Source organism: Nomascus leucogenys, chromosome 11 (assembly GCF_006542625.1).
Source record: "Nomascus leucogenys isolate Asia chromosome 11, Asia_NLE_v1, whole genome shotgun sequence".
Taxonomy (NCBI): domain Eukaryota; kingdom Metazoa; phylum Chordata; class Mammalia; order Primates; family Hylobatidae; genus Nomascus; species Nomascus leucogenys.
The window spans coordinates 59,925,355-60,213,712 of NC_044391.1; the positions used below are offsets into that span (position 1 = coordinate 59,925,355).

General features: G+C 37.1%; 1 protein-coding gene across 11 annotated transcripts; it reads right to left on the minus strand.

Annotated features, from left to right (window-relative positions):
• Window positions 1-82,731: 82,731 nt before the first annotated feature.
• On the minus strand, window positions 82,732-238,153 carry KIF21A (kinesin family member 21A). 11 transcript variants are annotated; one of them, XM_003252307.3, is made up of 38 exons: window positions 237,693-238,153; window positions 159,143-159,365; window positions 158,833-159,015; window positions 157,002-157,151; window positions 156,150-156,284; window positions 155,470-155,637; window positions 152,224-152,339; window positions 147,299-147,494; window positions 146,395-146,584; window positions 145,980-146,043; window positions 140,922-141,125; window positions 135,621-135,659; window positions 131,197-131,287; window positions 130,667-130,784; window positions 130,067-130,255; window positions 129,330-129,529; window positions 126,270-126,377; window positions 122,219-122,287; window positions 121,900-122,114; window positions 121,601-121,754; window positions 121,218-121,412; window positions 120,689-120,790; window positions 119,746-119,911; window positions 119,246-119,266; window positions 115,243-115,303; window positions 114,823-114,877; window positions 111,632-111,846; window positions 108,873-108,980; window positions 107,027-107,155; window positions 104,889-104,927; window positions 104,188-104,199; window positions 100,376-100,512; window positions 98,547-98,727; window positions 96,524-96,688; window positions 93,777-93,894; window positions 91,720-91,890; window positions 90,233-90,432; window positions 82,732-84,019 (listed from the first exon to the last, which is right to left on the minus strand). In XM_003252307.3, the coding sequence occupies exons 1-38, from the start codon at window positions 237,734-237,736 to the stop codon at window positions 83,926-83,928; spliced, it is 5,025 nt and encodes a 1,674-aa protein (XP_003252355.2). In that variant the 5' UTR covers window positions 237,737-238,153; the 3' UTR covers window positions 82,732-83,925. The 11 variants fall into 11 exon arrangements, with proteins under 11 accessions (XP_003252355.2, XP_012366249.2, XP_030678483.1 ...); XM_012510795.2 differs by having other exon boundaries at window positions 104,188-104,202; XM_030822623.1 differs by lacking the exon at window positions 135,621-135,659.
• Window positions 238,154-288,358: the final 50,205 nt, after the last annotated feature.

The following is a 288,358-nucleotide window of genomic DNA, read 5'->3' on the forward strand; positions in this document are numbered from 1 at the left end:
GCATGTCCATCTTAAAGCCCAAGTTTTGGAACTGTTTGCATTGTGTTGTTTATTTTTGAAAAGGAGAAATGAAGTGACAGTCCTCAGGTACTTTGAAGTTGAAACAAAACATACTGAAGGTACCATCTACAGTCCTTAAGTGAGGAATAATCTATGGAGGATTTTACCTTAGAGACTTTGTCAAATGCTGCACTTCTTATAGATACCAGTTTAAATGGTCTTCAAAGTAAAATGTGTTTAATTACACACTGTTGGTAGAAATAGTTCATGCAATTTGTAAGCAAACAGGATCAGCATTATGAAGATGTTTTTATTTTTTCTTCTATCTCCTATGGGACTCAGAATACATTCCCACATGTACTCTTTCCTTGGCATGAGTTCTAAACCATCTCCAGCACAAAGTGGTCTGTAAAGCTTCAAGAAACAATTATATAGTCATACCCTATAGGTCAGTGTCCGCAGTGCCCAGGCGATGGACCAGTACTGGTCCATGGCCTGTTAGGAACTGAACCTCATAGCAAGAGGTGAGTGGCAAGTGAATGAGTGAAGCTTCATCTGTATTTACAGACGTTCCCCGTCACTCACATTACCACCTGAGCTCCACCTCAGATCAGCGGTGGCATTAGATTCTCACAGTAGCACAAACCCTATTGTGAACTGCACACCCAAGGGATCTAGGTTTTGTGCTCCTGTTGAGAATCTAATGCCTGATGATCTGTCACTGTTTCCCATCAGCCCCAGATGGGACTGTCAAGTTGCAGGAAAATAAGCTCAGGGCTCCCACTGATTCTACATTAAGGTGAGTTGTATAATTATTTCATTATATATTATAGTGTAATAATAATATAAATAAAGTGCGTGATAAATGTAATGTGTTTGAATCATCCTGAAACCATCCCCCTGCCCCAACTCCAGCCCGTGGAAAAATTGTCTTCCATGAAACTGGTTCCTGGTGCCAAAAAGGTTGGGGACTACTGCTATAGATGATGAATGGTTTAACTGTTGTGACACTTGAAAATTTCACTCAGAATTGGGATCCAGGACTAAGAATTTATGATAAGATTCTTGGTCTTTGCTACAAATCCTTCTCTTCCCTATTTTTATCTCTCTTTCTGTATCTCTTTTTTTATAAACCGGAGAAAATAAAGAATGAAACCAAGGCTCCCAGAGGATAGAATAACTTGATTACCATTGTAAATTCATATATTAGGAATACTTTAAATATTACTTGAGTAAATAAATGAGTTAGTGATTCACTAATGGTGACCCCAAGAGTTAACCTCCATGTTACTCAGAAAGGATCTATACAGATGAAAAGAAAAAGGCTTCTAATTTACATCATAGAATCAGTTCTGGTCAAAAAGCTCTAGACAGGGTTAATTTCTCTTTGGAAAATCACTTTAGATCACTTTCTTTGAGAAGTTTAAAGTATCAGCATTTGATTTTCTCTTTTCTCACTTATTTAACACCATGAGAATATGCCATAACTTTTTCTATGAAAGTACTAGATTCTAAGTTACAGTAAATATTTTGAATGTTGTGCTTTCTGTGCATCATATTTATGGGATATGTATATCCTTAGCCCAAATAATTCAATCCTGGAAGCAATCTGGATTTTAATACATTTTATTAGAATTGTGGAATTGTGGAAACAGCTGGAAGCTCTCAAAATTCAATAGACAATAATATTTCTACAAGTGCTTCCTACTGCTTATACGCTTAGCTTAACTAGCTACTTTGTTGTAAGTATCATGCTGTTGTCATAGCAACTTTGGAGAAGGTCATGATGTATGGGAAGCTGAGTTGGTGATGACCTGAAGACATAGTCTAATAATGACTGCAGTAATGCCTCCTGGGAAAACAATGTCAAAGATCAAGGAGTTGTGATAATTCTTCAGAAATTCCACAGAGAAGGCTTACTTGGGGCTTAATATTTTCAAGCTAAAACTGAATATAGCTGAACACAGATTCCTTTCCTTCAGTCTATTACCTACTACTTTGTCTTAAAGAACAATATTTCTGAGGCTGGTGTATGAATGACATAAACTGAATTCCTGTACTTTCAAAAATAATATTCTTAGTTCTCTTCTAAATGTGGAGCCAATACATATCTTTACTTTTCTTCTTTATAGCCACTGATCTAGAAAAAACCCATAGTTTTCATTTGTAACAAAAATCTCCACTGAAACAATCATCTTACATGTAGCACGTGAGTACTGAGCACAGAGTACTTTTCAAGGAATTTTGATGACTTAAGAAATTGACTATCCTTTAATTTTTTTCTGATTTCTTAATGTGGGGACATGAATGTGAATATCATTCTAAGCTTGAAAACTAAAACATGACAATTTCATTTGGAAATTATATCTAAAGTTTCTGTTGTGATTCTTAACCACGATAAAATCTCCCAACTGAGATATATTCTTTTAAAGTTAAACCAACATCTATTTGTCTCTAACTGAATATTTCTAGTGATCCATACTGATAAAAAAATGATTACTTTGGGGGAGTAATTAAAATAGTTGGAAATTACCCAAATGCTTCAACATTTATATACATTATTACAGGCCAAGGAACAACTTTTCATCTTTGTTACCAAAACCCAACAAAGGGTACTCTGAGAGAAGCAGTTTTGCCTATAAGAAAGAACATGTCAGACGTAGGTTTAATCAGAGCTTGGCCACTTACTAAACACTTGTCCTTGTGTAAGTTATATATACCTTCTGAGTCTGTTTCCTCAAGTATGAAATATAAATGAATCCTATGTTGCAGGACTATGGAAAGAGAGAAAATACATGTAAGATATCTTGAGCAAAATAATGAAGGATAGCAAACAGAAGAAGCATAGTTCATGATCACTACTGAAAAGTTTCATTAACTACTTATCGATATTCCATTTGGTAATTATCTAACTGAGTGAAATAACTAATGGATTTTCTAATGAAGGAGAAGTAATTCATATATTAGGAATACTTTAAATATTACTTGAGTAAATAAATGAGTTAGTGATTCACCCCCAGGCAACATCAGTGGCAAAGGCTGCCAAAGATATTTCTCCAAAATCCACAGAGAAGGAATCACACATTACCAATGTTTAGTACCGTGTTTCCTTTTTTAAAAAAGTATCTTATTCCAAAACTCAAATGAGGATATGTTGTCAATTAAAAAAATTAAAACTCAATTCTTACAAAAGAAAAAAATGAGCTATCTTTAATAGAAATCTATGTAAAGGAAGCCAGGAATCCAAATGAAGAAAACAGTCCTAAATCCCAAGAAGACAGCTGTGTAGCAGGCATAGCTGTGATACAGACAGGAGCCAGGGAAATACTGGGTAGAAGAGGGCAGTTTCCTGGCAAAGGCCCCACCCTCAAGACTGGATACCTGTGCCCCTAAATGGGAAGAGGCATTCCCGTTTTCACACCCAAAAAGTTGCCTTTTGGCCTGCCACACCCCCCTTATACTGTACCCATATAAACCCCATACCCAGGCTCCAGGAGATGAGAAGGCAAGCAGACAAAGAGACAAGCAGATGAACGGCAGAATGACCCTGCAGAGAGGAGGAGCGTCTGAATGAGCAGAGTTTGGCTGAGGGTGGTGGGAGAGGAGTTCGGCCACTGGACAGCCAACTCCAGGGAAAGATCACCTTTCCACTCCATCCCCCTACCAGCTCCCCATCCATCCCACTGAGAGCCACCTCCATCACTCAATAAAATCCCCACATTTATCCTTCCAGGTTGTGTGTAACTCAGTTCTTCTGGGATGCTGGACAAGAGCTTGGAATACAGAAAGCTGTCACGCTAGCCCTCTGCCCTGGCAAAAAGGCAGAGGGTCCACTGAGCTGTTAACACTTAAGCTGTCTGCAGACGGCAAAGCTAAAAGAGCATACTGTAACACATGCCATACCTACTTGGGTTTTGGGAGTTGCAGTCACCTACCCCTAGAACCTACCATGAGGCCAGAGCCCCAGAGCGCTTGCCCCAGCTCCTGCACCTGCCCGTTTGCAATGCTCCCCCTCTAGTAAGGGTTTTGAGTGCTTGGTGGCCAAACACATAAGCCATGCCCCAGTTGCACATCCTGCAAGGCGGGGTCAGGGAACTCTCCCGTCTCAGCGGCACCACTGATTCAGATTGGTTTGGGATGTTAAATAACTCAGGGAAGTTATTCTCCAACAAAAAATATAAAGTGCAATAAAAAATATAATTTACAGCATAGAAATATTTGATGATGTATACAATTTGGGCAAATAGAAATTCCTCCATCGGGAGCGGACTAAACCTTTGCAATAAAGTTGTAGTTCAAACACAAGGCAAACAAAAATATGACTCAAGCTTGGGTATAGGAAAGGAGAATCTACTTGACCTTACTTGGGAACTAAGACACGGGAATATAGTACTACTTAAGCTGGTGGATAATATTTACACAGTCATAATACTGTAATGAAAATGGTGTTTACAAGTTGTCAGCTTTTCAAGTCAACCAATGGATAAAAGATGAAAGTTTCTATTATGGGATCAGAACATAATGTAAGTGTCAATAATTTTTCAAACAAAATACCAAAATTATAGCTGTAAGAAAGAAGCAGTTGGAAGGAAACAGAGGAGGGTGTGAAAAAAAGCAAGGACAAGTGTACTATATTTATATCCTCTCATAGAACAGAGAATCAAGTATAGACTGCAGTAAATGGAGCAGGAAGTAGAAGTATGTTACTTAAAGTTAACAAAGCAGCCAGGTGACTTTGGGAAACCGAGGTAGGAGAATCCCTTGAGGCTGGGAGTTTGAGAACAGCCTGGGCAACATAGCAAGATCTTGTCTCTACAAAAATTTACCTCCATGTGGTCTAACAGTGACACAAATAGAAAAAAGTATTTATAGCTATTGATGTTATTACTAGAAACTTACAATAAATGCTATTTTAAAATGTTGGCTGTGGGGATGGAAATGGAGATAGAGGAAGAGTGGTCAGAAAACTATAATTTCTTACCAAAAGGACTCTGAACTATTCAATTTTCACAATGTATATACCTTTTATATATTTTTTTAGATGGAGTCTTGCTTTGTCACCCAGGTTGGAGTGCAGAGACATGATTTCAGTCATTGCGACCTCTGCCTCCCGGGTTAAAGTGATTCTCCTGCCTCAGCCTCCCCAGCAGCTGGGATTATAGGCACCCACTGCAACACCACTCTAATTTTTATATTTTTAGTAGAGATGGGGTTTCACCATGTTGGCCAGGCTGGTCTTGAACCCCTGACTTCAGGTGATCCACCTGCCTCAGCCTCCCAAAGTGCTGGGAGCCACTGTGCCCTTGAATTTATTTTTTAATTCAAGGATATGGAGTTAAAATCATAAATGTGTTTTCAACTTAAAAAAATTTCTGATGTACACATTGATTTTTAAGGTATTTTTTTTTATCAGAGATCAACTCCATATTGATTAGTTTCAAAAGGCTTCTCATTAGGTATAACTTAATTTGATCTTAAGTGCTTGAGCTCCCAAAACCCTCGCAGGGATTTAGGCGTGAGCCACCATGCCGGGCAAGAGGGCATAATAATAGTCATCATCACAGTCCATTTTTTTTTCATTAGAGCCCTTTAAAGCAGTGATTCCCAACATTTTTGGCCCCGGGGACCAGTTTTGTGGAAAACAATTTTTCCATGGATGGGGGGGGGCGGGGGATTGTTTTGGGATGAAACTGTTCCACTTTAGATCATCAGGCATTAGTCAGATTCTCACAACCTAGATCCCTCACGTGCGCAGTTCACAATAGGGTTTGCAGTCCTTCCTATGAGAATCTAATGCTGCCATTGATCTGACAGGAAGTGGAGGTCAGGCAGTAATGGGAGTGACGGAGAGTGCCTGTAAACACAGATGAAGCTTCATTTGCTTGTTCGCTGCTCACCTCCTGCTGTGCCACCTGGTTCCTAACAGGCCATAGACTGGTACTGCTCTGCATCCCGGGGTTTGGAGGACCCCTGCTTTAGTAGAAATCAGTTCCTTCATAGGGGGAGATTTTGGCCAATCTACTACCAATAAAACTTTAAAAAGTGACAGTGTCAGAAAATTCAAGTAATATATCAAAGAAACAAAATTGAGATGGATGCTTAAGTATACACAAATTCTAGTCTATGACTGTGAGGTCCAAAGTATTTCTATGACAGGTAAAAAAGGAAAGAGAGAAAGTAAATCCACAGGTAGGAATAAAAGTGGATCTTAAATTTGTATTTAACCCATAATGCTACCATCAAATATTAAATGGGAAATTCATATCCGTATGTGTCACATGATGCATACAATCTAACACTGTAATTATAATACGAAGGTTTGGAAAATCTGGAAATTTCCCATTAAATGTATTTCTTTTTTAAAATTTTAACAAAAAGATTTTTGTTTCCTGCACGGGTGTATCAAGTAGTCTTTTTTTTTTTCTTATTCAGAGTCTGCTGTAGATATATGCAAATACAAATTTTTCAGTGCAAATTTCCCAAAGAGCTTCTGTGTCCTTAACATGACCAAACCCTTTTCATTTATAAGTGAGCATTCACTTGTTGGAAAGGCACCTGGCTGGAAATCAGATGGATTATTTAATCCTGTCAATCACTAGCTGCGTGGATTTGTGTTCATCACTTAACCCTTCTAAGCTGAAGTTCCAACTCTTGAAATAAGTTCAACATCTGTCCTTTCTACCTCCTGAAATTCTTTTCAGGAACAAGTGATATGATATTTGATGATAATTTGGTGATAATTAAATGCTTATGTAGCATACACACACACACACACACTTTTCCATTAAATGAGGAACAGACCATTTGAGAAATATAAAAGTATGAATAAATAGATTAAGAAAATGTGGCACATATACACCATGGAATACTATGCAGCCATAAAAAATGATGAGTTCATGTCCTTTGTAGGGACATGGATGAAACTGGAAAACATCATTCTCAGCAAACTATCGCAAGGACAAAAAAACCAAACACCGCATGTTCTCACTCACAGGTGGGAATTGAACAATGAGAACTCATGGACACAGGAAGGGGAACATCACATTGATGATTTATATAAGTGAATTTATATAAGTTAATAAGTATATTATTATAATCATAATAATTAATCCAGTCAAGTTATTATTCTGGATACTAGATAATCTGACTGTCTTCCAAACAATTACCTCTAAATTTCATTGTTGCTACTGGTGAAATAGTAACATTAATTGCAAGTAACATCAATTACCTCTAAATTTCATTGTTGCTACTGGTGAAATAGTAACATTAATTGCAAGTAACATACTTTGTTCATATTCTGGCTTTGTGAGTTGGGCAGTTAAAGAGCACGTTCAATTAAAATCATTCTGTTTCACAGATAATGTTGCTTTCTTTTTTTGTGCCAGAATCAATTCTCAGTAAATTTGACAAAAATGTGTCCACAGTTTATTTCTTCCTAAAAGAAGTGCTGAAGTGAATAAGCTAGTTGTAAAGGATATGCTGGATAGTAGAGATATTTAGATGAGTGCTATTTAGAACAGGGGTCCCCAATTCCTGGGCTGTGGACTGGTACCGGTCCATTGCCTGTTAGGAACTGGGCCACACAGCAGGAGGTGAGCACTGGCAAGTGAGCATTACCACCTGAGCTCCACCTCCTTTCAGCTCCCAGCGGCAGCAGAGGAGCATGAACCCTATTGTGAACCCTATTGTGAACTGCTCATGCAAGAGGTGGATCTAGCTTGTGTGCTCCTTATGAGACTCTAATGCCTGATGATCTGAGGTGGAACAGTTTCATTCTCAAACCATCCTCCATCCCCTCAACACCCCCCACCTACTACCCCCCATCTGTGGAAAAATTGTCTTCCACGAAACTACTCCTTAGTGCTAAAAGGTTTGGAGACCACTGGTCTAGAAGACCAAGTGATCTTGACCACCTCGGTGACATGTTACTGGACTAGACAAAAAGGTGGAATTAAATTAGATCAATAAAGCTTTGGTAATAATGATCCGCTCACTAAATAAAGAAACTGGCATTAAAAATGAGAACTCATTCCATAGGCCTTGGTTCCGTCCTTGAAGTGGTCTAGTGACATTTATTGGAATCACCTGTAGAATCCCACATAGGCCCTCACAAAAAATGACGTTGAGTGTAAGATAGTCCAAATTTTCCCAAGTAGAAGAGCCACTTAAAAAAAAGTAACATGTGCCACATGAATTAAATAAAATAAACAAATATATACTTACAACATTTATTAATTTAAACAGAATATTTAACATTCTATTAGTTGGTGAGTATCACTTTTTCTACCTTGAAAATAATTTTATCCAAACATGCATCTTTGATATCAATCCTCTTATCATTACCAAATAAACTTTGAGATACCCAACACATTTTCCCGGAATATATATCTTCGTTTCCATCTAAGCTGTTAGAGATAAAGTCATTTGGGAAGTAGTATACGATCTCATCCCTGGAAATTCTATCTTAAGCCACATTTGTCTTTTAAATAACTTTAAGACTTTGTTATAAAAATTAGTCTAATGGGCTATTATTTATAATTTCCACAATGTTACTATATGTAATGACATGGAATGTTTAGAATTATGATGCCTTACATCCAGGAATAATTGCTGACTGTATGCCAATATTTTTGCTTCTATTTCTCTAGATTTTATCTGGTGATCTCTGAGAGCAAGCATTGATTGAGGTTATTTTTAGGATACCATATTTTCCTCCCATAGTACTTTACTTCTGAAAATATTTAAAACAGTGCCTATAATAAGAAACTTCATAAAGAATTAAATATAATACAAGCATTTTCTGAGTGTTGATGCCAAAAAACGCTTATATTTGGATATATGTAAGTAATTTATAATAAAAATTATTATGAATATATGTTCCCTAGCAATATATAAATTTGTATTTTTACATCTGGTCAAAACAGTGTTAAATACCTAAACTGACTATTTTTTTCCCCTCTACCAAACTGAATTCTAAATAGCCTTTGGAATTCAGTTCTAGTTCTGCGCTCCTTCGTAAATACTCCTTATTGCAGCCTATACTGATCTCTTTCTTCTGAAAATGTCTACACTATTTGTGATCTATGTTATGGTTTATAATTTAACAATATTGTTCTATATTGTTCTCCAATTCTTTCATGTTAGTTAACTCCTCTACTGCATTGATTTGAGGACATATACTTCTATTTTATTCTATACGCCACTTATCATATTGTTAACCGTAGCATAATTACTCAAGTGATCATTGGTTGTAAACTATATTTAGTAATTTTCACAAATAAATACCTTCTGATTGAGTTTTGTACTGATAGGCAGTGCTGGGAAGAAAAGAGAGTGGTCCCTTTAAACGGTATGGAAGAGGGCAAAGGAAGTGTCGGTAGAGGAGGGGATGGTCCCAGGCTAGGGCTCCACCCAGACGGACCTTGGTGAGGACAGGCATTTCGTACCCAAATGTTGTATTTCCCAAGACCACCCTGGCCTGCCACACTGCCCCCCGTCCTGTGACTATGAAAACTCAAGAACCAGTCAGGCGCGATGGCTCACGCCTGTAATCCCAGCACTTTGGGAGGCCGAGGCGGGCAGATCACGAGGTCAGGAGATCGAGACCACAGTGAAACCCCGTCTCTACTAAAAATACAAAAAATTAGCCAGGCGTGGTGGCGGGCGCCTGTAGTCCCAGCTACTCGGAGAGGCTGAGGCAGGAGAATGGCGTGAACCCGGGAGGCGGAGCTTGCAGTGAGCCGAGATTGCGCCACTGCACTCCAGCCTGGGCGACAGAGCGAGACTCCGTCTCAAAACAAACAAACAAACGAAAAGCCCTGAGACCCTAGCAAGGCAGACAGAGACAAAAGCGGCTGGATGTCGAGAGGCGCACATAGGGGAGGAACGCACCGATAGACAACGGCCCGCCAGCAGGCCACTGACCGACAGAATAACGTGGAGTTTGGCTGGGGCAGTCGAGGGAGAACTCGGGCCGCTGAGTGGCCCAACTCCTGGGGAAAACCATCTCCCTTCTGGGTCCCCCATCGGCTGAGAGCTACTTCCACTCAATAAAACCTTGCACTCATTCTCCAAGCCCAGGTGTGATCCGATTCTTCCAGTACACCAAGGCAAGAACCCTGGGATTCAGAAAGCCCTCTGTTCTTGCAGCAGAGGGCTTTCTGAAAAGGTAGAGGGTCTAATCGAACTGGTTAACACAAGCTTCCTATAGACGGCAAAACGAAAATAGAGCACCCTGTAACACATGCCCACTGGAACTACAGGAGCTGTAAACATCCACCCCTAGCCGCTGTCATGGGTTGGAGTCCCACTATGCTCCCCTAGAGGTCTGAGCAGCAGGGCACTGAAGAAGGGAGCCATTCCCCCTGTCGCACGCCCTGCGGGGCGACAAGGGAACCTTTCCCATTTCAAAGCCATCCTCAAGTGACTGTACAGATTAATTAAGGCCATCTGGATCTATTCTATAGAAAATCAGGTGAGGCTAGAATAAAGTAAACAGAAAACTTTCTCAGACATGAATAAACTCTTGTATTTCCACCATCATAAAAATGGTAGAACAAAGTATCAATGGGTGTCTGATCTTTAACATTGAACAAGAAATCACAACACTCTCCCTTCTTCTTATTAAATTAAGGAGGACAGGAAGGCTTTGTTGCTTGAAGTGCAAAGTTATCAAGAGTCAATTCTTTTCTTCTTTTTTCCCGGAACAAACAATTGTTTAATAGTTTTTTCTCCATGTATTTTAATTGTTGGCACAATAATGGATGATTGCAAATATATATTTGATGGCAACAATAATGTTACTAACAGTTCTTTTTTATAACTACAAGACTAGAAATTACTTTTGCATTTAAATAAGATCCCTAAAGTGTTTGAAATAGTCAGCAGTCTGTACGCACAGGAATCACAGAAATATTTCAGATTATTTCAAAATGGCAGATCATTCCAAAATTTTTTTTTCTTCCCAAAGAGAGATAGGCCATAAAGTCTGAGTAATGTCATTGAATCACAGTTAAATCTCTTTCAGCCAAGAAGAAAGGTAACTTCTTATTGAGCCATACTATAAACTGCCTCTTAGCAGTATACAAATTCAGCACCTAACAGATCAGGGAAATGCTTGTTTAGGATGATTAAATATAATATGGTTTGTCTGTTGCTGCCATACACTTTGAAATATTGGTTTATAGGCTAACTCTTCATACAAATTTAGGAAGCTTGTTTCTCTGATGTTTTCATTATTATCACCTTTTTCTGCAGCATCTGATAATAAGCCATAAGTAAATTAAAAATTTAAATACTTGCATAATCCAGCTGAATTAAGGAACACATTGGGTTTTAACTCTTTATATTTTTATTTTTATATAGGTATAGTTTTGTTTATGTATGTTTGTGACTGTGTATAATTATTCTTTTATGGAGAAAATATGATTATCTTTTATAACTTCAAAGGGATTTTTTAGGGGATAAAATTTCATGAGAAGAATCCAAAGCAATATTCATAAGACCTGCATTTAACCACTAAATATCAGCTCAAATCTACATTATGTATTTATTAAAGTCAACATCAAGTTGTATCACATAACCATTTAATAAATGTGTATGCCTTCCTATAATTTAGCATGTAATGAAAACTTTATTATAACTGAATGACCTAACTGCCACAAATTTCCTATAAGTTAATATTAGGATCACAATTATTTTTATAATATTTATATGCATTTAATTCTAATACTGTAAGCATGTCACATTTGTAGTTTATAGTCAGCAAAAATTGGTTTTGTCTTTTCTTTTAATATATTGTCCATATCTTTAATAAAATACCAAAATTTAATTCATCAGCAATAATTTCTAAATTTTCAACTCATCACCATAACATCTGTAGTAATGTTTTGTGAGATTTTTGCCGAGACCAGCTCTGTCGGGGAGACCCTAACCCAGCAGTGGTAGAGGAATTAAAGACACACACACAGAAATACAGAGGTGCGAAGTGGGAAATCTGGGGTCTCACAGCTTTCAGAGCTGACAGCCCCGAACAGAGATTTACCCACGTATTTATTAACAGCAAACCAGTCATTAGCATTGTTTCTATAGATATTAAATTAACTAAAAGTGTCCCTTACGGGAAATGAAGGGATGGGCTGAATTAAAGGAATAAGTTGGGCTAGTTAACTGCAGCAAGAATATGTCATTAAGGCACAGATCACTCATGCTATTGTTTGTGGCTTAAGAATGCCTTTAAGCGGTTTTCCGCCCTGCGTGGGCAGGTGTTCCTTGCCCTCATCCCGTAAACCCACAACCTTCCAGTGTGGGCATTAGGGCCATTATGAACATGTTACAGTGCTGCAGAGATTTTCTTTATGGCCAGTTTTGGGGCCAGTTTATGGTCAGATTTTGGGGGGCCTGCTCCCAACATGTCCCCCTTCTTTGATTTGCAAATCAATAAATGCAAAGGAGCTTTGTCAGGGTGAGCTACTTCTCGCAGGAGTCAGGATCCACATCTGCAGACTATACAAAGACAAACAACACAGATTAAAAGCATAATTATCATTAAAATCACATAGCTTCCAAGTGTTTTAATCCATTTTAATGGGTTACTAGCTGCTAATTTGTCTGTAACTCCTTCAAGCACTCCAGTTCCCGGCTTTAAGATCAGGTGTGCCCGGGGTACTTTAAATATTTGTTCTTTTAATTTTAAATCCTTATGTTAAGCTCCTAGAGCAGGCCATATCATTTGAGGTTGAGGTGCCACTATACCACCATGGGTCCAGATAATAGGAACTTTTGCTGTACTTCTTGTAATTTCTACCATCTGACCGTTTTGTTCAGATCATCTGAACATAGTGTGGCTGTGGCACACAGACTGAGAGGTGCAATTCAAGCTAAAAATCCACTTAGGGGACTAATTAATAATGATTCCATAGGAATCATTGTGCAGCACCTCTGCCTGTTCTGCAATGCAATCTTCCTAAACAAGTTTGTTCATTTTTTCTAACTGGGTCCAATCCTGTTTACAAATAGGTTTTTGAGGGCGGTGTGCCTCAATTATAGGAGCAGATTTATTATGGTAAATACCGAGATCAGAAAGCATGTGTAACTGTGTCATAGAGTGATTGCATCCAGGCATTATTGTCAGCCAAGTTTGATAAATATACCCAATAAGTATAATTGTTCTCTATGTCAGCCCTTATTGAAGGGTGATAACCACTATCATAGCTACCATTAAATTACTCGTTGTGACTGGTTGACTTTCCTCAGGTTTTCTTCCGCCATCTGTGACAGCTTCTTGATCTCTCCCCTGATGGGTGGCTGTGTTCGACGGGTGTTGCTCCTGACAGTTGGGGTCCTCCTCTGCATCAGTTTCGACATGGCTGCAACCAGGGGGTCCTCGGGATCCTCCTGGAGTCTCTTCCTCAGCATCTGGCGCATGATAAGGTTTCAGGTGTGTTGATGGTATCCAAATCGGCTGTTCATTTTGGCCTGGAGAAACACAAGCATAACCTCTACCCCAAGTTATTATTTTACCTGTTTCCCAACTTTTTGTTATTGGATCTCTCCACCAAACCAATTGTTCTGCTTCTGTCTTTGCAGCTGGTTTCTGTAGATGCTGTTCAGCTGCTGATAACATCTGGCCTTTGGGCAGGCTCAAAAAATTTGAAGTTAATAATGCTAGATTCAGTTGTATCTGTGGTGTTCCATATTCTCTGTCTCCCCCTTTCTGCTTTGGCAACTGCTGTTTTAGGGAGATATTCATTCTTTCTACTATGGCTTGTCCTTGAGAATTGTATGGGATGCCAGTAATGTGTTTAATATTCCACGTAGGGAAAAATGTAGTTAGAGCTTGGCTAGTATAACCTGGGGCATTATCTGTTTTAATAGAAAGAATAGAAGGTGGAATGCCCATCACCACAAAACACTGCAAAAGATGATGTTTAACACAGGCAGAAGACTCTCCTGATTGGCATGTAGCCCAGACAAAGTGAGAAAGAGTGTCTACCCATACATGTACATAAGCTAGTCTCCCAAATGAGGGAACATGTGTGACATCTATTTGCCAAAGAGAGTTAGATTCCAGTCCTCGAGGGTTAACTCCTCCTGTAAAAGATGAGGAATGTACCATTTGGCAAGTTGGGCATTGCTGGATAACAGCTTTAGCTTCTTTCCAGGTAATGCTGTATCTGCGTTTGAGATCAGAGGCATTAACATGGGTTGAATTGTGAAAGTGTCTAGCATTAGATATTGCATTAGCAACTAGGTGATCAGCCATTTGATTCTCTTCCGTCAAAGGTCCTGGAAGAGGTGTATGAGCCCTAATGTGAGTGATGTAAAAAGGATTCATTCTACTCCTAACTGCTGCTTACAATTGGGTAAATAAAGTTATCAGTTGTTCATCTGTATGAAATCGTAGCTGAACACTTTCAATTAACTGTGTGGAATGAACCACGTATGAAGAATCAGAAATCACATTAATAGGCATATCAAAAGCAAACAATACCTCAATTACAGCTACCAGCTCTGCTTTTTGAGCTGAAGTATAGGACATCTGGAAAACTTCAGTTTTTGAGCCAAAATAAGAGTCTTTACCATTACTAGACCCATCTATAAAACAATGAAAATGCTTAGCAGGCTGCAGATTGTTTACTGCAGAAATTGTAAATGCAAACTGTTCACAGTCTTGCTCAGCTAAGGGGATAGTAAAGAAATAGTCTTTTAAATCTATGACTATTAAAGGCCAATTTTTTGGAATTATAGCAGGAGAAGGCAATCCTGGCTGTGATGCTCCCACAGGTTGTATAACTGAATTGACGGCTCTTAGGTCAGTTAACATTCTCCATTTACCTGATTTTTTCTTAATTATGAAAACTGGAGAATTCCAAGGGGAAAATGTTGGAGATATGTGCCCATTTTTTAATTGTTCAGTAACTAATGTCTCTAAAGCCTCCAGTTTCTCTTTACTTAGCGGCCATTGTTCTATCCAAATTGGCTTATGTGTTCACCATTTTAAAGGTATAGGTTCTGGAGGCTTAACAATGGGCACCATCAAAAATTATTTCCTAATCTTTGGCTGGAACTTTGTTTTTCCACTTGAAGCAGTTCTTTCAAAGCTTGCAAATTTTTTTGTAGTCCCATACCAGGGACATACGCTATTTCATGCATTGTATGTTGACTTTGAGGGCTATATAATTGTTCTGGAATTAGAACCTGTGCTCCCCACAGTTGTAATAAATCTCTTCCCCATAAATGTATAGGTACAGAAGTTATAATTGGTTGAATAGTCCCAGGTTGTCCATTGGGCCCTTCACAATGTAAAATATAACTACTTTGATATACTTCAGCAGCTTTCCCAACTCCAACTATGTTAAATTGAGCGGGTTGAATTGGCCTTGTGGACTACCAGTGCTGTAGAGAAATGTTTGAAATATCCGCTCCTCTATCTACCAAACCTTTAAATTTCTTTCCCCGAATAGTTATTTCACAGGTAGGATGTTTATCAGTAATTTGATGTACCCAATAAGCTGCTTTGCCTTGTTTATTTGTGCTTCCAAATCTTCCTGTTTGCTTAATTTCACTTTTTCCCATTCCCACATATAGCACAATCAGGAGCTGTGCTGTGTGCTCTCCTGGCCCTGCTTTCCAGGGAACAGAAGTAGATATAACAATTTGAATTTCCCCATTATAATCTGAATCAATGACTCCTGTATGTATTTGTGCCCCTTTTAAACCTAAACTATGAACAGACACTTCTCAAAAGAAGACATTTATGCAGCCAAAAAACACATGAAAAAATGCTCACCATCACTGGCCATCAGAGAAATGCAAATCAAAACCATGATACCATCTCACACCAGTTAGAATGGCGATCATTAAAAAGTCAGGAAACAACAGGTGCTGGAGAGGATGTGGAGAAATAGGAACAGTTTTACACTGTTGGTGGAACTGTAAACTAGTTCAGCCATTGTGGAAGACAGTGTGGTGATTCCTCTAGGATCTAGAACTAGAAATACCATTTGACCCAGCCATCCCATTACTGGGTATATACCCAAAGGATTACAAATCATGCTGCTATAAAGACACATGCACACGTATGTTTATTGTGGCACTATTCATAATAGCAAAGACTTGGAGCCAACCCAAATGTCCATCAATGATAGATTGGCTAAAGAAAATTCCATATACTCCATGGAATACTATGCAGCCATAAAAAAGGATGAGTTCTTGTCCTTTGTAGGGAAGTGGGTGAAGCTGGAAACCATCATTCTGTGCAAACTATCACAAGGACAGAAAACCAAACACTGCATGTTCTCACTCATAGGTGGGAATTGAACAATGAGAACACGTGAACACAGGGTGGGGAACATCACACAGTGGGCCTGTCATGGGGTGGGGGGAGGGGGAGGGATAGCATTAAGAGAAATACCTAATGTAAATGACGAGTTAATGGGTGCAGCAAACCAACGTGGCACATGTATACATATGTAACAAACCTGCACGTTGTGCACATGTACCCTAGAACTTAAAGTATAATAAAAAAAGAAAATGAATACATTTGGTACACATTATTTTGCCTTGTAAAGGTAGATCTTCCTAATACTTCTACTGAAATACACTTTTATGTCATTTGGTAAGCAATTTTCATAGTTTTAATTTCATTAGGTTGAATTCATTATGAAAGTATGTTATTCTTACCCTTGTTATGATAAGATTTAGAATTATACCTCTTCCTTTTGAAAAAATACATATCTAAAGAAACTTTTTATTCTTATTTAAGGACTCCCACTGGTGACATAATTCAGATGGAATTAACAAGTTCTTGGAGAGCATGGATGTGGGTGGTGGTGTCTAAAGGGAGGCTTGTCAATGCCTAGTAGGAACGAGGAATAGAATTCTTGCATTTTCATTATGAAACTGGAGATAGCTTATTAATAGAAAAACCTTGAAATAACTGTAGGAGGTATAGCTTTTTTGTGTCTTATGTGAGTAGCATAAAGTATTAATTTATTTCCATGTGGTGAATATTTCAAGTACATAAAATCATTTTCCACCCCAGAAGTACAATTGACAGGTTTATTTCTATGTTAGCACTTTTCATTTTAATTAATTAGAATATAATAGTTTAACTCATTTAGTCAAAGTTTATGATCATTCTGTTTCCAGACAAAGCAAAGCAAAACAAATAAAACACAGGTAAATACAAAACTGTCTAAAAATTTAGTGGTAAGTATGGCAGAGTCAGCATCCATGATCATGTAGTACTGTACTTCTCTTTCATGTTAATTACAAAAAAATGAACTTAAGAAGTTTTCCAAAGACATAGCTATAGTTAAATGGGTCTACACAAAAGTCATGATTATATAACAATAAATTCTAATATTTATGTTCTAAAATTGGTTCTACCTTAATTACCATAATTCACTGATATGGCAGCCCAACTGATATCTGAGGTTCATCCCTGTGAAAAGGAAAATGTCTGAATCTACCAACTATGTATTCAGCCATGTACCTGGCTAGAGAAAGCTTTCTCTGTCCACATCTGATCCCCACAGCCCTCCCAGGAGATCAGAAGTTTATTCTTTGTGTCCAGGGACTCCAGGCAATAGTCAAGACTGGAATGAGGTGGCAAGTTAAAAACAAGGAACTTGAGAGAATATTTCCATAATGAATACTGGGATCTCATCCTCTTTCCCCAGTCCTGCTTCCAGAACAACTATGACTGTGTGCAGGAGACTGGATAATTCTTTTTTGAAGAAACAGAACTACCTCACATGTATGATTGTCCTCAAGGTTGGCAAGCTACGTCATCTCACTGCAATGAAGCTCACCAGGCAAAACACCTCACCTCCAGTTGCAGATCATCCAACATGCTTTTTAGTATTTTGCTATTAATTATGAATGGACAGATAAGGAGCCATAAGACATTTAGGAAAAGGATTCAACTTGAGGGAGGAAGGCCAAAATAAAGAGAAAAAAAATGGGGGGACCTGAAAGACATGACAACTATAAATGAAGGAGACAAAAATTTCAAAAAGAGAAGAGCCAGCTGGGTACAGTGGCTCATACCTGTTATCCCAGCACTTTGGGAGGTCAAAGTGCTGAGAATCGTTTGAGGCCCGGAGTTCAAAATCAGCCTGGCCAACATAGTGAGATCCCATCTCTATTTTTATTTAGAAAAGAGAGAGAGAGAGAGAAGCCTATAATAATATCCTTGGAAAAGTAAGAAAATATATCATGCCCATGAAACCAGAATAGGGATGAATGGGAAAAAAAAAGCACTATACAAGAAAGAACAATGGTTTTTTAAAATATGACAAAACAAGGATTTTGATAGAAAGATTGAGATACATGATCAAGATAATCACTGAAAATAGGATAGAAAAATAAGGAAAATTAGAAAATTATACCAAGGGGAGTAATATCTAAATAAGAGTTCCAGAATAGAAATAAAATCAGAGGAAAAAAGTTATCAAAAACAAAATCAAGAGAAATTTTCCAGGGCTAAAAGATATAAGTCCTTGTATTGAAGGCCCCACTGTGTACCTCTTTGACAGATAAAAGATCCATACAAACGCACTCTGTTAAATTTCAGAACAGGGTGAAAGATCTAAAAACCTGTAAGCTGGGCTGGGGGAATAGGGAGTCATAGGCAAAGAAACAGGCATTATAATGTCACTGGATGGCTAACAGCAACATTAAACAATAGAAGACAGCAGGAACAATAATTTTAAAATTCTAAGAGCACACTTTCCAACATAGACCTCAACCCAGACTAAAAAGTAAGTGTGAGCATACAAAAAAGATGCATTTTTAAACATTCAATAACTAAAAAAAAATATATTGCCATACACACTTTTCTAGGAAGGTTCAAAGATATTTGCTTCACCAAAATGAGGGAATAAACCAAGAAAGGGGAAGACACAGAATCCAGGTCAAAGATACAAAACCTTTTCTGGATATAAAAAGTACAGTTAACCCTTGAACTTATATGAGGGTTTTTTCCCACCTCTGCCACCCCTGAGACAGTGAGACCAACTCCTCCCCTTTCTCCTCTTCAGCCTACACAACTTGAGGACAACAAGGATGACGATCTTTATAATAATCCACTTCCACTTAATGAATAGTAAATATATTTTCTCTTCCTTATGATATTCTTAATAACATTTTATTTTCTCTAGCTTACTTTATTGTAAGAGTATATAGTATATAATACCCATAACATAAATTTGTGTTGATTTACTGTTTAGGTTCACTGTAGGGCTTCTGGTCAACAACAGGTTATTAGTAGTTAAGTTTTAGGGAGTCAAAACTTACACATGGGTTTTTTTACTGCACGGGAAATTGCTTTCCCTAACCCCCACACTGCTCAAGGGTCAATTGTATTGAGTTTGAGAACTCTGCAGCAAACTACAGAGCAACCAGTCTAGATTAGAGAACCAAGCAGACAACTACAGGAAAAAGTTCTGCAGTGGGGTGAATAAGTTGGGGTGAGAGGTTATTCTGTGTGTTTAAGCATTTGCAAAAAGTTTGTCAATGTTTAAAGATTTGATGGAGCACTAAAAAAAAAACAAAAACAAAGAACAAAAAACAAATACAGCTGGGCACAGTGGTATGTGTCTGTAATCCCAGCTACTCCAGAGGCTATAGCAGGAGGATCACTTGAGCCCAGGGGTTCAAGTCCAGCCTGGGCAACACAGCGAGACCCTGCCCCAGAAAAGAAAAGAAAACTTATAAGAAACTAAATAAATAGAAAACTAAGCAAATAAATGACACACACTATTACCCCCAAGGAGTTGGAAGGAAAATATTGTAAGAGAAATGAAAATGTGATCCTAGTCCAGTAAGTTATTAGTGAGCAATATTTATTATCATAAAAATATAAACACTGTAATTTAAAATATGATAGAATTATACTGGGAAACTGGAAGAAAGAAATGAGACTGAGGTGCAGTAAGAGCTTAAATCCTCAACCACCAGAAAAGCAAGTCAGTGATTAAAATCCATAAATGAAGAAATAAAAGTATATTATTTAGAAGCCTATAGGTAAATATCAGAGGCAACTTCCACAGAGTCGTATGGACTGGAAATATTATTTCCAAACTATGTGTCTACATTACTTCGATTAAAATAAAAGTTCTACAAACAACATTCCCTATGGAATCAGTGTTAACAGAAAGTAAAATTGCATAGCTTTAGGAACTTCAGAAGGTAGCTCTCTAATAACAAATGACTGAAAACCAGAAACTCTTATTTCCCATTTTGGCTAAGATTATTATTACTGTGGCCTCCAGCCTGGAATGGCAACCCCTCTTATTCCCTAGGTGACCTTGGGCAAGTTGCTTGGTCACCAAGTACCTCAGTCTACCTCTGCAAATTATGGGTAATGACAATGTTTCTCTCACGGCCTTGGGAAGAGCATCCTTCCACTGTGCCAACAAATAGTAAGCATTCACTGAGAGCAGCCCAACAAATAGATCAGTGGGGGCTGCTGGGGCTGAGTAAGGAAGCAGCTGATGCAGAATTAAGCAGATCATCTCTGCTTTGGACCTGGATGAGGGACTGAGCACATGTATGCCTACAGGATCAGGTAGAAGACTTAATGAGTTGCGAGGAATAGACATTAGAATGAGGGCACGCAATGTGTGAATGGCAGGGACTGTGAAAGAAACAGAAACTTAGCTCATTCTCATCATGGCCATGCAGAATTTCAAGTCTTTTGTACCAGATTCACCTTTTAAATCATCTGCTTTTCAAATCATCTGATTTCAAGTCATAATATGTCAATAAAACATCATGCAAGCCAAACTAAATCCATCTTTAAGCTGTATATAGTTTACAACTCCCCATTTAGCAGTATCTAAGAAAGGTATTAGGCTGGTACAAAAGTTATTGCGGTTTTTGCCATTACTTTTAATGCCATTTGTTTTTATGGTTTTTGCACAATAAATTGCAATAACTTGTACCAATCTAATAGCTTTCTGAGACTGCTAACTGGAGAGCAGTCTCTAAGAAATGCCATTAAAAGTAATGGCAAAAACCACAATAACCTGTACCAACCTATATCCACGGTCTTGCTCTGTATGGCATTGAGTAAAGGCATCACGCCCAGGTCACTCCTTGTACTATTTAATGAGAAGGGCAATGGCATGTGCTCTTTTTATTGGTGCATGAAAATAGTTCATTTGCAGTTAATGTTATTACAGAAAGAAATAGTAATTTTAAAATGTTGTGAGTACATATCTTCTTTAATAGTCTAAGTACTACCTAATGCCTTCTAGTAAATGAAGAGTGCATGAGAAAGTTTGCTTTTTGTTATACATTTTCCTGGTAACTCTGAAATATACTAGAAAGTAATGTTTTAGCTCCTGTAATTGTCAATAAGCTTTTATGTCCTCTACTATGGTCATGATGATATGCTTTTGAGATGTTGCAACTACTCATTGAAAATACTTGAAGTGTTAGGAAATATGTATATCTGATAGTAAATAAACTAAAACATTGAAGAGGAAAATGACTTTCCATTGACCTTGTAAATTTAACATTTAAAAAACAAGAAAATTGAACATCTATGTAAAAACACTACCTCTCTGTCCATCATCTTAAACGAATTAAAGACATTACCATAATCAAAATACATTTGAACCAACTTATAAGAACTACTTTCTAGAAAGAAGTTTTATCTGTGACTAGAAAATTATAGACTCTGCTGATAATCACCCAAGTAAACTCTGGGCATAATGTCAGTGCAGACAAAATTTATCAGTGATAGCTAAGGAAGAAATGAAAATGAATTTCAAAACTAATTCAAAAATCCTCAAATTTGTAATTAATATGCAAAGTATTATATAGATATGAACAAATATCTTTGAAACTGTAAAAGCATATAGCCTAAAATCACAAGATAACCAAATATAACAGTGAACTATTCCCTAAAATTCTAGGTGTAATCATTAAAATCTTCTAGCATTTCTGTCTTCTAGTGGTTTATTTTGGGGGGGAAAGATATTATTACTAAATACGGCTGCTTGTTTCTAATATGTCTTATATATGTTCATTAACATTAACATTGATCTTTTAGAACAGGGGCTGGCAGACTACAGCCTGCGGACCAATTTCAGCCATGCCCATTTGCTACTGTCTAATGACCACTTTGCTTTCATGCTACTATGGCAGAGTTGAGTAGTTGTGGCAGAGACTATACAGGTCACAAAGCCTAAAATATTTATTTTCTGATTCTTTACAGAAAAGAATTCCTGATCCTTATTTTAGAGATGTATATTAGACCTTCATAGGCGCAAAAATTATGTAGCTTGTCTCTTTGGAATGTACGCCTCTAAAATCAGGGTCTTTTCTCTTACTTCTTTCACATAATTCATAGCATTTAATTATTGGAAAAATAATACTGTCTTTTCTATAATAAAATGATGAATCTTCTAGGCAAATAGGAAATGACTGTTGTCATCTATTTTTGAAAAATACATTTTTAAATGGGTTCCACATGAACTACCATAATAATCTGGGGAAACAGGATTTATATTACTGGGCTTCAGAGATTTTTAGAGTAGTTTTTTTTCAACAAATAAGATCTTATGATAGAATTCCAATTTAGAGATCAGATAAGAGGAATATATAGGATCCTCCATGGTTTGTCAGGAAAAAACATTCTCCAGTGAGTCCTTGAATGTCAGGGACGATAGTTTGCAACGGTCTAGAAGAATCACTGAGTTATCGTGGCATATACAACTGGATCATAACCAGATAAAAATAACCAATGACTCTTTTGTTTCACTTATATCCCCATAATAGATTTTTACAATGTGCTAAACAAGTATTGAATGCTGATGTACAATACACAGGCAAGAAATTGTATTATATACAAATGTACTGTAATGAATAAACTGTGAACGCCTTAAGGGTAGAGACTTCCATATAAGAATGCAATATATTCTAAAGGGCATTTTCATGGGACTCAATACATCCTCCACTAATTGGGACGTGACTATGAAGGCTGGTAGGAATAAAATTATTTGGTCTATATAAGACATACCTAATAGGTCCTAATACTTTGCAACTTAACTGGGTTATGTTTATTAATGACAGCACATTCCAGTCACTGCCAAAGAAGATACCTATATTTGGTTTAGGATAGAAAAACCTACATTTGAAGAAAGTTTAGCAAGCAGAAATAATAGCAGAAATATTTCAAGAATTGAAGAGTAATAAATTACAGGATGATTATTGCCAAGCCACTCTTCCTATAAGTGAGCTCTTCAAAGTAATCACAAAAAGAATTATTTAGGAAAGCCCACTTTATCATTCTTTATTTAGAACCAAGTGTCATTATTTTTTTTATTACCCTCTTCCTATGCCTTAAGCTATACTCACTACAAACCCAAATCTATCATTTTTACCAAAAGCAATGTGAGTGAGATGTATGTGTCTGTCCTGCTTGTTTCTGCAATATTTGAATGAAAGGGTAATATTATAAAGAAGTTCTCAACTTGTAAGGAGAAAAAAACTTTGTGTTAAATATAAAATAGACGTGTTCTAATTGTATGGAATCGTCTGCCCACCTGTGCTACATTTTGCTACACAAATATCAATCACAGATTCTGTTTCCTACATCTGACTTCAACATCAGACTCCTCTTTTCCTTTTCTGTTCAAACTAGGTCTCTGGATATTGACTTGACATGTATTTTGACTGTAGCATATACAATGTACTCTGGAGTCAAGCACAGCTCGAATCTAAGTTCTGCAATGTAGAAGTTACGGGATGGAGGCAATTTACTTCTGTGTCATGAACTTCATCTTGCTCATCTTTAAGGTAGAATATGTAAAAGAACACTTTGATAGGGGTGATGAGAGAATTCAATGGTACAGTGCATGTAGAGTACTCAACTTAATGCATGGCAAGGTGGACAAGGAGACGGAGGTATACAGCTTTTCCTAGACTCTGTTGTCCAACTTTCACTAGAATGCCAGAACTAGCCATCCACTAGGGCTCTGTCTCCTTCAGTTTGCCTGACAACTGGGTGCCTGACCACTCACATCTCAGAGGAAATCTGCTGATCCCATTTAATCAGAAAATATCAAGACCTGCTGTAGAGAGAAGAGCAACTAAGAAGAATGAATACATTCTAGAGTGGATTTACATAAAATTCTGGGACTTCTGTGAGATGGAATCCCAAGTAAAAGAGAGAATCATTCCATCTCAGAAGGAATAGTTTGGAGAGACACTTGATCAAAATGATGGAATCCTAGAGGGCAGTGGTCAGAAGGAGACTATCCTTCATTACGGGGTAATGCAAAGTGGTACACAGAGGAAGAAAGGAAGTCAGGCTATTTTAGGAGATGAAAGGAGGCTTTAAACCTTCTGTTATGCCCAAAGTGAAAGATGGACACATCACCTCTGCTCTTCTGAATTGAGTTGATTCCATGGCACAGAAAAAAGTGCCTTCTTTATGTATATCATAACTCTTCTAACACTATTTGCTGTGACAGGCAGCACTTATTTGATATTTAATCAGTACTATACACTTGAGAGTGGGAGTCAGATTTCCCTCCCTTCTCCTTTCCCTCTCCACTCCCTGAACTTAGAGTGGTAAACATTCAGAATAAAAGATACTTATTGAATTGAATCCGTAGTTCTTTAAATTGAGATATGAATTGTGTCTCACTGTGGATTTGGTACTTAAGTAACAATACCTATTAATCCTGAAATATAAAAAACCCAAGGTCTTTTGTGTATGGGTATAAAATCTGAAATATGAAGCTGAAAGGAACACATTAGGGAAAAAGGTGTGCTATAATCAGATGGTACATGTCCAGTTGTCTTCCTTAGTAGAAGAGCAGAAACAGTCAAATACAGAAATGTCTTCCCAGGGCTGTTTATTTTTATTTTTATTTATTTATTTGTTTTTTGAGATGTAGTCTTGCTCTGTCGCCTAGGCTGGAGTGCAGTGGTGCGATCTCGGCTCACTGCAACCTCCACCTCCCTGGTTCACGCAATTCCCCTGCCTCAGCGTCCCACGTAGCTGAGATTACAGGCGCATGCCACCATGCCAGGCTAATATTTTTCTTTTTTGCATTTTTAGTAGAGATGGGGTTTCACCATGCTGGCCAGACTGGTCTCAAACTCCTGACCTCAGGCATCCAGAGCTCTTTTGACCCTTTACTGATCAAAGTTCAATAGTACCCCATTCCAACTCCACAGCCATAAAAACAGTCGTAATGCTGGGAACTATGACACTGGTTTGTCATCCTAATTCTTGAAGAACTTAATCCATTTACATTCAAAGTTGTTATTGACAAGTAAAGACTTACCCCTGCCATTTAAAAAATTGTTTTCTGATTCTTTTGTATATCCTTTGTTCTATTCTTCCTGTCTTATTGCTTACCTTTTTGGTTGGTGGTTTTCTGTAGTGATAAGCTTTGATTCCTTTCTCTTTCTCATTTGTGTATCTGCTGAAATTTGTGGAAATTTGGTTACTATGGGGGCTTCTGTAAAAATTCTTATCATTACTGATAACAACTTAACTTTGGTCATATTAAATACTGTAGACATTTTCCCTCCCTGCTACCATTTAAAATTGTGTTGCCTTAATTTACATATTTTCTATTCTGTGTGTTCCTTAACAACTTATTATAGCTATAGTGATTGTTGACAATCTTGACTTTTCATTTTCATCCTGGAGATTTGAAAGATTATATACCACCAGCAGAAATAGAGTATTCTAAATTTGGTAATAAATTTATATCTATCAGTGAGATTTATACTTCTACATGTCTTTGTGACAGTGATTATTGTCCTTTTGCTTCTAGTTGAAGCAGTCCCTTAAGCATTTCTTAAAAGACTTGGTTAGTAATGATGAATTCTTTCAGGTTATTTTAATCTGGGAAAGACTTTATTTCTCCTTCATTTCTGACAAAAAGATTTGCTGGTTATAATATTCTAGGCTTGCAGTTTATTTCTTTCAGCACTTTAGATATATCATCCCATTCTTTCCTAACCTACAAGGTTTCTGCTGAGAAATCTGATAGTAGTATAATAGGGATTCCCTGATATGTGACTTGAGACTTTTCTCTTGATGCTTTTAGAATTCTGTCTTGACTTTTGAAAGTTTGGGCCAGGCGTGGTGGCTCACGTTTGTAATCCCAGCACTTTGGGAGGCTGAGACAGGTGGATCACCTGAGGTCAGGAGTTCAAGACCAGCCTGACCAGCATGGTGAAACCCCATCTCTACTAAAAATGCAAAAATTAGCCAAGTGTGGTGGTGCATGCATGTAATTCCAGCTACTTGGGAGGCTGAGGCAGGAGAATTGCTTGAACCCAGGAGGCGGAGGTTGCAGTGAGCCGAGATCACGCCATTGCACTTCGGCCTGGGCAAGAAGAGCGAGACTCCATCGCAAAAAAAAAAAAAAAAAAAAAAAGTTTGATTATAATGTGTTTCAAAGAGTAACTATTTAGATTTAATCTAGCTGGCATCCTTTCAGCTTAATAGATCTGAATCCCATATTTCTCCCAAGTTTGGGAAGTTTTTATCTATTATTTTGTTAAATAAGCTTTCTATGCCTTTGTCCATCTCTTCTCCTTCTGGAACTCCCACAAAGGCCAAATGTTTGTTCACTTAATAGTGTCCCATAAGTCCTGTAGACTTTCTTTGCTCTTTTCATTCTTTTTTCCCCACTCTGACTGGGTTATTTCAGAAGACCTCTCTTCAAGTTCAAAAATTCTTTCTTCTTGATCTAATCTGTTGTTGTTCAATTGTATTCTGTTATTTCATTTATTAAGTTCATTAGCTGTAAGATTCCTGTTCGCTTCTCTTTTTTTGTAGGTCTTTGTTGAATTTCTCACTTAGATCATGAATTGTTTTTCTGATTTCATCGAATTGTCTGTCTGTATTCTCTCGTATCTTGCTGAGTGTCCTTAAGATTATTATTTTGAATTTCACTTCAGGCAATTTGTACATTTTAGTTTCTTTAGGATCAGTTAATAGAGAACTGTGTTTCTTTGGTGGTGTTATGTTCCCTTGGTTTTTCATGTTTCTGGTATTCCTGCATTAATATCTGTGCATCTGATGGAATGGTCACCTCTTCCAATTTTTTAAGTGCCTTTTGTGGAAGAAGCCTTTCACCTGCAGATGCTTCCTAGGGTGTCAGTTCGTTAGGGTGTGTTGGCTTTGGTTCTGGGTGGGTACAATAGTGTAGCCTCCACGCAACTTCTTCAACTATACTCAAAGTCAGCCATGTCTGTGAGTGACTCAGTAGCACAGGCTGCAAGAGTTTTTGTGGCTGGCTCATCTCCTTGGGTGCTGCTCTCCTGAAGGCAAGGCACAGGGCTGGTTTGTGTTTCAGGCAGGTTGGGGACTGTTTGGCTGGTGGCTTTGCTTACGTGCTGCTCCCCTGAGGGTGAAGAATCAAAGTTATGAAGTTATGGCTATTTAGCTGGACCTGGACTCCATGTAGCCAGAACAGGATGCTGTAGCCCCTGGGACAGAGAAGTTAGAGTGTCTCCAAGGCAGCTTATTCCTAGGGGGTATGGAGCTATAGTAGCTCAGCTGCGAAATGGTGCCCTACAAGGCATAATGGTGGCAGAGACTTAAGGATGGGGAGATGCAGTGGCTACTGTCCTGCAGAGAAGGATGCACTCTAGCAGTGGCTCCAGTTTCAAGATGGAACCTTTCAGCAGCAGCTCGAGTCACAGTGGGGAGGGGCACAACATAGGCTTTTTCCCTGGAGCAACACAGCTGCGTAATTTCCTGGATGCTCCTCAAACTGGGCTCAGGCCTTGCAAGGACTGTAGGATTCCCCAGCAACAAAAACAGAATTAATGGAGGCTGTCAGGAGCCTCCTACTTACATTCTCTGTGTACAGGGAAGTCCCTCCTGGTTCTGAGCTGTTTTTCACTGGGAAGACAGGGTGTCAGCTGCAAGGCTCCTCTCTCCTTCCTCTGTGTGGCTATTCTGAGTTTCTATGTTCTACAGGATCTCTAACAGACCGCTGCTGTACTCCAGCATTCTCCTTTAAATACTCTAGTTAAAATAAAGTTGTTTATTCATTGTTTGGGCCCTTTTTCAGTGGGAGCCATAAGCACCGGACACCTCTAGTTAGTCATCTTTCTGACATCACATCCCATAACTTCTTTTTTAATCTGCCTATTTTTCCCCCTCTCTAAATCAGCAGTTCTTAATTCTTGGTTCCCATTAGAATTAACTGGGAGGCTTTTAAAATTATCAACGCCAAGGCCCACCACCAGGAAATAGCCTGAGTTAATAGAAATAGGATAGAGGCTGAGCTTCAGAATGTTTTAAAGCTCCCTAAGTTATTCTAATATGCAACTAAAGGTTAAAGGCTACTGGTCTACCCAATCTCATTCATACCCAGAGCTTCAATTACTATTCGTACTATGTTGGCCCAAAGACCTATTAACCTCAGTAGGGAAGTCACCAGGATCAACAGGCTGAAGAAGAGACCCAAAGAAAGCAAATGAGACATTGAGTTTCATTAGAGGCTTACATACACGGTAGAGAGTCTAGTGGGAGTGGGCAGGACAGAACCACTTTATGTATAGAAATGGTCCAGTGATGGTGGATGGGACAATGTATCTACCTTACATACAGTACAGTGGTGGTGGTTTGGAGAACGTATCCACTTTCCTACAGTCTAGTGGCAGCAGGATGGACAATATAGCTGCACAGCCCAGTGGTGGCATGCTAGGCGAGAAAACTGCCTGCAAACATATGCAGTTTACACAGCATTTTCACTTAACACTTTCCCCTTAACAGCCTCCACCTGGCGACCTTCATTTACCCCAAAATCTCAGGACCTCATTCCCCTGTATGGCCCATGTTCCACAGGACAGGCTGGACTTAACAGTTTCCCCTTAACAAGCCTCCACCTGGCAACCTTCATTTACCCCAAAAACTCAGGACCTCATTCCCCTGTATGGCCCATGTTCTATAGGACAGGCTGGAAGGCTCAGATGTTTATCAAACATAAGGAACGAATCTCCAGATTGGCCACTCCCAGATTCCCTACCTTGGAACACATATTCGAGTGCATCTGCCGCACAGGGTCATTCTAAGGATATGCTTAAATTATTGCTATCAGGTACATTTATGCTACATACTAATGATTCCAAAATCTAGGTCTTCAGCCCACTTTTGCTTCTGAGCTCCAAGGCTGTGATTATTTGGCATTTCTCTCACCCTGCTAGACCACAGGTTCTGTGAGAATGGGAGCTATGGTTGATTTGCTGCTTGCCCATTTTATCCCAACACCAGACACAGTGAAGATACACATAGAAGATGCTGATTAAATATTTGTCAGTTAATTGATCTAATTTCTTGATCATCATGTAGGATCAAGGGAGTTAAAGTTTTCTGATGAAAAGAAAATCTCATGTTTAGCTGTACCAACATTCTTCATTGACAAGAATGGGAGACAACAGAAGAATCCAGGGCACAAATGCATCTAAGTCATATCTGCTGCATCTAATCCTGGAATTTGCTGCCAGCGTAAATTTTGTCTCTCTCTTCTATATATCCAAAATTGAGATAATAACGGCATTTCCGCAGTTGTATTCCAAGTATGTTTTAAAGGTAGATAATCCCATTTATGCAAAATTGCTTTGAACTACTTAGCAAGAGTGTGCGGTGCCATATTAATTAAAAACTATTGATTCTACTTTATCTGTAAAGAAAACAAGCTGCTCTTACTTGTTAGGTTTTTAAGAGTGTAGTTGTTTCTCAAACAATTTTAAAATTTAGCCTATTGCCTTTTAGTTTTCAAAACTACGTACTAAAGGAAACAAAATATAACTCTTAGATTTTTTTATGTCTGAAACACCTTCTTATCACTCTATCATGTGCATCTTCTATGACTAAGGTTTTCTTCTGCTCACACAACCTTCAACTCAAGTTAAAGCCATTTGCAAGATGTGCACAGAAAGGAAAATGATGGCAGAGTAACCTGGACATGTTGTATTAATCTTCTCACCCCCTGCAGAGAAAGGGAGCAGGCTTCCTCACAGCCACTTCTTCCCCCAAGAACATTTTAAGCACTAACCATACCATAATAAGGCAGGACCGCTGGGCCACAGGGAAAAACGCCACAAGTGTAGATAATTACTGTGGAATGCAGTGGGTAATTACAGGACTCCTGTACTTTCACCAGAATAGAACTCCTCATTATCTCAAATCCTAACTTTATGAAATCAGAAACAGTTACCAAAGAAATTGCACAAAGGGGTAAAACTTAGATTGTTGAAATTGAAAGCAATAACAAAGAATTTGTGTAATAGAGAAAAATAGCCTGAGGACCTTGAAACAACTCTGGTGCTTCATTGAGTCTTCAGTGTCAGCACCACTTAGCCTGGCTGCAAGTAAGTTGGTTTTTTTTTAATATATTGCACATCAATTTGTGTGAAGAATACATCTAAAATCCTGGCCAGTCTTATTTCTTTCTTTTAAAAAGTTCTTTAGGTAGTATTGTTAAAATTCTATCTTTTGTTTGTTTCATACTTTTTTCCCTCCCAGTTTATGTTGTACTCTACTGGTCAAAAAAAAAAAAAAGAAAAGAAAACTATAAATCTTCAGGTAGCTAACTAGTCATTAATTTAAAAATGAACTCTATTATGTGTATAAAACACGAAAGCCTCCTTAGATAGTCAAATCTTAGCACACGCAATAGGAATGTCACAGGTGTAATTGCTCATTGGCTTTAATTGGCAAAACACTTGAAGCTGATTAAATGGGAAAAAGTTTGACATTAATACAATTTCTGGAACCCCTACTGTATGTGAGGCTGTATGCTAGATTCTTTGCATATACCTTTTATAATTAGAGCTGCAATTCTTTGTTTAATTAGACACTCTAGACACTACTAGACACTATTTCTAAATTTCAGAGGCGATAACTGAAATCAGGAATAAAGTAGCTTGCCCTTGCCCCTTGTTTCTCAGGGGGTGGTTTACAGATAAGCAGGCACTGGCATTTTTAGGAACTTATTAGAAATGTGAAATCTTGGGCCTCACTACAGAACTACTGTGTCAGAATTCACATTTTAACAAGGTCCCCAGATGTTTTGTGTACATTTCGAATTTTGAGAAGGCTGTGATATGTCAAACATCTCGTAGGTGGCAGAGACCAAAGCCTAACCCAGGTACATCTGTACACAGAGCCTGTGGCTTCCCCGCCTGTCACAGTGCCACTCTCAGTAACATCTTGATGGTACTCTACCCTTCCACTAGAAACTTCTTTTTGGAAGAGTCCTAGCAAATGTCTATCAGCTCCCAGGAGCTTTGAGTATGTTGCTATTGAGAGCTGAGTTGACCTTCCATCTCTACTGGCCCTTGATTTCTGTGCTCAATAGTCTCTGCTGTGATTTCCTCTGGGAAGGCACAGCGCAGCTTTCATACCCCCATATCCTGCTGCCCAGTTTACATCTGATGACAAGAGATGCACATCCTTAGACATCCAAAAGCCTGAGAAGGATATGGGGGCTTGCCATTTTCAGAATTTTAGTCTTGTTCGTTTCCATTTTGCTTTCCCTTTCATCATGATTGAGTGGGAACTGAGTCACTGCTCACGCAAATGGCTGTAATTGCTTAGGAAATGTAAATAAAGACCTATAATCATTCAAACTAAATGGTGAAAATTAATTTCCCAAGAAGTCTCTCTTTATTTGCACACAAATTTTTATTTCTCTCTATTCAATAACCACAATTTATATCTTGCAGTAACTGTCATTGAGATTGATTAGTTGTGAAAATAGCAAATTTTAGAGAAATAAAAAGCTGAACAGGCCTAATGGCTGAACAGGCAAACTTAGTCATATAAGAGTCATCTGTAATATCACGTTTGGAAATGTCAGTTCCCTGCTCTATCCTCTTCCCTAAAAATAGAATAATTCATTAGCAAAGAGGGATGTATTAGGGCAAACACCATGAAGTGATTAAATTAAATGCAAATAGGCCAGGCGCAGTGGCTCACTCCTGTAATCCCAGCACTTTGGGAGGCCGAGGCGGGTGGATCGCAAGGTCAGGAGATCGAGACCGTCCATCCTGGTTAACATGGTGAAACCCCATCTCTACTAAAAATACAAAAAATTAGCTGGGCACGGTGGCGGGCGCCTGTAGTCCCAGCTACTCAGAGGCCAAGGCAGGAGAATGGCATGGACCCAGGAGGTGGAGGTTGCAGTGAGCCGAGATCGCGCCACTGCACTCCAGCCTGGGCAAAAGAGCGAGGCTCTGTCTCAAAAAAAAAAAAAAAAATTAAATGCAAATAAATCATATAGGACCTTTCTTTGTTAAAATTAGCAAAAGTGGAAGTACTACTGTGTTATATGGGTATTTGGAGCAAAGAAAATCTATTTAACTAGGAGGAAAAATCCATAGATTAGAAAAATAACATAGTATGAAAATAAAAATTTTCTGTATATTTATTGATAAAATTTTAGGGAACAATTTGATTATGACCCATTGAATAAATCAGAATAGATTAGATAAAATCTTCCTTTTATTCAATATAAAACAATGTGTAGGCTAATTACAAAGGATCTAAAACCAAAAAAATTTTTTTGAAGCTGAAGTTGTGATTGAGAGCCTGATCTGAATGGGACATGCAAAATATGATTTAAGACCCCACAAAAATGAAAAAAGTTGATATTTTCTTTTCCATTATGGTTCCCAAAATCCCACTAGCACAGATGATGGCTATGACTTTCCCAGGCTGGAGTTATGACTAATCCTCCTAAATTACACTAGCTACCTGAATGCATGACACCTGGAATGCAAGCCTGGATCCCCTAGCAGGAACCAACAAAATTAAAACATATCTTGTGACCTTTAACTCAGCTATCTAGGCAAGACACATATAAATCTCCACTCATTCCAGGATTGGCCATATATGGTGCATTAGTCAGAGTTCTACAGGGAAACAAAACCAACAGGATGTGTGCGTGTGTGTGTGTGTGTGTGTGCATGCATGCATGCGAATGTGTATTAAGATATTTATTATAAGAAATCTCCATGATTATGGAGACTAGCAAGACTCAGGATTTGCATGGTAAGTACGCAATCTAAAGACTCAAGACAGCCAATGGTATCTGTATTAGTTCATTTTCATGCTGCTGATAAAGACATAACTGAGACTGGGTAATTTATAAGGGAAAAGAGTTCTAATGGACTCACAGTTCCACGTGGCTGGGGAGGCCTCACAATCATGGCAGAAGGTGAGAGGCGTGTCTCACATGGCAGCAGACAAGAGAAGAGAATTTGCACAGCAAAGCTCCCCTTTATAAAACCATCAGATCTTGTGAGACTTATTCACTATCATGAGAACAGCACAGAAAAGACCTGCTCCCATGATTCAGTTACCTCCCACCAAATCCCTCCCATGACATGTGGGAATTGTGGGAGCTACAATTCAAGATAAGATTCGGGTGGGGACACAGTGAAACCATATCAGTATAGTTCCACTTTGAGTACAAAGACCTGAGAACAAGGAAAGCCAATTGCATAGTTTCAGTCTACAGGTCAGTAGGCTCAAGACCCAGTAAGAGCCAGTGTTTCCATTTTAGTTCAAAGGCAAGACAAAGATGATGACACAGTTTAAAGTAAATGAGGCAGAAAAAAATCCTCTCTTACCAGGGGGAGGGTCAATCTTTTTGTCCTACTCAGGCCTTCAACTGATTGGATGAGGCCCACTCACATTGAGGAGGGCAATCTACCTTACTTTGTCTACTGACTTAAATGTTAATTTCATTCAAAAACACCTGACAGTAACACTCAGAATGATGTTTGACCAAATATCTGGGTACCCAATGATCCAGTTAAGTTGACACAAAACATGGACAGCATATGGACAGCAACCATAAATTATAATCACTGAAAATACTCTGCCACACACTTTGAGAATATCTGTGGGGGAAACTTGGCTATATGTGAGTACGATAAACTATGGATGGCTTCAATAATTAATTTGACTATTGTGTTGGTTTTAAAATATGTCCACAAGTTTTTGATACTCACCCCTTTGAAAAGTGTAGTTAAATTCTCCTCCTCATAAGGGTTGCCTTTACTTATTGACTGGCTTTTATGAATGAAATGTGGTAGAGGGACAGCCAGTGATGGGCAACACTAAATCATAAAAGGCATTGTGGCATCCTCCTTGCTCTCTCTCTCACTCTCTTCTGGATCACTTGCCCTAGGAAGTCTGCTGCCATGTCATGAAAACATACCAGTAGTCCCATGGAGAGGTCCATGTGTTGAGGAACTGAAGCCTCCTACCAATAGCCATCAAAGAAAAGGATGCCTTCTGCCAATGGTCATGCAAGTGAGCTGTCTTGGATGCCAATCCTCCAGTCCCAGTCAAGCCTCAAAAACTGCAGTCCTGGCCAATATCTGGACTGTAACCTTATGAGAAATGCTGAGTGTGAATACCCAGGTAAGCCTCTCCCAGATTCCTGATTCTCAGAAATAGCACGGGGTCATAAATGTTGTTTTCTAAAGCTGAGTTTGAGGGTAACTTGTTTCACAGCAATAAATTACTAATAAAACTGTTTCTATTTCCTTCAGGTCAAAATGGGGAGGAAAAGTAACTGGCATCATTAAGATGATATTTATATTCAAAGAGGTTAACCAATTTTTATAGAGATACATTATATCCTTGAAAAATGGATGTTACTACTAAATTTTTCACCCTCAGAAACATATTGTACATCATATGAGTCACACATTTCTATTTTGAATAGAAGACTAAACTTGTATGGCTCCTTCCAGCAAAGACATCATAAAATACACTTTCTTTCTTAGCTGATACTCTAGTCAACATTTACTATAATATCTGAATTTTATAGAGTAATACATTCCACCAGTCCTTTTCAAAAATCTCAAACTACTCTCCAAAGCATTCATTTAGCTCCTTTCTGAATTTCATAGTCATGGCACTGCATGGTTCTCTTTTCCCTCTTTTGAAATGAATCCTGGTAACAAGGGGGAAAGCTGAGCTGACCCTCTAATGTGTCTTCTCACCTTTCCAGCTGTCCAGCTGTTCTCATGCTGCTAATAAAGACATACCTGAGACTGAGTAATTTATAAAGGGAAGAGGTTTAATTGATTCACACTTCCATATGGCTGGGAGGGCCTCACAAGCACAGCTGAAGGCGAATGAGGAGCAAAGTCATGTCTTACATGGTGGCAGGCAAAGGAGCTTGTGCAGGGGAACTCCCCTTTATAAAACCATCAGATCACATGAGACTTACTCACTATCACAAGAACAGCACAGGAATGACCTGCACCCATGATTCAATTACCTCCCACCGGGTCCCTCTCATGACACATGGGAGTTACAGGAGCTACAATTCAAGATGAAATTTGGGTGGGGACACAGCCAAACCATATCACCAGCCAAGGCCTGCATGAGGCTCCCTGAGTGGTTGATGAATCCCCAGCGTCTCACACTCCCAACATGTTTAAGCCAAGAAAACACTTACAATAGTGACAGTGATGACAATAAAACCAGTGATAACCAAAGCACTCGCTGCCACTACTGAAATCTGTCACAGCTCAACCTGAAAAAAACATTCATGAATATTGAACCGAGACAGTGGACCAGAAGACGTCATCCCCCAGTACCTTTGTTGGGAGGACTTGAGGTCAGCCCTCAGCCAAAATCTACTGTCTTTAAAGCCAAAACAATGCCCGATTGGCCAAAAAAAAAAAAAAAAAAAAAAAAAAGACAATGCTGGCTTCCTGGAATCTGAGTGAGAATTTGAGGTCTTAGTCAATTATAAAGTAAGGACAAAGAAAGTATGCATTAAAATATTTCATGACTGGGCTGTTAGAAGCTAGAGGGACCTAGGAACAACCAGATGACATATGAGGAACCTGTGGCCCCAAGAGGTGAAATGACTCATCCAATGTCACAAGCCTCTTAGTTGTGATTTACCTTACAGACATCCCTCCTGATTTCTCATCTAGCACATTTTCTACAATATAGCTATATCACAAGGTTTTGATACATCTATTTGTTAATTTTGATTTTGCCTTATTCTTTTTTTATCAAAAAAGCAATAACTCATGGTAAATAATTCAAAAAATGAATACATGACCCCATTTATATAAAATCTTAAAATAAAACCAACCTATTTTAAGATTTCCTTTGTAATTAACCTATTAAAATATGAGTGGGAAAAATTTATACCAAACTTAGTGATATGATTTGGCTGTATCTCCACCCATATCTCATCCTGAATGTATCTCCCACAATCCTCACATGTTGTGGAGGAACCTGATGGGAGGTAATTGAATCATGGGGGTGGGTTTTTCCGGTGCTATTCTCAGAATAGTGAGTAAGTCTCACAAGATCTGATGGTTTTGTAAAGGGCAGTTCCCCTGCACACACTCTCTGGCCTGCCACCATGTAAGACATTCCTTTGCTCCTCCTTCACCTTCCACCATGCTTGTGAGGCCTCATCGACCATGTGGAACTGTGAATCCATTGAACTTCTTTTTCTTTATAAATTACCCAGACTCGGGTATGTCCTTATTAGCAGCATGAGAATGAACTAAGAAACTTAGGATGCTGGTAGCTCTGGGATTTGGGATCAAAAGGGCTGAAAAAAATACACAAAGAGAGAGCTTCAATTGTTTTATTAACATGATGATATATTAAGAAAAAAAGATCTGTAGCAATTTTTTAAAAAACTTTTTATATTTGGGAGGTTTGTTTTGTTTATAATGTTCTTTATACTCTGTATATTTTAGGTATTTCTTGATTAAAACAAAAACAAATGTTAAGATGTCATAAAAGAAAGTGTACCTCCTACCACAGGCCCTCACTGACCCGCCTCAAATACAATCTCTAAGTTCCTTACGCATTATTTCAGGAATTTTCTTTGCATATATAAATTTCCTTGGAAACATGCAGAATCATAATATATATTGTTCTTCATTTTATCTTTTTTATCTAAACAGCACGTCTTGCAAACTTTTCTATTTCTGCCTTCTTTTTTTAATGACTTCAAAATATTCCATTGAATTAATGCATCTCAGCTGAATCAGTCTATATTATCTGAAGTTTTGCTACTACAGTGTGGCCTGTGGATTAGCAACATCAGGATCAACTGAGAGTTTGTTAGAAATGCAGAATCTTTATTTTAATAAGATCTCCAAGGCCAGGCGTGGTGGCTCATGCCTGTAATCCCAGCACTTTGGGAAGCTGAGGTGGGTGGATCACCTGAGGTCAAGTGTTCAAGAGCAGCCTGGCCAACACGGTGAAATCCCATCTCTACTAAAAAATACAAACATTAGCTGGGCGTTGTGGCATGTGCCTGTAATCCCAGCTACTCGGGAGGCTGACGCAGGAGAATTGCTTGAACCCAGAAGGCGGAGGTTGCAGTGAGCCAAGATTGCACCACTGCACTCTAGCCTGGGTGACAGGGAGAGACCCTGTCTCCAAAAAAAAAGATCTCCAGGTGATTGCTATGAAATTAAAAATTAAAGTTTGGGCCAGGCCCAGTCGCTCACACCTGTAATCCCAGTACTTTGGGAGGCTAGTTGGGTGAGTCGCTTGAAGCCAGGAGTTGGAGACCAGCCTGGGCAATAAGACAAAATCCCATCTCTACAAAAAAAATTTTCTTTTTATTAGCCAAGCATGATGGCCTGCTCTTGTAGTCCCAGCTACTCAGGTGTTTGGGGTGGGAGGATTACCTGAGCCCAGGGAAGTCAAGACTGCAGTGAGCCATGATTGCTCCTGCACTCCAGCTTGGCAACAGAGCAAGACCCTGTCTCTAAAATAAAATAAAGTAACAAAAATAGCTCCTGCTCCAAAAGAAAGTTTGAGAAGAATTGACATAAATAGCGTGCTATTTGCAGTGACCTTACTTGAAATAGTCCTATAATGCAGAATACACATATAGTATACTTATTTATAAAAACATACATTTGTTTTAAGTAAGTATTCTTCTGTATAATATGATTAAAAAATAGTCTCAGTATATAAGAAACTCAAGAAATGAGTGAAGAATGATTAAGAGATAATTACTAAAAATTCTTCACAGTTGTTTTTCACTGAATGTATTTGTTGGCTTGAAAGTTTTAGAAAAGTAATGAAGAGCAGCAGCTTCTGGAAGCTTTGAAATGTTACCATAGGAACAAAACAAACCAATCAAACTAGGCTTGGAAAGCATATTCAAAATAATTTAAAACATATTTCAGCATATGGGTAAAACCAAGGAAATAAAAATTTAAAACAGTTTTCCTTCCCCCCACCTCACCCCACAAATCATGATGTGCTTCTCATACCTAATTTTCTAGGATGGAAAAACTTGCCATACAAATATGTTTACTTTGCTACTATTTTATTTGTGGGCTCCTAGATTCTAGGTCTAGGGGTGAGGCTGCCTTAGGACTAGGACAGCCCAAAGGAAGGGTATGCAGGCCTGACTGTGGAGCCCCAGTACAGGCTGAACACTTCACCTGCATCCTCCTTTAACTGTTGTCCCAAGGGTGCTATTGTTGGAACTCTGCTCTTCTCATCCTCAGGACTCTCCCTAGACAATCTTACCTAACTCTATGTCTTCTGCTAGCACCTATGTGTTAGTCACTTCAAAATCTCCCACCTAAGGCTGACTTGAGAGCTCTAAACCTTTATTTCCAATTCACTACCAAAAATCTACACCAGGTTGGGACACAGATTATTCCAACACAGAGGTTCTCAACTTTAGATAGGTGCCTCAGAGTCACCTGGAGTGCTCGTTAAAACTCAGATTGTTTTGTGGATGGGATTGGGCTCATCCCCAAAGTTTATGATTCAGTAGGTCTAGTACAAGACCTGAAAATCTGTTTCTAAAAAGTTTCTACGTGATGCTGGTGCTGCTAGTTCAGGGTCCACAATTTGGGAATCACTGCTGTAACAAAACATATTCAAAATGAAACCCACTTTCTTCCTCCAAATTCTTCTTGATCAACTCTTATACCTGTTGTTCATCCAGTAGAGTATTGCTGTTAACTTCTTCATGAATCTTGAAAATAATCCTCTCCCCTTTCTTCTCCATTCTACCTCTCATTAATGTAGAAGCAAACTTGGCTCCTGTGGTTAAGAAGGGTAACTGACTCACTGCCCAGCATACACAAAGCTTACTATAGGCCGTATCTATTAAGCACACTGAATGAGTGTGGGGATAGTTCAAGAGAAGTCAAGGAAATGGAAATTAATTTTCTTGATCTACGGCCAGCACTTACCCAGCTTATTTAAAATAGACTGGAAAGAAAATTTAAAACTCATTCCTTAGGAAAAACTGCATTTTTGGTGAACTTTGTCATAATTTCCATCTACCACCCCTTTGGATTTATGATGGGAACTTTTAAAAAATAAAATTTGCAATTAACTTGAAACTTGAGGACTAGAGGGAGCACAATTCTTGAATTTGCTAATTGTTCCTTTTTATTCTACCATTTAAGATAAAGAGCGATTTTAGCAGCATGAGGATAATTTAAACACAAATTACAAAAGTATATTCACATCTATACATTCCTGAACAATATTTTCAGGCATGGCAGCACCAAACAGATAAAAGACAGGAAGTCTTTCAAAAGTCCAAAAAGTTACAGGAAAACATGGATGTACTGTGGTGAGGGGAAAAAATAAACTCTAAGTATAATACAAATAGGAACACTAGATCACTGAATTTTTTCTCTGTTATTCACATATTAACTAAGCCATTTGTCAACACACTAAATACTAGTAGCGATATCTTGTGTCCAAGAATCTGTCAACATTTGATGATTCAGTAACCATGCAGGGTTTTTCTCCAGAGATTTCATTGGCTTGTTTATAAATAGGCTACAAAATTATATACATCTATGTGCTTACATAATGTCACATTTAAAACATGGAAACATTGTCAAGCACAGGTAAGAAAAGCTACAAAGCATACAAATTACTTGAGGCCTGTTATATTCACTTCATAAATTGAAATCCTATGTTAACACAAGCAGGTGACCATGGCAACCTTTGCTGGTTAGGCATGGAATATTAAAAGAGGGACAAACTGTTTCATTCCTATGCACTTCACAGGAGTGACTTCTATTTTCACTAATCTTGCACTAGTTAAGAAATCGGTCCATTTCCTCTAAGTTATGAAATTTGTGGGCATAGAGTTGATAATATTTCATTATCATCCTTTTAACGTCAATGAGATCAGTAGTAACTGACTTCTTTCACTTCTGATATTATAATTTGTATATTTTCTCTCTTTTTTGGTTAGCCTTGCTAGATATTTCTCTTTATTTTTTCAGGCAAGAAACTCATAATTTTTTTTTTTTTTTTGAGATGGAGTCTCATTCTGTCACCCAGGCTGGAGTGCAGTGGCACGATCTCAGCTCACTGCAACCTCTGCCTCCTGGTTCAAGTGATTCTCCTGCTTCAGCCTCCTGAGTAGCTGGGATTACAGGTGCCCACCACCATGCCCAGCTAATTTTGGTATTTTTAGTAGAGGTGGGGTTTCACCATGTTGGCCATGGTTGGCCCGGCTGGTCTCAAACTCCTGATCTCAGGTGATCTGCTCACCTCAGCCTCCCAAACTGCTGGGATTACAGGCATGAGCTAGTGCGCCGGCCATAACATTTTAAATTTATTGCTACTTTCATTTACATTTTACTGAAAAAGTGTCTTTTTCATAATGAAAAGGGAACTTTTAAATAATTTTAAATTTCTATGTTCTAATTAATAAAAATTATAGTTAAGGAAAAGGCAAAATTAACATACGAATTTGTTTATTTTACATTTTTGTAAAACAATTATATCATTCAGTATTGCTGCTCAAGCGAACACATGCATATGAAAATCTGTCTTGTACACATATAAAATAGAAGACTTATCAAACACCTGCAACACCTATATATTATTTGAGCTTATTATCATTTAAATATCCTTTCAAATAAGATCCAATAGCATTTCCAAAAATAGAAAGTGTCTATTTGAATACCAGCTTTCGGTAGAACATGAATAGCATTAAGTGTGTGGCCTGAGTAAAGGGCAGACCAGCAGAAAACATTAGCGGACTTTCCAACATTTTTACCATGGCTGATTAAATAGAAATCCATTTAAACAAAATCCCCCCGGCATTAAATTCCTAAAACTTCTTATAAACACATATTTTTCATTCATGCAATATCAGCTATTAATTTATGCCACTTTTGCTGTCAATAAAGAGAAAATTCACCAAAGACAGCTGGAATTACAAGCACCTTTACTGTTTACTTTATAAGAAGCCTGGAGGTTGTTAGTCCTAGAGGTGCTTATGTAGCTTGAGGAAACATTGACTCTTTCCATCTTTCTATTCTACTGGCTTTATTCTTGTTGGCTGTTACCTTGTGATGCCAAAATGGCTACTGAAGGTACAAAAAAATGTCCTCAAATCACAGGATCCCAGGCAGGAAGGACAAGGTAAAGGCAAAAAGGCTCTTGCACAACTTACCCCTTTTTGAGGGGATGAAAATCTTTCTTAAAAGCAATTAGATTACTGGTCAAAAGTAATCCTTGCTTTCCCCTCAAACTGTCATTGGCAAAGAGGCATGGCCACACTGTCACTCAAACAAAGGGACGTTCTGTTCACAAGGAAAAAAAATAATGCTATTGGACGGGTCACAATGTATGCCACATTTTCTCTTGTGACAGAAAAATTTGCAAAGGGGAGTTTTACCATAAAGCCCTCTACTAAATATATATCCATTGGTGATTGATCTCTAGACAATCCTACATCTAATAAAATCCATGACTTGCTTAAATGATGAATGTTCGTGTTCATCAAATCCATGTATAAGACAAGATGGTACAGAATTCATCATTTGTACAAGATGGCTAGAAAGAGAAACGAGAATCCAATAAACAATCTGAGTGTCAAGTCATCAATGTGACTTTCAAAAATAAATTCTGTTTTACACATAAGTTTTAAAGTGAACACCTACATTGACTAAGCTTTTCCTTTGAAAAGACCACTCTTATCTCAAAAAAAAAAATCTTTTTAAAACAGAGAATGAATAAAGAACTAATATTTTGAGGACCTACTAGAGCTAGTTACTATGTTTGATTTTTAGCATGTGGTACTCTTAATCCTCACCATAAACCAATGAGATCTCTCTTTTTATAAAGCTGACTTAAAGTAAACACAGCTAAACAAGGCTGAGTCTGTTAACTTACCAGGCAAGCAAACACATGCCTGTGAAGGAATTTGTTGAATAGTTTGTTCATTCAGAAAGAAAACTCCCAGTTTTGAGTTCTAAAAAAGTAGGCATTCGTGATAGCTATGGTAATTAAGCGTGAAAGCCAGCACTCTATATAGGAGTGAATAGGTCCATATGTTTGTACATGGTTGGTTGTAACAAGATCCATTGTTGATGAATCAGAAAAGTCTTCAGTCAGGTCTAGTAAGGGTCTTTCCTCTTTCTCTCTAAAAGCTTGTGATCTTTTATCAGCTTCAGCTTGCCATCAGTTAGAACTAGTGGCAATGAAACACAGCGGCCAGCTTTGTATTTCCCAGACAAGTACTGTTACGGTTGGAAATTTTTCAATTTACAGCTCAAACACAATAAAAGTTTATTTCTCACTCAAACAATTCAGGGCAGTTTCCCACGAGGCAATTGGGTGGTGTCTCTACAGTCATTCAGGGACTCAGGCAGACAGAAACCATACAATCTTCAATATGTGGTTTCTAAAATTTCCCAGGGCATTGGCCAGGGGAAAAAAAGCTGGGAAGATCTTTTATGAAAGATATTGGGGAACCAGGTCTGTGAGTGGCACATATCACTTCCACCTACATTTAACTGGATAAACCTAGTCACATGGCCATACCTCACTCCAGGATCTGAATGGCTAAAAAATGTCAACTTCCTCATGGTTTCTGTGATCAAATAGTGTTAAACAGAAATGGTCAGTTAATCAGGCTTCCTGCCACAGAATGATTGGCTTTTAATTTGCTAAGGAACCCTGTGATTTTTCCCATGGGATATAAAAATTTGTAGCATTGTAGCATTACTCAAACTGATTTGGGCATAGTACTCATTTTAGACTGCTACAATGATCTAAGTTGTGTTTCTCGACTTTAGTGTACATTAGAATTACCCGGTTTGTTAAAACACAAATTCCTGAGCCCCATCCCCAAGGTTTCTAATTCAGTTGGCTGTGACCCAAAAATGTGCATTTTCAACAAGTCCTCAGGTGATGCTAATACTACTGGTCCAGGCACCACCCTTTGAGAATCACTGATCTGCAGGACCACTTAAGAAGAGATAAGGAAAATCCAAAGTGGTGGGATGAGGATGTGTGCCTGCTGGCTATAAGTACTGAGCTTTCACCATCATCTCTATTGTTTTCCAAAGCCCAGCCCTCTCACTAGGGAGAAGCCAGGATTTTAGCGTATGTGCTAGAGAATTTCATCCATTTAAATGAGGTGTTTGCTGCTAACGGGACATTGTATATAGAATGACCAAGAATGGAATGTAAGTCAAGCTATGTGGTAAGAATGACTGATAATCTTTTTTTTTTTAAAAGAAGTAAATCCTTTAACACTATTCATTCATCTTTCTCTTCTTTAACATGTTCCAGGCGCATCTAGATGAATAAGAAAAGGTGCCTTCACTCTCAAAGATCACAGAAGCAAACAGAGGTGTGTCTTGGAAATATGAAGGAAAGGCCTATATTCCAGACAAGCCCCAAGGCTGTGGGGTCAGAGAAAGTTTCTTCAAGCAGGTAAGACTCATTACAAAAATTATTAGCGTATATCATTTTACTTGCTTCCTGCATTAAAATTTTCCTTCAAAATCTAATCAAAAATGTTTTTAAAACTGATTTTACATGGCTTTTATTAATATTTTCCTTCTCGGATTTTTTAAACAACTTAAAAAAAATAAATAGATAGTAAGACTACTTTAATTTTTTCCCTCTGATTGTGGAAAAGATTTCTGTGATTTTTCCCTCTGAGAGTTTCAAAGCCTGAACTTCTTGATAGTTAATTAAAACAGGTCATTTAGCCACTAGCCCCTAATCACATAAATTATAACGCAGAGACAAAGTGATGGTCATATTCCATTAATAATTGAGCTAAATGTCAATATTGTGCTTTTGCCTCGAAAATGATGAGAAAATATTTACCAGGGGGGAAATAGGCACTATTTTGACCCTTAAGTAAGGATGGAGCTACTAAAAAATTAGTCAGAAGGATTTTACACTGGATTTCTCTGAAGTGCTAGGCTAGGTTCTGAAATCCAGAGATACATCTCAAACAATTGCTACACTATGTAATTTTGCACTCACCCATTTTAAAAGTTGAAGATGTATCAGAAAGCATTTTTAATCTCCTTTATTTTTATCAAACATCGCCAACTTTGAACAATGCTTCGTTATGCTCTGGGAGGCTGCTGCAAATGAACCTGTACAAGTTTTCTGTGCTTCTGTTCTAATGTAGAGGATGGGGTATAGACAAGATAACATTGGCCATGAGCTTTAGAATTACCGAAGCTGAACTGATGGAAAGTGATGGAATCACCATATTATACTGTTTGACTGTTTTTGCGTGTGCTGCTGTAACAGTATACCACAGACTGGGTAATTTATAAAGAACAGAAATTTATTTTTCACAGTTCTGGAGGCTGAAAGTCCAAGGTCAAAGCACCAGCATTTGGTGTCCAGTGAGGGCTGCTCTCTGCTTCCACGATGGTGCCTCATTGCTGCATTCTTCAGAGAGCAGAAACGCTGAGTTTTCATATGACAGAAGGTAGAAGAGCAAGAGGAATGAATTCCTTACATGAAGCCATTTTATAAGGGCACCAGTTCTATCCTAAGGGAAATGCTCTCATGGCCTAATCACCTTTTAAAAGCCCCACCTGTTAATACTGTCATATTGGCAAACCTGAATTTTGGAGGCGAACTATTCAAACCATAACACTTGTTTTATATATATTTAAATTGTTCTTTAATAAACTATTTTACTTAAAAATTAGTGTCCACGCTGGGTACAGTGGCTCATGCCTGTAATCCCAGCACTTTGGGAAGCCAAGGCGGGTGGATCACCTGAGGTCAGGAGTTTGAGACCAGCCTGGCCAACATGGTGAAACCCCTTCTCTACTAAAAATACAAAAATTAACCAGGCGTGGTGGTGCGCGCCTGTAATCCCAGCTACTGGGGAGGCTGAGGTAGGAGAATCGCTTGAACCCAGAAGGCAGAGGTTGCAGTGAGCTGAGATCGTGCCCCTGCACTCCAGCCTGAGAGACAAGTGAGACTCCATCTCAAAAATAATAGTAATAATAATTTGTGTTCAATGGTCTTACCTGCCTAATCAGTTCTACTGGTAATTTCTTGAAAGATAAGACAATGTTTTAGAAGTTATATTTTTTTACCAAGTTGGTAAATGCTGCCAAATATTTTCCCCTAAAATTTGCACAATGTAACTACAAAATGATGAAACAGTTCATTGCTTTCAGTTTTGAGGCTCCATTCCTTTACTGATGAGTCTTTACCAATAAGCCATTCACCCTTCATGAAGAAAAATTCATTTCTAAATACTAGCAAAAAATTTTGATCTAATAACCTGAATCCATATTTTATGTCATAAAATAAATGAAAAATTTCTCAATCTTTAATAACCCAGTTCAAATATTGTATGCCTATGTAAAAAAAAAAAAAGGCTGGTGAGCGATTAATAAAGCTTTGCCGAATGAATAATGAATGACTTAAAACTGTGTCTTGGGAGAAAAGAGAGAAATTTCTACCAGTGCTTGATATATTTGATTGAGCCATATGAAGTCTGAAAGGATGTAATTTAAATGGAGAAAAATACACATAACTCTTCTAATTCACTTTTTTTTGCTGCTGGTAAATGTTTAACCAGCTCTAAAAAAAAAACATACACAAGTATAATTGCATAGTTTATTTCAAATTCGGATAAAAAAATGTAGCAGACTATTTGCAAATAATAAGTTGTACAATTTTTAACAAATTTATATAACCATTTGATTTTTAAATAACATTTTTATTTTTTGCCAAAATCTTGATTCTTTAGCTAGTCTATATTTGTAATTCAACCATGATTTGAAAACAAATCGTATTACAAATAAGTAGTTGATTAGTACTTATTTCAGCAAAGAAGTCACTCATTGTCAGTGAATGAGTATATTTCTGACAAATATATTGATGGATGGATATTTTTTATTTTTGTTAAAGAGTGAGCAGAAACAACAAAAACAGATGTTAGAACTTCACTCGTTTCATTAATGGCACCATCAACTTCTTTGCCCAGTTGAATTATAGTTTTTAATAACTGAAATAATGTTTTTCCAATTTTTGTGCTTTTCACAAAACAATGGATACAGACACAATATACTTTTGAGTTTAATCCTTATTAGTAACACTTTTTGTCATCACATTCTTAAGTCTAGGCAATCAATAAAACAATAAGTCAAGCCCTGATTTGTAGTTTTGTCAGTTTCCATAGTGTAAATATTGCGACCATGGCTGATTTTAAGCTACCAACATGGCAGCAATGAAAATGAAGTTGGGAAGAGATGCACAGTAGCACACCATCACATGGTATTTTCATCATACAGATACAACAAATGTGACTAATTTCAAAAGTATAGGTAACAAAAGATGTAATAAAATAATTAGGAATGGATATATTTTGAGTATATACTACCTTTGTTTTATTATAATTTATTTAACTGTTGACACATATATTTTTTAACAATGGCTGTGTTTCATAACTGGCTCACAAAATTCCTAAAAATTAAACAGCCACCTTTTAACCTGTGAGCCAGTACAGGTTAGCTCAAGAACACCACTTCTGCTGTCTTGTGTGAGCTGTTATATGAAATTATCTCGTGTGTGTGTCGGGGTGGGGGGAGTGTGATAAAACTATATTCTTGCTATGCCACTCTCCTTTCGTCTGAAAATATGCAAAATTGTGCTTACACGTAGTATTTCCTCAAACTTAAATGAGATGTATCACCTCCCAGTTTGAAATTTTTGTTAAACTTCAAGGCCTCCCAGTTTGAATACCACCACCTCCCTGGAGGCTTTCATGATTTTCTTTTCACAATTAATACGTTTTTCATTCCTCTGAGATACCAATGCACTTTATACATCCTCTACCTAAAATGTTCTTAATTCTACAGGTATTATCACCTTTCCACCTTATGCTTCACAGCAGGCACTCAACACACGTTATGGACTCTAGTATTTTTCTACATACTTGAAAACATAAGATACAACAAATATTAATTAATAAGGTAACTTCCACAAGGACAAACCTTTATGCCATGTAAGAGAAGCCCAATTTTTCCCTCTATCATTTTGGTGAGTGAGTACTCACACACATGGGAGAATGCCTCCAAAGTTCTATAATTTGGAAGAATTAATGAAAATGTCACTTTTATATGACAAGACAGCACATGAACACTGGACCCCAATACAAACATGACTCAAGTTCCATCTAATCAAAGGAAATTGGGCAGCAGCTTGTGGCTAAAATAACACACATGCTCAGCTAGGACATTCTCTATAGAGTCACACAGCAGCTTAGGCCATAGTGGAAGAAGTTCTTTCAGTATCGGAAGTTAGGAGGCTTAAATCTCAGTCTTGTTTCAACAATGCATTGATTGAGCAAGGTCTCCTAGTATTTCTGAGGCTTGGTGTTTATATCTATAAAGTAATATGGCTGAATGAGATGGCCTCAAAAGGAGAACCAGCTAGCCCCAATTGTCTATAATTTTAAAACTCAGTCATGTGCAGCTGGGCAATGCAGAGACTGCTGTCTCCAGTGTCCTATAAATCCAATTCTTACATCAAATTATCAAAAGGTAGGCAGGAGTAATTATTTTCTCATTCCCTAATTCTAGATTGTTCTATAAAGGGAATCATCTTGAACTTTGGAACTATGTGGAGAAATATGTAATCAATATTACTTATAGTATATAGCTGCAATGTGGTGGAATAATTTTAGAGCTCTATTTTAAACACATTATTCTATTGAAACACTGAACTGTTCTGGAAAGAAAATATAGTTTTTCAATTAGAAAAACTTTCTGCTATAAACAAAGATTTTTTGTAACTATGGGCTCTGCATCAGAGTGTTGGCTGCTATGGAGACCAAAGGACATAAATATCAAGTAAACTCTAAATCATCTGGTAATCTCTGTTGGGAAGAATATTTTTCTTTTCTTCAGAAAAAAATAATTTTATAAGTTCAACAGTAGAGAAAGGAAGACAAAATTTATAAAGCTGAGGCTAGTATGTCCCTATGGGAGTCACGGAGTATGATAAACAGAGCCTAAGTCTGTTGTTCCAGTTGTTTGTAATAACCAGCAAAGTAAGAAGGTTGCTGTTACAGAAGTAAGTGGCATCACTTTGAAAAGCAGGTAGGAGTTCTTTGATGCTACACTGACCTCACCCACAAAAATAATTGGTCACACGGAACCTGAAAGAACTAAGGAGGTGAAAATCCATTCAAAAAATAATTTGGGCCTCCTTCTATGTCCTAGGTGCCATGCAACCCAGGCCTTCTTCGCAGGCCCCTCTACACGAGCTGCTCAGCTTCTATGCAGCCCAAAGAGAAATAAAGTTCTGAATTTTCTATCCCATTCAGATATCTCAAAAGAATTGATAGCCTTGATTGAAAAGGTTGCTATCTCAACCCAAGAGGGTGGGAGGACAGAAAAGGCGACAGATAACATTTTTTATTTACACTTTCTTAAAATCATTGGGTTTTGACCTCAAACTGGAATTCCCACATCTTGCATCTCAATTACATGTCTGTTGTCACTTAGCATTCCTTAAACATGTATCTGGCAAGAGCCTCAAGTTCATTAATACACATCCAGGGAATACCTACAACATACAGGACACTCTGTTAGCTTCTTTGGGTATAAAAGAATCAAATAAACATTGATTCTGCCCCACAGTGAGCTTATATACTACTGCAGTAGAGACAAAAACATGTCCATAAATATAATACAAAATGCTGTTTTATAATGAAAATGAATGCCAAGTATATAGGAGTTCTTTTGTGGAGGAGTTAAATTTCAGCTGAGCAGATAGGGAAATGAAATAATGAGGTAATGAAAAAGTTGGAATTAAAGTGGATTATAAAAATCAAACAATTGTGGAAGGAGAGAACAGGTACCTTAGACTGATTAGTTTTACTAGAGTATAAGATGTAAAATGGGAGTGACAGGCTATAGGATGTAGGTTCTTGGGGGGAATTATGGCTAATAAAATTAGTTATGGTATGTCCAAAATCTTTATTTAAAAACTCTGGAAGATATCCAATAAAGAGATTAAAAATCTTGGATTAAAATTATTAGTTGAGTGCTTAAAATACAGTTTTGGATGTAAGCTATATGGGGATGAGAATCGACATAATGAGATGGCCAAGAGACAGACCCCAGGGTGAGTGAAACAAAAAGAGGAATGAGGATGCAGTGAAGGACTACTTAGATTATATATATATATACACACATCTGGGTATATGTTTTAGTAGATTCAAATCATGAACCTAAAACAATCATAACAAAACTATGAATTCTTAAATGCAGTCACTGTGATAAATACCTTTATAAATTATCTTATTTTGATGGCCAAATAGGAACAGCTCCAGTCTACAGCTCCCAGCGTGAGTGACACAGAAGATGGGTGATTTCTGCATTTCCAACTGAGACTTAACTGTGCCTCTCTTTGAAGAGAGTAGTGGTTCTCCCAGCACGCAGCTGGAGATCTGAGAACAGGCAGACTGCCTCCTCAAGTGGGTCCCTCACCCCCGAGTAGCCTAAATGGGAGGCATCCCCCAGTAGGGGCAGACTGACACCTCACAAGGCCGGGTACTCCTCTGAGACAAAACATCCAGAGGAACGATCAGGCAGCAGCATCTGCAGCCACCACTGCTGATACCCAGGCAAACAGGGTCTGGAGTGGACCTCTAGCAAACTCCAACAGACCTGCAGCTGAGGGTCCTGCCTGTTAGAAGGAAAACTAACAAACAGCAAGGACATCCACACCAAAAACCCATCTGTACGTCACCATCATCAAAGACCAAAGGTAGATAAAACCACAAAGATGGGAAAAAAACAGAGCAGAAAAACAGGAAACTCTAAAAATCAGAGCGCCTCTCCTCCTCCAAAGGAGTGCAGCTTCTCACCAGCAATGGAACAAAGATGGATGGAGAATGACTTTGACAAGTTGAGAGAAGAAGGCTTCAGATGATCAAACTACTCAGAGCTACAGGAGGAAATTCAAACCATTGGCAAAGAAGTTAAAGGCTCTGAAAAAAAATTAGATGAATGTATAACTAGAATAACCAATGCAGAGAAGACTTAAAGGAGCAGATGGAGCTGAAAGCCAAGGTTTGAGAACTACGTGAAGAATGCAGAAGCCTCAGTAGCCGATGCGATCAACTGGAAGAAAGGGTATCAGTGATGGAAGACGAAATGAATGAAATGAAGCGAGAAGAGAAGTTTAGAGAAAAAAAAATAAAAAGAAATGAACAAAGCCTCCAAGCAATATGGAACTATGTGAAAAGACCAAACCTACGTCTGATTGGTGTACCTGAAAGTGATGGGGAGAACGGAACCAAGTTGGAAAACACTCTGCAGGATATTATCCAGGAGAACTTCCCCAATCTAGCAAGGCAGGCCAACATTCAGATTCAGGAAATACAGAGAACACGACAAGATACTTCTCCAGAAGAGCAACTCCAAGACACATAATTGTCAGATTCACCAAAGTTGAAATGAAGGAAAAATTGTTAAGGGCAGCCAGAGAAAAAGGACGGGTTACCCACAAAGGGAAGCCCATCAGACTAACAGCTGATCTCTTAGCAGAAACTCTACAAGCCAGAAGAGACTGGGGGCCAATATTCCACATATTTAAAGAAAAGAATTTTCAACCCAGAATTTCATATCCAGCCAAACTAAGCTTCATAACTGAAGGAGAAATAAAATCCTTTACAGACAAGCAAATGCTGAGAGATTTTGTCGCCACCAGGCCTGCCCTAAAAGATCTCCTGAAGGCAGCACTAAACATGGAAAGGAACAACTGGTATTAGCCACTGCAAAAACATGCCAAATTGTAAAGACCATCGAGGCTAGGAAGAAACTGCATCAACTAATAAGCAAAGTAAGCAGCTAACATCATAATGACAGGATCAAATTCACACATAATAATATTAGCTTTAAATGTAAATGAGCTAAGCACTCCAATTAAAAGTCACAGACAGGCAAATTGGATAAAGAGTCAAGACCCATCAGTGTGCTGTATTCAGGAAACCCATCTCACATGCAGAGACACACATAGGCTCAAAATAACGGGATGGAGGAAGATCTACCAAGCAAATAGAAAACAAAAAAAGGCAAGAGTTGCAATCCTAGTCTCAAATAAAACAGACTTTAAACCAACAAAGATCAAAAGAGACAAAGAAGGCCATTACATAATGGTAAAGGGATCAATTCAACAAGAAGAGCTAACTGTCCTAAATATATATGCACCCAATACAAGAGCACCCAGATTCATAAAGCAAGTCCTGAGTGACCTACAAAGAGACTTAGACTCCCACACAATAATAATGGGAGATTTTAACACCCCACTGTCAACATTAGACAGATCAACGAGACAGAAAGTTAACAAGCATACCCAGGAATTGAACTCAGCTCTACACCAAGCGGACCTAATAGACATCTACAGAACTCTCCACCCCAAATCAACAGAATATACATTCTTTTCAATACCACACCACACTTATTCCAAAATTGACCACATAGTTGGAAGTAAAGCACTCCTCAGCAATTGTAAAAGAACAGAAATTATAACAAACTGTCTCTCAGACCACAGGGCAATCAAACTACAACTCAGGATTAAGAAACTCACTCAAAACCACTCAACTACATGGAAACTGAACAAACTGCTCCTGAATGACTACTGGGTAAATAATGAAATGAAGGCAGAAATAAAGATGTTATTTGAAACCAACGAGAACAAAGACACAACATACCAGAATCTCTGGGACACATTCAAAGCAGTGTGTAGAGGCAAATTTATAGCACTAAATGCCCACAAGAGAAAGCAGGAAACATCTAAAATTGACACCCTAACATCACAATTAAAAGAACTAGAAAAGCAAGAGCAAACACATTCAAAAGCTAGCAGAAGACAAGAAATAACTAAGATCAGAGCAGAACTGAAGGAAATAGAGACACAAAAAACCCTTCAAAAAATCAACGAATCCAGGAGCTGATTTTTTGGAAACATCAACAAAATTGACAGACCACTAGCAAGACTAATAAAGAAGAAAAGAGAGAAGAATCAAATAGATGCAATAAAAAATGATAAAGGGGATATCACCACTGATCCCACAGAAATACAAACTACCATCAGAGAATACTATAAACACCTCTATGCAAATAAACTAGAAAATCTAGAAGAAATGGATAAATTCCTGGACACATACATCCTCCCAAGACTAAACCAGGAAGAAGTTGAATCTCTGAATAGACCAATAACAAGCTCTGAAATTGAGGCAATAATTAATAGCTTACCAACCAAAAAGAGTCCAGGACCAGATGGATTCACAGCTGAATTCTACCAGAGGTACAAGGAGGAACTGGTACCATTCCTTCTGAAACTATTCCAATCAATAGAAAAAGAGGGAATCCTCCCTAACTCATTTTATCAGGCCAGCATCATCCTGATACCAAAGCCTGGCAGAGACACAACAAAAAAAAGAGAATTTTAGACCAATATCCTTGATGAACATTGATGTAAAAATCCTCAATAAAATACTGGCAAACGAATCCAGCAGCACATCAAAAAGCTTATCCACCATGATCAAGTGGGCTTCATCCCTGGGATGCAAGGCTGGTTCAACATACGCAAATCAAGAAATGTAATCCAGCATATAAACAGAAACAAAGACAAAAACCACATGATTATCTCAATAGATGCAGAAAAGGCCTCTGACAAAATTCAACAACGCTTCATCTAAAAACGCTCAATAGATTAGGTATTGATGGGACATATCTCAAAATAATAAGAGCTATCTATGACAAACCCACAGCCAATATCATACTGAATGGGCAAAAACTGGAAGCATTCCCTTTGAAAACTGGCACAAGACAGGGATGCCCTCTCTCACCACTCCTATTCAACATAGTGTTGGAAGTTCTGGCCAGGGCCATCAGGCAGGAGAAGGAAATAAAGGGTATTCGAGTAGGAAAAGAGGAAGTGAAATTGTCCCTGTTTGCAGATGACATGATTGTATATCTAGAAAACCCCATCATCTCAGTCCAAAATCTCCTCAAGCTGATAAGCAACTTCAGCAAAGTCTCAGGATACAAAATCAGTGTACAAAAATCACAAGCATTCTTATACACCAATCACAGACAAACAGAGAGCCAAATCATGAGTGAACTCCCATTCACAATTGCTTCAAATACAATAAAATACCTAGGAATCCAACTTACAAGGGACGTGAAGGACCTCTTCAAGGAGAACTACAAACCACTGCTCAATGAAATAAAAGAGGATACAAACAAATGGAAGAACATTCCATGCTCATGCGTTGGAAGAATCAATATCTTGAAAATGGCCATACTGCCCAAGGTAATTTATAGATTCAATGCCATCCCCATCAAGCTAACAATGACTTTCCTCACAGAATTGGAAAAAACTACTTTAAAGTTCATGTGGAACCAAAAAAGAGCCCACATCACCAAGTCAATCCTAAGCCAAAAGAAAAAGCTGGAGGCATCATTCTACCTGACTTCAAACTATAATACAAGGCTACAGTCACCAAAACAGCATGGTACTGGTACCAAAACAGAGATATAGACCAATGGAACAGAACAGAGCCCTCAGAAATAATGCTGCATATCTACAACTATCTGATCTTTGACAAACCTCACAAAAACAAGCAATGGTGAAAGGATTCCCTATTTAATAAATGGTGCTGAGAAAACTGGCTAGCCATTTGTAGAAAGCTGAAACTGGATCCCTTCCTTACACCTTATACAAAAATTAATTCGAGATGGATTAAAGACTTTAATGTTAGACCTAAAACCATAAAAACCCTACAAGAAAACCTAGGCAATACCATTCAGGACATAGGCATGGGCAAGGACTTCATGTCTAAAACACCAAAAGCAATGGCAACAAAAGCCAAAATTGACAAATGGGATCTAATTAAACTAAAGAGCTTCTGCACAGCAAAAGAAACTACCATCAGAGTGAACAGGCAAACTACAAAATGGGAGAAAATTTTTGCAATCTACTCATCTGACAAAGGGCTAATATCCAGAATCTACAATGAACTCAAACAAATTTACAAGAAAAAAATAACCCCATCAAAAAGTGGGCAAAGGATATGAACAGACACTTCTCAAAAGAAGACATTTATGCAGCCAAAAAACACATGAAAAAATGCTCATCATCACTGGTCATCAGAGAAATGCAAATCAAAACCACAATGAGATACCATCTCACACCAGTTAGAATGGCCATCATTAAAAAGGCAGGAAACAACAGGTGCTGGAGAGGATGTGGAGAAATAGGAACACTTTTACACTGTTGGTGGGACTGTAAACTAGTTCAACCATGTGGAAGTCAGTGTGGTGATTCCTCGGGGATCTAGAACTAGAAATACCATTTGACCTAGCCATCCCATTACTGGGTATATACCCAAAGGATTATAAATCATGCTGCTATAAAGACACATGCACATGTATGTTTATTGTGGCACTATTCACAATAGCAAATACTTGGAACCAACCCAAATGTCAAACAACACTAGACCAGATTAAGAAAATGTGGCACATATACACCATGGAATACTATGCAGCCATAAAAAATGATGAGTTCATGTCCTTTGTAGTGACATGGATGAAGCTGGAAACCATCATTCTCAGCAAACTATCACAAGGACAAAAAACCAAACAGCGCATGTTCTCACTCATAGGTGGGAATTGAACAATGAGAACACATGGACACAGGAAGGGGAACATCACGCACCGGGGACTGTTGTGGGGTGGGCGGAGGGGGGAGGGATAGCATTAGCAGATATACCTAATGCTATATGACGAGTTAATGGATGCAGCACACCAACATGGCACATCTATACATATGTAACAAACCTGCACGTTGTGCACATGTACCCTAAAACTTAAAGTATAATAATAATAAAAAAGAAAGATAAAAAGAAATCATTGTTTCCTATGGGTGGATGACACAGAGCTTTTGCATTTTAATGATATTTTCTTCAAGAGTTTCCTGCTGATTTCCAGTGATTGTTAGAAATATCAGTCTAAAATAGAAAATGGTGGCTGTGAAAATAAACCTTGCTTTCTTCAATTTCAAGATATTTTAGGAACAAAGATACAGGTTCTTTTTTTACTTGTAAGAACAAAATCCTTCTGCTCCGTAGGATGATTGACAGCCTTTCTTCTACCATATGGGCTTTATTTTATGCAGCAGCATGAAACTACAATTGTGAGGTCTGGTTTTCTACCTTTTATTTATTTTCTTCTTTCTTTCTTTGGGGAAGAAAAAAACACATGCTGATTCTTAGTCAGAGATTGAATTTCTACTTGTGTTCCCCTCTACTCCTTGGAGAGCAGGTTTTTTATTTCCTTTAAGGGATGTAATGGATTTCTATTATCTAGAGCCATATTATCAAGCAGTATAGCACAGCACACACAGATGGGGTTTTAGACATATTAAAAAAGTAGAAGAACAAACAAAAAAGTTAAAAGTCAATTAAACTCTGCAATGAAAATATCATAGATCACAAAAGCAGTCTGGTCTTATTTTGTTATGCATCTTGATATTTCAGTGTTTAGAAAGTGACTTTTAATGACCAACATAGGCCAAAAGAAAAGTATACTCTGGCACAAGGGATTGAAAAGAGCAGTTATCAGTAAGCAATGGATTTTTTTTAAATTAGGTTTTTAATCAACCCAAGTGAAGTCCTTCAATTGAACAAAGAAAACATTCACTTAAAAGTCTTGACCAGGCCAGGTGCAGTGGCTCATGCCTGTAATCCCAGCACTTTGGGAGGCCGAGGGAGGTGGATCACCTGAGGTCAGGAGTTCGAGACCAGCCTGGCCAACATAGTGAAATCCCATCTCTACTATAAATACAAAAATTAGCCAGACATGGTGGCAGGTGCCTGTAATCCCAGCTACTGTGGAGGCTGAGGCAAGAGAATCACCTGAACCCAGAAGGCAGAGGTTGCAGTTAAGCCGAGATTGCCCCATTGCACTCCAGCCCTGGCGACAGAGCGAGACTCCATCTCAAAAAACAAACAAACAAAAAGAGTCTTGACCAAGGAAAACATCCAGCGAGCATAAGAAAGAGTTTAAGGGACTAACACATTATTGAGAAGATGTTACTTATATGCTGACAGAACTGAAGGACAATCAAAGACTAAAATACTAAATCAAACACAGTCAAACCTCAAAATTCCTGGGATGTGCAAACATTTCTGGAATATATGACAACGGATGGACCGACATGGGCACTGAAAGCACCGCACCTTGCTACAGGCACAAAGTTGGAGAATGCGACCAATTATAAAGTTCCACACAATTAAAGCTGAAAGATCACATCTTAGTAACACGTAGGAAGTACTAAGGCCTTTGCAAGTCTCTAGTGTTCTCTTGTTCTCTTCAGCAACTCTCTAGCTATTGCCCTAATTCCCCAGCTTGATTCACAAGCAAGACCTGCACGTTTCATCTCTACTCCACTTCTCTTCAAGATTCAGTTCATCATTGTACCCTAACAACCTCCACCCTCTCTCTTCTATGCTGCCTCTTGCTGGCCAAATCCAACAACCATATTTCAGCCCTTCTCTTTCTTGACATTTTTGTTCATTTGAGATTTTTAGACATTATGTCCTTGAAATTGAGTTTTCCTTCAAACAGTTGCTCTTTCACTGGCCCCCTGGACAAGGAATCATTTTTACTTTCAAATCTTATTATTTTAGAAATACACTTTACTAGGCTATAGCTGCCATCAGTAGTGATTCCTCTGATAGATCTGGGCAAAGTAAGTTGAAAATCTTCTGGAAAAGATTCACCATTTTAGACGCCATTAAGTACATTCTTGATTCCTGGGAAGAGGTCAAAATAGCAACATGAACACAAGCTTGGAAAAAGTTCATTCCAACCCTTATGGATGATTTTGAGGGCTTCAAGACTTCAGTAAAGAAAAGAACTGCAGATGTGGTGAAATAGCAAGAGAACTAGAATTAGAAGTGGAGCCTGGGGATGTGACTGCTGAAATTTCATGATCAAACTTTAACAGATGAGGAGTTGCTTCTTATGGATGAGCAAAGAAAGTGGTTTCTTGATATGGAATCTACTCCTTGTGAAGACACCGAACATCACTGAAATCACAACGAAAGAGTTAGATTACATAAACTTCATTGATAAAGCAGTGGCAGGCTTTGAGAGGACTGACTCAGATTTTGAAAGAAGCTCTACTGTAGGCAAAATGTTATGAAACAGCATCACATGCTACAGAGAAATCTTTTGTTAAAGGAAAAGTCAATTGATGAGGCAAACTTCATTATTGTCTTATTTTAAGAAGTTGCCACAGTCACCCCCACCTTCAGCAATCACCACCCTGATCAGTCAACAGCCATCAACATTGATGCAAGAGCTTCCACAATGAAAAAGATTACAATTCACTGAGGGCTCAGATGATTGGTAGCATTTTTAGCAATGAAGTATTTTAAATTCACAGTTTACTTTTTTTAGATATAATACTATTGCACGCTTAATAGACTAGTGTAGTCTATTACACTATACTATTAATAGTAATACTAATAAGTTCATAATGCTATTGCACACCTACTAAACCAGTGTTAACTAGTCTATTACACTATACTATTAATAGGTGAATGTAAACATAAGTTTTGTATGCACTGGGAAAACTAAAAAACTTTGTGTGACTCAGTTTCTTGTGATATTCGCTTTATTGCAATGGTCTGGAACCAACCCCATGATATCTCCAAGTTATGCCTGTCTAGCAGTTATCACAATTTGTATTTATTGTATTTGTGTGCTAGCTATAGTGCTTAGCTATTTCTTGTGTACTATCTGCCTGCAAGTTTCGTGAGCTTGGAGAACAATTTGTATTCCCAGGAACAAGCACAAGGCCTGGCATACCAAAGAAAAATGTTTGTGTTTGTTGAAAGAATGAATAGGAGACATTTGCAGATGACTCCCCAGTACATAATCCTAATCTGACTTCTTCTCTGAGCTATCAAATTCACCAAACTGGCTCTGAGGTTTTAATTTGAATTTCCCACAAATACTCAAACTCAGTGTATGGAAAAAGAACTCCCAGCATTGGTTTGGAAGCCAGCATTGCCTCCTCATTTCCTGTTTCAGTGGCCGAAAAGATCATTCAGCTAGTCTTCCAAAGCAGAAAAATAAATGTCACTCGAAACCCCTTTGTCTTCAGTATCTATATCCCAGTGGTACCAAATCTTGTCGACTCTTCTCCTAAATGCCCCTCAGCTTTATCCTTGTTGCCTTTCAGCTTCTCAATTTTTATTTCAAAATCTTCAAATGACTCTTCTTGACTCTATCCTCTCTCCTCCAATCTATTCTGCAAATTGTTTCCAAAATAATCCTTCTATATGGTCCCTTTCATCTCCCACGGGGATTGGAAACCAATGCAGTCTATGTTTACTTTGGCCCATACATTTGTTAAGTAAATTTGAATTTGTTTCCAACATTAAAATTTGGAATGTTTTGTGCATAAACTCATATTTCTAGCTCCACCTAAAAAATCCAAAGTTCTGGTGACACTGGACACAGATTTCCACATAGCAACAAGATGGAGCTGAATACCACCTACTTCCGCCACCTAGTTCCTGTGGACTGGGAATGTCTGGAGCTGCATTTTATGACACGCCACCAAGCTCGCATTTCATTTGGGCTGTATGACTGGGTCCACTTGCCTGGAGGGAAAGCTGCAAACACCAAAACATGGCATATCAAGCCTTCTACACGTGCTTCGGCCAGGTAGCCTTTTTGGAATCCTGCCCTTCTACACAGCCCCTCACTTTCCAATACCCATTCCCCTCTGGCCTCACACAGTATACTTTAGTCAGTTCAAAATATTCGCACTTTCCCAATCACACCACAATCTCCAGTTTTCCTCCAGTTACACATGCTATTCCCTCTATCAGGAATGCCCTCGAGCCCCTTTAAACTCCCCCTCCTGCATCCAAGGAGAAACAGATCTTGATGGGCCTACAGGCTCAATTCCTCCCTTTTGGGAAGACTAGCAGAGAGCTGGCTCAGCAGGTGTCTTGACAACCCTCAGCCAAACGGGGGTTCTAGTAGCAGAGCATCTAGCAATCCTGCCCTAACAGGAAATGATGGGTAGCTAGATATGGGTATTTACACTGTGCCTTCCACAGGGATACTTCCTTTACCTGGTGGATGGCCTAATGCCTAGCTGTCCAGCCCATGACCGGGGGTTCCTTCCCATGGGAAACTTAGTTATAATAGCAGACACCCTTTTGGGTCTTGTCTGACCCCTACCTGACCATGGCTCAAGCTGAGCCCAACCCTGTGTCTCCCCCATCCACACCCCATCCCTCATCACAGAGAAAAGCTAGCTGGGGCAGTCCCTCGTTCTTCAGATGGAAGGTGCAAATTTAATACACCACCCCAATAGGAGACAAGTTCAACGATTTGTCTTACAGATCCCAGGTGAAGAGAACATAATGAGTCTGGAGGGCAGTTCTCTTTCCAGTTCATGTGAGGCAGGAATGAAGTCAGGCAAAGACAGTGAGTGAGTGAGAGAGAGAGAGAGGCAGCATATATAAAGGAAATACAAGGGAATAGATTGTGAGTCACTGTGAGTTAATGGGCAAACACCTAAAGGGGCCATTTAAATGGCAGGAAAGTTGGGAACCCCATCAGCTAGGCAGGAGAGACACCTCGAATTTCTTATCTCTGGCCACCCTTCTGGAGCCATGTGTGTTTGGTGTAAACTGGAAATGGTGTCAAGGGTGACAGACCCCTGCTTCTGATATGATAAAGTTAAATTAATATTCATAGTGGATGCAAAGGCAACATAAAATTATAAGAAGTCTCTATAGCAAGTCCGAGTTAGCTCAAAACAAATGGAACAGATGGGATGACACCAATAGCTAGGCTTTGGAGTTTCCCCCTTTCTAACGATGTCATTTCCCCACTCATTGTTATATAGTCACAGGTATATCCTTCATTTCTCTGATCCTATACACATGTAGAGAGTTAGATATCCTATAAATATGTAGGGCCCCTTTCAACTAAAACATTCACAATTGCGTATTCAGCCTAAAATTGGCTTAAGCTGTAGAACAATGAGAAAGTAGGGAATTGCATTGCTCTATTAATTTTCTGCTTGTAACTCTTCCCACAATATACCCTTGAAAACATCTGCTCCATGCAGTGCTAGAGTGTATGTCACACCTTCAATTTCCTGTCTAAGCCTTCCTTGGTTTATAGAGCCTTTGCTGACTTCCCCAGCAAGACTCAGATCTTTGTTCCTCCCCCAACATCAGCACCTTGCTCATTCCCTTAGAGTTAGCCCTAACACATAAAGGGTTTATCAACTCTATTGTGATTCCTCCTGTGAGTTTATATCTTATTCATCTTTCTAACACCACACCAGGTACAAACTAAAAGCTCAATAAATGTTCACCTGAATTAGCTGAATAATATCATTGGGGTCATTCAGGTAGCTTTCTTATGGTAGTTATTCATGAGACAAAGCAGTACATCTTCCCATCTAATTCAATAAGATCTGAAAAAAATAACGTTAAGTTTCATTGTTCTGCCTTCCTTAGAATCTTTTTTGTATTATTTTTTATGTAACAATTTTATGGAATGGTTTTGAAAACTAATTTCAATAAGATGCCCATAAGGTGCTTACCATAAGTAAGCTTATGGTATAGTATATACCGTAAGTATATATATATATACCAATACTCACTTAGCAACAAGTGAGTATTCGGAAAAATGTCAGTGTACCAGGGAAGCATCATTTGCCATGGTTGAAAATGAAGGTTTTGGAATTAAACAAGATTTCAACCCTGTAGCCAAAATAGCATGTCGCACAGCATAGGGACCGAGTAAGTATCTGTTGAATGAATGAATAAATTAATAAGTGAATGAGCAATTCCTGGCCCTGCCTATTATTCCTGGGCTGTCTCCAAGCCCTTGAAATTGCAGCTCTCTCCACCTAAAACAATCTTCCCCACCTATTTGCCTAGTTCTGTCTCTTCTCTAGGTCTCTGTTCAAATGTTCTCTTATTGAGAGGCCTTCTCTGAAGTACCTAGATGAAAGGGAACCCTGGCACTTCCTTTTCCCCTTATCCTACCTTCCTTCTTCAATATATGATCACCTATAATGCTACACAGTTAGTTGTCTTTTGGCTGCAACATTAGCTCAAGAGAGCAGAAACTTTGCTTTGTTTGCTTCTGCACATTCACCCGGAAAAATGTCTGGATGAATGAATCTTGAAGAATCTTGGACCAATTGCCTCTTCCTCATTTGTAAAATAATGGGGTAGAAATGATATGCAAATGCCGTCCTAGATGAAACCTTATATGATCCCTTTCTCCCAACTTTTTGCCCACTGTATACACTAAGAAACCTCCTTCTTTTATAAATACATTCAAATTCTGTGCTGCCAGGTAAAGTTGGTCATGTTGAAAAACTGTTTTTTTTGTCCACGGTTACTTGGCACTGTCTAGATGGCAGCTAAGTGGTAATGAATCTGTATTTTTATAAAATTTAGAATGTTATAGTTGTGATGGATCCAAAAGCTCGCCTGGATCAACCGACTCATTTTACAGATATGAAATTTGAAGACCAGAGGGGCCAAGTGATTTAGTCAAGATTCCGCAAAGCTAGTGCCAGACTCTCCAGATTGGAGGGTCCTAATCAACACCTATTACAGTAAGCCATGGTTCTACTTTAATTAAAAGGTGGGCACCAGGATTCAAATACCTTCTAACCCTGAGTCCGTTCCTTTTTCTACCATAAAGCCCTGCTCTTCCAGTCCTGCTAAGAGCCATGCGTATTAAACTTGCCCAGTGGAAACACAGTTCTATTCTTCCAGCAGCCAAATCTCTTCTGACAAGCTAAGGTGGAATTAGCGACAAGAAGGCACAGCCTGAACTCATTAAGGGTCTGAGCTCTTCAGAAGCAATGCTCTATCCCTCGTCATCTGTTCTGCAGAATTTGCTCCTGTGGTTTCATGGGGCACATAATTCTTGGCAAATCAAATTCCTTGAACCTCCTAAGGCTGCTGGACAGGAGCTTCAAGAATTACGAGTTTTCAGAGTCTGAAGATAACTATTCAATTTAACCAACTGTAGCAACTGATTTAATTAAGTAGTCACTCTGGTTTAAGGCTCTGCACTTCTTCAGATGCTATTTAACGATTCTGTCTTCCGCTTGAATTTGACTCCAAATCCACCCTAATATCCATAGGCAGTTAGAATTAATCAATGCTTCCCACTCAAACCCACTCCAAGTCCAAAAAAAAAAAGAATGATAAATTTGTCTAGCTACAGTCAACAACGTTGTAGAGGACATCACTGCCCCCTGGTGGAAATACTAAAAACTGTTCTGGGAATGTTCCCAGAAAGATCAAAATCTTCAGACTGTTCCTCAGTTTATACAGAAAAAACTAACTTGTTAGTAATCTGCACATTGAAAGGTCATGACGTCCCAATGACCATGCTATTATCCTACTCTCTTTTCCCCTCCTTAATTTCTCAATTCGTAGCTCAAGTTGCTTCAGGCATCTACAACGCATCATCAGATGGTCTCCTAGTGACACTGGAATACGAAATCTCCTCAGTGGATGCGCATTACCAAAACACCAGTGACCACTTCAAGACAAATCAAAAGGTTGTCTTCATGTAGCATAACGTTGTCTAAATTTAGGAGAGCTCTAGTTCATGGCGCTACTGAAAAATCTGGCTTCTGTGCATACTTGGCAAATTTGCAAATCACCTCTTAATTCTTCCCCAGTCTTTTTTTTTTGTGGGTGGAGGAGGATTTCCCCAAATTTAGGGAAAAAAAGCATAGGTTTTTTTCTGTTGAAAAAAATTGAATGAATGAGGTGAGTGAGCCTCAGGGCCTTTTATTTTCCCCTGCCAGTGTAAGACAGAGAAAACGGTGTAGGAGCTGCTGCCATAAAAAAAAAGCCTTCCCCAATGACTCCTGTTTACTCTTTGGAACTCCAAGAGTTTATTTTCTAAAACCATGGATGCTAATCCTGGATGCTCATCAAAATCATCTGAAAAGTTTGTCATTTTGTTCTTACTGCTATTGTGTCATATTATTGTTTGATACAGATTCCTAATTACTGAATTGTTATTTCAGAGAATGGGGAACCAAATTGTTTTCATGAATGAATGAAGTCTCTAAGTAAACCGTAATCGTCTTAGAACAATATTTCTTTCATAACTGACTTTATACAAATTAATTCTTTTCTCTTTCCCAATTGCCACCACTTTCATTCATACACCAGCATCATCCATGAGCTATTGCAATGGGCGTAACATATTATGGCACATAGGAGATTGTCTTCCCATCCATCCTCAACACCGCTTTCAGAGTCATATTTTTAGACACCACATAGATCCTATTATTTCCCTAAATAAAACTTTTCAATGGCTCTTCATTAAACATAAGAAAAAATTCATATTCCTTAGCATGACATACAAAAGCTATGTTTCAATACCTACAACTAATATATCAATCAAAAAACGTTTTTTAAGTCTATGCTTCAACCATGACCAAAAACTTATAGTTCCCCCAAATACACCATACCATTTCAAGCCTCTTAACCTTTGCCTAAAGCCCTGCTTAGGCTGCTTTTTCCCCATCTCTACCCATTTCTACCCATTTCTGCAGGACATTTATGTTTCCAGACTCGCAATTTCCCTCTTTTTAAAGCACTTTCCTAACCTCTTTCTTCTTCCCATGTAGAACTGATCATAGTACTTTTAACACTTGACTGTATTTGCTAGTCTACCTCCCTCTGATAATTAGAATGGCCATAAGGGTGACGGAATTATGCCTGAATGATTTTTGTATCTAGAACAAATTACTGTTGAATGAATGAGTGAAGGAATGAATAAAAATGCCCAACACATACACAAGTGCATATTTGACTCAGTTTACATTTCTCCATTGCCAAACTGATGGGAAAAAAAAGTGTAAACTCATATGATTGAGCAGACATGATTAAAAACTCAGCACGCAAGAGCCCTCTCAGGCAGAAGGTGAAATGAGTAGCTTCATCTGACAGGTCACAATAGCCCCACGCACAGCTGGGAGAAATCAGCTCACATTGAAGGAGCCAGGTCCTGGAGTAGCCACTGCCCCTTTCCCCTGGATTCTGTAAGAGCTTGATTCGCCTATACTATAATGTATATTTAATTATATTACTTAATAAATCATCAGATTTACTTTACTTGAATCATGATTTTACTCGCATGAGTACATCAACTTGATATGTAAGCCTATACTTCTCTAATACAAAATAGTTAAGAATCAAAACAAAATAAATGTTTTTGAGCACTCAATTTAATATAAGACAACAATAATAAATAAACATTGCCTTTCCAGGTTTTTAAATCCCTGGAAATATAATGCATCTATATTAACGTGCAACTACATACATGTATAATCATTATTAAATAAGTAGATTCAGTTTTCATCCTTCAGACAGTCTTTAGCAGTGTAGTATATGACAACAAATGAAAAGTGTATCAATCAAAGTTTCATAGTCCTCTCTCTGCATAAAGAAATATGAGGGAGGAAAATGAAAACTAAATAGACTGGCAGGCAGAAAATGCCGATACTGTCCTTCATCCACATTTGAAATAGTTCTCTGGTCTCTCTCTTCCTAAAATAACCTATGCAGTAAGTCAAACAATTTCTTTCTTCTTTGGTAAAACTAGACCTAAATTTCAGTTTACAAAGAAAGAAAAGTGAAAATAGGGAAGGAAGGAAAGAAAGATGCCCAACTGCCTGACTTTGAATTAATTGCAATCCTTTTAATAAGGAAATAAATAAATAAATAATTCTTAAAAAGCTGTTCCATCTTGACCACATCCTCTGTGAATCTGTATAACTACCCAGTGAGGTAGGGACCTTCACAGAGCTAAGGAGCTGAGACTCTAGGCCTCCACAGATCCGTTGACTAATTGCCCTAAGGGTTCAGGTCAGACCTAATTTCCCCTAATTCCAGTGCTTTCCTCATTTCAAAAAAGTAATGTTTTATCTCTCATCTTTTTTGGTTAGTTTCTAGAGAATATTCTCACTTCCAACTTTATAATTGAGGAGATAATTGGAGGAGATAATTTAAGATTACCGATTACCAGTGCTTACAACTGTGCTGTCCAAGACAGTAGCCTCTAGCCATGTGTGGCTGCTGAGCACTTGAAATGTGGTTAGTGCAACTGAGGAATTTAGTTTCAGATTTTTTTTAATTTTAATTAAACTAAATTTAAGCTGTAAAACTGATACTCAGTTCCATCAATGGAAAACTTTTAAGTATGTTTGGATCAACTTGTGCATATGAATTTTTCCACTCTAAATTTTATGAACTCTAAATTCAGATAAAAATATATCTAATGAAAAGCTAACATGTGAATTGAGATGAGATGTGCTGTCAGTATAAATACATGCTAGATTTAGAAGGCTTAGTACAAAAAAGAATGCAAAAAATCTCATGGATAATTTCTATGTTGATTACATGCTGAAATAATATTTTGGAAACATTAAGTAAAATGTATTAAAATTGATTTTACCTGTTTCGTTTTACCTTTTTCAATGTAGCTACTCAAAAATTTTTGATTTTTTATGTGACTCATATCATATTACTATTAGACAGTATTGGCTTAGAAGAAATCTCTATCAGGTGAATGAGTTGAACCAGAACTCTCTCTCTTCACCTCCCTCCCTACCTGACCCCCACCCAGCAAGTAACAGCTTAGGAGAGCTGGCCATTCAGGGATCTATCTGACTTCCATAATTAGCCTGTTTAGCTTTCTCATGCCTCAGTTTCCTCATTAGCATCAGATTTTCTTGAGGCATATTTACATATACAGTTAAGGTAGTTATCTAACTATCAGAGCTACAAGAGGAAAAGAAATAAGATGTCTAAATTAAAACAGCCAGCTCTGATAAAGGAAAAAAAAATAGGTTTTCAAAATTCAAAACCTAAAGGTATCTCTTGCTATATTTCCCCACAGACACAATAATGCAATGGCTACATCAGTTTTAGCAGCAGGACAAAATAGGTATTCTCAGACGTTAATAAGAATAAGGTCGTTTCTGAAAGATTTTATGCAAAAAACCCTATATATATATGAGACTATAAAACCCCAAATTAATATGAGTTTAGCTTACATACAGAGGTGCCATTTTATCACTCTAGTAATCTTATGTCATAATCTTTGTTAAATAGCAAAATACTGGCATTCTTTATTTCCATCAAAAACAAAAAGACTACAAAATAGGCATAATTGGTAGATGTCCCTATGGGTCTAATGGGTCTATTTTGGTTTCAATAAGAAGAAAAATTTGATAGGAATATATGTTTTCCTTTTAGTGCTGGCCAACTCTCAAAAGTATTGAATTTTACAAATGGATGTCAAGTACATTGTTTAAGCAATATTAGTCAAATTATATAACTGATAATTCCTGGCATGTTGACATTTTGATGATTTCATAAATCAAGATTTTATTGCTTTAGATTCCAAATAGGTTCCTGTTGTGTAAGATGAGATTGTAAAGTAACGATCTGTTTTTAAATTGTGGTTTAGTGAGAGTATTCTCATTTATGCAGAATGGTACAGATATTGCATCATTTTGTGCTCATATCCTTATTGGTCTGACTTATAGTAGGAAATCCAGAAAGAAAAGGTTGAATCAGTTCAGCACCCCATGGGTATGGAGATGACTTGCGCCTGGTTTTCTAAGGCCCTAAGCCAGAGAGCCGTGGTTCCTCATTTCCCCAGATACATCATCAGCAATTTCTCTGTTGAGGTTTCTTCTCCCAGTTGGTCTGATCACCTGTCCTTGGCTCAAATCACAGTATCCTCTCTTAGGGTTAAATAATGTTTTGACCATGACCCACTGTAAGATATATATTTTACATATCAATTCTACCCAGATACAGATACACATACATAAAGCACATGCTTCACGCCTGCCTCAAAAAATTACTCTTAATCAGAAAGATGCTGTTTGATATTTTCTATACTATTACATAATATCAAATGGTCTACTATATAGAGAGAAATAGGGGCTTCTGGCTTTCAATACAGCATGTCAGGAGAAAATGAACAGCTCTTCTTAGATCTGTCAGAGAAATGAGGTCGCAGGGCAAACTGATGCCTCCAAAACTGGAGAAACAACAGGAGAATACAGAGAATTACAACTTACTAAAGCAGAAACTCCCAGGCAGAAACCTCCTTGGGAACCAGTGGTAAGGTAGAAAAACCAAAGCCATAATTGGTGAATATCTGGAGGCTAGGTGTGGATGAGTCAGAGAGCCACAAACTCCAAGAGGGCCCAGTCTCAGGGCCTCATACTTTTGTTAATTTTACCTCCAAGAGCTCTACCAAGTTCTCGCAGTGAGATCAGAGAAAGATCTCAGGCTTCCAACAATGAGAGAAGAAAAGCAGCCATTTTGAAACACTCCAGAGCATTCTATTCTTCTTAACAAGGCTTGCCCTCAAGAGATACCAGAGCCTAACCTATTGAGGTTTTATCAGACTCAACTGACCTTAGGAAAGAGAAATACCCAACCCCAACCCACCGGTGCACTTCATGTGGAGGAAGAGAAACACCCAATTCCAGCTTCCTCTGGCCATCCTGTCATGCCTAAGCCAGGCAGCAGACTCCCTAAAGACTGAGACCTAATCATAGGACTATAGAACACTTCCCTTCCCCAAACATCTTACTACCACATTAGCAAAGCTGTATTTATTGCAGATCTTTTTACCCACTACAACATGTCCTAAAATCGCAGGGCATACTAAAAGGCAAAAAACACAATTTGAAGAAACTAAGTAAGCATCAGAAAGAGAGTGAGACATGGCAGGCATGTTGGAATTATCAGACAGGGAATTTAAAACAACTATGATTAATATGCTAAGAGCACTAATGAAAAAAGTAGATTACATGCAAGAACAGATGGGTAATGTGAATAGAGGTACGTAAATTCTAAGAAGGAATGAGAAAGAAATTCCAGAGATCAAAAACATGATCATAGAAATGAAGAATGTTTTTAATAGGCTCATTAGACAAAGAATCTTTAAGTTTGAGGACATGTCAATAGAAACTTCTAAAACTGAAATGCAAAGAGAAAAAAGACTGGAAATAGCCCCACAAAATATCCAAGTACAATGGAACAACTACAAATGGTGTAACATCCATGTAATGGGAATATCAGAATGAGAAGAGAGAGAGAAATATTTGAAACAATAATATCTGAGAATCTTCTCTAAATTAATATCAGACACCCAACCACAGATCCATAAAGCTCAGAGTACACCAAGCCGGATAAATCCCAAAACAACACTATACCTAGACATATCATACTCAAACTGAAGAAAATCATAGGTGAAAAAAAAAATCTTGAAGAATCTAGAGGAAAAGAACAGCTTACTTATAGAAAGACAAAAATTAGAATTATACTTAACTTCTCAGAAACCATGCGAGTAATAACAGTGAAGAGAAATATTTAAAGTATTGATAGAAAAACTACCAAGCTTATATTCTATGTCCTCCAAGAGGGTCCTTCAAAAGTGAAAGAGAAATACTTTCTCCAATAAAAATTGAAGGATTTCTTTTTTTTTTTTTTTTTTTTGCCAGTAGACTTGCCTTGAGAGCAATGTTAAAAGTTCTTCAGAGAAAAGGAAAATAAACTAGGTTAGAAACTTGGATTTACATAAAGGAAGATCATTAGAGAAGGAATAAGTGAACGTAAAATAAAAACTCTTATTTTTGTCCGAGCATGGTGGCTCACGCCAGTAATCCCAGAACTTTGGGAGGCCAAGGTGGGCAGATCACAAGGTCAAGATATCAGGACCATCCTGGCCAACATAGTGAAACCCTGTCTCTACTAAAAATACAAAATTTAGCTGGATATGGTGGTGCACACCTGTAGTCCCAGCTACTCAGGAAGCTGAGGCAGGAAAATCACTTGAACCTGGGAGGTGGAGATTGCAGTGAGCCAAGATCATCGTGCCACTGAACTCCAGCCTGGGTGACAGAGTGAGACTCCATCTCAAAAAAAAAACCTCTTTTTTATATGGTTAATTCATTCAACAGATGATAGTTTGTTCAAAGTAATAGTAACAAAGAGGTATTGATGAGGCTGGGTATGGTGGCTCATGCCTATAATCCTAGCACTTTGAGAGTCAAAGGTAGATGGATCACTTGAGGCCAGGAGTTCAAGACCAGCCTGGCCAAAATGACGAAATTAAATCTCTACAAAAAATTAGCCTGGCACAGTTGTTCACACCTGTAATCCCAGCTACTCAGGAGGCTGAGGCATAAGAATCACTTGAGCTTGTAAGGTTGCAGTTAGCCAAGATCGTGCCACTTGCACTCCAGCCTGGGCAACAGAGCAAGACCTTGCCTCAAAAAAAAAGAAAAAGTATTGATAATGATAGATTCTGTATAGTAAAATGAATGACTGAAATGATACAAAGACAGGAGGGAGAAATTAGGAATATCTTGTTATTATAAGGTGCTTGCACTATAGATGTTATGGTGTAATTTCATTTGAAACCAGACTTGGCTTCTCTGTAAATGTGTATTTACAAACTCTAAGGCAACCACTGAAAAAAGTAAAAAAAAAAAAAAATTGATATGCTAATAAAGGAGAAAAAATGAAATCATAAAAAATGCTCAATTAAAACCAAAAACGACAGAAAAAGAGCAAAAGAAAAAAAAAGAACAAATAACAAGGGTAATGAATAGAAAATGGTAACAAATATGGTAGATATTAATCCAACTATATCAATAATCACATTAAACATCAATGGTTAAAATTGGATCAAAAGAACTACTTATATGTTGCTATAAAAAACTACTTTAAATGCAAAACATATAATAAAAGTAAAACAATGGACAAAGAGATACCTTGTTATTACTCATCAAAAGAAAGTGTAAGTAACTATACTAACTTCAGTGAAGTCTTCAGAGCAAGGAAAATTATCAAGGATAAAGATAGGCATTGCATCTTTAATGATAAAGAGGTCAATACTCCAAGAAGACATAGCAATCCTTAAGGTACCTGCACCTAGCAGCAAAGTGTCAAAATATGTAAGGCAAAACTGATAGAGCTTCAGAAAGAAACAGATTAATACATTATTATTGCTGGAGACTTAAACAACCTTCTATCAGAAATGGACAGATCCAGCAGCAGATAATCAGTAAGGGTATCGTTGAACTCAACAACACAATTGATCGAATACATATAATTTACATGTATAAACTACTCTATTAAACAGGGGCAGGTTGCACATGCTCCTCAAGCTTACATGGAATATTTACTTTGATGGACCACATCATGGGGCATAACAACTTAACAAACTTCAAAGAATCAAAACATACAGTATCTGCTCTCCAACCACAGTGGAATTAAACTAGAAATCAATAACAGAAAGACAGCTGGAAAATCACAAAACACTTAGAGATTAAACAATCCACTTCTAATAACATATGGAGCAAAGAAGAAATCTCCAAGGAAGTTCTAAAATATTTATATATATATATAAATATATATATAAAATATTTTTATTTATATATAAATATATATATAAAATATTTTATTTATACATAAATATATATATAAAATATTTTTATATATTCATTTAATTAAATGAAAATAAAAATACAACTTATCAAAATTTGTAAGATGCAGCAAAAGTACTGGTTAGAGGGAAATTTGTAGCATTGAATCCATATATTAGAAAAGAAGAAAGATCTAAAGTCAATAATATAAGCACCAACCTTAAAAACTAGAAAAAGAAGAGCAATTAAATCCAGAATAAGCAGAAGAAAAGAATAAAATATTAGCAGAAATCAATGACATTGAAAACAGGAAATCAACAGGAAAAAAAAAATCACAAAACCAAAAGCTGATTCTTTGAAAAGATTATTGAAACAATAGGCCTGTAGCCAGGCGAACTAAGGGAAAAAAAGAAAAGACAAAATTACTAATATAAGAAATGAAAGAGGAATATCACTGCAGATTCCATGGACATTAAAAGGATAATAAAAGAATACCATGAACAGTCCTATGCCCACAAATTTTATAACCTAGAAAAAATAGATCAATTCCTTGAAAGACACAATATGCCAAAACTCACACAAGAAGACATTGACCATCTGAATAGGCCTATTATTTATATGAAATAAATTGAATCAATAATTAACAACCTTCCAAAGCAGAAAACACAGGGTCAAAATAGGTTCACTGGTGAATTCTACCAAATATTTAAGGAAAGGATTATACCAGCTGCTGTGGGGTTTGCAGCTTTTCCCTTAGGTCCTTCTATATTGTTAACATTTCTAATTAATTGTGGGAAATGGATTATCAAGTGTATGTCTGAATCAACACTACTTTCTTGCTATATTGCCATCATTCCCCTGTTTGGGGGACTTCTCTAAAATAAATAAAACTTAGATGAGTTAACAGGAAAGTGTCCATTTCTTGATGCTTTTATCCTCCTGTGGTAAGTAAGCAGTCTCTTGATTTTTGACATTCTTGTTATCTGATTTACTCTTCTGAAACCATATCATAACTTAACGGAATAAAGAAATTAATTCATTTGAAATTCTTCACATTATTCACTACTAACTTCCAGTATAGAGGATTAGGTTAATTTTTTTCTTCCTTACTGTTCAGTTTATCAGATTTTGCAATCATTTGTGCACTTTTTTTGAAACACAACATCTCCCTTCAGATCATATTTTTTAAACATTTCAGTGACAGGATTACCATGTTTAAACTTTCCTATTAAATTTCAGAAGCATAAAATCTCTGCCAGCTTATTAGTATGCTTCCTTGTAAAGTATTCAATTAATCTTGACATTTCCTTTGCTTCATTTTAAAAAACTCTTGTTGGCAGATTAAGCTAATATTAATAACTGCTTATTTTCAAGCAAAGTTATGAAACCCTATTTCAAACATTCAACTAACTATTGTCAACCTTTTTCTTCATTTTTGACATTTTGAAGCTGCCTTCTTATAAAACTCGCTACTAGTTACTTCTTTGGGTTCCCTGCAAGCATCTCAGTCCCTGACATACAAAAAAAAAAAAAAAACCCTCATAATCTTGCCCCTAAAATAAATTCATCCTACAAATATTTATTGAACCCCTGTTACATGGCAGGCACTGTGTTAGATGCAAGGGATACAGGGTGAACAAAATCAGACAGACTTTTTCCTGAAGAAGTTGGAAGTCAAGTGAGAAAGGCACACAGATAAAATAAACACGATAACGAATTACAAACGGATATAAATTGTGTGAAGCAAAGGGACCAGCTCTTTGCTGTAAAGGAATTTACTTTTTATTGGAGGATCATGATTTCCTAAGAGTCATACTTGAAATAAGATATAACAGGTTACAGTTAACTGAAAAATGGAAGACATACCATATGCAAAGATTCTGTGAATCTGAACAAAAGTGCATGAGGGGCTTGGGCATAGAGATCCCCCAAAGCCATTTGTCTTTGTTGGGAGAACCAAGAAAATCCTCTGGATTGTTCTAAGCAGGTGATTGGAATACAATTTTATTTGGAAAATGTCACTCTGGGGAACAGTTTGGAAGGTGGATTAGAGGAGATGAGAGAAAATCTAAGGGTGGATTATGGCAGAAGCCCAGGTCAGAGATGATGGTATGTAGTAAGAGTAGAGATGAAGGAAGCTTGAGAAAACTGAGATTCTAGACTTTTTCTTCTTCCTCCTTCCTATCCTGGCACTACATGAATCCAATTAACCAGGCACAAATCCACAAGATTCTTCTTCTTTACTCCATCTCAACAATCCTTTAAAGAGTCCTTTCTGTCTCACATCCACAAGTTTCCTCTTCATTTTTGGGGTTGCTGCCTACTTCTTACCCTTAGAACGTCCCACCTAGATTATTCTCACAGCCTCCTATGAGTATTCCTGTGTACAATATCTGTCTCCTTCAATCCATTACCACCAGAGTAACTTGTCACAGCCATCTTTAGAAGCCTTTCTTGGCTTCACCATGGAGAATCTAAGTTCAAATTCCTTAACTCAGCAGACAGATTTATTATTATCTGGCCCCTGATTGATTACTCATTCCTCTGTCTGGAATTCTGTTTTTCTCTCTCTCTCCTTCATATTTTTATTCCATACTGCTACCTCTCTAAACAGAAATTTAAACATCACCCCTCAGACAGAAAGAAAGAGAATAATTTTTAGTTTTCTGTTTACCTAAGATGAAGGTAGATGAAAGCAAGTCTAGGATTTTCAACCAAAGTACTTGCAAGAAAACTACTCTTTGACCCACTCCTCAAATTTCTTCAAATTGTCCCTTATTGAACTGCACATATAGGCACATCTCTCCTGGGTAACACCGAGTCCATTAGAGGGCTTTTGAGGGCTGGGAAAGAAACCCCAGCCCAGACATGCTTACCAAGAAGAGTATTTATCGTCTCACATAATGAGGAGTCCCAAGTTTGGGCAGACTTGGGGTTAGCTTGCTCTGACATCCCTACCACTGTAATCATTCCAAAGATGGATTCCTTTGTGGTCAAAGATGACTTCCAGTAGCAGTTGGAACCATACACTTGCTAAATCGGCCCAGTGGGAGTGTGCAGTGGGTTTCTCCTAGTCGTGGTATAGTAACACTTCCTCTCATACAGGCTAAGAGCTATGTCGGGAGTCTATACCTAGATGAATAACCATTGCCAGGGAGATGCTGGATTTTAATTGGTCAAAATCTCTGTTCCTTAACCAGTTCCTGAACCACTACAAAAGGGAATAGAATCAACTTAGATCAGTGTTTCTCAAAGTGTTCTCAAATGCTTCCCTAGTTGCACCAGTGTCCTCTGGGAACTTGCTTGAAATGCAAATTCTTGTGAACCAGAAACTCTGAAGGTAGGACCAGGTGATCTGTGATGTAAGAACCCCGCTAGGTGACTCTGACTGGTGCATTCTAAAATGAGAACCACTGGCTTAGACTAATCAGGACGAGTTATGGGGTTTCTCTGAATTACATGGACTATGTAGGGAAGAATGAACTGCTAAACTGCAGTTTGAGAAAAACAGAATGTGTGTTTGTGTCTGAGGGTCTTCCCAATTTTAGACTACTCCTTCTCTTCAGGTTAAATTGTACTCTAATTTTTTATTGTAATGAGAAACTTTTCAGGACACCAAGAGAAAGAGACCAGCCAGACAGTTCTTACATGTTGGTTATTCCATATCAAATGCAATGCATAACAATTACTGGATATTACCTACTCTTTTTTCAGCCTTCTACCTGAAGGTGGGAATCTTTAATTATTCAAGACGTTATTGCTCACTTGGTGAGGGGGGCGGTTGGCCATTTCTCATCCCCACCCTGCAGCCAGCCCCTGTAACAGACCATACTCCAGTAAACGGACGGAGTGCTCCCATCCTATATAATAATTTCCTTAAGGCAGAAATGATAGGCTCAGAGAAATCCAATTACAACCTTTGCCTTATTTGGAATACAAAAGGACAAGTTTTTCCTGACCTATTTATAGAAAACTGAATATCAAATAGAGGAAAAAAGAAATAATACTAAGTAAAGGCAGTTTAAGCAAAGGATTGCAGATGCAATTATTTTCAGTTCAAGCAGCTGGTCATCTAAGAGGAACACAATAACTTTGACATGCCTTGCCTAAGGAAAATAGTCATATTAATAATCCATGAGATAAAAGAATATTATGTAAGGACCTGGAATCTCAGACCCCTTCTAGAGATTCTTCTGTGGTCCTTTAATAGAAATGTGAAATAGAGGAGTCTGCTTTAATCTAGGGAGATGTTTAAAGTGAATGTGTCAGAGATAGGAAAATGATCTATTATGGTCATTTGTTTACATTGCTGATATCTGTGTCACTTCCAGGAAGTGGTAACTCAGTTTCTAGCAGATCCTCATCCTTTGACTTAGCTACAAATAACAGTAACCGACTCCACTAGTTCAATCAGAAAAGGAATTTACTGGAGGTTGTTAGTTAACGTGTACAATTCCTAAATGGCCAGAGAAAGCTTTGGGGGTAGACAGCCAGGAACAATGCCCAAAATCATACCTCATAACTGGTTCCTTCTTCCTCCACTAGGCACAGATTCCATGGTTTGCAGCATGGATCCTGACACTCGAACTGCCACTGCTTCCACAAAGAAATAGGCCTTAGCTCTTACCACCCCTATCACAGGGATTCAGTGAGGTGTCAATATTTGTGTCACTAGCTTCCAATTCAAAGTCTGTTGCCTGTGGTTTTAACAGGCTGAGTCTAAGTCACCTGCCAACCTGGCCACAAGGGAAGGTGGGGAAATGAGCAACGGACATCTGGAGTGAGATGCGGAATTCATAAGGTGAACATACCCCTAACACAGAAAGTGGTTCAAAGGTGCTAAGAAATCCAAAGAGTTGGCAAATAGCTACTAGATCCAGACTTGTGTCCTTTATGCGTTTATACTTGGATTTCATTCAATTTTTTTTTTTTTTTTTTTTGAGACAGAGTCTAGCTCTGTCGCCCAGGCTGGAGTGCAGTGGTGCAATCTCGGCTCACTGCAAGCTCTGCCTCCCGGGTTCATGCCATTCTCCTGCTTCAGCCTCCCGAGTAGCTGGGACTACAGGTGCCCACCACCATGCCCGGCTAATTTTTTGTATCTTTAGTAGAGACGGGGTTTCACCATGGTCTCGATCTCCTGACCTCGTGATCCGCCCGCCTCAGCCTCCCAAAGTGCTGGGATTACAGGCATGAGGCACTGTGCCCAGCCTCATTCAATTTTTTGCAATGAAGTGTGAGTGGAGAAGGCATCAAGGGCAGTCATTACACATTATCCAGGTACACACTTGTGGAGGGTCTCTTATTGTCCTAGTGTAAATGACTAAGGCCATGCCTTTACAGTGCCCTACCCGGATACCTGCCTTTGCCACCCACTAGAACCGCAGAGATAACATAGGAAAATCTCTATTAAGCAACATTCTTATCAGAAATTTCTATTATTCATGGAATAATGGGTGATCAGTCCTAGAGAAACTGTTAGTATATCTTGTCCACATTCTTCAATTTAAATAACTATCTTTTAAAATAGCTTATTTTTATTTTTATTTATTTATTTTTTTAGAGACAGGGTCTCATCATGTAAATTTATTTTTAAAGAGGCATCTGTGATATAAAATATTGCAGTATTTAAAATTTGGAATTTCTAATTAAAAAAATTACCTGAAGCTGGAGTTTCCTAAGCAACTTACATGTTTAAGGGAAGAAATACATTATTTTTAAACTAACCTTACTTAATGGGGACTGCTTTAACCTTAGGCAATGGAGATCAAAGAGTTCACAATCAGAGCTGGCTTCTATCAGCCGTGGGCAACTACTGTTCAGAAAAACCGCCTTTCTGAATACACTGTTTACTTCCATAGGCTGAAAATCTGTCGTCGTAGTTTTTATATGTTTTAGCATAAGATGATTTACTGCCATCTGCCTTAAACTTGTAACAAGTATAAATGTACAATGTCTGAAAGGTGAGTGGTACCTTGTTGAGTTGTGCAGTACATGGCAGCTCTGAAGACGAGGGATGCTTTATATGTCCGGGTTGGGCAGTGCAGGAGAGATGCACTCCCTCTCCGCGGAAAATCTTTCCTAGAATATATTTTGTTATAAATCATTAACTACATGGCTATATGCCATATTTGTTAGACTGCTGTAACAAAGGATCTTACAATTCAGTGGCTCAGAAAAGACAGATGTTCTCTCTCTCCCATGTAACATTATCCAGAGCAGGAGTCAACAAAATTGTAACCTGTGAGCCAAATTTGGTGCCAGCCTGTTTCCATACAGTCCTCAGGGTGAGAATGGTTTTTACATAATAAAATGGTTGTAAAAACAAGGATGTATGACAGGGACAATACGTGACCTACAAAGCCTGAATTATTTATTATTCGGCCCTTACCGGAAAAAAACTTTGCTGACCTTCCAAGTTTGATTCCTCCAGGACAGGGAGGAATTTCTGTTTCACCAGGCCACACAGGGTCTCGGGTTCCTTCTATCATGTTGTTCTAACATCAGCCAGATATTGTCCTCATCTGCGTTGTGATGGTTGGTTCATCATCACCACTCCCATATCCCAGTTAGTGCAAAGGGGAAAGAGAAAGTAAAGGGCAAGCACTTCTCTTTTTTTGTTTAAAAAGTAGGACCAGAGATTGTGTAATTACTTCGACATAAATCTCATGGACAGAAGGATAGCACACAGTCATGGTCAACTACAAGATCGGGTGGGAAATGTAATCTCTGGCTGGGCAGCAAGTGCTCAGCTAGGATCCCCAGGCTTCTATTACTAAAAGGAAAAGGAGGATTGGTAGGAGAAATTAGACATCTTTGCCACATATACTACAGAGTCCTCCTGATTCCTTGGTTGGTGCTGAGCTGTCTCAGACAATTGAAATCTCCTCCATCCATGTGGCAAGATAATTCTCACGGAGTGTTTTTTGTCTGTGGGGGATTCCCCGACAACAATCAACACAAATCTTTCCAAAAAGTAAAAGAAAGAAAAAAAGAAGATAGGAAAGGAAGGTCTAGGGAAAAGGAGGTAGGAATAGCCTGGGATATGGCTCTCTTCAGATAAGAAGTGAAGTATTCGGTGAGTACAAAAGTAATTATGGTTTTTGTATTGTTGGAATGTGCCATTTGATATTGGAATACATTCTGAAATAAATGTGGTTATGTTATACATCATTTTAATGGGTATTTCTCACTTAATTTTTTTGGCTAAGGACTTATTACTTGCTATTTACCTTATGTTTATTTTAGACTATGGAAATGATGTCAGACGAAAAGTAAATTCGGTTGATTTTCTTATTCGATTTCAAAATGGATTGTAAAGCAGCAGAGACAACTCACAACATCAACAATGCATTTGGCCCAGGAACTGCTAACAAACATATAGTGCAGTGCTGGTTCAAGAAGTTTTGCAGAGGAGACGAGAGCCTTGAAGATGAGGAATGTAGTGGCCAGCTATCAGAAGTTAACAATGACCAATTGAGAGCAATCATGGAAGCCCATTCTCTTAACAACTACAGGAGAAGTTGCCAAAGATCTCAACATTGACCATTCTATGGTCGTTCGGCATTTGAAGCACGCTGGAAAGGTGAAAAAGCTCGAAAAGTGGGTGCCTTGTGAGCTTAGCAAAAATTAAAAAATCATTGTTTTGAAGTGCTGTCTTCTTATTCTACACAACAACAATGAACCATTTCTCAATCAGATTGTGATGTGCATAGAAAAGTGGATTTTATATGACAACTAGTGATGACCAACTCAGTATTGGACTGAGAAGAAGCTTCAAAGCACTTTCCAAAGCCAAACTTGCACCAAAAAAAGTCATGGTCACTGTTTGGTGGTCTGCTGCCAGTCTGATCCACTACAGCTTTCTGAATCCTGGTGAAACCATTCCATCTGATAAATATGCTCAGCAAATCAATGAGACACACCGAAAACTGTAGTGCCAGAAGCCGGCATTGGTCAACAGAAAAGGCCCAATTCTTCTCCATGACAATGCCCATCCATATATCACACAGCCAATGCTTCAAAAGTTGAACAAATTGGGCTATGAAGTTTTGCCTCGTGTGCCATATTCACCTGACCTCTCACCAACCAACTACCGCTCTTCAAGCATCTTGATAAGTTTTTGCAGGGAAAACCCTTCCACAACCAGCAGAATGTAGAAAATTCTTTCCAAGAGTTTGAAGAATCCCGAAGCACAGATTTTTATGCTACAGGAATAAACAAACTTCTCATGTGTTTATTGTAATGGTTCATATTTTTTTGTAATTAATGTGTTTGAGTTTAGTTATCATGATTTAAAATTCATTGTCCAAAACTGCAATTACTTTTGCACCAATCTTGTTTTAGGATCCTTCAGTTAACAGCCAAAGCAGCTGAAAATTACTAACTTTCTCAGCCACTTCCTGTCTTTCCTGAGGAGGCTTGTAGAAGACACCCCTAGTTGCCTACCTCTGGTAGAGACTCCCAATTATAAAAACTGCCTAATAGTCCAGTCAGAGGATAACACACATCCTAATCAGGTTCCTGGTACGTGCAGGCGAATGCAGTCCTAACCGAAATTAGGTTTCCTATCACTCAGTTTTTATTTGTTGCATATTTTTCAACGATGGCGTTAAATTGTTGCCAGGAGTGAGGAAGCATGAAAATGTATCTAGGATCTCTGCACTCCAGCTCTCCTGAATAAAAGACTGGACAGGGCCAAAACCCTGAGGAGCCTGTCTAATAGGGTAGTCAAAGACAGCAGCACTATGGATGCCTTTAAGGAACAGTGGCATCTCTGAATGCCTGCTGTCCTGAGAGGGTGTGAGAAGTCTTGCCGGCCCAGCTGAACTCTGAGGCAGCTGCACACACTGGAGAAGGCTGACACCTACAAACTGGGAGACAAGAAAGAGCAGAAAGGATTTCCCAGGGCATCAAGAGAGGACTGACAATTTGTTGTAAATTGCAGACCGATCAGAGTAGAATATTATGCTCCTAGCACCAGCCAGCCCTGACCACTCAGGGTAAACAGAACTATAAGTGTGTGTGGGGGGAGGGGAGGGGGGGGAACAGCACAGCACACCTAAGAAGAACTGAGCAACTGGAGGATGAAGGACAAAGCAGCATAATTCCTGGGGGCTCTGGAACATAGACCTGCCAGAGAAGAGCGAGGACAGTGACTTTCATAAAGAATCACAGTACTTAACGAGATTCTATTCCAACATAGGAAGACTCCAGACAACTGAAAAGTATTGATTTCAAAGTGAAAATAACTACATAGATTAATGAGAAAAGAGGATGGACATTTTTGAGAACTAACTTAGAGTCTGGAAAAAATAAATGGAAGACATATCTTAAAACACAGGTTACAAATAAAAAGGGATAGTATATCTTTTAAAATTCAATTGCAAATACAGAAAACACTGCAGTTGGTTTAAGCAGGAAGGAATTTAGCATGGGAAAGTGGGTGCTTACAAAATATTTAGGACTAGAGAAGCAAGTGCTAGGTTATCTCCCAGAATTAGTCTATCAAGTTAGTGCTTCCACCACAGTCAGGATGATGGGGAACTAGGGAGTCACTGCCCCTCTCCCCTGTTGACTCCAAGACCAGCAGCTCAGCTGGGTGCCAATAAAAAGACCCGCTTATGCCTGATCTCACAGCACCCACAGCTAGTAACCAGCTGGGACATTGTCACTGTTGCCACTGGAAAAAAAAAAAAGCCTGAAATTGCACTGCAGAAACACTGGTTCCTCCTCACTCTACCTCTTGCCTGGATTTATGTTTGGTGGAAGGCAGGTTAAATGTGGGACACAGTTGGAAGCAAGTCTGGGAAATGGGGTCTTTGCTTTTCCTAAATCTAACGTACACTAAAGCATATTAGAAGTGGTTTGGAATCATATTCTCTACCATATATGATATAGACAACATTTGTCACTACTTTTATCTGTTTGGCAGAAATCCCCACAATATGTAGTACTATATTTCATCAATTCTAGGATGCATACTATTTATTCACAGTTAAACATCTCTGAACTTGGGAGATGGCATTTTAAATTCCCCTACTTTAGGGGATGTCCAGTCAAACAAAAGGGGAAAGTAAATGCTCAATAAATGTTGGCTATTATAATTATTATCCTCATCAAGATATTAAAAAATAAAAGGAGAGATTAGTGGCAGCATATTTTAAAAGTGATTAAGCATCTTGCTATGGTTAAAAACTGAAAGGATAGACAACTCTTATTTTTGTATACTGACGTTCACACACAGCAATCTGTACATTTTATATTTATAATTTGTAAATACAAAATCCCAGCCATTAGCATCTGCACAGTAGTTGGCAAATAAAATCCCCAATAACGAAGCAGAAAAATAATCTATTATGAGGTTGAAAACAGAATTTGAAATCATTTTGAGTTAAGGTATGGGAAACACTTGGGAAAAGTAGCAAATAGCAGCATGAAACAAGCTGTTGCTTGTTGATGATTTTAATTTAAATTTTTATGAAAGACTCACATCACCTGAGAGTTAAATAATAAGTGTGAAGCTGTAAGGTAGAGCTGAATTAATATGCAAAATCTTGTAATTATTTCTTAGCTACCTTTTAGAGATTTGGATTTAAAACCAGAAACATAGCTTCTAAAAAAAAGAGGCTATTCTGTGTGTATGGGGGAATAGAACATATATTTAATACATAGTGTGGAGTAATCCATTTTAAATCTTACAGGCACTATCTCAACTGCTTTAAGAGTTATTTTAACATTTCTGAATGGGATCTTTAGGAGTTAACATGTTTCAAAATGTAAATTTTTTAAAGAAGGCTGCCTCTTTTACATACGCTTTTGAATTTCTTAAATCAGATCCACAGTAGCTGAGCCTCCAGCATTTTAAAAGGTAAAATTAGACACTGAACTTTGTATTTTGCACAACCAAACACAGTGCTCAGGACCTCTCATTGGATTTGCAGTTAAGTTTGGATACCTCTAATAGGTGCTAAAGCACCCTGGACTTTATCTGAGCACTTACCAAGCTATTATGTAAATGCTGGTTTTATTATCTCACTCTACTCAGAGGGCAAGTGCCATCTCAGTTTTGTTATTTTTTCACCCCCAATACTTGGCAATGTGTATGTTCACTAAACGTCTATTGAATAAGTCAATTATCAAACTAATGAATTATTGAGCTATAACCCTGCAAAAAAGAAACACTGCAAGAGACTTGAAATTAAAATAGTCTTGAAGTCTCTTTCAGATCTTGGCATGGTACCTTCTTTCAGGGAAGGAGGCAAAATTACAAAGGAGCTGAGTTTTGTCCTTATAGGAAAATCTCTTCCTTAAAACTTTTTTCAAAAATTATTTTGCTATGAAACTTAGAACATATGCACATACATAAAAGAGGATAGAGAAATATACGTACAGTTTAACATGTATGTAGAAGGTGAATGCTTAAGTTTAGGACCCAGGTCAAAAATTACAACATTGCTAGGACCCCAGAAGGACCCTTCCAACCCTCCCAACTCTCCCAACTCATCTGCTGTGACACCTGCCAGTCACCAGCCACCCCTTCTCTTCTCTAGAAAACAAGGTCACCACCATCTTAATATTTACAGGAATTTTGTTTTGTTTTGTTTTATCATCCATGTTCAAATTCCTAAATTACACAGTTGAACTTAATTGCTTTAAATAGTGAGTTTCCATGGTTCATCAAGATTAGGTTACTGTTTAAAATTCTCAAGAATATTTCACGTCTAGTAAGCAAAGAAAGGAATGCATATGGATTGCCAGATAGCCAAAAACATGCCTTTTCTTCCATCACACAAAGATAAAATAAAGTTTTACAAACACTGGCCATTCTCTTGCAATTTGGAAAAAGAACAATACAGTAAAAATAATTTCATAGCAACATGTTTATTTAAGCCCTAGCTAAGTTTTCATTTACAAGCAAATATTTTCAGGGGAAAAAAAATCACATAAGACAGTATTTTCAAATGTTATACCATCTACATAAAAATTAAACTTGCAGAATTTACAAATTAATATTCTGAGCAGACAGAAATATTATACATCCTTTTGCAAAATCCAGTCAACAACTTTTAAAAATTCATACAGGCACAACACAAGATAGTCTCTCTATACAATCTACCTATTTACATAGCTTTTCCCACCACAGATGATAATAGCTCTCATCATAGCTACCAAGGTTCACAAACATAATATATTTAAAATATATTTAGCAGCATATAAAAAAATAGATAAAAGGGAAGGAAATACTACCATTAAATAAAAACAAAATTAAATGGTCATAATAGAAACAACTCCATAGGAAAACAGATCAAAATATATTTCTGTTAGGACATCAACAATGTTTCCCATCACAGAATATATGCACAGCACTGGAAAAAAAAAAAAATTTAACAGCATTTTAGTCCTGAGCACAGAATATAGTAGAGCTGCAAAACTTTGGTCAATACAAGTAAATGTCAACATTTAACACAAACTGTCTCCCCTTCTCTGTTAGTAGATTAAGATCAATTCCACCTTATGAAAATTCATCAATAATATTCTCATATCTTATTTTTGTCCATTACATTGAAAGAGCTTTGAAATTTGGGAACCCACTACAGACTGATACAAATACCTGGCAAGCAAACCACAATTTGACTAACATTTTCAATATGTTTAAATACATAAATCACTTGAATAGACTATATGAATGAGTTAACGGTGGGCTGCATTGTATTCCAGGTGTGTTTTCTGACTGTCACAAAAGCAGACGTCTTGGTAATTCAAATAATTTGAAAGTGTGTTTTATAGATAGGCACAAAAATTCAGCCACAATAAAAGTGCGAATAAAGCAATATATCAATTGTAGGATATATATCTATTGGTTGATCTTAAAACTAAGCACACAGGATAGTACACAATTTTATTAGAATACCATTTATAGTCAGCAGTTGAACTCAGATATATTTTCCAGTTAATCCAACTCATATGTTTTGCCTAATAAGTGCAGGACAACATTTTCCATAAAGAATACAGAGTATTATCACAGCATTCAGTTTACAACTTATCTTCATTCATGTTTAATTACTGGCAATATCTTCCCCCAGATCTCCTGTGTCAGAGATCTGACCATCTTGCAAATTGCGAGCTTTCCAAATTCTCACAGTTCGATCACTACAAAAAAATAAACAAAACATGGATATATTGAACAAGGGCAGAAAGATAAAGAAATAGCTCTTATGATTACTTATCATGGAAATATTTTCTACATAGGTCTTCAAGAAATCCAAGTACAAATATGCATTGTCTCATTTGTATAGCAAACACATACCTTAATAATGATAACAGCTTATATTATCAAGGGCTTACTGTGAGCCAGGCATTGTTACCCTGTGCCCTTTACATATGTTAACACACATTTAATTCCCTTTAACTACCATTAGCAATAGGTACTACTATAATCCTCTTTTTATTGAAGAGCTAATTAAGGCCCAGATCACATGTAAGTGACACAGCTGAGATGTGAATCCAGGCAGTCTGGCTCCAGAGCTCTATCTCTTTAACACTGGGTCTGCACTCATTATTCCAAAAAACAGTATGTGATTTGACATAGTGTCAGAAGTCTTTAGGCAAAACAGCCTGCAGGTCACAGTGAGGCTTCTAGGCAGGGAGAAAGCTGGGGCAGGGTTTCTAGGGAGTTAGCTAATCTGGCAAAGTCATGAAGAATTATCTCTGGGTAAACTCAGCAAATAAGCCTACAGAAAAAGCAAGAGGCTACTGAGAAGTGAACTAATACTCCACCTAGCACAGAATGTAGAAGATTAAAAGCGATTCTGATGCCCCGTAAATATACAGTTATTGTTAATTGAAATTGAAATTTTTTATAAAAAGAGAAGAAACAGTATTTCTGAGAAAACATGTTTCTGTTGCCCTCGCAGGTGAATACTGGGGACCCGTCATTAGATAATCACATTTCTTAACATATCTCTCATGGTTAAAGAAATGTTTCTTTTTCCAATTTCCTGATTAATCCAAAGTAAAAAACATAAATAAGAGTTTCCATGGAATTTAATAGTTAAAATGCACTTCAGAGATTATGTATTCCATCCCAAGGGAAAAAAAGGTTTAGTGGAGTGCCAATGTAACACAGCAAAGGCTTTCTAGAACCCAGGCTTTCTAGATTTTAATCAGTTATCTTCTCACCATCCCACACAGCACACATCCATTGATAACAGCAATGGACTATTTTCATTTATCCACCCATTCAAGCATTGCATTTATTCATTCAACCATTTACTCAACAAATGTTTACTGAGAACCTGCTACATGCCAAGCATGCTTGGGATATGCTTTTTTTTTTGACAGAATCTCGCTCTGTTGCCAGGCTGGAATACAGTGGCACGATCTCAGCTCCTCTGCGCAACCTCTGCCTCCCAGGTTCAAGAGATTCTCCTGCCTCAGCCTCCCGAGCAGCTGGGAAAACCGGTGCATGCCACTATACCTAGCTAATTTTTTTTGCGTTTTTAGTAGAGACGGGGATTCACCATGTTGGTCAGTCTCGATCTCTTGACCTCGTGATCCGCCTGCCTCGGCCTCTCAAAGTGCTGGGATAACAGGCGTGAGCCACTGCGCCCACCCTGGGATATGCTTTTTTTGTTTGTTTGTGTTTGTTTAAAAAAAAGCATTCTAAGTGCTTGGGATATGCTTTTTTTTTTTTTTTTTTTTTTTTTTTTTTTTTTTTTTAACAGAGTCTCACTCTGTGGCCCAGGCTGGAGTGCAGTGGCTCAATCTCAGCTCACTGCAAGTTCCACCTCCTGGGTTCACGCCATTCTCCTGCCTCAGCCTCCCGAGTAGCTAGGACTACAGGAGCCCGCCACCACGCCCGGCTAATTTTTTTGTATTTTTAGTAGGGACAAGGTTTCACCGTGTTAGCCAGGATGGTCCCGATCTCCTGACCTCGTGACCCACCTGCCTCGGCCTCCCAAAGTGCTGGGATTACAGGCGTGAGCCAACACGCCTGGCCAGGATATGCTGTTTTAAAAAAACAAAAATAAAATTTAAAAGCTCAAATCTTTTGCCTTTGTAGATCATATATTCTAGCAAAAGGAGACAGACAATAAACCACAATAAATGATTAAAAGGTGATAATAAATATTAGAAGGTGACTAGTGCCACAGGGGTGAAAAAAAAAGGAGAGCACAACCAAGGGGACCCGGAGTGCTAGGTGATAGGAGAGATTACAATTTTAAATAAAATGGCCAGGATACTCTTACTGAGGAAGAAAGACTTGCAGGGTCAGGACATTTGAGAGAAAAACATTCCAGGCCAAAAGAGCAGCTAGGGCAAATGCCCTCAGGCAGGAGTGGCTTTGGAATGTTCAAGGACCAGCAAAGAGGTTATTGGGATTGCAAGAAAAGGACAAGCCAGAGGGTACCAGATGATAAGGCAAGGGCGATAACAGATCTTCAGAGGGCAAGATCAAGTATGGACTCAACTCTAAGTGAAATGGAGGACCACTGTAGGGTTTTGAATAGAGAAGGAATATCATCTAACTTATACTTTTAAAGAATTATTCTAGATTTTGTGTTGAGTGTAGACTACATATGAGCAAAGGACTTTGTTTAGAAGTCTATTACAGTAATCCAAGAGTTGATGGTGATTAAGTCTGGTGAAGAAGTAGAGGATGTGGTAAGAAGTGGTTAGACTGTAGATATAATTTAAAGGTAAAACTAACAGCACTTGATGATGGATTAGATATGGAGTACAAAAGAAGGAGAGGAATGAAAGGTTCTGTCCCGAGCACAGAAATGTCAAGGAAGCCATCAACTGTGATGGAGAAGGTTGTAGAATGATCAGGTTTCTTGAAAAGATCAGGAGCTCAATTTTGGATACGTTAAGTTTGAGATGATTAAATTTCCACCACTAGTCATGACAGAGTAACTCACACTAGGTTAACCCCCCTATTATAAACAAAGAGAAAACTTGACAAAATTTATGGAGCAGCTGTTTTCAGACACTAGGCAACAGGCAGTGCGAGGCTGTGATCCTGGAGAAAAGGGAAACAAAGATGAACTGTGTGATAGCCCCAGGTATCTGCCTGGAAGCATTTTCCACACCACAGCAAAGGGAGAGAGAACCCGAGCAGAGAACCACAGGAGCACTTAGTTGAAGAGACAGAAAACAAAATCCAGAAAGTAGAGAAGAGGAGAGATCTATGCAGAGAAAAGAACTCTACAAATCTACATAGGGTCCCCTAAAGTCTTTGACTGAATGTTAAGTTGTACATGAGTAGAGTGCAACTATAAGGTCAGACAGCAAACAGCTACCAGGGAGCTATATATTGAAAACCTCCCAGAGTTCATACAGGGCTATGAGATGTTCAATTTCTGACCGGTATAGTAGAGAGATACCACTGAACACCTGGGACATTCAGTAGAACTGCAGGAAGAGTTAAACTTTCGTAGGAGAGCCAACTAACCCTAGAGTAATGGCTACTCTAGACCTACCTAACAAAGGTTAAAAACAAGTGTTAAAAACATAAAACTGAACAAGTAATCCAATTGCCTGATAAACAAAGCCTGATACTCTTTAAATGAATAAAAAGTACAACAAAATTGAGATACTCAAAATATTACAATGTCTAACATTTAATAAAATATTACTTGACATGAAAAGCAGCAGAAGAAAATGAGACCAGTAATTATGAGAAAAATCAATGATATCAGATCCAGAAATGACAGGTATGATGAAATTATCTGTGTAAGTTATAAAGTGCCTCAGTTTTCCTATTTGTAAAATAGAGATTATAATAATAATACTTAACTTCTAGAGTTAGTCTCAGGACTAAATGAGTTAATATCTGCAAAGCACTTAGAACAATGCCTCGCACATAGTAAGCACTATATAAATATTTATTAAATAAATAAGTGGAACTAATTTTTTAAAATTCCGTCTGATTTTATTGGTTATTTTCCTGTGATTTTGAAAATATGTAGTAGACATATTTGCACGTGACATACACTGAGTAAGCTGAGAAAAAGTTTAGCTCTTCATCTGCACAGCAAAAGAAACTATCAATAAACAGACAACCTACAGAACGGGAGAAAATATTTGCAAACTATGAATCTGACAAAGATCTAATATCCAGCATCTTAGGAACTAAAACAAATTTGTAAGGAAAAAAACAAACAACCCATTTAAAAGTGGAAAAAGGTCATGAACAGACACTTTTCTAAGGAAGACATACATGCCGCTAACTAGAATATGAAAAAAACCTCAACATTATTAGAGAAATGCAAATCAAAACCACAATGAAATATCATCTCACACCAGTCAAAATGGCTACTATTAAAAAGTCAAAACTAACAGATGTCAACAAGGTTGTGGAAAACGGGAACACTTATACACTGGCTAGTGGGAGTGTAAATCAGTTCAACCACTGTGGAAAGCAGTGTGATTCCTCAAAGAGCTAAAAAACTACCATTTGACTCAGCAATCTCATTACTGGGTGTATAGCAGAGGAATATAAATCATTCTGCCATACAGACACATGCACACAAATGTTCATAACAGCACTATTCACAATAGCAAAGACATGGAATCGACCTAAATGCCCATCAATGACAGACTGGATAAAGAAAATGCAGTACATATACATCATGGAATACTATGCAGCCATAAAAATAAATGAGATCATGTATTTTGTGGGAACATGGATGGAGCTGAGACTATTATCCTTAGCAAACAAATGCAAAAACAGAGAACCAAATATCACATGCTCTCACTTATAAATGGGAGCTAAATGATGAGAACTCATAGACACAAAAAAGGGAACAACAGACACTGGGGCCTGTTTGAGGGTGGAGGGCGGCAGGAGGGAGAAGAGCAGAAAAAAGTAACTATTGGATACTGGGCTTAGTACATGGGTGATGAAATAATCTGAACAACAAACACTGGTGACACAAGTTTACCCATATAAAAAACCAGCACATGCACCCCTGAACCTAAAATAAAAGTTAAAAAAAAAAAAAAAAGTTTAGCTCTTCAAAACTGAGACCATATCCTGGAAGGTAAGTAAGTATAATTACATTACATGTCAATCCCCAGGCCTCACTGATACACAATACTAAGTCTTGTATCGGGTGTCCCACAGCCAATGTGGGATATATCCAGTAAATTTTCAAGGACACAAGAAGTTTCCAAGGAAGTAAGCAAAAGTGGTGACTTTTCAGAAAGTAATGCATCTTGGAAATAGCATCAATGAAGCATCAAAGGTAAGCACCTTAGAAAAACAAAATAAATCGGCTCTGATGCAACTTAAAGATGAAAGTAAATCTAAATGAAAGGAGAAATTCAATGGAAACTGCACAAATAAAAATAAATGACACAGAAATAAAGTAAAGGCTTCAAAATAAAATCAGGGTGTTCATGCATTTGAGATACACTGAATAAAGGCAGTGCTCAAATTAAAGAGATATAAATGGTACACAAACAAAATTGGGAGGTGTTTTAGATAGATATTCATAAGAAATTACATTTCATTTGAATGAGACCTACACTTCACATTATATAATACATACACTTTCCTTTTCAAAGTACATATATACATATACTATATATAATGTCATTTATATATATAAACTGTCATTTTACAGTCACATCTTTCTACCTCCTTCAAGTATCTTAAATGTCACTTTCTCCATGAGGCCTTCACTGACCACCCTATTTTGTCACCCTGCCCTAGGAAAATCCCATCCCCTTTCTCTCTTTTCTTTTTCACCATTGCACTTGTCACCATCTAACATATTCTACTTATTTTCCATTTCTTCTCATAAGAATATAGACTGGGTTTGGGGATCTGTTTTGCTCACTGCTCTATTCCCAGGAGTCTGGAACAATTCCCAGCACTTAGAAGACTCATTGTGAATGAACAAATGAGTCAATCAATCCAGCCATCCACAAGCGGGAGGAAGCAGATGTTATTACTACGTACTTATACTTTAAAGGGAGGAGGAAGCACAGAGAGTTTTTAAATAATTTGTTCCAAATATGAAGAATGGCAAATTTGTTGCCCTTCTGAAAATAAAAATCCTTAGAAATTAGTCATTATTTTCTAAAAGTCAAAATCATCAAGGAAACATGTGACAGCACACTTCCTAAAATAAGCAGAGTGCTATACAGGAGTAACAGTATTGTCATGTAACCTGGGGTGCCTAAATTCAGTGCCCACATGTACATCAGAAAATATAAATAAGACATCTTAAAATAGACATTAGAACGATTATAAGAAGGATTTTGCATATTCAATGTTTCTAGATATTTACAACATATTTATTAAATCTGAACGGAAACAACCAATATAGAGAAAAATAATATAAGAAAACTTACTCAGCTGCAGTAAAAATGTGGGTGGAATTAACACATATGGCATTGATAGGACTATCATGACCCTTCATCTCTCCAACTGGCATAAAAGTATCCATGTTCCAGACTTTCAAAATGCCCCCTCTGCAGCCACTGAGCAAAACTGGGTGGTCTGGCACCACTCCCAGGGCACAGACCCAATCCTTATGTGCATTTGGAACTTGCTAAAAGAAAAAAAGTGAAATCAGCAGCTTAAGGAGAGCTTCCAAACTGACATTTTCACATGAAAATAAACTGAAAAACATTTTATTGCCAAAACTTAATATTCGGAATTACCTGGAGAAAGTTTATTTTCTATGCAATCACTCTTAGTGATTTAAAGAAATAAATGGATAATTTGCTTCCCAACTTGCCTCACTAATTTTCATCATTGTTATCAGCATTTAAGGGCTATAATTTACAGAATGTAAAAGACCCTGAAAGTATATAGAACTTTCGAGTATCACATCCTCTTCATGGGCAGTAAATATCTTACCTTTCTCCAAAATGTATTAAATAAAGCAAGTTTGAAAACTGCAACCTGGTATGTGGACTATAAGGACTGGCTCATAATACCACCAGTTTAAACTTTCAATAGAGAATATAGAGGCCTGAAGATTTCTGCAGAAGACCAGAGATAATCTACATATTTCATGATGAGTAAACAGTAATTACAAGATCAGACTATATGACTATACTTCATGCATAGGTGTATTTATATGCACAATATAAAATTATAATCATGAATGCAGGTTTATTTTTAAAAAGCTTTCGAATGCAACGCTGTATATGCATCTATTGCCAAGTTTTTCCTAATATTTATGTTTCTTGTTTGTTTGGTTTTCATCTGCTGATTACAAGCAGGAAAGTGGAAGCAACTATGACATATACATACCCACACATATATATAAGGAAAAACTTGAAATTGAAAAGAATTTCATCTGTTAACTAATTTCTTTTCCAGGGAATTAGGAAAAGAGCAATATTTGAATTTACTGACACATCACTTCAACCCAACTATTATTTTGTAGGAAATGAGAGAACCACCACTCTTAGATGCATGAAAATGCTCTTATAAATAAGGAATTATTTATATTACTCTTGACTTTAGCTAAACTTGGAACTCTTTGGAATACGTGTACATAAAACAAAAGCAAAACAAAATGAGAAACTGCAACTGCACTACTCCCAGGCTGATTTTATTTAATAAACACATGCATGGAGCAACCCTAGATCTTTCAACTCTTATCAGCATCTCTTCTTCTCTTATCTAGCAGGTATTATTCAATGTTGAATGTTTCCCTTCTCCCAGTGAAGAACTCTGGGGAGGATGAAACATTCTTTAAGAAAAAGGCCTGATTAATATTATCTGTAAATGATAAAAATCTACATAGAAGCTCTTCAAGTTCTTCTACAGGCTACAGGATTGTGTTGAAATGCCTACTCTATACCATGAAAAGGTTCTGCATTACCTGAAGAAGGTCTTTTTGAGTTAAGTCCCATTTCTTGATTCCATTATCTCTAGACCCACTAAATAGGTTATCCCCTTGAATGGTTAGTGCTTCTATGCCATCATAATGAGGGGGTTCAAAATTGTGGGTGGGACTCACAGTCCCAAGAGCTCCTTCTGTAACATCAAACATCTAAAAAGGTAGAAACAAAGCAGTTATCCTATTTAAATTGCAAATAAACACCAACATTTGTACAGTCCTAGAAACACATACACATGTATGTGTTTAATCAGACATGACTTGTTTTGTTACCTATTGTTTCTGGTTTGTTAAATGTTTTCTTTTTATTTATTTTATTTATTATTTTGAGATGAGGTCTCACTATGTTTCCCAGGCTGGAGTGCAGTGCTTATTCACAGGTGCAATCATATTGCACAGCTGCCTTAATTGCAGGCTCAAGCGATCCTCTTACCTCAACCTCCCAAGTAGCTGGGATTACAGGCATGCAACATGGCACCACCTCTTAATTATTGTTTTGTTTTGTTATTTGTTGTTATGCATGTTTTACTAAGTTAATTAAATTAACCTGGCATGAATGATAACTGAGGATAAACCTGTGCCCTTTTTTTCACACTACTTTTGCTTGCATGTTACATGCTTTGTGTCTGTAGGCTTTTAAGAAAGGAAACCAGATTTTTTTCATGTATAAGTGCACAAATGATATGTTCAATAATAAAAATATTACATATCAATCCAGTTGAAATTCAAATAAACAATATGGTTATTATTTAATGACTATTAGGTAACTCTGCAGGCCCGGAGGTCATCTCCAATTCCCCAAAGCTGCTGTTCAAAACCTTTTCACTTTCCTCAGTTGCACTCATCTCTCTTAGCCCATAACCTTGTGCTTTCCTGAAAAGGCTAGTGTCATAAAAAATAAACTTTTTAGACACTCTCCTCCATTCTAAAAGTTTCTTGTTATCTTCAAACTTCTTCTTACCCTTCTCTTCTTTATCAGAGGCTAAAGTATACTTACTTATTTTCAATGTTCACATCTATGATCTAACTCCTCCTACCACCTTCATCAATTGCCACCACTTCAGTTTTCTCCTCACTCATTCCCTCTCCACTAAGCCCAATTCCTAAGTACATAAATATGTTCATGTCTCTAGTATATAAAATCCTCTTTTCTTAACCATTCTAATTTCAAGTCATTAACCCATCTCTCATTTCTTAATCAAGGTTTCTAGAATGAGTACTTACATTCTTCCTACCTCTCTTTCTTACCTTCTTCCTATTGATTCTCACAGATATTCCCCAAGGCTGAGTTCCCAGTCAGCTTCTCTCCACCTTGGCCACATCGTCAACTCTTAACTCTTTGAACATCTGGTTCTCTTTGAATGGCTCCCCAAACCTACATCTCTAGTCACAACTTATTTTAAACTCTAGACTTGAATTTCTAATGGCCTTCTGGCCATGTGAATGTCCTTTATTAGTACTTCATTTAACATTTAAATTTAACATTTTTAGAATCAAACTATGCATCTTTCCTTACCTTACCTGTTAATTTCATAAAATTCTGAAGATCATAATATTTTCAGGATAAAAGATCATGACAATAAGACTCATGTACGAGTTGGAAGACTGAGTTAAAGGAGCTTTAAAATGGTTTCCAACCTTTCTTCTATGAAAAGTGAGAATGCATGATTGAATAATAAGATAACAAAACCACTAACTATGAATGAGGAAAAGATTAAAAAGAAAAAGCAAAGACTAGAAAGGAAAAAAGAAAATAAGAGAAAGGGGTCCTAGATGAATGTGAATACTTCAAAATTATCATTTAATAGACAAATATAATTCAGAAAGTCTCTTTTTTTATTTTTTTAAAATTTTTGTAAACACTGTTTTGTTTATTTATTTATTTATTTTTATTTATTTATTTTTTTATTATTATACTTTAGGTTTTAGGGTACATGTGCACAATGTGCAGGTTTGTTACATATGTATCCATGTGCCATGTTGTTTTGCTGCACCCATTAACTCGTCATTTAGCATTAGGTATAGTCTCTTATACATACTTTGATGTAATGATCCTTGGAGCCAGTGATGATTAGATCTTGTCCATTGGAAATCTGATCCACAGTAAGGCACATAACAGGGCCTAGGTGTCCTGTTAACTTTCCTGTAGACTGAAACCTTTAAAAATAAAGAAAAATAGTTTTGTTTAAAATTATTTCTTAGTATGATGGGACTAAGCCTCAACATAAACAATCTACATTCTTTCATAAAATAATTCACTAACTTTTTTTTTCTTTTTATATGTTTAGAGATAGGATCTTGGGCCAGGTGCAGTGGCTAATGCCTGTAATCCCAGCACTTTGGGAGGCCGAGGTGGGCGTATCACCTGAGGCCAGGAGTTTGAGACCAGCCTGGCCAACATGGTGAAACCCCGTCTCTACTAAAAATATAAAAATTAGCTGGATGTGGTGGCAGGTGCCTGTACTCCCAGCTACTCAGGAGGCTGAGGCAGGAGAATCGCTTGAACCTGGGAGTGGGAGGCTGCAGCAAGCCGAGATCGAGCCACTGCACTCTGGCCTGGGCAACAGAGTGAGAATCCGACTCAAGGAAAAAAAAAAAAACAAAAAAAAAAACAGAGATGGGGTTCCATTATGTTGCCAGGCTGAAGTGTGGTGGCTATTCACAGGCATGATTATGGTACACTGCAGTCTCAATCTCCTGGCCTCAAGCAATCCTCCCACCTCAACTTCCCCAGTAGCTGGGACTTACAGGTGTGCATCACCAGCTTTTTTCATTTTAGCTCCACATCTACGAAACTCTGTTCAAGTTAGTCAAAACTAATATAATCTATGATGCAAACGCGAGAGTCATAAATTATTCCAAAGCTGACTAATGTCATTTAGGTAAGCAAAAAAGCAGCAGAAGTGCAAAAAATGATTAATTTTAACTCCAACCTAAATCCACCTAAACATTAATCTGCTAAATGTCTGAATATGTGATAGGCATAGGACTGATTAGGTCCAATTTGAATTTCAAATAAAATGATGATATCACTGATGTAATTACAAAATCAGTAACAGTACTGAGAAAGTAAAATTATTTTATTACACACACATTTTCACAAATACACATAAATGCATGTACATCATATATACACATATATGCACATATATACATACATATATCTATGTACACACAGATATGTGTGGATGTGTACATCAGACAATAAGTGGTCCATTTCATCAATTATTATAAAGACATGAAAATGATCAGCTATGCGGCTGGTAGAAAACTGTGTGATGTCAGTTGTCAGAGAGTAACAATGAACCTTTGTTTCACAGCCCTACCTCAAATCAAGCTGCTGGAATAAAGACATGTGTCTAGCTTCTAAGATATTACAGTTTCTTGAAAACTATTCTCTTAGTTCCTTTGTTAAGATCTACACTTAATTAGTAGTATCTTGCTGAAATCAACCAGGTTTCCAAGAGTCAAACTTATCAGCAAATTAAAAAGTGCAAAAGATTTTCGAAAGCTGGTATCTTTTCTGCCTTGTGTCATGATTTTGACTATTTCTTCTATGGTGCTCTTACTATGAGTCAGATTAAATATCTTCAAGAATAAACCAAGTCCTCACTTCTTTTCTCATTTTCTTAAAAAAGTACTGTTTTAAATTTTCTACATTTTGTTTATAATACAGTAGTTAGGACCCTGCTTTTTCTCTTATCTATTTATCTATAAATTATGTTTATTATACTTTGCCAGTCATACTTTAACATGCTTTAAATGTTATAAATTATAACACTAGTTTTTCTCAATGTTTTTCAAAAAAACATCCATTTGATTTACCATTGGCAAATCCCTTCTGGATGAGAGGCACCCCATATTACCTGAACAGGAAATGTTACTAAGAATCCTGTAATAGCCTGCTTAATGGCCTTTATCCTCCATTATAAGATGAGCTCTAAGAAGGTAGATCTAGGTTGGGCACAGAGGCTCCTGCCTATAATCCTAGCACTTTGGGAGGCTTAAGTGGCAAGAGCATTTGAGCCCAGGAGTTCAAGACCAGCAACATTTGTCTTGCTCTGTCTTTATTCCTAGTACTCACCACACTGTTGGTGCAATGCCTGACATATTTGGGTTGAATAAATATTTGTTAACTAATAAGTGAAAGTTTCCTTGCTGCCAAAATTTTAAGAACTAGAAAACAAGCTAACATAAACACTCAACTAAAGGAAAAGAGTTCACACTTCATAGGAAATAAAAATCGAATGAAAGATGTAATGCCTTAAATTTTAATTTATCTTTTTTCTTTTTAACTATTTTATCTTCTTATTACTTCATAGATTACATATATTTTATTTTATATTCACAAAAATTCTGTGAGGACTTTATGCCTAAAGTTGTTAAATTAATTTTATAAATGAAAAAATTTAAGATATAAGATGCTTAAATGATGTTGCAAGAAATAACTCTAACAAGAGTGCTGGTGAAACTAGGATGAGAATCTTGGCCTCTTCCTAGTAAACAACATGACTTGTAGGCAAATATTAAGAAATTGTAATGTTTCAATTTTATTTTTCCCCCATATACTTATTTTCCCCAGCAACGGAGATTAAAAAAAAGAGAAAATTGTCAGTTTGTGAATAAGGACACGAGACATTTAGAGGTACTATGCTGAATAAAAAAGCCTATGATTTTACATTAACTTCTGGGGTCATAAAAATTGGATTTCACATGCACTAATGTTATTAATGTCTGAAGTTGTATTTGCCATAGGCAAGAGGTATGTTTTCTTAAAAGTATCTACCTTTTAAGATCCCACATTCTGACAGCATTTCCAGAAGCAGCATAGAGGAAGGTGCCAGTTGGGTTTAGGGCAATTTGATTGATCTGGTTCTCTCCAGAAGGAGTAGCTACTGTTCGACTGGTACTTGCAGAACAAGCATCTCCAAGAGTAACTTGACCTGAAGACCTTAAGAGATACAAACAAAGCAAAAAAGTCACATTTCTGGACTTGGGTTTGGCTTAGAATTCCTTGAATTCCCAGGAAACTGGCTGTAGGCAACAACAAGAGCAGTGTCCTTTTGTCACTATATGTATACCACCTAGCACAGCACCTAACACAGAGTTGGTGCATATAAATAATTATTTGATAAGTGAAGAGATTAATAAATAAAGTAAGATTATGAATGAATAAAATAAGATTACATGGTTTAAAACTCTTACTTGGTATACTAGTAATTCCAGGCCCTGAGTTAGGAAGGACTAAAACATCTTTCGGAAAAGATTAGATTTTTTTTAATGTTAAACATAAAAAAATCAACAAATGGCTGGGTGTAGTGGCTCACCCCTGTAATCCCAGCACTATGGAGGCCGAGGTGGGTGGATCACCTGAGGTCAGGAGTTTGAATCCAGCCTGGCCAACATGGTGAAGTCCCGTCTCTACTAAAAATACTAAAATACTACTAAAAATACAAAAATTAGCTGGGGGTGGTGGTGTGTGCCTGTAATCCCAGCTACTCAGGAGGCTGAGGCAGGAGAATCACTTGAACCTGGGAGGTGGGGGTGGCAGTGAGCCGAGATTGCACCACTGCCCTCCACCCTGGAAGACAGAGCAAGACTCCGTCTCAAAAAAAAGAAAAAAAAAAAATCAACAAATGATACGTTGCCACAAAAGTAATTCATTTTACTACAGCTTCCAGAAGCACCACCCCCCTCCAACCAAGGGCCAGGCTTACCAATACTCTTTTGTATATAAGAATTGCCTTTCTGGATTAAAGACAATGGAGACCTTTTGAATTATTTGCAGTTTTCATTTATTTTAACCCAATCATAGATGGAGTATCTAAGGCCTTAAACATAACGTATGCCTATTTCTTCAGATAAATTCTAGGTGAAATTTTTTTTAAATTTTGAAACATTTTCTTAGCTAACTTCTAAAATATTAAGCCATAATCAATCTTTTCAAATTTAACTTCAGTGATTCAATTGAATTGGTAAATTCTACCATAAGATATATTATATCTTAATATACGATATAATAGTATTATTTTTCTACAAGTTTCAAGACTTATATTCAGTACAAAGAATAATAAAGTAGTTCTCAAATTATAAAGCAGCACTTAAAAATAGCCTCTACTATCTCTATAAATTAGTAAAAATTAACCTTTCTTATGCTCCCTTCTCTCATTTAAATGATTACCGAGTTTACGTCAATTTTGATTATTAAAATAATTCATCAATATCACAGCAAAAAGAATCACTTGTTTTACACTCTTAAAGACAAATACAATAATGAGCACAGAAAAAACAAATTCATCCTCCAATTATCCAACATAACCTGCAGTTATGAAATTTGTACTCACACCAAAGCAGTCTCAGTCCTTAAAAAACACTCTCAGCTTTTCAATCTCTGTTAATTAAAAGTTGTAAGTACCTCTTCACTGCCTACCATGCTGATTTCAGCCATTTCCCAAGGAATGGTAAGCAAGTAATATAAAACATTGAACTCTATCAAGTAAGAAATAGTATGAAAATGTAATACCTTATATTTGGGAGGGAGAAAATATGAAATGTATACTTAGTCACCGATCAAATATGGCTTATCCCTTTCTGTTTAATACCAGGCTCTTGTATTTCATTTGTCAAATTTTCCCCCCTCTTATTTTATCTGTGCTTTTCTTTGTGAACACTTTAATATCCTCTGGGAAGTGGACAGGTATACAAAAATTAAAATGCATTTATAGTCCTCTCTTATATTTTGTAAAAACAAAAAACAAAAAAAAGAAGAGCTATTCCTCCTTTATGCTATATGTCTTCAAGTTACTTACGTTAGTGTTCGAATGCACTTTGCTGAATCTCTGATATCCCACACCTTAATATAAGATGTTGATACAGTGAAGACCAAACTGGTGTAATTACAGTATTTTACAGACACGACATTGTTGGGATGACCCCCCAGTGACATTATTTCCTGCCCAGTCACCAGATTCCATACTTTACAAGTCCGATCTAAAAGGAACACATAAAAAAAAGAAAACACTGTTAATATGAACTACTTTAGGTTCTCTTAACAACAAAAATTATTTAAATAATTTCTCTTCTATGGGAAGGAAATGAAAATAGTAATTAACGTACAACAAGGATCCTAACTTCATCCTTGACCCTCTGCAACAGGCTCAAAGACAAGGTATGTGTAAAGGATCAGATAAAAGTCTGGGATGTCTGGTGTACGTATCATGTGGTATTGAAAAAATATTTATGAAAAATTTTGAAATGGTCATACCAAAAAAGTCTTGCTTCAAATTGCCGCTGAATTTAGAATGGCAGTCTCAGATCAGCCTCTTCAAAACATTCTTCTCTGATCATACTCTTACCTCCTCACAACATTCTCTACACTAGTAAATATACACACATTTTTCCCCCCAAGGGTCAATGATTGATAAATTGTATTTTTATTTTTGACCCAAAAACATAATCACAGAACTATTCTTTTTCTTTTTCTGATATGTTGAATGTCTAATTATACTGGAGAGAAACATTTAATTTGAATCATTAGAAAAATACAGTATTTTCAAAGAACATATTTTTTTTAATTGGAGAATTTCTTTACTTTTATTCTCAATTCATAAGTTCTAGCTGGGATCTTATACTTCCTTCATAGACAATGAGCAATAAATATTTGCTGATTAAAGTGAATCTTGGACTATCCCTAAATGCTAAAAACTTTCACTAGCTCCCTGAATTCCTGTACATGTTTGCTTTTCACCTTTCTAGCCTCAACGATCAGCACTTCTCTTATACATATTCCATTTTTCAACCCAACTAGAATTAGTTTCCAAACATGCTCCACTTTTATCTTCATGTCTCTGCTTATGTTATTCTGTAATCTCGATTATTCCTTCCTACCTGTAAATATCCAAACCGTCCTATAAAGTACATCCTAAATGACTCCTTCTCAAAGCCTTCCTTGTTTCTCATAGCTGAGCATAATTCCTCCCTTTTCCAGAACCCCAAAACTCTTAGTCTATAACTCTTCAAAGCATTTATAGCTGGTTTCCAGTTACTTGCAATTGTACCAAAGGGGTTAAGAGTGCAGGATTGGAGAAGGGTATACCTAGGTTTCTAATCCTGGTTCTTCCGCTTACTAGCTAAATTTACCTGAGAAAAGTATTTATTCACTTGAATCCTGAGTTTCTTTGTTTACAAAATGAGGATGCAACATGTATCTCATTGAGATTGTTGTGAGAATTAGGTGAGATATACCAGTATACTGCCTAGCATAGCCCCTGATATGTAGTAAGTGTTGCAGAAATAGTGGTTGCTACGCATCTTATCTCTTTCCCATATTGTATATTTAAATAGCCTTTTATAGATTTTTATATAACCTGCATTTCAAAATTCAGGACCCTACATGCAGTACATGCCCAAATACTGTAGACAGATGTATTCTGTCACCACTGTATTCACAAAACATCAACAGAAGTTTTACTTGCTGCTCAACTATGCAATAATTTTATATATTTTACATTCAGGGGTTGAACCAGATTATCCGATTCTTTCTGGCCTTAAATAGTTTGACAGTTTTTTAGAGCATGTTAAAAATGTAATTTTTTTTAAAAAAAGCTATTAAATATCTGCATTAGATAACTACTAGCACCTTTTGATCCAGTGAAGAGGAGATCATCAGTAGAATCCACACAGAGCACAGCTTTTGTATGCCCTTCAGCTATGTGAATACACTGAAGTGGAAAAGCTCTGATTCCTTTTGAAGCAGGAAATGGGTTGATTATGCCTCTAAGGTAGGGAAAAAACAAACAAACCAAGACTCGCTTCAGTATCATGAGACTATATCATGAGACTAGTTTTGCTTTTTTTTCCCTAACTTTAAGAAGTCTTTGTAAGTAATTAGTAACAAAATCCAGACTGCTCTCTTAAGCAAAAGGACAAAGTGTGAAATAATAATAGTGATGGAGTATATCAACTAATCAGGCATCTGCTAACAGCTGCATTCTGCAAAGAGCAAAGACTATAATACATCTAGATTTTCTCATTAATAATTTCATCTCTCCAAGGTTTAATGAAGCCACAGTGGGAATTATTTGAGTGTACTGAATTCTGACAAATAAGGAAGAAGCAGAAATGACAAATAACAGGAAGACATAATTCTACGTCAAGCTGGGGTGTAAAGGAACATGCTGGAGAAAGTGTAACATATATGCCACCTAAAATACTAAGAAAGCAGGTTTCAAACAAAAATTGAAGATAGGAATAATTGAATGAACAGAAATTCTAAAGGGACAATGAGTTAAAAAGATCAACAACTTAAAGAACTGATAATCTCAAAGAAAACTTTAAAAGAATGAGAATTTAAACTAACAGTGAATGGATAAAGAAAATGTACATACACACAATGGAGTACTATTTAGCCATAAAAAAGAATGAGATCATATCATTTGCAACAGCATAGACAGAACTGGAGATCATTATGTTAAGTAAAATAAGCCAGGCACAGAAAGAGAAACATTGGATATTCTCACTTATTTATGGGATCTAAAAATCAAACAATTGAACTCATGGACATAGAGAGTAGAAGGATGGTTACCAGAGGCTGGGTAGGGTAGTGGGGGTTGGGAGAGGTGGGGATGTTTAATGGGTACAAAAATAATAGAAAGAATAAAGTAAGACCTACTGTTTGATAGCCCAACAGGATGACTATAGTTGATAATAATTGTACATTTTAAAACTACTAAAAGAGTGTAATTGGATTGTTTGTAACACAAAGGATAATTGCTTGAGGGGATGGCTACCCCATTCTCCATGATATGATTATTGTGCATTGCATGTCTGTATCCAAACATCTCATGTACTCCATAAATATACATCTACTATGTACCTGCAAAAATTTAAAATAAAAAAATTAAAAACAATGAAGCTCTTTAGGGAGCTTTCTCATAAATTTGATATTTTTGTAGTTTCTGCTTTATGGCACTGGGCTATGTACTATGGAAATATAGAGATTATCAAAACATTGTCCCTCTCCCAAAGGAGTTTAAGAGAGGGTCTGAATTAAAATAATGGTGTTGGGGAGGCTAAAGATGATAATGAATTAAGACATGACAAACAGTCAAATGTACCTTCGCTCAAAGCATTATATGCTTCAAATTATGTTGAATTATGTCCATTATGTAAGACAAATGGCATAATATTAGGACAAATATAGGGATAAAGGAAAACTGTTTTGTTTCCATCTTCTTAATTAAAGAGAATAATCTTCAAGATGCAAGAGGGCAGAAATGATTAAGAAACGTGAGCCCAAGATAAGTTAGAGCTGACAATGGAGATTTATTCAATAAATTCAAGTATTTCTGTTTTTAAATCATTCTATCATAGGGTTTTGAAAGTATATGCCATTGTGTAGTCATAATCCTTGTCAGTACTCTAAGAAATCAAAAAGATCAAAAAAAGGGACAAAATATGTAGACCTGATCTTCCAAAAAGCAGGAAAAACGTGGATTTCAGAAACTCAACTTCTTGTTGAGTCTCAAAGAGGAATACATTAAGCAAATCATTATCCACTTAAAAATAAATGTTCACCAACAAAAGATAACATGGGCTTATCAATCTCATGGGGAAAGTTTTTTGTAGGGTTAACAGATACCAATTTAAGGGAATGTCATATTCACAATATATGTTGACTCTAATAAAGCCCATACAATAAGACTTTTAAATGATATTCTTGTGGACAATATGAATAAGTATGGAACTATTAAAGTATTTCCACAGGTAGTTGAAGAGTCACACCTAACAAGTCAAGGTCACTGCTGATCTGGAAGATCTTTAGCATCTAGTCAATCTTTACCTAGCCCTAGGGAGAAGTGGCATGCTTATTAAATGGTATATTAAAGAACTGGACATTATATTGCCTGAAAAAAATCACTGAAACAAAATTCATTTATTTTATATGCCTACTCACTATCAATGATTTGTTTAATAGAAATAAATATTTCAGGAGAAAGACAGTGGTAGACTTACTGCATTCTATGTAGGCCATATATGGAATGAGGTGTAGTTTTAGATGTCCCATTATAAGAAGAACATTGAAAAATTGGAGTCTTTACAAAACAGTAGAAGCAGAATGAAGGATCTGTAGACTATATTACATAAGGAACAGATGATGAAACTATTGAGCTGATAAAAGAACATTTATTGGAGAGAGGATACAACAGCATAATTTAAAAGGGCTGAATATTTGAAGCGCTGTCATATATAAACAAAAAGATATATAAAATTAATTCTGGTAAGGGAAAAAAGGGCTGATGAAGACTAACGAATGGAAATTGAAAGGAGGTAAATTTAGAGTTGGGGAGAAAAAAACATTTATTTTTAGGGCCTGGTTATAATGATCACAAGAGTGATAGGAGTTTCTTATCCCTATAAATGATATAAGGAATTATTATTTCTGGATATATAATTATGAAATCTGATGCCATGATTTGCATACATGTGTCAATTTGAGATTACTGAAACTAATGCTCAGTAATTTGTAATCTAACAATTTAACCAGATTAAAATTGAAATCAGAGCAAAACCCACTCAAAAGTCTGAATCTGACATTTGGAAATTTTGATGCCTTAAGGTTCATAGATATGAACTGAAGCCATCAAATTTACACATATTGCTTCAGATATTGAAAAGGTATGATTCTAAAGAATAGTAGGTTGCTACTGTTAATTCTCAAACAGAAAATATATATGTATGTATAGATCAAAAAGCTGATTGTAAGAAAACAATTCATGTTAACAGCCTAAGAGCTATTTTCAATGTGCATTTAATAACAAATCTTCTTAAGAAAAAAGCTAAACAGTACCCTCAGATGTAATACTGTGTCTCCAAAGGTTTCTTTCCTTCAGATTACAAGCTTTATCCTAAGAATCTAATAAATGTTCCCTAATGATGTAACATTCAACACAATTCTGTCATGTCAAAGGTTATAGTATCATAAAATACTCAGTAAATATTTGCCCCAGTGACTTATGTATGGCACAGTTATTTCCAGGAGATCAGGATGCCTTTTTTTCATTCTTATGTGTTTTCATGTCATTGGTTATTCAGTCTTTTGAGGAAAAAAAAAAATCTCAGTATTAAACATAGTGTTTTATTAGATACTTTAAAATGTTCTTAAATATTCAGAATATTAGGATTAATATTTTATATAAACTACCAAAGATAATAGAAACTTACAGATATTAGAAACATATAGCCATGGTATTTCTCTATTTGAATTAATCTATTCACATTTTGAAATATAAAATCAACTTTAAACAAGTTTAAGGTTAAATATGGCAAATTTGTACAACAGACTTGATATGAAGGAGGAAAAAAATAAACACTTATTTTTGTTCCATGCAAACCTGTAAGGTCTTTTGATACTGGAAATGAAATTAATTTCCTCTCCCTTCCCCTGCCTACCTTCTGGAGGATCTGCTGATGATCAGCAAAATGGCCATAAAACAAGGAAAACAAGTGCAAAGAGGGAGGACATAAAATGATAATGGTGAAAGGGAATGAGACAGAGAGAAAGAGAAAGAGAAGTTAAGGACCCCCAGAAAAATCCATAAAATGAAAAAAAATTACAGTTATTTTTAAAGCTGCACCTATTCTTAAAAATATTCATTTTAAAAAATGCTTCCTTAGTGTTTATTTCTTACTCTTTTTAATTTTTGGTATAATAGTATGCTTTTTTTCTCTAGCATATTTTTATTTTTAATCATATAATCTTTTTACTTAAAATTGCTAAACCAACAAGAAAAAAACACCTTCTCTACCTCACACACTTTGAGGCATTAGAAATACCTAATTGTTGAGAATAAGAAAACTTCTTGACATTAATATTCATAAAACTTGATTTCTTTTAAAGAAAAGATTCAGATTACAGACAGAAAACAGGTATCACAATTTTTAAACGATTATACAAAAAAAACATGACTTTATCTAAAAGGAATGATCACAAAAAGGTATTAAAATTATCATGTTTAGAAATATTAGTGCATTTATATGATTTACAACAAGTGATGCATGCAAGAAAAATGAGACTTGCTTAGAATTTCTAGGAAGGCACTTTAGAACATCAATGAAATTCCAGAATGTAGGAAAGGGAGGAAAGAAAGTACCTGTGTACCTCCGAGAGAGAGGAGTCACTTTCATCAGACCTATAGTGAAAGAGTTAGAATTATGAGAGAAAGAATACAGATGTCAACAGGTAAGGACACTGACTTTGGACTCAAAATCAACAGCATGAATAACAGATATATAGCAAACATTTCCTTCATAGTGCCCTGCTTTTCTACTTGCACTGGATATTAGCATGTTTAAAGTATAGCTAAGTCACATAAAAAGTTTGATATTTATGTCTTCTAGCAAGACTTTGGGGGCTAAAATTTTCTAATACTGATATACAAAATCTATCCTCACTTCTAAAATTTAGGCCTTGGAGAACAGTATCAAGTACATGAGATATAGCACTTTAAGGTTTGCTCCATTTAATTTGACTAGTCCTGGAAAAATTTTCCCATTTCAGTAACTGTTGATCAATGTTATTCACCTTGATAATTATTACTTTAGATATAGACTCTAACGTTGAAGTTACACAAATAGATTGTGTTTTGGCATAGAAAGCAAGTCACTCAAAATTTAATAACTTTTGGCTTTAACTTATCTCAAAAACACTGAGTTCTTTTGACTAGGGAGCATCTTAGTAATAGCTGGGGTAATTTAGTGGGCTTTTAAAATAGACAAGTCACTCCTGTTAGCCCAACCGTGAGGCCTCCAAGACTGCAGTGAGTCTGGTTATTATGAAAATCTATTTAGATTGTACACCAGGCTAGAGGAGAATGAGGATATGGTGAGTGTTGGCATAAAATGTAACAAGAAACAATGTGCGGGATCTACGTCCTGCTAGTGGGATATGGTAGCTTCAAAAAGGAGCCCCAGAGAAAGTAATGTAAAGGGGTAGGCAAGTTTTTGAAAGAGTAGAGCAGTCAGTTATTCTACATTTTAGTTTATAGAGATGATAACAGAGTCAAATTATTGGTAGCTCATAAAGTATTTCAGTAAAAAATATGGAACTGTGATTAGGTTGTCAAGATTATCAAAAGATTGACAGAAAATGTTCTGACTGTGAAGGCAAGGTAGACACAAATTTAGCAACTCTTCGTATACCTAGTGAAACTTGACTTCCCAAAAGTATTCCTAATGTTCAACTTTTCTCAATTAATGACAGAAATAATTTGACAATGTTAAAGAGTATTTTGTTTAATAACACACGAAAATATTTACCTACGTATATCAATTTAAAGAACATATCTTCTACTAATTAAACCACATTAAAATCTAATGAAGGATCCATAAATAAAAGAATTATCCATAAATTAAGTATATTTATAATTCTTTAAAAATTATGGTATGATTCTCTAAGTTTATAGAGCCATTTAAAATGATCTAAACATGCCAGACAGACAGATCCTAAATGGCATCCTATAAATTTTAGAGATTATTGATATATACAGGGTGGCAATAGCAGAAAACAATCATTATCATTCCAAGTCCAAGCAGACAAGTCAGAGCTAATAAATACCTTATGGCAGTATTGTTAGTGTGGCATTCTTGCAAGAGAGATTCTGGTTCAATGTGTGGATACTCTGTCATTTCAAATTTGATGACATTTACATTTTCCACATCCCTCCAACTTCTCTACCCCTGCAACCCACTCCCAGTCCTACTCTCTCCATCCGTAAAGGTGATTTTTTATTCCAAGAACACAATTATTGAAATTTTGTGTTGAACTTGTCTAGAACAATCAGATAACAATAACGTGTTGCACATGTAACAGTGGTCTTTGTAAACTGTTATATCCCCCAGAAGTAAAGTAATTTGCCTCTTTCCAACTCAGGCTATCTAAATTAGAGGCTTTTGTGGGCTCACAGAAGCTGAAGAATCTCCAAAAATTTAAACATCAAGTGGTCTCAAAGATTTTTCAGTTCTAATTTACTTGTAAAAGAAAAGGCAAGACAAGTGCTGAAGGCATAGCAATACAAATCTACAACAGGGAATAATGTTCAGCAGGAAAATAATTTTCTCTAATTTTGGCTGCATGGTTCCTTTCCCATTGGAAAGATGCATAAAATATGGCAAGAGTTCACAAGTCAGGCTCCATCTCCTACACAGAGATGACTACATGTTTTCTACAGACTGTACTGACAGGTTGAGAATATTATATAAATAATTGGGGCTCTTTTCCATAATGACTTACTTATCCTGCTGAACTGATGTGTTTCCCTGAGAAACAGTAAGACGATTAAAAACATTCAGTTCATTACGGGGCCGGCTTGGTGGGGAAGAAGGAGGTGAAAGACTAGCCTCTGAAGTTCCAGAATCTGAGCTACAAGAAAAAAAGAACATTAAGTAGGTGGCTTTAATTGGTTATGATTTGTTAGAAAAGTTACAAGAAACATGCTCTTCAAAAAAAAAAAAGCTTTTTATTAGAGAACTCCTTCTTTCCTTTCTCTCTTCCTTTTTTGTAAGATAAAATGCATTCTGAACAATTTTTAAAATTTCTTTTCACTGGATTTTGTTACATTGGCCACAAGATGGCACTAAAGAGTAGATTCTATCTGCTGAAATCAGAAGTCAGTATAAAAATAAAGCAAGCCACATTTAAAATTATACAATTTTAGAATCAAGAGAAAGTTGCTCACTTTACAGATGAGGAAAGAGACCCAGAGAGCTTACAAGAAGTTTGCTTATTCAGTTGATTCATTCATCTATTTTTAAATCATTTACGTGCTCCATCCCCATTTCCCAATTATTCTTGAGAGATTTAATTCAGTAGAAACAGGCAAACTACATCTTTAAGTACAGGAAGCAAGGGTGATAAGAAGGATAATTTTGGCCAGGCACGGTGGCTCACGACTGTAATCCCAGCACTTTGAGAGGCCGAGGGGGGCAGATCATGAGGTCAGGAGATCGAGACCATCCTGGCTAACATGGTGAAACCCCATCTCTACTAAAAATACAAAAAAATTAGCCGGGCGTGGTGGTGGGCGCCAGTAGTCCCAGCTACTTGGGAGGCTGAGGCAGGAGAATCGCGTGAACCCAGGAGGCAGAGTTTGCAGTGAGCCGAGATTGCGCCACTACACTCCAGCCTGGGCGACAGAGTGAGACTCTGTCTCAAAAAAAAAAAAGAAGGATAATTTCTATGACATTCAAGTCAGCTAAACCCATGGTCAAAAAAGAGAGTGTGCATCTTGGCACAGGGTAGTGGATGGTATAGAATTGTCCATTTAGGCACGGAAAATAAACGAACACTTCTTTTTAAATATATTCACATTAATTTTTATGTCAAAGAAATTAAAGTAATTCACTTCACTAATATTTAAATGTAAATTCGCATAAATGCTTTCAAGGACATGTCTAAGACCTGCCTGTCACATGCAGAACAGGTAAACTGAGGGAGAGGTGGCAGGGGTTAACAGTGGTTCTAATCCAATCAACTTCTGCATGCTGTCTTGTTGCAATTTGTAAATGCCCAGTTAAGTGGATAATCAGATTATATTATGTACTGCTAAGTAAACTAACCCTCACAAAACACACAGAAGAAACACTGAAGATAATACCAACAATGTAAACATGAGAGAGCAACAAGAAAATGGCACAACAACACACCCTATGATAAATATTAGTTTTTCTGTCAGCCACTCTAAAGAGGTAGGGTCAAGATCAGTTTTAGCTGACATTGCAATGACGGTCAAAATTAATTCTAAATTTTTCTATTAATAGAAGACTATCTGAAATCTAGACTTAATAAGCCTTACCTCAAGTATATATTAACTCTTAAAATGATATACACAAATAACTGGCAAGCAAGTAAGTGGACATGATCAGGGACAAGTGCTCAAATATTTTTACAGGTATGTGTATAACCAAGAATATTAGACCACTGAGCCAAGCCAAAAGCTGACTCGACTGTCTTGATTAGTCAAATAGTCATAACCACAGCACCAGCCTAAATCTGGAAAATAATTTCATGATTGTCTTTAGCATCTAAGTGCAGCAGGCATTTAATACAGTCTAGCAGGTAAAAAACATTAGTCACTTACTGCTTTTGTTCCTTGGCCTTTGATTTTTCTGCTTTCTCATATGCCTTTCTCCTTGTTACAGGAGAAGGCTCTGGAATTTTTTTTTCTGATAGAGATGACTGCCTGGAACTAAGTAAAAGAAGATTCTTTAATTACCTATTTCTAAATTTGCACATACAACTTTGGTAGATAGTCAATCTAAAATTTGTAATAGGTTAATAACTGGAACTTGAGAAAGATTATTACTTGAGAACAAAAAATAAAACTAACATACGAAAATATTACATGAGTTATTTTTAGTTGATGGAAGCTCAGCAACTATAATTTTTAAATTGGTGTTGTTATTAAATATGTAACAACTTATTATCTTTGAATATAAATATCAATGATATACTGCCAAATAGCTATAACAAATATTTTAGATGTGTTTTAATTTCATTTAATTTTATTTCAGATGAAGAAAAATTATCTTTATAGTTTTGTAAGAACAAAAATATTAGAATATCAGAATATGAGAAACAATGAGACTTAATTAATTAATATTGAGACACAATCACAAAATAGTTCTATAGGTAATCATACACACACAAAAATACATAATTATTTTACTTAGCTAGTATTTAATTTGTATCTATGTATATTTTAGTAATAAAAGTATTCTTGCCTTAAATATTTTAAATGCCAAATGTCTGCTTGTAATTAAAAATTCAAGAAAATAATTTTTGTATATGGTGGTAATTAATTTTAACTGAAAAAAAAATTCTGGGCCAGGCATGGTGGCTCACACCTGTAATCCCAACACTTTGGGAGGCTGAGGTGGGTGGATCACTTGAGGTCATGAGTTCAAAACCAGCCTGGACAACATGCTGAAACTCTGTCTCTACTAAAAATACCAAAATTAGCTGAGTGTGGTGGTGGGCACCTGTAATCCCAGCTACTTGGGAGGCTGAGGCAGGAGAATTGCTTGAAGCCAGGAGGCAGAGACTGCAGTGAGCCAAGATCACATGACTGTACTCCAGTCTGGGCAACAGAGCAAGACTGCCAAAAAAAAAAAAAAAAAAAAAAGTCTGGGGAAAAAAAGCCACTAAGGAATTAGACAGCAAGACTTCCAGAATGGGTTTGCATGATTCCTATTTAAAAGTGAAAACTAAATGTAATTAAATTTTGTGTGCTTGATTTTTCTAATCAGGAAATCACATTTTAGCAATCCTGCATCATTTAAATTATAAGGATCACTTGAGTAAAAGTTATGCAGTAATGGCTTATAAGAGTTACTGCACCAAGTGAGTGACCAAACTCTCACAATGTATAAAGAATTACAAATATATGAGTATAAGCATGTGAATTTATGAAAACTTTAAAGTAAGTTATTTAGAGGCAGAGCCCAAAAGATATTTTTTACAACCTGTCATAAGGATACATTTTTAAAATGTAAAAAGGCAAATAGAAGAGATTACCTGAATCTGGATTCCAGGCCATAGATTTAGTCTTGAAGTTCCAAAAGTCTCACTCATCTGACAGACTAAATACCTAACACATGCTAGTTCCTAAAATCTGACCTCAGTTCTCTATCACTACCTTCACCAAAAGCATTTCTTCTATTCTCATCTTATCACAAAAGCAATGAAGCCATAAACTATTCTGGTTAGCAATCTCTAACAGCAGATCCAACAGTTAATTACATAGGCCACCTCAAGCACATGCAAGAAAGTTCTGTCATCATTAAAATTAATTCTGGAACAAAAGGTAGCAGATGGGATTACTGAATGGAAAACAATGGAAATATCCTCATAAAATGAAGAATATTATGAAAATGGCTATTCAAGGTTGGAAAGTTTGTTATTTTGTATTATTTACAGATCATATAGTGTGTGCCACTTTTGGGGAGGCAATATTCCTCAGTGCAGAGATGTATTCATTCCATAAATTATCTGCTAGACCACATGTGAGGATTAGTTTGAAAAATAATGTTAAAAATCTTTACCAGTGAATGACTAATCTAATATTAATATAACTATCAAAACACACACAAGCACACATGGTACACATATGTAAACACACACATACACATACGCATACACACACAGGACTATGTGGGAAAATCTTTCTTTGACCTCAAGATAATAATTAAAAATAGTCTATGCAAGAGTTATTTTGAATAGAAGGTTTTTTGTTCAGATTATCATAGGAAAGAGAATATTTCCTCCTTCAAATCTTTAATAATACCAATAAAAATATTTTTGGGGCATACACTCATCCCAGAATATGCAACATGCTTCAAGGTAAAAAATTAGGAAAGCTCAAAATGTATTAAACTTGTAATTGGTATTTTCTTTTTTCTTTAAAAGAGTCAGCAAACATTTACTATCCTGACAGGACTCTTAAAACTAGGACATAGGTAATTTAGAGCAAATTTAAGAGTCTAAACTTTCTGTTTATACATAATAGTTATATAATGGTTTTATAGGTATAACTTTAATTTAGGTATTTCTATATAAGTATTTTCTGTAATTCATAAGTCAGCCTTTATAAAAATTATAACCCTTAAGAATGATCCTAAAACTAGGAGACAAGACAAAGCAATTCAACAAAGGACATCTCATCTTAAATTATTTCAACTCTCCAATACCTTAGGGGAGACAACACCTAACAAATTATTTCGAAAACCAGAGATCAAATTTATATAAATTTTAAATAATAGAAATAAGAAATTAGCAACATGCATACTTTTTTTTTAAAAGCCAAAAGAAAAGAAGTTAGTGTAGCTGGGCCAAACTTACATGCTGCCTATCTTAGAAGGTAAGCCAGGTGGGGGAGAGAGCTCTTTTTCCCTAGCAGAAGTACCACTTGTCTCTGTATTCATTCCAATCTCTTGCCCTTCTGCAACAGGTGTGAGAGGGCCAGGCAAGGAGGCATCTCCTGTACTAGTGTCTGAAGCTAGTTCACTGCTATCTGCATACAGCAATTCCATCTGAGTGGTGGTTCTCCTTCGGGCCTAGTCAAAGAATGGAAGGAAAAGCAATCAGGAGCAAACTCTTGCGTAGAAGCTGATTAGAGAACAGAGATTTATATGAGTTTGAAATAGGTAAAACATTTAGCGTGTCTTTTCCTAGAAGGTGTGCCAAACATAGCATGTGAGATAGTGACAAGCCAGAGCTATAGCTAGATAAAACCTTTAGAGGCCAAAATAATAGCCAACATTTGTATTGTACTTATATGCCAGGCACTGTTCCAAACACATTATTATATTAGCAGGAGATAGGTAATATCATTATCTCAATTCCCAGTTGAGGAAACTGAGGCAAAAAAGCTAAGTAATTTGGCCAAGGTGATACAGCTAGTAAGTGGCAAAGCCAGATTCAAAGCCAGGCTGTCTGCCTCCAACATTACTGTGCTCTCCTGACACTTGCGGCCAGCTCCCTCAACATATAATTAAAAAAAAAAAAAAAAAAAAAAAAAGAAGAAGAAGAAGAAGAAAGACATTAAACCAAAAGATAATTGCAGGGAAGCTCAACTAAATCCTGGTTTTTCCCATGCTTTCTTTTTCTAATACAATTTTTTTTCAATTATTGTAAGCCTCTTCCCATGATGCCTTAAATATATGTTTAATTTGCCCACTGGACAACACCAGCTAGTTTCAGCTTTGGGCAGCCTGCTGAGGCAAGTAAAGGTTATTTTCCTAGAATCTAAACTCACTATAAGCATTCCTTTCCTTACTCTTGACAACCAAGTGACTATATGGTTATTGCTCAGTTAGTTGTTGATGTCACTAAAGTACTAACAGATAATCGAGTGGTTTACCAGATTATAAGCCTCCAGAAAGGAGCAAACCTGTTTTTTCAGCTGTATAGCCCCAGCTCTTAACACAGTGCTGGTACACACAAATTTAAAATATATAATCAACTTCATTTTTTTCAATAAATGAAAAAGAAATGATATGAGATCCGGCAGGGTGCGGTGGCTCACACCTGTAATCCCAACACTTTGGGAGGCTGAGGCAGGTGGATCACGAGGTCAGGAGATTGAGACCATCCTGGCTAACATGGTGAAACCCCGTCTCTACCAAAAATACAAAAAAATTAGCTGGGGCATGGTGGCGGTCGCCTGTAGTTCCAGCTACCTGGGAGGCTGAGGCAGGAGAATGGCGTGAACCCAGAAGGCGGAGGTTGCAGTGAGCCGAGATCACACCATTGCACTCCAGCCTGGGCGATAGAGCGAGACTCTGTCTCAAAAAAAAAAAAAAAAAAAAAGAAAACGAAAAGAAAAAAGAAATGATACGAGATCCTTTTCAGGCATCTTAGCAGTTCAAACAGAGTAGCAGGTAGCACTTCAGAAAATGTTTTAAAAGAGAAAGCCCTGTAGCCATTTTTTATACTCTTAATTCTCTCCACAGCCAAGAACCTAGAGCAGAGATGAAATTTTTCTTGGGAATTCTTAACCCAGGTGGTTCTTTCAGGAGATGACCTTTAGGCCACCACTTCACATTTCTCTCTAATGTCCCACAGTGGCATAACTAAATAGGCTTTCTCAGGGCCTGAAAGATAAAATTTATCTTAAGAGATTCTCTCCTTTGCTTAGGACTAGATCCAAACCATAGCAGAATGTTTTATTTGAGTTTTGGTAACTTCTGTTTAGACACTTAGAATAATAAAACACAAACCACATGTTGCCAAGCCAATAGCTCAAAGACCATGTGTAAGAGCCTGGAGATGTTTTTTGATTGGCTTGACCAGTGTTTTAATAATCTGCAAAATCTATGTAAAAATCTGTATTTAAGAATTCTCTTGAAAAAACAAAGGATCTGGTAGCCTTAGGCCCATACTCCCACACAGCGAAAATGAGCAAAACTTGATGGTGGCTCTTTCCTTTTAGATGGAGCATGTACTCTCCAGGTAATCATAATGATGAACCGTTCGTTGTATATCCAGCTAAATTAGTCATTTGCATTACCTGATTAACCACTGTGGGCCTTAAATATATACTATCCATTGCACAGTATTATTATTTCAGGTCCTGATTCAATCCATTCATTCAACAATATTTAATAAGCACTGCAAGAATTCTTTGTTTTCAAACATCGTATGATTGTTAGTCAAATCACCTACCATCAAATGCTACCACATGTACCATAGTTATCTCACACATTTAACTGCATGTATAATTTATATCATTTTTAAAACCCTACAAATATGCATCATAGCTTCATAAATTTTTAACACATAATAATTACAGATTAGATTATTATTAAAACCACCTCAAGGCACAGTTAAATAAGAAACACTTAAGAACACACTAGAATGCTAAAATTTAAAAAATCTCCTGCCAATCTAAATGACTGATATTGTATGCCACTACAGAGTCTAGAATTTAGTTAATCAGCAGCTTAAGAATCACCCTCCATAATCGTGTTATCTAGTGGGAAAAATATAAGAATACAGTAAAGCCCAATTTCCACCAAGGAGAAGTTTTTTTTTTTTTTTTTGAGATGGAGTCTCTCTCTGTCGCCCAGGCTGGAGTGCAGTTGCGCGATCTCGGTTCACTGCAAGCTTCACCTCCCGGGTTTAAGAGAGTCTCCTGCCTCAGCCTCCCGAGTAGCTGGGATTACAGGCGCCTACCACCATTTCCAGATAATTTTTTTTTTTTTTTTTGTATTTTTAGTAGAGACGAGTTTTCGCCGTGTTAGCCAGGATGGTCTCGATCTCCTGACCTTGTGATCACCTGCCTCGGCCTCCCAAAGTGCTGGAATTACAGGCATGAGCCACCATTTCTGGCCAGAGAAATTTTTTAATATAAATTTTTTCAGTTACCACTTAAAGGGAAATATGATTAAAAAAACTAAATAAAGAAGAGCTTTAGTAAAACCATGCCCTCTTGCTAATCTATTAAGAGTCAAATCTGAACCTATGTGTTAAATAGTGATAACAAATAATGGTGTAAAACATGTTTACCTGATACTTTTAGTTCTCCTTACCTTGTTCTTAGGTTTCACTTCACCACAAAGCTTCATGAGATCTGAAGACAGCGTGCTATATGCAAATAAATAATTAAGAGCAAGATTAAATAGAAAATTATTATAGAAAACTATAGCTCCTCTATATCAACGACTACAAAAAATTTATATGCCTATGGGAAATACAGAAAGACATTTAAAGTCAAAATGAATTAATTTTAAAATAATTCATTTATGTTCCTTAAATATTTCAATATTTTCATTTTAAAATTTATGATGGTTAAGCGTAACTTGGTTTCTATTTACTGTTTCTAAGTGCTATTCACTAGGCCATTAGATTGAAAATTATTTCTGTTTTATGGTAATTGTTTGATACAACAAGATAAAAGTATTTAAAATGTGTAAATAAGTCAACTCTATTGTTTCTAAAGGCCTTCTTACCTTCCTTCTGATCCTGGGCTGTTCAAAGGTGCATCCTCATCAGTACTATCCTCTACATTTTCTACAAAAAAATGTTTAAAATATAAGCATTATCCCCATGTCACGGTTTGAATGGTGACTGCAATCCGTAGGCTGTAATAAACAATAGCTCAACATCTCAATATGGGCACGATGGTTTTAGTAGCCGAATCTAAATAGACAGAATTGTAGAAAAGTATTTCTAAAAACTCTCCTTTGATTGTGTGTTCTAGAATGAGTAAAACATGTTCAAATAGGAAAACCATGACTTTGAATGGTAAACTGTAGAAGAATAACATCCTTTCGAATGAGATGGGTACATATGAATACTGCAGAGTCATGTATGTATCCTGTACCATCCAAACATACAAGAATCCACTGTTTAAAAATATAAAGTAAATGCTACATGAGCCGCCTCTAATGTACTGAGCCAACCAACAATACTACATAAAGTGTAAATATAGTTGTTATACTTTATCAGTTATGCCAATGTACTTAAATATTTCTCCTTTTTTAATTTTTGTATTTTTGCCTTCATATAGAAAGAGAGAAGGTGTGTATGAGGGTGTTCAGAAGTCACACATCAGCATGCAGCTCATTCACATGAACACAGAAGACAAAAACAATAGGCTTGCATGCAACAGCTCTGTAAACTAATACAAATAAACCACTGCTATTTCAGAACAACTGTAGCAGACCAGTGAAAAGGGAGAAGAATTAAACATATAAAACTGTTAGGAAGTCAGTAAATAAAACAGCCACAGAAAGTAAACGACTTAAAATGCCAGCGAGCCCCTAACATAGGTGTAGGTTTTTTTAATGTATACATTTTATTATAAAAATCATTCAGTAAATCTAAAGACAAAATTATGAGCAACATATACATTAAAGAAAAATATATAGGGTTCATCCCCTTTTAATTTTTAATTTTATATAATACAGGTAGACTATGGCACCATTAGTCAATTGATTCATTTCTCTCCACAAATGTTCTCTTCCTTTCTCATTGTTTAGTAATACTTGGTACTATTACCTAAAATAGAATCATATCTAGGACTCACTCAAAGGGGTTTACTTTCTGAAGTGAAAAAAATGGTGATTTTGAAGGCAATATGTATCTCATTAGAGGGAGGCTCAAGGACTTGCTTCACAGAAAAGATAACTGAGTTCTAAGGTACTGAATTAGTCAGTAACATAGAAAATTATGTTATAAAGAAATGACAAACCTAGCCTCTGTTTCCCATGTGTTTTAATAGCAGGCTAAGATTTGCTAGTATTTTTCTTGCACAGTGTGATGAAATTAAATGTTAAACATCATGCAAGTGCTTCATAAATGCTCTTAACTCCTGCTTATGCCTGTATGCCTTAGTTAGAGAGAATGGTGTCTTGACAGAACCAGTCTGGCCAGAGCCCAGAGGATCCCACTCACATGGTCACCAACTCAGGCCCTCTTCAGGACCAAGTTTGGTCTGAAGCATTATGGTTATCTGGGCAGCAGGACACACCAACAACTCACTGTTGTACTCTCAACTCTGAGAACAAAACTCTAGCCCAAGGTTAGCTTCTTTTCTTATCACAGTAGCTTTAAAGCCAAAGACAAAACAAAATTCCCAAATACCCTAAAGTTAATATATTGTAAAGTTTCACAGTCTCACTTCACTGGAAGTTAATCAAACAGTTGGATTTTTAAAAGTCTTCCTTTAAAGTTATTCTTTTAAAAAGTTATATATATATAGTTTCTGTATACTAATTATATATTTAAAAATTTAACATTGCAGCCCCTGAGACCGCTGTCCTTAGAAAGGCCTGCTTGGAAAACTGGACTTTGGCTGACATCTGAAAACAGCTCTCAGAGCATCCCCAGTCAACTGTTAGCCAATAAAAGTGGCTCACTGTACACTAGAAACTTCATGCAAATAATATGGCTTATGCTGAACACTTGCTTTCCTTCTGGAAGTCTAGACTGACAGAAGGTACGTATGTCACCCTCCCCAGTAAAACCCTTGGGCACTGAGCGTCTACTGGACTTTTCTGGAAATAAACATTGCACAAATATTGCTGTGTTTTTTGTTCTGGAGAAAGAAAGTACTCTGTGTGATCTCTTATGGAGGGAGAGAGATACGAATGTCTGGACACAGATTCCTCCAGAGTCCATCTGTGTCTTTTCCCCTTATGAACATTGATATCACAAATCTTAGTCATGAATATAACCATATGCTAAGCCCTGTGAGTCTTCTAGCAAATCTCTGATGATAGTGATGACCTTGGGGATCACAACACAGATATAGAAAAATAAGGATGTTCTTTAAAGGCTACAAAAGTACAACCCTGTGAGCATGGGGCGCTGGCCCTGGCTCATCATCTAGCCTTCAGTTCCACCATTCCATGTCATGAACTTGCTGCTCTGGAGCATCAACCTGTTTGTAGGCCTCAGGCACACAAAAGTGTGGCTAAATTCCGATGCCTTAGCTTTTGCTGCCCCTCTGCCTGGAGCGACTCTCTGGCCCCAATTCAACCTTGTCTTTTTCCTGGCTAATTATTTTTCTTCACTTACGTTTTAGCTTAAATGTCATCTCCTCCAGAAAGCCTTCATTAACTCCTCCATTCATGTTAGGTGGTCCCACTCTGTGCTCCCATAACTCTACAGATCTCAGTCATTGCCTTCACTGCAATATATCATAATCTGTTCACAGTCTCTCCTCCTCAGTAGGGCACCAAGTCCATAAGGACAAGATCAGAATCTCACTCATCTTTGAATCCCAGCATCCAGCCCAATGATTGTGATAAAACTGGAGAACAACTAAATGATTTTTAAAGCAATGTACCTATGACTTTCTAGCTTCTGTGGGCTTAAATTTCATTGTTTTCTCATCTCATGCTTTTTATTTAGCTCCTTTCGTCTAGAGAGAGCCCCAGTCCCTAGAGCAAATTTCTGCCATGAGTCATAGGATACATTAGCTGAATGAGTTCCTACTCTCTGCTTCTGACCCTTCTTCAAGCTATAGAAAATTGAAATTTGTTTGAAAGTTGGAAAACAGTAACAGTGCTCATCAAATTAGCAATTTAATATTCTTCTGCACATAAAGACATCAAATAATTTATCTTTCGAGTTAAAAGACAGCATATATTACTATGAATTGAGCCACTAAGAAGAACAAAGAGAAGGAGGAGGAGAACAAGAAGGAGGAAAAAGAAGGAGGAGGAGAAAGACAAGAAGAGGAGGAGGAGAGAAAGAAGGAGGAAGAGAAAGAAGAGGAGGAGGCACAATAAATTAAAGTACAACAAAAAAAAGAAGAGGAGGAGGGAAAGAAGAGGAGGATGCACTGGGGAGGAGACGCAAGAGAGGGAGGGAGAGGAAGAGTGAGAGGGACAGAGGAAGGAGGAGGCAAAGAAACATGCTTGATAACACTTGGAATGGAAAAGTGCTAGTTATAATGCCAGGTACTTGAATAGCCTGACCAATATTGTTTCAACCTGTTCAGGTATAACCCTTTGGATAGTTTTCTTCAGTTTACAATATTTAAAAGTGTGTGCTTAAATTTACAAAAATAAAACAGGTATATATATATATATATATACCAAAGATATATACAGAAGAAAGTTATTTATGAGGTTAAAACCATAGATGCACGTTAATAGATATATTTAAAAATTTTAACAGAACGTATATATTATGTTTTTCTATAAGAAAGAGAAAGAACACAGGGGGTTTATGAAACTGGAGCCACAACTGGAACTCAAATAATAAAAGAGACAACTAACAAAAGCATACTTCTTTACACATCTAAGGATTTTAAAATCAGAAATGTTTAATAAAGATAAAAGACAGTGTGTTTGTGGGCATGGATACATTTCAAAAAAGATCATGCAAAAACCACTTGACCACCAATAAAAATCTTTAAAATAAGATGTACCACAATTAGTGTACATGAACAATTAGTAATTCATGCAGCTGTAGGATACACAGAAAGCTAAACATACTTACCTAATGGTACGCTATCTAGATCTGTGTAAATAACAGCAAAAAGGAAACAAAAAGCAATACTCCAATCAAAACAGATCCAATGTTAAAAACTCCCACATAAAACAAGATTATGTACCACTTACATGTAGAATAGATGCCATAGCAAACACTTATAAATTTATTTTTAAGGCAGTGAGATACGCAGAGCAAAGTAATGAAACTTGGTTAATATTTTAAGTAATTTAGATAAACAATACGAAAACTTGGTTTTCTTTGCCCATAAAAACTAATTGCTTAGTAAGGTTAAGTAAGCCATTTTAAGTTGGTAATCATTTCTTGGAATGACAATAATTACCTTGCCAAAATGTACACATGCAAATTTAAGAAAGAATAATTATTAAAAGCATGAGTAAATACAGCATCTATTCAGTCAAGCCATAGGGGAAAGGGATATACTATACCATGTTCAAAAAGCAAAGCTACCATGCAAATTCATTTAACTAAAATCGAGTGCAAATTACCTTGTAAAGCATGGCCTAGTAAAGCATCTAGCTCAGGATTTAATTCTGCCTTCTCTTTCAACATATGAAATAAGAGCTGGTTTTGGGTAGCACTGGTTATTTCTGTTTGTTTGAGTCGACCTTCCAGTACTTTAATTTGAGCCTCTTTCTGGGCAGCCTGAAGACCCTGAAACACAACAAAAAATTATCTTAGGTCATACGAAACAGGATTTACCACACAAAGATCTGTATCAAACAGCAAATGAATATGATATATGGGCTTTGACATCAGATAGACCTTGAGTCATCCCAGCTCCTCCAGTAACTGGCTTAGTGATCATGTACAAGTTCACCTGTCCAAGATGTTATCTTCTGGATTCTCAGTTTCCTCATATGCAAAATGAGATCAATAATAATTACCTCTTTGCACATTGTGAAAATTAAGTGAGATGGCATAAGAACAGAAAGACTCTAACAGTCCCAACATGGAAAAAAAAAAAGTGAGTCAGAAACCATTATCACCTTCAACATTTGGGCAGGGTTTTCTTATAGGTAACAAATTAGAGCACTTACATTCAAAATAAGAGAATGATTAAATTATTTTTTCTTTTCTGATTTGCTTTTGATCTGTAAAGAATCAATGTTAAATTAGTTATGATACCAAATTTGTTTGCATGCTGAGAAATTTTTTCTAATTTTTCCTTTGTTAAAGCAAAAGGGGAATTATTTCTTCTTTAAGTTGTTTATCTGCTCTAATAAACAAACATAATGGATGACATGCTAATGAAATTGATCTAAATATTTCTCACTCTTCCTGACTCTAAAGAAAGGTAAAAGAAATACTTTCCAATTATGAATAATCTTCTTCCTTATTACAAAGCAAAGGGTTACTACAGAAAGATAATAAAACTAAAATGAATTAGTCAAAACTTAGGTTTTCAGTAATAGTGTGGTTATATCTTACCTTATTGATGCCCATTGACAGGAAGTGATCTAGCAGGTATCGGGCTTCTGTAAGGGTGCAGGCATTAATGACTGCAGTAACATCCAACGTCTCACCTTCTTCCTGTATAAAATCAGTATAATATGATGACCATTACTTTGAGCTGAAAACAGAAGGCAACAGCCTATTGTTTCATATATTTATTTCCTAGTATTGGGTTAGCTAATGAGATGCTCAGATAAGTGCAATATATGATCATTACCCCAAGAAACATAGAGTTTAGTTGAAAAGATAAGACACATTTAAGCAGTTAAGAATTCAAGGTGGGATGTAAAGATGACCCATGTGTTATATAAACAACAAATGTTATCACACAATCAGCAGAGAAATCTGAAAAGCAAGCAGGAAGTGGCATACATGTAAAACCTAAGCATTAGATTAGACCAGGAAATAGAAAATACCTTCATGTAAAAACTGAAAGTGCTTTGAATGATAAACAATACAAAAGCACTTTTCATTAAACCATTACGCTTTTTTAAAAATTACAAACCTTTGCTTCTTCCATCTGCATTATGTTGGCTTGACAATCAGAAATACTGTCATTGATGTAATCTATATTAGCAGTCAGTGACTCCATCTCTTCATTGATATTAGCCACATTTTTATCTCCCTCTCCATTCTCCTTGACTATCTTCTCCCTTCTTTTTGAAAGTTTCTCTCGTCTTTTTGTGAGTTCCTCCCGTTGCTATTGAGATAGCAGGTTGGATTTTTAGAAATTATGCTCATTTATTTATATACAATACCATCAAACCGCCCCGCCCCCCCCCAAAAAAAAAAACTTGGTAAGTGTTAAATTTACCCAGGAAACAAAATTGGAAGAGTAAAATTAACAGTCAGCTAAGGGGGAGCATATCTACTCTCTATTTTCCACACCTTGAGGAGTCTATTCATATCCGCCTCCATGTTGGAAATGGTCATCTTCTGCATGATGATGTCTGTGACCCTGCGCTCAAGGAGCTGCCACTTCATGCGAGCTGTCTTGGAAATAAACACTCGGCCAGTCAATCCTTTCCTCTGATATTTTTTCCTATAATCATATAAAACAGACAAGCATAATTACTTATGCACTTATTTGATTGTGCACTGCCAAATAATGAGCCATTTCTTCATTTAAGTATAACATTCAGTATTAACGGCCAAGATTACATCAGCAGGAACAGAATTATGTAGACCTGGTTCCATTTGTTGCTGGCGTTGGTAAGGCCTGGACTCTCGCCACAGGAATTCTCATTTTCTGCTGGGCTCCTGTCCTTGACGCATCTGTTTCGACAGCAGCTGCACTGGAACCCGTGTCCTGAGCAGGGGCATCAGATGAACTCAGCTTCCGAGTAACTTTCCCAGCCACTTTATCTGACATGGGTCTTACTTGCCGACGAAGAGCTGTAACCTGAAATTGCAGCAAAGGTTGACTCATTCTCTTAGTCTATAGAAATACATCATTTATCTCAAAGTCAGAATGTTTCTTCCAAATGGTCAGCTTGCTTACTGTACCTCTTCAGTTTTGCGACGTAGAACCACTTCTTGGTTTCTTTTTTGGGCTTCCAGAAGTCTAAGTTGATGCTATAAAATAATATTAAATAAGTGGAAATAGTAAAGTGAAAGATACAATATTTCCTATTCCTATATGAATATATTTCCCCATACCCCTGGGAACTATGAGTTCTTAGCAGAATCTGAGTCAACAACCTTGTATGTATTATTACAGGTACAGCGATTTCATTCCAACAAACACAAGTAAATACAGATATACCCCATCCCTTTTTGAAAAAATGAAAGGTTATCTCTGTGTTACATACTTTAATTTGATACATTTGGTGCTTACTATGTGCAGTACTTTTCTAAATGCTTTACAAATGTTATCTTATTTAATTTTGTTAGATATTTTGTTTTAGTTGCTGTTTGAGGCACAAACAGGAAGAAACAAAGCTTAGAATATTTTCAATAGCGTCATCTTACAATATATACAATAATTATAAACTCTTGTAGACACAGGAGGAATATATATTAATTTGATTAGTACTTACAATAACTATGGATCTTATGGTGGATAAAGTAAATGGACAATAAAACATGTCTGCATTGACTATTAATTTGTTTCTAGGTACTCTCAAAATAAAGATGACTAATTAGGATTACTTCAAGCCATTCTACAGGCATATAATTTAAGAAAAAATTTTGGACTTAAAAAGAACTCAGAGGCCAGGAGCAGTGGCTCATGCCTGTAATCGCAGCACTTTGGGAGGCCGAAGTGGGAGAATCACTTCAGGTCAGGAGTTGGAGACCAGCCTGGCCAACATGGCATAACCCTGTCTCTGCTAAAAATACAAAATTAGCCAGGCATGGTGGCACGTGCCTCCAATCTCAGCTACTCGGGAGGCTGAGGTGGGAGAATCGCTTGAACCCAGGAGGCAGAGGCTGCAGTGAGCCAAGACTGTGCCACTGCACACCAGCCTGGAGGGCAGAGTGAGACTCCATCTCAAAAAAAAACGAATGAACGAACGAACGAAAGAAAGAAAGAAAGAAAGAAAGAAAGAAAGAGGAGGGAGGGAGGGAGGGAGGGAAGGAGGAAGGAAGGAAGGAAGGAAGGAAGGAAGGAAGGAAGGAAGGAAGGAAGGAAGGAAGGAAGAGAGAGAGAGAAAGAAAGAAAGAAAGAAAGAAAGAAAGAAAGAAAGAAAAAAGGAAAAAAGAAAGAACTTAGGTCTTAATTCCAGTTCTATCATTTATTCAATTCTGTGATCTTGGACAAAGTTTAAGAATGACAGTTCACTACAAACTTCCTTTCTAGTACTTAAATTCTGTTATTTAACAAATAATCACTCGTGTTTTGCATTCAAATTCAAACAGATCATTCATTTTATGTTTATATATATTTCTGTCTCATCAGATGGGAATTCCTTGAGAAAATGACTTTATCTTATCACAGCCATATCTTAATTGCCTATCACAATGACTGATATAAAAGCAAAATTAATATGTTTTTTAAATTAATGAATTATCAAAAACTAAAATTATCATATAGTTTGAAACTTGTTACATTAAATTTCTTCCTATTAAAAACCAAATCTCAAGCTCATTCATATTTGTATATGGTATGTAAATGTCACCCTGAACTTTCTAAGGGTTCAAAGATGAATATGACAAGGAACAATTTTAAAAGGAGGTCAATATGTACACAAGGCAACAAATAAAAGGGAGAAGGAGTATGAATGTTAGCTTTATATGTGATTAGCCAGCATTGTGTCTTTATAATAGAATATAGGCATCATATGTTATGGAAAAGATTCAAAGAGTTCATCCCAGGAGTTCAATATTGATCTCCCTATATCTTATATGAATTAGTAATAAAGAAATAGGTAGCATACACTGTAAAGAAATTATTCCCGTTGTCCAAAGGTTTTCATTAAATATAAAATAAACAGCCAAAAAATGGAAAGAACCCAAACGTCTATCAACTGATGAATGGACAAACAAAACGTATTCTATCTATATAACCATAAAAAAAGAATGAAGTGCTGATACATGTTATAACATGGCTGAACCTTGAAACTATCATGTTAAATAAAAGAGGCCAGACACAGCTGGGTGCAGTGGCTCACACCTGTAATCCTAGCTCTTTGGGAGGCTGAGGCGGGGTGGATCACTTGAGGTCAGGAGTTCAACACCAGCCTGGCCAACATGGTGAAAACCCCTCTCTACTAAAAATACAAAAATTAGCCAGGTGTGGTGGTGCATGCCTGTAGTCCCAGCTGCTCAGGAGGCTGAGGCAGGAGAATGGCTTGAACCTGGGAGGCGGAGGTTAGAGTGAGCCAAGATCACGCATTGCACTCCAGCCTGGGCGACAAAGTAAGACTCTGTCTCAAAAAAAAACAAAAAAACAAAAAAAAAGCAAGACACAAAAGACCACATCTGGTATGATTCCATTTATATGCAATGTCCACAGAGACAAAATGTAGATTAGTGGCTGCCAGAGGCCGGGGCAATGGTGAGTGACTACCAATGAGTATAGTGTATCTAGACCTGGAGTAATGAAAATTTTCTGTAATTAGATATGGTGATCATTGCACACTTTTGTGAATATACTAAAAACATGAATTGTACACTTTAAAAGGTAAATTTTAGGATATGTGAATTATATCCCAACTTTTAAAACAATAACAAAAAAAAGAATAGGCAATATGTTAGAATGTGCTTCTACTTGATTTCAGTAGGATCAGATCGATAAAAACACAATTTTAAATGCCCAGGAATTAACTGTGACAAATACACTGATTATTAAAATACACTGACATAGTAGGAGAAAAAAAGAAATAAACATAACCAAAATAGGGGAGTCATCTGGACAAAATATCCACTATCCACTTTTCTACCTCACTACCCTCTTTTCTCTATCCCCTTTCCTCTTTACATCCCAAAATAGATTTCCATTTTCTAAAATATGCCTTATGCTCATATTTTTCCAGGGAGGATTTAGGAAAAGTTGAGCAAGTAAAAAGGAATAATGGCAGAAACCTAACCAATAATAAGGGAAAAAGTGATGGCCTCTTCTTTTTCAAAGAGGGAGTCTTGCTGTGTTGTTGTTCAGGCTAGTCTAGAACTCCTGGGCTCAAGCAATCCTCCCGCCTCAGTCTCTCAAAGTGCTGGCTTAGATTATAAGCATGAGCCACTGCACCCAGCTTCTTTTAAGAAAAAAAAAATCCTAACCATAATTTTTCACCTAAAAGAAATAATCATATTGCCAAAATTTTGGAAAGAAGAAGAAAAAAATCAACCATAACTTATAACCCTAACACAACTACAATTAGCACGTTGAGATGTATCCTTTGAATTTTCCCTCATTGAAATCAAGCATACATTTATATGTAAAATGACCATGCTTTACACTTAATGCATGGTCATTTTTCAGATAAGTGTACAGTTTCAAAATATAAATGGAATGTACCATAATTTCTTTAACCATTCCTCCTACTGTCAGGGATCTTGGTTGTTTTTACTTTTTTCACAATGACAAAGAATCCTAAAGTGAAGATTTTGATGCATAGTATTTTTACTTATTTTAGATTATTTTCTTCATCTAAATTCATGGAAGTAGAATCTTGAGTCAAAGGATACAAAAATTTTGATAGTCCTTATAAAAGCCTCTTCTAATAAGGGCTGGTTGTTACTCTAGGATTATTTATAAGTACCTCTAGTGATAAAACATTCTTCAAAACCATCCTAAACTTGCTATCTTATATAATACTGCAACTAGTTCCTTGGTCATCCTAGGGATAACCAGTCATTCTTGCCATTTACTTCTATGTCATCATCAGGAAAATAGGCCTCAAATAAAATATATAATATTACAGTGTTTTTTATGAACTCTTATACTGAATTACCATAATCCACATACTGTAATAAATGACATTTTATAAAATGTATGCTTATCTATTGTCCTTAACCTGCAATTAGTAGTTACGGTTACCAGAAATTTTTCCTCCATTTATTAAACAATCTTTTTCAATGTACAATTTTCTTACGTAACTGAGAGTTAAAACCCACTTACATCTCTTTTACGTTGATCCTTTTTCAACTGAGCAATCTCTCTGTTTCTTCTAGACTCAGTCAGTCTGGCTTTCTCTTGTTCTTCTTTCATTTGTTTCATTAGGCGAACCTAATCAATTAGGTATATACATCTGTTGAAATTACTCTGCCACAACATTCTTTAAATCAACCACATATATGGAAGTAAGTTCTTAGAATTCTGAATACTTAACATGGAAACATGCAGTTTTGCTGCACATTTAAAATGGGCAATTCTTATTTCTGTGGGATTCATATATTTCTATTTCTAATACATTTTTATTAAATTGCTTAGTATTCTATGCTTTTTGTATTCAATATTCAGTTGTTCTGCAACTTGAAAACTTGATGCTTAGCTTACTATCAGTAGCTGTGTGACCTTGACCGAATTACTTTACTTCTCTAGGCTTTGGTTTGCTCATCTATAAAATGGAAATAATATTTCCACAGCATTGGATTTTTGTGAGAATTCAACCAGTTAACACCCACACGGCGTTTTAGCAGTAACTGGCACTTGAATTCTCAACAACTTAATAAGCACTTAATAATTTTAGCGCTGTTGTTATCAGCAACTACACAACATAATAATCAAATGACTATGTGCCTCCTAACAACATTTACCTCAACAATGAACCACATTTAAGACAGTGGTTTCATAAGATTATAGTGGAGCTAAAAAATTCCTATTGCCTAGTGATGTAATAATGTCATAACATCACATTACAAAGCACTACACCCGTTTGCAGTAGTGCTGGTATAAACAACCCTACTGTGCTGCTAGTCATACTAAGTATAGTCCACACAATTATGTATAGTCCATAATACCTGATAAGGATAATAAATGACTATGTATTGGTTTATGTATTTACTATACTATACTTTTTATAGATATTTTAGACTTATGAAAAAAAGTTAACTATAAAGCAGCCTCAGGCAAGCCCTTGAGAAGATATTTAAGAAGAAGGCATTGTTATCATAGGAGATGACAGCTCCATGTGTGTTCATGCTCTGGAAGGCCTTCCAGTGGGACAAGATGGGGAGGTGAAGACGGTGATATTGATGATCCTCACTCTGCATAGGCCTAGGCTATCGTGCATGTTTGTGTTTTAGTTTTAACAAAAAAGTTTAAAAAGTAAAAAATATAAAAATTTAAAATAGATAAAAGCTTACAGAATGATGATATAAAGAAAAAATATTTTTGTATGGCTATACAGTGCATTTGTGTTTTAAAATATGTGATATTTCAAAAGAGTCAAAAAGTTTTTTTAACTTAAAATATTTATAAAGTAAAAAAATTACAGTAAGCCAAGGTTAATTTATCACTGAAGAGAGTTTTTAAAATAAATTTAGTGTAGCTTAAGCGTGTACAGTAGTGATAAAATCCACAGCAGTGTATAGCTATGTCCTAGGACTTCATGTTCGTTTACCATTCACTCACTGACTCACACAGAGCAACTTATAGTCCTGCAAACTCCCTTCATGGTAAGTGCATATCTTACAGGCATACCTTGGAGACCTTGCAGGTTTGGTTCCAGAGCACCGCAAAAAGGTGAATATCACATTAAAGCAAGTCACACAAATTTATTGGGTTTCCCGGTGCATATAAAGTTATGTTTATACTATACAGTAGTCTATTAGGTGCGCAATAGCATCATGTCTAAAAAAATAATGTGCATGCCTTAATCAAAAAACTTAATTGTTAAAAAAAAATGCTGACAGAGACATGAAGTGAGCAAATGCTGTTGGAAAAATAGTGCCAACAGACATCCTCAAGGCAGGGTTGCCACCAACATTCAATTTGTAAAAAATGCACTATCTGCAAAGGGCAATAAAGCAAATCACAGTAAAATCAGGAATGCCTGTAAAAGTGTACAATTTTTGGCTGGCACAGTGGCTCATGCTTTTAATCCCAGCACTTCGGGATGTCGAGGTAAGTGGATCAGCTGAGGTCAGGAGTTTGAGACCAGCCTGACCAATATGGTGAAACCCTGTCTCTACTAAAAATACAAAAATTAGCTGGGCATGGTGGTGTGCACCTGTAGTCCCAGCTACTGGGGAGGCTGAGAAAGGAGAACTGCTTGAACCTGGGAGGCGGGCAACAAAGCGAGACTCCCTCTCGAAAAAAAAAAAGTGTACCATTTTTTATCTTTTATACTGTATTTTTTACAATACCTTTTCTATGTTTAGATACACAAATATTTAGCATTGTGTTAAAATTGCCTAGAGTATTCAGCATAGTAACATGCTGTACAGGTTTGTAGCCTAGGAGCAACAGGCTGTACCACATAGCCTAGATGTGTAGTAGGCCATACCATCGTGGTTGTATAAGTACACTCCATGATGTTTGCACAATAATGAAATCACCTAAAAATGCATTTCTCAGAATGTACCATCATTAAGTGACGCATGATTACACTTTCTAAATCACTTCCATATTTGCTATTTTATTGCTATTTTAAGAAAACTACACTGACTTTCATGAAAGATTTAAAGAATAATTAATCCCACAACAAAAACAGATAACAGATCAGGATTTGCACACTCTCTTTGGACAGGGGAAGAAAATTAGTGCTTTTCTAAGTATAGGAATGATAAACACTAAATTTAAGACAGTTATTAGCTATTGGAGAATGGGGAATATGATCAGGAAAAGATAAACAGAAGGCTTACTGTATATCTGTAATGCTTAATATTTTAAACTAGACTGTGGATACAGTGTTTGTTATGTTATTATCTATGCTTTCTTGCATATTTGAAATATTTTATACTTTTGTTAAGCTTGCATAAGAGTTTTAAGAGAAGAAATATCTATCAATGTCTAAGAAGCCCTGATGAGCACATGATTTTCAGCTACTCTGAAGAAAGGCTTTGATGAGGAATGACTATCAGAAACAACTTCTAATTGCCAAAGGAAAGTACATCATTTGTAAGACTGGGTTACCTTTATCGAATATGGAAAGAACCACAATAGTTGTTTATTTTTTTGTCCCAAATGACAAAATCATACTGAACATCAAACGTTAATGGAAAAAATAATCAATACCTTTGTTTTTTTCATTTCCATCACATCCTGCTGCAATTTCTTCAACTGCTTTTCATACTGAGACTGATTTTTAAGCAACCTTGCGTGTTCTTTTTGAGCTGCTTGAAGTCTCTGCAGTTCTTTGTTCATGGCTTGGAGTTTCTTTTCATATTCAGACCTAACTTTTTTTGCTTTTTCTTCTGAGTAAGATTCTACCGAGCCTAAATGACCAGAGGACATTTTTATATGTTTTTTGTGAGACACAGATTTTTATTTCACAGATTTACAGTCCATATCCTAAGAGAAGAGTTACTTCCCAAACACCCACATCTCAGAAGACTAGGGTGTCTTTCAATCATTCTCTCTTTTATTATCTACTCTTAACCTGTTTAATGATTGTTGAAGCTTATTTATTAACATGTTATGTTAAAATGTCCCCAACATAAATCAAAACATTAAAACAACCATAAATTTGTATAAAGTAAGTAAATAGCTTAGGCAGATATCGGTATGAAAAAACAAAACAAATAACAATATTTAACATTATGAGACAAATTAACATATAATGTGGCCAAAAAGGATTTACAAGCTACATATAACTTTTAAATAAATGGCACAAACTTTGACTTGCAAAAACAAAACAAATAAATAACAAAAAAGGGTTTAATATGGCTATTTTTTTTCTTCTAAAGGAAAAGATAAAAACCCATTTTGAAGATTTAGCTTGAACTTTCATGTGAATTAAATATAATTCTTACCTAAGTTTTGAAGCACCTGGTCTCTTTCAAGCTGAGTGTCCCGAATTTTATGTTGCAGCATCATTAGCTTCTCTTCATACTGCTTTTTCAGAGTCTGCAGTCTTTTCTGGCTGTTTTCTAGTTCATCAATCAGCTTTTGCTTAATTGCAATTTCACAAGTGATGTTTGCCAAGTCTGCTTGATAATTGGCTATTTATAAAAGAAGAAAATAAAAATCCTGGTACTAGGCCAAAATATCAGAATTCTGGCTTTCAAGCAAGAGCATAAAAACCATCAACTAGGTATTTTTATTCACTTGGTAGTTATTAGAAAAATTTCCTGAAAAAACCAAAAACCAAAAGGTGAATGATATAAAGAGTGTTCATTTTGGTCAAGGACAATGCTATTTGTATTAGGTAAGAATGGAAATCACACAATGACTAAATCCAGTAAGAGAAGTAACTCATTTGTTTCACACATAAGCCTTGGAAGGCAAATGTAGGTCAGTGGTCACAAAAGTTGCTTTCATCAAGTATGAAATGGAGAATGTTAAGAGTTTTCTGTCATGGTTTAAACAACTTCCCAAAATGAATTTTTGCCCTTATACCAAAGGGCAAGTACCTTTTTCATCTGATTCAGAATCTGATTCATCAGAACTTTCACCCCCCTCAATGTCATCTTCCTCCTCCTCCTCCTCCTCTTCTTCATCCTCATGATCACTCACTTCTTGACTTTCTTCCTAAAATGTGATTTGTGAAAATTAATAGCATAATATTGGCAAAACAAACTGATTCCCTCATTGAGACAGTCTGCTGGAGTACAAAGTACAGAAACATAAAAAAAATTCGCTTTTCATCAGTATAAAAATGTTAAGGTTATTACATAGTAATTTTGTCTCAAATCAAAAAGTATTTCATCTCTCATAGTATTCTACTCCTGACTCCCCAACACAATGCTTTCACGATACATAAGATTGAGAGTTGCCAATATTTTATAGCTCGTATTTCTGAAGAAACATCTTCAAAGAAATAGATTAAACAGAATGCATCATAAGCAGTTCACTTTTCTACAAGTAAGTTAGTAAGTTATCATCAACCAAGAACAACCAAACCTGGTGACTAAAACTGACAAGTTCATTCTTTCATACTTACCACTTCTAATTCACTGTTTTCTCTTTCTGAAACACCCTTTTCTTCTTTCTTCTCTTGGTCAGTGTCTGTATTATCCTCTTTACCAGCCACACTAAAAAAAGGAACATAAGGGTACGGTGTTAAAATAGAAAGGAAAATTATTCACTTTTTTTCCCTCCGATTTTTAAAAGCCATCAATGATTTGTGAAAACAAACTTTAAATGTTGGTCACTTAACTGAGCAAAGCTATTCTATCTGATGCTTCAGAGAAAAATGGAAATTGCCAATCAATCAATAGTGTAATGATTTATATCACTGGACAAAAGCTTATTTTCAGAAAACACTGAGGAATAGATTATGCCCAAAAGCACGAGATCTCAACACCCCTAAGAACTAGTCACAGTAGCAGCCAATTAACTAGAATGTAAGGCAACTTAAATTCAAAAGAAATCAAACATTTTTGTTTTCTCATCTGAATACAAAAAAACTTCTCTCATATAAATACAAAGATATAAAAAACTACATTTTCACTGATGTCCTAATACATTTAAGAGTAAATTTAAAGTTCCAGTTTAAATCTGCCCACAGTAAGCTTGGCTACACTAGCTATATCCATCAGTATGTTCAGGTCTCCTTCATGTAGTGGCACAGGCTCTTTTTTCTTAGGCAGCCCGTACAGCACAAGGCTACTTCTCATTACGGTCTCACACAATGTGTCTTTGCATACCAAAAACTGTCTAATGTTCAGGATGCCCTTTGATTGAACAGAAAATTTCAGGGTCTGCCACAAGATTCACCTTATAATTGGAAGCTCTCCTCTTAAGTTACCTAGTACCTACAGCCATAACTACACACATACCAGGGAATGATTATAGCTAAATTAATTCTGCCCTGGTGGCCCTGAGGAAAAGACAGAACTTTTGTATACCCAAATAACTCTAATCCTTTGTGGGTGTAGCAATCAACTATGCACAGAAATTACACTACTGATCGCTAGACTCACATATTTAATTAAGCTAAATAACATTAAGAAAAAGTGAACTTTAAATGAATCTGTATATGAACTATTTCCTTTTGTGCTATAGTAGCATTTTAAAATCATTAAAAAGCACTTTGAGAGGCTGAGACGGTCAGATCACGAGGTCAAGCATTCGAGTCCAGCCTGGCCAACATGGTGAAACCCCGTCTCTACTAAAAATACAAAACTTAGCCGGGCATAGTGATGCATGCTTGTAATCCCAGCTACTAAGGAGGCTGGGGCAGGAGAATTGCTTGAACCTGGGAGGTAGAGGTTGCAGTAAGGCGAGATCGCGCCACTGCACTCTAGCCCGGGCAACAGAGCGAGACTGTCTCAAAAATAAATAAATAAATAAATTATAATAAATTTTAAAAATAAATAGATAAATAGAATACTCAAATAATGCAATATTCTCCAAGTAAAATTCCTCTAGAAAAAAAACTTTACAACTTTATCAGAATAGCTTAATAACAGCTATCATGTTTTCATATATTCTTCTATATTAAATAATTTCCCTAATACATGGATTGATTTTTAGCTTCTAGGCTAAAAACTTAATCTCATTTAGGCCCTATTATAACTATAACTTTAATGATTAAGTTTCTATCCTCAGAGATATTTTTGTACTGAGCACTATGAATATACTTTTCCCTTGTAAGGACTTTTCAGAGTTTGTCATTTTTGTTTATGTTATTATTTATTTAGTGTCTGTATTTCTCACTAGGCAGTCAGCTTCCTAAGGGAAGGCATCGTGTCTGTTTGCCTCCACATTACATCCCTAGTACCCAGGTCCTGGCACATAACAAATGTGAAGTAAGTGTTTGTTAAATAAACCAATCCCTGTGACTATGCATGAGCACCTCTGTGTGAACATGCCTATGTGTCTCATGCACGAGCTCGGCTGGAGCAGAATGGTACAGTTTCAAAGATGCATAAAGATGCATGAGAGACAGCATACATGTGGAGAGAGAAGAAAGTATAAGTAGGAGTACCAATACAATAGTCTTAACTGGAAATGAATGAAGTAAACTGCAACAGGGTTCCATGAGTGTTGTTAAATCATTTGGATGGAGAAAAATGTGCTTGAAGAAAACTAGGAACCACCTAGAAAGAACTTTTATGATAAACAAGAAATAATTTTATGTGATATACTGAATGCCTCTCTTAGGTTGCTTATAATATACTAGGACTGCTGATTTTCCACCATCATGCAGTTCAAGCTGAAAATCTAGAAAGAAATTCCTCTTTCATCCAATCATCAATTAAAAGGCCAGCAGCACGCACTCAAACAGTGCTATACTTGAGGTTTAGGTCTAAGGTGTAAGGCTAGGAAAGGATAATTTGTTAGGGAGACATCTCCCAGCCGGTTTTCCAGTTCCCTCTCCTGGGCAGTCTCCCTTTCTCACCTGTGACTGCTACAGAATACAGTTTTCATTATTCTCTGTTCTTGTATTACTTCAAGTTCCAACCAAATCACATTATACTTAAGTTTACAGCCATACAACACCTTATTCCAAACATTTGACCCAACATATCCTTCTACTCCCCACTCCAACTCACTGATACCCAGTTAAACAAATGTTCTTTCACTTCCACATTAACTCATATATTATAAGTCATTCATGCCACTACTGATGTGGAAAAATCAGCAGTCGTAACTTTACATTATTAATTTAAAGGCTTAAACTTTTAAAATACAAGTTGATAGTTATAACTTTTATACCTCAAATATTGAAGTTTTCCTTGGTAAACGGAGGCAAATTGATACCTAAAATAAGTATCTAAGTAGCAATGGAAGATATTTAAATTTGTACTTTATATAGAATCAGAAGCTTGGGAGCTGGAAGGAACATTAGCAATTACCCCCTTCATTTGACAAACAAAAAGGGAACTGTGGCCTGGAGAAGTGCATTCCCTCAAGAGGACTAAAACCAGTTATCCTGACTCCCAGAACATCTGAAAGTTCAGCTCACAGACTGGAAGCATCTGCATCACCTGGGAGCTTACTACTTATGCAGAATCTCAGGCTCCATCTCAGCCCTACTGAATCAGAATCTGCATTTTATCGAAATCTCTAGGAGATCTGTACACACGACTATGTTTGAGAAGTTGTTCTGTAACCACCAAACCACTCTGCTTTTGCTCTCCTGCAGGGATCATGTAAAGATGGGAATAAACTCCTTTCACTGAGTACATTTAAAGGAATTGAATATTTTATGGTGATTAAATGCTTCCACACACAACTTTAATGATGCATCTTATTTTGACCTTTCGGAATAGAAGAAATTTCACAATTTTAATGCCTTAATTTAATTCCAATAATAAACATGTTGTCCTAAGTATGTATTGCTTAGGTGAGTTATAGTATGACTGATAAAAAATTAAAATTATAGCCTAAGTACAGAATACTTTAAAGAACCTATGGGCTTATGGCATATAAGTATAAAAACTTTAGAATACTATATAACATACTAAATATAATTATAAAATATAAATTATAAGGTAATTTAAAGAAAAACATTTAAACTTTAAGATATTTAAAGTAAGATATTCATTTAACTAATTGCATAGTATAAGTTCTCAAGTTCTTAAGTAAAAGATGAATGTCTAAAGCAGGGCTTCTGAAATAGTTAAATATTACCTTGAAACTAGTATATTTTCTTAATCATTTTGACTATGTAATCTAGAGACTTGTTTAGGAAAATCTATGAAGAAAACTTCTGATAAGAAGGAAAATACCACTTGATCCTTGGTTAAATAATCATAATTCTGAATCAGTAAAATGCAATCAAGAATATTATTCTAAATTTTGCTAGTTTCAAATGAAAAAAAAGCAACTATCCTGTTTTTGATGTCCACTTCAAATACATTTTAAAAGCAAAAATTGTTTTTCTATTTCAACCTTAAGAATGTTTTATAAATCTTATTTGTAATAAGGCCACAGTTTCCTTTTGTTTGTTGTCATTTTAATGGTTTTTTTTCCAGTAAAGATTATACCAAATAAAGAAGAGAGAGACGGAGGCCCACCCATGACTCAGCATGTGCTACAACAAAATGTCAATTTCCGCTCTGCTCACAAGTTTTTGTAAGACAAAGAATTACTGTTGTTTTTTCTTTTTCTAATAAATCAAATGGCAGGGGTTTTAGGGTTATTTTTATCCTACAAAAGGTAAGTCATTACCATAATTATCATAGTTTATTCTGTAATCAATAATTCAAGTATCTAGTGAAGATTTTATTCTTAAAAAGTATTTTCTTAAAAATTTATTACAGTGTTCTTGTTAGTTTTATAAAATTAGCATTACTTTTAGGAGCACCCCAGCTTATCTAGTCTGAAACAATCTATAATACTATAACACATTTCCTTGTGAATAGCAACTAAGTATTTAAACAACATTTTAATAAAAAACCTGGGAAATATTCCAACCTTCTTTCTTCTCGATTGCTTTCCTCAAGTTTCTGTAGCCTTCAAAATCACGAGGCACAGTATTGGAAGGCCAAGCCAATGAAGGACAAACCAGACAGTAAAAAGCGAAAGTGATAAGAAGGTAAAAATGATACATGAGCTTGAAGACTTTAAAATAAATTTTAAAAGATATCATCAAAGGACAATACACAGTAAAAAGGCAGTACATTTGTATGAATAAAAAGTAAGTAGAAAATCAAGCAGCAATATATCTAAGAAGAGTATATAGACTATCAGTTGAAATTATGCAGCAGCAAAATGTATAGTCTCAATTTATAAAAGTTGATAAGGATTAGGCAAGCTTGGATGCCTTTAAGTCTGAAGTGGGTCAATTTACTCAGCTTCCCCCAAAAAAGACCACTTTCAATAATATTCTCTTTCTTTCAAGCCTTTACAGAAGACCTTTTAATGGCATCATTAAAAGAATTTCACAAAGTAATGCCTTTATACCATAATATGAAAATACCACTAATACTACATTCTAGGATACTACTTTTAAAAACATACTTTCTGTTTTAATATACTACATATGAATATCACTAAATCTAAAAAAATATCTGATTTCAAAGTTATACATGAAATGGTATTGCAGGCAAATGAATATGGTTGTTATGATATCTGTGAAAAACTGTAATTTTATTAATTGAAAATAAAATTTCACACTGGGATTAAAGAGTTTACTAATTATTATAAACTAACTACTGAAAGGGCATATCTATAAAGCAATAGTGGCAAAAAAAAAAAAGGGGGTGGGGAGAAATGTAGTACTTTCCATTAGTAAGATTGTTTTCTAACCAGAAACATATAAGAAATATTATGTGTAAAGGGTTTTAAAGATAAAGAATATTCAATATTAAAACTTGGGGATCTTTACTCAATGGAATGTACTGTATACCAGTATTTGTCATGTAGACAAAAAAACAGATGTGCTAGGCTCTGATTAAGTATATGGCAACATTGATATAGAACACTTCTGCCCAGAATATTTTTCAGAATCATCAATATTTTAAAATGAAGAGATTGAATCAGAGGTATGAGTTATTTTATCAAGCCAGTTCTTTTCATTTTAATTTCATAACATAAGTGCTCCCATGTGATTCTTATTTATTGGTCTGTGATTGCTTTCACATCAACTTATACGCTGCCATTATAAGACAAGACTAGCAATCTTTCTGAGAAAAAGTCTACAAACTAATATATACCAGTAATCAAATGGTCCAGTATACTGATTAGAAAAAGCAAAGTAAAGCCACTGCCTAAGAAATCTGTGTGTTTCTAGAGTTTCAACCCAACACCACTAAATACAAATCAGTGCAGTCTGATCGATGAGTGAAGTTTTTTATGTTGCAAGTCATTTAAAGCTAGATATCCAAAAATACGGGATTTAATGTGTGAATGGTAAATTTTCCTCATCCACATACACAAAAAATGCAAAAAACTTTTATGTCTACTCTAGGCCTATACTAATGATAACGAGCTACAATGGCTCAGAGAATGTGGTTCCCTCACGAAGAACCCAGATTTTCTGTTTTCAATATAGAGACTTTTGTTAGCTTATACAAGAAAATATATAGCTGACATGAGCTAGCAAGTACATAAACTTAGATGCCTCCTAAACTGCCTTTTTAAAAACCATTACAATCAATAGTTCAAAAAGACAATGAAGGGACAGAGAAATAAACTAATAATCTAACACCTCTCCATAACTTAAAGGAAAACTTTAGTTTTTACTTCACTTAGTTCCCCTACAATGCTGCTTCTACAGTTAAAGAGAATGACAATTCTTGCCAACCATTCTAACATTTGTGTAACTGAAAGATATGCAACATAGTTTAATTGTTATTTTCTTACTATCTACACCTCTGGATTATTCTACAGCTCAACAGAAAATAAGCACAAAAAGGTAGAAGAGCAAACCTTAAAACCTCACATATTAGCTATTAGTTATAGTTCTGATAAAGACTGACGCAGAAGAAGGTGAAACTTTCAAACAGCATTTGTGGCATCCTTCTCAAACACAAATGCAGCTTCTGGCATTAAAATGATCCAGTTACCACTCTTCATATCAACTCTTACATTGTCAGAGGCCCTATAGCCACCGCAACCAAAAATCTACAACACAAAACAATAAATTAAAAGACACAGAGCTTCCAAAGAATTTGTGAATTCAGTGACAAGGAAAGGAGGCAGCTATAGAAGCCAGGACAGCTTAGAAGAGCTGAATCCAAAGGTCAAGCAAGCCCCAGACAGGTTTTAGAAACTCACAGCCAGAACAAAGGTTTAAAACAAAACAAAACAAAACAAAACAAAACCTTTCCTACTCTTTTTTTCATTAGATTATGCTGCCTAACATATTATGTCGTATGGATTAATGTATCCTCTTTAAAAATTCCAAACACCCCTACAAAGGAAGCTTGTTGGTTATCAGACATTTCCACTGCTATGAATTTAGTCAAATGGCTTTGTTCCTGAGTTTGAATTTAAGGATATCAGAGAAGAAAATAGATAATTTTGAAATTGGAAGTACTTCAGGGTAGGGCAGAATTATGTGAGAACTGGACCACATAAGGGAGGAATGGATCAAGGTAGCATGGGGACACAGGAAGGTCAGTAAGAACAAATGGCTAAAGCAGAAATTCCCATTTTTCCCCCAAAGATTGGCCTACACCCATGAGAGGGAAAGAAGGTTCCTTCCCCTGTCTTTCCTTTTCTTGCTCCCTTCTGAATTATTCTTACCATACTATAAAATGGGCAGAAATCATTTTATGGGAGTGAGCTGGGAAATTTGGACATCATGTATTTGCAATACTTGCTAGAGAAAAATCAGTCCAAAGTTTCAATTAATTTTTAATTGAATCTCCTGTATGTGTAAGGTTGAGGTAGACCCACATTTTGCAATGCCCTCTCTGACAAATAAAATAAACATGAAGCATGGAACGCAACTCAACCAGAATCAATGCATCCAAACAGGAGCTATCACTTCCAAGGAGCTCCTGTGGAAAACTGAGCACTTTAGTAAAGCTGCTGTCCTTCTAAACATTTCTGGAACTCTAGGTTTATTGTTTGCTGGTTTTTTCCAACTCGTAGGGAATCCTTTGGCTAAATGAGGGCTTATCTACATTTTAAAAATAGAAATTGGCACTACATACAGTTAAAAGTTATTGGGATCTGAGTGTGATGAACAAAATGCTTTATCAAACTAAGTAAAACGGATTGGTTTTCATTTTTTAATTCAAAAAAACTTTTGATTATAGTGTGGTAAGACATATTCTATTAAATGTTATAAATTTTTATATGTAGCAATAAAAATTTATAAATTGGCTCTAAAAATGTTTACAGCTATATAGTATAGTACACAAGAAAAATTTTTTGGATTCACAAATTATATAGGTGTCAGTTTTACAAAATTATATAGGTGTCGGTGTACAAAGGTACACTATAGCATGTGTGAAAATGCTCTTAAAAATGTTTGTATATAGCACTCTATAGGTATATTAATTTTTAGAAAGTATTAATTTGTTTTTCTCATTCTAAGCTATCTTTCATTTCTTATATGGCTCACTCACAAATATTTTATGTCTAATTATGTGTCTTTTTGTTAGGAAATAAATTATTTTCTTCACTTAGGCTTTTACGTTTAAATCCAGTTGTTTGGTGAGTTCTTATTAGTATTAACATCTATTATTTTTATTGTAATAACTATTACAACTACATAATCACTGAATTAGTCACAACCACTATTACAATGTTAAAAACAGCCTAGATTTCTATTGGGATCCTTATTTATTTTTCATTAGTCATATTCAATAGGTGATTAAGGAAATATCTCTAAATTTACCTCAAAAGGAAAAAGCAGTATCAGTTGTGACCTTAAAAAATAAACTTTGCTTATACTTACTTACTATTTATGAATACAAATGACCTAGATCTTTAAAAACAAGTCATACCATCCGACATTTTGACCAACTACAGAAGTGGATTTTACAAGTAAGTTATAAGTCATGTGCAAAAGTCTCATGTTAATTCAAGCAGTAAGTTGGGTAACACTAGCTTCGATAATCCTATGATCATTATTTCAGTTTCAACTGCCCTCCATAAGGGGAGAGCTAATCATTATACATTTCTTAATGCTGCCATAATCAATGATCCATGAAAACATCCAAGACATTAATATCTCAAGAATGCAATTTCAATTGCAATGCCTACTAACCATAATGTATAATTCCTTGTTTTAATTATTCTTTTTAAACTCGAGAACAAAAAGCAGAGTTAATTTGAAGAATTTAAACTTCCAATGACTTTGATCAACTGGCTGCTCCAAGAAGAAATGCCTGGCTACCTAAATACATTTTTAAATAAACTGAGCAAAGCAGCAGGTAGGCTAAACGTCTACATCAATTCTACAAAGCATTCCTCCTGTAACAAACCAGGTGGCAAATAAGATGATTTTGCTTCCTTTTGAATATCTAGCCAAAAATGTTTAAATTTAATTTGACAGGAATGCTCAAAATATAGTCTCTGTAAGTAATCTGACTGCACCATAGAATCAGTGTGTAAACATGTAAAGAATTTATGAGTATTTAACCACTTACAACATTACAAGTGGTTAAATTTTCATTTTCTTCCTCTCCTTTGCACCCAGTTGATTTCAGAGGGACATAGTATCAGGATGCAAGGAAGAGAAAGCCCAGAACAGTGGTGAAAAGCTGAGTAACTCCTTGTTGGAAGATTCAAAAAGCCTGAAATAGCATAAATAGTTTTCACATAATCAAATTAGAAGCCCTGCAGAAAATATTTAAGAGACCAAATGACATTACATGACATTCTGATGGATTAGTTTAGCCTTTAGTTAAACTAATCTAGACAGGGATGAAAATATCCATGAGACTATTTAATTGCATTAGGAAATGGGGAAAAAATGAAAACACTGAGTTGTAATGGTACAGCAAGCTTTGCTGAAAAGCAAAATGAATGGAATGCAAAAGCAGCTATTTGAAGAAATAATAAAATAATTTATAATGGTAATTTTATATTGTCATGTTCTAAATAAAATTCATTACCATGTTATTACAATTAAATCTATTTTTATTACATATAAGTAGAGATAAACCATTAAAAACTAAATAGTTGTAGTTTCAGCTAACATAGTGATTTATTTCATATACTAAGGTACTCATGAGACTATGTATGCTCTTTATAATTGCAAATTAAAATATCCTGAAAAGGAAACAGATTCATTTAGCAGTGATTTTATAATCCCACCTTTTTTTCTTCCTCTTTTCTTTTCTTTTCAACTTCTCTAAATCTTTTTTTGCTAGGTCTATAATTTCAATGGTTTCTTTGTCTGAGGATAGTATGGTAGGAGAAAAAGTTGATGATCCGCTGAAATATGGCGCTCTTGCTGTGGCTCTTGTCAAGTTTTTTCGAAGGTTCTCATTCACTGCTTCACTTTCTAATAATTTTGCCCTAGCAAATAAAAATATATTTAAATAGGGAGCATTTTTCTCTCTGGATAAAAATACATAACATAAATTGTACCACACTACCATTTCTTAAGTGTACAGCTCTGTAGCACTAAGCAAATCTATATTGTTCTGCAACCGTCGCCACCATCCATCTCCAGAAATTTTTTATCTTCCCATACTGAGACTCTATACCCATGAAATATTAACTTCCCCTCAGCCCCTCTACCTCAGCTCTGGCATCCATCATTCTACTTTCTGTCTCTATGAATCTGACTGCTCTAGCAATAAGGCAGGAACATTTTAAATGAGTTAGTCTGCATGCTAAAAAGTTTTCCAAAATGCATTTCATCATGGCTACAAGATAAGGATTTTTAAACTAAATAAAATTCTCACAAAATAATAAAAATAATCATAAAAGAATGCTCACAAACATTAATATTTAACAATTTTTTCACATTTCCTGATTTAATAATTATACATTTGTAATCATAATACTCAAAAGAATTCTACATATTCAGATGCCAGTGGTAATTAGATTACTTGAATTCTAGCCAGTGGACATCAGTTGTCCTTGCTTGTAAACCTATTATTTAAACTGAAAAAATACACAAGCAGCATGCTCCCCTTAGTTTCAGTTCCTCATTCATCACACAATAGTAGCATTTCCAAAACTGTGAAAGGAATAATTTGTCAAATTTGCCCCAAACTGCTGACAGACATCTGGCTCCTGAATATAGCGTGGGAAAAGACAGTATCTCCAAGGAAACTTGAGTTTGATAATTGAAAAAATTCTTTTGTTTCTCAAGCAGTCCTAATAATGACAGGAGAATAATGTACACACTGATCCTAACACATGAAGACATCAAACAATGAAATCCTAAAAGAGCCTCGACTATTGAGACTAAAAGGATTCAGAGTCCTCTAGGCCAATTCCCTTATTTCTATTTGACTTAAACCATCAAAAATACAATTATCTACTTACATATAATAGATTTTCAAGGTTAGTTTGGCACAACAGTGACTGAGACTGAAAAATAAGAAGAAAACACAACCTCTCTCTCTCTCAACACTCTATTACTAAGCATCTTTGCCATATGTTCAAATATTTCAGAGAAAGATGCTAGATTATTTGCAACACTAAGCTCTGGAAGCCACAGTCAGCTCGGTGCTTTTCCATTGCCTACCAAAATTATTCATTCTACTCTTGAAATAGTCGAGACAGATGGGGTCTCACTATGTTGCCCAGGCTCATCTCAAGCTCCCAGCCTCAAGTGATCCTCCCACCGCAGCCTCCCAAAGTGTTGGGATTACAGGAATGAGCCACCCCACCTGGTCCTACACATTCTTTAATGAAACTGTTTTATTATATATGTGATACCATATGTGAGCAGAGCAATTACAGTGTTTTTAGATGGTTAAATAGCTGTGTACAAACTTCTAGGTTAATTAAATGACTTCAAAATTGTTTTAGAGAAAATTCATATAAAAACTCAAAGTTAAAATTCATGATTATCAAACAATAGAAAAGTACAAACAATATATTATACTTTTCTATATTTTTAATTTCTAGCACAAAGCCTAGGTACCTAATAATGAATGCTAAGAATGAATGAAAATATAATAAATCAGCTAACCATAATGATCTATATTTTAATTGTCTCCTTTGTTATTATGTAATAAATAATGTAGGTATATTATTTTAAAATTTATGTTTTTTACATAATGTTAAAAGTCTGCATTTGGTAGGGGCATATCCAATGATTCTTTGATCCTAGTGCTGATAAAGGCCTTTTAGGGATTACCTCCACAAACTCCACATTAACAGAATCTACTTTTTGTATGGCCTACAGGGAGAACATCTCTCTTTCCCCATCTCTTTCTCTCTCTCTCTTCCCGTTCACTCACCCACCCACTTGGTACTTCCTGCATTTCATTTAATAAGAGACTAAAGAGTGAGGTATGAGGGGAAGTGTACAAACTTCTTTGGGAAGGAGTACACTGGGGGCTTGCATGCCAGCTGTCATTCATTGGATCTTGGACCATCAAGTCTATAAAAGCCCCCACCCTTCCCTTTGTAAAATTGAGATAAAAATATATACTTCTCTAGGATTGTTTTGAGAATCAATGATAAAATGAATTTAAAAGTCCCCCGACTAATATGGTATTTAAAAAATAATAAGTATTCTTATCATAAAGTTGGAAATACTATAATCATTAACAGCATAGAGTTAAATAAGTGAATTACAACAAGACAGTACTATATGAAGCCATGCAAAAATCATTGTAGAAACTTTTTAACATTGAAAAATGTTCATAATATATTACTGCTTTTCAAAGAATAGATAGCAAAGCAAAATATACACTCTGATGTCATTTGTATTAGTATCCATTGGAAAAATATTAAAGAGATAGATCAAAATGTTAACATCAGTTCTTAGAATAATGGGAATACACATGATTTTAATTTTCTCTTACATTTTCCTATATTTTCAAAATGTTCTGCAAAATTTTTCATGCCCCAAAAAACACAAGGATTAATTAATTAGTGATTATTATTATCTCACAAGTAATGTGACATGTAAATTTATTAAAAGGTAACTACTATTCATTTCCAATAAAATGATAAGATGAAATAGAAATATTCCCAAATGGCAATAAACAAACATAAATTTGCATTAAGTTTAAAGAGGTGCAAATAAATGTCTTCCTAAGATCTAATTTTGATAGAAATATAGGTTGAAGTAGGGTTTAGCAGGTAAAAACAGAACATGAGAATTTGGACCTAAATATTCGTAACACTTTATACCTTTATGACACCTTTATATTTAAGAACGTATATATACTATTATTTTATTTGAGCCCCATAATAACTCTCTGAAATTAGCAGGTATTATCTCATTTTTACAGATAAATAAACTAAAACTCAGAGATGTCAGGTAACTTGCCCAAGGTCATATACCTTATTAATAAATAGAAGCTTAAATTTCAATCCAGGTAACCCAATTTGAATTCAAGGTTCATTTATGCTTATCCCATATGTAAATTATAATCCTGGCATTCTAGAAGGCTACTCCCCAGGGATGGAACACACCTAATTAAAGAGCCATCAGAGACAAGTTGAGAATCTGGAACAAGGTATTAACCTACACCAGGAAAGATTTGATCAGCGACTGAACTCAGGGCCAATGAGTAATCTCTGTTCTCTAAATGGCTTAAGGAAGGAATAGTCTTAACTCAAGACTGAAGAAGGAAGATATTAGATGCTGCTTTTAGCCACCAGAAGGAGTGGAAGTGATTCTGGTAGTTTTCTAGGAAATAAGGACACTAGTCAAGCAATTTGCCTAACAGTGACATAAAGCTGAGGTACAAACTTAAAATACAAAGTGGAGGAAAGGAAAGAGAGGATAAGAACTCGTATAGGCAATTGGCCTTAACAATTGGCAAGTGCCAAAGAAATAAAAGAGAAAAGAGAAGCAGCCTAAGAGCAGAAAGAGAAACTTCAAGAATTAAAAAACAGAGCTATTAGTTGTGTCTCAAGGAGTGGTAAAGATGGGGTCAACAAAATCAGGAAAGACTGGTCAAAGAACAAATTTTTAGCAGTAGGCAGGGAACAGTACTGTCAACATGGGGTAGAAACTGCAAGTCCAGGTTGGTTGCTGAGCAGAACCAGGATGCAGTGCCTCAAAGGTCTCTACCAAAAATGTGAAGCATGAAAAATTATATATATGTTATATGCATAACATATATAATATATATGTAATATGCATAGCATATATAATATATATGTACACAGACACATACACAGAATAAAATTATACTTGAACAACTATGTTGCCACATCGGGATGTGTTTTCATTTGTTTTTGCTTTTTGAAACATTTAAGAGATCCAGTGTGCCTTGTGGAGCCAGAAACAGTGGAGATAGTACTTGCCACAGTTTGAGAACCTCTAGAATATCCAGAGGAAGAGAAAGAGAACACAAATACAAGACAGGGTAACTGTGAAAGATGATCTCCTCCCGTTTGCTTATGTTCTGCAAATGGTAAGAAGAAGTGAGATTTGAACTACTTAGATGCTCCCCCATGGAGCTGACTGGAGTTTTCCTTCAAGAAAAAAATAGCTCAGTCATCATGGGAAACCATGGAACCTGAAAATATTATTGACTTAACCTTCTTTCCCAACCCTATTCCCCAAGTCTACCCCCTCCACATTCCTACACCAGGCATAGGCATCACTTAACTAAATTTTGTCATTCTGTTTACTATATGTGATGATTTATGTATGCTGCCCAACCTAGAGTGTGAACTCTTCATGTCATGCTTGCCCCCAGCCCAAGTCATGGTACTGACATATGCAAGTATGTGTGGCATGTTGTATGAAATGTGAATGGATGTACCACAGAGAGGCAGGCAAATTTGTAGGCATGCCATGATTTACATGTAAGAATAGCTGAAGATATAAAAGAGAACAGGAGATTCAAAAAATTGGAGATGACGTGTATATATTGATCTATTCCCAAGTGATGAGGGAAGAGGCATATGAAGGAAAGGCATCAAAGATAACTTCAGCAACATAAATTTTGCCTGTTTCATATGTCAAGTTATGTAAGCACCCAATATTGGGATATAGCAGCAAGAGTAGGAGAATAATATGGGAAAAGAAGGGAGAGGAAAAGAGCTTGGAATATGACATCAAGGGAAAGGTAGGTAAACAGTCTCCTAAAGTTAACCTAATGAAAGGGCTGAAATATCACCATGGACAACTACTGAACAATAAGCCCAACAAATAGAAATATTATAACATTGCAAAATCCAAAACAAACATGTGCATTATATGTTACAGAACATGAACTATACCTGAGATCTTCGATTTCTTTTATATAACTATGAATCATATTACTAATCTCCTCATTTCCTTCCCCTGAAAGACAAAATATGAAATAAAAATTTCCTTTAAATTAAGACTTCAACAAAACAGGAGAAAAAAAAAGTCGGGAAACAAAACAATAATTTTTTAAAACACAATTCTTACAGCAAATTTTCTACCCTTTATTACATGAGCAGACCATAAGATAATATGATTACAAAGGGAATATTTTGTTTATATAAGAATTTATTATTTTTTGAAATTAGGTATTTAACTTAAAACCACAGACTGCATACAAAGAGACTGGCATTTCTATTTCAACTATGCTAGGTAATTAGTGAACACAAAGAATGTTCCCTGCCCTCCAGAAGTTAATCCCTTACTTATCCCACCCTACCCACATACCTGCTCTGGCAAGAACATGGTTGGCCTGATCACTAACAAGCTGTGTAATTCTGGACCTCAATGCATCAACCGTCTCTTGCATGGCTTTAATTCTTACACGCAGGTTATTATTTTCAGTCTGTAGCATAGCATTCTCATGAAACATGTCATTGATGCTTTCCACACCCTCTTCGTCAATTATTCTTTTACCCTAGTAAAGGAAAATAATGTCCTTGTTGGTTGAGGAGCCTTAAAAACACAAGAGTTTTGCTTAAGGATACTCTATAACTATACAATTCTCTAACCAAGAGCATTTTTATCTTACCAACCACAAGGCAAAAGAAATCCTTTCGCCTCTAGTAGAACACTCCACAATGCATTTGTTACTAAAGAAATCGATCAGCCAGGTGCAGTGGCTCATAACTGTAATCCCAGCACTTTGGGAGGCCAAAGTGGGCAGATCACCTGAAGTCAGGAGTTCAAGATCAGTCTGGCCAACATGGTGAAACCCCATCTCTAATAAAAATACAAAAATTAGCCAGGTGTGGTGGCGGGTGCCTATAATCCCAGCTACTCAAGAGTCTGAGGCAGGAGAATCATTTAACCCAGGAGGCAGAAGTTGCAGTGAGCCTAGATCACGCCACTGCACTCCAGCCTGGGTGATAGAGGGAGACTCCATCTCAAAAAAAAAAAAAAAAGAAAAATTGGGTAGGATAGCTTTTGAACAAACAGTTGTTAGGTTAGACTGAACATAGTTAAAGATTGTCCACAAGGAAAACTAGAGACTCCTACCTCCGAAAGGAAGGAGGACACTATTATGACAACCAAGAGATTCCAGAAACACATATGTGTAAGGCATTATTGTGTTCAGAAAGTGCCAGCCTTAGATGTATCACAAAATGCAAAGTCAAACTTATTAGCTTACTGTTTTGTACTCCATGAGCTCCATCTGAAGTCGTGTGATTTCACTACGAAGTGCATTGATTTGCTGACTAGCTCTGTCCTGATTGACCATCACCTTATTCTTGATATTTCTAGCTCGATTAGCGTATTTCAGGGTGTTTAACGTTTCCATAAAGTCTCTGTCTGAAGGGCTGACACATGCTATCATGATTGTTTGGCTGAAAGTTACAAATAATAGTTAGGCTTACAGATAGAGGCATCTAAAATGCTAAAATAATCAATTTTAAACTCCTGACATTTGAATAGTATCTTCTCTTCAAGATACCAAAATATTGAGCAAATTTAAAAGCCCCTGTACTTTAAGACTACCTTAAAGAAAAAGATTTTGTTTACTTTGGGGAAATAAATTGATATTATTCACCTTTGACCTTGAGAAAGTATAAGCACATACATTTATTTCTTACCTTTCTGCTAAAAAGATTTGAAGCAGTGCACACAGTAATTCTAAAATTAAACTGACTACAATATATTACATTGAAAATCAAAAACCACTTATTTCATTATTTATTTATTCTTTCAGTATTTTAAAAATTTATTCTTAATCACCTGTATCCTGACTTTTGATGTCAGCAAAGAATTGTACGCAAAATCCAATCACATCGAAACAAGAAGAGTACTTACTATATTCTTGTGTTTCATTATATAAACTGTCATTTGTGATTGAATGATCAGAATTACAGTTTCTGGCCAGATTACATAGGAAAAGTGGGAAACATTACTTTATGGTCATGATAAATTGATTTAGCCACCAAAGATTAGGATAGTGAAATGCTAAGTATGCCCCAATTATTATGTTTGTAAATAAAGCAGACATGGAGATTCTAATAGACACTCACAAACTAAAAAATGTGCAGGAACTGCAATTAAGGAGCAGTCTACTTATCCTGGTAGAAAAATCAATGCCTATCAATCATAATCTTAGCCTCCTAGTCTCCTGCTTCCAATCTTTTCTTTCTACGATAATCTCAACACAGTACTCGTAGGTACCCCTTGTCCCATTCCACACCTTTTTCCTACAACTCTTGCTTGCCCTTACTGTTACTATTATTCAACAATCAACTAAGGTATCACCTAATCCAAGAACCAAATCCTCAGTTTGTCTGTACCCTTTCTGCCTCCTCACACCTTTTAGATATCTCTTTTGCATTCATTATATTATTATTATATTGAAATTTTATAGACCCCCAAACTCTTGAGACTTTAGATTCCTAAAGGACAGGGATTATCAAGTTGTATTTATCAGCGTACTTCTAAACATACAACACAACATTTGAACCAATATTAGGTCATTCACAATTGTGATGTGTGTCATGTGTACATAATATTTACTGGGGGTCAGAAAGTTAAAATAATTCATGCCACTTTAGTTTTCTCTTTTGATAAAGAAAATAAGGTAATTCAGTAAGTGTGAGGATTATGGATGCTGATTAGAGAATAGGGCAACTTGAAGTGTGGTCCCCAGTCTAGTGCCAGTCTGCAGATTATTTTTACTTACGTAAAATTGGGGAAAATAAATTTATATTAGCCTTCTTTGACCCATAACATCTTGAGTAAGCACAGGTACATACATCCATTTCTTACTTATTTACAAAAAATGTTTAAAGTAATGCAGAAATTGCAAGTAAGCACTTTAGAAACTTCCACAACACTTGAACTTCCTGTAATCAATGACCTCCTCTCATTGAATATAGATCAATTCAAGTGTTTTCAAACTCCCATGGTGAGTCGCAAATGGGGCAAGCTCTGTATGGTCATGCACAATATTAACCCACCACAAATTGGAAAGAAGGGAAGGACTCGCCTTTAACAAATATTTTGAGAAGTGCTGGGATCAAGGGCTTAAGAAGAATAGTGAAAGTCAGGAATTAGAGGAACTGGCAAGGATCAACTGTATAGGGAAAACGTCATATATTAAACAAAACCCAAAATATGTAAATTTCAAGAATGATTCTATTTATGAAAAACTCAAAGAAAATATTAAAGCTATTTATTTTAAAAGTTCACACAAAAACAATTCTGTTTTAAAGAGAACTATATCATTTAAATATTTTATTATATTGTATATATTTCTTACGAATTAAGTTATACTATATATCTTGAAGAAAATGTATCACAATGTTAGCAGTAGTTACTTCTAGGTATCAGAAATATGATTTTTTTTTTTTTTTTTTTTGAGATGGAGTCTCACTCTGTCACCCAGACTGGAGTGCAGTGGCACAATCTCAGCTCACTGCAACCTCCACCTCCTGGGTTCAAGCGATTCTTCTGCCTCAGACTCCCAAGTAGCTGGGACTACAGGTGCCCGCCACCATGCCCAGCTAATTTTTGTGTTTTTGTTAGTAGAAACAGGGTTTTGCCATGTTGGCCAGGCTGGTCTTGAACTTGTGACCTCAGGTGATCCGCCCACCTAGGCCTCAAAGTACTGGGATTACAGGTTTGAGCCACTGTGCCCAGCTATAAATATAACTGATTTTTATTCATGCTTTATACTTTCCGGTATTTTCCAGAATTTTTGCCATAAACTGGTTACGATATTTATTAAACACTGTAAATGTAAAAAAGCCAGCTCGATTTTCTTAAAAGACACTAAATTATGCACATAAACATATGGAGCTTATTTTCAAAAATATCCTTGGTCTAATTTTTCTTTTAAGTTTAATTTGTATAAACTTCAAAAAATGAAGATATTTTGCTCTCCAAGGCTTACACAAAGTACAGTACTTTTGCGCTAGGAATGCAATCCTAAAATTTTAAGCAAAAATTGAGGCACATGAAGAAAGGAATTAGAAGGGGTCATCTCCTTTGAGGGATTGCCACCCATTAAGGAAATGGGTGAGGAACATGAGACTATTTAGCTGTAGCCTAAAACTCAACAGAAATTCAAGACCCACAGTGAAAATATCTTATACCACTTACAAGGTAAGCAAACTTTCAAAAGTATTGAAGTTTTCAAGAGTTAAACTTGTAAGGGGAAGACATATATCATCTCTGCTTTGTTTTATAGTTAAGAAATAAATACAGGAGAAAGCTACAGTTTAGAAAACCTGAAAAAATTTACACTTGGCTGAAAAAATGAAAATTTTTATTCTGTTATTAATAAGACCCCTCTTGATACTGAAGATCAAACTGAAAATATGGAACACAAGAAATACATGATAGTGGAAGGAAAACTGCATCCATACATAGGACGTGCTGGAAGAGACATGAGTTAAGACAAATGCTAATAGTACATAAAAGGAAGAAACATAAAAATGACAATGCTGTATTGTACAAAACAGAACTTTCTCTTTTTTTTTTTCTTTTTTTTTTTTTTGAGACGGAGTCTCGGGCTGGAATGCAGTGGCACGATCTCCGCTCACTGCAAGCTCCGCCTCCTGGGTTCATGCCATTCTCCTGCCTCAGCCTCCCGAGTAGCTGGAAGTACAGGTGCCCACGACCACGCCCGTCTAATTTTTTTGTATTTTTAGTGGAGACAGGGTTTCACCGTGTTAGCCAGGACGGTCTTGATTTCCTGACCTCATGATCTGCCCTCCTTGGCCTCCCAAGGTGCTGGGATTACAGGCATGAGCCACTGCGCCTGGCCAAAACAGAACTTTATTTCTAAACCAAATGGGTTATAAACTTAAAAGGATTTAGTATTATCCAAAATTATTTGGATAATAGTTGTTGATACGGTTTGGATCTGTGCCCTCACACAAATCTCATGTCAAATTGTAATCCCCAATGTTGGAGGTGGGGCCTTGGTGGGAGATGATTAGATGTTGGGGGCAAATTTCCCTCTTGGAACTGTTCTCATGATAGAGTTCTCGGGGGATCTGGTTGTTTAAAAGTGTGTGGCACCTCCCTCTCCTTCCTCCTGCTCCAGCCCTGTAAAGTGCTCACTCCCCCTTTGCCTTCCCTCATGACTGTAAGTTTCCTGTGGCCTCACTAGAAGCCAAGCAGCTGCCAGAATCATGCTTCCTGTAGAGCCTACAGAACTGTGAGACAATTAAACCTCTTTTCTGTATAAATTACCCAGTCTCAGGTATTTATGGCAGTGCAAGAACGAACTAACACAGTTGTTCAAAAAGAAACCTTGGTAGTTTAAATACTAGATTTGTTGTATAGCATCTAATAATCTTTTCAGTAAATATGATGTTACATTATTGCAAACACTGTAAAATAAATTCACTGTGGTTGTTAGTAACTTGTTGAATTGTGCTATGATTGAATTTAAATGCCAAAAATGTTTCCATTTGTAAAGTCAACATGTTTACAGAGGGGAATACACTACCATAAAAACAAAAAAGCTGAAAAAACATATCAGAATGATGCAAGGTATGAGAAAGCAAGAATGTCAGTGATATTGGCAAAGTTAATAACCAGCCAACACTCTGTATTTCATTCAGTGGACATCAAGAAGATTTTTCCACATATAAAAAAAATTTGAATTTTTAGAAGACTTTGTAAAAAAGAAAGTACCAATAATATTTAAATTATTTTGTAATTACTTAGGAAACAGTATTTACTTTTTCAACAAAATTTTATTAGGTATCTACTCTGTGCTAAGTACTTAAAACAGAAGCTATGATAAGAGAGAAAGTACACATACTATTGACTTCATATACAAGCTAAGTGACCTTGATTGAATTATTTAACCTCTCTAGATTTCATTTCCCTTATCTAGAAAATAGAATAATAATACCTACACCTCAAGGGATGCTAGAAGGATTATGTGAAATAACATACAAAATTATTCACACATTTGAGATCCTTAACAGTATAAGGATTAGTTCCTCATCCTATTAGTTTGCTTTATAATAAAAGTAGTTCTTATAAATCATCTTGCAAGCTTACTTAATAATGAATAATCAAAAGTCTGAGTAGAGGATAATCATCTATGCATACCTATTACCCCCGAGGGAATCCTGTAGTAGTCTTGTTAGCTTGGAATCTCTATAGGGGACATGTGTGGCCCTCTTGCTCTTGTCTCCCAAAGCACTTATTACATTGCCAAGTGCCAACTAAAAGAAAAAGAAAGACAGCAAAATGATACAAATTTACTAATTATAACAATTTTAAATAAAGAAAGCTTACAGAGAATAATATAGAGACATAATATAATTAAGAATATTTGTGTTTAGTTTTGTTTTACATTTGTAACCAACGCCACTGAAAATTTAGTACATGTATATTAGTACTACATATAATACCATATGTATATATTAGTACTGTAGTACTAATAGTACTAATTCTTTGAAATAGAAATAAGATTGACAACTTTAGTTATCCCTAGAATTATCAGAGCATCAGGTTATGTCCCCAGAAAATTGTCCATTCATGTTACACATTCTTCTCCTCAACTCAATGAAAAAATAAAATGTTTAGTTAGTTTAACAGTTTGATGCAAATTTTTGTTTTGCAATACAGTTCCCAGGGGGAAAGAAAACCTTCTTTAATCACAACAAAAAAAATCAGTATTATTTCTCTGAACGAGGTATTCCTATGCAAGTATATCTATCCTTAGAAATATAGTATGATGGGCTGGATGCGGTGGCTTACTCCTATAATCCCAGCACTTTGGGAGGCCAAGGCGGGGGAATCACCTGAGGTCAGGAGTTTGAGACCAACCTGACCAACATGGGGAAACCCCATCTCTACTGAAAATACAAAAATCAGCTAAGTGTGGTGGTGTGTGCCTGTAGTCCCAGCTACTTGGGAGGTTGAGGCAGGAGAATAGCTTGAACCTGGGAGGTGGAAGTTGCAGTGAGCTGGGATTGCACCATTGCATTCCAGCCTGGGCAACAGAGTGAGACCCCGCCTCAAAATAAATAAATAAATAAATACAATAATATATGTGTTAGCATCCAATTATTTAAAAACTAGTCAAATTACAGAACTCTGTAGTCACTCCTCCTGCCACCCTGCTGTTTTTCCTACTGTCACTGAATTATCACCTGCAAGATAAACATTATCCAAAATGTTGTTCACACTAGCCATCAGTAATGCAAACATCTATAACCATGACTTTGTTAGGAAAAATAGATCATGCAGGGAGTGGCAACAGGATCACGCTTTTTCATCATTCCCCCTTTCCAGAGCAGCTACTGTCATAAGCAATGGTAATACTGAAACTCTACTAGATATGTCTCAACATGCTTCAAGAGCCTAAAGAGGAAAACAAGGCAATGGCTTTTGTCTTTTCCTGACAACATAAATGTAAATACCACCATGATTACATCTCCTAAGAAACTCAAAACAATACAAAAAGTTCAGAATCCAGGCATGCCGTTTTACACAACATTCACCCACATGTTGGACCGTCAAGATGAGTATTGGAGTTGGAAGGTCTGGCTCTCTCTAATCAGCCTTGGTTGATAATTTTCCCATAGAAGGGTCATAATCATATAGGAGCAAATACTGGGGGGTGATTAATGGGAGGAAAGCAGACACCATACACTCTGAAACTGCCTTTGCAAAATTCATATCAGTGAGAAAAGTATGACAGTGAGGGAGATCTGACCTAATCCACTCCATCTTGCCTTTAATCTCTAAACTGCCCTTGTTCATTCCTATGCTGAGCTAACTAAAGGAGGAATTTATAGTTTAAAGAATTTTGAAAAGATGATAACAACCTTTTCCTGAAACAAACCTTCTTCTTCCCTGGGGACCAGCATGCCTTTGTAAAACTAACAAATTAGCCACAAGATTATTAGAAATTATGATTTAAGAGTCATGAAGCCTGAGGCCACGAGATTCCTAACCTCCCCAATTGCTCCTATGGATAAGATCACTATTGTAAAACCTAAGATTGGTGTTTGGATATTTTTTCAGACCCTGCATTCTGATGCACCAGCTGGCACCATGCAGACTGGTAATCTGGCTCAAGCAGTTCTGTAATCCCACCCAGGAACAGAAGACAGCAAGAACCCACTTAGACCCCATATGATTTCACCTCCACTCCCCACTCCCTTAGCCCCCTCATTCACCAAATTACACTTTAAAAACTGCAGTCTCTGAATTTTTGGAGAGACTAATTTGAGTAATAAAACTTCAGTCTTCTATTTAGCTGGCTCTGTGTGCATTAAACTTTTTCTCTATTGCAATTCTCCTGTCTTGATAAATCAGCTCTATCTGGGCAGCGGGCACAAAGAACCCCTTGGGTGGTTACAACTCTGATGCTATTGGTGTCACAGAAATTTAGAGATGTCATTACATTTGTGCAGGTACAAATATCCAGTTTTGTAATGAAGATAATAAGAACAAATTTAATACACAAAACTTTGCTCTAAAATATTTCCTTCCATGTAATGAAGCTTTATGCTGACTAAATCACAAGCAGTTTTCCAATCAAAATGCCACTAGGTGGCATGGTATTAAAGTTAGTTCTTAATATAATCAAGAAAAATTATCATTTTGAAACAATCATTACTAAAAAAAATTACGATTTCCAAAGTCAATAAAATGACTGTCACAAAATGTTATCAAAAGGCTACTTTGAAGGTCTTCACCCATGAAATAACTTAATATTAAATTTTGGGCCAAGTGCAGTGGCTCACGCCTGTAATCCCAGCACTTTGGGAGGCTGAGGTGAGTGAATCGCATGAGCCCAGAAGTTTGAGACTAGCCTGGGAAATGTGGCAAAACCCCATCTCTACAAAAAATACAAAAATTATCCGGATGTGGTGGCGCTCGCCTGTGGTCCCAGCTTCTATGAAGTGGGAAGATCAATTGAGCCCATGAGGTCAAGGCTGCAGTGAGCCATGATTGCACCACTGTACTCCACAGTGGGTGACAGAGTGAGACCCTGTTTTAAAAAAATAAAAGATAAAAATAAATAAATAAATTGATTTTGACAGTATATTGTTAAATGTGGAAAGAATTTTTCAAATAATTTGTATATCTAATTTTCTGCACATATAAATTTTAGTACAACTAAATTTATACAAATGAAGAAAATCTGTAATATATAAAAAAGAAAAAAGCCTACAACATGAGGAGATTGGAGATTCAGTGCATTACTAATAACTGTTCTATAATTTTCATTTCTGAGTTCAGTGTCTGAAGGATTTCATATGGATATCATAAATTACAAAAGACAAAAGGACAATGGAAAAGCTCTGATATATTCTCAGCACAACGCCTTAATCTTACAAGTCCACAGTTGATAGAAATGCCTTCTTTTGCCCTCTCGCCTGTAGCTCCAGTACGCTTCAGTCTTTCTGATCCTGCGAGATCAACAAAATGGAACTTTGCAGTCAGGGTTTCAAATTCATTCATCTGTGCTGATTCAGAAATAATTTTATTATCAGTTGCATTGTCCTGAAATTAAGAAAAATAATTGAAAATATTTTATTAATGTAACATTAAATATCCTCCTAACCTACCTTGCACTTATCCCATGTACACATATAGGCACAACCAAAGAAACAGGCATAAAGCCAAATAAATTCAAAAATGTCTGCTGGCAATTCGAAATTTAAAGTCAGAAAAAGCCTGGATGGTCAGAACTCAACTATTATCAACTGAGGCTTTGCTTATGCTAATGAAGGGAAACCTACAGCATATAATCCTCAAAAGCAAAGGGTCTCAGGTGATGACAGCTAACAACATATGGCCACAGCATGCTTTTTGGTTTTTCAGACATATATACAATTTTTTATTTCAAAATCTTACATGGCTGACCAGCTTCAACTTAACTGGGATCAGAAGAGGAAATTAGAAAAAGGAATGACTAAATGAACTGAATTTGGCTCAAATATATTCTCACAGAATTCATGTGGTTTTAGGGAGATAGAAATTGAAAGTTTAAGAAATTAGAATTAATAACTCACAGCATCTATTTGGGGACACACTCTGGTTTGACACACATGAATGGTAAAAATGGCATGTGAACGAGAGCTCTGAACATTCATCTGGGTGCTGGCAGTTGTCCGGGATAAAGCACCCAACTTCAAACACTGCATCATCTGAAAAAGGAGAAGAAACAAAGGACTTTATTTGAACAATAAACAAGATACTATATAATCCAAAGTCTGAGGTAATGGCTAAAACCCACCATGTTAAGGGATATAAAAGATGTGGAATTTCACTTATTAGTTTAGTTACAGGCACTTTTTGAGATGGACTTCTCAGTATAATAGTGTATTTTTTTTAAATAGAAGAAAACACTGAGATTCCATTGTTTGCCATTAGCTGACATTTGCAGCTTCCATTCCAAAACTGTTATAGTAGAATACTTTGGTACAAACTGGGCAATAACTTGAATTATTCAGGCTCTTCTCTATATTCCGTTAAAATTATTTTTTGTAATTTTTCTCAACAATCTCCCTCTAGGAGCCATGATACAGTTCTATATAGGCTAAAGCAAAAAGTAGAAAAGGATTGTGGTCTCATTCTTCACCATCAATTGTCTAACCCTCTTTCTCTAGCTGTGAATGAAAACTATTCATAAGTTGCCTTAGATTCTTTTGATGCTATGACAAATATGCTGACTTTATAATAATCCTGATATTTTTATACTAATATTCTGATTTTTAAAATGTGAGGAAAGAAGACCAGATCTTAATTCCATGTCATGCTTCAGAATATAAATTTCATATCTTGATCTTAAGCAGACTATCAGCAAAACTCACTATTTAAATAAAGCCAACCATGCTCTGTTTTAACTACAATATAAATATTACCTCTGATTCTGTATTCACAGTACGTGTTGTAACGCCCACAGTATAAATTCCTCCAGTTGAATCTTCATGAATTCTTATATTTGATTTTTTACTTTTTGCATCAATATCACGAGTGGTATCAAATAAGTCAAGGACCTCTTCATTATAGAGCTATCAAAAAAATTAGAAATCTAATTTTAGCAGAAACTGTCTGGGTAGTTGTCATAACAACACATTACATAATGATTCCTTCATACAGATTTTTAAAGTATTTCAAAATGACATATTTTTTCAAAATAACACATAAAAACGAATGAGGCTATTATTATAACAGTTATAAGTAAATGCCAGATTTATTTACAAAAGTAAAAACAGTAAGTGACTTAATCATGACTAATGGGTTGAGGACTAGCTAAAATGATCTACTTTGCAAGAGATAATCAAATATTTACAAATACAAGCAAACCCTAGAAACATGTGCCAAATGTAGACAAATCTTAAGCTTCAGAATATTTAAAGAATTTTTACTACTTGAGCTAAAAACATATTTCCTATTGCCCTGAAACCTTTCTTAACGTGTTGAAAAATTAACACTTAGCATGTTTGCAAGGTCAGCAACAATATTAGTGTTCCTGTATCAATAGTGTCTGAAAAAACCCAGATACTTCCTTAGAAGAGAATACACACACCTATTTTTCTATCAATAAGTTTTAAAGTTACAATGCCTAACAACATTTTGGAGGGTGAAAGGGAAGATGGAATAACACTGTTTCTTTTCTTTTTCTACCATCATTTACTTTCCTTAGGAATACATAGTTATATTCTCTTTGGTTTTTACTAAATAAGAATATCCATTAAGACCAGCAGTAAAAAAAAAGAAACTGATATTAATTTTTCTATGTTGTGCTACATAATGCTGAAGAAAATGTTTCATCAATGATGAAAACAATTAGCTCATGGATCAGGTAATTTAGACTAAATTCTCTTTGCACCAAGAACCTAGAATTATGCCACTGTCCACCAAAGTTCAATATTGCTCAAATCCTAGATGACCTCTTAGTGTTACTTTCCTTCTACTATGCTAGACAGCCTAAATTAATCCAAATCCACCACAACCTTTGGACATTATACCAAAACATCTGTCTACCTATGCAAAGATAACAATTTCTTCAGCCAGATAAGTGCTACAACCTCAGACCTATTATTTCTCACATGCTTCCCCTACTTTTGGCCTTAGTCATTAAGTTCCCACCACTTTGTAAGCCTGTCTAAATTACAACAGTAATTAACCTTTATCTATTGATAAAAATAAGTTCCTGGCTGGGCTCATACCTGTAACCCCAGCATTTTGGGAGGCAGAGGCGAGTGAATAGCTTGAGGCCAGGAGTTCGAGACCAGCCTGGGCAACATGTCGAAACCCCATCTCTACTAAAATTACAAAAAATTAGCCAGGTGTGGTGGTGTATGCCTGTAGTCCCAGGTACTCAGGAGGCTGGGGCACAAGAATCACTTGAACCCAGGAGGCAGGGGCTGCAATGAGCCAAAATGGTGCCATTACACTCCAACCTGGGTGACAGAATGAGACTCTATCTCCAAAAAAAAGGGGGGGGGTTCTTAAATAAACAATATTAATTGTTCTTTTATCCTATGGACATTGGTCAAGTGTTTATAATCTTAAACACAAACATCACTTACTACAAATAAGGAAAACTATCTAATGTTAATTTACTCAAACAACATTTATTGAGTACTATCTTCAAAGCACTGTACTTGAAGCCAACAGTATAAAATCATAAACACCATCAATAAGAACAAAATTTAAAATAAATTAATGCCAAAATTCGGTTATTACCTCTAAGAATTGGGCATTCACTTTAAAATCTGGAGGAGGAAGCCCATTTTTAATTGCTATGTGTTTTTTTTCTTCAATACTCTTAAAAAGGTGTTTAACAGCTCGAGAAATAATACCCTGTTCTTCCTCAACAATGTTAACATCAAATCCTGTTCCCATTGTGTATGTTTTACCAGCTCCAGTCTAAACAAAAGAACAGAGAAAGATTAGTGTTCAACCTTAATATAACCTTAAGAAACAAAAATGAAAGCGCAACTGAATTAACATTTCTGAAAAGTTTCAACTCCTATGAAAATAATATGGCACTTACTTGTCCATAAGCAAAAACTGTAGCATTGTATCCTTCAAAGCAACCTTCAATTAGTTTTTCTATACATTGAATGTAGATCTGCTCTTGCTGGGAGTCAATGTCAAATACATAGTCAAAAGTAAAAGCCTTATCTTTCCCTAGGAAGACCTGAGGCTCTCCTGGTGTGACAGATGTACAAATATGGCATCCTTCAATCTTCTCTTTGGCAAGCTGTGGTCTTATTCTGTGAGAAATAATCAGAAAAGAAAAAAATATAATAAATGGCAAAAAAACCTCAAAAAATAGGACTTAAAAACTCTTGGCCAAATCTTTTTTAAAACTCTCATGTAATTACCTAATGCTTATTCAGTTGAAAAGTTTAAATAAATTGAATTATAATGAATCAATTTCAGTATATGAGATGACTTTCTTAATCCCAATGAGTTACTTAACAATCTCCCAAAATCATGAACAAAGTAAAATCCATCTTAAAATTAGATACTTATCCAAGTGGATACTTTTCCTCTACTCTGTAAGAGGTAGACACTCAGTCCAATAAATTCTGCTGCCAAAATGCTATTTGCTATTATTATTGTTTTAGATTTTTTTCTCTGTATTTCCAGTGATGATAGTATGGAAAAATAAAAAAGCAAGGACATTTATTTATCTTAATGTCTTGATGCCCTTGACTCGTCTTTTTTGCTAACTCTTCACCAGTGGTTTCTGAACCTATTTGACCATTATGTTCTATCAGCGTAACATATTAAGCCTATTCCCACAATATATATGTATATATATTCATTTATAAATAATATTCATGTTCTACTATATAGATTTGTCATATATTGAAATACTGTCATCTCTCAGTATCCATGAAAGATTGGTTTCACAACTCCCCATGGATACCAAAATCCACAGATGTTCAAGTCCTTGACATAAAATTACGTAGTATTTGCATATAACTTACACACTTATTCTCCTGTATACTTTAAATCATCTCCAGATCACTTATAATACCTAATACAATGTTAATAATATGTAAATAGTTGTTATACTGCATTATTTAGAGAATAATAAGAAAAGAAAGTCTGTACATATCTAGTACAGATGTAACAATCCATTATTTTTTCTGAATATTTTCAATCCACAGTCAGTTGAATCTATGGTTGTGGAACCCCAGAATATGGAGAGTCGACTGTGTATACAAAAGCAGAATTTTAAAAAGAAATAAATTAAAAATAAATATAAGTGAAAGTTCTAATATCTTCTCTCCAAAACTTAGTGAATTATTATGAGTTGCCTTTCCTCCACTTGGAAGACCACTGCACTACACACACCCCACATCCTCACACATCCACTTGAATCCAACACCATCCTACCTGTCTTCTCTCTCAAATTTCAAAACCTATTTCCAAAGAAGAAAAGTAAATATGAAGATATGTTCATAACAGAACAAACCAAAGTCCAGTCCTATTCTATAGGCTCTATAAACAGGACAGACTATTCTGGAATATACACCACTCACTTACTGTAACAAAGTTTTTAAGGAGATTCCCTACTTGCCATGTAGAAAGAGAAGCAGTTTAAGGAAGAAAGGCAAGACAACCACAGATGAAAAATATAAAATGAGGCCAGGCACAGTGACACGCCTGTAATCCCAGGACTTCGGGAGGCCGATAGCTTGAGGTCAGGAGTTTCAGACCAGCCTGGCCAACATGGTGAAACCCAGTCTCTGCTAAAAATACAAAAGTTAGCCCAACATGGTGGTGCAGCCTGTAATCCCAGCTACTCGAGAGGCAGAGGCAGGAGAATCGCTTGAACCCAGGAGGTGAAGGTTGCAGTGAGCCAAGACAGCACCACTGCACTCCAGCCTGGGCGACAGAGTGAGTGAGAATCCGTCTCAAAAAAAAAAAAAAAAAAAAAAGAGAGAGAAATATAAAATGATCAAGACAGGTCAAGGAACAGATTTTAAAGGAATCTGGTCTCATAGCCTTATTTTCTGAAATTTAAAAAAAAAAAAAACCTCAGGTCGACAGAGGTAAAATAGAGGTAAAACAAGTTCATCTATTTATTAGAGACAAAGCCAAGCCCAAGTCCAGATCCCCTAAGTCTAACTCTTTCCAGTTCACTAAAATAAAAGGTCAACAGGAAGAACAGGAATGACAATAGACAGAAAGGATTGAATTTCTGCAAACCTGGTTTTCTAAAATAGAATTTTGTATGCCTCAAAAACATCTCATGTAAATAATATGTCAAGTAAAGAATATGCAACTATTTTTTCTCCTCTATGGTACTGATATTTTTCTTTAATAAAGTCTTCAGCTTTGTTTGCTGTAATGGAATGTACTAGTCAATGTGGAGCTGTCCAGGTAATGAGGCAAGAGCAATGGAATGGCCAGTAGCAGACCTGAGTTTTACTACTTGTCACTCCATAGGTATCATGTGGTCTTCTCTCAGAGCACCAGCTTCCTCAACTGTGGAGGAAAACTATAATTTCCAAGATTCCTTTTAGATCTAATACTACTTAACTGTAGATACTGTATTATAGAAAAGGGAAAGATGGAAATCACATTGTGTACTGTAATACGTATTAAATGATATTATAACAAACAAAGAATTTGTTGTAATTTCTTGTAGCTATGCACATAGACTATAAAAACAGCCGTGGTAGTAGCAGCTTTGGCTTTCTGGTTCCACATAACCTAGATGAGTGGTGTTTCTCTAAATTAATAATTTTTTGTTTCCAAACTCCTCTTCTCCTACCACATTACATTTTACCACAGCAAAAGCCCCAATCCTCTTTAGGAAAAATCACCATCTTGATTGTTGCCACGCCAGAAATAGAAGAGTCAGAAACAACCTCAATTCCATGTCAATTCCTCCCTCTTCCCTATTCCACCTATCTAATCTAAGAGCTATTCTCTCTGAAATACTTCAGCCCTCCAAGTTATTTCCTCCCCCATCAACACCACCCAAATGAAGGCCATCATTACCTCTTACTTAGAATATTGCAAAAGTCTCCTAACCAGTCTTCCTGTGTCAACTCTTGCCCTCACCAACCTGTTCCACACACTGTAATATGAGTAATTTGTAAAACAGGAAGTTGGTGAGCTCACTACCCTGCATAAAACCCTTCAGTGCACCTCTAAATCCCTCTGCTTTGCCATGCTACATCTTTGCATTAAAGGATTTTCACTAGTAGCCGTGGTGATGGTTTATTTTAAGCAGTTTCACTACCAGCTGTGCTCTCTCTTGTTTCTATGCCTCCAATTTACATTATTCCCTTTTCCTAGACACTCTTCTCCACCCTTTCAATTCCCAACTCCTTTACCTGCCTGAACATTTTTCTTTCAATATCACTTGTTTTGGGAGCTCACACAAACTCCGCATTTCAACATGAAGTCCTGTCTGCGCTCAGGCTGTTCTCTCTCCTGAAAGCTACCTCATTAACTCCAAGTCTCTGCTTTTTCTACCAGCTTTACGGCTGCTATACTACTCTTGAAACTTAACAAATCCCACGTAATAAAAAAGATAAAAATAATAAACGCAACACTCTAATGAAAACGAGTACTGGGCTACTACTTAATATCAGTGTGCTATTAATTTTAGGTAAATGATTATAACCATAGGCTAACTTATTTGGCTATTAAGATACTTTAAATTTCATTTCAACATAACAAAGAAAAACTAGGTGCCATTTGAACTGCAGATATGATAGCCAATTTTAGAATGCTAATGTCACTCAGAATGTCTTTAACTTATTCTCTTAACCTCTACTCATCTGGTTATTATTCTTGCTAATGGCAAGGAGGATTCTGTTTGAAGCATGGATGATGCCCAATTTCATCCATTTGCATGGGTGGAGGAGAGAGAGTGGTTTTAAAAGCCAACAAGATGGGTGAAAACTTTTCCACTGGATCCAAGCAATGGCAATTTTCCAGCAGGTCTGAGAAAGTCACACCTAGGAGGGGATGGTGTCCCACACATGCAGATTAATTGGAAGCTGACTATACTTCAAAGACTAGAGATAGGTTCACCTTTTTAATTCCTCTTGAAAAATTAGTATTTTAAAATCTCCAAATCCCTAAATTAATACTCAAGTCAATAATTCTCATAGGAACACCCAACCCAAGCCAATTCACCTGCTTTATAATTGATGAGTTTGAAACCTAGCTACAAACCTCAATTTCAAAACTATTACTTGAGGTTCTATATAGATAAAATATACCTATCCTTCTGTAAAAGAGAAAATTAGAAATATAACATTTACAACTTTGGATATTTTGAAATATCTTCTTTCTCAGTATTTTTATGTAAAAAATAAGATCATTAAACACATGCACCTAATCCCAACACTAAGAAATCATCAGTATTAATGTTTGGATTAACTAATGTTAATCAAACTGACTAACACTAAGAAATAACAAAGCCAAGTAGATTTTTAAAAATGTATTATTCTACAACTAGATGTATTTAAAACTGCTTCTTAAAGACAAACAATTATGGACAAAAATTGAATTATTATTTCTCCATTAGCAAATGATTCTTTGAAGACAGAGAATATATCTTATTCATTCCTAAAGCAAAGTAATCCACAAATGTTTACTGACTTACCCCTATAAACTACACTAGGTAAAAAAAAGAGTATTTTAATGCAAGATATATGATAATTACAACAATATAACATCACTTTACTCTGTCACTGGAAACTCGTTCTTGAACAAGCATTTAACCATGCTACATCTCTGTTTTCTAATCTATAAGGAGCCTGGCTTTACTAATTCCAAGTTTAAATTCTATTTTAATTAATCCTTCAAGAAAAACAAACCAAAGTTTCCCTATGCTGGCTAAAAATTAAAAGGTTGAAATAAACTACTTTTTTTCCCCTGCCATACACTATCCACCAGTACTTCTTATTGTTTGTTCCTTATTTCTTCATGATTCCTATTGTATAACAAATGCTGCTGTGGACATAGGGCAAGGGACTACTTCATTTATGAAAACATTATCATGGGCTCATTGCTGTGGAAGAAACTAGTGAAGATTAGGGGAGATTCTGAGACTAAATTCAGGCAATGTCTTAAAAGTGGGCCCTGCCTTCTGTTCTTTGCCTTTGTAATAACCGAAACTGGTTTTAGTGATTGAATATATTTAAATAAGCCAAGAGGACATGTTTTGAGATGTCCTAAATAAAACAAAAATTTTAAAATAAAGTATTTTGGGGGAAAGGCTTATACTTGCTACCTTTTCAACTAGAGTTTTAGTCATGAAACTTAGCAAAACTGAGTTTATACATTAGTTCTGTCACATACTGCTATTAAGAGGCAATTCACCACAACCTTAGAGTTCCTGCACAGTCTTGCTGGGTATGCCAAGAATGCAAGATCCAGACTGCTCTTTTCATGGATCATTTCTCACGGTTGTGTTGGGAAGAAGCAAACTTTATGGATAAGGTAATGGCTTCATGACAGACCTGGCTTGCTTCTGCTTACTATAAAAGTGGTTAATCCATAAGCTCAGCGTTTCTCAATGCCCACCTGCTTGCACAGCACCCATATAATAGGTGCATCAGCACTACCCCCAATGGACTGAGAGGGAACAGAGCACCAGGTCAAATCAACATGAAGCTCACATTACTTATTGTACCATAAGTAATAAAAGTCCTTAGTCTCCAATCGGGAGTTTTGTGTCTTCTGTCACTATTTATGATACAGTAATGGGTTAGCTTGTTAGCCTGTAAATGGAGTGAAAACTCAGTCCCTTCATAGGCCTTAATAATACATACTAGCTGTGACCTTTGGCAAGTCACTCTCTCAGCCTTGATTTCCTTATCTATAAAATATCTGTTAAATATTATAATATTATTGCCATATCCACATGATAGCATCTCGCACAAATGAGATAATATGTGACAGTCAGAGCCTACATAGCTATAAAGTGTTGTTACAACACCACCTGAAAATTCTCTAAGTCATTTCCCTCATGAGGCACCCTAACATCTCAGCTTGGGCCTTCCAATGTGTTAAAGAATGCATGATTTACTCTTTGGCTCCCCAAACTGTTGCTGTATTTTTTAAATTACCCTTTGGATACCTTGAGTCCCAAATAAAATTAAATATAAAACCCCTACATCATCAATAGAAGTGTAATACAACAATTAACATTCCCGCATACATGTATGCATATACTTACAGATATACATACATCCACTGTTACGCAAAGATAATAAAGCTGGATATCTTTACACCTCCATTCATAAAAGTCATAATCCCAAAATTAGCCTTTTCATAGTAATAAATAATCAAGTCCCAATCATCCTTCTACTTTTATCAGTATAGGGTACAATAGGAGCCAAAATAAGAATTCTTATAATTTAATATTATTATCATTTTTTATAGACATGTAACCAGTAAGGAAATTTCATTGAGAAAGGAATAGAACTAAGGTCCTAAGTAACAAGTCTGTTTAAAGCTGGGAATTAAATTGTTATGGTACAATTTGTCCTTATACTGAATTAAACTGAATTAAATGCTAGTGACTAGAATGTTGACAAATGAGCTACTGAAGGAATGCTGACCTAAGAAAAATAAATAAGTCTATGCTATTATAGTTTACAACTTCCTATAACTTATGTGTGCAGGAACCCATACTTTTTTTTCAAAATTATAAGACTAGCACCAACAACACTCAATCCAATGATGCAAATGATCAAACTTAAATTTTTTTTTTTTTTTTTGAGGCAGAGTCTTGCTGTCGCCCAGGTTGGAGTGCAGTGGCGCGATCTCGGCTCACTGCAGGCTCCGCCCCCTGGGGTTCACGCCATTCTCCTGCCTCAGCCTCCCCAAACTTAAATTTTTAAATGCATGTGGTTTTTGTGGTACTTTTCAGACTCTCTCTTACACTACCACCCCTTCTATTCCTCTGTTCCCCATTTTATTAAAAACATCGCAAGGGATAAGCCTTTCTTTTGCTCATTTATTGGTCAAGTTATTTCTCCCTACAAATAGAAGAGGAATAACATACAAGATGTCTTCCTTTTTGCCACTAGCCATTGCTGATTTGTTGTCCTGTTAGAAAGTACTATTGTCCTTAATCAATGGTTTCATACATGTGATAAATTTTTCCATTACCTAAATGTCTTTGTAAACTGTCTCTCCTCTTTTGCTTGAGTTATTCTGATCTCATCCCCACAAGATTGTGGCAGTTCTCCAATTTATTCAATAATCTGACCTGATTCCCACTTTGTGTAGTTCTTTTACTTACACCTATCTGTAACTAGCCCACTCGACACCTTGGTAACACCTTTGTTCTTCCTAGAGAACACCAATAAATCTATCCTCTGTACAGGTCTTCTGCCTTTCTTTATCTCATTTGTTGGTGTTTTGGATGATCATTATGTTGGATGCTACTTACTAGTGTTCAGTTTCATTTCTTGATGTTAATTATTTCTTACTAAATTCCTTCCTTCCATTTCTCCAAAATTAGGACAGCTATCATTTTGTCATCACAACTGAGCCACTGGGGTTTCTGGTCCCTTTTTAAATCCTCCTCTAGTTCATTCCAGTTAGTAGATACCACATTAAGGAAGCATCTGCCCTACTTTAACTCTCCACCTTCTGTTCTAGAAAAGAGTTTCTGACACACCATCAGAACTTGTTAGGCCATTTGTGGGTTTGCTGAATTGTTTCCTAAGAGATCAGGCACTGCATAAATAATGAGTAACTCAAGTCCATAAAAAGAAATTCCTCTCCCTCAAATGGATCTTTAATTACAATGATGGGTGATGAGAAGAAAGGTATTTCTTCAAGACATTCAAGAAAGAAACACACCTCAGTAACTCCATTAAAGAGATTATTAATTGAGTGAAAAGCCTAAAGACAATAAAGCACAGTAATGTGTTCTAGGGACTAGCGAGTACACACTTTTATGAATGACAAAGATGAAGAAAAGAACCTGTTTTTAATCCATTAATGATAAACAGCTGTTAAAAGCAATCCAGAAATTTTATCCTAATCTATATAATTAGCTCTGTATTCTACCGTCTCATCTCTGTGTGGTCCACTGGACTCATAAACTTTATGAAGTTTATTCTTAATAAACAGATATTCATAAACATATATATTTTCAATTAAAATCCCTAATATACAGCATACATAGCTAATGCTTTTGGCTGCAATTCTAGACTACACTACTCAGTCTCTGGGTTACAACATCCCTTGGAAAAATAAAAATTTATTTCCCTCAAGTGCACTTCTGTAGTGGCTAACCAGAAAAAGACAGCAGGAAAAATAGGATGATAAGCTATTGTGCCATCTTCCTCTGACTTCCACTCTAGCGTCTCCTACCTTTTATCCCACGGTTCATCTAAGGACACAGAACACTGATAAAAGTTCTCCCAGTTGAGGAAACCAGTATCATTCACAGGGGGGTAACATTGTGCCACTCTATCAGTTGAATAGCAGATGTTCAAAGAACTACATTGAAATAATGCACATGGGCTGACAAAATAAAGAAAAAAATAGTCAAATTCTGGATTTTTATAAAAGTCCAATCCTATGCATCACTGTAATTAATTCTTCTGGAAACTCCGGAGCTTTTTTAGCCTTTCTCCCGGAAATAGAAAGCCTCTACTCCCACAAAACTGAGGGAATGAGGGGAGTACTTTAAATGACAACAGGAACCATCTGCCTATTTTCCAAAGTGCTCATAAAATTTCTGTTGATGCTGGTGGCTGTATGTGGTGGCCTATTGATAACCCAAGGGCCACAGAAAATTTCATTTCGTCAACAGTGTCCTGTGGAGCACCTACTAAATGTCAAACAGTGTGTAAGGCAAAAAATGTTTTAAATAAAAACAAAAACTTGAGGAGTGTAACCATGGTCAGAGGTAGGGGAACGATAAGTAAATTAAACATACAGTCAATGAAATATTGTACACAAAGGATAAATGGAATAAAGATTAGCCAGAGGGTAATGGGGAAGGAACAGGAAAAACTGCATACAGGAAACTATATTTGACCTGGGTTTTTGGAGGGTGATTAAAATTTTCGAGACCTAGAAGGGAGAAAAAGTCAGTTCGGGGAAAACAAGTCAAAACTTCTTGAGGTGCATTTGTTCCCTAGTTATGACACAGTCCTTAGGGGCACTAGCATTAAAGTTGTTAGAATTGGCCGGGTGTGGTGACTCATGCCTGTAATCCCAGCACTTTGGGAGGCTGAGGCAGGCGGATCACAAGGCCAGGAGTTCGAGACCAGCCTGGCCAATATGGTGAAACCCCATCTCTACTAAAAATACAAAAATTACCCAGGCATAGTGGTGGGCACCTGTAGTCCCAGCTACTCGGGACAATCGCTTGAGAATTGCTTGAACCTAGGAGGCAGAGGTTGCAGTGAGCCGAGATCGTGCCACTGCACTCCAGCCTGAGCAAAAAAGCAGGACTCTGTCTCAAAAAAAGAAAAACCCTGTTAGAATTTAGGGAAGTTTTGTGAATGTTATGACACCACCTAATTAGGCATACCAGCTAACACATTATCCTCTAAAATGAACACTCACTCTGGTCTCTGCATGATGAAAGATGCTACCAAAAGGCTCACAAAAGGCATACTAGAGATCTCTGCCAAATATTTCTTAGTTTCTTCCTTCTGATTGATCCTTCACCCATCTTCAACTTACCTTGTGCCCTGGGAGACTGATGTTCATGGGTGTCAAAAATGGGCTCCCTTTCCCTCAGGCTTCCAATAAAGCTCAGCAATGGGAGGTATCAGTAGGACATTAAGGGGAGGAGAGGAATGAGGTCAGAATGTTTACTGTCCTGATTCCTTCCCTGCCAGGTCCCATTGGTGGGCTCTGTCTCTCTCCCTATTAGTTCCTATTAGGCAGCCACTTCTTACACCATAGCCAGTGGTATAGTAGTCCACCTTCTGTTACTAACACCAGAGCACTGCCTCATCTCGTGTCGCCTCCCTTGAGGTTGCCTCTTCTCCCCCAAACTCTCCTAAATTATGTTGTTTCCATATATCATCTGTTTCCTATCGAGATCCTGATCTAATCAGGGTTAGTCTCAGGAAATGGTAACAACACTTTTTTTTTTTTTTTAAGAGACGGAGTCTCCTTCTGTTGCCCAGGCTGGAGTGCAGTGGCGCTATCTCCGCTCACTGCAACCTCCGCCTCCTGGGTTCAGGCAATTCTCCTGCCTCAGCTTCCTGAGTATCTAGGATTACAGGAGCACACCGCCATGCCCGGCTAATTTTTTCGTATTTTAGTAGAGACAGGGTTTCACCGTGTTGCCCAGGCTGGTCTCGAACTCCTGTGCTCAGGCAATCTGCCCGCCTCAGCCTCCCAAAATACTCGGATTACAGGCATGAGCCACCGCCCCCAGCCTAACAACACTTCTTTAAAGCACTACCACTGTGTCATCAATCCTTTCACTCCCATTCCTGAAGTCAATATTGACCTAGAATATAGGTCCCTACAATTCTCCAGCCTTTCACAAACAAGCCATTGACCCAGTCTCTTTCTTGGATACAGCGGGAGTTTTCAGTAGATTTTGGTTGTTAAATATGTAATAAATGATAATACAAAGTTTATAAAGTATCATCTTTGTTGGTCAATCGAATGACTTTTATAAATTCTTAAAATAAAAAAGGTTTAATTAACACTTCAGTTTCACTTTTAAAACTGAAAGGAAACTGAGTGTGGTGGCTCGAGCCTGTAGTCCCAGCTACTCAGGAGGCTGGAGAGGAGAGGACCGCTTGAGCCCAGAAGTTTGAAGCTAGCTTGGGCAACATGCTGAGATTCCGTCTTTTATAAAAAAGAAAAGAAAGAAGAAAGAAGAAAGAAAGAAGGAAGGAAGGAAGGAAGGAAGGAAGGTTGGTTAAAGGAAGGGCAGGAGAAAATTCAAGAAAGGAGGAGTAAAAGGGAAAATGTAATCTCAGAATAAAAGTAATAACTAGATGATATTTCAACTCTCATTCTCAGATTAGTTTCTAGCACCTTCTATTTTTTTCTTATTACATTCGTATACCAATTATATACAGAATTTTCAAAACTCTCCTGTAAAGTTCTTTCTAAATGTACATATGTTCTTTGGGGAAAGGGAAGGGTCTCATTCTACTCTTCCTAATAGTATATGTTTTATTAAAACTATTTCATGGCTGGGCGTGGTGGCTCACGCCTGTAATCCCAGCACTTTGAGAGGCCGAGGAGGGTGGATCACGAGGTCAGGAGATCGCGACCATCCTGGCTAACATGGTGAAACCCCGTCTCTACTAAAAAAATGCAAGAAAATTAGCTGGGTGTGGTGGCAGGAGCCTGTAGTCTCAGCTACTCGGGAGGCTGAGGCAGGAGAATGGCGTGAATCCAGGAGGCAGAGCTTGCAGTGAGCAAGATCAAGCCACTGCACTCCAGCCTGGGCAACTGAGACTCTGTCTCCAAAAAAAAAAAAAAAAAAAAACTATTTCATTATGGGGAAAGCTAGCATTCTGACTCTATAATGATAGTAATACATCCTTGATCCCAGATGTATATTATTTTTGTTTACAGTCACTCTGGGAAGGAAAAAAAGACTTGTTATTTCATCTTGTTCCTAGAAATCAAAATAACATTTACAAAATATGGATGATATTGTGCAGATTAAGAATCTGGTCCTAAAGTAACAAACATGTTATTGATACCAATTTTTACCATCAAGGAAAAAAATTCCTACCACAAACATTAAAATAAGCCATAATTCTGTCATCTCCCAATAACCACAAGTGACAGCTCAAAGCCAAGACATCAGACTATAAGAAACACTTTATTTTTGTAAGGAAAATGTGGCAGGCAGAATTTGAAGATGATCCCCAATGATCCACACCCACATACAATTCCTGCCCCATAAGTGTGGTGGAACCTGTAAGTATGAGGAGATACCACCTCCAATTTAGTTACTAACCAGTTAGAGTTAATCAAAGGGAAATCATCCTGGGTGGGCCTGATCTAATTAGGCAAGTGAGTCTTTTAAAGAAGGTGAAGCATGAGACACATTTCTACTGGACTGCAAGAAGAAAGCAAATAGTTATGTTGTGAACTACTTACAGAGAAGACTATGTTTAAGAGCTGAGTACAATGAGACAATAGCAAGCAAGAAAATGGGGACCTCAGTCATATAAGCACAAGAAACTGAATTCCACCCAACGCAGCAACCATCTTTTAAAATTATGTATTTGGAGATTGTTTCAATTAATAGATGTCTGGCCTTGTCAACCAACTTTGTAAAAAATTACCTTTCTTTGATTTTCAGTTTCTCTGCCAAAAGTTACCTCAAGTTGTGGGGTCAGGAGGTGGGAGATAGAGAATCAATCTGTCTTTCATCATTCTCTTAAAACAGAGAAGATTCAGCTCTTATATGTTTGTAAGATTTTATATTAAGAAAAGCTAATTTGGTGTTCAAAAAAGATGACTGAAAACCATTGTCATAGAAAAATTCCTGCACATGATAAGATGAAATAAGATGATCCTAAGGTTCTCTTAAGCATCAACTCTAAAATTATGAAAATTTTATACTGTGATGATTCTAAGAACAATTACAGGCAATCTGGTTGCCAATAAAATAAAAACATGAGTCATGTTTGAAAGGGCAATGTTGCATATGTGTCTTAATTTCTCGGGTCAACATGAATTTAATTTAGAAAAAAATAATCTACTCCAATGGGGCATTTTCAATAGTTTCAGCAGACTGATTTTTAAAATTATTTTTATAGTATATTTGAATTTGCTATATGAAACAACTCTGGTATCTTACTGTCATGCTTACTAAGGCAAACTGAAGAGTCTCCATAAGACTCAGGATACAAATAGATTTTTTGTACTTAAAATCCAAATGAACAATTAACAAATCCCCTCCCAAATAAACAATTAACAAGCCATATTTTCCTAAATGCACACAAAACAGCATGTGGAGTGAACTTATCTGTCAATGAAATTACCTTTCTAATAAACTTGCATACATTTGCTTCAACATTTTTTTTACAGATTGTTTACCTTTTAGAAATCTAGCTGAATGTCATCCATGGAGCGTTACATTACTGCATGAAGTATCAGAAATGGAGAATACAAACAGCATTTCTCATACAATTCTGGCCAGTTTAATTTGGTCTATTACTTTTAGGACAAAATCAGAGGGAATTGAAAAGATCCTTAGCAAGTGGGCAAGAGCAGGTACCTAGGAAAGCTGGCTTGCTCTTCTTGACATTTTAATGCATGAATGTACTAGAGAAACATTAGAGGACAAAGTATCTTTGACAAATGTGCAAAATGCACTTAATCCTCTTCTTGAATTGAAGGTCAAAGGAAATAGATAAATGTGATCCATTAGCATGAATACTAATAGAGTTAGGAACTACATTTGTACATTCTGAAAGAACAATTTGAGTATTAGGAATTGAATAAAAATGTCATTAGAGATTTTTGAACCATAATGAGTTGTCTAAGCCACTAGCTTTCCCCTTCTGGCAAAGGCCTAATGTCTGTAAGTAGATTATAAAGGTTCCTGCTATATCAACAAAATGATATCCTAAATGACAGATATTTGAGACTAACTATAAAAATTGTTTCCAGAAAATAGGAAGAAATCCTCCTAGAGTCAATTCGATTTAACAAATAATTTATCGTACCCCTATAGGTAAGTTAACCAGGCTAGCCACTGCAGGAGAAATAAAGAATAAACCTTAAGCTCCTGACAATTGGGAATTTATAATCTAGTAATAAAAAATGAGGCAAATACAAAAATAAATGTATGAGCCAGGCTTGGTGGGTCACACCTATAGTCCCAGATACTGTGGAGGCTGAAGTGAGAGGATTGCTTGAGCTCAGGAGTTCAAGGCTGCAGTGAGCTAGAATGGTGCCACTGCACTCCAGCCTGCGTGACAGAATGAGACATCTCAAAAAATAAAAAATAAATAACTGTAATTAAAAATGTATATTATTAAAACACCATGAAGAGGCTTAGAGCAGTACTTTTCAAACTTTAATGTGTACATGAATTACTGTAAATAGTTTTAAAAACATAGATTTTGATATTAAAGGTCTGAGTGGTCTAGGAGCTGAGATTCTGCATTTCTAATACATTTCAGGTGATGATGCTGATGCTGAATTCTGAGTTTCAAAGCCTTAAGGTAAAACAGATGGACGGCATCAGTCCAAGTAAGAAGAGGGAAGAAAAGTATAGTCATGACAAGAAGAGATAATATGGTATTTCAGAGGACTCTTGAATAGGTGGGATTTTTGAGGAAAAGGAAATCAAATGTAAAATAAATAAACCAAAGAAATGTGCTTTGCTTTTTTTTTTTTAACTCATGGAGTTTTTTCACTTAAGGTAAATCTTAATAATGATTATTAAGTCTATTGTTTTAAAAGAGCTATCTTGGCTGGGCGCAGTGGCTCACGCCTGTAATCCCAGCACTTTGGGAGGCGGAGGCGGGCGGATCACGAGGTCAGGAGATGGAGACCATCCTGGCTAACAAGGTGAAACCCCGTCTCTACTAAAAATACAGAAAATTAGCCGGGCGTGGTGGCGGGCGCCTGAAGTCCCAGCTACTCGGGAGGCTGAGGCAGGAGAATGACGTGAACCCGGGAGGTGGAGCTTGCAGTGAGCCGAGATCGTGCCACTGCACTCCAGCCTGGGCGACAGAGCCAGACTCTGTCTGAAAAAAAAAAGAGCTATCTTAACATTATCTGTACAGACAGAATAGAATTTTATTAATATGCCATTCCTAATAACTTAGGTGGTTTCTAGACTTTGCAAAGTCAAATATCTTCACACAACTACAATTTTTAAATCAGTGGTTCACAGCATGAACTCAGACAAGAAAGCTCAACAGAAGCTGAAACTTGTAGACCCGATTCTGGATTATATCCCTGATTCTGGATCATGTCTCCCACGCCCCCATGCTTGGACAAGGCTGCTCCAAATGTTGGCAGCCACATCCATGAAGAAGGGAGGCAGGATGTAGAATATAGGAATATAGGGCTTTTTTTCCCCCGTAAGCAGCCAAGAACTTTTAATCTCTACATTTTTTCTATTGGCTGTGAAACAACTTACTATAAACTTGGAACCTTAGATAACACACATTTTACTATCTCACAGTGTCTGTAAGTCAGAAGTCCAGGCATGGCACAGCTAGGGCTTCCACTCAAAGTCTTACCAGGCTAAAATCAATGCAAGAGCTGGGTGGCATTCTCAGTTGGAATTCAGGGTCCTCACCCAAGCTCATTCAAGTTGTTGGAAGAATTCAGTTCCTTGCAGTTCTGGACTGAGGCCCTTTTTTCTTGCTGGCAAAAGGCTAGCTCTCAACTCCTAAATGCCACTCTCAGGGCCTAGCCATGTGACCCTCTCATAGTGTGTCAGCTTACTACTTGAAAACTACCAGGAGAATCTCTTGCTCCAGTCTGCTAAAATCTGGTCTCACATAATGTAATCATAGGAGTGATATCCCATCACCTTTGCTGTTTTCTATGAATTAGAAGCAATCCACAGGTACTATTTAACTCGAGCAAAGTAAGTAACCAGGAGGCAGGGATCATTGGGTGTCACCTTGGGGTCTGTCTGCCATAGTCAAGATAGTTCTTTCTCAGGAACTGTGACATTTGATTGCAGAGTGGTAGAATGAAGAATCAGTTATGTGAAGGCAGTGGACTGAGGAAGCCACCACTGAGAAAGAAGGAAGGGCAGAGAAAATAGGGAAGGAGGTAGCCCTTAAAATGCCTGCCACCAGTACCAATATCAGGTATCTTTTAATTCATCACTGGATGCTAATGGATATGAACAAAATACATCACATAAGTTTTATAAGCCCAACTACCCAAATTTCTCAACCATTTCATCCATACCCAAAGAGGTATGCATCAGGGTGAAAGACACAGAAAAAATACTGTATATCTTCCTGGAGTGTCAAGTTTATATGTTGCAAAATTAATAAGTAATTTAAATATCCTTATTTTAAAAACAAATATATTTATGTGTATACAAATGAAGAATACAAAATTTATACTAATTTTTTAGATAAGACTTGAAGACTCAAAGAAATTTCCAGTTTGAGAGTACATTACACATTTCTCTCACTGTAGTTAGGGAAGCTGTGCTTTCTAGAAAGGCTTGAGACTATGCTATTTTGAGTCTACTCTGTACTTTACACCTCATTAAGTATTAATGAGGGAAAAAACTCACAGGTGAAGACATAAATTTTTAAACACATTGTATCAAATGTAATGCACATAAGCATTTCACTGTAGTCTCTGAAAGGCAAATTGCAGACTAAATTATTATAAAGGCAGTTTAAATACATATATACATATATGTGCAGTCAGGTGTTGATGCCTAGGTTACTGTACTTTACAATTATCCCATCCAATAATTAATTTTCAGGGTGGTGATAAAGGCTTTCTGTTTATTTGTTCTGGGTTTTGTTTCTGTTCTTGTCCTTTAAGCTCCAATGTGTATCCTATGTTTTGTGGCATAAATTGCTAATGGTACTCCAAAATCCATTCTCTCTTTTTTCCTCATTAACAAAATCTTTGCCTGGACACCCTGCACATTCTAAGCTTCCTTGCAGCTAGATGTGGCCATGTGGCCAACTTCCGGTCAATGTCAACAGTAGAGTCCTTAAGTGGAAAGGATGGGCCTCCTCTTTTTTTCTTTTTTTCTCACTGGCTGGGATGCAGAGTGGTCAGGGTGCACTATTCTGGATCATGTGAATGGGGGTAATACCTGAGGGATGGTGAATCAATAAGATAGAAAGATCCCGGGACACCAACACAATGGTACTTATCAGTTCCGGGCTGCTTATAGTCTGGTTGTAATGTGGAAGAAATGTAAACTTCTTTTCTATTAAGCCCTTGTAATGTTGGGTCTTTGTTAGAATAGCTCAACTCATGTCCTAACAAAATTTGACAGCCAGAAGTAGTTGCCACCCTGACAGAACCTGTAATATGTGACATTGACTTGGAAGTTGAACGGCGGGTGCTGACAAAACAAACAGTAAGATGAAAAGCTACTGACTCTTTCTAAGCCACACCAAAACACTTAGTATGGATTAGCTACTTCTTGCTGTTCTCAACAAAGTCCTTCAAGAGAAATAACCTCAGCCTAAATAAAGCAGTCTCAGGCAGATGTGGAAGTGAAATCAGCTCTACTGAGTAAAGTCCACACCACATACAGCTTGAAATCTAAGTTTACTTTACCGTGGGGCTTTACACAGTTTAAAAGCCAGGTTCTTCTATATTCCTTACTAACACAGTTAAAGCAAGAGGTTCAGAAGACACAGCCTAAACTGATATAATCCTGGGACCCTAACAGTTTCTGGCCAGACAATGGGAGCCTGACCAGAAATCAAAATGGTAAAGGTATTACCTTCTCACCTAAGCATGGAGGTAACTGTCATTGATTAAGACACTGGAGAACTTGCAGAACACAAAGTCCAACAATTTAAATCCAGAATTTTTAGCTGGGAAAAAAAAAAACTATCTTTGGCCGTGGTTACTTGCATTTGGAGTTAATCTGCACAAATAGGCAGAAAACTCAATGAGTTTCTGAAAGCGTGCAGTAGTTACACACACACACACACACACACACACACACACACACAAGCTTGGACTGTAAAAGCCTATGATAGTCCAACTCAAAGACAACCTCTCAGGCCCCTCACATGTATCAGCAGGAAGTCAGCTTTGAAAGCTATCCAACCCCAAGAAAACAGTACACATTCCAATGTCCACTTTAAATTTGGCCATGGAGAACAACAGACAATAAAGAACCTCCCAAAGGACATAACCAGAACGATGGAGAACAAGTGATTTTCTCCTCCCCAAAGACAGCGGGGCAAGCTTGCCAGGAGGCTAACAAAGAACTTTTTCTACTGCCAGGATAAAAATCATCATGATTCCCACATGCAGGATTTGACAGTTGCTAAGGACAAGTAACTGCTAGGTTTCCTATCTTCCCCTTTCCAAATGGAGTGTCTTCATCTTGCTTCTCCTCTGCTGCTATCTTTTGGATGTGTTACCCCACCCCTACTTATACAATGGATACAGTATCCATTGTATATCGGATCTGTACGTGGGCCATTAGTAGATGGCAAACAAATTAGCTTTCAGATTGGATGTTCCAACCACAAGAACCATCAGAACTTTGGGGAGAGAGCTGACTTCCCATCTCCCAAGTACAATAAATTATGAGATGGTTGAGACGTGGTGAGGGAGTAGAGATGCTCCATGGATGGAAAAGAGAGTGCACGTGGCAGTAACTGCTAGATGTCTCCCCAAATGCATATTCTTTTTCCTCCACAGTAATAGGGGTCTTAGCTAGGTATATGGTACCCTCTTTTGCTATAGGTGGTAACACGTGTGACATGAGCGAGTTCTGACTAAAAGGCTGCAAGAAAAGTGATGTGTGCTACTTCCAGGTCAGTTCTTTCGAAGAAAAGAGCATGTCCTCTATTGGAATTTGCATGTTTGTCTTCCACAAACTTCTGGTTGAAGTTTGATCTCCAGTGTTGGAGGTGAGGCTTAATAGGAGGTGTTTGGGTCATGGAGGTGGATCCCTCATGAATAGATTAATAACCTCCATGGCGGGGACCGGAGGCAGTGTGAGTGAGTTCTCCATTTGTTCCTGTAAGAGCTGATTGTTAAAAAGAGCTTGGAATCTCCTCCCTTCTGGCTTCCTCTCTCACCATGTAATCTCTGCATAATGCTGCTCCCCTTCACCTTCCATCATAAGTGGAAGCAGTCTGAAGCCCTCACCAGAAGCAAATGCTTCTTACAGCGTGCAGAACCATGACCAAATAAATCTCTTTTCTTCATACATTACTCATCTTCAGATATTTCTTTATAGCAACAGAAATGGACTAAGACATTCTCCCTGTTCCTCTTCCTGCTAGGCTGTAAACTTGGCAGTCTCCATCCATACACATTACATCAATATCCTAGGGACAGCAAAGCCACAAGATAGAAGGAGGCTTAGTCCCCAACACTGCAGATTCCTTACTAGCCCTGGACTGCAATAATAATTTCTCTTATTTACACATCTGTTGTTTTGGATCTCAGAGCTGTTAAGCCTATAATCTAATTTACACATGCTTATAAAACTATGACAAGAAACTTTTAAATTTGTTGTAAAGATATATCTCTAGAATGGCTTTAAAATCCTATTCCAGGCCGGGCGCGGTGGCTCACGCTTGTAATCCCAGCACTTTGGGAGGCCGAGGCGGGCGGATCACGAGTTCAGGAGATCGAGACCATCCTGGCTAACATGGTGAAACCCCGTCTCTACTAAAAATACAAAAAATTAGCCGGGCGTGGTGGCGGGCGCCTGTAGTCCCAGCTACTCGGAGAGGCTGAGGCAGGAGAATGGCGTGAACTCGGGAGGCGGAGCTTGCAGTGAGCCGAGGTTGCGCCACTGCACTCCAGCCTGGGCGACAGAGCGAGACTCCGTCTCAAAAAAAAAATAAAATAAAATCCTATTCCAACTAAATTTCTGGTTAATTTAGATTGTGACTCACTACGCAAAAATCAGCGTTTTGTAAAACCATTTACTACCAGATACAGTGCTAAATTACCACTTATTTTAAAAAAATAGGAAAGCTCTAAACATACTGAAACTTCACTGAAATGAAATGCATTCTCTAATAGAAATTTGTAAACACATGTAAAAATGTCTTGAATTCTAAAATCTGAGAATTGTCCAATTTTAATGTAGCACTTCTTAATATGTAAATTTTGTATTAGTACATATGTGTTTTAGAGTTCGTTAGAACTGAAACTTTTCATCAATTAATTTTCCACTATTTAAAAAAAAAACTTTAAATGTAAATACCTGTCATATAGAGTAATATTTACTCAATACAGATATTTGGTTACTTAATATTTATTCAGTAAATATACACACACACACAGACACACATATACATATATATATATATGCTGATGTCTCCTGAAAGCCCAAGAACAAAGAAAAATAGTTAACAAAATAATATTGTATATGTCCTTGATGTTTCACAGTTCACATATGCTTTTATGTGCCTCTAATATACAAACACTTGCTTTGTCCATTTAAGAGTCTGAAATCAATAAAGGGAATATGGAATCATCCATACCACAAATTTGTTCAAAGGAACAACATGTGGTATAAACTGATAAATACTGTGCACCATGGTGAACTTGCTAGATGCCCTAATTGGCAATTAAAATATAGGCTCCCATGCATCTATTTTCAATGGAGACTGCTTGCCACTGCCACCAGTCTGTAATACTCAAAAACCAAATCAAATTTGTGAGCAATTTAAACCATAAAAGAACTTTGGAAGATAAGACACATTTACCATAATCAGATATCTTTTCCATTAAGCTCCAAGGCATGCCAAGATTTTGGGACCAACTGAGAGAATGACCACCTTCTTCTAGGAGCAGTACAATATATCCCTATCCATTACTCTTTTGGAGTGCAGGGCATTTTTTTTCTGAGGTATCTATTGTTATGGAGATGGATATCTTTTAAAATGTTAATTCACAGTAGTTTCAATAATTTAATTCAGGTTCCATTAATGACTACATATTTTGAAGATTTTTATATGGTGTCAACCCAACAGCCTATCCCTCTGCTCCAGATCTGCTGGGATGTCAAGCAATGTGGGATGTGAGATGTTCACACCTTCCTCTTCTCCCCATACTACCCCACACACTATACAGCTTCCCTTCATTCTGTACATTTGTCTCCCACACACACTTTCAACCAAATTGTGTCTTAGGGACACTACCTGCATCTCTGATTCATCTTTGTATCTCTTCTCCCATACACCTAACCTCCTATATATAGCACTATGCTTCCCATCTGGCAGGTTCTTAGGAAAATGAGAGAAGTAAGACTATGGAAACTATTCATAATGGCAACAACAACAACAAAAAAACACCTAGGTTTTTTCTCACTTGTGCAATCCACACACTGTAAAACCTTTACAAAGTATGAGTATTCAGATCATTCCCATTATATTTTCATAGAAGTGGTGATTTAAATAAGAATTTTTAATGGAAGGAGAAAATTCTGGTTTAAAAAGACAACAGCACTCAATTTATGCTAATAAGAGGTGAATGATTCAAGTTTATGAGGAAAACTAGAGACAAACAGGATTACTGGATATTAGATTTTGTTTCCTTGAAGGTAGTTTTTATTTAGGAGACTAAAGTTCATTCAAAAAGAAAAAAAAATTAAAAACAATGAAAACCTAAGATCTAAACCTTGCTCCACCACAACATTGTGGGATAAACTTCATTTATGTTATACCAAACTATATTAAAAAGAGTATTATATATAAAGTCATATATACACTGTAATGTATAACCTACAAAAGATATTCAACAAAAACTACTTGACTGATTGCTTTAAAGAAGGAAAAAAATATATATATATTTGTCAGAATTGAAAGAGATGATTAATAGCACTGTCGGAAAACAACAACAATATATGTCATTCAACAAGTGCCTACCATATATGCCAGTCATTTTATATGCATTATTTTTATTCTGTACAATAATCCTAAGAAGTAGGTATTAATTTTACAAGTTTACATGTGACAAAAGTAAAACATAGACAATTAAGTGCCAGAGAGAGCCAGAATTCAAGCCAATGCATGTCTTATTCCAAATCCTGTGAGTATTCTCTAGGTCACACTTCCTGCCTAGCCACAGCCCTCACAATAGTGGTAACAGTATGATTATTATACTTGAGTAATTATGATTAAAATAATTGAGTGTAATAATTATACTGAAGTCAGGATAGAAGGAACCATAGCTAGAGTCTCACTGCAACACGTGCTGATTCCATCACTGAAACACAACATAAATCTGGAAGGACAAGTATCCTATGCTATGCAAATCTATTTGGTTCCTGAGCTTAGACAGAGTTTCAATAACAAGCCCTAATAGCAAGAAATTCCAAATCTATTTGGTTCTTAAGTTTTAGGTAGCAAATAGCAAGTTTGGATACTGAAGGATTCAATAAAAAAAAATTTTTTTTCACTTCCTGAGTTCAGATAGCTAGAGTTCAGTTGACAAGTGATACTATCTATCTAAATGGGTTTTATAGTGTGCTCCCTATGCATTCTGAACTAAATTTAGTGGTGTATACAGAGGAGGTTTAAGACATTTGGTTCATAGCTGGGCGTGGTGGCTCACCTCTGTAATCCCAGAACTTTGGGAGGCCAAGATGGAAGAATCGCCTCAGCCCAGGAGTTTGAAGCCAACCTGGGCAACATAGGAAGACCCTGTCTCAAATATAAAAAATAAAAATATAAAAAAGAATTTGGTTCCAAAGAGTTATAATCTACTTGGAGAAACAACTCAATCACACCTATGTATGTGTAATCACATATATTAAATCTACAATAGTGTATGAAGTAAAAGCTAAGTCAAATGCTAAAGACTGCAATTTTTGTTGTCGTTGTTGTTGTTGTTGTTGAGATGGAGTCTTGCTCTGTCACCCAGGCTGGAGTGCAGTGGCACAATCTCGGCTCACTGCAACCTCCGCCTCCTGGGTTCAAGCAATTTTCTGCCCCGGCCTCCTGAGTAGCTGGGATTACAGGCACCCGCCATTACGCCTGGCTAATTTTTTGTATTTTTAGTAGAGACGGGGTTTCACCATCTTGGCCAAGATGGTCTCGAACTCCTGACCTCATGATCCACCCACCTCGGCCTCCCAAAGTGCTGGGATTACAGGAGTGAGCCACCACGCCCAGTCTTAAACTGCAATTTTTTAAAAGAAGCAATTGATAAAGATGGAAATAATCACAAAAGCACAAGTCAGGGGATAAGACACAGTAAATGCGGAAGGAAAAATCAGCAGGACCTGGGGATTAAAAGGATATTTCCAGCGAAAAGAGAGCAACATTAGTTAGAGCTAATTAACAGAGCTTAGAAAAAGTGCTGCCTGGCTTTTCATGAAAGAGTGACAAGAAGAGTGTGACATGAAGAATGAAAGAAAGAGTGACGGCCGGGCGCAGTGGCTCACGCTTGTAATCCCAGCACTTTGGGAGGCCGAGGCGGGCGGATCACGAGGTCAGGAGATCGAGACCACGGTGAAACCCCGTCTCTACTAAAAAAAATATAAAAAATTAGCCGGGCGTGGTGGCGGGCGCCTGTAGTCCCAGCTACTCGGAGAGGCTGAGGCAGGAGAATGGCGTGAACCTGGGAGGCGGAGCTTGCAGTGAGCCGAGATTGCGCCACTGCACTCCAGCCCGGGCGACAGAGCGAGACTCTGTCTCAAAAAAAAAAAAAAAAAAAAAGAAAGAGTGACAAGAAGATTGTGACATAAATATATGTCTCGCTCTTCACACCACCTGCAGCCACAGCATGCCTCAACCATCATTCTCCCAACCCTTGTTTCTATAACCACCAGCCAGTCCTGTCTGGCTGCAGTGATCTGTGTGGTGCTTTTTGCTGCACATAAGGGAGATTACTCTGTTTACTCAGCATTTCCTTGAAGGAGCTTTCACAAGAACATTTTCTTTTATAATCCAGTGGTCATTCCTTTGTTTCTTTTTTTTAAATTTTATTATTATTATACTTTAGGTTTTAGTGTACATGTGCACAATGTGCAGGTTTGTTACATATGTATAGATGTGCCATGTTGGTGTGCTGCACCCATTAACTCGTCATTTAGCAGTAGGTATATCTCCTAATGCTATCCCTCCCCGCTCCCCCACCCCACAACAGTCCCCGGAGTGTGATGTTCCCCTTCCTGTGTCCATGTGTTCTCATTGTTCAATTCCCACCTATGAGTGGTGTTGGTTTTTTTGTCCTTATGATAGTTTGCTGAGAATAATGATTTCCAGTTTCGTCCATGTCCCTACAAAGGACATGAACTCATCATTTTTTATGGCTGCATAGTATTCCATGGTGTATATGTGCCACATTTTCTTAATCCAGTCTAGCGTTGTTGGACATTTGGGTTGGTTCCAAGTCTTTGCTATTGTGAATAGTGCTGCAATAAACATACATGTGCATGTGTCTTTATAGCAGCATGATGTATAATCCTTTGGGTATATACCCATTAATACGATGGCTGGGTCAAATGGTATTTCTAGCTCTAGATCCCTGAGGAATTGCCACACTGACTTCCACAATGGTTGAACTAGTTTACAGTCCCACCAACAGTGTAAAAGTGTTCCTATTTCTCCACATCCTCTCCAGCACCTGTTCTTTCCTGACTTTTTAATGATCACCATTCTAACTGGTGTGAGATGGTATCTCATTGTGGTTTTGATTTGCATTTCTCTGATGGCCAGTGATGATGAGCATTTTTTCATGTGTTTTTTGGCTGCATAAATGTCTTCTTTTGAGAAGTGTCTGTTCATATCCTTCACCCACTTTTTTTTTTTTTTTTTTTTTTTTTGAGAAGGAGTCTCACTCTTTCACCCAGGCTGGAGTGCAGTGGCGCGATCTTGGCTCACTGCAGGCTCCGCCCCCCGGGGTTCACGCCATTCTCCTGCCACAGCCTCCCCCATAGCTGGGACTACAGGTGCCCACCACCTCGCCCAGCCAATTTTTTTTTTTTTTTTTTGAGACGGAGTCTCGCTCTGTCGCCCAGCCTGGAGTGCAGTGGCGCAATCTCGGCTCACTGCAAGCTCCGCCTCCCGGGTTCACGCCATTCTCCAGCCTCAGCCTCTCCGAGTAGCAGGGACTACAGGCGCCCGCCACCACGCCCGGCTAATTTTTTTTGTATTTTTAGTAGAGACGGGGTTTCACCGTGGTCTCGATCACCTGACCTTGTGATCCGCCCGCCTCAGCCTCCCAAAGTGCTGGGATTACAAGCGTGAGCCACCGCGCCTGGCACCCAGCCAATTTTTTGTATTTTTAATAGAGACGGGGTTTCACCATGTTAGCCAGGATAGTCTCGATCTCCTGACCTCGTGATCCACCCGCCTCGGCCTCCCAAAGTGCTGGGATTACAGGCGTGAGCCAACGCGCCTGGCCGTTCACCCACTTTTTGATGGGGTTGTTTGTTTTCTTCTTGTAAATTTGTTGGGAGTTCATTGTAGATTCTGGATATTAGCCCTTTGTCAGATGAGTAGGTTGCGAAAATTTTCTCCCATTTGTAGAGTTGCCTGTTCACTCTGATGGTAGTTTCTTTTGCTGTGCAGAAGCTCTTTAGTTTAATTAGATCCCATTTGTCAATTTTGGCTTTTGTTGCCATTGCTTTTGGTGTTTTAGACATGAAGTCCTTGCCCATGCCTATGTCCTGAATGGTATTGCCTAGGTTTTCTTGTAGGGTTTTTATAGTTTTCGGTCTAACATGTGAGTCTTTAATCCATCTTGAATTAATTTTTGTATGAGGTGTAAGGAAGGGATCCAGTTTCAGCTTTCTACATATGGCTAGCCAGTTTTCCCAGCACCATTTATTAAACAGGGAATCGTTTCCCCATTGCTTGTTTTTGTCAGGTTTGTCAAAGATCAGATAGTTGTAGATATGCAGCATTATTTCTGAGGGCTCTGTTCTGTTCCATTGATCATATCTCTGTTTTGGTACCAGTACCATGCTGTTTTGGTTACTGTAGCCTTGTAGTATAGTTTGAAGTCAGGTAGCGTGATGCCTCCAGCTTTGTTCCTTTGGCTTAGGATTGACTTGGCGATGCGTGCTCTTTTTTGGCTCCATATGAACTTTAAAGTAGTTTTTTCCAATTCTGTGAGGAAAGTCATTGGTAGCTTGATGGGGATGGCATTGAATCTATAAATGACCTTGGGCAGTATGACCATTTTCATGATATTGATTCTTCCTACCCATGAGCATGGAATGTTCTTCCATTTGTCTGTATCCTCTTTTATTTCATTGGGCAGTGGTTTGTAGTTCTCCTTGAAGAGGTCCTTCACATCCCTTGTAAGTTGGATTCCTAGGTATTTTATTCTCTTTGAAGCAATTGTGAATGGGAGTTCACTCATGATTTGGCTCTCTGTTTGTCTGTGATTGGTGTATAAGAATGCTTGTGATTTTTGTACACTGATTTTGTATCCTGAGACTTTGCTGAAGTTGCTTATCAGCTTAAGGAGATTTTGGGCTGAGACGATGGGGTTTTCTAGATATACAATCACGTCATCTGCAAACAGGGACAATTTGACTTCCTCTTTTCCTAATTGAATAGCCTTTATTTCCTTCTCCTGCCTAATTGCCCTGGCCAGAACTTCCAACACTATGTTGAATAAGAGTGGTGAGAGAGGGCATCCCTGTCTTGTGCCAGTTTGCAAAGGGAATGCTTCCAGTTTTTGCCCATTCAGTATGATATTGGCTGTGGGTTTGTCATAGATAGCTCTTATTATTTTGAGATATGTCCCATCAATACCTAATTTATTGAGAGTTTTTAGCACAAAGCGTTGTTGAATTTTGTCAAAGGCCTTTTCTGCATCTATTGAGATAATCATGTGGTTTTTGTCTTTGGTTCTGTTTATATGCTGGATTACATTTATTGATTTGCATATGTTGAACCAGCCTTGCATCCCAGGGATGAAGCCCACTTGATCATGGTGGATAAGCTTTTTGATGTGCTGCTGGATTCGGTTTGCCAGTATTTTATTGAGGATTTTTGCATCAATGTTCATCAAGGATATTGGTCTAAAATTCTCTTTTTTTGTTGTGTCTCTGCCAGGCTTTGGTATCAGGATGATGCTGGCCTCATAAAATGAGTTAGGGAGGATTCCCTCTTTTTCTATTGATTGGAATAGTTTTAGAAGGAATGGTACCAGCTCCTCTTTGTACCTCTGGTAGAATTCGGCTGTGAATCTATCTGGTCCTGGACTTTTTTTGGTTGGTAAGCTATTGATTATTGCCACAATTTCAGAGCCTGTTATTGGTCTTATTCAGAGATTCAACTTCTTCCTGGTTTAGTCTTGGGAGGGTGTACGTGTCGAGGAATTTATCCATTTCTTCTAGATTTTCTAGTTTATTTGCGTAGAGGTGTTTGTAGTATTCTCTGATGGTAGTTTGTATTTCTGTGGGATCTGTGGTGATATCCCCTTTTTCATTTTTTATTGCGTTTATTTGATTCTTCTCTCTTTTCTTCTTTATTAGTCTTGCTAGCGGTCTATCAATTTTGTTGATCTGTACAAAGAACCAGCTCCTGGATTCATTAATTTTTTGAAGGGTTTTTTGTGTCTCTATTTCCTTCAGTTCTGCTCTGACTTTTGTTATTTCTTGTCTTCTGCTAGTTTTGAATGTGTTTGCTCTTGCTTCTCTAGTTCTTTTAATTGTGATGTTGGGGTGTCAATTTTGGATCTTTCCTGCTTTCTCTTGTGGGCATTTAGTGCTATAAATTTCCCTCTACACACTGCTCTGAATGTGTCCCAGAGATTCTGGTATGTTGTGTCTTTGTTCTCATTGGTTTCAAAGAACATCTTTTTTTCTGCCTTCATTTTGTTATGTACCCAGTAGTCATTCAGGAGCAGGTTGTTCAGTTTCCATGTAGTTGAGCGGTTTTCAGTGAGTTTCTTAATCCTGAGTTGTAGTTTGATTGCACTGTGGTCTGAGAGACAGTTTGTTATAATTTCTGTTTTTTACATTTGCTGAGGAGTGCTTTACTTCCAACTATGTGGTCAATTTTGGAATAGGTGTGGTGTGGTGCTGAAAAAAATGTATATTCTGTTTATTTGAAGTGGAGAGTTCTGTAGATGTCTATTAGGTCCGCTTGGTGCAGAGCTGAGTTCAATTCCTGGGTATCCTTGTTAACTTTCTGTCTCGTTGATCTGTCTAATGTTGACAGTGGGGTGTTAGGTCATTCCTTTGTTTCTTTGTGGCAAACCCAGCTCTTGCATACCTTTTGTCAACCACTTATGTGGGCCAGAAAGTGAAATAAATGGCAGTAAAATAAATGGAAAGGCCAAAGTGAAGTGCATGCAAGTTAGAAAAACTTCTTCAGTTCAGGACAAGGATGTAGTTGGTGCTCTTGTTGGCTGAGAGCATTTGCAGCACTGTGCACTCATATGTTCAAGGGCTGAGAGAATTCAGCACCATGTTTTACACTGGCTGTCACTGGTAAGACAATAAAATAAAATTCAGATTGTGGGAAAATATGTACTATTAATGAGCCATACTAGATGTTTACATAAAACAAGGATCAACATTTTAAAAGAAATTTTAAAAGAAAAAGACAATTACAAATTTTTATTGTCTTTTTAAAAGAAAAAGACAATAAAAAAGATAATAAAATAAAATAAAAAGGTAATAAATAAAAAGACAATAAAATAAAATTCAGATTGTGGGATAATATATACTATAAATGAGCCATACTAGATGTTTACATAAAACAAGGGTCCACATTTTAAAAGAAAATGTTTCTGAAATAAATAGCATTCTAAGGAAACTGCTGTGTAGGGAACCCAGTTTTTGGTCTTCTGCAGATCCTTCAGCCCCACCTGCATCACCTCCTAACCTTGTCAGCTGTCTCAGCCTCGCCTGGGGGAGGGCTGAGCTTCTGGCACTGTGCAAGACCTGCAGCAGTATGGCACCAGACCTGGTCTGACTAGACTCACAAAAGCCCTTGCACTTCCCACTATTTCTAGACACAAATGAAGGCTGCTCCATGGGGTTGCAGGATCTGGTTTCCCAGTAGCTTCTGGAATGAGTAGCAGAACCCAGCAGGGTAGGAGGCAAATGCTAACCAATGGAAGGCAAGAGATAAGAAAAAGGCACAGATAAATTATTTCCCTTTCCTCCCTCCAATGGACTAATCCCAAATGAGTGTTTCCACATGGGTTGTCCAGAGACAGCCCTGGTGACTTGGCTGTGTTCACAACTCCATTATGTGTCACCTTGTATTTGCCATTCCGTCTTCTCTGCCTTGCTTCATTTTTCCCTCACTTCTGTTACACTGTTATTTCCTCACTTGGTAGAGCACAAGCTTCTAGGCACTGTTGTCTAGGAAACCCAGCCTAAGATAGGCAGTATTAAACTAACTGAGGCAACTTTTTAATGCTTTCCCAAAAGTATTAAGAGAAAAAGAATAAATTTTTAACTATTTCTGTGCTTGCAGTGGAGTGAGGAGAAAGGGAACTAATACAGGTTGGACATTTACAACGTGCCTGGCACTGAGGGTAATAACATGACATGAAATAACATGAAAATCACAATTGGGTTTTCATGTAATTTCATGTAATGTCATTTAAACCTCACAGTAAACCATCCAATTTTATTGATGAAGAACAAGGAAATATAAATAGAAGTAGGCGGGCTTTTAACTTGGAATGCTGAGCTCAGCATAGCAATACAAGCATTGCAGCTTGGATTCGGTGTTGTAGTCAGCCAGACCAGGTCAGGCATATTCCGGAACTCAAGCATCTATACTACTAAACCAATCTGCAGGAAACCCATTAGTCCTCCTCATTTTGAATGCTTGGTTTCATCTCTTTTTCATTCCTCCATTCAGATGCTAATCAAAGCTCTGCAGCAGCCAGGCAGTGCTTTTTCTAAGCCAATTCTTCTGAAAGTTTTGCAGAGCATGCAATTCATAGGTCATCTTCACATCAAATGCTGCAGTCTTTGTCTATTTACCGTTTTGAAGGAGAAAACCTGTTGAATTTCATCTAATTTAAACACCATTTTCATTAACCAAATCTTTAAAGAAACTGCATGTGGCTCTATCCAAGCAATCCCTCTTACTGCTTTTGGCAAACTTCTTTATAAATAATTAGACATAAATAAAACATTAGCTTGCATTTTTGTTAATTTTGCTGTAGATTTACAGAATAATCACAAACACTGACATGGCACATGCTATGTACCAGACACTGATTTACATAGTTTACATTAGTTCCAATCCTAAGATTGGAACTAATTAGTTACAATCTCAAGACTTGAACAGATCTTTAAGATCTTGGAATACAACCCCAGTGACTGCTTAAATCCCCTCCATGATAATGTCACAAGAATATATTTCACTGAGTAGAAGAGCTCCTGCACTGGAGTCAGAAAACCCGGATCTACCACTTTTTGTCAGGTGTTTATGTAAAATTGGGATGGCAATTTCAGGTGTCATTGCCTTTGATTCTCACAGCGACCTTATATATAGTTACAGCTCTGAAATCTTCATCTCCATCCCAATCTCTTTTCTAAAGAAGGGATGGGGGGCGGGGGAGTTCCTGAAACCCCCATATATATCGAAGGACAACTAAACTGTCTTCACACACCTCTGCTCTTCCCACACCAATCCCTAGCTCCATTAACGAGAAATGCTAGTCTTCCTAGCCTTCTTCTCTCTTACCTATCTCACACCTGATCCATTATGAAGATCTCATTGTGTCTGTGTAAAATCTCTCAAACCATCTTCCCCATCCCAACTATTAGCTCGGTTCAAAGCCATGTCTCACCTAGACAATAGCAATAATCTTCTCACTGTTCTCACTACCTCCGCTCAGCCCATTTCCCTGTCCACTACCATACATATATTTTAAACTATTTTAAAAAGCATAAACAGTAAAACAGTAAAAACATAAACATAAACCTGCTAGAGCAACCTTTTAAAAACATCAAATTTAGTAAAAATTCTAATTTTCCTATTTAAATCTCTTAGTAGCTCCCCATTACCTTTAAAGCTAGGCTGACTCATTTCTGCCCTGAAATACTTCAAGCTCTTTCTCTTTCCATTGCTCTAGAAGTGTTCTATCCTCTGCCTGAAATGCCCATCCCCACCCCGCTCATCCCACCCACCCCCTTCTTCACCACATTACTTCCGTTAGGAGGCCAATCCTGATCTCCTAAGGTGAAGGTTTCTTCTGTCATGTTTCCATACTGCCATATTTCCATAGCATTTTCATTTATCTGTCTAGCTGTGTATTTTCTGTGTTATACGCCCATAATCTATGTTCTCAGTTATAAAAATCACCCACTTTCAGCCGGGCGCAGTGGCTGACGCCTGTAATTCCAGCACTTTGGGAGGCCGAGGCGGGCGGGTCTCCTGAGGTCAGGAGTTGGAGACCAGCCTGGCCAACATGGGGAAACCCCATCTCTACTAAAAATATAAAAATTAGTCAGGCGTGGTTGCGGGCGCCTGTAGTCCCAGCTACTCGGGAGGCTGAGGCAGGATAATTGCTTGAAACCGGCAGGTGGAGGTTGCAGTGACCCAAGACGGCAGCACTGCACTCCAGTCTGGGTGATGAGAGTGAGATTCCATCTCAAAAAAGGAAGAAGAAGAAAGAAGAAGAAAGAAGAAGAAGAAGAAGAAGAGGAAGAAGAGGAAGAAGAAGAAGAAGAAGAAGAAGAAGAAGAAGAAGAAGAAGAAGAAGAAGAAGAAGAAGAAGAAGAAGAAGAATCACCCACTTTCTTTTTCTTCCTTCCCTCGCCTCTCCTCTTCATTCCTTCCCTCTCTGAACACCCCACTCCAGCAATACATGCTTATCTAACTATGCTCTTAAAAAATTCCAGAGGCTAATCTTGAAACAAACCAGGCACAGGGCCCCTGTGGAATCCTCCCGCTTAGGGGGAGTCACAAACAATTAGTCCACCATCATCGGGACAAAGTCAACATAAGGCCAACCTGACCTCCGGACCAGTGATTACCTAAGATAGCCGTCAGAAGAAGACACAGAGACCCCCAACCCTGTACCACACCCACATATATCCCATACCAAGTTGCCCTTTAAAAATCCTATGGTAAATTTTAAAATGTAAGATTGTACTTTAAAATGCTTTTTGGTTTGCTGGCTCTCTGATTAAAACCTGCTTTTCTTCCCAACCCTCACCTCTTGTGTTTGGTTTTTAAGCAGTGAGCAGTCAAATCTGGATTCAGTTACACCATGACATCCCTAAGGTCCCCAAGGGTTTTCATCTTTTATTTTCAGTACAAAGCAACAGCCAAAACTTAATAAATGTGGAAGTAAATGAATGAACAATTCAACAATTGATCTTACTAAACAAAACGTTATATTTTTACATCCCTAAGCAGGAAGCGTAATGTTTTCCTCAGATAATGAATTAAAATGGTTAAGAAATAGAGTAATTATATGGGTACACATGTATATATACTTGTGCACTAAATTATTATATAATAGAAATTGAGGGGGCCTGAAAGAATACTTACTATAACTCCCTCATTTTATAGAGAAGAAAAGTCAAGCCAGGAGAGACAAAGTAATTTGCCCAAGTTCCCAAAACTGGGGAAGACATATGTAATGTCTTTGGGTAGACATAGAAATATGTAAATATTTGCAGCATTATTCAAAAATAACCAAAAACTAGGCACAATGCAAATATTTATCAATTGGTGAATGAATAAAGTGCTGTATAACCATACAATCCAACACTGCTCTGCAATAAAAAGGAATAAACTACTGACACATACAAAAACGTGAATAAACCTCAAAAATATAATGCTAAGTGAAACACACCAAACTCAAAAGACTAAATAAATAGTGTATGATTTTATTTATTTAAAAAATTTCTAGAAAAGGCAAAATTACATAGATAGAAAACAGGATCCGTAGCTGCCTGAGACCGACCATTAGTAAACACAACAGAACTTCTTGAGAAGTGTTTTAAAACTGGTTTGTGATGATGGTCACACAACTGTATCAATGTACTAAATTACTGAACTATATACTTGCATTGGGTGAATTTTATGGTCTATAAATTATACCCCAATAAAACTGCTAAAGTACTTGTTTTGGTTCTTTATAATGCATAACATAATGTTTGTGTTCAATATTTTTTATTTGAAGAACCACAATTGATGAGAAATCATACTAAATTATCATTTTAAATTATAATGTCTACAGCAGTATTTTTCAAAATATAGTGAAACAAATATCAGAATAATATTGAGAGCTAGGTAAAACTACACTCCCACTTCCACCTTCATTCTTAGCCCCCATCCAAACCACCCCCCATACTGCTGATTCACCTTAACCAACTCTATTTTTTCCACAGTACTTATCACCCTCTAATATATTATGTAATTAACTTATTTAATATCTGATTGCCCTTTTCTCAGCAGCGACTCCCAAGGCTCCAAGACAGTAGTACTGACATATTCCTATGCCCCAGAACAGTTCCTAGCACATACTGTAGGTACTCAAGCATTTGCTGAATGAGTGAAATTCAGGTTCCTGAGCCTCACTGAAGGAAGCCAGACTGTTTGAGTAGTAGGACACTGGGATCTACATCTTCACCAGTTCCCCCAAATAATAACACTAACGTTTGGATCCACTGGCCTACAAAGAGTCTAGTTCTTCACACATGGTTATAGCAACTCAAATGGTGGCAAAAACAATCTAATGACAGGCACTATCCAGAAACATGTAAATAGCTGAATGCAGAGCTTACAGACTTAACACAATGGTAGATTGTGTTCCTCAGATTTTGAGTATGACTTACAAAGTTTTGCCTCAACCACAGCCACCCATACAAATCTGACACAATATTCTTAGCCAGACTTTTAAATTGTATCCCCAGGGGCTCTTCTATAACCACAAGTAAAATTGACGTCCAAAAATGATTGTTCTAACTGTAATTCTGTCTGCAAACTCAAAGTAATTGACACATTCTTTTTATCTATGCTACAACAATGTTGTATACACTATGCTAAATATGTACTTGAGTGTTCTAGGAAATTTACACTCTACATTTTAAAAACCATCATAGGGAGAAAGGTCATTGAATCTTGGTTCCAAGTGGCCATCTTTCATACTGAATGATACTTCATGAAGAAGTTCTTTTACATGAACTCATGCACAAAGATATAAACACACAAAAAATAGGCCAGACATGGTGGTTCATGCCTGTAATCCCAGCACTCTGGGAGGCTGAGGCAAGAGGATCACTTGAGCTCAGGAGTTTGAGACCAGCCTGGGCAACATGGCAAGATCTCTTCTCTACTAAAAATTTTAAAAACTAAACAGGCATCGTGGCATGCGCCTGTAGTCCCAGCTACTCAGGAGGGTGAGGTGGGAGAATTGTTTTAGGCTGGGAGATCAAAAAGGAGATCAATAGAAGGTAGTTGAAGAGCCCAAGTGAGAGGATTACAGAAGTAATCCTTGGAGTAAGAGGGTTACAGAAAGAGAGGGAACCACAACTTCAAAGGCCCTATAATGTGAATTTGGTTTTGAAAATATGTAATTCTGCTATAGAAGATCAATAAGTATATAGTTTACAAGACCTAGGTAACACTTTACCATAGAAAAGTAATCAGTAAACAAGTAGCTTGTGAGACAGGCAGAATTCATAAGATGCATTGAGTATAAAGGGAAATTCAGTCAGCCCTCTATATCCCCAGGTTCCACATCTGTGGATTCAACCAACCAAGGATCAAAAATACTCAAAAAATTAAAAATAACACAATAACAAAAACAATAAAAATACAAATTTTAAAAATACAGTATAATGTCTGAGAGTGGTGACTCATGCCTGTACTCCCCACACTTTGGGAGGCTGAGGCAGGAGAATCACTTGAGCACAAGAGTTCAAGGCCAGCCTAGGCAACATAGAGAAACCCCATCTCTACAAAAAAATACAAAGTGGGCATGGTGGCATGCACCTGTAGTCCCAGCTACTCTGGAGGCTGAGGCTGGAGCGTCACTTGAATCAAGGATGTCGAGGCTACGGTGAGCCAAGATCACAGCAAGATTCCATCAAAAGAAAATACAGTATAACAATTATTTACATAGCATTTATATTGTATTTTGTATTATAAGTAACCTGGAGATGATTTAAAGTATATGTGAGGATGTGTGAGTATATATGCAAATATTATGCCATTTTATGTAAGGGACTTGAGCATCCACAGATTTTGGTGCCCACAGGGGGCAATAAGGTGGGGCTGGAACCAATTCCTCAGGGATACTTTGGGACATTTGTAGTTAATAAGTCTAGTATCTATCCCTAAATAGAGACAGAATGGAAAGACCAAGAGAAATCTACACTGATGAGGCACTAAATATGCAAAAAGCACCTAATCTTCATGAAGTTGTAAATATAATGAGGCATCTGATGCATTTAACATTCATAATACATTATATAAACATGAGACATATGAGGCACTCTGTATGCACGAGGTCTTAATTTGGTTATCCCACACCTTCTCTCCCCAAGTAACAAATAAAAACCAAAGCTGCTCAGCAGGCTAATTGGCAAGCTACAGCTGAGGCCAGGCATACTTGCCCCTGTGTCTCTCTGATAGGCCCCTAGGCATCTTCCATGTGATTGGGCCTCTCACTCACCTCAATTCTGATCCTCTCTGCTGATAATTGGCCCTACTGAAAAGATGGATTTCACACTTCTGACAACCAGAGGCAGAAAGCATTTATTTACTAGAAGTTGAAGGAATTAAAATATATTTTCATGTGACTCCACCCCAATTAATTTATTTTACATCTTACTGAAATTAAAGGGAAAGAAGGGGGATAAATTGCCACCATTTATCGTTTATATATTTATTCCATTTACCACATGTACCTCATGTGTATAACATTGACACAAAGCTCTTTGCTAATAAGTGAAAACACTAATACAGAAACAAAGCCGAGAGAATGCTACACAAAAAAATCTTCCTAGTTTTAGTGAAAATCCCTAGTCCCAAGGCTTTAAAGCTATTTTCCACTGTTTACAATTTTCTTTACTTATGGTTGAAAGTTATTAATGCTCAGCCTCTACTTTAGGTGATGAGAAGGAGAGCTGAGAGTCCAAGATCTTTTAAATACCAGAAGGGCAGAGCTTCTTTTTTCCCTTCAACTTCTATTTTACATTCCGGGGTACGTGTGCAGGATGTGCTGGATTATTACAAGGTAAACATGTGCCATGGTGGTTTGCTGCACAGATCAGCCCATCACCTAGGTATTAAGCCCAGCATCCATTAGCTATTCTTCCTGACGCTCTCCCTCCCCTCACCCCAACCTCCGACAGGCCCCAGTGTGTGTTGTTCCCCTCCGTGTATCCATTTGTACTCATCATTCAACTCTCACTTATGAGTGAGAACATAAGGTGTTTGGTTCTCTGTTCCTGCATTACTTTGCTGAGGATAACGGCTTCCAGCTTAATGACAGACTGGATAAAGAAAATGTGGTATACATACACCATAGAATACCATGCAGCCATAAAAAGAAAGGGAAGGGTCTTTAACTGCTGCTACTTTCTTGCTAATTCCAGCAATGTGCTGATACAGTCAAGAACTATCACTAGGTCCAGAAATAGAGAAAGGCTGATGTAGGCTGAAGTTCTAGAATGTGACTATCTTATTTCTAACCAAAACAAAAAAGAGACGTGTACTGCCAAGATGTGTAGTTCTGATAATGCAACAGAAATCAGTACAAAAAAAACCTAAAGCAGAAAATGACCAATTCTACCGAAGGAGAAAACCATCTTCTGCTCAGGTTTTACAACGGTTCCTAGAGACAAGTGATTTTTATATAGTTATACTCACGGAAGCCAAACTAGAAGATTAATTTAATCCAAGAGAATAAATATTGATTGTGCATCCACTCATTGAAAAACTCCATGCTTGACACTTGTAAGACACAAATGTAAATAAGCTAAGAGTTTACCCTCACAGAGTCTGCATTTCAGAGAATACAGACATGTTCCTTTAAAAATGCAAGATAAAATAAGTACCACAAAAGAGAATCGTAAGTGCTCTAGGAACCAAAAGGAAATGAGGTAAAGGCCAGAGAGTATATAGTAAGCAAGGAAAAATAGACATTCATAGGGAATAGTAACAGTAGAAAGCTTCGGTTTTCAAAAGAGCTAAAAGATTAGAGAAGGATACAGGAAAAAGAACTTGTTTCCGGGTCAAAAGCAACAAAAATAATAATGGGAAAATGGAGCAGTAAGGAAACAAAATTCTCAAAGTAAATTCTTTACCCAATTGTCTTGTCTTTTAAAAAGACAATATTTGGAGGAAAATCAAAAGACATTTCTAGGCTGAAAAATGCTTTAGATGAAATTTTAGTATGCCAAAGATTAAAGGGTGTTCACAATAAAATGTTAACAACAGTAAAGGCCAAGTTCCCATGATTCTACAGATACTTAGTGAGGCAAAATCACAGTGTGGCCAGAAAGAACTTGAAAGTGCATGGGAGGAACGCTGGCTGAGCACCAAAAACTGAATCAAAACCAGTGCCCAGAACATCTATCGAAGGCATGTCTTCATGAGAAGTGTTTAATGTTGCCTCCGCTTAAATTCTTCTCTAATCTTTTCAAGAAAAAGTATTTTGCTAGACATTTGCCTTTTAGAAATGGGATTTCAGGATTGGTAATGAATGCACTTAACAACTATATGTAATATTTTTTAAAAAAGGAGAACTGTAGAAATACATGAAAACTACAGCTTATCCAAAACTTCATTTGAACCATTGATGCAATATAATTCCTTACCAAACTAGTTACAAGTTGCAAGTATGCAGAGAAATAGACTAAATTACACTGCATTCATGCATTCTTCCTACTCCTACCAGACAGGAAAATTAAATATATTGATAAAACAAAAACAAAATCAAACAAAACTGTGGCCTATCAAAACTGTATATTTGGACATTCTGGGTAATTGGCAAAGGGATAATCTGGCTCTAAGATAAAAAGGGTGACTGTGCCTTTTAGGAAATTTTATACAATTAGGAAGAGACACCAAAAAATTTATTTTATATTACATAAAAGGATATCTTCTAAACAGATAACAGAATAGTGAAAATCTTTCTGAGCCACCACCACAACTTCGGTAGAACAGAAGTTGGATCAATGTATTTCTAGAAAGAAAGGCAAGGAGAAAGCCATAATGGTAGTTTAAAAGTTTATTAGGTTTAGAAACATTTTTTAAGGTGTCCTCTAAAGGGTTCTAAAGTATTTCTACAATAAATAGTACACTAGCGTTGGTGGCTTATGCCTATAATTCCAACTACTCAGGAGGCCGAGGTGGGAGGATTGCTTGAGGACAGGAGTATGAGACCAGCCTAGGCAGGCAACATCGCAAGACACCTGTATTACACATACCTATACAAATAAATAAATAATTTTTAAATAATAAAATAAGAGGAGCCCCTTTCTCCTCTACTTAGAATTTAATTTTACCCAGTAACATACATTATATCAAACTTGTCCAACCTGCAGCCTGCAGGCCGCATGCGGCCCAGGATGACTTTGCATGTGGCCCAACACAAATTCATAAACTTTCTTAAAACGTTATTAGTTTTTTTGGCAATTTTTTTTTTAGCTCATCAACTATCACTAGTGTTAGTGTATTTTATGTGTGGCCCAAGACAATTTTTCTTCTTCCAATGTGACCCAGGGAAGCCAAAAGACTGGACACCCTTGCATTATATTTACTGAAAAAAAAATTACCTGTATATAACTAAAAATTGTAAAATATGTCATAACACATTGCAAGAGAAGAAATTACTACCATCATATGATTGTTGTGCTGGTTCATGAAGCAGTGTTTGGCATCTGCTTGTGAGAACTGGCACTACATGTACTCATAATTCAAGAATGTGTGTCATCCCCATTTAAAAGTCAAGAGCTCAGTAATGAAGCTTTCCCACTTTGAGACAAAAATACACATCAAAAACCTTTAAACACCCCTTGACAAAAAAACCTAACAGTCATTCATTTACCCATTTGTTCATTCATCAAACCCTTGAACACCTGGGGGCTCTATGCAAACACTAGGCTAGGCAATGAGAATACCAAGATATACAATACACGGTACATGCTCTTATGGAACTCACGGTCTACAGTTTGTGAGACAAAGCATGTTTACTGTCTAAAAATGCCAAAATCTAATCAGCATACTAAGTTTTTAATTAGAAAAAGTTTAATCATTTCTGATGATACACTTGTGTATACATGTGAGCGTGATACATATACACATACATATTTAAAAGTGCACACATACTTTTTCAATGCTTCGATTTTAGATAACTTAATATGGTTTGATATGGAAAGAGCACGGGTCTAGGAGTCAAGACTTATGTTCTAGTGAATCTCAGCTGTTCATTAGCTACATGACCTAGGGCAGGTTACTTAACTTTCATTAGCCTGTTTCCCAGTACATGAAATGAAAGTAATAATACCTGTTTTACCTACCTTACAGGCTTTTTGTGAAGATAAAATGGCAATAGATGTAATAGTGACTATTAAACTGCAGAACTCTACACAAACATGTTATTATAATCTAAAACATGAGAACTCATTATTTTAACTTTCAAAGCTATTAAAATAGCTAGAATACTTTCATGTAAGTTTTTAAGTGAAACAATCTCAGCTTAGTAGCAAAGTCTTACTTCTTTAAGACTATGTTGAAGACTTAATGAAAATTAAGTTAATGTTGAAATTAATGTTGAGTTAATAGGAATGAGAACTGAATTAATGTTAAAGAACTGCTACCTGTCAAAAGTTTCTCAAAGGACCGAATGCATCTTAATAACCTGCGAGCTTGTTAATCACATAGACTGATAATTCCGAATTTCTAGTGGGTTTAGGAATCCACATATTTATCAAGCACCCAGGAGATTCTTTTTTATTTTTATTCATTCATTTTATGGACAGTGTCTCACTCACTATGTTGCCCAGGCTAGAGTGCAGTGGCTATCCACACACACAATCATACTACCTCCAAGTGCACTACTGCCTCCCAGACTCAAGCAATGGTCCTGACTGAGCCTTGCAAGTAGCTGAGGTAAGAGGCATGTGTCACCATGCCTAGGTTCAGGAGATTCTTAGACACACTAAAATGTAGGAGCCACTGACATATGGTGAAAGACTACCTTTTCCAACTGACCTTATTAACAAATAAGATGAGAAAATAACGGTAACTTGATTAGAAATACAAATAATGTGGAATAATTACTGCATTTTCCAGCTCCTCTCAAAATATTTTTTAATAAGAAAGGGTAACATATTTGAGGTATTCATTTCACTACTGTAATTAGTACTTAAGATAATCTGAGTTGTTACTCTTTTTCATAACTAAAAAACACATCCACAAGCAGTTGAGAAATATACAGTAAGAATTTGAGGCCATTAAATATAAAAATCCTCTTTTCCCTTGAGATAACACTATTTAGCATACATGCCATCTACTTGCAATGTAATACTACCATCCTGTTTCATTATATAGTTAGCAATGTAAAAACACATAATCATAATCAATGCAAATATGCTTTCTACAACTTAATAGTAAATAAGACTTCTAACATGTTCCAAAACAGAATTTTATATAAATACTATATCAAGAAAATAATGGAATTTTAAGATTTCTTTGTCTTGGCAAATTAAATATAAAATTAGTGATACCTTCATACTATTTCAGCAGTATCAATAATATTCCAAATAGTATACATTCCTTGCTGAACTAATACAAATTTCAAATGCACAATGTTAAACAAATTCTGTCTATGGAAAGTAAATTTTCCTAAGGCTTTTTTTTTTTTCAAACTAAAAAAATATATAGTAGAATAGTCAGTAAAGTGTATAACGGAGAATTTAAAGCTATTCATGTGGTAAAAATATATTTGAAGGCCAGGCACTGGCTCATGCATATAATCCTAGCACTTTGGGAGGCTGAGGCGGATGGATCACCTGAGGTCAGGAGTTCGAGAGCAGCCTGGCCAACATGGTGAAACCCGGTCTTTACTAAAAATACAAAAATTAGCTGGGTGTGGTGGTGGGCACCTGTAATCCCAGCTACTTGGGAGGCTGAGGCAGGAGAATTGCTTGGACCCGGGAGGCAGAAGCAGCAGTGAGCCAAGACTGCGCCATTACACTCCAGCCTGGATGACAAGAGCAAAACTCCATCAAAAAAACAACAAAAAAAGAGAACTTATTTTTTATTTTATTTTATTTTTTTTTTTTTGAGACAGAGTCTCACTCTCTCACCCAGGCTGGAGTGCAATGGCGCGATCTCGGCTTGCTGCAAACTCCGCCTCCTGGGTTCACGCCATTCTCCTGCCTCAGCCTCTCCAAGTAGCTGGGACTACAGGCGCCCACCACCACACCCAGCTAATTTTTTTGTATTTCTAGTAGAGACGGGGTTTCACCGTGGTCTCGATCTCCTGACCTCGTGATCCGCCCGCCTCGGCCTCCCAAAGTGCTGGGATTACAAGCGTGAGCCACCGCGCCCGGCTATTTTTTAAATTTAATATTAAATGCTATTTTTAAAGTAAGAGATTAACTAGAAAAATAAATGCAATTTATTTTTCAAAAATGTATCTTTGCCAAAATAATTGCAACATTAAAAAAAGTATTTGTAAGAAAAATTTTGTTTACGTAAAATTGTTGCCATCTTACAGTAAAACTACAGTGCAGAAAATATTTAACTAGTAAAAGTCAAATAAAGCACTGTTAAAAAGCTTCATATAGTTCTTTAAATATCCCTTACATTAACATTTAAGAAACAAAAACCTACACACACTTTTCCTTGCAGCTGCTTTTAGAAAGTGTATATAAAGTTCCAAAACAAACCAGTAAAAAAAGCCCTACATTATTGTTGCAAGTTTCTTACTAACAAACATTTCTCTGTTTGAAACAGAAGACTGCCTGTTCACTGAAATGACTAAAAACACAAAGTTAGTCGTTCTTAACTAGGCCGTAAGAAAAAAAAATATGCAATAAGAAAAATAATAAAGTCACTCAGTAGTGGACAAAATAGTAACAAGACAGTTACAAACCCATCATTATATATGTGACTAACATTTTATTTTGTGTAGAAGAAAATTTCCCCTTTAGCTCATATGTAAAGCATGTCTTTGCAGATTTCCTTCCTTCCCACCCTTCATGTTCAAGTCAAAGAAAGCTTAGGACATTCAAAACACATCTTTAAATTTCAACTAAAATTTGAAGTAACAGAACGGAACCTGAAAACAAACAAACAAACAAAAAAATATTATTCTATTCTCCAACAGCACCCCACTTCCTCCAAAAAAAAGCCAAACACAAAATAATACTTTCAAGTTTTAACAAATTTTCAAGCAATATATTTGATACATTATGTAAAAGTGAAAACATCTCAAGGTCATTACATTGTGATTATACGTCCTCTGTGGGTAACTATAACATTGTATTATCTTCAGACAGAAAGGGACACATCAGTGTCTCTATCTGCCCAATGCCACAATAAGTAGAATCAATAGATAGGAAATTCAAAGGCTCTAAATAAAAGAAAGCACAGTATTGGAATCACGGAGTTGGTAAATTATTCTCTATTCTTTTGGCATCTGCACATACTTTAATGTCCAATCAATGCTTACCTCCCACCAAAGCCATTCATGTCACCCAAAATGTTCACTCCCTCCTGTGAAGGAACAAAGCCTGTGTTCTAGGTCATTTGGCATTTATCATTTGCTTACTTATGTATCCTTTTCCCTGTGTATCATCTAACTTGGCAGGTATACTTGAAGCTTTTCAAGGGAAAGAACTGTTTTCTTCCTTTCTTGGCTTCACTATGTTAATTCATCTTTTGTTCTTTCTCAAAGATGTCAAGCTTCCTGCCTCCCTTTTCTCTCCTACCTCCACAATCTCCACTTTACGTGTATGACCACAAACTCAAACGGGCCCTCAGCACTATCAAAAGACTCATTCATAATCTCAAATCAACCCAGTCTCTAAAATAACTAATTCACTGCTTCTCCTACAATACCTCCAAACTCATGCTCAGCTCATTCCCTTGTTTCTTACTTCAGTGAGCAAATACAAACTATCAGAATAAAACTTCATCTTCCCACTCCAAAATCTACCCATATACTTTGCTTTCAATATTGTTAAAATGAATGAACACTCCCTGCTCCTGTTAAAGGTCACTCTCTCCACTTGTGGACTGCATTCTATAATTTCCCACTTATTTGAAATTTTGCTCCTAGAATTATTCCTTCCAGCTCCTGCATTGTCAATTCTTCCCTTTCCAGTAGATCATTCTCAGCACACAAACATTTTAGAATTGCATTCCTCTCTTTATGCTAGAGATTTCTCATTTTTACAGTGGGGGTCAAAATAGTACTACTATACAAAATTACTGTGAAGTTTATTGTAATTACAATTATTACAATGTTTCAAACTTATCCTTGAATTTCATGTCTCTCTGTCTGGCTACCAGATTTCTCTAATACCTTTTTTCACAATCTCAAAATAATGGCTTATTCTTGCTGTTTTTGAATTCCTCATTCTCTCCTGTACCTCCTTTACTCAGGCCTTTGTCTCTACCCATCCCTGAAAACCCACTGTCGAAGACATTAATAACTTATCATATAACCAAATTCAATAGTCTATTCTCAATCCTCAATGAGTAATATATCAAACCCTTACTATGCTGCCAGAAATATTCATTTATTCCTTCCAGTAACTCTGTGAGATAAATACTATAATTATCTCATTTTACAGAAGATAAAACCAAGGCTTCTAGAGGTTAAGTAACTTGCTCAAGATCATACAGCTTACTCAACCTCTCAGAAAGTCCTAGAGAAAATCCCATTATCATTTTAACAAATATTCCCCTACGCAATTTCTTCACAAGCAACAAGGTGCTATCCTCATGTTCCTATTCACAATGACTCCCAATCTCTCTTAACCCATGCCCGTTCCAAAAAACAAACAAACAACAATCTCTCTCAATTGGCCTTTTACATATTATATTTAGCATAAAATCAGTAGCATCAAGGCATATGAATAGAGAAAGGAAAACATGACAAATAATCAAGAGAAAAAAACAGATAATGGAAAAAAAATCTCCAGATGACCAAGATGCTGTAGTTAGCTAATGAGGATTTTAAAAAAACTTAAAAATACATTAAAGAATGGAGAAGAAAAAGGTATAAAAAGTTTATTAAAACAGCAGTCCCTGACCTTTTGGCACCAAGGACTGGTTTCGTGGAAGACAATTTTTCCAGGGATGGTCGGGGGGTTGGGTGGAGGGGGATGATGGTTTTGGGATAAAACTGTCCCACCTCAGATCATCAGGCATTAGATTCTCAAGGAGCACACAACCTAGATCCCTCACATGTGCAGTTCGCAATAAGGTTCATACTCCTATGATAATTTAATGCCACCACTGATCTGACAGGAGGCAGAACTCAGGGGGCAATGCTGGCTCAACTGCTGCTCACTTCCTGCTGTACACCTGGTTCCTAGCAGGCCACAGACTGGTAACAGTTCCTAGCAGACCACAGACTGGTAACAGTCTGTGGTCCAGGGATTGAAGAACCCCTGATAAAGAGACACAGAATTTCAAGAGAAAATTTGAACCTATAGAAATAGTTAAATGCATACTCTCAAACTAAAAAAATAAAGTATCTGAAATCAGGAACTCATTGAATAGGTTTAATAGCAGCTTGGACAAAGAAGATGTATGTGTTTTGTTAGCTCAAAAACAGATCAATAGAAAATATCCAACATGAAGCACAGAGAGAAAGAAGAAGAGAACAGAGCATAAGGGAGAAGTGGGATGCTCTCAACATATAACACATGTATAATTAGAGTCCCAGAACAAGAGAATGTGGCAGAAGCAATAGTTGTGGGGGCTTTTGTTGGTTTTTGTTTTTGTTTTTTTTTTGAGACAGGATCCCACTCTGTCACTCAGGCTGGAGTACAGTGGCATGGTCATGGCTCACTGCAGCCTCAACCTTCTGGGCTCAAGTGATCCTCCCGCCTCAACCTATTGAGTAGCTGGGACCACACGTGCGTGCCACCACACCCAGCTAATCTTTGTTGTTGTTGTTGTTGTTGTTCTTGTTGTTGTCTTAAGGGTCTCCCTATGTTGCCCAGGCTGGTCTCTAACTCCTGGTCTCAAACAATCCGCCTGCCTTGGCCTCTGAAAGTGTTGGGATTACAGGTATGAATCACCACACCCAGCCCAAAAGCAGTATTTGAAAGTACAATGGCCAATAATTTTCCAAAACTAACGAAAGACAAGCTTAGAGATAAAAGAATCAATGAACCTTAAGCAAATAAGAAAGAGCCAGGTTTGGTGGTTCACATCTGTAATCCCAGCACTTTAGGAGGCTGAGTTGGGAGGATTGCTTCAGCCCAGGAGTTCAAGACCAGCCTAGGCAATATAGTGAGACCTCGTCTCTACAAAATAAATAAATAAATAAACAGAAAAAAATAGCTACTCAGGAGGCTGAAGTGAGAGGACTGCTTGAGCCTGGGAGGCTGAGGCTGCAGTGAGCCATGACTGCACCACTGAACTCCAGCTTGAGTGATGAAGTGAGACCACGTCTCAGAAAAAAAAAAAAAAAAAAAAAAAGAACGAAAGAACAAATGAAAGAAAGAAAAAGAGTTTATGGTAAGAAGTATTAAATATTAGCCAGGCACACTGCCTCATGCCTGTAATCCCAGCACTTTGGGAGGCCAAAGCAGGCAGATCACGAGGTCAGGAGTTTGAGGCCAGCCTGACCAACATGGTGAAACCCTGTGTCTACTAAATATACAAAAAAAAAGGTCAGGTGTGGTGGCACATGCCTGTATTCCCAGCTACTCAGAAAACTGAAGCAGGAGAATTGCTTGAACCTGGGATGCAGAGATTTCAGTGAGCTGAAATCACATCACTGCACTCCAGCCTGCAACAGAGTGAGACTCTGCCTCAAAAAAAAAAAAAAAAAAAAAAAGAAGAAGAAGTAGTAGTAGTAAATATTACCAAAGATAGAGAGGAATATTTCATAATGATAACAGAATTGTGATAATAATGTATATCATCGCAGCCCCAAAATGGCCATGCCCTGATACCTGGAGCCTGTGAATATGTTAATTTATATGACAAAGGCGACTTTGCAAATATGACTACATTAGGGATCTTGAGATGGAGAGATTATCGTGCATTATCTCTGTAGGCCTGATCTAATCACAAGAGTCCTTATAAAAGAAAAGGCAATGTGAATCTGGAAATAGAGAAAAATTGAAGAAGCTGGCTTTTTTTTTCTTTTTTTTTCAGACAGAGTCTCGCTCTGTTGTCTAGGCTGGAGTGCAATGGCGCGATCTTGGCTCACTGCAACCTTCACCTCCCAGGTTCGAGTGACTCTCCCACCTCAACCTCCCAAGCAGCTGGGATTACAGGCACCCACCATCATGCCCAATTAATTTTTGTATTTTTATACAGACAGGGTTTCACCATGTTGGCCAGGCTGGTCTTGAACTTCTGACCTCAGGTGATCTGCCCACCTCATCCTCCCAAAGTGCTGGGATTACAGGCGTGAGCCACAGTGCTTGTCCTCTGCTGACTTTCAAGATGCAAGAAGGGCCATGAGCCCAGGAATGCAAGAATTGCAGCACTAGAAGCTAGAAAAGGAAAGGAAAGGAATTCTCCCCTAGAGCCCTTAGAGAACCTTAGTTTTGGCCCAGTAAAACCAATTTTGAATTTATGACCCCCAGAACTATAAGATAAATTTGTGTTAGGTCACTAAGTTTGCTGTAACTTGTTACAACAACAGTAGGAAACTAATACAAGGATCAATAAAAGAAGAAAATATAATGAAACTGAGTTTATCTCCACCTAATAATATCAAATCTAAAAAGCAAAATTTGACAGAACAAAAGAAGAAACTGGTAAGTCCATTATCATAGTTGCACCATGTTAACTCACTACTCTTAGTAACTAATAAAGCGACCAAAAAACAAATTAGAAGAGATATGAAAGATTTAAGCAATACTATTAACTATCTTGACCTATTTGACTTTTATAAGACACTACACACAACCACTGTAGAACACACATTCTTCTCAAGCACACAAGTAACATTTACTGAAACAGACCATATGCTGAGCCATAAAGCAAGTCTTACAAATTCAGAGAACTGAAATTATACCAAGTTTTTTTGCTGCCCACAGAGGAGTTAAACTAGAAATAAACAATAGAAACATCTAAATAATAATAAATTTTGAAAAACAACAACAAAAAACCTCTATATACTGGAAAATAAGAGAGCTCTCTCTCTCTTCCTCCTCCCCTGCAAAGTTCTCCCCTGCAAAGTTCTCATGCCCTGGAGTAATGGAGGGAGGGAGGGAAAGAGAGAGAGCTCCCTGTCCTAAAATGTCACCACCCTCATTCAGATTCATCTTGGTCTTTACCACTGCTCGCCTTCTCTGTGAAGTTTTTCCTTTTGCCTTTCCACCAATTCCTGCCTCTCTTCAAGGCCTAACTTAAACCTTGCCTTTGCCATAAAGCACTCCCTAATTGCTTTTTGTCCATAATGATCTCAGCTTCCCCTCAACTTTTAAACTAGATATTGTCCATGCCTCTTTTAGCTCTCAACCACCTCTTATCCTAAAGTCTTATTTAAATATTTTATGTGGGTAAACACTAATTCTTTAATAAGAATGCCAACTGTTTAATGATATAATCTATACCTTATAGCCTTGATACGCATAGACCAGAAACAGGAGCATCAGCCAAGGAGTTTGTTAGAAATGGTGGTCTGAGACCCCACCCCAGACCTAATAAATTAAAATCTGCAGTCTAACGAGATCCACAGGTGACCAGAATACATACTTAAGTTTGAAATGTTATGCTTATAGTGCTTCTCTTTAATCCACCACAATATATTGCACATTGTAAGCAATTTAATAAATACCATTCAAATTGATTTAAAAATATAACACGTATACATTTAGTTTTTATTCTTTTAAAGACAGGGTCTTCCTCTGTCACCCCAGCTAGACTGCAGTGGCGTGATCATGGCTCACTGCAGCATCAATCTCCTGGGCTCAAGTGGCCCTCCTGCCTCAGCCTCCCAAGAAGCTGGGACTACAAGCATGCACCACCACACCCAGCTAATTTTTATGTATTTTATTTTTATTTTTAGAAATGAGGTTTTGCTATGTTGCCCAGGCTGATCTTGAACTCCTGGCCTCAAGTAATCCTCCCTCTTCAGCTTCTCAAAGTGCTGGGATTATAGGTATGAGCCACTGTACCTGGCCTGCTGCTAATTTTTTTTTTAAACAGTCTTCTGTCACCCAGGCTGGAGTGCATTGCCACGATCTCAGCTCACTGCAACCTCCACCTCCTGTGTTCAAGAGATTCTCCTGCCTCAGCCTGCTGAGTAGCTGGGACTACAGGTGCACGCCACTGCACCCAGCTAATTTTTGTAATTTTTTTTTGTAGAGACGGGGTTTTTACCATATTGGCCATGCTGGTCTTGAACTCCTGACCTCAGGTGATCCACCCGCCTCAGCCTCCCAAAGTGCTGAGATTACACAGGGGCGTGAGACCCAGTGCCCTGCATGCTGCTACATTTTTAACATCCAAAGAACACATCATAAATTTAAGGTAAAAAAAAATGTATATTCTCAATAAGTACAATGATTAGTGGTATTTTAATAGACACTTGTAAAATCCAAGCACATGGCAACATGTTTCTCCTGCTTGTTGTCTAGACATTATGATGCAAAAGATATTTAAATGTTTGACTAGTCACTAAGAATAATGACCCATGATGAATAACAAACTGAATGGTTGTTTATGCCTACACTACCATCAAGTGGATGAAAGGACTTGTTGAAAAGTAATTACCGCCCAGGTGTGGTGGCTCATGCCTTTAATCCCAGCACTTCGGAAGGCTGAGGTGGGCAGATCACTTGAGCTCAGGAGTTCAAGACCAGCCTGGGCAACATGGTGAAACCCTGTCTCTACAAAAATACAAAAATTAGCCGGGCATGGTGGCATGTGTCTGTAGTCTCAGCTACTCAGAAGGCTGAGGTGGGAGGATTGCTTGAACCTAGAAAATGGAGGTTGCAGTGAGCTGAGGTTGCGCCACTGCACTCCAGCCTGAGTGACAGAGCCAGACTCTGTCTCAAAAAAATAGAAAAAAAATTAATTAGCAATATATCTATTATAACTAATGCATCTCCATAATTAGAGCAATAACTCTTTACAAATACCTACTTTTGAATTACCTGAGTACCACGTCAAGCCCTCAAAGATATGATACTTAATTTCGCTTTAAAATGCTGCACTAAAACTACTTCTAGATTTTAATAAGTGTTACACAGTTTACCAGAGTACCAAAAAACTCTTATGCATTTATGAACTTTTTTAAAATGTCATTTAAAACAAACAAATATGAATTCGGCCTTCAATCATTCTGGAGGACCTATCCCAGTGATTTTGAAATTTGAATTTGAAAGCACCTGTTGTAGTGTATTTCTTTTTTGTTTTGAAACCATTAATAAAGCAAATATTTCAGGAATGCCTCCTCTATTTTTTCAGGTCAAACATCCACTTAATTTTAATTACCTAACTGAACTTCTTCTTTATAAAAAAGAATACAGCACTTGAGAAGGTGCCATTAAGAGTAACTAAAATTTTGTTATCTTGACCCTGTAGTATCTAAAAATCTTTGTTTCCAGTTTAAACAGATAAATTAGTAGCTTATATTGCATGCCTAGGTTCTTACACCCATTTTGGAAACAATTGGTCAATTCTTCCTTCCTGCCCCTACCTACTGAATGCTATTCCACTTAAACAAAACATCAACACCTAATCCTTTGCGTTCCTTGACCAGGTGAAATACTTAAAAGAGGCTCCTTGGGGACAACAAGAAAGTGTGTCAGATAGGTGCCTACTGTCATACCTCACTTCTTTATTCTAAAAGAACAAAATTAAGTATGACAGATAATAATTTTGAAGTTCTACAAGGAATCACTAATTCAAATTACTTCAAAACTGTGAAATAGGAACTAAATAATGATACACATATCAAAGAATACAAAATTGTTCTCAGGGACAAACAGGCACAGTGACTAATGCCTGTAACCCAGCTGAGGAAGATCGCTTGAACCCAGCAGTTGGAGGCTGCAGTACACTATGATTGTGCCACTGTACTCCAGCCAGGGTGACAGAACAAGAACTTATCTCTAAAAATAAAAATAAAATAAAAATGTATTCAGGTAGCCTCCTCTTTTTTTGCCACAATAAGAAGACCATCAAATGTAACATATGGAATTAAAGCTATTTTAAGTATAAATAGTTACCTCATAAAGTTGTTTTCCCATAAAAATGTAATATTTGAGGCCTACAGTCCTGACAGATAAGATCAACAAAATACCATTTTAAAAAATTTACTTGTTGAAGCTAGTGAAAGTTTTGCACCAACACCCACAAAATGGGCATAAACATATGTTTCGGTTTCACAAAGGGTTCAGATGTACTCTAGTTTAAAAGCTTGGAAATCTCACTTGATTCTTTCTTTTCCTTTATATATTAGCAGAAATATTCAAAATCATTCTATATACTTAAGATGTTTCACTCAAGGAATTAGGCATAATTATTCTTGCTGTTATCAGGAATGGTCATATAAAGATTATGTTTTACCCAATTGTCCTTTTTACTCTCTCCTCCCCCACAATTTATTCAATGACAAAAGGGCAGCTGTGCAGAAAGCAGACCAAAAATGCTCACTATGAAACCATTAATGGCTATTACATTACTGTCTCTAATACTTTATTATCAAAAGATGTAGCTGATATTTGGCTGACAACCATGTACTACATAGTCTGAAAATCATCTTTAAGAAAGAATTTAAAGCTCTAAATGGCTCTTAAAGAATTCTACACAGTCTTGGTAAGCATCTCATCCAGTTAAACGTAAGGCCTAAAGATCAAATAGATACACTAGCTGTTGACAATTAGGGAGTCCCAGAAGCACCATGACTCTCGGAAGAAATCCATGCATGCAGGCTGGTAAAAACAGGTAGGTCTAGCAGTAGGCAGAGAACATTAGGAATATGAGGTTAAGCAGCAGGCAGTAAAGTCTAAGCAGATATGCAGTCAGCCTCAGGAAAATAATGTCAGCAGGTATTAGAGACCCAATCACAAAGATTTACTTTGATTTATAACAACAATTTAGAGAGTCAATCAACAAATGTTTATTGAAGGACTCATGAATTAGTCACTGTTCTGAATACTGGGGATCTAGATATTAATAAAATGATGAAGATTACTTACTATATACAAGGTTCTGTGCTAAACATTCTGTGATTACAAGTGTTTTGTGTTTTGGGGTTTTTTTTTTTAATGGAATGGGTTTATCAGAGAAAAAAAAAGCAAAGCAAAATCAGCCTAGGACTGGGAAAACACCAGCAAAACACTGCAAGTAACTGTTAGAGGTCACTGTGGACAAGCCTAATGAAGTTAGTCTAAACGTACCTGAGAAACATTGCAAATCTTTCTTAGGAAGGCTGTTCAACAGAACTGAGTTCCCGGCCTTTCCTTAAGTCAGTTTTTTTGTTTTGTTTTGTTCCTATAGTTAAATTCAAAATCAGGACGGAATTTTTTTTAAAAGTCTGGTAGAGAATGTTTCTTTAAAACATAAATGATTTTAGCTCCCTTATGTCTGAGAAGCTTTCCATGACCTCATCTTCCACTTCTGTAACCTGGCAGGTCATTAGAAAAGACACTTTATTAGTGTCCCTCCCAATCTGCAGGAGATATTTCAAGCTTCACATCTCAACTTCACATTTTGTTACCTCTTTGACTTGACTTTAACTCTTCCCACCTTTCCCTCTCCCCACCTACTCTCTATTCCAACAATGTTGGCCTGCTTTCTATTTCTGAAACATGCTGGGGAATTTCCCACTCCAGGGCTATTGTATTTGGATTCCCTCTGCTTAGACAGCTCTTCCTCTAAATGTAGGCATCACATCCTTTGACCACTTCTTTCAAGTACAAGTGTTATTTGGTTGTTGATATTAGTTCAAGGAAAGCTTAATGATGAACTAACCAGTAAACAAAGCTGGTAACTAAGGTGCAGGGAGCAACAAGCCAGAGTACAAATTATTGGAATAGTGATACAAGGCATGGCCAAAATTCAGTTCCTGGAATCAAGCTATTGAAGAGCCAATAATAAAGTTTTAATTCATTCAGAAAGAAAAAAATAGTTTATACCTATACCAAGTACTAGAGATGAAAAAAATCAAAAAGGCAAGACCTGGCCCTAGTCATTGCTTTTAATTAATATTCTCTGATAATCTCAAAGTCTCTGGTTTGTTGTCTTTAAAACAGGAATAACAATAAGCTGATTAAAAATGCTCAAGTGAAAAAACTTGACAGCTGGGCATGGTGGTTCATGTCTGTAATCCCAACACTTTGGGAGGCCAAGAAGGGCGGATCACCTGAGGGCAGGAGTTCAAGACCAGCCTGGCCAACATGGCGAAACCCCGTCTCTACTAAAAATACAAAAATTAGCCAGGTGTGGTGGCGGGTGCCTGTAATCCCAGCTACTCAGGAGGCCGAGGCAGGAGAATCGCTTGAACCTGGGAGGTGGAGGTTGCAGTGAGCCAAGATAGCACCACTGCACTCCAGCCTGGGTGACAGAGCGAGATCCATCTTAAATATATATATATTTTATATATATATATTTTATTATATATATTATATATTTTTATTATATATATTTTATATGTATTTTATAATATATAATATATATTTTATAATATATATTATATATAATATATTTTATAATATATAATATAATATATATTTTATTATATATTATATATAATATATGTATTTTATAATATATTATATATTATATTTTATAATAATATTATATATTATATTTTATAATATATAATATATTATATATATTTTATAATATATATATTATATATTATATATATTTATAATATATAATATATTATATATATATAATATATATTTTATATATATCCATATATAAAAATATATAAATTTATATATATATACATATATATTAAAAAAAACCTTGAGGATTCACTCTCTAATCTGCAAGGAGCCATACAAATGTTAGCTATTACTATCATTTATTAACAGACTATAGCATTAACTGAATCATTAAATAGTAAACACCAGAACTAGCATGAAGGCCATGTGTGTGAATGGCTAGGAGTGGGGCCAGAAGAAAAGTGCAGTATATAAGACATTAATGAGAAAGAAGCAACAGGATTTGGCTACAACAAGGGGTACATTAAAAAAAAGAAAGTTTTAAAATGTATCAGAAGACACAGTGTTATGGGAGAGAATGATAGAAAAATATGGCAGTACTAAATTGGGGGTGGGGAAGAACCTTGAAAAATATTAAGAATGAATACATCTAATAATGCCAGAATCACATGAGGAGAACAGAAAATTCTCAAGTGGATACAATTTTTTTCAGTCATGATTATATTTTCTAATATCAATGATACTGACAATTATAGCTTTTAGATTTTACCAAATTTTCCACTATTTATATTATGTTATGAAACACACAAGGAATGAAAATATATTAGCTGGCTACTTTTTAACCAGTAAGGGAACAGTTATGTGAGGCTTCTTCGTATCACTTAGCAAATACAGCATACAAGGAAAAGATATGGCTTCCTTCATCTTATTACCTATTGAGTTCTAGAAAGGTTATACAACCAACAAAGCAATACCAATAACACTTAATTTGTGGTCAGATCACCCTGGAAAGAAGATTTGCTCCATGGAATGCTCATACCTTACTGGTCTACATCATTATGACACTATTATATTCGGTCAGGTATTGAATAATTTAAAACCTGAACTAGGGGAGCGACAAAGGGAATGGAAAATATATATATTATTAATATAAAAGACAGTATGACAAGAAGCTCTACCACTTAAATTTTACTAGTGGGAATCCAATTTGGTCCAACTTCTGGGCAATGTCTAATTCTGTCATTTAAATAAGCAAAGAATTGGCTGGGTGCAGTGGCTCATGCCTGAAATCCCAGCACTTTGGGAGGCTAAGGCAGGTGGATCTCTTGGGCTCAGGAGTTGGAGATCAGCCTAGGCAACATGATGCAACCCCATCTCCACAAAAAATACAAAAATTAGCCAAGCATGGTGGTGTGTGCCTCTAGTCTCGGGTACTCATGGCGCTAAGGCAGGAGGATCCCTTGAGCCTAACAGGTGAGGAGATTGCACCACTGCATTCCAGCCTGGGCGACAAAACAAGACCCTGACTAATTAAAAAAAAAAAAGAGCAAAGAGTAGCTACAGACAGAAAAACATCCAGAAAACATTGATTTTGTAAGGTCTAATCTATATCTGGACAGAGGTGATTAGTAACAGTTTTGAGACCTGCCCAGTTAGTAATCCGGTAGGAATGACCCACATACATGAAGTAATATGTTAAGTGATGAAAACATAGCAAACATTGTTCAATCCCCTCCAAAAATGCAAACACCTCTCTTGCTACTTGGGTAACTGATACATGAAAACAATATAGGACTTCCTAGAATTTTCTGAGTTCATTATCTGTTGTTCCTAATATCTGATTATGATACTTTACATGGGCACATAAACATCAGAGTGTTCGGGAAATACTAGAAAACTATAGACGCAACAGAAATCAAGAGCGGAAGCCATTTAATTCAGAATGTTCCTCTATGAATGGTGAGCACTCAAGCTTCTACAGTAGCATCAGTGAGAATTCACCATTAATAAGTTAAAGGAAGGTCTGGTTTTGCAATAAGAGAAAGTTGCTAAATGACTATGACAAATGATGATGTTACATGATTGTGTTATAAGAATACCCACAAATTACCAAAAATGTAGCATTTATGTGATACAATTAGTGCAGCCCCCAGAACATGTTCCATTGGCTAAATTGCCCTTCGTTTCAGGGAGGAATTAACATTTGCTAAGCAACTACTATGTGCCAGGAACTGTACTTAGAATCTACATTTGTTATTTTATTAATATTTGCTATTTGTTCAATTACAGTTTCTCAAACAGTGGTTTTGTTTTGTTTGGTTTGGTTTTCTCTTAAGCGGAAAAGACACAGTATCTAACTTGCATGTGAATTTGGTTCAATGGCTAGATTCATACAAGTAAATATAGTATTTGTTAAGTGAATGAATAAATGTTGAAGAAAGGAATGAATGGCATGAAATGGTAGGACATGGAAGGGTATGGTTTAGTACCGGCTCTATTCTGAAAGCTCCACTTACAGGAGTACTCTGTTGACAAGTTCCTAGGTGTAGTTCTAACAGTAGAAATGCCTAGGAAACAGATTCATAAACTTTAGAGCCACAAGGAATCTTGGAGGAGATCCTTTAGTCTAACTCTCTCATTTTAAAGATGATGCCAAGAGAAAGCAAGTGATTTGCCTAAAGTTAACTTACTAGTTACTGTAAGATGTAAGGCTCAGCCCTGGGTCCTATAATTTCCATTCCTATAGTGTAAACAGTTCCTTTTTGCTACTCCCTTGAGGGTTGATTGAAGCTCCTATGTGAAGGAACCATATAGACCAGTAATGTTTACTATGAAATCACTTGAACTATTAGTATATATAAAATACTCACATTTACATCAAGATAGGGAAAGGATTTTTCTTACTACCTCATAATTTCAATGAAAGTCTCAAGGAAAGTTGCTACACACAGTCTCACATGACTTACCAAAAGGTAGCCAAACTGGCCCTTCAACCATAAGCCCTTTATCATTCATCTTCAGGCTATATAAGATAAGGCTAAAGATTCATGGTGGGGAAATTTTGAAGAAATTCCAGGTTACAGAGAACATTGTTTTCTCTCTTCCTCTCCAAAGTATAAGGAAGTAGAATATCTCTCCTGTGTCAAGACAAATGAGGGGGTGGCTCAAGATTTTACTTTCAGAAATTGAAGACCTAAAAGAAGAGAATTCTGGCATCTCCATTCTGCAAAACTCAAGCACATCCCATCTCAGTATGTCCATCTCATAGAAGACAGGCCCATCTCAGAGTGTCCACCCGGAGAGGAGAAGTGAGAGTTCTGGGAAAATGTGATGTGTCCTCTGGAGACCAGATGTATATATAAACACAGAGAAATGGCATCTGCTTCTCACCTGGAAAGGTCTGAAGACAGAAAGTAAAAAAAAAAAAAGAGGGCAGTAATTCAACAAGCAAGCTGCACTTTTGCTGTTTGACGAGTCACAGATATGTGATACTTCTCATTGCCCAACTGGACAAAATGAGAAAGGCCCGAGAATATGCCATTTCACTGGAATTTTGCTAAGGAAAGTTGACTACAGGGGCAAAGGTACATTTGCTGTAAGAGGCTATGGGTATATGAGGAGAGTAAAGAGGTAACAGGAGCCAGGGGATTCCCAAGAGGTCAGACAGAGAGTAGAACTCTCATCACAGATGTAGCAAGGAAGCTGCCCTCAGGAGGCTTTACAAAGAACCCAAGGGTGTAATGGCCAGCTAATGAAAGCAAAAGAGAACTATAAAGAACATCAAGCAAAGAACTATGAAGAACACTAAGTTTAAAAAAAAAAAAATCTGCTCTTCTTCCTCAAATGTGTCTCCACTCCCTGTTTTGAAGACCCAGAAACAGCAAAGTGAGTATGGAAAGAGGAATGAAAGAGCAAGTTGAGGCAGTAAGGCGAGTCCCCCTTTCCCACTGTAGGTCATTAAGTCTTCAGTCAGGATGGAGCTAGATGGAAAGAAAAGAACAGCAAATTGGATGTTTTTGGTTTAGATTAAGCAGTACTTTAATTCCTGAAAATGACACCATTCTTACAGCTAAAAGTAAGCTGAAAGTAATGAGATCTACCCATGAGGCTGAAAAGAAAAAAGAAAAAAAAAAAACCAGACAAATCCTGAATGAAGCATAAACCCAAATTTCCTAGCTGTAACCCACCAAATTCAACCAACCCAACAAACCAGTTATTCAGTCTTCAGGAATCAGGTTTGAAAGAACAACTTAATGATCTAGGGAAATGCTCTTGATTTAACAACAAAAAAAAAATTGAAGTGAAAAATGAAGGAAAACTGTACATACAATAGGATTCAATTTAGGGTTAAAGACACGTGTCACATAGTGACATTTTAGTCAATGATGGACCATATATACAACAGTGGTCCCTTAAGATTATAATACAGTGTTTTTACCATACATTTTCTATGTTCAGATCTGTTTAAATACACAAATGCTTACCATTGTGTTACAACTGCCTACTCTACAATGTTCTGTATAGTAACATGCTACACAGGTTTGTAGCCTAGGAGCAATACGCTCTATCATATACCCTAGGTGTGTAATAGGCTATACCATCAAGGTTTGTATAAGTATACTCTATTATGTTCACACGACCACAAAATCGCCTAATGACACATTTCTCTGTGTCATTAAGAACATATCCTGTTTAAGCAAAACATGACTGTAATATAAGATTATATTAAAAATATGATAGGCAGATGGCCAAGCGCAGTGGCTCAAGCCTGTAATCCCAGCACTTTGGTTGGCCAAGGTGGGTGGATAACCTGAGGGCAGGAGTTCAAGACCAGCCTGGCCAACATGGTAAAACCCTGTCTCTACTAAAAATACACAAATTAGCCAGGTGTGATGGTGCATGCCTGTAGTCCCAGCTACTCAAGAAGCTGAGGCAGGAGAATTGCTTAAATCCAGGAGGTGGAGGTTGCAGTAAGCCAGGGCTGTGCCACTGCACTCCAACCTGGGTGACAGGGCAAGACTCCATCTCAAAATAAATAAATAAATATATATAATTTATATATATACACATATATATTTATTTATATATAAAAATAAAATATATATAATTTTTATATATTATATAATTATATACATAATTTATATATAAATAATAAACATATATATATGGCAGAAATAAAATAACATTTTTAAAATTTATCTGAGTGGTGAAACTGTTATAAATTTTCCAAAATGAACATATAGTACCTTTTTGGGGGGTGGGGGGCAAACTCTCACTTTATCACCCAGGCCTGAGTGCAATGGCGCCATCACAGCTTGCTGCAGCCTCAGCCTCCCCTAGCTCAAGCGATTCTCCCACCTCAGCCTCCCAAGTAGCTGGGATTACAGGTACGTACCACCACGTCCAGCTAATTTTTGTATTTTTTTTTATAGAGAGGGTTTCACTATGTTGCCCAGGCTAGTCTCAAACTTCTGAGCTCAAGTGATCCACCCGCCGTGGCCTCTCAAGGTGCTACGATTACATGCATGAACCACCATGCCCAGCTGCAAACAGTACTTCTACAATCAGAGAAAAATAGTTAACCCTTGCAAGTAGTCTTGTGAAAAAAATAGAAAAATTTTTCCTACAAAGTCTTTTCATCTTCCTTTCCCAAAAGCAGCTGTACTAATAATATCAGATGACAAGACTACAATCCTTGAATTTCAGGGCCAGAAAGACAACTAGTCAATATATTATTCACCCAAGACTGTCAAATAAGACAATAAAACGGTAGGCTACTGCTATGAAAATATAAATCATCAATTACCCTCCCACCTCCTCTCAGTGGTGTCATGGGACACCTCAAAACTTTAATTAGCCACTTTTTCCCAGTTACCAAAACATCACCCCTAGCAAAACTAGCCATCTAAGGCCTTCAAGTTGTTCTTTGGTCTGAAATATGTCAAAAGTTCATCAAACTACTGTTCACCGAAGTCTCCACCAGAAGTGCAAGCTTCCAAGATCATCCTTCAGTATAAAAATGTTCATTCAGCACTGCTCTAAATATCCTCTAATTTGACCCCATCGTCTATCTTTCATTTCCTTCCTAAATACTTCCACTGTGTGTTGAAAAACGTCATCTGCCATCAGCAGTATAGTGCGGTTATTGCCTGGAACACTGGAGGGAACTAAATCTAGCACTGCCACTTCCAACTCTGTGACCAAGGGCAAGTTGCTTAACTTCTCAATTTCCTCATTCATAAAGTGAGACTAATAATAGTACCAATATTATAGGATTATTGTGAAGATCACATGAGATAATATGTGTTTAGAGTTGGGAACAGTTTTGCTTCTGGCAAATAGTAAGTGCTTGACAAATGTATTAAAATGACCTATTTTTTATTAGAACACTCTTCTATACCCTCAACCTAAAACTTCACCTGCTCATCCCCTGAGGACATGGCTTCTACTGAAGGGCTCTCAAGTAAGGCTATTTTTTCTTCTACACCACATATAAGTCAGTGCCCGGAGATGAGTTTTTTTCTTGCTCCCTAATGTAGTTTCCAATATCTCTCTTCTCTTTTTTCCTCCAAAGACCCCATATTCTTTGAAGCACATGTAAGGGTAGATCTTACTACCCTTCAAAACCCTTTATTGCTGTACCTGGACACACTGCCTCACCCACTGATCTCAAGATCCACAGTCTTCTCGCCAGTGATAGTCCTATCAGCATTCTTGGCAACTTCAAATCCCCATAGGTGCTACATTCAACAACACAATTCCACAGCTTCTTACCCTCCTTAAAATCATTCTCATTTTTGTTAAAAAAAAAAAAAATGCAGGCTGGGCACGGTGCCTTATGCTGTAGTCTCAGCACTTTGGCAGGCTGAGGCAAGTGGATCACCTGAGGTCTGGAGTTTGAGACCAGACTAACCAACATGGAGAAACCCCATCTCTACTAAAAAAAAAATACAAAAATTAGCTGGGCGTGGTGGCACATGCCTGTAGTCCCGGCTACTCAGGAGGCTGAGGCAGGAGAATCACTTGAACCTGGGAGGCGGAGCTTGCAGTAAACCGAGATTGCGCCACTGCACTCCAGCCTGGGGGACAGAGCAAGACTCTGTCTCAAAAAAACAAAAAAAAAAGGCAGTCAAAAGAGAACTACTTCATCTTCCCACTCTCATATCCAACGACTTACATGCATTATTTGATACCACTGTTTCTGCTTCCTTGCCTAGCATTGTCTCATTAAGCTACTGTAATCAAGCACTCCACTAAAGCAGCTCATATTTGAGTCATCAATAACTTAACTCCAACCAAAGGCAATGACCAACTTTTGCTCACATCTTACTTGACTTCTCAGCAACATTTAAAATCAACTTTTAGGACAACATACTCTCACTGCTTTCTCCTACCTCACTACTACTAACCGCTCTTCTCCAGTATCCTTGACTAGATCTTCTCTTCTTGGCCTCTAAATGTTAGTGATCCAGAGCTCTTTCCCCATAAGTTTTCTCTAAATTTTCCCTCTCCATGGATGAATGCATCTAAAGCCATGGCTTCAAACATCTAAATGCTGTTGACTCTCAAAAGTTTACCTTCAGACCAGACATCTTCCCTGTGATCCAAACTCATATATTAAATAACTGACTTGACATCTTTATTAGAATGTCCAGTATGCATAACAATTTCAACACACACAGTGTAGAACTATTAATCTCACCCCCCAAAAAATCAATTTCACCTCAAAGCCCCAAGCCTAAGAATCTACTTGATCCTTTTCATCACACCCTTTGCCAGCAAGTCCTAACAGCTCTATCTCCCGAAATCTACTTTTCACCATTTGTACTGTTATTTTTTTAGCCCAAGCCACCTTTATGTCACTCCTGGAACATAATAACTGCTTTCTCACTCATCTCCTACATTTTCACCTCTTATAATACAGTCCACCTTGTACCGAGCAACAAGAGTTATCTTTCTGAAATGCACATTAGATCATGTCACATCTCTACTTGAAGCTCTCTAAAGATTTCTCACTAAAAGTGAAATCTAAAATTTCCACCCTGAACTATAAGGCCCTTAATAATCTTACCTGTCTACCTACCTCTCCAATCTTACCTATCTTCACCCTCGGTTCTATTTTCTATAGCTGGCTATACTGTCCTTCTCACCTGTCCACTAACAGGCCAGTTTATTTCTCAGCCCTTTTTCACTTGCTTTTGCTGGGAATGCTGTTCTCTCAGGTCTTCTCATGGCTCATTTTCCAATATTCAGGTCTCAACTCAAATGACTCCTCCCAACCAAGGACAACTAGTATCAAGCATATTGTTTTATCGTCTCCATAGTATATATCAATATCTGGATTTAAAAAAAATATTTATTGTCTCTATCCTCACCCAATGCTTAGCTCCTTGAGAATTAAAGCTCTTGTCTTGCTCACACGTGTACCCTCAATACTCAGAACTCCGTTCCAGGCACACCACTGGCAGTCAAATGGTTTTAGACAGGCTGAATAAAGTCTCCATAAGAATAATCAGAAGTAAATTATATTTTTCACCTCTGGTGTTAAAGACCAGAGCTGATGTGCCTGCTGATGTATTAAGCACCCAGACAGAGGACAAACAAGAAATAAAAGAGCCTATCCTTGCTTTTGAATAATTCACAATGAATTGGAGGAGGCAGAAAAAACCAGCATAAGCCCAAGATACTAAAGATAACTGTTTACAAAGCAATCTATGAATAAACTTACTGTCATATAATATAAATTATATACATGGAGGGGTTATAAGTGTTGAGAATATGATAGAATTAGGAAAGGCATCCTTAAAAGAGAATAATTTTGTAAGGCATATATTATCAATATCCTTTTACAGATGAGGGAACAGAGGCTTAGGCAGATTAAAGAATCCACCCAAGGTTAAAAACTAGGAAAGGAGTCAGGTTCAAGCAAGTCTCCTAATGTCAGAGCCCATTTTCTTCAGGAAATCATGTTTCTGCCACTTCCTTATAACAAGAGCTAGCTACTCTGAAAGATACATCTAACAGAAGTAAGATTAGAGACTAAAAAAAAAAAAAAAAAATGGAGCTGTCAAGGACATCTAGAAGTCTATGCAAGATTCAACAGCAAAACTCCACCAATAATAAATGTTTACCATGCCTTGGGTCTCTGGGTCTTTGAATGATAAAACAGGTAATCAGTCTACCAAGACAAAACTGGCTGGTACCCACAAGACACTGAGATTGATGAAATGGAAACATATGAAAAAAATTAAGCAGTTAACAAAGGAGTCTTAAATCGTATTCAAAATATTTTTAGAATTGGAATATTTTAAGAAATTTCCATAAAAGCTTTCTATCTCACTAAAATCCAAGCTGTCCACTCTAAATGGATGTTATTAACTAACTGTGTGAGAAAAGGATGTTGCGAATATGTGTGAGTATACACACATGTACACGCATGTATGCGTGTACTCATGTCCTTGTATGTGTGGATGAACAGTCGTCAATAAATATTTGCATTTAACATATGTGATGAAAATAGGAATAAATTCATGGAGAGGTATTTTTAAAAATGGAATGAGCATGGAAATTAAAAAAGCATTAGAGATGAGAAAGCAAATAAACCAAGGAGGCTATGTCAAAGATTAGGAGATTTCAAAGACCAGATGTCATGGGACTCATATTATTATTAAGAAGCATTTACATTACTATTTTGGAAATTAAGGCCAGGCACGGTGGCTCACGCCTGTAATCCCAGCACTTTGGGAGGTCGAGGTGGGCAGATCACTTGAAGCCAGGAGTTTGAGACCAGCCTGGCCAACATGGTGAAACCCCATCTCTACTAAAAATACAAAAAAAAAAAAAAAAATTAGCTGGGCATGGTGGTGGATGCTGGTAATCCCAGCTACTTGGGAGGCTGAGGCACAAGGATTGCCTGAATCCGGGAGGCATAGATTACAGTGAGGTGAGATCACACCACTGCATGCCAGCCTGAGTGACAGTGAGACTCCATTAAAAAAAAAAGAAAGAAAATTAAAAAATCATTTTACTGTCTGATAAAGTAGCCAATGTGATTATAGTGGCTAGAGGGGCAAACTAATAGCTTGCACATAATGTGTTCATACTTCATTTTTGGCATGTTTCATGGGAGAGCCATCGGGTCTTGTGTAGACATGCAAGGCTCTCCCAACTGGACTGAGGGCAAAACCCCTGTGTGAATCATCTTGCATTTCCCCATCAAACTATGTTGAGTGCACTTGATCTAGTGGGGCTCAGTAACTAATAAACTGAACTGAACTAAATTAAAACACATGGAATGGATCTGAGCCAAAAAAAATTGGAATGGTCAGGGATAGAAGTTACTTATTATCCTTAAAAATTTTGTTTCTTTAGATATCGGAATACTTTAGTAACTTCTGCTATGCCTACAACGAACTTGGAGCAATAGCTTTCTTTTTACATTTTTACTAGCTGTACTTTCCAAAATGCCTGTAATATACTCAACAGTAGTATTATCTACTTTACACACAAAAGGACCTGACTCATAGAGAGGGGTAACGTTATTTTTCACAGGGTTACTTTTACACCACTACTACCTCAAAGGGAGTCAGTGAAACAGAAGGGATTTGAACTCAAAGTCCAATAGCATTACTTTTCATCATCAAAGTTCATTTTAAAATATTCAGTAGTAAAAAGAAAATTATGCAATGTGCAAATAAACATATTTGATAGTCTAAAAGAAAAGAAAACCACAAACCACAAAGACGGCTGCTATTGCATCTTTTTTGTTTGTTTGAGACAGTCTCTCTCTGTTGCCCAGTCTAGAGTGCAGTGGCACAACCTGGGCTCACTGCAACCTCCACTTCCTGGGTTCAAGCAATTCTCCTGTCTCAGCCTCCCGAGTAGCTGAGATTACAGGTGCCCGCCACCACACCCAGCTAATTTTTGTATTGTTGATAGAGATGGGGTTTCACCATGTTGGCCAGGCTGATCTCAAGCTCCTGACCTCAGATGATCCAGCTGCCCTGGCCTCCCAAAGTGCTGGGATTACAGGCATGAGCCACCTGCACCCAGCTATATCTTTTTCTTTCTAAAGGTAAACAGAGAACATGGTTCTCATCACAAGGTACAGAAAACAATTCAAATATATAAGCATCTGTTGTGCGGTATGGGTACGGATGATTTTGAAGAATATTCATTCTTAGTCTAGTCCTACTATTGTGTTCATTATCCTAATAGCTTATATGTGGATGATTCTTCCTTGTCAAAGACAGCAAATAGGGCTTTCTTAGTCATCCTCAATAGTCCACTTAACTGTCTACCACAAATATTCTAGGTCCATCTGTCATCACAGTATTTCATTTCACAGTAAACCAACTTTTGTGAAGGACTCAAAAGGTATTTGTTTTAACAATTCAATCAAGTTTGTTTTCTAAAAAGGTTTGTCTTAAAAAGTGAAGGTTGTTTTCAGGATCATTTAAGTTTCAGACCTCATTTGTTGGTACCTTATCTCTCAGAAACTTGTTTTTCAACCCAAACAAAACTAGTTATCTAATCAAAGGTTTCAGTGGCTATTATTGTGTCAACAATCAAGACCCAATTATTGAGTAAGATCCTTTGAAAAAACAGTCACAAATAATTGTTAATTGATTTTTTCTTATTTAACCATGGTAATTAAAATTTTTATAATATGCAATACGACTTGCCTCGTAACTACAAAGAGGAAAAGTAAAATTAATCAAATGTCTTTGCTAAGTTAGCAAAGGAACTGTCACTTCAGTCAATCTTTAAAAATGACTTCAAATTACCGTGGCTCACACCTGTAATCCCACCACTTTGGGAGGCCGAGGTGGGCGGATCACGACGTCAGGAGATCGAAACCATCCTGGCCAACATGGTGAAAACCTGGCTCTACTAAAAATACAAAAATTAGCTGGACGTGGTGGCGTATGCCTGTAATCCTAGCTACTAAGGAGGCTGAGGCAGGAGAATCACTTGAACTGGGGAGTCAGAGGTTGCAGTGAGCTGGGATGTTGTCACTGTACTCCAGCCTGGCAACAGAGAGAGACTCCGTCTCAAAAAAAAAAAAAAAAAAAAAAAGACTTCAAATTAGACATGACACAAGGAAATGAGATGTTCACTTATAGTTTAAATATAAAGTATGTGTGTGTGTGATCAATTATGGGGTCTTAGTAAAAACCTTGTTGGTGTAAGTAGAGGTGTGCTCAGGTTAATGATATACTAAGCAGTATATTTAAGAGGTTTAAGGATTAATATGCCAAAGAGCTCACCTGCTCACCTTGCCTGCTAACCAACTGGAAATAAATAAGTATCCCCCATGTCATAGATAAACAGAAAAGGAATGAATTTCCATTAATATACATACCAAAAGAGAACAAAGATTAAGAAAACATTTTATTCAAACTGCTCTAGAGGGTATAATCATCTCAGTCTTAACTTTCACAACTCAACATATTCATTAAAGATAAATCAAGATATCCATTCTATCATATAAATACAATGCTGATAGCTTTGACTGGTAATATCAAGGTCACATATTATCAAATATAAATGCACTATTATCATCCCTTTTCTTCATCATTAAAGACAGACATAATAAATTGTAAAAAGGGGGCCCAAGTGAAGACTAGAAAGAATCTCTGTTAAAGAAATAGATTTTTGCAAGTTAATCCCAACTAACATTTCAGGATTACTATGTGCCAGACATTATTATTCTGAGTGTTTTATGTCAATTAATTCTCATAATGATCCTATTATGTTAGTACTCTTATTACCTCCACTTCACGGACAAAGAAACCAACCAAGATGAAAGTGGGGTTTTATAAACAGGAACTCACCAAAGAAATTAACCCTATCTTAAGGTGATTTTAAAAGAAATTATGGTTAGTTATTAGATATTACCTAGAAGACGAAAAATAGAGTTTCAGGTAGATGGAGAGGCGAAGAGGAAAACAGGAGATAGAAAGAGGAGAAAAAAGAAGAGGAGGGATAAAACTAAAAAAGAAAAAAGAATCTAACATCTCACAAACGTTTCTAAAGAACATTCTAACAATCTTAACAACCCTGTGAGATAGGGATTAAGGGATTAACCCTATTTTATACATGAGAAAACTAAGGCTCATAAAAGTTAAGTGGCCATCCGAAATTCTAAACTCAAATATTTGTGATTCTAAAGTCCATGCTTGGCTGGGCACGGTGGCTCATGCTTACAATCCCAGCACTTTGGGAAACTGAGGGAGGAGGATCTCTTGAGCTCAGGAGTTTCAGACCAGCCTAGTCAACATAGCAAAACCCTAAGACCCTGAAAACAAAACAAAAAAAAACCTTGAAAAAATAAAAATGTAAACAAATAAAGTCCATGCTTTTTTCCATAAGTCATGCTGCAAAAGAAAATAAAATTAAGGGCCGGGTGTGGTGGCTCACACCTGTCATGCCAACACTTTGGGAGGCCGAGGTGGGTGGATCACCTGAGGTCAAGAGTTCAAAACCAGCCTGGCCAACATAGTGAAACCCTGTCTCTACTAAAAATATAAAAATTAGCCGGGCTTGGTGGCAGGTGCCTGTAATCCCAGCTACTCGGGAGGCTGAGGCAGGAGAATCACTTGGACCTGGGAGTCAGAGGTTGCAGTGAGCCAAGATGGCACCATTGCACTCCAGCCTGGGAAACAAGAGCAAGACTTCGTCTCAAAAAAAAAAAAAAAAAAAAAGAAACGTATCAATTTATTTTTTTATGAACATTAATATATTTTATAACATATTGGGCAGATTCATTCAACTCCTTAGTGGATTTTATGTTTTGGTGTGTGTGTGTTTCATGTCAATCCCATACTGCTATGATTTGAATGTGTCTCCAAATTTCATGTATTAGAAACTTAATCACCAAATTCATTATGTTGTTTGAGGGTAGGGCCTTTGGGAGATAATAAGGATTAGATAAGGTCATAGAGGAGAGCCCCCATGATGAAACTAGTGGCTTTGTAAGAAGAAGGAGACTTGAGCAGACACACACCCTCCCTCTTGCCATGTGATGTCCTTCACCATGGTACTATGCTGCAAGAAAACCCTCATCAGATGTCAGCACCCAGAACCAGGAGCTAAATAAACTTATTTTCTGTATAAGTCATCCCTGTTGGTATTCTGTTACAGCAACAGAAAATGGACTAAGACACACACGGAAATCACAGCTTCTAGATCCCATGTGATTTTAGTCTCAAAACATTCTAGGGCATCCAGGTTGAATGGGGTAAAGTAGAAAGCTGGACAACTAACTGGATGGCATGGAAGTAAAGTAATGTCCAGAGATGACCTAGAACAGATCAGTGCCAGCCTATGTATACAAGTGGAATAACTCTGGTGGCAGCTGCCAGTTCTGTGCAGCCCACATGAGTTGAAGGAGACCCCAGTTGGGACAAAAGGGGACAAGTTTCCCTCTCCACAGAGGGAGGGCTTTCAATAATTTCACTTTGTCAAGTGGGTTTGGATTCAAGATACGGGGAAAGAAATCTAAATCAGGAAACCAAGACAAAAGCCAAGTTTGGACAAGTAAAATAGGAGGTTAAAGGGAAGGCTATGATCCTAAAAGCACAGGAATAATTAATAATAAGTCTGGAGTAGCAGCCAAAAAATTTCACACTAATGGGTTGGCAGAACAAAACTACTGCTGTGATTTACTTGTGGCTTTATTGAGGACTGACCCAGAAACTCAAGAAAGGCTGAGTTTGTCCACTTTGGACATGAAGAACTTCCTCTGAAAAACGTTAAGCAAGACAGGAATTCAAAAGAAGCCTGATGTCGTAGAACACACACTTGTGAAAAATTATGATTAGGTTATATAAAGTTAATAAAAAATTTAGAGCCAAAGCTAACTAAAGAAACCAAAACCAAATCTGCTACAGAGGCAACAGAAGATCCAATTCCTCTCATGTAACAAAATAGATAAGAATATTATCAAGGACAGATGGAATCTGTTGTCGATCTAAGGGCAAGTTAGCAAACTAAAATTCAAAAGCCTCATGTCGTATCGCCTAAATTGACACTTGAAAATGTCACAGATGTCACACTGGAATTAAGGAACTTCAAATGGCAGGTCAAATAACCAGGAATGAAATTTGCAATCTCATGTTTAATTAGCAGTTGACAACCTCCACTTTAGGACACGACAGGTGAAGACTAACAGACCAACAGGCTACTCAAAGAGAAGTGTTTTGTTTTGAACTGAGATGAAAGCAAGCAAAATAAACACCTTGGAAACTCACTTATTTTCAAGAAAAATGAACTAGTTATAGTCTTGTGTTTGATTTACCATCATTGGCTTGGAATAATGTGCTGGGAAAATATCGACTTCATCCTAATACATTGTGTCTTTACATAGATATAGGTGAAAAGTTAAAATTAAATATCAATATATCTTTTTCTGGAAAGCATCCTCAGTACCATAATGCTTACCCATGTATTCTGGGTGAACAGCACTATTTGCTCTCACCCATTCCAATAAACACTCTTTGGTAAAGTCAGTGTTCATCAGTGGAATGAAACATTATAAAGAATCAAAGGAGACAGTATAGTTCTTATAAAAATGAAATTAATACCCTTATTAAACAATAAAGTCATGTCAATTAAATCACTGTTTGATATATTGAATTTAATGCATATTGTACTGAGTTATTGAAATAAAGCAGAATGGTGTATAATATTTAGCATGTTACTTAAAATGCCCTTCCTTAATATAAAGATGGACAAATTCTTTTTTTTTTTTAAACAGAGTCTCGCTCTATCACACAGGCTGAAGTGCAGTGGTATGATCTCGGCTCACTGCAACCTCGGTGTCCCGGGTTCAAGTGATTCTCTTCCCCCAGCCTCCCAAGTAGCTGGGATTACAGGTGCCTGCTGCTATGCTCAGCTGATTTTTGTATTTTCAGTAGAGATAGGGTTTCACCATGCTGGCCGGGCTGGTCTCGAACTCCTGACCTCAAGTGATCCGCCCACCTCGGCCTCCCAAAGTGCTGGGATTACAGGCGTGAGCTACCACACCAGGACCAAGATGGACAAATTCTTATGCTATGTGTTAGAGGGGTAAATATCAAGCTACTAAAGGGTATCAACATACTGATTACAACAATTTCAAAAAACTGCAGGTACACATATAAAAACAGACTAAAAAGAAATATAGCAAAATGCTAGTAGTAATTATATTAGGGAATTATGATTGATTGTTTTTCTTATCTTTTCCTGATAACTTTTCCAATGTGATTAACTTATTTCAATAATAAGAAAAAACTGAATAAAAATAACTTTCTTATGGAATTATAAACTGATTTTGAGATCATTAGACAGGCTTACAAGATATACTTTCAGACACGCTTACAAGATATACTTTCTGGTTCTAAATATCAGTCTTGTTCTAAAATGCCTTCAGGCAAGTCTTTATATAAGTTCTATTAATGAGTATTGCAGGCACATTGCCCCATTAGCTCCAGGTCCCAGAAAAAAAAAATTTATCAAAAAAGTTAATGTATAATTAAAATTTTTATATTATTACTTCTGCTCCTTTTACTCAGTTTACCCCTTACAGTGCCCTTTAATCCACAGCCTAGTGTAATAACTTCTTGCCAAGGTTGATGAAAGGAAGTAAAAGGAAAGCATTAGCAATATTTCCAAAAATCCGGTGCAACCTAATTCAGAAGGAAAATTCATATTTTTACTATCCACTTTAGTTACCATTCTCTTACATTAGGTTAAGCAACTAGTAAAAAGTATAACTCAAAACTACTGTTAATCTCACAAAGTATATGCTAGTAACTTTACAAACACTAAGAACTACACTAATTAAAAGGCTTTGTGGAAAAAGAAAGAATAAAAACAGTGAATTCTAATAAACTACAAAAGGATGAATTTGATAGAGTAGAGCAGTATGGCGTGTGATTTATATATTGAAAGCAAAAGAAAACGGGGAGACTAGATAGAATAAGGATCTTGGAAGTATTTATATATACTGTTATATCACTTATAGTAGTGTAAGTAAGAGATACTCAAAAAGCAAAAGAACAGATACCAGATACAGACACCTTTAAAGCACTTTACAAATTCAAGTTACAGGTTGTACATCAGAGAATAACTAATCCAATTGCTAGAGTTTGGAATATAATCAACATGCCCATCGTTGGGGTCCTAGTCCATTTTGTGGTGCTATAACAAAATACCACAGACTGGGTTATTTATAATGAACAGAGATGTATTTCTTACAGTTCTGGAGGCTGGAAACTCCAAGGTCAAGAGGCCTGCATCTGGCACGGTCTTTCTTGCTGCCTCATCCTAAGGCAGAAGGCAGAAGGAAAGAGAGCACACACAAGAGAACAAGAGGGGACTAAACTCTTTTATAACAAAGCCACTCTCAAGAAAATGAAACTACTCCCTCAATAATGACATTAATCCATTAATGAGGGCAGAGCCCTCATGAACTAATCACTTCTTCTTAGGCTCCACTTCCCAACGTTGTTGCATAGGGGATTAGTTTCCAACACATGATCTTTCGGAGGCACACAATCAAACCATAACAGTTGGTTATACCAACTTTATCTAATAATATTACTACCTATGTTTGTATAAAAACCATTTTTCAAGTGCTTTCACACAGTTGTCTCATGATCCTTTCTCAAATCCAGGGGAGAATTACCAAGGGAAAACCAAATTTATCAGGGGTAACAGTCTAAACCAAAACAATTTTCTAACCATGCAATGCTCATTCTATTATAGCACATTGCCTTCAATTACTTTAATGCCTACAGCTTATGGGATTCCAGTACACAATGAACACTCATTAATTATATATGAATGAATTTTGATCCAAAAAAGTAAATAAGAAGGAATACAATTGAGGCTAGAGATGCCCTGTGCCTCATTAGTACCATGTGATCAATATGCCACATCATAATAAACTACAGCTTGACTCTCCAAGGTCTCTTGTTCACATTTGCTGAAAGATAAAGACTTATTTAGAACAACTCCTAGCTTAGTAGTTGTATCAAATAAATGCGGATATCTATTCTGAAATAATGTAATTCCTTCATCATATTGAGAGATCTATGATATTATCAGGCCTACGTGACAGACACAACTCTCCAAAGTTGAGAATAATTCAAATCTAGTCTCAAAAGCTAACATCTTACTACACACTAAGATACCCAGAAAATGAGCAATAAACCTTGAGCTGTCCTTGATGTTTTTAGCCTCTGGGTGGGTCCATGATCCCCACCATTCCACAACTAAGTTTGAACATTTTTCTTGGTTCTTTCCTCTTACTGAAGAAGCAGATGGATGTGCCCAAGTAGATTGACCCTGTGGTTCAATCCTGAATGACCTTTATTACAGTCTGGGAACTCAGATATCTACTTGTCTCAAGTCAATAATCCAATGTCCTTCAAATGTTCTGTTGTAATAGTGCTTAAATATTCTTTGATTTTTTGAACATTTCAAGCCATTTCCTATTGGAATTTCAGAGGGAAAGAAAGAAGAATCATATATGGCAGGTCTAAGACCCCAAATGGCACAACTTTTTCTGCATGACACCAGTCTAGAAAAGCTTTGTGTAGATGTGGGATTTAGGATGCTTTTGGGGTGACAGGCCTCCATTACAATCAAAATGTACTCTGTATTTCCTTCTGAAATGGGTCTGGTTAAGAACCACCTAATTAGTGAAGTAATACTCAAAAGGAGGTCTTCTTAAACCACTCAGATTTCTGCCTCCATCTTCCATTCCAGATGCCAAAAAATACTCCTCACTCCACCCTACCCCCACCCCACACTCCAGCCACCTTCCTTTAGTGAGGTTGTTATTACTGCAATGTGCCATAATCCTTTAGTCTGCTGGAGTAAAGCATTAAGAAATAAAGTGGGAGGAAGCAGGGAAGCCACACGTCTCAGGCCTGGAATTCACAAAAGAATTTCTATTTACATGTTTAAAATTATTTTCAAATTAGACTACATATGAATTTTATTTCTGTGGTTGTTGTGAAAGCATTAATGTGCTACTTGCAAATGTTAAAAACAGTCTACTTTTTTTATAACTCAGTTCTGGCATTTCTTTATATTTTAATATACCAGAAATCTCAAAATTTAGACCTGGGTTTCTACCCCTGCGGTTCCTCTCCCTTTACTTCTGAGAGGTCTTTGTTAGAATCACTGATCAAGTTCCTACTACTGAGGTGCTTCTAAAGTCAAAATAATGGGTTGACAGTGAGCGACCTTATCCAAATGTCAAACTAAAATTATATAAGGAATGCTTAAGGGATTAAAATTGTAGGTTATTTTAATATAAAAATTATTTCTTGGATGTATGTTAGCAAAACACGAAGTCCTAGAAAATCCACAGCACTAATCAAGAAGACTTGAGCTACCAGTCATGTGACCTCAATCAACTCCTTTTAACTTTTCTGGGTCTCTAACACCTCAACTATCTCGAAGAAGGGGCCTCAACCAATTAATCCCTTCAAGATCCCTTTCAACTTTAAAACCTATCTCATCAATAATTATAAGGGTTTACTATTTTTTATATATATATATATATATCTTGTCAATAATTATAAGGGTTTACTATATTTTATATATCCATATCTATATCTATATACAGCTATAGATATAGATATAGATATAGATATAGATATTTTAGACAGGGTTTCACTGTTACCCAGGCTGGAGTGCTGTGGCTATTCACAGGAGTGATCACAGCACACTACAGCCTTGAATTTCTAGCCCCAAGCAATCTTCCCACCTCAGCCTTCCAAGTGGCAGGGACTACAGGCACACACCACAATGCCAGCTTTAAACATTTTTAATAATTGCAAAAAAAAAAAAAAGAACAAGGTAACCTCAAAAATTATTCTGAAACCTTCAGAAAGATCTCATCATAATTGTATGGTATCATGAAAACTGTCCCTTTGGCTTGGCTGTCATTTGCTTCAAATAATGCCTGAGCCACGGGAAAACTATTTTAACACTCTGAGAAGATTAAATAGTTAATCCATTGGGAAACCAAGTTGAATCCACAAATCCCCTTTCCAAAGAGAAGCAGTGAAAATAACAACAAACAACTTTGTTTTATTTTGAATAAAATTGTTCTAATGATACACAGTAAACAAATACTATCATCTGCCATGCATTTTTATTGATATGTTTTTCTTCCTAATCTGAAACTCAGATTATGTCAGGCCACATGTGATTTTGACAGAAAGCAACTATTCATAAGTCCAAGACTCATCTTTGAGCTGTATCATGTCTTGGGGAAAAACACTTAAAATAAGGCATATTCCAAGTCAATTAATTTGAGGAGAAATTGATGAGAATTGGAAGATTGGGCATATTATAGTATTAAATGCTACGATAATTTCTGCTTTCATGGTTTCACTAAACTGGAATTTCTAGTGCATCATTCACTACCCCATAATTATGCATCAAAATATTAACCAATTAGCAGGTAAGATGGCAAGCGCTCAAGGGGTAGTAATAATTAGGCATGAAACCTGAAGTTCCATTGAGTCCCAAATAACAAACAGGTCCACTACTTAATAAACCATATCTGAAGAATGACTATCAACCCACATTTTGTAAATGAAATTATTTCATTGACTTTCTACTTGAATTATCTGCTGGCTTTTCAGTCTACTCTCTTTCATTTCCATTACTCCTCATCCAAATACAAAGACATATAAGTAGGGCATGATATAAGGAATATCCTCCTAATGCATGGGCATTTTGTATCATTGTCTGTGAGAAATGTATGAACTAAAAAATGCCATTGAGAAAAATGAGAGAAACAAAAACTCAAATCTAACAATTATCTTTCATTTCTGACATGTGCTATTGATTCTGCTGTGTGTTCATTCCCACATATTTCATGTGTTTAAAAAGCACTGTACTGCTAGATCTAAGCTCCATGAAAGCAAGGACAACATATGTCATGTGTGTTGTGGTAGGGAAGTGTCTGGCATGTAATAGGCACTTAAAGATTTGTTGCATTAAGGATGAAAGGAATAAATAACCAAACACCAAATAACCATCTATTTCCATAAAATAAATGTTTCTCAGAGGTCTTACTCATTTGCTCCCATATTTTTTGAACATTAAACTATTTGAATAATTTACCTCACATGTATATCTAGAGTTTCAACTTAAAAGATCCTTATTACATTACATTTTTAAAACATTTGGAAATATGTTTCAGAGCACAACAATAGATATCAGAAACCTGAGTTTGAGTTCCAGTTCTGTTACTTAGTGGTGAATAAACCTTGAGACACATTTTTCTCCTCTGTAAAGCAGAGATAATAATAGCTGCCCAGGCTATCTCATAGGATTTTAATGTAAAGCAAATAAAATATTGTTCATCTGTATTATAACCAGAATGGGACAAAGGGACCATTACAGCCTACATGTTTCTTCTTCAGTAATAAGGATACCTAAAGAAATTATATTATTAGGAAAGTCAAGTTTGAAATATTAAAATAGTTCCTTCCAGTTAATATAGAGGCATCATTAGTGCCTGCAGTTTGACTAACAACAACTAAAATCATATTTAACAGACTGCACATGAAAAGTTCTTACAACTCTTAATATCTTTAGGTTGACAAACCAGCATTGGGAAAAAGAAAAGTATAGTGAGCTCACATTGCAAGTAAGTGCCAGTGACAGACCTAAAACTGAGCTTCTGAATGTCCAAATCGCCCCTAAGCCTGCTGAGCAATGCCACTCCTTACAGTGCTTTGGTAAGGTGAAAATCCAGCAAACCAAAACACAAATTAGACCACATCACACACTAATCCAAACTCACTGTCAAGGATAGGTACAGTTCTCTGATAAAGCCAGGCAAGGAAATTTTAGTTTCTACAAACAGAGAATAACATAAAAACACAAAGGTCCTTTCTGTATCTCCCTTTTTACCAAACTCTTGACATATTTTGCAAGCTAAAGTCCTTGGAAAGGAAAAACATTTCAAAGTTATCATGTCAGCAGAGACAGGGAAGAGAAAGGGACACATCCTCTCATAATGTATTAGATTTAGAAGGTGAAATGTTTGACTTTATCATTTTGAGTTAACTGTTTGGTTCAATTCAGTATACTTAGATAATAAGAATAGATTCTACATTGTACTTTATTGTTCATTTTTGTTGGCGACATCTATCTAAGCAATCCATTCAACTTACCACATTTCCTAGGAAATCAGCTACCTGATTATTGAGTCTAAAATCCATACCTTCCTACACCCATGCACTCGGAGGAAAAAAAGTGTTGCTGTTGAATCACATCTTACATCTTACATGTATATATATACTTATGTGCGTACAGGCATATCCACTCTAAAATCAGATACCCAATAATTTAGTATTTTCTTAATATAAGGATGTGATTAGTCCATGATGGGGTGTCTGTGAAAAGTTTTATTCTAAATGTATTCCTCACATTTTTAAGTTATAGTGCAGTGGTATCCAATAGACACATATAATGTGAAAATTAATTTTAATTATATTTTATTTAACTCAATGTAAGCAAAGTATTATCATTTCAACATATAGTCAATATAAAAATCGAAATATTTACATTCATTTCTTCAGAGTAAGTATTTGAAAGCTAATGCATATCTATTACACTTACAGTTCTAGTCAATACGTACACTAAATTTTCATCAGAAATACTTGTATCACTATTTCGATTTCAAAACTTTACAGCTGAAAAAGTAGATCCAAGTTGTTCGAAACACACTTAAAAGTTTATAATAACTGGATGAAGGACCAGTTTTTAAATTTATATTTTAACTCATTTAAATTAAATTAAAAATTTAGTTTCTCAGTAGCATTAATCATAATTCAAGCGCTTAATAGCCACATGGCGTTGGATAGCAAGGGCTGTTATCCAAATCCATATCTATCTCAATGAAAGAAACCCCACAGAACATCTCAAATATACTGTAAAAAGGTATTTTTGGAAATTGAATAAAAATTGTTCTCCCTAAATGAGAATCTTTCTGTTTAACATCTTTCTCCCAAAGCCTTAAATGATCCATTCACTTATCTTGAGAAACCTACAACAGAGTCATCAGCTTTAACATACTGATAAGCCTCTAATAAAACATAAGCACCTCTAGGATGCATTTCCACAATTATATTATTCATTAAAGGAAAAAAGCAGGTCATATGCTTTTGTTGATTTTGTATATAGACATACAATTTTGTATTGATTTATTTATTCTGCTGAGGAACCCTTCTCAAACTGAAGGGTAGGGTAACAGGAAGCTGGAAAGATTAAATAATTTGAGGAAATACTTTAGTAAGTTCAGGTCCTGTCTTAGCTCTATCTTTTCTAGAAATATCAAAATATGAATAACCTGTGAAAGCCATTCATTTGTAAATGAACTAATACAAAATCAAGAACAGGCAACTGACCCAAAGCTAAGTGAAACTTTGCAAAGCCATGTTCTTGCCTCTCACTTCTGCAGGGTTAATGGTTAAGAACTCGGGCTATTGAGTCAAGCTATCTGGGTTGGAACCCTGGCTCTCTCATTTGTTACCAATTTAACTTTGGATGGTTTACTTAATCTTTCTGTGCCTCATCTGTAAATGTCCATAATAATAACAGGACCTAAGTCACAGATTGTTATGAGGAATAAATAGGACTTTACATGAGATAAAACATCTTAACACAGCACTAATCCTGGCCACAGTGTAAGTCAAACAATTATCACTACTTTTAGCCCAGAAATCAGGATAACAGAGATGGGGGTACATCTTCAATAAATAATGGTTATAAATGAACAATATAAGTCCAAACACTTTATAAATACTAAAGTGCTATATGAGTATAAGCTATTTTTATCCTATATAAGGTAAGTTTACAAGGTAGCTCTGTTCAGAGAACAATGTATTTAATGAAAGAAATTCCCGATTTATGCAGGCGCAGTGGCTAATGCCTGTAATCCCAGCAATTTGGGAGGGACGGCTTGAGCCCAGGAGTTCAAGACCACCCTGGGCAACATAGGGAGGTCCCATATCTACAAAAATGTATAAAAATTAGCCAAGCAGGGTGGCACATGCCTGTGATCTCAGCTACTCAGCAGGCTGAGATTAGAGGATTGCTTGGCCCAAGAGGTTGAGGCTGCAGTGAGCTATCATGGCACCACGACACTCTAGCCTGGGTGACACAGCAAAACCCTATCTCAAAAAAAGAAAGAAGAGAGGAAAGAAGACAGAAAGAGAACGGAAAGAAGGAAGGAAGGAAAGAAGGAAGGAAGGAAGGATGGAAGGAAGGAAGGAAGGAAGGAAGGAAGGAAGGAAGGAAGGAAGGAAGGAATCCTGAATTCAACAAATTGAATCTTTGCAATGTGGCTTACTAAGTTATGTCGAAGTTTTTATAAAGCCTTTCCCCAAAAATCAAACCCACATTCATTCACCTAAAAAGTCCTAACATGCACACCAAAACCAAATACAAGTTATTTATCAGTCAACATCACTTTAGGGTCATCCATGGCTCTACAGGCAAAGAAGCATAGGATTTAACAGAATGGTCAACAAACTGCCTTGTGATAGTCTAGAGAATTCACATATAAAAATCTCAAATTTCTAAAAACAGACAAATTGTCTGTTTTCAGTAATATTTTATGCACCTTCACTTTCCTTGATCAGATATCCTAACAAAATTGCCTCTTACTGGGTTTTCTGCCTTTTTCCTTCCCCTTTCTCCTCCCTGTGCAGTCATTAACTGGTATTAAAGGGCCAAAAGAGAGGTAGTAGCAGTGAATAGGAGAAACAGACTAATCTAACAATTGGATCAGTAGCCCTACAATAACCAAGAAGGCCTAATTAAAACTTCAAAAGCCTTATAACAGGTGATTCTAACCAGTCATAAAACTGTCACCTCGCTGGGTGGAAAAAAAAAAAAAAAAAAAAAAAAAAAAAAAAAACACACACACACACACTTAAAAACTCATTTTATTATTTAAGTTAATTAAAGATACAAAGTATACAAAACAGCCATTACTATGCCTGACCCAAGATGTGTCACTAAAATAGTAACTATAGAAATGCTTAGAGGGGAGAAATTTTAGAATAATTTTCTGGAAAGACTACAAGACTAGGAGATTGTTAATAGTTTCTAATTTCTTGGAGTGTAGATTATTTTTATAATCCTTAAAGCATAAATAAAGAGAAGTGAATTAACAGTAGACTCTCAGAGCTGTGAAAGCCACGCACTTACCCTAGGATGAATGCCTCATTAATTTTTCACACAGTGTGATGATGTTGCAATTTTCCATGAGCAACTATCAGAGCTTTCCTTCTTGATAAGTATCAAAACAGCCGAAATTACATCGAATACTCGTGCCTGTCATTGGCCGAAATATAATTTTGATGTACCCCGTATTTCCAGACTCACACCCTGGCCTGTGTAACGTTACGATTACATTGTATCCACCCTGCCTACCGTCAGTATGTTTCACACAGTCACCCATTTCACCCTTCCTCTGGCTAAAGAGTTTTCTTCCTCCTGTAGACCTCTCCCCGGTGGATTTTACCTTAAATTCCACTCCCATTCCAACACCCAAGAAGCCAGATCTGTCTCCTTTACCCACACGCGTGGGCATGTCTAGATCCCCGTGATGCTGAAAAAGATGTCCCATTTGCACAGACATCAGAACCCGAGTGGGCGCGCGGCGGGCCCTGCGGTCGCCGGCGCTGACAGATGCTTTGTCTCCTGCCTGGGAAGGCCGGAGCTGCATGGACACGTATGACAGACATTCTAGAACCAATAAAAAACAACACCACAGCCCCGCGCAGAGGCAGCTCCTCCCGGACAGGCGATAGCCCAAGGCGGCCAGACCTGAGGCGACTGATCCGGCGAGGGGACGGAGGGGAGTGACGAGGGCTTTTCCCCCGGAGAAGTGAAGACGCCCCCCAGGGACCCGGAGCCGCGCAGCTGCCAGCCACCTGCAAACACAGACGGCGTGAGGGCGGCGCAGTCGCCCCGCCAGCACCCGGCCGCGCGTGCCAGGCCGGCGGGGACTCACTGCCTCAGTTTCCTCAGCCGCAGACCCCGGCCGGGACGTCCCTCAGGTCGCTCCACTCCGGCAGCCGGTGCCCCGGGCCACAGCCAGGTCCTTGCCGCGCCCTCAACCCGCCGCCCGCCGCCCGCCGCCGGCAGACCGTCCTCTCACCTGACAGCCACCCGCACGGAGCTCTCGTCCGGGGCGCCCAACATGCTGGCAGCGGGCAGCGACCGGGCCGTTGGGCCTCGGCACCGCAGAGCTGAGGCGCCGCCGGGGCCGCGGGACTCGGGCGCAGTAGACTGGGGCGTCTGCGGGCGGCCGGCTCACCTCCGCCGCGCTCCAGCCATGTTGGGCGACTGAATGGAAAGGTGGCGGCGGCGCTGAGGCAGCAAGAGGAGGAGGTGATTCACTGCTCGCGGGCGCCCGCCCCTTCTCCCCCGCTCACCCCCCAGGATCTGGGGCGGGGACGAAGCGCGCTTGAACGGCGAGCGCGCCGGTGGAGAAGCCAACAGGCCGCCGGCGGCCTCAGGGCGGCCGGGTGAGTGCGCCCTGCCCCCTCCGGTGGGGACGCGGCCTCCCAGCGGCCGGGCTGGGGACTCCACGCCCGCCGGGGCGCTCCGGGCTCCTCGCCCCGCACTGCGTCAGCCGCGGCCGTGAGGCTCGGCCCCACCTCTCCCTCCCCCAGCCTGCGCCCCGCCCTGCCCTCGGCGGGACACTGCCTGGCGCTGCTGGGCAGGGAGGCGAGGGGGAGGGATGCCTGCCGCCGGCTGCCCTCGCCCGAGGGCGACCAGCCTGTGCGCCCTTCCAGGCTCTTCTGGGAGAAGGAAGCAGCCAGTGTACGCGCTGCTGCCAGGTCCCTTCTCAAATTGAAGCTTGATTCAGTGGCGCGCCGGGAGCCAGCCAGCTGCTGCTGCGGTTCGGCTTTGTGTCCCACGCATAGCCTTATTGTCCTGTCTGCAGCTTGGACTTTGACCCCCTTCCCTATCCCCCAGCTGAACGCCCTCCCTCCTCCCTCCCCGGAGTCGGTCATTCATGCTAAACGGACTCCCGGGTTTGTCCACTGTCTCTGGACAGCTGGGCTGTTCTACAGTTCATCGCCCGTTTACCAGCTCGGGTGGGATATGGAAATGATTTACTCGAGACTCCTGAATGCGTTTCTGTTCAATCATTTGTACACTGGTAAATGAACTGCACCCTGGTACCACCAAGTGTTCCCAGAACTGAATATATCCACCAAGACCTGCTGTGTAGTAAATCCTTCCAAACTGATTTTCTTTCCCTTCTGGCCTTTAAAAAGCACCTCCCAATCCCAGGATTCTCTCAACATTGACCCATTGTGGTTTCTGTTTGTCACTATTGTGCTTCCACATGCCTTCAGATAGCTCTGTGGAAACAGCCTTTATTAGCTTTGCCACAGAGTATCTTTTGTGGACTGCTCCATACATCTCTATAAACAAACATGTGGCTTCATACAAAATAGTTTCACAAATTAAATGGCACTATCCAAATAAAGACACTACCTCAAATGCCTGCAATCTACAATCACATACCTAATCATCTTGTTCAGCAGTGATACGGCAGCGTGGCTCAAGGAAGGCTGCAATACTTTGGGAAAAACAAGAAGTGTTTGATGATTTAAACCTATGGGAAGGCCGATGGGGTATATAATTATAGACAGTTTTAAATTTATTCTGTTCCTTAATCTCACTACCCCTAAATCTTAACAGACATGTAACTGGGAGGTAAAGAGGGCAGAGATGCTGAGTATCCTTCTATAGATCAAATTGGTGGGAAAGCTCTCCTCTGGCTACTCCTTGGAGGGCCTTCCCTAGCCTGAAAATTTATCCATCAACAAATCAGAGCTGCATTTCACCCTGCCCTGGCAAGCCCATATCTGGGTGGATCTGGGCTGGCCACCTTGCTTCTTTTGTTGATGAAAGCTGCAAGGAAAGCAAGAATGGCCCAGCACATTTAGCAAGAAAACTAAAGAGAAATTTGTATAATTCAAGACCCTCTTTAAAAAAGAAGTTCTATTTTATTTTATTTTATTTTGAGACAAAGTCTTGCTCTGTCGCCAGGCTGGAGTGCAGTGGCATGATCTCGGCTCACTGCAACCTCTGCCTCCCGGATTCAAGCGATTCTTCTGCCTCAGCCTCCTGAGTAGCTGGGACTACAGGTGTGCGCCACCATACCCAGCTAATTTTTGTATTTTTAGTAGAGACAGGGTTTCACCATATTGGCCAGGCTGGTCTCGAACTCCTGACCTTGTGATCCACCCGCCTCGGCCTCCCAAAGTGCTGGGATTACAGGCATGGGCCACCACACCCAGCCTATTTTTTGAGACAGCGTCTCGCTCTGTCGTCCAGGCTGGAATGCAATGGTGTGATCTCAGCTCACTGCGACATCGACATCCTCCTCCGGGGTTCAGGTGATTCTCATGCCTCAGCCTCCGGAGTAGCTGGGATTTCAGGCATGTGCCAACATATCCAGGTAATTTTTGTATTTTTAGTAGAGATGGGATTTCACCATGTTTACCAGGCTGGTCTCAAACTCCTGACCTCAAGTGATCCGCCCACCTCAGCCTCCCAAAGTGCTGGGATTACAGGCATGAGCTATCTCACCTGGCCAAAACAAAGTTCTCATTTTAAATAACAATAGTATACATATATGTCTCAGTAAGGGGAGTCACAAACACAAATGCCTACAGGAGCCAGGCAGGTAGCTCAAAAGAGCAGAGCAAGATGAATACTATGATAAAGGTGAGGACTATCATAAAATAGAGACACAGGCCCCTTCCAAAGGCGGTGGCCATCCTCAGCCCTGGCTGAATATTGCCTTGATGAAATGCAAATCCAATGCTGCCAAGATTTTTGTTTCTTGTATGTATGTTGCTTCTCAAGAAAAAGAGAAAAACAGATCTTTATGCAAAAACTCCTTAGTTTTAAACACCAACAACTAATTCAGCACAATATTTACATATGCTGCAAACCAGTCAAAATATGTCTCAGGCCAACTTTAGTCTCAAGACACCAGGCTGGAACTTCTGGACAAAATATTACCACCAATAACAGCTGTGGCTTTGGGTTCATATTGCACATGGTTTCAGGAAGAGGCAGTATAGAAATTCAAATTCTCATTAATGACCTAGTTAGTAATTTTTCCCCAAATCTCTAAAGTTGTAAAATTAACATACTATTTTGTATTTAGTTCCAATTCATTTATAGCTGCTATAACACCTTTCCTTATGACTCTTCTTTTTTTTTTTTTTTTTTTTTTCTGAGAGGGAGTCTCGCTCTGTTGCCCAGGCTGGAGTGCAGTGGCGTGATCTCGGCTCAGTGCAAGCTCCACCTCCCAGGTTCACGCCATTCTCCTGCCTCAGCCTCCCGAGTAGCTGGGACTACAGGCGCCTGCTACCACTCCTGGCTAATTTTTTGTATTTTTGGTAGAGACGGGGTTTCACCATGTTGGCCAGGATGGTCTCAATCTCTTGACCTCGTGATCCACCCGCCTTGACCTCCCAAAGTGCTGGGATTACAGGCGTGAGCCACCGCGCCTGGCCATGACTCCTCTAAATAATCTTAATTTCAAGAATGTTCCAAGGGCAGAGCTTTTACTGCAAGAGTGGTTTAAGTCCTATTCCAATCATTGACTCAATAAATATTTTAAGTGATTATATGCAAACAAAGTGAGAGACAACAGTGATTTAGAGAAGAATAAGACGATGTCAGTGCTTACAAGGAGTTTACTGTCTAGCACAGGAAGACATATTTGAAAATACATAAATGGAATAACAGAAATTACGAGAGAAATATGATGAATTTTACCTGGAAGGGTAAGGAATTCTTCAGATATAAACTGCCCAGGATGGTCTCCCTGAGTCCACTCTTGCCTTCTTCATATTGCAGGAATAATTTTTTTTTTTTTTTTTTTTGAGACAGAGTCTCACTGTTGCCCAGGCTGAAGTACAGTGGGGCGATCTTGGCTCACTGCAACCTCTGCCTCCTGGGTTCAAATGATTCTTCTGTGTCAGCCTCCCGAGTGCTGAGATTACAGGCACCCACCACCATGCCTGGCTAATTTTTGTATTTTTAGTAGAGACAGGGTTTCGCCATGTTGGCCAGGCTGGTCTCAAACTCCTGACATCAGGTGATCCACCTGCCTTGGCCTCTCAAAGTGCTGTGATTACAGGTGTGAGCCACTGTGCCTGGCCAGAATAATGTCCTTTTAAACATAAGTCATTTATGTCATTTCTCTGCCTGAAACCTTCCAATGGCTACTAACACAAATAGAATAAATTATTCTAGACTTTAAGACCTTCACACCCTGTCCCTGCCCCCAACTCTGACCTCACCTTTTGCCACTCTATACCTTAACAACTACTTTTTGCTGAGACTGGTCTTCTTTCTATTTCTGGAACTCATAAAGTTCTTTCCTGCCTTAGGGTTTTTTCACTAGCTATACCCTCTCCCTGGAATGTTCTTTCCCCAGACCTTCCCATCATTGGCTTTTTTTTTTTTTAATTTCTAGGTTATCAGTTTAAATGCTGTTTTCTCAAAGAGGCCTCTCCTGATCACCCAGCCTAAAATAGCACCCCCACAAAGACCAGCTACCTGATTTGCACCACCTGGTACAAAATGAAGATGTGAGGGATCTTGTAAGAAAAGGAGGATAAAAATGATATGAAAGGTATGAAAATAGAAAGCTTTTCCCCTTCCTTTAAGCTCTCTCGTGTCATGGTATTTTTTATTTGCTATTTAATGTCATTCTCCAGAAAGAAAAGTTAAAGTTTTAGATTATTTCCATGACTTTCTCCATTCATCTTTATAGTGTACACTGCTGGTTTTAAGTATCAATAGAAGAGCATTTAACTCTTACATGGGATTATAAAAATTATACAACTTATTTTATAGTTCATACATGCATTTTATTCTTAACAGTAGAAACATTGCACAAAACTAACTCAACTGTTTTTGTTTCATATACAAATATGCTAATAACATTTCCTACCTTTGGCTTACAGATTAGTAAGAAAGAACTGAAAAGAAAGGAAACTACTCTGTCTTGTCTTTCCCTTTCCTTTTACTGAAATGGTTTGGCTCTGTGTGCCCACCCAAACCTCACCTTGTTTGTAATAATCCCCATGCATCAAGGACAGGACCAGGTGGAGATAGTTGAATTGCAGGGGCAGTTTCCACCATGCTGTTCTGATAGTGAGTGAGTTCTCATGAGATCTGATGGTTTTATAAGGGGCTTATCCCTTCACTTGGCACTCATTCTCTCTCTTGCTACCCTGTGTTGAGGTGCCTTCCACCATGATTGTAAGTTTCCTGAGGCCTCACCAGCCATGCAAACCTGTGAGTCAAACCTCTTTCCTTTGTAAACTACCCAGTCTTGGGTATTTCTTCATAGCAGCATGAGAAGGGACTAATACATTACATCATCACTTTTGGAGTTAATGGCTGGCTGCTACAGGAAGTAATGAAAGAAGAAAAGAATAAGACTGGGTTCTTTGGTCATCTTTCAGAATGTCATTGCCTTCTTTTTGCATTGGAAGTGTTAAACTATGGCCTGAGAAGGACTCTGTACTTCTATATCTGAGTCCTTGTGGATGAACTGTAACCTAGCTTAATAGACAAAATTGAAAACCTAACTTGGTAGCATGTACCTGTAACAATAGCTGAGTGTTGGCCAATCCCAGCAGCCATACTTCAACCACTCATAGACTGCAGAATGTGCAAACTGCATTCAAATAAGGCAAACACTGAGTAGTAACCCATCTCACTGTTTCTGTACCTCACTTCCGATTCCTGTACATCACTTTACCTTTTTTGTCTATAAATTTGTTCTGAACACGAGGCACCCCTGGAGTCTCTTAATCTGCTGTGATCCTGGGGGCTGCTTGATTGGCAAATTGTTCAATGCCCAATTAAACTCCTTTAAATTTAATTCAGCTGAAGTTTTTCTTTCATCAGAAGCAAGTTCTGGTTTGAGAGAAGCATGGCTTCTAAACATATCAGCATCCCTGCTTCCTCCATGGAAGACATAGAACATTTATCTCACACTGGCTTTGAATCTCACTGAATTCTCCAGGGTGGTGATTCAACCAGAATTCCATGCTTATGAGGGATCACAAATGCTACATAAGAATGGCATGGTAAGGAACAGAGGACATGCATGTGCACATATGCCTTCTGCTTATTCGTATGTCATAGTGCCTTATCAAACCACACCTATAAAACACAAGGCAGAAGATAAAATTAAGAATTCAAGACAATGACAGCAGAACATTATTAAACCAAGAGTGTGGCCCTTCTGAACAGAAGGCTCTGTGTAACTGTACTGATCTCTGACCCTGTACACTCAGTTACGAACTATCATATCAGTATTTTATTTCTTCGTAGCCCTTATCACTAGCTGATATTGTCTTATTTTTTGTTTATTGTCTGCCTCCCTGCATTTGAATATGAGATCCAAGATAGCAGAGATCATTTCTGCTTTATTCACAGATATTTCTGTAGTTCCCTCAACAGTCTGACATGTAATTTAATGTCTGACACATATTAGGGGTCATTAAATATTAGCTGAATGACTATATGTCTTTGGACCAATATGAGCCCTTTCTAGTCTCAGTTTTTTATAAGTAAGTAATGTACTTCCAAGCTTATTGAGTTGTTTAGGGATTTAAAGAGCTTTGCTTATCACATCAGCTCCCAGTAAGTGCACATCAAAACTAATTTTATAATAATTATTTTTGCCCAGCACAGTGGCTCATGCCTGTAATCCTTGCAGTTTGGGAGGCCAAGGCAGGTGGATCACCTGAGGTCGGGAGTTCAAGACCAGCCTGAACAACATGGAGAAAACCCATCTCTACTAAAAATACAAAAAAATAGCTGGGCATGGTGGCGCATGCCTATAATCCCAGCTACTTGGGAGGCTGAGGCAGGAGAACTGCTTGAACCTGGGAGGCAGGGGTTGCAGTGAGCTGAGATCGTGCCATTGCACTCCAGCCTGGGCAACAAGAGCAGAACTCCATCTTAAAATAAATAAATAAATAAATAAATAAATAAATAAATAAATAAATATTTGTATAAATCCATGTTTTTTAAAGCAGGTACTGATGCTGCAGCTGCACCTGTCTAAGGTACATTTGGAAGAAAGATTCATTACAGCACCTACTGTAAGGCAGCCAAAAAGAGGCAGCTGAAAAGAAGTTACAGCATGCATTAGTGTAACTATCTCACCAGTTTTCTCCCTCTAGGCCATCTACCCTGTGTTTTCTAGTTTCCACATTCTAATCAGTCATTAAAAGTTATTTGACTCTTCCGTTTGGCTGCTAGCAAAAAGATGAAAAGAATAAGATCTGATTATAATTTTGTATGCAAACAGCTGGCTTTGGAAAAGCATGCCTAGACAACCATCCCTTCAGAAATATTTTTGGAAAAATCTTTAGAAAGCTAACCCTTAATGCCACAATCAGAAATATCAGTTTTCCTTCAGTGATTATTTATCAGTGTGTGTGTGTGTGTGTGTGTGTGTGTGTGTACATTTTCCCCACTAATAATGAAAAGCATTTACATGCATAGGGCTCTTTCATCATGCCAGTGCATGGAGTTAAGTGCCCAACAAGTGTTATTTCACTTAATTCTCTCAACAGCCTAGAAGGTGGGTACATGTATGTATGTATATATGTATGTATGTATGTATGTATTTATTTATGACAGGTTCTGGCCTTATCACCCAGGCTAGAGTCCAGTGGCATGATCACAGCTCACTGCAGCCTCAACATCCCAGGTTCGGTGAGCCTCCTGCCTCAGCCTCCTAGTAGCTGGGATCACAGGTGTGCACCACCATGCCCAGCTAATTTTTTAAGGTTTTTTAGAGCCGGGTCTTGCCATGTTGCCCAGGCTGGTCTCAAAATCCTGGGCTCAAACGTTCCGCCTGCCTTCACCTCCCAAAGTGCTAGGATTACAGATGGGAGCCTCTGCACCCAGCATTGGTAGGATTTTTATTTCCGTTTTACAAAAGAGGAACTAGAAGCCTTCCCAATAATCTCTGATAAAATGTTATCTACATTTCAAACCCAATTCAAAACCACCTCTTTCTTCAGCCTTTTCCTGAGTTTACTCCTCTCCTGGACCAAATGTATCTTTTCCTTCTGCGAAATCTCCGTTGCATCTTGCTTATGTTTTTGTTGTTATGGTGACGGTCACTTTCTGACTCAACTATACTGCAAATTCCTGAAAGGCAGTATTTGTGGAAAACCCAGAAGGGCAGCCAATACTTACTTGTTGAATAAAGAAATTGGTGATTACCAGCAGAAGTGCATGCTATGCTTTGGTTTCCATACAAAGCACCTTTTCAGTGTAGATAATCTGCTGCCTACTGGTTATAGTTCTCAGACAGACTATTTCCAGACCATAATGTCTATTTAAGGTGGCTTTCAAACACTCAGGAAGAAAAGTAGAGCACCACTTGAGTTTCTGTAAACCAGCAAATATAAGCAATGCTCCTATAATTTTGGAGATAAAAGATATTTTACAATTCTACTCCATCCTATTAATTTTGCAGGTTAGGAAGTTTATTAATTTTGTGAAGAGGAGAATTCACCACCACACCAGTTACACCTACTTCCCAACACACACACCACCACCACCACCACTGTAAGTTAATGGTAGAGATAAATTAAAATTCAGGTATCTTGACCCCCTTTTCTGAGCTCCTTGTCCTTCACTGTTAGTTTCACTATCATTTTATTTTTGGGACTTAGAAAAAAATCTCAGCCTGCACTGCAACAAGTGTTTGCATGTGAAGAATATGTGCTGAAATAATGAGATGATCTTAAATTCTAATAGTAGTAATTTATCTTATAATAAAAGCAGTTTAACATTTTATAAACTCATTTTAATGGCTCATAACATTACTGAAAAATCAAACTAGTTGAAATTTTTAAAATGATATAAATCACTTCTGAAAAGCATTGAAATTCTAAGAAAAAAAGACAAGAAGCTCAACTTTTATTCATTAAGAATAAACAATTAGATAAAATTTAGATTTCATCATTCACATTTAAGATCAGAGTTTGAAATCTAACTGAATTTAAGGACTTGGACCTGAGTTCCCTGCATAAGGGAAATTCAAAGAATAAAGCCTCCCCTCCAGTGCTTTGGACATTTGTTGAGTTGCAGCATATGTGTATTGCAGACAGCTTGATTACCCTCAAAGTACTGGCCCAGTTAATTGCATTCAAATGCAAATTACAGCTATTAAGTCATGCTGGTTCTGAGCCAAAATCTCGTGCCAAATTTGTAAGAGGAGTATGTTTTTTCCTAACTGTGCAGGACCAAACTTGATAGGCAGTTTGGGATAGTCATTCATTAGAACCTCATTCTTTGTGTGTGTGTGTTTTTTTTAATTTTATTTTAGAGCATTATAGAACTGAATCACTGAAAGATTATTTTATTAGCCATTTTTAAGAGAGAACATTTCACCATTTACCACCCCCTCATCTTTTATTTATTCATCAATACCACCATTCTTTTCCCCCATCTGTTGATTGGAGTTCCTGCCTTTTTTTTTTTTTTTTCTAACCATTTTCTTTTCTTGTTACCGCCACATGGATACTTTTCAAATTCTCATGGTTCTGGACACCCTGAGCCAAAAGATTAATAAAGCCCTGAATTTTTCATCCATATTCTCTTTCCATAAACCTCTATCAATTAAAAATATGAAGTTGTCTTTTTAAGTTGGGGATAATATATATTTCACTAACTTCTTCACTGAACATGTGCTTAGATTTACCTCTCCTCAAAAAAAAAAATTTTTTTTTAAGCTACAATAGAGTAACAAAGCCCTAACATCTAGATACCTAAATATTCCCTATGCAGATGCCCATTTGGTAGAATTGATGCTTTTTAAGCAAAAATATGCATGTTACCTTTCTAAGATGCTTTACCTAAATCAAAGTAAAACTCTGCTTTAATCTCCTTGATTGGTTCTGAGACCAGTTATTTCACGGTAGGTTCTACCAAGGAAGCCTTCTCAGACAGGATAAACTGATGACATTTGTATTGATTTTATAATGCTAAGCTACTCCTCTAATTTTTGCAGTAGTGCAAAGTGAGAAACCATTTCTGATAGAAAAATTGTTGTTAAACTCTCTTTTTGGCCCAAATGACTCTTTAAAGGACTTGTTTCTAAATCTGATGTTAACAATAGGGATTAAAAAAAAAGATACGGACACAGTAAGATGTTGATGGACAATAAATTAACAACAAGATCATGGCAGCACCTAAACACACTTGCTTATGCATGCACCACCACCACCACAACAACAAAAAGGTGTTTTTTGGATGTCAATGAGAAGTCAGGGGGGTAGGTACAGTGTTCATAGTACAGGATAGTACAGGAATTTAATAGAAAATACAGGAAATGCTTTAAACTTTGTGAGTGGAAGAGTGATAAGATAAAGGCAGGATTTTTTAAATGTGTAAAGTAAAATAAGATTTTAAAAAGGATTATGAATCTGGTCCAAGTCTATGAGATGGACTGGGGACACTCAGTCAGGTCACCAGGTCATACTGTCATACTTTTTTAGTTATGACATGGTAAGGCCTGAACTAGGCTTTTTCTTTTTCTTTTCTTTTTTTTTTTTTGAGATGGAGTCTCACTCTGTCTCCCAGACTGAAGTGCAGTGGCACAGCCTCGGCTCACTGCAACATTCACCTCCCAGGTTCAAGCAATTCTCCTGCCTCAGCCTCCCAAGTAGCTGGGATTACAGGTGCACGCCACCATACCCAGGTAATTTTTATATTTTTAATAGAGATGGGGTTTCGCCACGTTGTCCAGGCTGGTCTCAAACTCCTGACCTCAAGTGATCTGCCCTCCTCAGTCTCCTAAAGTCCTGGGATTACAGAAATGAGCCACCACGCTCGGCCTGAACTAGGCATCTTAATAGTGAATATGGTAAAAATGGAGAAGTAGAACTTATAAATGAAAGACATTCTGAAAGGAAAAATGAACAGGAATTAGCAACACAGGAGAAGACGAATAGGAGGTTAAGGTATTAAACTTCCTGCCATTGAAAATGCTCAGTCATAGGTTAGAAAATCACTCCCTGAAGATATCATCAAAAAGATGAAAGCATCAACTAGGAAGGACGAGGGGGAAATGTGAACTAAAGGGCCTCTTGAAGTCCTGCCAATCGGAGATTACGAATTTATGAGTGGTTTTAAAAAATATTCCTAAATCTAGGCAATTGAGAGAATAACGATATTATTAGCAGAAAACAGGCAAGTTGAGTGGGAAGAAAGGAAAGCTCATCTGATAGGAAACAGAAAGTATATGGTAGAAGGAAGTAACATGACAAAAATAAAGGCACAACAAGAGCATCAAGGCACTAGACGAACCCAAAGGAATGAAGACAGGGAAGGAATCAATGGATCTATCACATCAGCAAAGCTAATTATAACTGTGAGAGAGTAGTTTGAATAGGACAGGGGAAAGAAAAGCCAGGTGTCTGGCCGGGCGTGGTGGCTCATGCCTGAAATCCCAACACTTTGGGAGGCCAAGGCGGGCAGATCACGAGGTCAGGAGATCGAGACCAGCCTGGCCAACATAGTGAAACCCCGTCTCTACCAAAAATGCAAAAAAAAATTAGCTGGGCATAGTGGTGCGCGCCTGTAGTCCCAGCTACTCGGGAGGCTGAGGCAGGAGAATAGCTTGAACCCAGGAGGCAGAGGTTGCAGTGAGCCAAGATTGCACTGCTGCACTCCAGCCTGGGTGACAGAGTGAGACTCTTGTCTCAAAAAAAAAAAAAAAGAAGAAGAAGAAAAAGAAAAACCAGGTGTCCAAGGAACTAAGAATTGGTAGTAGGAAGGCAAGGAGACAGTTCACAATTTCAGAAGGCTCACTAATGAATGTACAAAAGGGGTCAGTCTAAATTCCATTTCCATTTGTAAATTACTAAATCTGTGTAAGTGCTTTAGCGCATAAACGATCCCATATTTAAAACTACTTTCATTGGCTTGTCTCCATTCTACCCCTTGTTTCTTTGGGCAAATTCTACACAATCTTGAAAGTATTCTTAGACTCCTCTCTTGCACTTATGCTAGACCAAGGACACCTTTTGGATACTCACATTGTATATGGGCATAATTAAAGTATTAATTTTTTTTTAAATTTATTTGTTTAAACATGGCTTCTGCGCTAGATTGTAAACTTTTAAAGTAGATACTGTGCCTGATACATTGTACTTACAATTCCAAATACAATGCATATCATTTGATACTCAGTATCAAATCTTTATGGATGACCTAAAAATCCCTCTTCTGGCAACATTGTCTTTGAAGTACAAATAGCTATTAAAAATTGACTGTGGCCTGGCGCAGTGGCTCACACCTGTAATCCCAGCACTTTGGGAGGCCAAGGCAGGCAGATCACTTGAGGCCAGGAGTTCAAGACCAGCCTGGTCAACATGGTGAAACCCAATCCCTACTAAAAATACAAAAATTAGCCAGATGTGGTGGTGTGTGCCTCTAATCCCAGGTATACCTGAGGCTGAGGCAGAAGAATTGCTTGAACCCGGGAGGTGAAGGTTGCAGTGAGCCAAGATTGTGCCACTGCACTCCAGCCTGTGTGACAGAGCAAGACTCTGTCTCAAAAAAACAAAAACAGAACAAAAAGAGTTGACTGTGCTTGATTTTCCCAAGATACTCTCTACTTTTAGACCACCAATTTAGATAACTATATCTTGGACTTCTTTGTAGGTCTTCCCTTCCCAGTTTCTAAATTTTGAAACTCCCAGTTCTTGTCAAAAGTTCTCTTTCTTTTCCTTTTTACATTTTCTCCCATAGCTCAAATTCAATCTATATGGGGGTTACCAGCCATTCATATTTCTATTTAAACAAAAAGCTTAAAAGTAAGAAATAAATATTTAAGAATAGAAAGCTGCTCAAATAAAAACATAAAGAAAGAAAAATATTTTTGTATGGCTGTACAATGTGTTTGTGGTTTAAGCTAAATGCTATTATGAAAGAGTCAAAAAGTTCTAAAAAATTAAAACATTTATAAGGTTAAAAGTTACAATAAGCTAACGTTAATTTGTTGAAGAAAAATTTTTATTTACGGTGGCCTAAGAATACAATGTTTATAAAGTCTACAGTATTGTGCAGTAATGTCCTAGGACTTCACATTCCCTCGCCACCCACTGACTCACCCAGAGCAACTCACTTATAGTCCTGCAAGCTCCATTCATGGTAAGTGCCTTACACAAGTGTACCATTTTTTTGTTTATCTTTTATACCGTATTTTTACTGTATGTTTTCTATTTTAGATGTGTTTAGATATACAAATGCTTACCATTTTGTTACAGTTGCCTACAGCATTCAGTATAGTAACATGCTATACAAGTTTGTAGCCTAGGAGCAATAGGCTACACTCCACAACCTAGATGTGTAGTAGGCTGTATGGTCTAGGTTTGTGTAAGTACATGCTATAATGTTTTTACAATGAAAAAGTCACCTGAAGATGCATTTTTTAGAATGTATCTCCACCATTAAGTGACACATGACTGTGTATACACACACACATACACACACAAGTGTAGGTGTATACATTAATTTATTATTATTTTTTGTTTGTTTTAAAGACAGGGTCTCACTCTGTCACCCAGGGTGGAATGTGGAATGCAGTGGCTCAGTTACAGCTCATAGCAGCCTCAAATACTTGGGCTCAAGCAATTTTCCCTCCCCAGCCTCCTATATAGTTGGGACTACATGTGCACCCCACCATGTCCAGTTAATTTTTTATAAATTTTTTGTATTGGCTAGGGGCAGTGGCTCATGCTTGTAGTCCCAGTACTTTGGGAGGTTAAGACAAGTGGATTGCTTAAGCTCAGGAGTTTGAGATCAGCCTGGGCAACATGGCAAAACCGTGTCTCTCCAAACAAACAAACAAACAAACAAACAAGAAAATGGTTGTGTGTGGTGGTACATGCCTGTAGTCCCAGCTACTCTGGAGGCTGAGGTGAGAAGATGGCTTGATCCTGGGAGTTAAGGCTGCAGTGAACAGAGATTGGGCCACTGCACTCCAGCTTGGGTGACAGAGCAAGATGAAGGAAGGGAGAAGACAGGAAGGGAGGGAGGGAGGGAGGGACGGGGGGACAGGGGTGCTGGGTCTCCCTATGATGCCCAGGCTGGTCTCAAACTCCTGGCCTCAAACAATCCTCCCACCTCATGCTCCCTAAGTGCTGGGATTACAGACATGCATGACTGCACCCAGTCTTAACTTATTAAAAAAAAAAAAAGACTTGCAAAAAGTTGTAAAATAGAACACACAGTTCCCATATGCCCAGGTTCCCTTATATAACAATTTATGAAAGTATACCATAATTATCAAACCAGAATATTAGCATTTGTTTACAAAATGTCCTTGTTCTATTCCAGGGGACCCAATCTAGGATCCCCCTTTGCATTTAGCTGTCATGTCCTCTTAGTTTTCCATCTGTGGCTGTTTCTTTGTCTTTCAAGACCTTGGCACTTTTAAGAGTACTGACCATTTATTTTGTGGAAGGTCTGTTAGTTTGAGTTTTTCTGATGTTTTCTCAAGATTTGTTTGAGGTTATACATTTTTTTGCAAGAATATCCGAGAAGTGATGTTGTACCCTTCAAAGTGCATCCTATTAAGAGGCACACGATGCTCACATGTCTTATCACATCACCAATGATATTAACTTTGATCTCATACCTGAGATGTCTGCCAGGTTTCTCCACTGGAGAATTATTTTTTTGATCTGGGCTCATTGAAACATCTCAGGGAAGATATGTTGACAGTATGATAATCTTTTTTCTCATCATATTTCATCCACTAATTCTAATATTTGTCAATTATTTCTTGTCTATAACAATTATTACTGGGATGTTCACCTAATAGTGATTTTCTATTTCCATCATACCTTCTATATTTATTAATTGGTATACTCTTATTCGAAGAAATAGCTACCCTTTCTCTCTCATTTATTTATTTCTTCCATGATTTATTTATATCAGTATGGGCTCATGGATATTAATTTGTTTTATTCTTTATAAGGCATTAGAAAACAATAAGAAAGCAAAGAAGGAGGGAAAAGGAGAGTGAAGAAAGACAATGCTAGTCTTTCCTCAGAATATTACTAATATGGTCCAAAGGTCATATTAGTAATATTGTAAACTTAGAAAACTATTCATGAAAAGTACTGTACTATGATCAAATATAAGTTAGAATTTTAGAAAGAACATACAACTATGGTAAGTTTTTAAATAGTACTTACATATTTTGGTTATTCAATATTAAAATATAAAGATAGAAATTTTATTTTTGTAGGACATAAAAAGAACTATTAACTCAAACTTCAAGCTGTTGCCAAAACTAATGCATTACCTTCCCAGGAAATGCCTGCCTCCAGCCTGTCCTATCCTTAATTCATCCCGCACATTAGCATCTGTATACCACAACAACTATCAAGTTATCTGCGAATTCTTTTTCTATCAGCAAGATTTTGGAAATATTTATCTGAGTATTTGGTTTAAAAAAAAACGATTTAGTGACTGTATAAAATCGAAATACTAGCAGTGTTGTTGCACTCCAGCCTGGGTGACAGAGCGAGACTCTGTCTCAAAAAAAAAAAAAAAAATACTAGTAGTGTTGTTAGTAGTGAAAAATCCACATGAGTCTGCAGCGACCTCAATTCTTGCCTCCTTGGAAGAAAGAATTCAACCGAGGGGCATAAGGCAGAGTGAGAAACCAAGGCAAGTTTTAGAGCAGGAGTGAAAGTTTATTAAAAAGTTTCAGAGCAAGGCCAGGTGTGGTGGCTCATGCCTGTAATCCTAGCACTTTGGGAGGCCAGGGTGGGTGGACTGCCTGAGCTCAGGAGTTCAAGATCAGCCTGGGCAACACGGTGAAATCCTGTTTCTACTAAAATACCAAAAAAAAAAAAAAGTTTCAGAGCAGGAACAAAAATAAAGTACACTTGGAAGAGGGTCACACCAGTGACTTGAGAGATTCATGTGAATAGTTTGACCATTGACTTGGGGTTTTTTCATTAGTATTCTTCCGGGGTCTTCCCTCATCTCTTCTCCCTGATTCTTTTTTTGGAGTGGCTGTCCACATATGCAGTGGGCTGCCAACTCTTGGGAGGGGCCACATGCGCAGTATACTTACTGACATTGTGCACATGCTCATTGAGGCGTTTTTCTCTTAACAGTTGAGATAAACTCTGCCATTTTGCCTCTTAGTGTGTATGCATGTGGTCACTCACTCAACTCCTGAGATCTTATCAGGAAGCTGTGGATTACCAGTTTCAGTTGTTTCTGTCTGATGGGAGACTGCCTTTCCCTGTTGCTGGCTGCAACCAATTATTATTTTAGAGGCAGTTTAACCACCACCTGACCATCACCTGATGGTCGCCTGACATTCCTGGTGGGGCGGGTGGTGCTCTCTCCTGCCTTGCTCATGTCTGCTTGATTACCTACTATAATGGTGTCATAGCTATATACACATGCATTTCTCTAAAACACTTCTACAAATAGCCATTCCTTACTACTACTTCTAACTTGATAAGGAATCCATAGAATAGTGTAGTTTCAAAATTGAAATGAAAGTATAGTTTGCAAGGCTGGGCGCAGTGGCTCATGCCTGTAATCCAAGCACTTTGGGAGGCCGAGGCGGGCGGATCACAAGGTCAGAAGTTTGAGACCAGCCTGACTAACATGGTGAAACCCCATCTCTAAAAAAAAAAAAGAAAGTATAGTTTGCTACCTATATTTCCAAGACACTGTATTTGCCATCTCCATACCTGAAATTTCCATGCTATTTTCACAATTTCCCTATCCTCGTAACAGTTTGAGCCTCCTGTTTAAACTTACCCCCACTTGGATCACTTTCATAATTCTTGTTCTTTATTAAATTCATGTCTCCTCAATGTATTATTTTTTTCTGTCCTACTTGGCAGTAAACTCCACTCACTTGACTATAACTTCTAGCAAAGTATGGATACTGCATCCTATTTTCTACTTGGTGTCCAGTGCTTACCATAAAGCAGCAGCACAAAGAGGATGCTCGATAACTGTTTACTGAACAAAAGGATGAATAAATGGCAACATCTTCAAGCCCAAACATTAACTAACATGAATATTAGTTAAGGAAACACTAGCTGCTCTTGGAACACAGTTTTATCAATTAAGTGGCAGCACGTTTTACTGCACATCCAGGGTATGTAGATGTGCCCATAGGTTTTATTTTGTTCCTGCTTATTTTAAACCTGTGAAACAGTTCAGAGTAATATACAAAAAAAAAAAGGAAAGTTTCACCATACCAAATATCTATCATATTCTGGAGTGAGATATTAGACTCAGAAAAAGTCTAAATATAAATAAATATAATATAAATAAAATTCTAAATTTCAATATAAGTAAAATTCTATGGGTTTACATAGAAGAGTATGCAAACATGTGAACCATGATGCATTATTATTTTTTATTGCTTGTCACAGCTTATACTCCTCATTAATGCATATTTGATGTTTTTATTTGACAGCATCATGCATCAATAATGATATTCTCTAATTATTTTAATTTCTTAATTAGTCTAAACACCAAATTATTTTGTTTTGTTTTTACTGGTGGGTGGGTGGAGTGCTTTAAAAATGTCATGTCTTGACAGGCTGAGGCCTCCCACCTCCCACCTGGGACTCAAAGCCTGAGATAGAGGCCAAGGCCGGGATGGCAGTGCCCAGGCCCCGTACGTGAGGTCTCTGGTGCTATCTCCAGAATGTGACATGCATCAGACACTGAAGGAGATGGACTCTGAGAGGGAAATCCACTTGGTAACCATGAAGAAGAATGGTTACAATGTTCCTTACTCTCCCAGCCACAATGGGTACTGCACTATGTGCCATTCTTGCTGGAAAGTAGAGCCAAGTTACTGGTATTCCCAAATCCACAAAGTGCTACTGCCTACACCAGGTACACTATGAGAAAGCTTTTGCTTTCTCATAGGCTTAACTTCAAGGTGGCAGATGATGACAAATTCTCCAGACTACACAATGTTGCTTTGAAGGGTCAAGAAGACCTTTGTTCTCTCCTTTGAAACTCAGACCAGTCCTAAGGCTGTCTGATTTGGAAAGGCATGAGCAACATGTGACCTGATGCCCTGTAATAGTAACTGTTACGGACTAAATGTTTGTGTCTCCCCCACCTCCCCAATTAATATGTTGAAGTCCTAACACCCAGTGTGATAGTATGAAGGGACAGGGTCCTTGGGAGATAATTAGGGTTAGATGAGGTCATGAGGGTGAGGCCCTCATGATGGGATTAGTGCCTTTGTAAAAAGGGACAATAGAGAGCTTGCTCTCCCTCTCACTGTCTCTGTCTCCCTACACATGCACAAAAAGGTATGTAAGGGCATAGTGAGAAGGTGGCCATTTGCAAGGCAGAAAGCAAGCCCTCACCAGGAAATGAATAGGCCAGCACTTTGATCTTGCATTTTTCAGCCTCCAGAATTATGAGAAACAAATTTATATTGTTTAAAACACTCAATCTAAGGTATTTGCTATGGCATCCAAAGCAGACTAAAACAGATTTAGGTACCAAAAAGTGGGGTACCACTGTAACAAATATCTAAACATATTTGTCCAAGTGGCTTTGGAACTGCGTACTGGGTAGAGGCTGGAAGAGTTTTGAGGCACATATTAGAAATATGGGCATTAGTGATTCTTGTGAGGTCTCAGATGGAAGTGAATAACCTGTTATCAGAACTAGAGGAAAGGCAATCCTTGTTATAAAGTGACAAACACTTGACTAAATTGTGTACTAGTGTTTTGTGGAAGGTAGAACTTGCTTGCAATGAAACTAGGTATTTAGCTAAGGAGATATATAAGCAAAGTGTTGAACGAGTGGCTTAGTTCTTCCTGATTGCTTATAGTAAAACGTGAATGGAGACAGAGGAATTAAAGAAGGAATTGTTACACACAAAAAATCCCAAAACTTGAAGATTTAGGAAGTTCTCAGCTGACCATATTGCAAAAATAAGAAAGCATATTCTGAAAAGCACACCAGAGATGTTGCTAGACTATCACTTGTTAAAGAGTTTATGGAATTATACAAAGAGAAATGCTGCAAGTTTGAGCTGAAGGGGATTGAGGCGGGATGAAATAAAGGAAGGCTTTTAGACCTCTTGGATTTGATAGGATGGGATGATAGTGCCATTTGGCTGCAAACACGCACTATTCATCAAGAGGCAACAATGACCCTGAAGGTGATTAAAAAGGTGATCAAGGCCACTACCTTAGTTTTAACCAGCCAAACAGCTTCTGCCTGAAGCTGTTGGGGTGGGACCCTGACCTGGAACCAAGGAACAATGCCGCCACCACAGTGTATAAAGAGAGCAGAGCATCAAGCAAAAGAGGATTATCCTCAAGCCTTAAGATCTAATGAAATTTGCCTTACCAGGACTTGGATTTGCTTGGGACCTGTCACTCCTTTCTTTCTTCCGAAATGACCCTTTTTGAATGGAAATGTTTATCTTATGCCTGTTCTACTATGGTATTTTGAAAGCATATAACTTTTTTGATTTTACAGGTTCACAGCTGGAGATGAATTTTGCCTAAGTATATATCATACGTCCAGTTTCACCCATATTTTATTTAGATGATATTTAGATGACACTTTGAACTTTAGACTTTAGAGGTGATGCTGGAATTAGTTAAATCTTTTAAGGCTACTGGGGTGGAATGAATGTATTTTGCATGGAAGAAAGACATGTATCTTGGGGGACCAAGGATGGAATTTAGGGACTGAATATTTGTGTCCCCCACCCCCAAATTCATATGTTAATGCCCTAACCCCCAATATGATAATATTTCAAGATGGGGCTCTTGGGAGATAATTGGCGTTAGATGAGGTCATGAGTATGTGGCCCTCATAATGAGATTAGTGCCCTTATGAAAAAAAGGAAGGAAGACCTGCTCTCTCTCTCTCTCACTCTCCCTCTCTGATGATAGAAAATATCATCAGGATATTAAAATATCCCTATCTTTTAGAAAGAGGTCAGAGGGGAAACCAGAGAGCAGATTTGAGGGGTGAGGACTGCAAGTGCTAAAGCTTGAACAGATTATCAAACTCCAAATTATTCATGTGATGATGCCTACTCATTTGGGAGGGAAAGAGGGCGATCCCTCCCTCCATACACAAAAGTTAATTTTTAGGGTATAAAATACCCACATATAAAAACCAAAACTATGTAAGTATTAGAAGTAAATACAAAATATATGATGCAAATCAAAAGTTTTATAAAAGAAAAGCTTGACAAGTTCAGTACATAAAAGTTTTAAACTGCTACAAAAAAGACAACTTGAACAAAGTTAAAAATAAGTGACAAAGCAAAATTGCTCTATATGTATTACAAAAGATTCATATCCAAAATATGTTTCGTTTTGTTTTTGAGACAGACTCTCACTCTGTAGTCCAGTCTGGAGTGCAGTGGTGCAATCATGGCTCATTGCAGTCTCCACCTCACCGGCTCAAGGGATCCTCCCACCTCAGCCTCCTGAGTAACTAGGCCCACACATCCAGCCAATATTTAAATTTTCTGTAGAGAAGGAGTCTCCCTATATTGCTCAGGCTTGTCTTGAATTCCTGGGCTCAAGCGATCCTCTCACCTTGGCCGCCCAGAGTACTGGGATTACAGATGTGAACTACCACACCCAGTCCCAGAATGTTATAAAGCTCCTACAGATCAAAATGAAGAGACCAAAAAAAGTTTACAGAATGAGCAAAAGATATGGGCTGACCATTCACAGAAGAGATCATACCAAACAACAACAACACAAAATGGTGCTCACCTTAGTAGTAATTAGCAAAATGCAAAATAAGGCAAAAAGTCAATGGCGTTTTTGACCCTTTAGATTGTTACTAATAATGGCTTTCTGATAGAATCACAAATGTTGGCAACGTTTGACACTTCTCGGTGTTTTCCATATATTAACTCATTTAATCCTCACAGTAACCCTACAATTAGGTGCTATACTGTCGTCCGCATTTTACAGTTGAACTGAGGCACAATATGGTTTAGTAACTTATACTGAGGTCTCACAGCTAATAAGTGGCTCTAGAGTCAATGCTCTAACCATTTCATTACATTGTCTATCAACTGGTAGCAACCTTTCTGGATGATAATTTGGCTGTAATAAAAACTTTTAAATAAATACACACTCAGACACACAAACTGTCAATTCTTGAGAATTGACAGTTCTGCTCTCTGGAGTCAGAGGACTTAGGTTGGAGTATGAATCCGCCTAATTACTCTCAAATGCAAACAAGTCACTTCACTTCTCTGAGTTTCAGAATTTTTATGGTATTTATTTTTATAGATTTAGTGAGTACAAGTACAGGTTTGTTACTTAGATATTTGCATAATAATTTTCATTTTAAAATGAAAATTCTATATGGTTGCATTGTGAAAATTAAGAGATTATATATTAGAAACACTTTGCAAATCAAAAACACTTTAAGACATTCTCTCATCTTACTGAATTTTTGTACTTTAAGAAAGCACTGGTGCTTGAGTTTTTTAATTTTCTGAATAAAAATATTTCAGTGGAAAGCTAGTAGTCTTTCTGAATTTTTTTTTTTTTTTTTTTTTTGAGACAAAGTCTTGCTCTGTTACGGAGGCTGGAGTGCAGTGGTGTAATCTCGGCTCACTGCAACCTCTGCCTCCCTGGTTCAAGTGATTCTCCTGCCTTAGCCTCCAGAGTAGCTAGGATTACAGGCGTGCGCTGCCATGCCCAGCTAATTTGTTTTGTTTTGTTTTGTTTTGTTGCACTTTTAGTAGAAATGGGATTTCACCATGTTGGCCAGGCTGCTCTTGAACTCCTGACCTCAAGTGATCCGCCAGCCTTGGCTTCCCAAAGTGCTGGGATTACAGGCGTAAGCCACCGTGCCCAGCCAGTCTTTCTTAATTTGATGAGCCTGTAATTTAAAAAAACTAAAAAATCAGTTTTGGCATTGGTCATCAGCATTTTCAGGACGAAATTCTAGACTAAGAATTCAGCAGGCACTGCAGTGGCAGATGACAAAGGAATAGGACTCATAGTGCTCTCCCTTCCAAGTTTACCATTTCCTTGTGGTTACACAACATGCACATAGGCAAGAGCTTAACACTTACAAAATAGTAGAGATGCTGTGGGGGTTCAGTGCGAACAAAACACATACAGCAAAGTCCTTGAAAGCAGAAGGCTTTTGGTGTCCAATAAGACCTAATTCATAATCCTGGCTTCTTCAGTTTCATAAACTAGAAATCACACTACCTACCAGGAAGGATTATCCCCAAAATCAAATTAGTGTAAATAAAATGGTTAGCACATACAGTGTCTGGCATAAAGTTAAGAGCTTCTGCTATTATTGGCTGCAAAGAGAAGTCAGAGAGAAGAGTGAGCACAGTTCAGAACATCAGGCAGTAATTTAATAAAGTGCAGTGTGAGAAAACACTTTCTAAAAGAAATATGTTTCACATAGGCCTTAAAAGAGAAAAAGAAGAAATGACATTTTCCAAAATATTTGCTTTTAGCATGGGAGTCTTTACATGCTGGGACAAATTAATCTGAGAGTGTGGTAACCACACCAGTAGCCAAAATTTAAAAAAAATAGGAATTTTGATGATGAATATAGGAAAACTAAGTTGCGCTGTTTCAGCTATCAATTTATATCTACATACCAGTGCATAATGTTATAAAATTCATCACACTTTCCAAAAAAGAATGATAACCTCTCTGATTAAAAAAAAAATCAGATTTTCACGGAAAAGGCAACATGGATGCTTTCTACTATTAAATTGAAGTATTTTCTATCTAGAGGTAAAGCAGCAAGCAGAACTTCAGAGCAACTTAAATTCAAAGTTGCCTTTAAAAAAAAAGAACTAATTGACTTTATTTTTTGAGCAATTTTAGGTTTACAGAAAAATTGAGTGGAAAAGACCAAGTTCCCATATACCCCATCAACGTTCTAGTTCCTCCTATTATTAATACCTTTCATTAGTGGTACATTTGTTACAACTGATAAAACAATATTAATACATTATTTTTAACTTAAGTCCATAATTTACATTAATGTTAAATCTTTGTATTGTACAGTCATACATCGTTTTTTGTACTTCGCTTTATTGTGCTTCAAGGATATCGCATTTTTTACAAATTGAGAGTTTCTGGCCACCCTGTGTCAAGCAAGTCTATTGGCACCATTTTTCCAGTAGCATGTGCTCACTTCATGTCTCTGTGTCAGGTTTTGGTAATTCTTCCAATATTTTAAAGCTTTTTCATTAGTATTTTTTTGAGAGTTTGTATTATTTTAATTATTTTCACATACAGAAAACTCAACGGCATACATTTAATCCAGTTTGGTGGTAAGTTCTTTAGCCTTTGCCTTTTCCAGCATGGCAACGTGAACCACAGATTTGGGACCCAGCACATTGCCTTCCCCGTGATGGTGACTCTCATCATATTTGTCATTGTAATTGGTCCTGATAGCTTCCACCAGCTGAGCCAAAGCTCCTTTGTCTTCCGAGTTAATGTGTGTGGAGGCGACAGTGGTGCAGGTCTTCCTATGGACTAAACATCCCAGTCTTGCCTTCCACTTGATAATGCAGTCAGGGACCCCCATTTTATGACACAGAGCAGGCCAGAAGACAACCAGCTCGATGGAATCCAAGTCGTTTGCAGTCACCACCAGCTGAGCCTTCTTGTTCTCCACCAAGGTAGTGATGGTCTTAACTCCTGCTCAAAGGACAGGTGGTCTCTTAGTGGAGATGTCCCCTTTGCCAGCAGCTTTCTTCTTAGCCTGGGCCAACAGCCTCTGTTCTTCTCTTGCTTTGCCTCTGGTCTGTACCTGTGGGCTAGCTTAAGCAGTTGTGTAGCTGTTTGGCAGTCCAAGGCCTGGGTGAACTGGTTAATCACAGGAGGCACTTTTAGCGGGTTATAGAGGATAGCTCTTTGCCACTGCAAACTGATACAGCTGGGCCATTTGATAAAGGGGGTGAGGTCCCTTTTAGGCTAGATGTCCTGTCCAATGCCTTTTAGGCTGGATGTCCCGTCCAAAGATTCACACCTTTCTCGGCCTCCTGCTTCTTCCCAACAGCAGGGTCTGGAGTCACCTTCCTCCCCTTGGCCTTCTTTCATTCTAGCATCTTGAGCACTGGAAGGACTCATTATTATTATATGTGTTACAGCGATCTGTGATCAGTGATCTTTGATGTTATTATTGTAATTGTTTGGGGGCTGCCACAAACCACATCAATATAAGACTGCAGATTCAATCGGTAAATGTGTGTTCTGACAGTTCCACTGACTGGTCATTCCACCACATCTGTCCCTCTCTTCAGACCTCTCTATTCCCTGAGACACAACAATATTGAAATTAGCCCAGTTGATAACCCTAAAATGGCTTCTAAGCATTCAAGTGAAAGAATGAGTCACATATGTCTCATTTTAAATCAAGAGCTAAAAATGCTTAAGTTTAGTGAGGAAGGCATGTTGGAAGCGAAGACAGGCCAAATGTTAAGCCTCCTGCACCAAATGGTTAGCCAAGTTATTAGTGCAAAGAAAAAGTTCTTGAAGGAAATTGAAAGCACTACTCCAGTGAACACACAAATAGGAAATGAAACAGTCTTATTGCTTCATATGAGCCTTATTGCTTATATAGAGAAAGTTTTAATGGTCTGGCTAAAAAATCAAACCAGCCATAACACTATCTTAAACCAAAGCCTAATCCAGAGCAAGACCCAAATTCCTTTTTAATTCTATGAAGGCTGAGAGAGGTGAGGAAGCTGCAGAGGAAAAGTTGGAGGCTGGCAGAGGTTGGTTCATGACGTTTAAGGAAAGAAATCATCTCTATAATGTAAAAGTGCAAGGCAAAGCAGCAAGTGTTGATGTAGAAGCCACAGCAAGTTATCCAGATTTAGCTAAGATAATTGATAAAGGTGGCTACGCTAAACAACGGATAATTTTCTTTCTTAATTTCTTTCTTTCTTTCTTTCTTTCTTTCTTTCTTTCTTTCTTTCTTTCTCTTTCTTCCTTTCTCTCTCTCTCTCTCTCTTTCTTTCTTTCTTTCTTTCTTTCTTTCTTTCTTTCTTTCTTTCTTTCTTTCTTTCTTTTCTTCTTTCTTTCTTTCGAGATGGAGTCTTGCTCTGTCGCCCAGGCTGGAGTGCAGTGGCACGATCTCAGCTCACTGCAACCTCCGCCTCCCGGGTTCATGCCATTCTCCTGCCTCAGCCTCCCGAGTAGGTGGTACTACAGGCACCTGCTACCACACCTGGCTAATTTTTTGTATATTTAGTAGAGATGGGGTTTCACCATGTTGGCCAGGATGGTCTCGATCTCTTGACCTCGTGATCCACCTGCCTCAGCCTCCCAAAGTGCTGGGATTACAGGCGTGAGCCACCGTGCCCAGCCAACAGATTTTCAGTGTAGATGAAACAGCTTTCTACTGGAAGAAGATGTCATCTAGGACTTTCATAGCCAGAGAGGAGAAGTGAATCCCTAGCTTCAAGGCTTCAAAGGACAGGCTGACTCTCTTGTTAGGGACTAATGCAGCTGGTAGCTTTGAGCTGGAGTCAACATTCATCTACCATTTCAAAAATCCTAAGGCCCTTAAAAATTATACTAAATTGACTCTGCCTGTGTTCTGTAAATGGGACAAGAAAGCCTGGATGACAGCACATTGGTTTACAGCACGGTTTACTGAATATTTTAGCCCACTGTTGAGACCTACTAGTCAGAAGAAATGTTCTTTACACAATATTACTGCTCATTGATAATGCACCTTATCACCCAAAAGCACTGATGAATATATACAAGGAGATTAATGTTTTTATGCCTGCTAACACAAGATTCATTCTGAAGCCCTGGATCAAGGAGTAATTTTGACTTTTAAGTCTTATTATTTAAGAAATACATTTTGTAAGGCTATAGCTGCCATAGATAGTAATTCCTCAGATGAATCTAGGCAAAATAAATTGAAAATCTTCTGGAAAGGATTCACCATTCTAGATGCCATTAAGGATATTCATGACTCATGGGAGGAGGTCAAAATATTAACATCGACAGGACTTTGGATGATTTTCAGGGGTTTAAGGTTTCAGTGGGGGAGGTTACTGCAGATGAGGTAGAAATAGCAAAAGAACTAAAATTTGAAGTGGAGCCTGAAGATGTGACTGAATTGCTGCAATCTCATGATAAAAATTTAATGGGTGAAGAGTTGCTTCTTATGGATAAGTAAAGACAGTGAAGATGCTGTGAGTACTGTTGAAAAGACAACAAAGGTTTTATAATATTACATAAACTTAGTTGATAAAGCAGCAGCAGGGTTGAGATAATTGACTTCAATTTTGAAAGAAGTTCTACTGTGGATAAAAAACTACTGAATAGCATTACAAGGTATAGAGAAATCTTTCATGAAAGGAAAAGTCATTGTGGCAAACTTCATTTTTGTCTTATTTTAAGAAATTGCTACAGCCACCCCAACCTTCAGCAGCCACCAGTGTGATCAGTTGGCAGCCCTCAACATCAAGGCAAGACCCTCCACCAGCAGAAAGATCATAACAAACTGAAGGGTCAGAGGATTGTTGACATTTTTTAGCAATAGAGTTTTGTTTCTTTATTTATTTGTTTGTTATTGTTTTTGCTTTACAGATGAAGTCTTACTATGTTGCCCAGGCTGGTGCAGTGGCTATTCACAGGTGCAATCGTAGCACATTGCATCCTTGAACTCCTTGACTTCAAGCAATTTTCTGGAGCAACTGGGATTACAGGTATGTATCACTATGCCCAGCAATAAAATATTTTAAAATTGAGGTATGTACTTTTATTAGACATAATGCTATTACACATTTAATAGACAATAGTATAGAGTAAAAATAATTTTTTTTAGAGACCAACTCACTTTGCTGACCTCAAACTCCTAGACTCAAGTGATCCTCCCGCCTCAGCCTCTCGAGTAGGAGTGGGAGTACAGACACATGCCACCGCACCCAGATAAACATAAAATTTATTTATTTATTCATTGATTTACTGTCACCCAGGTTGGAGTGGTGTGATCATGGTTCACTGCAGCCTCAAACTCCCAGGCTCAAGCAGTTCTCCCACTTCAGCGCCCCCTGCAGCCATCCCTCTATAGGTGGGACTGCAGGCATGTGTCATCACACCCTGGTAATTTTTATTTTTATTTTTTAGAGATGGGTTTTTGCCATGTTGCCCAGGGTGGTTTCAAACTCCTGAGCTCAAGTAATCCGCCCACCTCAGCCTCCCAAAGTGCTGAGATTACAGGCGTGAGCCACTGCACCCAGCCAAATATAGCTTCTTTTTTTTTTTTTTTTTTTGTGTGTGACAGAGTCTCACTCTTGTTGCCTAGGCTGGAGTGCAATGGCGTGATCTCGGCTCACTGCAACCTCCACCTCCCGGGTTCAAGCGATTCTCCTGCCTCAGCCTCCCGAGTAGCTGGGATTACAGGCACCTGCAACCACGCCTGGCTAATTTTTTGTATTTTTTAGTAGAGACAGGGTTTCACCATGTTGGCCAGGCTGGTCTCAAACTCCTGGCCTCAAGTGGTCCACCCACCTTGGCCTCCCAAAGTTCTGGGATTACAAGCATGAGCCACCATGCCCAGCCCAAATATAACATTTACATGCATTGGAAAACCAAACTATTTGTGTGACTTACTTTATTACAATATTCACCTTATTGTAGTGCTCTGGAACCTAACCCACAATATCTCTGACGTATGCCTGTACCTTGTATGAGTTTTGACAAATGTCCAATTACATGTATCCACATTACAGTGTGTGAAAGGAAAACAAACCTTGGGGTCCGAAAATCACTAAGCTAAAGGGAAAAGTCAAGCTGGGAACTGCTTAGAGCCAACCTGCCTCCCATTCTATTCAAAGTCACCGCTCTGCTCACTGAGATAAACGCATATCTGATCACCTCCTTTGGAGAGGCTAATCAGAAATTCAAAAGAATGCAACCTTTTGTCTCTTATCTACCTATGACCTGGAAGTCCCCTCCTGGCTTTGAGTTGTCCCGCCTTTGCTTCAAGTTGTCCTGCCTTTCTCAGACAAGTTCATCTTACATATGTTGATTTACGTCTCATGTCTCCCTAAAATGTATAAAACCAGACTGTGCTCTGACCACCTTGAGTGCATGTCCTCAGGACCTCCTGAGGCCGGTGTCAAAGGTGCACGTCCTCAACCTTGGCAAAATAAACTTTCTAAATTAACTAAGACTTGTCTCAGATATTCGGGGTTCACAGTGTCATATGGTACAGTTCTACTGCCTTAAAAATCCCTTGTACTCCATCTATTTATCCTTCCCTTCTTTTCCCTGAACCCGTTAACCACTCATCTTTTTAAACTGTCTATAGTTTTGCCTTTTCCAGAAAGTTAGATTTTTAGAAGCAAAATATTTGTAAATCACATCTTTGTGGAGAAACCCATGTAGCCAGCTACTACAAACAAACAAAAAATGCTGAAATATAGGAAATTCACTTTATAAATAGTAAAAGGGAGATATCACTTAATATCAATATCATCACAAAGAGCAGTAAGTGATACTACTGATGTGGATAGTATTGAATGAAATTACTTACGTGCAGAAAACAAAGCATATATTGACATCTGTGTGGCACATATATGATAGAGAAAGGCTTGACAATTTTATTTTGCTATCACAGAAATCTATGCCATTAGTGGAGAGATTTCCATTTTGTTATGGCAAGTGCCTTTCAATATCTTCATGATGCAAGAGGTTTACCAGTGGAATAGAATAGGTTTACCAGGGCAGAACAGACATAGTTTCTTATTGGAAATCACAGCCACACTCCCAGTTTTTCCCATTCTCAACACTTTGGTGGAATAGAAATGGAAATGAAAATAGGAGGACAGAAAAAAAGACAATTGAAAGTGGCCAATCAGATTTCGAAAGGAACCAAACAGAGGATTAGAAATGTAGATATAATAATTAATATTAAAAACCCAGTGTATGGATTAAATAGTAAATTATACCTAGCTGAGGAAAGAGGAATGGACCTAAAAAATAGATCTAGAAGAACAACATACAATATAGCACAAAAAAGACAAAGACATGAAATATAGTTAAAGAGATCTTAAGAGATGTGAAGGATAGAGTGAGAAGACCTTGTGTATGTTTCATTCAAGGGTCCAGAATGATTAGGGAGAATGAGAAAGTTGTGGATTGATTTTTATTTATCTTATGATCTTTTGGCTTCCTGAATCTAAGCATTGTATGTCTTGCAATAATTCATGAAAATTATCAACCATTATCTTTTCAAATATTGCCTCTGTTGGTAGTAATTTTCTCCAGTGTTTATTTGTTGGAAATATTTTCTTCTTTTTTCTTTTCCCTTTCCCTTGAAAGACAGTTTCACTGAAATATAAAATTCAACATTTGACAGTTGATATGGTTTGGCTGTCTCCCCACCCAAATCTCATGTTGAGTTGTGGTTCCTATAATCCCCACATGTCGTGGGAGGTAATTGAATTATGGAGGCAGGTTTTTTCCATACTGTTCTTGTGATAGTGAATACGTCTCATGAGATCTGATGGATTTATAAAGGGCAGTTCCCTGCACACACTCTCTTGCCTGCTGCCACGTAAGACATGTCTTTGCTCCTCCTTCACCTTCCACCATGATTGTGAGGCCTCCCCAGCTATGTGAAACTGTTGAGTCCATTAAAGCTTTTTTTGTAAATTACCCAGTCTCAGGTATTTCTTCATAGCAGTATGAAAATGGATTAATACAACAGTTATTTCTTCTCAGCATTTTGTAGATGTCATTCCAGTATCTTGTTTCCATTATTGCTCTTTGGAGCAGCTGCTAGTCTAAGTGTCACTCATTTGTAGGTGAGCTGGGCTTTCTTTCCTCTACTTTCAATATCATATTTTGGTGATGATATTACAAAAGAAACTCATTAAAGAAACAGGGGAGGAAAGTGATCTCAGAAATTTCTGTGATGTGAGAGGAATGGTGAGCAAAGAAAAAAGTAAACATAATTAAAGCTAAAAACACAAATGTCTAATTGTTGGAATTTCAAAAGCCAAGATAGAATTAAATTATTGTACCACATTCTCTAATTATAATGCAATTAAGTAGAAAATAATAGCAAAAATATAATTTAAAAAATTTCAAATATTTAGAAATTTAAAAACACTTCTAATAGAAATTTGAAAATATTATACTTAGAATAATAATATAAGTAATATAAATACTATATTTATATTATAGTATAATTCTGATATATTATCAGAATTTATACAGGTAAATTTATTTTAAATTTTAATGTTTATTATAGTGAAGGAAAGTTGAAAATTAATGACATATGCATCTAACAAATTAGAAAAAGAACAACACAATAAACTCAAAGAAGTAACAGAAAAGATACAATAAATGTAAGACAAGACATAAATGAAAATAGAAGAGAAAATGGAGAATTTTAATAAAGACAAAATTGGAATGATTAACATATTTTTTTTTTTTTTTAGAGATAGAGTCTCACTCTGTCACCCAGGCTGGAGTATAGGGGTGTGATCTTGGCTCCCTGAAACCTCTGCCTCCTGGGTTCTAGCGATTCTCGTGCCTCAGCCTCCTGAGTACCTGGGACTACAAGTGTGTGACACCATGCCCGGCTAATTTTTTGTATTTTTAGTAGAGACGTAGTTTCACCATGTTGGCCAAGCTGGTCTCAAACTCCTGACCTCAGGTGATCCACCCACCTCAGCCTCCCAAAGTGCTAGAATTACAGGCATGAGCCACCGCGCCTGGCTTGATTAATATTATTGATAACTTCTAATAGAGAAGATAAAGGACACAACTTAAAAAATTGAGAATTAATAAATTAACAAAAAATATATAGCAGATATTTCTAAAATATTATAAACAACTTTATGGTGTGAAATTTGAAATATTGAAATATAGGTAAGACAGATTAATCTTTAGAAAAATACAAGTTACCAATCTAAAATAGAACTCTATAAAATTACATGGCAAGAAATAGAACATCTGTATGGCAATGTAGCAATAAAAAAAATCAAATCACTGGGTTGAAATAGTCCCATAAAGAAAACTTTAGGGCCAAACAGTTTTATGAGTTCTACCAATCATTTAAGGAACATACAATTTTGATTTATAAATACATATTTTCAGATACTATAAAAAGGAGTAACACTCCCCAAATTCTTTAATAAAATTGATAGGAGCTTGATAGCAAATTCAGATAAGAATACCAAAAAAAAAAAAAAAAAGAGAGAGAGAGAGAATTGATAGGCTGAATCTCCCTTCTGACTAAAGAATAATTCCTAAATGAGATAGCAAACTAAGCCCTACGATGTATAATTAAGGGAAATATATCAAGTTAAAGTTGGTTTATACAAGAATAGCTTTGTTTGATTAGAATATCTGTAGGAAAACTTACTATTATCATGATAGATGCAGAAAAAGCATTTTATTACATTTAGCAAACATTCTTGAGAAACGCTTTCCATGAAATAGAAAGAAACTTCCCTTAATTTTGTTAAAGTTGTCTTCACACAGACAAACACAAGATACAGCAAGTATCATACTCAACAGTGATACATTGGAAGCATTCCCTTTAAAGTTAGAAATAAGAAAGGATGCCCATGAATGGCATTTCTTTTCAACATTGTTCTGAAGGTCCTAGCCACTGTAATCAGGACATGAAAAGAAAGAAAACCTACCAAGATTGGAAAGAAAAAAATAAAACTCTCATTACTTGGAGCTGATTGTTGATATTGAAAACATAAGGTAATCTTTAGACAAAGTGTTAATATTAACAAGATTGTCAGCTAGAAATAATTGTTAAATAGTCAATTGCCTTTCTACATGCTGGCAACGTGTGTGATAAAACAAATAAATCTTTACTAAGGAGAAAGACAGATATGACCTCAAAGAAAGACTCACAGTTTATAGACATTTATCTGTGACAGAGATGGTCCAGGAGCTAAGTGAAGAACAGAGGAACTTTCCCATAAATGGCTCTAGAAAAACTGTGAATGAGAAGAAAACGTTAAAAAAACCCATGAAATTGAACCCCTATTTCACATCGTACTAAAAAATAATAACAAACCCAGGTGGATTAAATATCTAAATATAAAAGCCAAAATTATGAACATTTTAGGTGATAAGAGATAGTATTCATGATATCAAATAGAGAAGATTTTTAAATAAGACTCTAAAAAGTAGTAATCAGAAAGGAAAAGGTTGATAAATTAAGCTCCATTACAATTATGAACTTCTGTTCATCAAAACACACCATCAGTTTATCTACCTTTATCTCAAAATAAAATGTTCAAAGTTTTGCTGAGTTAAATAAAAAAAAAAATACCCACAATATCAAGAGTGAAGATAAGCAAAACCTTGGAGAAATTTATTTGTATACATAAAACTGACAATGGATTAGGATGCAGAAGACATATTCTTACAAATTACCTAGAAAAAGCCGGAAAATTATACATAGAAAAATGATGAAAAGACGTGAGTAAGTCTTAAATAACATCAATCTGGAAACATCTTAAATATTAATTGAGAGTCAAATAAATAAATAAATTATGGTACACTAGGATGTTGTAGAGAAATTTTTAAAAATGAACTACAGCCTTAGGTATGAGTAAAAGTTTCAAAAAATGATGTTAATTTAAAAAATGTTATGGTAAAATACACTCAGAGTTTTTGTCAGTAAATATTTTTCTTATTTTGTTGTTTTTGAATTTCCTCATGGACTTTATGTTGTATAGAAGTTAAGATGTTTATGTACAGCCAGGCGTGGTGGCTCAGGCCTGTAATCCTAGCACTTTGGGAGGCCGAGGCAGGAGAATCGCTTGAACCCGGGAGGTGGAGGTTACAGTAAACAGAGATCGCACCACTGCACTCCAGCCTGGGTGACAGTGCAAGACTCCAGCTCAAGGAAAAAAAAAAATGATGTTTATGTACTTGAATTTACCACTCTTTTTTCTTTATTTTCTCTAAGCATTTTTCCCTTATACTTCAAATTGTTGAGTCTGGAATTGTTGGCTGTTCTTTTTGTTGATTTAATTATGAAACCACTGCACATGATTCTTTGAAAATTTAATTGTGTATATTGCCTAGAATAGTGTCATGTACATAAGGCACTGAGTAAATATTACTAAAAAAAAAAAACTCTTTCAAATTCATATTCCAGTTTTACTCTTTTACATTTGAGGTTGTCTGAATATTTTTTTAACTCAAAACTTAAAATCAAATTTGCTTTGGTGCATCTCACTAGTGAATAAAGCTAATGCAGAATGAAGTTTTAATCATAACAAATTTTATATAATTCTTAACATTTCATTGGCAGATTTCAAGCATTAAAAATAAGTCACTGGTAGAGTAGTAGTTGCTTCCTGAAAAGTTGAGAGATAACAACATACATTTGAACCTTTGTATTTGAAAAAAAACTCTTGTTCACTCCAGAAGCTCTAAAGTTTCCAGGTACCAATCAAAAGGGGTGTTTTCCATCCCTGAATGACAGCTGAATACATGTCATTCACAACAAAAGGAGAGTTTCAATGTGTTCAGGCAGGAGATTAAACAGCCTTTTTTCAGAAATGAACAGAAGTGCCTACAATTTGGAGGTCGATTAATTTAATCTGTTACCAGAAGTCTGCTTTCTTTCTTGTTTTCTATTTTAAGCCATATTCCACAACAATTTTGACAAGAATAACTAAAGTCAGCCATTTTTTTCTGTACCCTTGACTGTATGTCTTAATTCCTATAATTACTCTTATAAAAATCCATGGTTTGCTATTTTCAGCTGCATAAGAAGTTAGTGATATTATTTCTTAGAGTTCTGCTGTTAAAATTAAGTGAATACACTAAATGCATGTAGTTATAAAAAATATCTTCCAGGCAGTAAGACTTACAAGTAAAACTATAAGGGAATTGTGCATAAGATATAACTAAAAACTAAATAATGAAAGACATTTTCCAAATTGTTATAGGGAATCAGTGTAGAACGGAATGAGGAAGTGGAAATATGATTTCTAAGCCGATGCTCTACAAAATATTTTTCAATTCAAGAGGACTTCATGGAAAGAATCAGACTCAGTCTATGTAAAGGGATAGTTGACATTTGCACACATAGATACAAGGGAAAACTTCAACCTGGAGTATAACCAAAAAGTACAAAGTGTGATGCTTTATGTGTGATTGAAGGAGGAAGAGGAATGCTGGCTGGGAACTATAAAAAAAATGTTATTAGGCTGGGTGCAGTGGCTCACGCCTGTAATCCCAGCACTTTGGGAGGCCGAGGTGGGCAGATTCCGAGGTCAGGAGATCGAGACCATCCTGGCCAACATGGTAAAACCCCGTCTCTACTAAAAATACAAGAATTAGCTGGGTGTGGTGGTGCGTGCCTGTAATCCCAGCTACTCAGGAGGCGGAGGCAGGAGAATCTCTTGAAACTGGGAGGTGGAGATTGCATTGAGCCGAGATCACGCCATTGCACTCCAGCCTGTGCAACAGGGCGAGACCTCATCTCAAAAAAAAAAAAAAAATGTTATTGATGAATCATGGGTGCTTGTTAGACAGAACAGGAGAGGCTGACAGGAAACAGTAGTTACCCAAAGCCTTGAGATCAAAACCAAGATTAGAATCTGAACTGTTTGACCCAAATTGGATGATGTCTGGGGAGACAAATCTGATTATGTCATACCCAAGCCTAAACTTCTTTTATAATTCATCACTATCTTAAGATAAAGTACAAACCCCTTAACAAAGTCCTGTGGGGCCTTCTATGTTATGGACACAAGTTTCCTTTCCATATATATTCATCTTCTAATTTTAAGAAAACCTACACTGCAGCCATTCCAAACTCGCCCAATGCCTTTTCCATGCTATGTTGTTTTATTCCTTCATATCTGTCTTGCATAGTTTGTACTGCCTTTTTCTCCTTCTCAGCTAACCACCTTGCAAACTTCTATTTATCAAATCCAACTTCAATGACTCCACTTAGGAAGTTTGTGCTATTCGGCTAGGAGCGGCATTTCCTCTTCCATGATTTCGTGACATTGTTCATTCTGATAGTAATTACTTATTTATGGGTCCACTTCCCGCTCTACTTGGAGCTACTCAAACTCAAAGACCATATCCAATTCACGTTTATATTTGTGTTTGGTTTCAAGTCATATGATAGAAAAATCTCTGTATTTACAGTCATAATACTTCACTTTAAAAACTAAGGATCTGAGAAATTGGATTAATCCATGAGAAGCTATATTTATCATTTGGATTCTCCAGAAGTAAATCTCAAAGGCAGGCCTTCATGTCCTCTGCTAGTCTAGTGGTACATGCCCTCCTTATTATAAAAGTCTAATTTGATTTGATGCTATCAGTAAAATTTGATAGTGACGTTGTAATTTATGATTTATTCTTAAGACTCTCTATTGATCTTCAGCTTTATAAAAGTTGTTATTATTTCTTCCAATACTGTAATGTGTAAATTATTTGAGAGTAATTATGCTATAAAAGACAAGAGAACAAGTGGTATGGGTGAAACTCATAAAAAGCATAGGGTATACACAGTAATTAAACTATGAGCTTATGATTTAGAGGTGAAGCTCACAGAATGTGTTAAGGATAGATAGTAAACAAGTAGCATGTAAAGACAGGAAAATCATAACATGAAAATATCAAGAGTAAATTAATAATCTCTAAGAACTGCCAAAGATAGTTAATAAAAATATTGTAGGAAAATGTTACTTAAAGATAGAAAGACATGTAAAGACCAATTCATAATCATGATATAGCTGGGCCATGAGAACGTATGATCCTATTCTGGTCCCACATGCTCTTTTTTTTTATTTGCGACGGAGTCTCGCTCTGTCACCCAGGCTGGAGTGCAGTGGCGCGATCTCGGCTCACTGCAATCTCCGCCTCCCCGGTTCAAGTGATTCTCCTGCCTCAGCCTCCCGAGTAGCTGGGATTACAGGTGCGTGCCACTATGCCTGGCTAATTTTTGTATTTTTAGTAGAGATGGGGTTTCACCATGTTGGCCAGATGGTCTCGATCTCCTGACCTCGTTCATGATCCACCTGCCTTGGCCTCCCAAAGTGCTGAGATTACAGGTGTGAGCCACCTGCCCGGCCCCACATGCTCTTAACCCAAGAAACACAAATAAAAACCAGAGTGGCTCAGCAGGCTAATAGGTCTGGTGTACTTGCCCCTGCATTTTCTAATAGAGCAAGTGTGTACTGGCCCTGGACATCTCCCACTGGCGGGCTGCTTACTCAAGTCTGAACTATGATTCTCATAGTCACGTCAAAAGTTGGGAAATTTGATGCAGCAAAGAGAGAGGCAGGACATATGAACTCTGCATAACGGATTCAGGTAGTGTGGTACCCCCGCTTATAACCTGTTCTAAGTGTGTTAACCCACTCCATCTCTTTTCCCGGGTTTCGTCACACTGTATGATTTAATAAACTGTAATTTGAGCATCTTTATTGTGCCTGTGAACATTTCTGTTCTATGACCTCTGGGCTATCTTGCCTGATAGTATACTTGGAGGATAGCATTGCACCAAATTAATTCTCTATGTGACAAGTAGAACAATAGGCTCTATTGAACCATTTGGATTCATATAGCTCAGGTGAAATGACTAAATGAAAGAATAAATGACGCAAATGAAGAAGATAACCTTTTCAATCAAGAACAAAAATTTATGCTGGCTAAATAATCATAAAACATTTTTTAAAAATTCATTGTAATTAAGGAAATAACCAATTTGAGAGCTATAGGCCCCACTGCAAACATTCAAGAGGGGTGATAGAATGGAATTGGTGAAATCCTAATCTGGGAGGCAGAATATGAGCTCCAACCTGGCTTCTGTCGATTCCTAGATGGGTCACTTAATCGGATTTCTTAACTTTACTGAGCCTCTGTTTCCTCATTTGAAAAATGGGGGCAAAAAACCTGTGAGGGTATTTTATAGGTATGATTAAGACTTTTATTCAGTTGGCTTTAAGTAAAAAAATTACCATTGATAATATGCGTGGGCTTCATCCAATCCATTGAAGGCCTTAAGAGCAAAAACCAAGATTTCCCTGAGAAGAAGGAATTCTGCCTTAAGACACAGAAATTCTGCCTGGGTTTCCAGCCTGCAGGCCTACTCTACAATCTTCAGACTTGCCAGCCCCAACAACTGCATGAGCCAATTTTCTCTCTCTCTCTCTCTCTCTCTCTCTATATATATATATATATATATTCCATATTATATATATTCCATATTATATATTATATATTACATATTGTATATTATATATATTCCATATTGTATATTATATATATTCCATATTATATATTATATATATTCCATATTATATATTATATATATTCCATATTATATACATATTATATATATTCCATATTATATACATATTATGTATATTCCATATTATATATATTATACATATATTCCATATTATATATATTTTATATATGATATACATATATATAATATATATAATATATATTATATATATAAAATATATAATATATTATATATAATATAAGGTTATTATATATATATAAAATATATAATATATTTATATTATATATAATATAATATAATATAATATAATATATTATATTATATATTATATAATATAATATAATATATTATATTATATATAATATAATATAAGGTTATTATATATATATATAAAATATATAATATATTATATATAATATAAGGTTATTATATATTATATATAATATAAGGTTATTATATATATAATATATATATATTATATATAATATAATATAATATAAGGTTGACAACAAAAGCATTTTGCTAAAATCAAAATAAGCAATGTATTCTAATTATATTAAATGATAAAGAGAAATAGAGGTTGGCACTATTCTCTTTCACCTTTGTTGCAAAATTAGGATTCATAAAGTAATTAAAAGCAACTGTTCATAAACATCATTCAACTTTTCCTCACTATCGTCCCTTTTGAAAACTGGCATTTCTGTGCAATGTATTATTTACAGAGTCCTTTTACAAGAAGGATTTTATAAAATTATGTGATTGATACATTTACATTCATCAATTCAAATTAAATACTTGAGATACTTTTGGGATGATACAGCTTAAGTTGGCATGGCATTTTTTCAGTTTTCAAATAACTTTCATAGTAATTTGAAATAGAGACAGGAAGGTGTATTAGTCAAGGTTCTCCAGAGAGACAGAAACGATAGGGGATATACATATATATATATTATATATATATAAAATATATAATATATTATATATAATATATATTTATATTATATATTATATATATTTTATATATATAAAATATATAATATATTATATATAATATATATTTATATTATATATATTATATATATTTTATATATATAAAATATATAATATATTATATATAATATATATTTATATATATAATATATATATTTTATATATATAAAATATATAATATATTATATAATATATATTTATATTATATATATTATATATATTTTATATATATAAAATATATAATATATTATATATAATATATATTTATATTATATATATTATATATATTTTATATATAATATATATTTATATTATATATTTATATATATTTTATATATATATAAATATATATTATATTATATATAATATATATTTATATTATATATATTATATTATATATTTTATATATATATAATATATATATAATATATATATATGTATATCCCCTATCGTTTCTGTCTCTCTGGAGAACCTTGACTAATACACCTTCCTGTCTCTATTTCAAATTACTATGAAAGTTATTTGAAAACTGAAAAAATGCCATGCCAACTTAAGCTGTATCATCCCAAAAGTATCTCAAGTATTTAATTTGAATTGATGAATGTAAATGTATCAATCACATAATTTTATAAAATCCTTCTTGTAAAAGGACTCTGTAAATAATACATTGCACAGAAATGCCAGTTTTCAAAAGGGACGATAGTGAGGAAAAGTTGAATGATGTTTATGAACAGTTGCTTTTAATTACTTTATGAATCCTAATTTTGCAACAAAGGTGAAAGAGAATAGTGCCAACCTCTATTTCTCTTTATCATTTAATATAATTAGAATACATTGCTTATTTTGATTTTAGCAAAATGCTTTTGTTGTCAACCTTTCAGTAAAACTGAAATTGTATAATATTCTTTTAATCTAAAGATACACAGAACCTTCCCCTTCATTAACATAATCCATCTTTTAGTCTTTCATCTGCATTTCACTATAAAACCTGCCATTTTCTGGTTCAACATACAAAAATCAATAAACGTAATCCAGCATATAAACAGAACCAAAGACAAAAACCACATGATTATCTCAACAGATGCAGAAAAGGCCTTTGACAAAATTCAATAATGCTTCATGCTAAAAACTCTTAATAAATTAGGTATTGGTGGGACGTATCTCTAAATAATAAGAGCTGTCTATGACAAACCCACAGCCAATATCATACTGAATGGACAAAAACTGGAAGCATTCCCTTTGAAAACTGGCACAAGACAGGGATGCCCTCTCTCACCACTCCTATTCAACATAGTGTTGGAAGTTCTGGCCAGGGCAATCAGGCAGGAGAAGGAAATAAAAGGCATTCAATTAGGAAAAGAGGAAGTCAAATTGTTCCTGTTTGCAGATGACATGATTGTATATCTAGAAAACCCCATTGTCTCAGCCCAAAATCTCCTTAAGCTGATAGGCCACTTCAGCAAAGTCTCAGGATACAAAATCAATGTACAAAAGTAACAAGCATTCTTATACACCAATAGCAGAAAAACAGAGAGCCAAATCATGAGTGAACTCCCATTCACAATTGCTTCCAAGAGAATAAAATACCTAGGAATCCAACTTACAAGGGACATGAAGGATCTCTTCAAGGAGAACTACAAACCACTGCTCAATGAAATAAAAGAGGATACAAACAAATGGAAGAACATTCCATGTTCATGGGTAGGAAGAATCAGTATCGTGAAAATGGCCATACTGCCCAAGGTAATTTATACATTCAATGCCATCCCCATCAAGCTACCAATGACTTTCTTCACAGAATTGGAAAAAACTACTTTAAAGTTCATATGGAACCAAAAAATAGCCCGCATCGCCAAGTCAATCCTAAGCCAAAAGAACAAGGCTGGAGGCATCACGCTACCTGACTTCAAACTATACTACAAGGCTACAGTCACCAAAACAGCATGGTACTGGTACCAAAACAGAGATATAGACCAATGGAACAGAACAGAGCCCTCAGAAATAATGCCGCATATCTACAACTATCTGATCTTTGACAAACCTGACAAAAACAAGCAATGGGGAAAGGATTCCCTATTTAATAAATGGTGCTGGGAAAACGGGCTAGCCATAAGTAGAAAGCTGAAACTGGATCCCTTCCTTACACCTTATACAAAAATTAATTCAAGATGGATTAAAGGCTTACATGTTAGACCTAAAACCATAAAAACCCTAGAAGAAAACCTAGACAATACCATTCAGGACATAGGCATGGGCAAGGACTTCATGTCTAAAACACCAAAAGCAATGGCAACAAAAGCCAAAATTGACAAATGGGATCTAATTAAACTAAAGAGCTTCTGCACAGCAAAAGAAACTACCATCAGAGTGAACAGGCAACCTACAGAATGGGAGAAAATGTTTGCAACCTACTCATCTGACAAGGGGCTAATATCCAGAATCTACAATGAACTCAAACAAATTTACAAGAAAAAAACAAACAACCCCATCAAAAAGTGGGCGAAGGATATGAACAGACACTTCTCAAAAGAAGACATTTATGCAGCCAAAAAACACATGAAAAAATGCTCATTATCACTGGCCATCAGAGAAATGCAAATCAAAACCACAATGAGATACCATCTCACACCAGTTAGAATGGCCATCATTAAAAAGTCAGGAAACAACAGGTGCTGGAGAGGATGTGGAGAAATAGGAACACTTTTACACTGTTGGTGGGACTGTAAACCAGTTCAACCATTGTGGAAGTCAGTGTGGCGATTCCTCAGGGATCTAGAACTAGAAATACCATTTGACCCAGCCATCCCATTACTGGGTATATACCCAAAGGATTATAAATCATGCTGCTATAAAAGACACATGCACACATATGTTTAATGCAGCACTATTCACAATAGCAAAGACTTGGAACCAACCCAAACATCCAACGATGATAGACTGGATTAAGAAAATGTGGCACATATACACCATGGAATACTATGCAGCCATAAAAAATGATGAGTTCATGTCCTTTGTAGGGAAGTGGATGAAGCTGGAAACCATCATTCTCAGCAAACTACCGCAAGGACAAAAAACCAAACACCGCATGTTCTCACTGATAGGTGGGAATTGAACAATGAGAACACATGGACACAGGAAGGGGAACATCACACAATGGGGACGGTTGTGGGGTGGGGAGAGTGGGGAGGGATAGCATTAGGAGATATACCTAATGCTAAATGATGACTTGATGGGTGCAGCACACCAACATGGCACATGTATACATATGTAACAAACCTGCACGTTATGCGCATGTACTCTAAAACTTAAAGTATAATAACAATAAAATTAAAAAAAAAAACCTGCCATTTTGGTTAGTCCAGCCTAGACAAGCTGTGATTGCTCCATCTCAGTGAGTACATCCTCACATAAAAGCCCTACTATGGATTCTACTATTTGTTCTACTGAGTTCACAATGAGCAAATTACTCAAATCACCTGTACCCTCATTTAGTAATCTAGTTGATCAGCCTTTCAGGATAGTTAACCAAGCAAATTATTGTTGCCTCCCCTATCATCACTCCTCTACTTTCCACAAGTCTCACATAAGAATTAGTCTTGTTACTTTAGAGACATAGCTCAGTTTGACTTACTACAATCCTTATTACAAGCAATCCTTATTTATAAGACTTGGCTCAATGGCTTCAGCTTTACCCCCAAAATTAAACTTACATTCAAAGGGTGAAGTTTTGATGAATAGTAAACATTTTAAAATGTAATGCCAATTTTGAAGGCTATTATCAAAACAGCTTTTTGAAAATTATTTGTAGCAGTGACCTCAATAGATTAAGTAATTGAGCCTGATGGTATACAGTGATCATGTGAAAGAGAATAATGTATATTTGAATGTGTATGTTTTGATTGGGTTGTTGAAGAAAAATCAGCCATATATCCACATCCATTATTCATTGATTTTGATTTAACTATAAGATCCATAATCATTTTTCTAGGCTTTGTACCCTCAGTACCTAGCATAGTACTTGGTATATGAACTGTGTTTATGATCTACAGATAGATATTGCAAGGATAAATATGCCTCATTTTTTTTCTGATTTATTGGGGGTGGTGAAGTTAGGAAATATACAATATATTTGGCCTATGAACCATAAATGATGATTAGCTGGTCTAGATTTCTAAACTAAAAATTAACTGCCCAAATCCTTAAAAGCGAAAAAACTGGCTTACGACTTCAAAGAGAAAAAATCAAAGTTTGAGCAAAAGCTAAGCAAGGACACTTACGTGTCTCTTTGATCTGTTGCTCTTTCATATACCTCTTGGTTTTCAAAACAATACAGGTAAGAAAAAGAGATGATTGGGAAGAAACAGAGGGAGTGCCAGAGAAGTGAGAAGCTTATTTACTTCTGTTTACCCTATTATTACATTGAGAGAATATTCCTGTTGTCTGTGTAGCAAAGCAATTTCCCTCACCCACATAGAAAACCTTGGTGATTCTTTAACCATGGCTAAGTGCCAACCTTTCCACATTACTTGGAAGAAGCTTCAAGATGGTTTCCCTAAAGAAACTCATTGTGTAAATCCAGATGATAAGGGTAGTGAGATTGTTGGGACTTCTCTCTTCCTTGATGAAGTTCCTTCATAAGCTTATATAACTTTATCTGCTCGATTGCATGTTTTACACAGAATAGAACCTGCCATAGTAAGTGCCATAAATCGGGTAGATAGTAACATTTTTCATTCTAAATATATTGGAATGTTGATTTTTCCAAATTCCTCATGCAGCATGATAATAGAACTTTAAAACCTCATATCACAGCCCACTTTGGCAACTCTTCTCAGAGCTGTCAGGCCAGTACTCCACGGATAGAGTGATTTCACCAAACAAGGTGGGGCCTTTTAAAACATTACATCATCTCTACACACTGAGCCAAGGAAAGATCTTCTCATATACTACCTCCAGAGTAGCTTGTCCAGGGAACATTTCAATGACTCAAAGCCATGATGATTCTACCCTTGCTTGAGAAAATATTTTGTGAGCTATTCATCTTGCTCTTAGGAAATACAGACATATTGAATTTTGAGCTGCTCAAGACACTTGAGATCATTAAGTTCAACCCCTTTGTTTTTGCATCTAATCCAAGATGTAGTTGGTGAAAGAACTGGAACTAAAACCCAGGTATCCTGCTCTTTCTACTACCTGACACTGATTGTTACTTATTTAACATTAAAAAATGACCTTTATTTAAGAACACTTTCCTCCTCCATCTGTAATATAATAAAGGATGTGCTTTCCAAACAATTGCTCTCATGCCAGAAAGTCCTTCAGTTTCATATTTCTTTTTTGATATTATAATATTTATCCATTTTTTAAAAATATGTAAAAAAAGTTTTCAGAATTTTTTCTAGGAAAATTGTCATTTGGTAAAAATTTATTGCACTTAAGTTTTTAAAAATACTACAACAAAGTGGAATTAATTTCACTCAATGAAATGTCAGTTACTCATTTTGAGACTATAGCTTAAGACCCCTACTGTAAAGTAAGACATAGCATAAAACATATGGACACTAAGAAATACCTATATGTTTTTAAATTATCACTGGTAACTTTTTTATTGCACAGTAAACTAACAACCATCTTCTTCCAGTGACTGTGGTAAATATAATTTTGTTCCTCATAAGAAGTTTGTGCAACATTAGCCATCAAATGAGTTCCATCTTATTTCTTAGGATTGTTCATATAAAGTCCAGTATTTTCCCCAAAATGACTCTCTGTCTTTTGGAATTTTCTAGGGCTCTCCACTTATGAACAGCTTCTTATTAGTTCATCCTAAGAGACAAGCAAAATCTCACTGGATAAAGCTTCCAGGGAATTAATTATCTTCTTTGTGCATAGCCACTATCAGGCAAGTCCTCCTGTTGGAATAGTACTGAAACTCAGTCTAGCTCATCCCCCTGTAACCTAGAGTGACAACTATAGGTTTAGAGTCACAGTACACCTGGGTTTAAATGCTGACTCTGCCCCTTAATAGCTCATCAACTTGGGCCAGTTAGGGAAACTCGTATGCTCATTGGTTCAGAAAGTAACACCCACCTTTCAAGGGTGTTGTTAACGATTACATAAAATAATATGTGTACACTGGTCCCAGAAAATGCCTAAAATATAGTAAGTTCTGAATAAGTGGCGTTACTTATATTATTTCCCTTCAAACAACATGTTACTCCCTCCTTCCAATTCTTCAGGTACTGACAGTTTCTCACATTTCAAGTGACCAAGACAATGCTGACCATTAGGTGGTTATATTTTGTCAGGGTTACTTTCTAAGCTAATTTACCTTCTTTTTTAATTTTTGCAAGTAACCCTTAGTTAATCACATTTTTGGCATGTGTTCATTACAGTAAGACATTTCCAGCCTATTTTTTCCCTTTCTAGAAGACCAGAATCCTTAATGTATTATTTCTTTAACCATGTAGACAGGGATTTCAGAGCTCCTTAAGATGAATTAAACCTACTACCATCCTTGCAGCAGAGCTTCCTTATTTTAGACTGCTGAAATGAGTGCTAAGCATTTTATCACAGAACAAATAATTGGCAAATCTGGATGTGGAAGCCAACAAGCTAGATTACCAGCTCTTTGTGACACTGAAAGAAGACTTCCACTGATTGAGTTCCTCTTCTTTGGGGTTTCAACAATACCTTAGTGAGAATTTGACCGGAGATGAGAGCACCTTCCTGTACTGAGATATGATGCATCCGCACACTCACAGACAATTCTCCATTGACTTTAACTGTAGAAAAGGGAAGCCTGGCATGCTGCTTAAGAAGGGCAAGTCAACCAACAACTGCACTCACCACTAGCTTTCCTACAGAAACAGCACTGTGTCCATGTTGCTTAACCATTTCATATTTACAGAGTGGGTTGCCTGCTCAGAAATAAACTAGGTAATAATTATCCAACTTAATTTAGCTTTATTAGATGACCTAATTTTGCCTATTTTCCCACATCATTAGCATAAGTTATCTGGCTCACGGTTTGCTTTTTCTCATAAGAATAAAAATATCTCCATATTCTTCAGTACACGGTGACTTATTGTTTTTGTTTCCTCATGGAGGCTGAGAGGGAGATAAAATATATCCTTTTATTAATAAATGATTTTGTCTTTTACTTTAGTGATACACTTTTGTGCAAAAGTCCAGAATGAATTATCCCTTATAAATCAGTCACTGAAATTACAAATATAATGTTTTAAAGTTCTTTTTTTTTTTTTTTTGAGACAGGGTCTCATTCTGTCACTCAGGCTGGAATGCAGTGGCATGATCACAGTCGACTGCAGCTACCTCCTAGGCTCAAGTGATCCTCCTGCTTCAGCCTCCCATGTAGCTGGGACCACAGGTATGCACCACCATGCTCATCTAATTTTCTTAGTTTTTGTGGAGACGAGGTCTCACTTTGTTGCTTAGGCTGGTGTTGAACTCCTGAGCTCAAGCAATCTTCCAAACTAGGCCTCCCAAAGTGCTGGGATTATAGGCGTGAGCCACCACACCTGGCCAATGTAATGTTTTAATATTTGAAAGTTATTAATCAGAGTGAGAGAAATATTTAAATAAAGAAAAATTCTCATCTACCAAGTTTAATATATATATCATATGCATCATTCTATACTGTTATATGAGTGTGTGCGTGTGTGTGTGTGTGTAAAATAAATGGTTAAGGTAAATTTTGGATTAAGGCAAAATTTAATCCTATGATTTAGATTGCTTATGAACATATCATACCTGTGAGGGTTTACATATCATTATCTTGGCACTTTGAATTTGAGCTCTTCAATAATTCAAAATATTTTTGCTTCTGGTATAAGCTCAGTTGCTAAATATGTATTTTTAAAAGGGAAGAGATGGCGCTGTTCTGCTATTATTACTTATCTTAATCTTCAGCTTGCTTATCTTACAAAATCCTTCAAACACTATACTACGTTTATCTTCAGTCTAGGAATAAAAAGGAGAATTTAATCTAAAAATAGCACCATTCATGCTTAGTGGTTTGGAGTTTCTGAACTACCCATTCTAATATATAATCAATTTCATTTCACTGTTTGGGTATATGTTTAATGACAAGCCTGTATAATTTCTGTGGTTATTTATCCCTTGGGATGAAATTCAATTTTGATTATACCATAAACATTTTTTGATTATTCAGAAATACTGAGATGAGAAAAAAGAACAAGTTGAAATAGTGCTCTGTACAGCTCATACTTGCACTCGTTTAATGCTATCCAACTGTGAAAGCGCTACCAAAGAGCACAGTTTTCTAGCTAACAAATCAGGTACAGAAATGTTCCCCAGTTTAATACAAATATATGCATTCCGAAAAGGAAATTTCCGTGTCAGATGTTGATATGTCCCGGTCAGATTGTTTCCTGCTTTGGAAATCACTGTGCTCAGTCAATCAGGCCTGAGATGGGTCTGTTCAGCCTTTGCAGAGGGAATTGGCCAGCTCAGAGTGAAAATGCTTTCCAAATATTTAGGTGGGATTAAAGCTCAGTTTGTAAGACACTCTAGTTACCTAAATATAAAATATTTTTGCCCTTTTTCTCACTGCAACCTCGAACCCCTGGGCTCAAGTGATCCTCCCGCCTCAGCCTCCCAAGTAGCTAGGACTACCAGGTCAGTGCCACCATGCCTGGCTAATTTTTAAATTTTTCTTTTGTAGAGATGTGATCTCACTATGTTGCCCAAGCTGGTCTTGAACTCCTGGCTTCAAGTGATCCTTCTGCCTTGGCCTCTCAAAGCATTGGGATTACAGGCATGAGCCACCATTCCTGGCCTATTTAGTGTTTTTATGAATTGATTTAAAAATTTCTCCTTACATAATATACAGTGTAACCTATCGTTGCAGATGCACCTTATATATATAATATGGAATTTAACATTTTTAGCTAGTCAAACATGTTTTATGCCTTTGCTGCTAAGTTTGTAAAATTTCTTTGTTCCAGAGTTGATTAGTGTTCTCAGTAGTATGTCACACAAAGTATCTCATAGTTTTATTCACTCACTTTTGCCCAAGTACCAAGCAGTAGATCATTCAACTCTGCAGTGCTAGAAAATGGCAATTGTTTTGTGCGTTAATTCTGGAAAGGAGCAATTTCCAATGAGTACAACTCAGTGAGAAGGAGACAATTTACTTGTGGCAGTGTTTTAAGTCTCAGGACCACCTACTGAGAAGTGGGGGAATGCAGGAATATTATTTTCAACAGTTTAAAGAAGAAAAATATATTTGTGCACCTGTTGCACAGGTGTAGTGATGGTTTAACAGGGACAAAGCATGCAGAAACTATGCTCAGCAATTACTTGCTGTACATAAGGTGCAAATGCTCTGCTGGTTCAAGAATTCCTCTGCAAAGTATCAGGCCTGATAATATCTTCAGTGAGCTTTTTAGTGAGAGACTCAATCCTGCCTGCCATCTTTTAAATTTGTGTAAAGTAATAAAAAGTGGCTGATTTCTAAAGGCAGAAAAACTTATAAAATCTCACAAAATGATAATTTTCAAAAGGATAATTTTTTAAAGTAGTGTGTTCTTATACTGGAATATTACTCAGCATTGCAAACAAAGAAAGCACAAGTACATATAAACATGGATAAACCTCATAACCACAATGTTGAGCTAAAGTATTAAGACACCAAAGAAAACTATTAGTATACGTTATATAGTTCATTATATATAATGAACCATATAGAACTATATAGAATTATATATAATGAACTATATAAAACTATATAGAATTATATATAATGAACTATATAGAACTATATACATTATATAGTAGATAGAACTATATACATTATATAGTTCATTATATATAATGAACTATATAGAACTATATAGAATTATATATAATGAACTATATAGAACATTATATAGTTCATTATATAGTTCAGAAACAGGGGTGATATGGTGTCCCCTCCCAGACCTCATCTTGAATAGTACCTCCCATAATTCCCACATGTCGTGGGAGAGACCTGATGAGAGGTAATTGAATCATGGGGGCGGGTTTTTCCCATGCTGTTCTCGTGATAGTGAGTAAGTCTCATGAGATCTGTTGGTTTTATAAAGGGGAGTTCCCCTGCACATGCACATGCCCTCTTGCCTGCTGCCATGTAAGATGTGCCTTTGCTTTTCCTTTGCCTTCCGCCATGATTGTGAGGCTTCCCCAGCCATGTGGAACTGTGAGTCCATTAAACCTCTTTCCTTTATAAATTACCCAGTCTCAGGTATGTCTTTGTTAGCAGCGTGAGAACAGACTAATACAAGAGGCATGTATGTAGGTGGTAAAAAATACCATAACAAAATCAAGAAAGTGGCTATCATGTAATCATAATAGCGGTTAAGTTTAGGGGAGGAGAATGAGCCTGGAAGCCTCCTACAGGATGGGAGGCTCTTAGGTTGCTAGCAGTGCTCTATTTCCTAACCTGTATGGTGGTGACAATCAGTGTTTACTCTGTAACTTCTCATTTTATCTCGCATTGTTCTTTAAACATTTCTGAATGTATTTTATTTTGCAGTAAACATATGGTAAAAATCACTGTCATAGTTAATTGCAGGTACCTACTTTTTTTAAAATATCAAATTATTTTAAAACTGTTACAATTGAGACTGTTCATAAATACATGGAATCTAGATGTGAAGGTGCAGATTTTTAGTGAGCAAACTAGGGTGTTACCTTTTAGTGATGAGAGGAAATTCCTTAATTTTAAAATGTTGGCAGTAGACTATGGTAAACATACTTAAACAAAAACAAAATCACTTATTCCCTGAGGGTTTGCATAAACTAGATGACACACTTTTATTCCATAAGGGCTTAGATGCTTTAAATATCTTTTCTGAGTGTGCTGTCATTTCCTTCTACATGTCATGTCAAATAAATGATTAATGGAGGTGTTTGTAGATTTGGAGGCTGATACTGATCATTTGGAAGCACTTATTAAGGACAAGTTAGCACAAACATTCCCCTACCAGCACTAAATTCAAACCAGGTTTAAAAATTTAAGCAGAAAATGCTTCAGATATTCAAAACAATCTTTTGTGCTGTTATAAATTGGAAGGTTTTAGAGGCTTAACAATCAGATACTTGTACAGCAAGAAGGATGATTCCCACTCAATTATTTCTAAAACCTGAGATAAGTTAATATACATAAGATAATATACATAAGGAGGTGGACCTGGATACATACCAAACCCACCATAATCTAGAGTGTGATTACCCTTCCTAATTAATGCCCTTTCAACTTAATGCCTGTTACCCTCCACATCCCATAGTTGATGAATATTAAACTGCTTGATGTTTTTTATATCCATGGCTTCAGCTGTTGTGTGAAGACTCTTTTGATTATGAGTTAGAAAAATCAATTCAAACTAGGTTAAGAGGAAAGGAATTTAAAAAAAAACTTTAAAAATAAAAATAGAAACATATTATCTACTCAATTGACAATTCCAAATTCACAGAAGTAACTACTATAAAAATTTGTATAAAAATGCACAGAAACAGAAAACCAAATATAACACATCCTTACTTATAAGCCTGAGCAACATAGTGAGATCCTGTCTCTACAAAAAATAAAAAAATTAGCTGGGTATGGTGGTGCATGCCTGTGGTCCCAGCTACTTGGAGGCTGAGACAGGAGGATCACTTGAGCCCAGGAGGTCAAGGCTGTGGTGAGCCATAATTATGTCACTGACTCCAGCCTGGGCGAACCACCTGAGACCCTGTCTCAAAATCAAAACAAAAAAGCAGATGGGAACAATAGTCCCTGGGGACTCCAAAAGGAGGAGGGAGGGAGGGAGCAAGGGAACGGCTGGAAACTTCCTAATGAATACTGTGTTCACTATCCGGGTAAAAGGATCAATAGAAGCCCAAACCTCAGCATCACACAATATGCCCTTACAACAAACCTGCACATGTGTCCCCTGAATCTAAAATAACAATGGAAATTTAAAGAAATCTGGTTATGGATCATTCCAGATTTTAAACATACATGTACACATGCCAACATGCACACAGTTTTTCTTCATGTGGGATGATACCATCTGTGTTGCTCTTCCAATGGCTTTTTTCATTTAATGGACAACCTTCCAAGATAGTATTAAAGTACTGCCCCACCGTCTGGGAAGTGAGGAGCGCCTCTGTCCGGCCGCCGTGCAACCCTCCAAGTGTGAAGTGGCAGCCTTGTGTGTGATCTTTCTGCCCTCCCCAAGTTTGCATTTTTAACATTAAAGTTTACTTTTAAATTAAAAATAAATAAAGAGTAAAGTAGGTAACTACCTTATTTTGTAATATTTGCGTTATTTTAACAAACATTTATGACAGTTCTCATTTCCAATGGGAATTTATGGACATTATTCTGAGATTATCACACAATCCAAGGAAAAGTTAAACAACCATCAGCAAGAATGAAGGAACCAA

Excerpts from the sequence above, each read along its gene's own strand:
- KIF21A (XM_012510795.2), bottom strand. The coding sequence starts at position 237,736 with ATGTTGGGCGCCCCGGACGAGAGCTCCGTGCGGGTGGCTGTCAG. Across the intron at positions 156,285-157,001 it reads CTGTGAATACAGAATCAGAG|ATGATGCAGTGTTTGAAGTT; the intron begins GTAATATTTATA and ends CTCCTTTTTCAG. Across the intron at positions 93,895-96,523 it reads AGAATGTGGGATCTTAAAAG|GTTTCAGTCTACAGGAAAGT; the intron begins GTAGATACTTTT and ends TTATTTTTAAAG.